The sequence below is a fragment of the Gossypium hirsutum genome, chromosome A01 (assembly GCF_007990345.1).
Source record: "Gossypium hirsutum isolate 1008001.06 chromosome A01, Gossypium_hirsutum_v2.1, whole genome shotgun sequence".
NCBI classification, from domain to species: Eukaryota; Viridiplantae; Streptophyta; class Magnoliopsida; order Malvales; family Malvaceae; genus Gossypium; species Gossypium hirsutum.
The window spans coordinates 81,042,232-81,330,589 of record NC_053424.1 but is presented as its reverse complement, the minus strand read 5'-3'; the positions used below and the strand labels follow the sequence as shown (position 1 = coordinate 81,330,589).

Below are 288,358 nucleotides of genomic sequence, written 5' to 3'. Positions count from 1 at the left end.
TTGTTGTAGAGCTAAGGAAAGCTAGGAGTAAGGGAGTAAGTGCTCAAGGTTGCTAATGAGGAAGAAGATCCCTTTCTCATCATCTTGGAAGATATTTATAGGAGATACCTCTTGTCTGGTAATGGTGAGGCAGGTTGTTATAGAGGAGTTGCCATCATCGAGTGTGTGAGGACGTGCAAGGTTGGGTCCATTCTATTATTCATTTTGAGGCAATATGAGGTTGTTATGCTTAAGTGGATCCTAGTGGTCTTCGAAAAGAGTGTTTGTATTGAAAAGCAAGTGACCAGGCCATGGTAAATGAGAAACCCGATGAAAAGGGATGTTCTCGTAATTAACGAGTGATCTCATAGCAAGTGGATAGTTTAGAGCTGACAATCGAGGACAACCTGGAGGACAGAAGGTGGAGAGCTGTCTTAAAGCATCCATCTGGTGTCTTGTAGGAGTTGCATGTGTCTAGCCCAAGAGAGGATATAACAATGAGATTTAATTTTTTAAAGTTTTTAAATCAATGGACTAAATTTCAAATTTCATTCAAATATAGGGACTGGCAGTATATTTTGACCAATTTGGATAAACTATGACATTAATTTGCATCAACTTGCATAAAAGAGAATTTAAGTGCTTTTTTTGAACAAAATTTATACGTCTTGAAAACCTGCATCATGTTGCAACGGTATCCTTAAGCTAATAAGAAAATAGTTCCAGCAATGACACCAATGGACTTCCGTTTTTTAATTATTATTTGATTGCATCAAATATTTTATTGAAAAACTGTTGTCGGCATGTTTGGTGGTGTTTTATGCTTGAAGCAAAATCATTTCTGAAAGCAATCTTTGCTTCTCATTCTGATTATAATATTAAATATTTCACAGTTATTTTACACTTTCTTTTGTTCTTTACATCTACCTGTCAACCTCTGCCATGTCAATTGGAGGTTTAAAACATGTACTAAAAAACACAAGAAAACAGAACAGCTCCAAAACAATATAAACAAACACTCACTTTATATGTACTTACAAATCGATGCATGTAGTTTACAAGTAACTCAAATCTGCACCCTATAAAGACCCACCAGAAGAAAATGATGCAAAATATGAGAAGGAAAATGGGGTTACTTACCCCTTTCTTTCCCTTCCCTAACAAGATTATAAATAAATATAAAAAAACATGACAAAAAAGAGCTTCCCAGTTCTATCTGTCTGAATAAACTATTGCTATGAATCTTGCACAGGAGTTTTGTTCGATGGATCATACATTCCAGCTCTGCAGGCCAGCAAGTTTCTCACAACATACAAAAATGACAGATTGACTTTTAGACTTCATTTTTAACAGATACATTCACCTCCCCCCCCCCCCTTCAAAAAGGTGATGACTAGTTTGAAAACCCACAAAAAATTTGGGATTACTTGGACCCTAGAACCTCCAAAATGACCATACCAATTGTTGAATATATGGAACTGTGCCGCCTGTATTGTTGGTCATCGCCCAAGTTGGTGTTTTTCTTTTCTTTTTTCTTTTCTAATACTAGATTTGTAGTGGTTAAGCAACTCCAATTGAGCATTCTGCAATTAACTTAAAGAACAACAAAGAATAAACAACCATTACTTGTAACTTCACTATGATATGGATCCAAAGAACTGTAGATTGTGATATACCGATTAGATTTCCGAGTGTGTTCTGAAAAATGCAACTATATAGCAGCATTCCCATTACTCCTTACTCGAAGTTCGACACTCCTCAAATCGCGAAGATTTTGTAAAATCTCTTGAAGTAGATAGATCCCTTTATCTCCTTTCCTCAAGGAGCTGATACAATGTTTTAGAAACTCCCTATCTGCCTCGAGTGCTTGTAATCTTTCATAAACATGGTCCACTTCTTCCTCTATTGTGATCATTTTGTTCTCGAGTTCAGGTATCGTATGTTGCAAGGCAACAGAATCAAAACCGTTTTCATGTCCATTCAGTATCTTTTCTTCAGTTTCTGCATCGGTGGCATCAAAAAGTGGGAGAAGTCTCTTTGCCTTGGTAGCCATGGGAATTATTTTGTCTTGGTGATGCTTCCCATTCACTCCCTTGAAATGACCATTGGCAACCCCATTTGTTTCATGGCTGAAATTATGAATCTCATGGAAGCCATTACCATTGTCTTCGTACAAATACTCAACTGATTTTATATCCTCAAAATGTTGTTGTTCCTCTTCATCATTCAATGAAATCAATTGCTCTTCCAAGACCTTCAGTTGCTCTAGAATGGATAGCCTCTCCTCCTCGAAGTTAGCCAATGATTCCTCTACATACAAAACTGCATCAGCAGGGGTATTCTGGTTAACATCCTCTCGAATTTGATGGTTCTCGAAGCTATCTTCTTCCTTTGATTCATGATTCAAATCAACTGATACTCCATCACTGTCCTCAGCATTACTGCAAGACGCAGAACTTGCGCTTCGAATGCTGTCATCTTTCCTTCTTCTCAGCATCATCATTCTCTCTTTGGCCTCATGATCCTGCACCTTCTTGCGATATATCTCAAGTTCCTTTTCGAGCTCTGCCTTCTCTTTCTCCCTCTTGACCATAAGCTCATTCAGAATCTGCAAGGCTTCCTGGTCATACTCGGACTGTTCTTCCATCATCCTCTGGTACTGCACCGCTTCCATCTGCATTGCTGCTTTCTCTTCTTGAAGCCTATTTATCATTGCCATTGTTTGATTTGCAGCCACCGCAGAAGCACTCCTCTCTTCCTCAAGCTCTCTATACAATGCATTTAAAGCTTTCCTTTCAGTTTTTAATTCTGATTTCAACTTGTCAACAGTCAGTACCCCATCACCACCCTCAATGTCACTGAAAACACTTCCATCCAAGGAATCTTCGGTTCCGGATTCTTTTCTGTCAAGCAATAACAATTTCTTGTGCAACAGATGGAGACTGTCAATGGAAGTTGGTGTATCCGGAACTTTATCTTCCTCAATATCATTAAGCTCTGAAGATAATGATAGATGGTTTTTCATTGGTTGGTCACTAGTCTCACTCTCAAATGTTGCAGTTTTCAGCTGCTGCATTGTTTCTTCCTCAACATCCTTGGAGCCTAATGTAAAGGAATCCAAGATTAACAACACCTCAATAAACAAAATTCTTAAATTAAAAGACATTTTAAATTTGGAATTAAGGTTTACCACGATCAGCATCTGCATGTAATTCAGAACTGGTTGAGGGATCTCCTTGTGTGCATTCATATAAATGTTGCATTTGAATATCTTCAATTGTTTCCTTAAATTGCACAACATCTGTCCCTATTGATATTGCTGAAGAAATTGCAAAAAACTTTAGTCTTTAATAGTTCAATAATAGGCATTTGGTAAAAAAATATATCAAATTGGATTAAGCAAGTACCTTGATTAACATCTAAATTGATTTCCTCTTCTCTTGTTGTGGCGTTTGGTTGCACATCATCAGCCTCATTCAAGGGGGGCATATTTGCTTGAGTGGTAGCAACATGTTGATCATCTTCCTTCTCCATCAAATCTTGCTCCACTGCAGGAGTTGAAAAGCCCTCCTTGCCATTAGGCTCCATTGGTTCATCCACTACATCAATGGTTTCCTCTTTACTCACATGGGGTGAAAGGGGTGTCACTTTCTCCGCTGAACTGCAACCATTCTCCACAACCAACTCCACTGGTGTCCCAGGTTGCTGCAAATCAAAGTCCAAAATAACATCTCCTGTACCAGCAACATCTTCATCTTCCTCTGTGAACTTGTATATTTTTTGGCTTCTCATAGCAGTAGAATCCATCAATTCAACTGGAATCAAATGGCAGTCATCCCCCCCGATGTAAAACTCCAGATGCTTGTTCAGAATTTCAGGAGACTCCTCTTTGGCACAAGCGACTTGAGTTAACCCCTGGTCAGCCATTGACACAGTTAAGTCTCCTTCATCCACTGATGATTGATCTTTCTCTATAACCACATCGGCTTCATCTCCATTAGCAGCCACTTGGTTGCAATCAAAACTAGAAACAAAATATGAAAACTCCTCTTTTTCCACTTCCTTTTGTTCAATACCTTCATCATCAGAAATGATGCCAACTCTCTTGTTTTCTTCAATCATCTGTTCATCTTTATGATCATCAGCCACAAAATCTGATCTGATTCCATCTGAAGCATTACCCTCATCTGCAATAATGCCCTCAACTTTTTCTCCACCTTCAGTGATTAAATTTCCTTCCTGGGGATAATCCAAAACCTCCCAGGAAGGTTTAATCATGAAACAAGGAAGATTCCACTTTTTCTCCACCATGACACCACAACAAGAACACTTGAAATCCTCATCGCCGTTTTCCATCACTTCATCACCACCATTTTCCGACGGCGACGAGGACAAGCAATCCTCACACATATCTCGAGATTCAGAGAGTTTTCGATGATTTGAACAAAAACCCAATTTAGAAATCTCATTGGCATGGCCATCACACACAAGATCTCTATATGATTTGTTGTACTTTGATGGCTCAAAGATATGATCAAGCCTAGAACACCAAAGGCAGGGCCTTTTAAGACCAAAGTAATCAGCAAACTTGATGATCAGGTAAGAAAACAGTGAATTCAAAAGGAGGAGAACGATCAGAATCCATTCTAGTAAGACGTAGACAAGAATAAGAGTGATCCTATTAGTGTTTTTATGCAACATGGTAGCAAATTTGTTGGCTGCCATTAATGATGCTCTGTGTTTTCTGCTGTGTACAGAGAGGAGAAAAGGGACAAAACAGAAACAAAAAAGAGAGAAGAAGTTGTTAGATAAGAAGAAGACGAAAGAGCTTAAGATAAAAAGAGTTATGGAGAATGAAAAAGAAGTGAAATTGAAATGGTTTTTCAATAAGGGAGAGAAGAATCTGAAAGTCTAAAGAAATGGGTATTATATTTTTTCAGACTTGGAAATCATAAAAGGCGGTTTTGAATAGGAAAGTGACAGCCAAAGAAGACTGAAACCCTGAGGAAAATCAATTCATAGAAAACATTTTCCACAAAAACAAAAATAAAAACTAAAAAACATTGAAAAAGGTTTGAGTCAGATTAAATAAAGGAATTTATTTTCCTTGGTTCTTTTTTTGACAGAATTAAGCAACTATTGGAATCTTAAACAACTAAACTGACATTTGTTTTAAGTGATAAATTTTCATTTAGCTTAAACTTAAGGTGGATGCCAATGGATTAATTGAAGGGGTAGAGGTAGCCAGCTATGGCAGCCCCCACCCTTACAGTCCCTCCAGTCTGGTGTTGTTTTGTTTGGGACAAAGAAAATGGGAGGCCCCACCAACCTTACCAATGGGTTGGTGGAGACCACTGTCAAAGTTAAAAGTGGGCTCCATTTAGGACAGGTTGCTGCTGCTTCATGTTCTTCCTGCTCCTTTTAACTCTGTTTTTCATGGACACTATTTATCCTTTTTATCTCTGCCATCCTATTCCTTTGTGTGAGAAAAGAAATACACTCTTGAATTTCTGTTTCTAGCTTTGGATTCCTTATACTTGCTCTTTTTTTCTTTTTGTTTCTTTTTTTTTCAAAATTTACAAGTATATTTACCAATACTGCTATATACTAGATATTTTATCAACTACAGATGAATAATAAAAGTAAAATGCATAAAAATATTAAAATAAAAACACTAAATGACCTTACAACCTATAATAAAATTAAGTTATTTTGATTCTCAACCTTCTGATTATCTTATTATTTTTCACATTCTCAAATATTATAAAAATATCATAATATAGCATATAATCTTATTACCATGTATTCTTGAGGTATTAAATTATAGGCGTAAACTTAAATTTTGAATTAATTTAATATTTATTTTTATTATTTTAATCAATTTAATTTTTTAATCTCAAATAAAATTTAGTTATAACTAAAAAAACTTCTAACCATAAAAAAAATTCTCTCTTTTTGTTAACAGTAAATTTCATACTTTTTCATGGATTATTATAATTATAATTATAATTTATAATTTTTCAACATTATATATTTAATTATTAGTAATTAATTTGTAATAAAAATAAGAATTAGAATAATTTAACATAATCTTATGAAAATTGAGATTAAAATATAATAAAAAAACTAAACTTATTTTTATAACAAGAAAATTTTAATAAAATATGCTTTTAAATAACCTTATATGTCTATAAAGAAATATTTGAATATTATTTTCCATCTAAATACATTAAATAAAGTAGTGTAATATATTCAACATTTCATCCTATGCATAATTTCTTTTTTACGAATGCGAACTAAATTTTACAATATGATTTTGTTTTCCAAAGGTTGTTATCCAAACTCTTAACTGATCATTTAATTTAACAATTGAGGAATGTATTTTTATGTTAAGAAATCAGGCATGAATATCGAAAAGAGAAATAGTAATAAAAATCATGTGATTTATTTGTAGATTATTTTATTCTCAATTTCAGTTACCGTAATACGAATTTTAGAAACTTCCAATATAGATAAGAAAATGATCTGGATTTCAATAAAATAATGAATTAAAAAATAATAAATGTTTATTTACTAAATTATTATTATAAATTAGGATACTTATTTAAATAAAATTATCAATATTTATTTACAAATTTTTCATATTTTTTATTTAATTTGATTATGTTGATTATGCATGATAATACATTAAATATTACTTTTCAGGACAGTAACTTCACTTTTATTTTATTTTTTTAACTTTCCCATAGATTTGCTTTAATCAAGCTTTAATATCTAAATTATGCCCCCACTGGCTTTTTAGGTCCTAAAATCCCAACCCCAAGTTAAAAATTTAATTAACCATTAAATATGATTTTTGTTCCCTCTTCCTCTACTTTAATTTGTATCATCAACCCTACATAATTTCCAGGCTATATAGGATTCCAGCTCAAAGGAAATTAATCTTATAATAAAGTACACTCAAACAAAATCTTTTTTTTTAATAATCTTATAAAATGTAAGGGTTTTTTTTTTAATGTGGAACTGTGTATCAACTTTGAAGAACATTGTTTCAAAAAGTTGAGTACAATAATAAAAGATTTTTTTTTGAAAAAAAAAACGTGAGAGAGCTTTCTAGTGTTTTTTTGACCAAAAGGGCGGTAAGAGGTGATCCCACAAAGTGAGCTGAAAAATTCTAGCAGACCCTCTCCTTTTGCAATCAAATACATAAGCTTTAAAGCATCATCTGGAATTTTTAAGAAAAATTAAAAAAAAAATCAGTCTTGTTTTTCGCATTAAATCCAGCTTATATAAAATATTTCCATTCGGTCTAAGCTTAAACTCTCTTTTGATTTTTCTAGAATTAAGTGCCATTCCTTTCTTTAATCCAAAATATATAATATTTGGCAATAAAGTAATCAGGGTTATAATAAATTTTCTGATTAAATTTTGCTATTATAATGTATAATTTGGTAAAATTAAGTTATTTTAATTTTTACATTTTGAAATTTCAAATTTGACTTAAATAGTAGAATTTAATTCCGTTAAATTAAATTTTATTATTTATTATTGTGAAGATGGAAGGTTTGTGTCCGACATATTCCGAGATATCAAAATGGGACTGCGGACCACTTGGTTAAATATGCTTATACAAGGGACTTTTTACTCCGTTTATTTGCAATTGCACCAGTTTCTGTTAGAAATTTGTTGGATGAAAATCTTAATGGATCTAGATCCTTTCATTTATGAATTAGTTGTTGTAATCGCCTAGTGTTGCCTCTTTTTTACCCAAAAAAATATAAGTTGTAGATTTAATTTATCTTTTATATTTTCATTATTTTTAACACAATTTCTTAATATTAAAATTTTAATCCTAACTCAAAAAGTGAACATTAAATCTATTAATTAAAATAATATGAATTTTTTAAGAGTTTTATATGAAAATAATACATTAATATCACATTACATATGTTATAATATATTTGTCGTGTAAAATTTTAAAAATAAAAGAATTTAACGTAATAAATTTAATTTCGAAAAATATAAAAACTAATAAAGATTCTAACTAAGTACTGATAACTAAAATTATTAAAAAATTAGAATTTAACATAAATTATAGATGGAGTATGAAACGAGATTTTCAGTATACGGAATTATGAATTTATGATTATAAAAATTGGAAAGGGTAAAAAATTATTTTCATGGCGTATTGAATGGAAGTGAGGGATGGTTTGGGACATCATTCCACACGGTTGGCGAGGTTACTTTCACATTATTATCATCAAAGAAATCGTCAAACTGTATTTGGCTTAATCATTCAATTCAACAATGACAACCAATGAAATATAGTAATTATTGTATTTCTTAAGCATTGTCTTAATTAGATCAGGGGGCCATATATTTTATTAAAACCCAGAACTACAAGCCATCAAGGCTTAACGAGAGCAGTAAAAATGGGTCACAATATGATCAATAAATTTCAATTATATCACTGTCAAATCAGTTTAAAGTAAAATAGAGAATAATTAACTTCAATTTTAGTAAACAAATTAATGCATTTGTTCAATTTGGTTTCCCATATTAGAATGTTGCAAAAATGGAGCGAATTAAAGGGAAGGTGGTAGAGGCTGAAATGCATATACAATTAAATTAGATTGTATGATTCAGTTGAGATAAGCATCAGCCCTAGTTGAAATGTCCCAATCTATAACTTAATTCCCTTGGATTTTTCTGGATTTCCCCCCTTTCTTTTGGTTTTATATTCCAAGTATCAAACAACGTGAATTTTGAAGCAATTTCGAAATCATATAAATGATGCATGGCTAAAATTGACTGGAAAACAATTTCCGATTTTAATAAAACAACAGTGCTCTAGCTCATGGATCATACTTAATTTAATATAAGTATATTGCTAAAAAATAGTTCACAATTTAAAAGATAGCAATTTTAAATGCATTTAAGTGTGTAGTACTATTCTTTATTTTCAAAATTAGATATTGTATAAAAAAATTAATCCATCAAGGAGTTCTTTTGTTTACTTTTAATTAGGAGTTTTGTTTTTTAAAAATAGTTTTTTTTTGTCATATAAAAATTTAGGTGAGGGGGAGTTATTTCAATTAAACGTTAGGGTATGTTATGTCTCACAAAAAGTTGATATTACAAATCAGTCATCAAATAAGATTAATGTTAAACTTGAATCTTAGTACTGATTAAAGTACTAATGAATACTTAATCAACTGAATTAACTTACATTAAAAAACTGGAAGAATTCTAGATAATCATAAAAATGTAATAATGTGAGATGAGTTTATAAAACTGCAAGTTGAAGATATGAAAAGAGGAAAAGAAAATCAAAGTCACAGGCGGGCTTGAATATATATATGTTCAGAAGACAAGAAAGTAGTAAAAAAAAGATATATTATTGGGAGCTGTTTATACAAGGAATTTGTTCCAAGGAAATTGTTAGAAAATAATGTAGAAACTGAGTGGCTCAAAATCGAAGAGGCAAACTTGCCTTCTCTTTTATGAACCATTGAGTCCTCTTATCCTAGACTAACTTTGGATGCCAATTTACTTTTAGTTGAATGTGTTTTACTTTGGACAAATACTGTTTAATTTTTTAGAGTTTGCTCACATGATAATTAAATTTTTTAAAATGATTAAATAATTGATTAATTTTTACAAAAGTACTCAAATAAGAGTTTTTCACATACTTTAGTCAAAGTTGTAAAAAATATTAAATAAATATTGGCGTATATAAAATAAAACACATAACACGTTAATCAGATATTGCTTGAAAAGAAAAGAAAGTAATGAAAACATAATTTAAAACTTGATATGCGACATTTAAAAAACTCTTATTTAAACACTTTTGAAAAAGTTTAGTCATTATTAAAACATTTTAAAAAAAATTAACTTTTATTTGAATATTTTAAAATATTTGACATTTGAGCACTTTTACAAAAATTAGATATTATATGATAAATTTTTTAAAAGAATTAAGTAAGAATCCATACATTTAGCCTTTTTTATTTGATTGCATGTTTGGATAACATCAGTGAGATGAGTCTTATTGAGTGGAGTTTTTCTACTGAAACCGCCAATGAGTTGATTGGCTTTCTTTTTGACAATTTTTTATGTATGCTTCTTGTGTTTTGGTAATATGTTTTTTATTTTGGTTCAGAGTTTAGTGTGTAACTGTGATTTTATGTTTGTGGTATTCCATTTTAATGATCATACTCTCTGATAAAGTTATAATGTTTAATAAAAATTTAAAAACATAAATATACAGTACATAATAATGATCAAGATTCTTGATTTATTGAAGTAATACTTCACCTCATTACAAAAAAAAAATTAAATTATTTATAAAAATATTTTATCATTTAATACAATAATTAATTAAAATAGTTATAAATATAAAATAACATTATTAAAACTTTATATGTTAAATATCATTAAAAATACTTAAAAAATAATTATCAGCACACTTAAACTTATATAAATAATTATTTAAATAAAAATAAATAATTACATAAACAAGAAAAATAAAGACAATAATATTATCATAAATATTATTATTCTAATAAAATTACGTTTAATTAAACATAATTTTAATAATATCCTAAATATCAAATAATTTAGAACTTATATTATAAGTATTTTTTAGTCGAATATTTTTTATGATATTTTTTTATCAGTGGTACAGTTGCACTTGGATTTAAACATATAATTTATTGTTGATTTTATTTTATTGTTATAATATTTAAACTCAATACTATAGTAATTAACCTCACCAAAGATAATGATAATATTGGTTTTAAGTACATACCATGCGTGGACAAATGATAGAATAGGTTGGTATTTGGTATTGTAAACTTTGGGTTATATGATGAAATGGACAGTATAAGAAAAGCAATGTACACAAGGAAAACCAGGTGTTATAAGTTAAAGGATACTGATGAGAACTGTAGAAGAAGTGCAATGCAAAAGATAGACAAAAATTAAAGAAGAAAATAAAAGAAACAAAGAAGAGTGATAGCAATGATGGTGAATGGAGAGCGCTTGGAAGAGGTGGGACTAAAACAAACACCTGTTTCCCGACAAACTTGAGAGCGCTTCGACAAGCTTGTTCCCTCTCTTCTCGATCATCTCGTCTTGCCTCTTGTTTTTTTTTCTTTAACATCATGTCGTTGCTGACGCTTTCAATGGCCTCAAAGCTTTTGCACATGCCCATGGTCTCTTTGAAGGCGTTTATCGGTAGTAATAATGCATGCATGCATCTTCATTTCCACTTTTCAGTTTTCTCCGAATTATCTATTAATCATCAGCTCCATATAAAAAATGAAAATTGCAATGCTTCCATGTTGCCTGTGGAAAGGTTTCCAAATTCTGCAAATCCCTTCTCCTGATACCAATTCCATTAAAGCTGGCAATTGAGGTTTCAGTGTTCCCCAGCTGCTTGCCTTGGTTGCATGAAGAATATATGTAACCACAAACAGCAAATCAAATCCAAGATTGAAGGTGTTTTTCATCATTCACTGGCCTTCCTCGGAACCAAACTCCAGTCCTGTGCTTTAGCGATGAATGATGCATAAAGATCCCAACCAACTTTGTGGTTTCTTCTTATATTGGGCTGTTTTATTTTACTCTAGTTTTCCTCTTCTTCCGTGAGATTAAAATCAAGCTCGCTGGAAAGATTAGTTACTATACTACCATCATTAAAATCAATGATGGAATAAATATTTGGAAACAATATTAGCTAGTTATAACAGTAAAACGAAATAAAAAATAATTATTAAAAACATTAAATTGATTATATAAGCAAAATAAATAATTATATTTCATATTAAATAAAAAATATATTAAATTTATACTTATATTAAATAATATTTTATTATTACTTATTTTAATTTTGATTTATTATTATTATTTTATTATTCACATATCTACTCATGTAAGATTAATTCATATAAATTTTATAATAATGAAATTTTTGTATTTACTAAATTATCATAAAACACAAACTTATATATTTTATATAATAAAAATAAAAAATTAATATAATCTTTTTTTATATATTCATTTTAAAGTGCATATATATTAAATATTAAAATATATATGTTAAAACGATTTTATATTAGTTAATAATTAAAAATATGTTTATGATTATTAAATAACCATAAAAGTTATGTAATTTCATTAAATATATGAAAATATATTAATTTTATATAAATAATAATTAAAGTTTATGATCATATATTAAATTTTATTATTATATTTAAATTTATAGTTATTATATAATATATGTATTTTAGTTTTTAAAAAGTAATATTTTATGAAATAAAAAAAAGGAAGAAAAAAGGCAGAGAATATAAACTTCACCCACCATCAACCGCAATATATCGTAACTGTCAACATAAACCCCATAAAAAGGTTAAAGTGGGAAAAGCTCATCTCATCGTAGAGGCCTTTTTTTAACTGGTGGATGAGCTTCCGTCTAAATTTCAAGTATTAGTGTGGTTGAAATGTTTTTCACTGGCAAACTCAATATCATCCAAAGGGGTGACTGTTTAGGTCGCACAAAAGCCAAGAAAAAAACTCACCTCCTTGGAGCCAAACGGGCATCCAAAGGGAGCAAATCAATAAGCAGGGAGATAGAAAAAAAAAGGGGTTAGAGGGGGTCGGAGTTTTACCTCCAGAGCACCCTCTGATGCTTATGTCAGAAATAGAACAGCGAATGGAATTTTAGATATGGAAATTATGCAAAAAGGATCACTTACGTGCTCTTGTGAATATTGCGTCTTATTTAAATGCCTCTGATTTCTGACTAAAGCTAAGTGGGCAGGTGCTCGGATATAATGCTTGGCTTCTTGAGCCATTCTACTTTTTCATTGTTGTTGGATCCTACATGCTTTTGGTGCTCTTTTGATTGAGCTGATTAAGGAAACCATAGAAGTTTCTTGAATTAAGTTAAAAAGGGTGCTTTGAGAGCGTTTAGTGCTCTAGTGCAGGAAGGAGCGTTGGTGCTCTAGTGCAGGAAGGAGCATTGGTGCTCTTGTGCCTCGCAAGCCGACCTATTATGGGTTTGCAAGCCTTTAGTGGGGTTGTTTAGACACGCTAGATTAAGACCCAAATAAGCTGGATATTGACAAGCACATTTAATGATATATAACATTAAAAATTTTAATAAATGACTATATATTTATATAAATATTTTATTTAATTATTTTCAATTTCTACTATATATATATTTTGCAATATAAATGATAACTTCACTTTAATGTGAGCAATTAAAAGATAGGCCAATATCCTTTTGTATTGGAAAACATTATTAAAGGTAAAGACAATTTTGACTATGAAAACAACACACAACTCACTGCACATAATTGCACCTAAAAGCTCTAGTGAAATTTTGTTGGTATGTTCCAGTAGGGTTGTATTCTGTTCAGGTTTTGTTAAAAAATTAAACTGAACCAATTCATTCGATTTTTAATTTTAGAATCGTAATCGAAACCACAATGATTAAAAATTAAGATATTCAAAATCTATAATTTTGATCCGGTTTAATTTGACAAAACAATCTTTGAACGTTTTGGATTTTACTTGTCAAAACAATTATTTTATTGTTTTGGGCTAAAAAAAATTCTAAAATTTTACATTTTTTTTATATTTATTTTCACAAAAACCATCATACATTTTTAAATTTGTTTATACATTTGTTAGATTAAGTGAACTAAATAATGAAAGCAATCTTTTAATTATTCACAAGTCACAAGACCATTCAATTGAGTTAATAACTAATTGTTAAATGGAAAGTTAATATATATATGCAAAAATAAATAATTCATATGTATATATGTATAATTATAACTGTGCAAGTATTCAACTAACATATTAACATAGCTAATCATTTACATACCTAACTGATTAGCCAAAAAGAAATTCCATCCATCAATTTTCTAATCTAAAATATACAAAAATAAAAATAAAAAATCCCTTCAACTTTCATGAAGAGAAGGCATCAAGTTTCACAATCCTAATAATATATAAACAAAAATCTACCACCATAATCCTAGACAAAAAAGTTTCATGTCAGGTAACAAACATCAATCATCTAGACACTACAAGAAAACAAAAAACAAGTAACAATTTTAGTTAAAAGGAAAAAGAAAAACAAATAGCAACTTAAATTAAAATCAAGTAGTACCACCAAAACCAAATTACCTAAAAAATAGTTATATCCTAATCTTGTATAAACAAAAATGAACCATTTTTTTCAAGTGTCATTCACCATCATATTCCTAAATAAACAAAAATAAATAGTAGCTTCAGTTACAAACAAACAATAGCTTCAGTTAAAAGGTTTAAATTAGTTGCACAAAAACCACTAGTCTTCAAGTCAGAATACATTTAACCTTGTAGGAGTTCAGCTTCAATTAAAAATTTTAAATTAGTTACAACTTTAATTACCTTATAGGAATTCATCTTCAAGTCAATCATCAATAGTAATCTTGGTTTCACTTAATTTTAAATCCTTCAAACCTATTACAAGTCAGAATACATTTACAAGTTAAAATATGTCTAAAAGTCAGAATATATTCACTAGCTTACCACTCTCAATATTTTCCATTTCTTCAATTTCTTCCTATTCCTAAACTGGTATAGGCGGCGATCTTATCCAATTTTGAGCACAAACGAGGCACTCAACAATTTTTGGAGTTAAGGAATGGCAAAATGGATCAAGACACACGACCTCCAGTGCTGAATGTAGATTCTGAAGCTACTGTAGACACGAGAATGGATAAAATATCTTTTAGCCATTAAAGAGATTATAGAATTTGTCATTGTAGCAACAACGATCATCGTTTGTTTTTCAAAACTATAACTTTGTATATCCTTTAAAATAACTCTTTTTTTTAAAACACCAAAAGTTCGTTCAATCACACTACGTAATGATAAATGTGAATAATTGAATATCTCTTCTTTACTAGATATCGATCTACCTCTACGAAAGCCAGGTAAATAATATGGCTGACCTCTATATGGTCCAATATAACCTTTCATTTGAAGATATCCAAAATCAACAAAATAATGTTTTTCTACATGTCATACTATAACAAACAATTAATTCAAGAATTGTTTATTTTTTAAAATTATCAATTAAAGAACTTATACTTTATTATTTAAAAAAAAGAAACAAATGAAATATCTTACCATTTGGTGGGTGCGGAAATTTATATTTTGGATCTCGAATTGCATCAAGAAATATTCTAGTGTCATGTGCCGGTCCTTCCCATCCAACCATAACAAAGGTGAAACACATATTAAAATAATATACTGTCATAACATTCTGAGTCGGGACACCTTTTCATCTAATGTAGGGAATTTGTTCATTTGGTGGAAGAATAGTGGCAATATGAGTACCATCAATTGCACCTATACAATCCTAAACAAATAATCATATTAGTCCCATGCATATTTTTAATCAACCAAAAATATTAAAATATAATAATAAAATATTAAGTTTTAACCTTAAAATGCGGCATATATCTAGAATCATTACATATTTGTTCGAGTATTGAGCTAAAAAAATGATCTTCGGGTGCAACTAGATCAATAACCATCATTGAAACTTTCTCAAGCACAATTGCAAAGTATCAACTTAGTGTTTGTAACATCCCGAATTAGGACCTAGTCGGAACAGTGGTTTTGGGACCACAAAAATTTATTTTTATTATATTTTTGTGGTCTACAATTTCATAGGATGATTTTTGAAAATTTAGTTCGAAAATTTTGACGTTTGAGCATTCAATTTGGTCAAAAGAACTAAATTGTAAAAAGTGCAAAATTTGAGTTCTACATGTTAGAGGTGTCTAATTGTTATGAAATTTTAAATTGGAGGCCCTTAAATTTAGACCATTGGATAATTTTTTGGACAAAAATGGATGTGAAATGGGTGAGATAGAATATTTTTAAGTTAGGGGCATTTTGGTAATCTAGTAATTAAAATGAATTAAAAACAAAGTTAAAAGCCAATTTTTGTCCATCTTCTACCCCATGGCCGAAACTTGTATGGAGAATACATAGTTAGGGTTTTTCAAGCTTCCAAGCTCGATTGTAAGTCTGTTCTAGCCCCATTTTTAATGATTTTTACATTTTTGAAATCCTCGTAACAAGATCTACTCATTTCTACCCATATTTTGAGCTAGGGTTTGTGTTTAAAAATTTACCCATGGATGAAATGCATGTGTTTTGATGTATAATGGTAGAAAATGAATGCTCGATGTGTAATAAACGACTTTTACTAAGTAATTTTTCGTGAAAAATGACCATTTTGCAAAAGTTACAAAATTTGTCATAAAAGTGTGATTTAGTGGAAAATAGGGGCTGCTATAGTCATGAAAATGATTCGGCTAGGCTTAAAATGCAAGTAAACTGGATAAAAATCATTTTTCAAGCCTTGGGGAAAAGTAAAAATATGTGAAAGTTTAGGGGTCAGAATATAAATTTGTAAAAATATGATTTTTGGACCCATATGAATAATGTGATTAATTAATAAGCTAAATGTGATATTATAGATCAAGGAAAATGAGATTCGGGCATAGATTGGAAATGAATGAGATTATGGACTAAATCGGAATATATCGCTGTGCTCATATTCGAGGTAAGTTCGTATGTCAGTAATAATGCAATAATATCATTGTTTATGCTTGAACTTAATTGATTTGTTAACATTATGTGGCGAATATTTATATAGTTGATATGATGATTGTATATTGTGACAAATGCCTAAATGTCATTATGTGCAATACCATGTTTACTTCATGAATATGAGAATGGTGAATCTATAAGCATGAATGATATTATGGTCGTTGTTCTCGACATGACAAGCAAGTATGATAAGGATGCTATGTGCAAGTGTGAAAAATCTCGTTTGAACCTTAGGAATAGTTTAGGATAGAAGTGACATGTCACTAGGAATTTAGAAATCCGAGCTCGTTGAGCAGTCCGAGTTCGTGATATATGTGAGAATCTAAACTTTTTGAGTGGTCCAAGTTCGTGATCTATGTGGTATCCGAGCTCGTTGAGAGGTCCAAGTTCATTATGGATGTATACATGTTTTGAGGTAGCTTTGGCTACGTATGTATATGTGGCACTTAGGTGCAAGTTTCCGCGTATCCAATAGTATTCCTAGTGTTCAATGGGTAATGTAATGAATGTGATGAAAGTCCCAAGGAGGGCATGTTAAAGAGGTATGGTTATATGATACACTACGATGAATACAGGTACGTATGCTAAACATATGAATATTGCCTTGGTAAAGATCGATTTATGATGAGCAAGTATATATGTGTATATGATAAGTAAGCCAAAAGGGTTTGAATGATGAATAATCTTTATGGTTATGTTATTATGTCTTGGTGAAATTGAACATGAAATCCATGAAATGGTAAGTTCATGATTAGTTGAAAATGAACTTATGATAGTTACCATTATATTGCACTAAGATAGTGTTGGACATTAGCAGTTGTGTGACTTTGAAAATCCACCAAAAATTGTGCAAATTGAGTTAGAGACTGAATAAGATATGAGATTAAATATTATTAAATCTAATTTTACATAGAAGAAGCGATGTAAGCAAAAAAGTTTCATATTATGAGCTATTTGAACTTTTGTGAGACAGAGTCAAAGTGATTTCAGGCTCCCTTGTCTCAAATTTGGAAAATCACTAAAAATTGTACAAAAATGATTATCGGCTAAGATTTATATTACTAAATCCTTAATAAGTCTATTTTTAATAGAAATAGACGGGAACAGTAATTGAAACTGTACTATGAGATAATTGATTTTTAGTAAAGAAAGGTCGAAGCAGTCAAGCAGCAGAACATGAGTGAATTTAAAGAATAAACTGTACTTATTGGCTAATCCAAAAATTCTGAAATTTTTATTATAAGAAGATATGTGAGTCTAGCTTCAAGGAAAATTAGCGAATCTTGATTTGGAATTCGTAGCTCAAGTTATGAGTAACTGAGTGACTATGACTCAAGTAAACAACTTAACTGGAACATAGTAAAAAATGCAATTATGATTATATTACCATGGAATCATATGGATAAATTGCTTATTATTTTCATATGGACTTACTAAGCTATAAGGTTACTCCCTTCTCTCCATTTCTTTAGTGTTGTCAAGTCGGCTCGGGGTTGGAGATCATCTAAGGCAACCTCACACTATCAAGCTACCTCCTTTGGAGCATTGATGAATCTTAATGTCTTCAAGTGAGTGGCATGTATAGGGACTTAGTTTTATGATAGATGCTGTTATGATTAGTCATATGTATTGGCTTATATTGATTCATTGTATATAGCAATGAGATGTGGCTTGTAATGATTGTGGCTTGTAAGCCTAATTATCCATGATAAGTTCTAATGCTTGTGATACGATGATGTGTTTATGCTTGTAGGATATGTATGGTTGGTATTATGATATATATGCATGATGGGTGCTTCTTAATTGATCGAAATGGTCATAGCCACATGGTATGGAAATAAGTTGATAATGTTTGAACATGAATACTTGATGTTGATTGAAGCTACTTGATAAATTGATGGTTATGAAAGTTTGGTAAAAGTGGTCATCAAATGATAATGTCAATGAACATAGAATTGTTATGTCTAGATTTGATATTATATAAGTACATGTAATAAGTGAATGATAGCATGTTAAAGTTAAGAATATACCTTAGTGAAATATGTTAAATCATTAAAATGATGCAATGATGTATATCTTTGATGTGTGTAAAGATGTGAGAGATTAATGGTAACAAAAGGCTGGGAAAATAGCCTAAGTACTAGTCACACGGGCAGAGACACGTCCATGTGTCTCAACCGTGTGGAGGACACGGCCTAGCGCACGGGTGTGTGGCCTGACTGTGTGGTTAAATTTGTTTTAAAGGCTTGGAAAATAGCCTAAGTACTAGTCACACGGGCAGAGACACGGCCATGTGTCTCAACCGTGTGGAGGACACGGCCTAGCACACGGGTGTGTGGCCTGGCCGTGTGGTTAAATTTGTTTTGATGACGTCATAAATAGAGAGTTACACGGCCTGAGGACACAGGGGTGTGACCTTGATTTAGGAAAATTTTTCTAAGTTTCCTCAAAAATTTTTAAAGTTCTCGATTTAGTCCCAAACCGCCTTTAATGCTTGTTTAGAGCCTTGGTAGCTCATGTAAGGGAAATTATGCATGTGATTGAATGTTTTTAATTTAAATGAAATTTTATGGCTTGGTTTTGCATGTTTGTGAATGTTTAAGTCCGGTAATGCCTCGAACCTTGTCCCGGCGTCGGATACGGGTAAGATGTGTTACATTTTGCTCCAGACCTTTGAAATCTTTCTTGACATTGGGAAACTTTTGCATCGGTTCCCAAGATGTACAAAAAGATTTTCAACATTTCATGACAAGATACGTGTCTTGATGTTTGCAATTTGTATATTGTCCCCAAAACTCTCAACAAACTTGTGAATACAATTTTAGACATCTTAAAATTAATCATATAATTCATGACTGTCATGGATCTCTCGGATCCATGCCTTACCTAACTGTTTTGAATCCATGCATGGTTGCTTCAATATATACTTCTCATAATATAATTGCACTGAAGAAAATGCAACAACAAATAACCGGTTAAAACATTCCATGCATTGTAAAATCTTTCTTTTCCCTTTCATCATCAATTTTATCACCACTTTAATTCTCAACCATACACATCACCTGTGAACAAATTTTATATCTGAAATCAAACATAAACAACTATTGATAAAACTAGATTACACATAAATAAGTAGAACACAAATTCAATATCCAAAAACTAAACATAAAAACTATTGATAAAACTAGTTTAGCATTATTGTTTAGTCACATAGTAGATATCTTTAGACCCTAGAAGACCAGAAAATTTTAAACTATCCTCCATTTTCATCTTAAGCCACAAAGCTATAATCTTGGGATTAATTGATAAAAACATAATCCGCTTGTCCTTATTGAGTAATAATTTCAATGAGAAAAAGTATAGCAGACTAGCTTTATGAACTTCCTTCGACATGCTATCAAGAACTTTGACTACTTTTGGAACACCATATGGATCCATAACAGGAGTCAAACTAGATGTGGCTTAACTCATATTGTCAGTTGCACTGCATAATTTTTCTATTTGACTGGACAATCTTACAGCCCCTCTAATTTGCTTTGAGGATTTCTTCTTTCCAATTTTAAAATGTGAAGTTGACATCTCAGGTGTTTTCCTTTTTTGATCGTTTCCATCAATGTAAACATCATTTGAAATGTGAACATCATTTCTTGCATTTTCTTCCTCATTATTTTCAGGTATGTCATTGTCAACATCCTAAAAAAATTCACTATGAAATGTACTAGAAGAAGGTGTCCATGCTTTATCATCGGTTGCAACTACCTCCATGAACATTTGGTCCAACTTCCCTTAGAATTTAGGATTAATATTCGATGTTCTAAATTTTTGAGCTTTAGGCACAACCTATATATAAAATAGTAGTTTAATAAAAGAAATTATCAATAACCTCATAAATAATAAGAAACAAAAATATCCAGAATTATTAATGTACCTTTAGCCTACTCTCCCACCAATCATCCGATGCATCAATGGTTCTTTTTATAAGATTCCACCTTAGACCTATATCTCTGCCTTTAAGTTTCTTCCAAGCCTTCCATTCTTTTTTCAAGGTATCCCACCTAATTTTAAGTTGGTTTTTTTTGAATAAGTCTTGCCTATTTCTTTCTTGAAGTTAGTTATTATTTTCAACTATCCATCTTTTGTGAAATGAGTATCAGATCTATTGCCTTTATATATCTCTTTAATACAAATATCATAGAATATTTCTGTTAATCTCTTATCCCACATTTCTTTAACTTTTTCACCACTGACTTCAATCGTGGAAGTACTCATCTATTGTAATATCCTGATTTTGGGCCTAGTCAGAATAGTGGTTTCGTGACCACAAAATCCGAGACAGAAATAGTTATTTTATGATTATTTTGAGGTCTATGATATGATTGCATGATTTTGTGAAAATTTCGTGAAGAAATTTTATGCATAAAGTGCTTAAATTGAAATTAGGGACTAAATCGAATAATTTATAAAACTTGCATTCTAGAAGTTTCTAGTATGAAATTGTTTTGAAATATTAATTAGGAGGTCTTAAATAGAAATTTTACCAATTTCTAAGTCTATGGACAAAAATTGGACATGGATGGAATTTTTGGAAAGTTTAGTAGTAAGGGCATTTTATTCATTTAGGGGTAAAATGAATTAAAATACAAAATTAAAAGCCAATTTTGCTCATCTTCAACCCCATGGCCGAATATAGCAAGGAGAAACCATGGATAAGGTTTTTCAAGCTTCCAAGCTCGATTGTAAGTCCGTTCTAGCCTCGTTTTAAATATTTTTACATTTTTGGAGTCCTGGTAGCTCGATTAAGCTTATGCTAGCAATAATTCAACCTAGGGTTCATATTTGGAAAAATACCCATAGGTGAAATTTGTATATTTTGGTGTTTTATGATAGAATATGAGGTTTTAAATTATGTTAGACAACTTGTGCTACTCGGTTTTAAGCGAAAACTAGCAAAATGGCTTAATCGGTAAAAATACCTAATAGTCATAAGTACATATTAGAGTGAGAATTTGATGTTTCCATAGAAGGGAAAAATGATTAGCATGTCATAAAACATAAGAAAATAGGCTGAAGTTTAATTTACGAGCTTTGGGGTAAAAGTGTAAATATGCAAAAGTTTAGGGGCAAAACTGTAATTTTTCCAAAATATGATTTTGGGTCAATTTGAATAATATGAGTCCTAATTAGACTATATTTTAAATGATAGAGCAAGGAAAACTGAAATTCGGGCTAAAATGGAAAAATACCAAGTTGTGGACAAAATGGTAAAAGTAGACATTTTTGCATACGAGGTAAGTTCATGTGTAAATAATGTAGCATAATTGTTATTTTTAAGTTATTGATGTTAATTATATGATATGCTGATTTTTTTATCGTGAAATATTATGCTTTGTGGTTAATGTTGAGTAATATGCAAATTATGTTTACTACTTGATAAATATGAATTGCTTCCGAGTATCGGTTCCGATATTCCATGGAAGACGGCAATGTGAGATCGAGGAAAAAAAGCCCGTTTGGACCTTAGGAATAGATTAGGATACAAGTGACATGTCACTAGGATGGTTGAGCATCCGAACTCGTTGAGTTGAGTCTGAGTTCACTTATGGATGCGAATGTCCGAACTCGTTGAGTTGAGTCCGAGTTCGTGAAATGTAACTAGGCATCCGAACTCGTTGAGTTGAGTCCGAGTTCACTTATGGATGCGAACGCCCGAGCTCGTTGAGTTGAGTCCGAGTTCACTTAGGGGCGGGTTACATGATTTCTTGATTACATATGAGGCACTTATGTGCAAATTATCCGTGTATCCTTGTATTCCGATGTGTTCAACGGGTGAAATTTCTAGTGAAATGAAAGAACACTTAAGATGCAAGCGACGTTTTGGTAAGTGTTGTGAAATGGACACTTTGGACAGGTATGTTCTTAACCCTCGGGTTGATAATAGATACAACAACGATAAGGTAGTAAGATGATGAATGATGTTTAGAAATATGATATATGTTTTGGTGATACCATGCTAAAGTTGTTTGGTATATTTGTATTGTTATGTTACTTGTTATTTACATATGAACTTACTAAGCATTTATGCTTACTCCCTCCTTTTTATTTACTGTAGTTTTGACAAGCCAGCTCGGGAATCAGGACGGGTCGAAGGTTCGATCACACTATCCAAAGGACTTTCATCTGGGTAAATGGCTTGTAAAACTTAAGTATGGCATGTATAGCAATATATTTATTTTGTGTAAATAATTTTATGATATGGCCATGATTGGTTGAGAAAATGTTTGATATTGATAAGTCATGGTGATGGTTAAATTTAGATCATGTTTGATATCATGGAAGTTTAATAGGTTATCTAGTTCATAACAACTCATGAAAAGATGAAATTTGCCTTAAAACAGAATATTGCTGCAGCAATGACATGAATTTGAAAAATCACTAAAAATAGTATAAATGGAATTAAATGATGAGAAAGTTATGAAATTGAAGCTTAATGAGTCTATTTTCATATGGATAAAAAAATAGGCATATAAATTATACTTTATGAGATATTTGAAACCTTGTGAAACAGGGCCAGAGTGATTTCTAGATACTCTGTTCTGACTTTAAAAATTCATAATAAATTGTAAAAAAATAATTAGAAGTCATTATTTATATGTAAAGATTCATTATTGAGTCTAGTTTTAGGAGAAATAAACCTCATAGTAATTTAAATTCTGTATAGAGAGATATCTGATTCGTAATACATAGATGTTAGAGCAGTCGAACCCTGAAACAGGGGAGACTTCAACTAATAAACTGTACTAATTGGACCAACCAAAAATTCTAGAAAAAAATTATTAAATATATATATGAGTCTAGATTTATGGAAAATTTACGGATATTGATTTTTAGTTTTGTAACTCGAGATATGATTTTTCTTGTAACTGTGACGCGAGTAGCTAGAAAGTTGTGAATGTAGAAACAAAAGATTTGAAGTTCTTAATTTGATAAATTATGTTCGGTAACTCCTCAAGCTCGACTCCGGCGACGGTTTCGGGCGTGGAGGCGTTACATCTATTGTGTATATGAATATATTGTAACACCCCTAACCCCTATACATCGTTGGATTAGGGTTAAGAGGTATTACCAGACATATCGAAACATTTCACAAACAAATTCATAATAAACAATCAAACATCGACATATCATAATCAAATATCACTATGAAGTCCCTTTCTTAGGTCATCGAGACCTTAAGCATGTATTAGAAAGGGATCGGGACTAAACCGAGCTCATACAAAATTTTTCAAAACTTAAACATTTTTTCAAAGTTGTACAGGTCACACGCCCGAGTGAACAGGCTGTGTGCCTCACACGGCTTTAGACACGCCCGGGTGTCTAGGCCGTGTCAAAATAGGGCATACATATTGACTTGTCTACACGACCACAAGACACACCCGTGTGCTAGGCCATGTGAAAATTAAGGAGGCTACTGACTTGGCCACACTGCTGACCATACACCGGTGTGTTTAGCCCGTGGTCAAAACTGACTTGGCCACACGGCTTAACACACGCCCGTGTGTGTGACCGTGTGGTCTACCCAGGCTCATTTCGAAATGGCCCTCGAGCAACACGGCTGAGACACACGCCCGTGTGGCCAAAAATAGGCCATTTGCAAGGCCAGATTGCCACCCATTAAGGGTCCTTCCTACAAGCATCAAATAGACATCATATTTTCAACCAATTTCAAACCCAAATCATACATCATTCATATCATATGTTCATCAACCTATTTTATTCATAATTCACAAATCAAAACATAACATTCATAAGCCAAAAACATACCAAAACATAAGATTTGTAGCTTCAATTTACCTCTTTCATTCTCATGCCTTACTAAATCCACAATTAAACATATACCAATAACTTACCAAATTGACCATTTCTCTTGGCGAACCAAAAACATCTCATAATAGCAACATTGCATCACTATCATATACCAAATTCAAACCATAAGTTCAACCATATTCTAGCCATATCACATGGCATGAAATACACATTACAAAACATAATCAAAGTACTTCTAGCCTGTACATGCCATACTTTAATTTTCACATTTTCAAAAGGTACCAAAAATAAGTTCGATAGTGTGGTGATGATCCTCGATGATCCCCGATCTTTCGATAGCTTCGATATCTAAAAAAACAGATGATAAACATACAAAGGAAGCTTTCCAAACCTTAGTAAGCCATATACAAATAAACCTAACTTTATAAACATCATCAAAATTATGTATATTCCATAGCCAAATATTATCATCAATCACATGGTTCATATACACTATACATTTCCTAATTCAATTTATACATATAGCATATTTTCTCATACTTATATCATATGTTCACAAAGGTACATGTACTTACCTTTCATTCTCAAACATAGTATACAATTCAAACATACCTGAATCGGATACACATTCACATATCGATGCCTCTGTCCTATACAGGTCTTACACGAAATCAAATACTATGCCAATGTCTCAGACATGGTCTTACACGTAAATCATAAGTTAATGCCAACGTCCCAGACATGGTCTTACACGATAACACATATCGGATCCTATGTCTTTACATATGTATCCTAACTATTCCTAAGGTTTGTACGGGGCTTTTTGGATATCGAAACTTTGTCGATACTTTCTCAGATGTCTCATATTTTTCAACTCATATAATCATTCCTCAAATTTCAATAACATATAATTGATAGCAATTCAATTCAAATCACATTTATTTGTATATTGACTTACCTCGAACGGATTCGAACAAACGGAATTGACTATTCGACGACTTTCGACTTTCCCCGATCTAATTTCGTTTTCTTTGGTTCTTGATCTATATAAATTCAAATTTAACTATTTTATTCACCAAATCATTCAAATTAATCCAAGAGCACATATTTAGGGCATTTTACAAATTAGCCCTCACATTTTCATATTTTGACACTTTAGTCCTTAATTCACAAAATCACAAAATACACATAATTTCTTTGCACACATGCCTAGCTGAATTTTCATAATGTTCATATAAGCCCACATATTTAATTTATTTCTTATTTTAGTCCCTCAATTTACAAATTTCACAAATTAGCCCAAATTACTCAAATTTATCAAAAATTCAAAGGCAAAACTTAGTAATCTAACACATATCTTTAATTTACTATAATAAAACTTCATAAAGCTCACATTATCAACAATGACATAACTGAAAATCATCAACAAAATCAGAAATTAGGACATGGGCTTGATAGATTACTAAGTAACGATTACAAAAACGTAAAAATTATCAAAAACTGATCAAAATTTAATTAAGCCTTGTGTGTGCTGAAACCCTCAACTCCTTTTTCTTCTTTTTCTTTCAATTTTGGTGGTATGGTGACAATATGAAGTTATTTTCATGTTTGTTTTATTTAACACATAATAATTCTTCATTTACTAATTTGCCCTTTGTAAATTAACATATAATTCATGTTAATTAAGGCCATAAATGTGCACTCAAACTTAAATGGTTTATTTACAACATAAAGACCTCACAATTAAAGAGGCATAGCAATTAAGAACTTTAACAAATAGAATGCCACTTTTACATTTTACGCGATTAGGTCCTTTTCACAAATTAAGCACACAAATGATCTAATTTTCATACGAAACTTTCATACATGCTAATTCACATATTAGAAACACAGAAAATAATATTAAAAAAATTTTGACTCGAATTTGTGGTCTCGAAACCACTATTCTGACTAGGGTCTAAACTAGATTGTTACACATATTCGTTTAAGCTAGTAAAGCAATCAAGAAAATCAAATGTCATAATAAGTATATTTTTTACATGTTTGAAACTATTGAAAGGAACAATTGAAGATAACATGATTGTTCCAAATTGTAACATCCCAAAATATGGCCTAGTCGGAACAGTGGTTTCGGGACCACAAATCTAACATTGAAATATTTATTTTATGATTATTATGAGGTCTAGAATATGAAAATATGCATGTGTTAAAGTTTTATAAGGAAATTCTATGAGTAAGGTGTCCAATTGGTAAATAAGGACCAAATTGAATAAATTGAAAAACTTGGATTCTAGAAGAAATTTGTATGAAATTGCTTTAGATTATTAATTAGAAGGTCGTCAAGAGAAATTTTCCTAATTTCTATGTTTTTGGACAAAAAGGGGCATATATGGATAAAATTTTTAAAAAAGGGCTTAAGGGCATTTTGGTCATTTAGCTAATTAATGAAATAAAATGGGAAAATGAAGGCAAAAATGAGACATTCTTCTCCCTCATCCAGAAAAAATTCTCAAGCCCTCCATAGCTAGGGTTTTCAACATTTTCAAGCTCAAAAGTAAGTGCTTCCAAGCCTCGTTTTTAATGTTCTTTGTATTTTTGAAATCCCGGTAACTTACTCTCTACATTTCTACCCATATTTTGAGCTAGGGTTTATGTATGTAAAGTGACCCATGTTTGACATGTTATTATTTGATGATTTATGGAGATATATGAAAGTTGGATGTGTGTTAAACATCTTTTCCGAGGTGATTTTCATAAAAAACCCTAAAAGGACCTTTTTGCAAAAGGTGTAAAATATGTGGTAGAAATGTGAAATAATGGAAAATTTTGGGCTTCCATAAGAGGAAAGAACATTCGGCTAGGCTTGGGTAACGTAGAAAATTCATGCATTTCATCATACGAGCCTAGGGACTAAATCGTAAATAATGTGAAAGGTTAGGGGCAAAATGGTCATTTTGTCCAGGATGAAATTTAGAATTGAAAAGAATAATGTGAGGTATTAATTATTCATTTTTATTATTATAGACCCCTAGGATCAAATTCCAGATGTCGTTCGAGGAAAACAAAAGGTTTCGGAATAACCGAGACGCAAAACCAAAATGGATACCAGGTAAGTTCAAATAACTTTAAGTAAACTATTAATATGCCTAGTTACATGTGTTATGAATGTATGATAATTGGTTGTAATGATGGCATGAAAATCCATGAAGTATGTTAATAATAATGAAATGATAATGAATGTCCCGGTTGAAGTCAAAAAGGGAAAGTCGATGGATAAACCATGGCTTACATGACTTGAGATCCTGTATGTGTTGCAGAAAAGGATTTACCTCGAACGAGTAATTTGTTGAACTCGAACATAGGAAGGATCTAGCCTGGACGAGTGTTCCTTGAGTGATCGAGTCTCCCGAAGAATATGTGTGCATTGTGGATTTAGCCCGGACGGGTAATCCAACTAGGGTCTAAATTTAGCCTGGACTGGTAATTCATATCCGAGCTCATTATGGGTGTTTGTCACTGCAAGGGATTTAGCCTAGACTGGTAATCCCAACATCACCCTATGAGTTTACATTGCAGGGGATTTAGCCTGGACTGGTAATCTCGCCGTATGATGTGAGGTTCGCGAGAGTGCATACTTGAGATGATCGCTCTTATAACTTGACGGTAAATGGATAATCCATCGAGACTTTTGAGAAACTCAACGGGATTAAATCGAGACTTTCGAGAAACTCAACGGGATTAATATGATATATAAAAATGAAAATGTTGAATGATGAGCTCATCTAAGAAAAATTACATGGTGCATTGTTATGAAACTAACTTGTTGTTTGAGTGCATGTGATAGGGAAACTATTTCATGTTTGTTGGTTTTATTGCCTAATATGGATGCATGCTAATTAATCGGTAAGTTTACTTTCTAGTTATTCGGGCTTACTAAGCATGTAAATGCTTATCCCTCTCTTTTCCCTGTCTTATAGAGCTCGTGGATTCATGAAGATTGGGAGATAGTTGGAGAGTCAATACACTATCATCTTGTCTAGCTTTGATATATAGATAATCTTATTTTGTTCAATGGCATGTATGGGCCTTTTGTTATTTTTTTATACGTGTCATTTGATTAGCTAATATGAAGGCTTATAAAAGTATACATATTCACTTGTATATGGCCATGGAAATTGGCTCAGGTTGGTGTAGGTTATGACCTAACAAATTGTGCATGTTATGTTCCAATGTTCTTGTGATGATTAAATATGGTGTATTACAATTAGTCATATGTAGCATGACCAAATCACATGGGGTGGTCAGGCCACAATTTTGGCAATGAGTTAAGATAATGAGCCAATCTTAATTGAGTCACAAGTCATGGAATTCCTTAAGATAAAAGGGGACAACCTAGCTTGTATAAAAACTGATGAGATGAGGTTTACATGCAATGAGGTATATTAAGGTCATTTAAGAGTATAATTAGACAATGTTAAGTGTTATTGAAACTATAAGTGGATACGGTTATTAGAGGGTGACCTAAGGCTTGGAAAATAGCCTAACAAGGTCCACACGGGTGGACACATGGGCGTGTGTCTAAGTGACACATGAACCGCCCCATGGGCGTGTGAAATGGCCGTGTGTCCCCTACACCTAAAAATATTCAGTTAGAATGCATGGTAGTAAACACATGGGTAGAGACACGACCGTGTGTCTCAATCGTGTGGAGGGCACGGCCTAGCACACGGGCGTGTGTCTTGGCCATATGCCCTTAAATGCATGTTGATTTCATAAATAGAATGCCCGCGTTTTTGGACATGGGCTGTGACACCCCTAAAGTGACCCTAGTCGGAAAGTGGTTTTGGGACCACGAAACCGAGTCTTATAAATAATTAAAGGTTATATTCTGTGTTTATGATGTGAGTAAATGCTTGTGTGATAGTTCCATACTTCAATTTGGTCAGTGTATGTGAAAATTATTAGTAGGGACTTATGTGAGACAATTTAGAAATATGCTAGGCAAGTGCTAAAGTGGCCTATTAGTATATGTGGGAAAGTGCTTGTCCTTGCATGTCAAATTAGCCAAACTATAGGTAGTGGCCGGCCATGCTACAAATTGTATAATCAAGTGTGAATTTTATATTAACTTTAATTAACTAGGTGCCATATTAGTATGGAGGATGTAATAAAATAAAGAATTGATAACTAAAGGAAGGGATGGGTGAAAAAAAAAAAAAAGAGATCATCATACATGTTTCTTCCTAGCCGAATCTAAAAAAAAAAAGGGAACAAGAGCATTTGGTGATGAAAACAAGTTGTGTTCTTTGGTTCTTCTTGGCCGAATTGAAAGGAGGAAGAAGGGAGTGAAGCCATCGGTCATCTTAGGTCAATATTAAGGTAAGGTGTTCATATTAGTTCTTGAAATTTTAGTTGATCTTGAGTGAGATATCAAGTTATTTTTTTGTAACCCATGATGAAATTTTGATTTTTGGATTGAGTAAGGTTTTCGACTATGGTAGCTAATAATGGTGAGTTTTGTTGTTTCATGTTAAAGTTAGGTGAATGATGATAGATGAGTGTTTGAGCCATAAAAAGAATTCGGCTACCTTGTTATGAACTAGGGCCGATTGTGAGTTGGTTGTGGTTGAATATTACATGCTTGGTAGAATGGTGGATGAAAGTGCCGAATGTGGTCTTTGGTTTGGCATGAGGTGATAAATAAAGGTTTAAAGGTAGCCTAAGTTAATTGATACTCACTAATGATTTCGAATGGAAGCTTTGTTAAGTGTGAAATGAGTGGCCGAGAGAGAGAACTATAGACTATTGCCGAATGTATGTTGGGTTGATAGAGTCTCCAAATTGATTTTATGTGAGTATGCATGACCGAATATAATCGGCCACATGAGTAAAGAAATGGGTTATTTGATATGTGGTAAAAGTTAAGTGTTAAACGAAATGGAAATGATATCATATTGGAATATGTATACTCGACCACATGAATGAACACATAGATTGGTGTTGCATGTATTCGGTTATAAGTAAGCATATTGGTGGCTTAATCTTGGCTTAGACAATCGGCTAAAAGAGAGTGTGGGTTAATATGTTGAGTTGATTCATGATTTCATATGTATGTGACTTTAATGTCTAATGTATATATATATGGGTTAAGTACCTTGATTTTCTCTTTTCGATGTTCAAATGATTAAATCAATTTATTTGTTAAATTAAGCTCAAGAGCAAAGGGGAACTAAATCCGATAAAGGGAAGGAAAAAGTGATCGAATAGCCGCCGAAATCGTTCGACCACATCCGAGGTAAGTTTTAAGTGATTAAACGTTGAGTAAATTCAGTCATAATAGGACATAATGAGATGATTTAATAAGATGTAAATTCAGTCATAATAGGACATAATGAGATGATTTAATAAGATATGATGTGACCATGATATGTCTTGAACTCAAATGGTAAGTTCATAAGTGTTTGGACTTGGAAATTTAAGAGCAAATTGTAATAATTTGCTTTGGACAGCAGCAGTAACGTGATTTTAGAAGATCACTATAAATTGTTGGTGTGGAATTATAGGCTGAATAAAATATGTAATCAAAGCTTATTTAGTCTAGTTTCTTATAAAAGAGACCGTGGAAGCAAAGAAATTTCCTATAAAGAGATATTTAAAGTTGTGTGGGACAGTGTCAGAATGACTCCGAAATCCCCTGTTCTGTTTTTATAAAAATCATTATAATTTGTACAAAAATGGTTATAAGATAAAATTTATATGCCTAGACTCCTTAATGAGTCTAGTTTCAAATGAAATCAAATAGAACACATTTTTAATTCCGTACAATGAGAAATTTGATTCGTAGTGAAGAGTGGTCAGATTAGTCAAACAGTGAAACAGGGGAAACTTTAAGAAAAATCTGGTATTGATTGGCCAAACCAAAAATTCTGAAAATTTTCTGGATAAGATATATATGAGTCTATTTCCAGGTAAAATTAACGGCACTCCATTTGGAGTTTCGTAGCTCCATTTACGAATAATTTAATGACTATTGCTCAGAAAAAAACAGCTTGTGCTGAATTTGGGATTTTGTTGTAAACCTTAATAAAACCATTTGAGTTGCTTATAAGCTATCGATTAAACATTGGTAATCAAAGTACCAAATCCGTATTAAATTGAAGCTATAAGCCACAAATGACTAGTATACCTAGTCAATTTTGTTATGATGAAATTGATGTACAAGTATATATATGTGATAGGGCCGAGTGGCCAATGTGATGAATGTGAAAGTATATATATGCGTGATAAGGCCGAATGGCCAATGTGATGAATGTGAACATGTGTATGTGTGATAAGGCCGAATGGCCAATGTGATGAATGTGAACATGTGTATGTGTGATAAGGCCGAATGGCGAATGTGATGAATGTGAACATGTGTATGTGTGATAAGGCCGAATGGCCAATGTGATGAATGTGAACATGCATATATGAGATAAGGCCGAATGGCCAATGTGATGAATGTGAAAGTGTATATATGTGATAAGGCCGAATGGCCAATGTGATGGATGTGGAAGTGTATAAATGTAATAAGTCCCGAAGGGCAATTGTGTCAGTACTATATCCGGGTTAAAACCCCGCAGGCTTTATGCGAGAATATTATCCTGATTAATGTCCGTAGGCTTCGTGCTCGTACTATATCCGAGCTTTAAAGACCCGACGGCTAAATGCTAGGATTCAAGTAAGACTTTGATATTGAGTATCTGCATTAAGTTACCATCAAATAAGTATTATGTATTCAAGATGTTCAGGTACGTATTACTTACTCATCGGTGGAGTGATTTCGAGGTGAATTATCAGTATCAAAGAGGTAGGTAAATGTGATTAATATTATAACTCCAAATGTGAGAATGATCAAATTGGTAATGGTATGTTTGTATAATAAAGTATGCGATGAAATATTCTTATGTATTAGTGCATATTCTGCCCAAAAGCCTTATGATCTGAGTATGGGTTGGGTTGAGCTAGATGTGCCAGTACAAGGTAAGGATTATAATTTGTAAGCTTACATATATGTGATAAGGAATATGTTGGTTCTTTATGTGCCTATGGTAATTTAGTACTTGTCATGTTGAAATACTTAAAAGTATGGATGTGATTATGAACAAGTGGAAAGGATTATTGAAAGTTGAAAATCGATGAAGAATGTGCTTTGGAAATATTTGACCATCTAGGTCATTATTATTCGAAAGTATATATGTGGCAGCCAAGTGTTGCGTTTAATGATATTATAGATCGAGATGAAGCTCTAGATTAACTTCATCGAACAGTTGAAATGAATGACCAATAATAGTGATTGAGAACACTTTGTCTTGCTTAAAACTTACTAAGCATTAAATGCTTACTCCGTTCTTTGAATCTCTGTTTTATAGATTTTGGTTCGTCAGCTATCGAACTCGGGATTATTGAAGTCGAAGTCGCCCACACTATCAAAGCCCTTTTGGTACACTTTTGGTTGAACTCTGAAAATGGCATGTATAGGACTACCCTTTTTGTAGTGGGTCATGGACCCTTTGGATTTGTATAATTTTGGATAGCCATGCGAAAATGGCTTATATATGTTTGAGCATAATGTTATAATCATTTGGTATGGATATGGTTATTGAGAGGTGTGAATATGCTTAACAAGGATTGGCCATGGGAATGGTTAATCACTATCATAATTTGTGCTATCTATGCTAAAAGGGCTAGTTGAATCATGGAAACTATGAAATAGGTAAAGTCTACCTTAAAGGCAGATGCTGACAGCAGCAGTGATGTAGATTTGGAAAATCACTAAAAATAGTAGGAATGGAATTAAATAGTGAATAAATTATTTAAATGAACCTTGATGAATCCACTTTCATATGGAAGAAACGAAACGGTCATATGAGTGGTATGTTAAGAGATAATTAGGTTTTCGTGAAACAGGGCCAGAACAGTTTCTGGATTCCCTGTTCCGACTTTGAAAATTCATTATCAATTAACCAAAGATAATTAGGAGTCACGCCATATATGTATAGATTCCTCTCTGAGTCTAGTTTCTATAGAAACAAACATCATCAGTATTGAAGCCCTGTACAGGGAGATATCCAAATTGTAATGCATGAAGGTCAGTGTAGTCGCACCCTGTAACAGGGGAGACTTTAACTAATAAACTGTACTAATTGGCCCGACCAAAAATTCTAGAAAAAAATACGTAGATGGACATATGAGTCTAGTTTCAGGAAAAATCACGAAACTGATTTTCGAGTTGTGAAACTCAAGATATGATTTTTTAAGGTGACAGCGACACAGTTAGCGAGCTGTCTGGAAATTTTTAAAATGGACTGCGATAGTAAGCGAATTTAGTCTGTGAACCCCTCGTGTCCGACTCCGGCAACGGTCTCGGGTACGGGGTGTTACAATTTTATTGGTATCAGAGCTACGGTTTAATCGATTCTAGGACTACTGTAATACATTTGGGTTTAGCTATACATGCCATTATGTGATTATTTGATAGTGTGGTGATTTCTGACAATTGAAAATGTGTTTATTTATTGTAATGAATTCCGATCCCGATCGAGCTGTAGCAGATGGTATTGAGAGGACTGAGACATGCTTATGATGTGTCAATATTGAGAAGGGTATAACATAAGTAAGTTTTGAGTAATTGAATTTGGTATTTAACTTAAAATGCCATGATATACATGTATGATAGATGAATGATGTCCCATTGTCCTTATCATAATAAGGTTATTAGAGAAATGAACAAAGGAAGAGATTGGGGATATATGCTTTTGTGTGATTGCTTATTGAGCTGAAAGTTTAGTAAAAGAAGCATACATGTATTAGATTTGAATGATATTTACGACTTAAAGTCAAGAATCATGTTATATGTTTACATGTGAATGAATTGATTAAATTATAAATGTGATTTGTGCCATGTGAAACATGATAACATGTGAATAAATATGTATGAGACTCAGTGATGTGAATCCGAGTTTAAAGACCCGCTGACTATATGAAGAGATTATGTCCGGGTAAAGACCAGATGGCTATGTACAGAGATTATGTCCGGATTAAAATTCGCTGGCTTTGTGTGGAGATTTCATCCGAGCTAAAGGTCTCGACAATGATCCGGGCTAAGTCCCGAAGAGCATTCATGCTAGTGATATATCCGGGCTAAGTCCCAAAGAGCATTCATGCTAGTGATATATCCGGGCTAAGTCCCGAAGAGCATTCATGCTAGTGATATATCCGGGCTAAGTCCCGAAGAGCATTCATGCTAGTGATGTATCCGGGCTAAGTCCCGAAGAGCATTCATGCTAGTGATATATCCGGGCTAAGTCTAGAAGAGCATTCATGCTAGTGATATATCCGGGCTAAGTCCCGAAGAGCATTCATGCTAGTGATGTATCCCGGCTAAGTTCCGAAGAGCATTCGTGCTAGTGATATATCCGTGCTAAACCCCGAAGAGCATTCGTGCTGGTGTTATATCCGGGCTAGGTCCCGAAGAGCAATCATGCTGGTGACGTGTATTCGGGCCTTCGTGCCTAGTAGGCTTCGTGCCGGTAATTTGAGCAAAGTTTAAGTATTCATTACTATACGAATTCAAATTTAAATGAGATGATATGTTTAAAAGTGTACATACATGATGTTTATAGACTTGGTTAAGTCATTTCAATGTGTAATAACGAATGAATAAGAGCACTATGTGTGTGAATGATTAGAGGCACTGTGTGTGTGCGAATTCCTTTAATCGAGCACTATGAGTGCGAGATCGGTCAGTGGGCACTAAGTGTGTGAAGTGGAATTCATGTAAGACCTCGTCTGGGACGAAGGCATTGATTTGAGATAGTGTGTAAGACCATGTCTGGGACATGGCATCGGCTCGATATGTGAGCATATGTAAGACCATATCTAGGACATGGCATTGTAAGAGCTATATGTGCTTAATGAGTATCAGTAATGATTTCGAATGATTCAACAGGTATATTTAAGATGATAAATAAAGTAAGATCAGAATAAGTGATATAGGTATGTACGGAAGGTATGTGAAAATCAAATGAAAGTAAAAAAATTTGTGAGTTCATATTATATTATGTTATGTATACTAAATAAGTTGAATAGTGAGATATGATGGAGTTATTAAGGATATTTATTGGGATGTTTGAGTATATGTGTACTTTTGGTCAGATTACAGCTTATACAAGAATGAAAATGTGGGTTACAAATATGTGGGTTGATGATGTGAATTATACATGTTAATATGTGCTTAATATGTGTTTGAAATGCATTTGTGAATTAAATTAAGTGATTATTGCTTATGAAATCAAGAAAATGAGATATATGTGCATACTTGTAGAAATGTTTATGTATTTGTTTTAAGATAAGAAAATGATTTTATGGATCGATGCGAAATCAGTAATGAATTACAATTGCTATCGATGAGCTAATGTTTATATAGATATAATTCAATAAGAGGACGTTATCCTAAACTATGCATCGGTAGAAATTTTCGAGGACGAAAATCCCTTTGTCTTGCTTAAAACTTACTAAGCAGTAAATGCTTACTCCGTTCTTTGAATCTCTAGATTAAATAGTAGTGATGTAGATTTGGAAAATCACTAAAAATAGTAGGAATGGAATTAAATAGTTAATAAATTATTTAAATGAACCTTGATGAATCCACTTTCATATGGAAGAAACGAAACGGTCATATGAGTGGTATGTTAAGAGATAATTAGGTTTTTGTGAAACAGGGCCAGAACAGTTTCTGGATTCCCTGTTCCGACTTTGGAAATTCATTATAAATTAACCAGAGATAATTAGGAGTCACGCCATATATGTATAGATTCCCCTCTGAGTCTAGTTTCTATAGAAACAAACGGCATCAGTATTGAAGCTCTGTACAGGGAGATATCCAAATTGTAATGCATGAAGGTTAGTGTAGTCACACCCTGTAACAGGGGAGACTTTAACTAATAAACTGTACTAATTGGCCTGACCAAAAATTATAGAAAAAAATATGTAGATGGAAATATGAGTCTAGTTTTAGGGAAAAATCACGAAACTAATTTTCGAGTTGTGAAACTCAAGATATGATTTTTTAAGGTGACAGCGACACAGTTAGCCAGCTGTCTGGAAATTTTTAAAATGGACTGCGATAGTAAGCGAATTTAGTCTGTGAACCCCTCGTGTCCGACTCCGGCAACGGTCTCGGGTACGGGGTGTTACATGGGCGACCACAGGGGCGTGTCTAGGCCGTGTGAAGGACACGAACTTGTGCTTGCCCGTTTGAAAACCCCTGTAGGTTTGAAATAAAAAATAAATTCAATTAATTCCAACGGGTAAGGGGCACGGGCGTGTCCCAAAGCACACAGGCGTGTGCATTGCCTCTACACGGGCGTGTGAGGCTTAACTTAGAAAATTTTTCAAGAACTTTGTCCACTCCTCGGTTTAGTCTCAGACCTTTCTCAATGTATGTTTTGGGCCCCGTGGGCCCATAATAGGGACACTAAGATGTTGTTTGATTGGGTTCAAACTGAAACAAAATTTTATAACTCGTATTTCCCAAAAATGTTCGAGTACATGTCTGGTAACGCCTCGTACTTGATCCTGGTCTTAGGTACGGGTAAGGGGTTTTACATTTAGTGGTACCAGAGCTACAGTTTAGTCAGTTCGAGGACTATCGTAGAGTGTATCGAGTTTAGCTATACAAGCCATTATACGTGTAACAGCCCGATTTAGGGCCAAAACGGAATAGTGGTTTCGAAACCACGAATCTGAGGTTGAAAATTTTATGATTGGGTGTTTAATTTGATATTTAGGACTAAATTGAAATAGGTGAAAAATGTGTGTTCTAGTTCATAAAGTACTTGATTGAAATGGGGGGTTTTAAGTAGAGGTCCTTAAATGGCAATTAGACCATTATACTTTATATGGACAAAAATGGGCATGAATAGGACAAAATTTTAAAGAAAGGCCTTAAGGGTATTTTTGTCATTTGGTAATTAAAAGAAATAAAATGGGAAAAATAAGCCAAAATTTTGTCCATCCATCTTCTTCCTTGGCCGAAACTTGTATGTCCACCATAGCTAGGGTTTTTTTCCAAGCTTCCAAGCTCAATAGTAAGTGCATTCAAGCCCCGTTTTTATTGTTCTTTACATTTTTGAAATCCTCGTAGCTCAGTCTACCTATTTCTACCATTATTTCGAGTTAGGGTTTATGTTTAAAAAATTACCCATGAATGATATGCATGTATTTTGGTGTTTTATGGTAGAATATGAGTGTTTGAAGTTAGGAGAACGATCTTTTCAAAGCGATTTTTAGCTAAAACGAGCAAAACGACATAATCGGTAAAAATACCTAATGTTCATAAGTACATGTTAGAGTGACAATTCGATGTTGCCATAGAAGAGAAAAATGTTTAGCATGCCATAAAACATAAGAATAATGGCTGAAATTAAATTTTCGAGCCTAGGGAAAAAATTGAAATTTTGTAAAAGTTAGGGGAAAAAACGTAATTTTCCCATAATATAATTTTTGGATTGAAATAGATAGTATAAGTGTTAAATGAGCTAAATGTGATATTATAGATCAAGAAAGGCATGGAATCGACCTCGAACGGGGGAAGGAAAAGATTTTGGACTAAATTGCAAAATTTCTATATTTTGCACCGAGGTAAGTTTGTATGTAAATAATACATTATCTTTATTTACGTTTTTATATTTCAGCATATTTTATATATTGTAGCTGATTTTGAATCATAATCGACTATTGGAAGAATGGAAATAAGTATTAGAAAGTGAAATACTTCCTGGTTGAACCTTCGGAATCGAAAGATACAGATGGTATGCAGCTAGGTCATATGTATGGTGCTAAGTGCACATCATGTGTATAAGAGAGCTATGAGATACTATGTGGTAGCTAGGTCACATGTGTGATACGGGATGTATACCATGTAGACAAGAGAGCTAAGGGATAAATGTAGCTAGGTCGCAGGTGTGGTTCCAGGTGAAGGACACCATGTAGAAAAGAGAGCTACGAGATAAAATGGCTAGGTCACATGGGTCGTACTAAGTGTTCATGTTCACCATGTGTACAAGAGAGTCGAACTATGTAATGGGTGGAACTACGTGCTGAAACCAACAAGCATTGGGGACTCGATCCGAAGTGTTCAACGGGAAAATCGAGTAAATGAAATTATGTATGACCTTGTAATGATAAGTGTAAGTATATACATGTGTAACGTATGAGTAATAAGCTTGATATGTGATTGAAAGTTGGAAAAATTGTTGAGGATAAGCAATGAATGCAACTAAAGTGTGAAAGATCAAAATTGATAATAAAACTGTTTGGACAGTCGCAGTGACATGAATTTGAAAAATCACCAAAAATAGTATGAATTTAATTAGAGGCTGAATAAGATATTAAATTAAAACTTAATGAGTCTATGTTCATGTAAAAGAAACAGAGCAAGGGTTTAGGGTTTTAGGATTTTAGGATTTAAGGTTTAGGGTTTTAGGGTTTAAGGTTTAGGGTTTATGGTTTTATGGTTTAGGGTCCTATATTTTGAGATATTTATATTTTTATGAGACTTGTTCAGAATGACTACGTGATCCCCTATTCTGACTTTGAAAAATCATTAAAAATTATACAAAAATAATTAAGAAATATAGTTTATATAACTAGATTTATTATTGAGTATAGTTTTAAATGAAACAAATTTCATGGCTATTTGACTTTTTTACAAGGAGAAAATCAATTCGTAGTGAACAGATGTCAGATCAGTCAATCTGTATAACAGGGGAAACTTTAACTAATAAAATGTACTAATTGGCTGGACCAAAAATTCTAGAAAAAAATTTAGTAAGAAGCTATACGAGTCTAGTTTCAGGGAAATTTTACGAATTTGAATTTTGAGTTTCTTAACTCGAGTTATGATTTATTCAGTGAACATGACGCAGGAGGGACAACTTGATCAAATTGGAGTAAATAGTGAAATTAAAAATAGATATAATTGAGTTGTTTTGTAAATATATTAGATTCCTTATTTATTATTTATATACTTACTTACTAAGCTATAAGGTTACTTTTTTTTCTCTCTTTTGTCTTATAGTGTCATCCAGCTAGCACAGGAGTTAGAGATCGTTGAAGATCTGCCCACACTATCAATACTTTTGGTATTTTAACTAAACATTTTTTGAATTATGGCATGTATAGTAGGCTTAGTTATTTTGTTACGTGTCATAATTGCCTAGGTTTAAAATATTGGTTATAGTATTTGACCGATTATTTTGTACAAAGCCATTGAAGTTGGCTAATATTGTTAAAGGAATATGTTATAATGATTCATGACCTAATTGGATGCCATATTTCTGTCTCGGTTTTATTTAATGGTATGTGTTATGTTCTGATAATACCTCGTACCCTGTTTCGGTGTTGAACGCGGGTAAGGGGCGCTTACAATACGAACGGGATAGTGTGATATCTCCTAACTGTTTAATTATCTTTGAATATAGTAAATTTCTTCCAATCAAGCACAAGATGAGTCCGAGGGATCCGAGAGCCATTCTCCAACTTCCGTACAACGAGCTGTTTCTAGTAGTAGTAGAATACCTATGTTTGAAGGCTGGGAAGAGGCCAGAGCCGTCTTCTTTGACATGATGGATGAATGGTTTGAGGATTATTTGAGGAATCGCCCCAACATACCATGACCTCCCCCACCCCTAACCGACCTGATGAGGATTTACCACGAGGTATGACACCTGTAAGAATTGGTAAAGCCCCTGTAGATAAGCTTAGAAAGTAGCTGAAGAATTCAGAGCTAAGATCGATGGTGATGCTGAAAGAGCAGAGTTTTGGCTCGAGAATACTACACGAGTATTGGATGAATTATCGTGCACACCTGAGGAGTGCTTAAAGTGTGCCGTGTCTCTCCTAAAGGATACTGCATACCACTGGTGGAAGACTGTATCTTTAGTGGTGCCAAAGGAAAACATTACTTGGGAATTTTTCCAAGCGGAGTTTAAGAAGAAATACATCAGTCAAAGGTTCATAGACTCGAAGCGAAAGGAGTTCCTGGAACTCAAAGCAGAGTTAAACTCCATACACCCTACTATGGTCCTAGAACTGACTAAATCATAACTTTGATACCACTAAATGTAACAACCCTTTACCCGTACCTGAGATCGGGACCATGTACGAGGCGTTACCAAACACATACTTAGACATTTTAGGAAAATACGGGTTATAAAATTTCGTTCCAAATTAAAACCAATCAGACAACATCTTAGTGTCCCTATTATATGCCTACGAGACCCAAAAGATACATTGAGAATGGTTCGGGACTAAACCGAGAGCCTAAGAAAATTTTAGGAAAATTTTCTAGGTTAAGCCTCACACGCCCTTGTGGAGACAATACACACGCCCGTGTGCTTTGGGACACGCCTGTGTCCCTAACTCGTGTGGAATTAATTAAATTTATTTTCTATTTCGAACCTACAGAGGTTTTCACACGGCTAAGCACATGCCCATATCCTTGGCCCATGTCTTTCACACAGCCTAGACATGCCCGTGTGGTCACCTGTGTCCAAAAACCCAGACATTCTATTCATGGCTTCAGCATGTATTTAGGGGCACACGGCCAAGACACACGCCTGTGTGCTAGGCCGTGCCCTGCACACGGTTGAGACATACGGCAGTGTCTCTTCATATGTTTTTACTACCATGCATTTTGACTAAAAAAATTTTAGGTACAGGGGACACACAGCCTACCACACGCCCATGGGGCTGACCGTGTGTCACACACGGTCTAGACACACGCCCGTGTGTCACACACGGCTTAGACACATGCCTGTGTGTCTACCCGTGTGGACCATTTTTTTAGGCTATAATTTCAAGCCAATGGTCACCCACATCATTTCTTTACATATAACAACCCCAATCGCATTTAACATGACCCAAATATACTCAAGGACTATCATCAATGAATCTATTGCATGTCAACCTCATATCATAGATTAAATACATACTCAATTATCCCTTTTTTATAATAAGGATTTCTGTCCCATTGAAACATATTTAGGCTTGGCTCATTATTACAATTCATTGCCAATTATGGCCTAATCATTTCCAGATGTTTTGACCACATTAAGAATGGCTATTTATGATATACCACATTTAATCATCACAAAAACATCTCTAACATAAACATGCATGGTTGGTAGGTCATAACCTACAACGATATGAGCCATGTCTTATGGCCATATACCAAAAAGAATAAGTTTAATGTTTAAGCCTTTACATTGGCCAACCAATGACATATGACACCAAGTAACCACAAACTTATACATGCCATTATAAAAAAGTAGATGTATCTATATACCAAAACAGGACAAATAGATAGTGTTGACAATACTCCAACCGTCTCCCAATCTCTACGAGTCCTCGAGCTCTGTAAGATAGGGAAAAGAGAAGGGTAAGCATTTACATGCTTAGTAAGACCGAATAACTGGAAATTAAACTTACCGATTAATTAGCATACAACCATGTTAGACAACCAATCAAATAAATATAGGATAGCCTCCTATTACATGCACTCAAACATCAAGTTAGTCCCACAGTAATTCATTATGTAATTTGTCTTACAGAGCTCATCATCCAACATTTTCATTTCTATACCTCATGTTAATCCCGTTGAGTACCTCAGAAATCTCGAAGGATTATCCATTTACCGTCAAGTCATAAGAGTGATCTTCTCAAGTACGCACTCCCTCGAATCTCACATCTTATGGTGGGATTGCCAGTCCAGGCTAAATCCTCCGTAATATAAACTCAGGGAGTATTGTCGGGATTACCAGTCCAGGTTAACTCCCTTTATACTCACAAACACCCTTAATGAGCTCAGATCTGAATTACCAGTCCAGGCTAAATTCAGACCCTAATCAGATTACCCGTCTGGGCTAAATCCTTAATGCACACCTATTCTTTGAGAGGCTCGATCACTCAAGGAACACCCGTCTGGGCTAGATCCTTCCTATGTTTGAGATCAACAGATTACCCGTCTGGGCTAAACCCTTTTCTGCAACACATGCAGGATCTCAAGTCACGTAAGCCATGGTTTATCCATTGAATTTCCCTTTTAACTTCAATTGGGACATTTATCATCTTGTCATTATTATTAACGCATTTCATGGACTTTTATGCCATCATTATATACAACTATCACACATTCGTAAAACATGCATTTAGGCATATTATGGGTTTACCTTAAGTTATTCGAACTTACCTGGTATTTGTGTCGGTTTTCGCGTTTTGGTTATTCTAAAACCTTTCGTTTTCTTTGATTGACCTTCGAAATTTGTTCCTCGGGGTTTATAACAATAAAAATGAATTATCAATATCTCACATTATTCTTTTCAAGCCTAAATTTCACCTCTAGACAAAATGACCATTTTGCCCCTAACCTTTCACATTATTTACGATTTAATCCTTAAGCTCGTAAAATGATATACATTGAATTCTTTGGTTACGCAAGCCTAGCCAAATGCATTATAAACTCATACTAGCCCACATTTTCCTCTACTTCACATTTCTACCACATATTTTGTTTCTATTGCAAAAAGGTCCTTTTAGGGGCTTTTCATGAAAATCACTTAGGAAAAGATGTTTAACACACATCTAACTTTCATATTCTCCTATAAAACATCAAAGAACAAACATTTCACACATGGTTCACTTTGCATACATGAACCCTAGCTTAAAATATAGGTAGAAATGGAGAGAACATGTTACAAGGATCTAAAAAATACAAAGAACATTAAAAACGGGGTTAGGAGTCACTTACTATTAAGCTTGAACATGTTGAAAACCCTAGCTATGGAGGGCTTGAGAATTTCGGCTGGTACAAGGGAGAAGATGGCTGATTTTTGCCTTCATTTTCCCTTTTTATTGATTTTATTACCAAATGTCCAAAATGCCCCTCTTTACTAAACTTCTAAAATTTTCGATGCATGCCCATTTTTTGTCCAAAAACTTAGAAATTGGGAAAATTGTTCTTTAAGACCTTCTAATTAATAATCTAAAGCAATTTCATGCAGATTGCTTCTAGAATCCAAGTTTTGCAATTTATTCATTTTGATCCTTATTTTCCAATTGAACGCTTCACTCATAGAATTTCTTCATGAAACTTTAACACATGCATATTCTCATATTTTAGGCCTCATAATAATCATAAAAAAATATTTCAACGTCAGATTTGTGGTCCCAAAACCACTGTTCCGACTAGGCCCTATTTTGAGATGTTACATTTCTTCCCCCTTAAAGCCTTTCATCCTCGAAAGTCTTACCAGTAAACAGGTTCGGATATTGCCTTCTTATGGTTTCTTCTAGCTTGCATATAGCCTCTTCCACACCATTTTGATGCCATAACTAAATCCACATCTTTATTTCTCAGCTGTTTAACCTCACGAGCCAAAATCTTGATTGGTTATTCACCATAAGTCTTGTCCGGTCTAATTTCAATCTCCGTCGGTGAAATCACATTAGAGGGGTCTGATCGATATTGCCTTAACATATATACATGGAACACGTCGTGAATCTTTTCCAGTCCTGGTGGCAATGCCAAACGATAGGCTAATAGTTCAACTCTTTCAGCGATCTCGTATGGTCTGATAAATCGTGGACTCAGTTTGCCTTTCCGGTCAAATCTCAATACTTTTTTCCATGGAGATACTTTCAAAAATACCCTATCTCGAACTTGAAATTTGATCTCTTTTCTTTTCAGATCAGCATATGACTTTTGCCTATCCGATGCCACTTTTAAGCAGTCACGTATCACTTTAATTATTTCTTCAGTTTTCTTGATCAGATCAACTCCGTGAATCTGAATCTCTTTGAGTTCTGTCCAATACAATGGAGTTTGACACTTTCTGCCATACAAGGCCTCATAAGGCGCCATCTTCAAAATCGTTTGAAAACTGTTGTTGTAGGCGAACTCTACCAATGGCAGGTATTTTTTCCAGCTACCTGAAATTCAAGGATGCAACATCGCAACATATCCTCAAGATTCTGAATCATCCGCTCAGACTGACCATCAGCCTATGGGTGAAAAGTTATACTAAAGCTCAACCTAGTACCCAAGGATTCTTGTAGCTTCTTCCAGAATCTCAAAGTGAATCTCGAGTCTATGTCTGAAATAATCGATAGCAGCACCCCATGTAATCTAACAATCTCAGATATATACAAGTCGGTCAACTTATCAAGTGAATAATCTGTCATTACTGGGATAAAATAAGCCGACTTTGTCAACTTAGCCACCACAACCCATATAGCATCTTTCTTTTTTGGGGTCAATGGTAATCCTGTCACGAAGTCCATACTAATTTTGTCCCACTTCCATTCTGGGACCATTATAGGCTGTAACAAACCTGAAGGTACTTGATGTTCAGCTTTGACTTGCTGACATATCAAGCATTTCAATACAAATTCGGAGATGCTTCTTTTCATGCCGTTCCACCAGTACATTTTCTTCAAATCATTGTACATTTTGGTACTTCCAGGATGAATAGAAAAACGGCTACCATGTGCCTCTTGCAAAATTCTCTGAATAATTTCATCATTCTTCGGTACACATACTCTGTCTCTGAACATCACACATCCATCAGAATCGATCTAAAAATCTGATTCGATGCCCGACTCACATTGAGTTCTTTTAGCTTGCAGGTCACTATCATTAGTCTGAGCATCATAAATTGTTTAAAGAAATGTTGGCCTAGCCTTTAGCTCTGCCAAAACCGATCCATCATCAAACAATGCCAATCGAGCGTTCATGGCCCTCAATGCAAACAAAGATTTTCTGTTTAGTCTGTCGACGACCATTTTCGCCTTTCCCGGGTGGTAATCGATGATCAGCTCATAATCTTTAATTAATTCTAACCATCTCCATTGTCTCAGATTCAATTCTTTTTGAGTCATCAAATACTTCAAACTCTTGTGGTCTGTGAATATACGATAAGCCTCACCATATAAATAATGCCTCCAAATTTTCAAGGCAAAAACAATGGCGGTAAGCTCTAAGTCGTGCGTCGGATAATTCTTCTCATGTGGCTTCAACTGCCGTGAAGCGTAAGCTATCACCTTGCCATTTTGCATAAGCACACAACCTAGTCCATTTAAGGACACATCACTGTAGACCACAAACTTTTTTCCCAACTCAGGTAATACTAGGATTGGAGCTTCAGTCAGCAATGTCTTTAACTTCTCGAAACTCTGCTGACAATTTTTTGACCATTCAAACTTAACGTTTTTTTTGTAGCAACCTCGTCATTAGAGTTGCTATCATGGAGAATCCTTTCACAAATCTTCGGTAGTAACTGGCTAAGCCCAAAAAGCTTCTAACCTCGATTACATTTTTATGTGTTTTCCATTCAACGATAGCAGATATCTTACTTGGATCAACTCAAATGCCATCATCTGAAACAACATGACCCAAAACCCTTACCTCTTGAAGCCAAAACTCACTCTTGCTAAACTTAGCATACAATTGTTTTCTCGTAAGGTCTGCAACACAGTCCTCAGATGCTTCGCATGCTCTGTCTCATTCTTGGAATAAATCAAAATGTCATTAATTAACATAACAACAAACTTGTCCAAGTATGGTTGAAATATCCTATTCATTAGGTCCAAAGATACGACCGGTCCATTCATCAACCCAAACGGCATGACAAGAAATTCATAGTGGCCATACCTCATTCTGAAAGCTGTCTTAGGCACGTCCAATTCCTTAACTCGTAACTGATAATAGCAGGATCTCAGGTCTATCTTAGAGAATACAGCGGCTCCCCTCAATTGGTAGAACAAATCATCGATCCTTGGCAGAGGATACTTATTCTTGATAGTTACCTTGTTCAGTTGTCGATAATCTATACATAGCCTCATTGACCCATCTTTCTTCTTTACAAATAGTACGAAAGCACCCAAGGTGAAAAGCTCGGCCTTGCAAAACCTTTATCCGTCAGTTCTTAGAACTGTGCTTTTAACTCTTTCAGCTCGGTTGGTGCCATCCTGTATGGAGCAATAGAAATAGGAGCTGTTCCTTGCACCAGTTCAATACCAAACTCTATCTCTCTATTGGGAGGTAATCCGGGTAATTTCTTAGGGAACATGTCTGGATATTCACATACGATTGGTACAGACTCAATCTTCAACTCTGTTTCCTTAGTGTTCAATACAAAAGTAAGGTAGGCTTCGTACCCTTTTCTCATATACCTTTAAGCCATCATTGATGTAATTACAACCAGCGGTGTACCCAATTCTCTTGAATCAACCCGTAGAACCTCACCATCTAGGCACTTCAATTTAATATACTTGTTACCACAGTTTATAATTCATCATGCAGGGTTAACCAATCCATGCCAAGTATTACATCAAACTCATCAAATGGCAACAACATAAGGTTAGTCGGAAAACAATAACCCTGAATCATCAAAGGACAATTCTTACAAACCTTATCAACCAGGACTAACTTTTCTAATGGGTTCGACACTCTAATTATAAATTCTGTAGGTTCAATGGATATATTCATACTAGACACCAATCTCATGCAAATGTATGAATGTGTCGATCCCAGATCAATTCAAGCAACAACACAAGTGTTAAAAAGAAAAAATTTACCCATGATGACGTTAGGAGCAGAGACTTCCTTTTGAGTGCGTATTGCATACATTCTTGCTGGGGTTCGAGCCTCTGATTTTGACGTGTCTTTGGCTACAATTCGACTACCACTAGTATTCCTAGGATATATCAGACATCTACCTCGTGAAATAGGAGCATTCGGCTTCAAGGCTAATTCCACCTCTTTATCGATTCACTCTGGGCAGTCTCTGAGGAAGTGGTCAAGAGAACCACATCTATAGCACACGCTGCTCTTGATTCGACACTCTTTGATGTGGAATTTATTGCAGCTTTTACAATTCGCCTTTTGGTCATCTACACTCCCCACGCTAGTTACCATCGGGGAGAAAGACTTCTGGTTACATCGTTTAGAGCTTCTCGCTCTACTCGAATATCCTACCAATGAAATGGAGCGTTCATGTTGGCTCCTTGATTTCTTAGTGGGAAATGAGAGTGTCTTACCACAGGACTTCTTGCTCGAAACTCGAGCTTCTCTTTTAGCTTGCTTCCTTTCATTATTGAGCTCCTCGGCCTTCTTGGCCCGATCAGCTAATACAGTAAACTCTCAAATTTCAAGGATCCCAATTAATAGTTTGATTTCCTCATTTAGACCTTCCTCAAAGCATTAACAAATTTCTAACTCCGTTTGAACTCATTCAGTCGTATACTGACTTAGTGTTACAAATTCCCTTTCGTATTCCGATACAGTCTTATTTCCTTGTTTGAGTTCCAGGAACTCCTTTCGCTTCGAGTCTAAGAACCTTTGACTAGTGTATTTCTTCTTAAACTCCACTTGGAAAAATTCCCAAGTGATGTTTTCCTTTGGCACCACTGAAGATACAGTCTTCCACCAGTGGTATACAGTATCCTTTAGAAGAGATACAACACATTTTAAACACTCCTCAGGCGTACATGATAACTCGTCCAATATTCGTGTAGTGTTCTCGAGCAAAAACTCGACTCGTTCATCATCATCATCAATCTTAGCTCTAAATTCTTCAGCCCTATACTTCCTAAGCTTATCCACTAGGGCTTTACCAATTCTTACAGGTACCATACCTCGTGGCACTTCCTCATCAAGTCGGTTAGGGGGCGGGGGAGGTCGTGGTATGTTGGGGCAATTTCTCAAATAATCCCTAAACTTCTCATTCATCATGTCGAAGAAGGCAGCTCTCGCCTCTTCCTGGCCTTCAGACATAGGCCTTTTACTACTACTAGAAACAGCTTGTTGTATGGAAGCTGGAGCATGGCTCTCAGCTCCCTCGAACTCATCTTGTGCTTGATTTTAAATCATTCACTATATTCAAAGACAATTAAACAGCTAGGAGATGTCACACTATCAATGTTCGTATAATGGCATGTTTAATTAAACTCGATACAGCCTACTATTGTCCTAGAATTGACTAAACAATAGTTCTGATACCATTAAATGTAACAACCCTTTATCGGTACCCGAGACCAGGACCAGGTACGAGGCGTTACCAGACACATACTCGGACATTTTTGAAAAATACGGGTTATAAAATTTTGTTCCAAATTAAAACCAATCAGACAACATCTTAGTGTCCCTATTATGGGCTTATGAGACCCAAAACATACATTGAGAATGGTTTGGAACTAAACCGAGAACATAAGAAAATTTTCCTAAAATTTTCTAGATTAAGCCTCACACACCCGTGTGGAGACAATGCACACGCCCGTGTGCTTTGGGACACGCCTGTGTCCCTAACCCGTGTGGAATTAACTGAAATTATTTTCTATTTAGAACCTATAGGGGTTTTCATATAGCTAAGCACATGCCCTTGTCCTTGGCCCATGTGTTTCACACGGCCTAGACACGCCCGTGTCAAAAAACCCAGACATTCTATTTATGAAGTCAGCATGTATTTAGGGGCACATGGCCAAGACACACGCCTGTGTGCTAGGCCGTGCCCTACACACGGTTGAGACACACGGTCGTGTCTCTTCCCGTGTTTTTACTACCATGCATTCTGACTAAAAAAAAATTTTAGGTGTAGGGGACACACTGTAGTACCACACGCCCATGGGGCTGACCGTGTGTCACACTTGTCTACCTGTGTGGACCCTTTTTAGGCTATAACTTCAAGCCAATGGCCACCCTCATCATTTCCTCACATATGAGAACCTCAATTGCATTTAACATGACCAAAATATACTCAAGGACTATCATCAATGAATCTATTGCATATCAACCTCATCTCATCGGTTAAATACACACTCAATTATCCCTTTTTTATAATAAGGATTTACGTCCCTTAGAAACATATTTAGGCTTGGCTCATTATTATAATTCATTTCCAATTATGGCCTAACCATTTCCAAATGTTTTGACCACATTACGAATGCCTATTTATGATATACAACATTTAACCATCACAAAAACATTTCTAACATAAACATGCATGGTTGGTAGGTCATAACCTACAATGAAATAAGCCATGTCTTATGGCCATATACCAAAAAGAATAAGTTTAATATTTAAGCCTTCACATTGGCCAACCAATGACATATAACACCAAGTAACCACAAACCTATACATGCCATTGTAACAAAATAGAAGTATCTATATGCCAAAACAGGACAAATAGATAGTGTTGACAATACTCCAACAGTCTCTCAATCTCTACGAGTCCTCGAGCATTGTAAGACAGGGAAAACAAAGGGGTAAGCATTTACATACTTAGAAAGCATGAATAACTGGAAAGTAAACTTATCGATTAATTAGCATACAACCATGTTAGACAACCAATCTAATAAATATAGGATAGCCTCCTATTACATGCACTCAAACATCAAGTTAGTCCCACAATAATTCATCATGTAATTTGTCTTAAATGAGTTCATCATCTAACATTTTCATTTCTATACCTCATGTTAATCCTGTTGAGTACCTCGGAAATCTCGAAGGATTATCAATTTATCGTCAAGTCATAAGAGTGATCTTCTCAAGTCGCACTCCCTCGAAACTCACATCTTACGGTGGGATTACCAGTCCAGGCTAAATACCCCATAATATAGACTCATGGAGTGTTGTCGGGATTACCAGTCCAAGTAAAATCCTTTATACCGATAAACACCCTTAATGAGCTCGGATCTAAATTACCAGTCCAGGCTAAATTCAAACCCTAATCGGATTACCTGTTCAGGCTAAATCCTTAATGCACACCTATTCTTCGGGAGGTTCGGTCACTCAAGGAACACCCGTCTAGGGGCTAGATCCTTCCTATTTTTGAGATCAATCGATTACCCATCTGGGCTAAACCCTTTTCTGCAACACATGTAGGATCTCAAGTCACGTAAGCCATGGTTTATCCATCGAATTTCCCTTTTAACTTCAACTATGACATTTATCATCTTGTCATTATTATTTTTAACACATTTCATTGATTTTTATGCCATCATTATATATAACTATCACACATTCATAAAACATGCATTTAGGCATATTATGGGTTTACCTTAAGTTATTCGAACTTACCTGGTATTTATGTCGATTTTTGCGTTTCGGTTATTCTAAAACCTTTCATTTTCCTCGATCGACCTTCAGAATTTGTTCCTCGGGGTCTATAACAATAAAAATGAATTATCAATATCTCACATTATTCATTTCGAGCCTAAATTTCACCTCTAGACAAAATGACCGTTTTGCCCCTAACCTTTCACATTATTTACGATTTAATCTCTAGGCTCGTAAAATGATATACATGCAATTCCTTGGTTACCCAAGCCTAGTCGAATGTATTATAAACTCATACTAGCCCACATTTTCCTCTACTTCACATTTCTACCACATATTTTGTAGCTTTTGCAAAAAAGTCCTTTTAGGGGCTTTTCATGAAAATCACTTAGGAAAAGATGTTTAACACACATCTAAATTTCATATTATCCTATAAAACATCAAAGAAAAAACATGTCACACATGGGTCAATTTGCATACATGAACCCTAGCTTAAAATATAGGTAGAGATGGAGAGAACATGTTATAAAGATCTAAAAAATACAAAGAACATTAAAAACGAGGTTAGGAGTCACTTACTATTAAGCTTGAACATGTTGAAAACCCTAGCTATGGAGGGCTTGAGAATTTCGGCTGGTACAAGGGAGAAGATGGCTGATTTTTGCCTTCATTTTCCCTTTTTATTGATTTTATTACCAAATGACCAAAATGCCCCTCCTTACTAAACTTCTAAATTTTTCCATGCATGCCCATTTTTTGTCCAAAAACTTAGAAATTGGGAAAATTGTTCCTTAAGACCTTCTAATTAATAATCTAAAGCAATTTCATGCAGATTGCTTCTAGAATCCAAGTTTTGCAATTTATTCATTTTGATCCTTATTTTCCAATTGGACGCTTCACTCATAGAATTTCTTCATGAAACTTTAACACATGCGTATTCTCATATTCTAGGCCTCATAATAATCATAATAAAAATATTTCAACATTGGATTTGTTGTCCCGAAACCACTGTTCTGACTAGGCCCTATTTCAGGATGTTACACTAGATGTATTTGAATATGATTTGTGAAGTGTATATCATGCCATGTGATATGGCTTGACTAAAGTTTCTATTTGGTTTTGTTTTTGGTTTACAAGTTATGTAAAGAAATTGTATGTTTTGATGTGTGTAAATGGCCTAGACAGAAATGGCCAATTTGGTAAGTTAATTATGTGAATTAGTTATGGAAATGGTATGAATTTGATATGAGAATGAATCCAATAAAATTGGTATAATGATTATATGACATGAATGATGTATGTTTTGTGATTGAAATTGGTTGGTAATTATGGTGCAATTGATGTTTTGATTTTGGACTTGTAGAGATGACCATTAAGGGTGGCGAATTGGGTTTGCAAATAGCCTATTTTGTCCACATGGCCAGAGACACGGGCGTGTGTCTTAGCCGTGTGAGACACACGGATATGTTATATGGCCGCGTGTCCCCTAGGGTAGTCTTAAAATTTAAAGTCAGTCTCGAGCACGGCTTAGACACACGGACGTGTCTGGTGGCCGTGTGAGGCACACAGCTTCGGTACATGGGCGTGTCTGGCCATTTTGAAGGGTACATGGGCTAGACACACGAGCATGTGGTTAGCCGTGTGACCCAAGTCAGTTTCGACCACGGCCAAGGCACACGGGCATATATCTACCCGTGTGGTATAAGTTAGTATGTATACCCTGTTTTGCCACGGCTTAGACACACGAGCGTGTCTAATGCCATGTGAGACACACGGCCTGTTCACACGGGCGTGTGACCTTTATAATTTAGTAAAATTTTTAAGTTTTAAGAAATTTTGTATGTGCTCGATTTAGTCTCGACCCTTTCCTAAAGTATGTTTAAGGTCTCGTAGACCTATCTAAGGGTCAATTGTGAATGATTTTTTATATACTTTGATTATGTTTGCTTAAGTGTATGTGAATGTTCTGATACATCTGGTAATGCTTCGTAGCCCTATTCCGGCGACGGATATGGGTTAGAGGTGTTACAATAAAAAAATAATAAATTAAAGAAAAATAAAAGATATGACAAAATTAGATGTAACATCCCAAATTAGGGTCTAATTGGAATAGTAGTTTCGAGACCATAAATTCGAAGTAGAAATAATTAATTTATGACTATTATGAGGTCTATGATATAATTGCATGCTTATGTGAAAAATTTCATGAAGAAATTTTATGGAAAAAGTGTCCAATTTGACATTTAGGGCTAAATTGCAAAAGTTGCAAAATGTGAGTTCTAGAAGCTTTAAGCATGAAATCGCCAAGGATTGTTAGTTAGAGGTCCTTAAATAGAAATTTGCCCAATTCCTATTTTTATGGATAAAAATGGCATGAATAGGAAAAAATTTGAAAGAAAGGCCTTAAGGGCATTTTTTTCATTTGGTTAAGAAAAGAATAAAAAGGAAAAAATAAGTCAAACTTTGTGTCCATCTTCCTCCTCCTTAGTTGAAAGTCTCAAGGAGACATAGCTAGGGTTTTGTTCATTCTTTCAAGCTCGATTGTAAGTACATCCGAGCCCCGTTTTTAATGTTTTTTATGTTTTTGAGATCCTTGAAGCATGATCTAGTTATTTCTACCATTATTTTGAGCTAGGGTTCATGTTCAAAAACTTATCCATGTGTGACACGCATATATTTTGGTGTTTAATGGAGGAATATGAAAGTTTGATGCATGATAAACATCTTTTACTAAGTGGTTTTTCATGAAAACACCTAAAAAGGACATTTTAGTAAAAGTTATAAAATAGGTGGTTAAAAATCTATTTTGAAAGAAAATGTGGGCTGATATAAGAAAGATATAAGTTACCAGGCTTGGGTATCAAAGAAAATGAACACATTTCATTTTACGAGCCTAGGGGCTAATTTGTAATTATGTGAAAGTTTAGAGGCAAAATTGTAAGTTTTCCAAAGTATTATTTATGGACTATTTTGAATAATGTGATAATTAAACAAGTGAAAATTTCTATTATAGATAAAAAAATGAAGTAAGGACCTAAACCAAGGAAAGAACAAGGTTGTGGACTAAATCGAATAGTAGCCATATTTTGGGTACCGAGGTAAGTTTGTGTATAAATAATGCAACGTTACAATATTATGTATTTAATGCTTTAATATTGCATGAATTGTATAATTTTCTTTGTGGATTTAATTAATGATGAATCGATGAGTTTGATTCCTCAAAATCTCGGTTGAACCTTAGGAATAGTTAGGATACAAATGTCATGACATTAGGGTTATGTACGATCCCATGTAAGACCATGTATGAGGCATGGCATTGGCATCGATATGTAATTTCGTGTAAGACCATAGCTAGGCTATCGGCATCGATATGTGATCCCATGTAAGACCATGTCTAGGACATGACATTAGCATCGATCTACGATCCCACATAAGACCATGTCTGGGACGTGGCATTGGCATCAATATATGATTCCATGTAAGACCATATTCGGGATATGGTATTGACATCTTACCATGTGTATGAGAGTTCCCGAGTATCCTTTAGTAATTCTGAGTGGTTCAACGGGTGATCTAAAGATTATGTCAAAGAGATGACAATGTATGATCGTGTTGAAAGGGTACAGGTATGTACACAAAGCTCATAATTATTGAGATTATGAATCGATGAGACCTTGGTAGGATGTGAATCGATGAGACCTCAGTAAGATGTGGATGAATGAATTATGATCATTAGTCTTATTGTACATTAAGCAAATGACATGACTTAAAATGTAACTATGACACTTGATGGCATTATGATAAATATTATTATGTTATGTGTATAATAATTTATGGTTAATGTTGTTAATCATTTACATGCAAACTTACTAAGCTTTATGCTTACTCCCCTTCTTTTTCCATTTGCTTATAGTGTCTCCAAGCTAGCTCGGGGATCGGAGGATGTCGGAGTTTGATTCACACTATCAAACTAATCTTTTGGGTATAATGAATTTAAGTATTTTGAGTATGGCATGTATAGGGACTTGGTCTTTTTGCTATATGTCATATTGGTTTAGCTAAATGTGTTGGCTTATGATGATATTGATTCATTTTGTATAAGGCCATGAGATGTGGCTCATATTGATTATTGGGTGATAAACCTATTCATATAAGCATGCATGTGCCTATGTAATTGTGATGTAGTTGGTTGTTGTGAGTATAGGATTAGATGTGTTGTGGCTATGATCGTTTGTTGATGGAATTGTGAGTGAATGAGATGATGACAACTGAGGCATGGGTATGTTAAATGAAAGTAATCTACAACTCTTAGTGCATGAAAATTTATAAAATTTGGCTTGACCAAGTAGGAAGTCTTATGCATGTTTTAGTAAAGATGAAATGATCATGATCATGTCTTGTTTATGTATGTTTAAGTGCTCAAGTATGCCATGTATAATTGCCCTTGAAGTCATTTATGTGTTTGTATAAATAAGGGTGGCAATTGGCTTGGATAATAGCCTTAAAGTTGTCCACACAGATAGACACACGGACGTGTGTCTAGGTTGTTTGTGACACACATTCAGCCCCATGGGCGTGTGATCTGGCCATGTATCCCCTGCACCCTAATTAGGTAAAACAGAATGCCCTGTAGTAAACACATGGGTAGAGACACGACCGTGTGTCTCAGCCATGTGAAGGACATGGCCACAGGACATGGGTTGTGCCCAAGCCGTGTGAAGTCTACACTTAATTGTTGGAATTTAATTTGCCACACAGCCTAAGCACACGGGCGAGTGACTTGGCCGTATGACCCTAATTGTATTGATGATGTCATAAATAGAGAGTTACACGGGTTGAGGACACGGGCGTGTCCCAAGCCACACGGGCATGTGTGACCGCATGGCCTACCCATAAAGGCAAGTGATTCTGTTTCATGAAAATTTTCTAAGTTTTCCCAAAGTTTTCTAATGTTCTTGGTTTAGTCTTGAACCACACCCAATGTATGTTTTGGGCCTTGAAGGCCATACAAGGGACGATATACATGTGAATGAAAAATTTTAAATTGGACAGAAATTCATGTCTCAGTTTTGTATAATTGTGTGAGTTTATGTCTAGTAACGCCTCATACCTTGTTCTAGCATCGAATATGGGTAAGGGTTGTTACATTTAGTGATATTAGAGCTATGGTTTAGTCGATTCTCAGACTAATGTAGCATGTGTACGAGTCTTGCTATATATGCAATAAATGAATTATGATAGTGTGACGACTCCTGACCTTTTAAATTGTGTTTTCAGATCGTATTGGATCCCAATTAAGCTGAAGCTAATGACGTAGAAAGTAATACACAGGCTCCCACTCAAGGGACAACACCAGTTGAGAGTAGACTCGTGACCGTATGTCAGGGAGGTGGAGAAGAGGCTAGGGAGGCCTTTCTCCACATGATGAATGCCTAGTATACGTGGTTTATTCGAATGAACCTGAACGCTTAACCCCCTCCACCCCGCCTATCCCTCAGCCTATTCCTGTAGCACCCCAAGGTATGAATTTTATGAGATTGAATAGACCTCCAGTGGATAAAATTTGTAAGTAAAGAGCTGAAGAGTTTTGAGCTAGTATAGATGATGATCCCGAAAGGGTAGAGTTCTGGCTCGAAAATACCATTAGGGTATTTGATGAGTTATCATGCACACCCGAGGAGTGCATGAAGTGTGTTGTGTCACTCCTGAGAGACTCAGCTTATCAGTGGTAGAACACACTTGTACCGGTTGCACCAATGGAAAGAGTCAATTGGGAGTTTTTCCAAGAGGAGTTTCATAAGAAGTACATTAGCTAGAGGTTTATTGATTAGAAGCGAAAGGAATTTCTTGAGTTAAAGCAAGGCCGAATGACTGTAACAGAGTATGAGTGTAAGTTTGTAAGACTTAGTAAGTATGCCCTGGAGTGTGTATTGACTGATGCCATCATGTGTAAGAGGTTTGAGGATGGGTTAAATGAGGATATTCGATTGCTGGTTGGCATCCTAGAATTAAAACATTTTGTTGTACTGGTTGAGAGAGCTTGCAAGGCTGATGAATTGGCTAAAGAGAAAAGAAAAGATGAATTTGAGTCTCGAGATTCGAATAAGAGAAAGATGAGTAAGTTACTGCAGTCCTCATCTAAGAAACTAAGGGAGTTCAATACTCGATCGAGTGCTTCAGTTGGGTACTCAAATAGAAATAAGGGTAAGCAGTACTCGGTTTTAAAAGCTCAGACTACTTTAATTGCTAGTGTTTGTAATGCTCGACTGAGTAGATCGAAGTGTTCACATTATGGTAGACATTACGTCGCGAGTGCCGAGTTAGTAATGGAGCTTGTTTTAAGTGTGGTTCACAAGATCACTTCATTAGGGATTGCCCCGAGAGGGTTGAAAAAGAGAAACTTCTGAGTGCAAGATCGGGTAATACTGCTCCTCAAGAGAGGCCACAAAGAAATCTAGGAAATGAATCAAATAGCAAGGGTGCACTTGGAGATCCAACTATGAGTCCCAGAGGAAGAGCACCTGCGAGGATTTATGCCATTCGTACTAGTGAAGAGGCTTCATCTCCGGATGTGATTACGGGTACTTTTTCTCTCTATGATACTCATATTGTTGTTTTGATTGATCTGGTATCCACCCATTCTTATGTTTGTGCGAAATTGGTGTCTAGCATGAATATGCCTATTGAGTCTACAAAATTTGTGATAAAAGTGTCAAACCCTCTAGGCAAGTATGTGTTAGTTGACAAAGTATGTAAGGATTGCCCTTTAATGATTAGATTGTTTTCTGGCTAATTTTATACTTTTTCCGTTTGATGAATTTGATATAATACTTGGTATGGATTTGTTGACCATGCATGATGTAGTAGTAAACTATGGAAGGAAAATCATTGAACTGAAAAGTGAAAGTGGTGATATTCTTTGGGTTGAACCTGATGAATCAGATAGCTTGCATGTAGTGATTTCTTCTATGACTACTCAGAAATGTATGAGAAAGGGTTGTGAAGCTTATCTTGCCTCGTACTGAATACGAAAGATTCTGAGTTGAAAATTGAATCAATGCTGGTAGTATGTGAGTATCCAGATGTGTTTCCGAAAGAGTTGCCAGGATTGCCTCCAATTAGGGATGTTGAGTTTAGTATTTTGTTAATTCCTAGTACTGTACCTATTTCAACTGCTTTGTATAGGATGGCTCCGATAGAGTTAAAGGAATTGAAATTTTAGTTAAAGAGTTAACGGATAAAGGTTTTGCGAGACCTAGTTATACTCTGTGGGGAGCATCGGTGCTATTTGTGAAGAAGAAGAATGGCTCAATGAGGCTGTGTATAGACTATCGACAGCTCAATAAGGTGACAATAAAGAACAAGTACTCCTTGCCAATAATCGATGATTTGTTTGACCAATTGAAGGGTATAACACCCTATACCCGTACCCTATGCCGAGACAGAATACGAGGCATTACTAAACCGAAACACATGCATTCCACGTTTTGATGTCATTAAAACTCGGTCATATTAAAATTTTTTTTCCAGACTTTGTCTAAAACTTCATATCAAGGGCCTTTAAGGTCCAAAACACCTCTTGGAAACCACTCGGGACCAATTCGGATCCTTTAACCAACACTAGGAAAATAACCTTTAAAACAGGACACACGCCCGTGTGGTCATTAGAACATGGCCGTGCTGATGGCCCTTATGACACACACGGCCTAAGCCATTAGGGACACACTAGTGTCCCACGCTCGTGTAAAATAAATTCTAATTTTGAACCTACAGGGGTTTTCACACGGCCTGACACATGCCCGTGTCTGTAGCCTGTGTCTCTCACACGACCTTGACACGTCCGTGTACTAGCTCGTGTCTAAAAACCTTGACATTCTATTTCTGACATCAGAAATCTTTAAGGGTCACACGACTAAGGCACACGCCCATGTGCAAGGCCGTGCCCTACACACTGTTGAGACACATGGCCGTGTCTATGCCCGTGTGTTTACTACCATGCATACTGACTTGAAATTTTTACGTGCAGGGGACACATGGCCAGACAACACATCCATGGGGCTGGTCGTGTGGCTACCCGTGTGGACAATATAAGGCTATCTACCAAGCCTTTTGCCACCCTGAAACATGATTTAATGATAACCAACATATCAAAGTCTAAATATGATTTCTCAACCAAACAACCATAGCTAAGGCTTTGACACATTTCATTTATACTTAAGCAACCAATAAATTACTCATTCATGAAAAACTTCTTGTATTCATAGAACAACTTTCAATATTTGCCAATTTCCATGGCCTTACACAAAATGAATCAAATGTTAGAGTAAGCCAACACATTTGTCCAATTAATAATGACACAAAACTCAAAAGTTAGTCCTATACATGCCATAATAAAAATAAAAGATCTAGCTATACATACCAAATGCTTCAGATGATAGTGTGGCTGGCTTCTTTGACATAGGCAATGACCCTTGAGCTACTCTGGCGGCACTATAAGAAAATAGAAAGGAAATAGGGTAAGCATAAAGCTAAGTAAGTTGCATGCAAATAAATATAACAATAACTTTACCATCCATCATCATGCTCATAATACAAAAGTAGGCATAAGCACCACTTACTCGTCACTACCCAATACAACTCACATAGCATATTTTAAGCTCTCATCTCATACATTTCAAACAGGTACCTGTACCACTCACAACACGGTTATACTTTTCTCGCTAAACTTAAACTAAATTTCTCACCGTCGAACCATTTGGGATGCTATCAGATATTCATTAAACCTTAAACATAGGGTATAATGCCAATGCCTTGTCCCAGGCATGGTCTTACACTGGCTCGTCTATCAAGTCGATGCCATGTCCCAGACATGGTCTTACACTGACTCTCACATATCCGTGTGGATGCCATTTCCCAGACATGGTCTTAGACTGACATATTTTGTAGCCGATGCATGTCCCAGACATGTGTTCTTACACTAGCTCTCGTCTCAATGCTAATGCCATGTCCCAGACATGTCTTACACTGGCACACAAATAACCCAAATGTCACGGCATGAATATCCGATTTATTTTCTAAGGTTCAAACGAGAGTTCTACTATCTCAATATTCATCATACATAATCATTTCCACAAACAAGCAATTTATGCTATATCAATTCGAACATATATAATAACATTGTAGTCTATTATGTACATACAACTTACCTCGGATTACAAAATGTAGACGACTAGCTCGGCTTAGTCAACTTGCTGCACTTTTCTCCTGTCTAGGCCCGGATTTTGTAATTCTTGATCTAAAATGATAGAAATTAATTCATCTCATTAGCAAATTACTCTAGACACTATAAAATTCATAATTAGGCAAAATGACCGTTTTGCCCCTAGACTTTTACAAAATGACCATTTTACCCTAGGTTCGAAAATCGATTTTTATCACATTTTGTCACTAACCAAGCATAGCCGGTCACTTTTTACACTAAAAGTAGCCCACAATTCTCCTTATTTCCGACATGTATCACCTATTTTACAACTTAAGGAAAATGATCCTTTTTACAATTTTCATGAGAAATCTCTTCACAAAAGTTGTTTATTTCACAACCATGATTCATTTTCTTCCATAAAATTTCAGAAAACAACATGAACACTCTTATGAAAAAACCCTAGACTTTCAACTATTTTGCAAAATAGTCCCATCATTTGAAAGCTCATGTTACAATGGTTCTAAAAATGCAAAAATCATCAAGAAAAATCATCAAAATCACTTACTTGTAGAGAGACTAAATGACTGAAATTTCAAGCTTCAAAAATCCCTCTAATGGCTGAATTTTCGACGGAGAAGAAATAGTGAAAAGGGATGATATCATCTTTCTTTTATTTTATTTCTTTTTGGTCAAATAAGCTACCAAATATTTACCTAACATTTGACTACTTTAATTCTTTGTCTCATGGCCGGACAAGCTATAATATAAGGGTCTATTTTCCCTTTAAAGACCCCAAATTTATGATACATGGAAATTTAACCCCCTTAGCTATCAAATTAAGACTTTTGCAATTTATGCGATTTAGTTCTTTTTTACAATTAAGCCCACAAACGCTAAAATTACTTCACCAAATTTTTCATGCACTAATATAAACATGCTATAAATCTAAAATAATAATAAAATAATTTCTTCGATGTCAAATTGATGGTCTCGAAACCATTATTTTGACTGAGCCCAAAATTGGGCTGTTACAATTCTCCCCCTTAGGGATTTTCGTCCCTGAACATTTTATCGTTGAACAAATTCGGGTATTGGTCTCTTATGGTCTCCTCGGGTTCCCATGTGGCTTCCTCGACTCCATGTCTATGCCATAAAACTTTCACGAGTGTTATACTTTTATTCCTCAATTGGTTGACCTCCTGAGCCAAAATCTTAACCGGCTCTTCGCCATAAGTCATGTCTGAGCTAATCTCAACCTCTATTGGCGCGATCACATGCGAATGATCCGACCTATATCAATGTAACATGGACACATGAAACACATTGTAAATATTTTCTTATTCTGAGGGCAAGGCCAATTGGTAGGCAACAGGCCTTACTCTCTCTGTAATCTCATAAGGTCCTATAAATCGAAGACTTAGCTTGCGTTTTCTACCGAGTTTGAGGACTTTACTTCATGGAGTTACCTTCAAAAACACCTTATCACCAACTTGAAACTCGATCTCTTTTCATTTCAAATCAACGTAAGATTTCTATCTATCCGATACGGCTCTCAGGCAATCATGAATCACCTTAACCTTTTCTTCAGTTTCTCTGACTAAGTTGACCCCGTTAATCTGATTCTCTTTATGTTCTGTCCAATATAAGGGCATTCGAAACTTACGTCCATACAAAGCCTCATAGGGTGCCATTTTCAAACTCGACTGATAACTATTGTTATAAGCGAATTCAACTAGCGATAGATACTTTTCCCAGCTGCCTTGGAACTCGAGAACACAACATCGCAACATATCTTCTAAGGTCCAAATGACTCTCTCCGACTGACCGTCGATTTTCGGGTGAAATGCCGTACTAAAATTTAGTTTCGTTCCCAATGCCTCTTGAAACTTCTTCTAAAATAGTGAGGTAAACCTTGAATCTCTATCCGAAATGATCGGCAAAGGTACTCCATGAAGTCTCACGATCTTGGAAACTTATAGATCAACCAATTTGTCAAGGGAAAATTTAGTACGCATCGGTATAAAATGTGCCGACTTAGTAAGTCTATTAACAACGATGCAAACTGAATCCTTTTCCTTGGTGTCAAAGGCAACCCCGACACAAAATCCATGGTTACTCGGTCCCATTTCCACTCGAGAACCATCACAAACTGAGGTAAACCTAAGGGTACTTGGTGTTTGGCCATCACTTGTTGACAGACTAGACATTTAGAAGCGAACTCAGAAATGTCTCTTTTCATCCCTAACCACCAGTACATTTTCTTCAAATTGTTATACAATTTCACACTACCCGAGTGGATAGACAAACAACCACTATGTGCCTCTCGTAAAATCTTCTAAATAAGTTCGTCATCCTTGGGTACACAAATTCGGCCTTTGTACATCATACAACCATCAGTACCACTATTAAACTCTGATTCGACACTGACTCACAATGGGTTCTCTTGGCTTGTAATTAACTGTTGTTATTCTGAGCTTCGCAAATCTCTTGTAGAAACATCGGTCTAGCTCTCAACTCTGCCAGAACTGAACCATCATCAATCACGGTCAGCTGAGTATTCATAGCCCTTAGGGCGAACAATGATTTTCTATTCAAAGCATCGACGACTACATTCGCCTTTCCGGGGTGGTAGTCAATAATCAACTCATAGTCCTTTATCAACTCTAACCGCCGTCGTTGCCATAAATTCAGTTCCTTTTGAGTCATAAAATACTTTAGACTCTTATGGTCAGTGAATACCTGACATCTCTCACCATACAAATGATATCTCCAAATTTTCAGTGTGAACACAATGGCGACCAACTCGAAATCGTGCGTCGAGTAGTTCTTCTCGTGTCGCTTTAGATGTCTCGAGGCATATGCTATCACTTTGCCTTCTTGCATGAGCACGCACCCCAATCTATTTAAGGAGGCATCCCTATATACCACAAATTCTTTCCCCGATTTTGGTTGCACCAAAACTGGGGCCTCGGTCAACAAGGCCTTTAGTTTCTCGAAACTTTTTTGGTACTTCTCTGTCTATTCAAACTTGACATCCTTTTGTAACAACCTTGTCATCAGAGTAGCTATTATCGAGAACCCATTCAAAAATATCCTTTAATATCCAGCCAAACCCAAAAAGCTTCGAATCTCTAACACATTCTTCGACGATTTCCACACAACAATAGCCGAGATGTTACTCGGGTCAACTTTGATCCCATCTCCTGACATGATGTGTCCTAGGAATCCAACCTCTTTAAGCTAAAATTCATTCTGACTGAACTTGGCATATAATTGCTAATCTCTCAAGGTTTGTAAAACTGTTCTCAGATGCTCCACATGCCCACTCTAATCACGTGAGTAAATTAGTATGTCGTCAATAAAGACCACTACTAACTTATCCAAATACGACAAAAAATGCAGTTCATTAGATCCACAAAAACCGCAATGGCATTTGTTAAACCGAAGGGCATAACAAGAAACTCATAGTGCCCATATCTCATCCCAAAGGTAGTTTTCATCACATCTTGCTCCTTAACCCTTAGCAAGTAGTAGCTAGACCTTAAGTCGATCTTAGAAAACACGATAGCTCCCTCCAATTGATCGAACAAATAACCGATCCTTGGCAAGGGATACTTGTTCTTCATAGTCACTTTGTTGAGTTTTGGTAGTCTATGCATAATCTCATCGATCCATCCTTTTTCTTCACAAACAGCATCGGAGCACCCTACGGAGAAAAAATCAGTCTCGCAAAACCCCTTGTAGTTAACTCTTGTAGTTGAACTTTCAACTCCTTTAACTCTGTACGAGCCATTCTATATAAAGCAATCCGTACCGGAGACTAACTCGATTCCAAATTCAACTTCCCTCTCGGGAGGTAATCCGAGTAATTCTTTTAGAAACACATCTGTAAACTCGGCAACTACTGGTACCGATTCAGATGCTTGAGTATTAGTACAAAAGCGAGTAAGCCTCATATCCTTTTCTCAAATGTCTCATTGCCGACAAAGATGATATCACCACAAGAAAGTTATCCGTTCTACCCGATTCAACCCGAAGAACATCCCCACTTTCATACTTCAACTCAATAACTTTCCTCCTACAGTTTACTACAACACTATGAAAAGTCAACCAATCCATCCCAAGGATTACATCAAATTCATTAAACGTCAATAACATCAAGTTAGCCAGAAAACAATGACCTCTAATTGTCAAAGGACAATTTCTACACACTTGGTCAACTAGCACATGTCTACCTAAAGGGTTGGACACTTTTACCACAAATTAGTGGACTCTACTAGCATGTTCATACGGGGTATCAATTCCATACAAATATAAGAGTGGGTAGACCCTGGGTCGATTAAAGCAACAACAAGTATATCATGGATGGAAAAAGCACCCGTGATCATATTGGGAGACTCTGCCTCTTCACGGGCATGTATAACATAAGTCTTTGCAGGCGCTTTGCCCTTGGACCTCACAGCAGCATCTCTAGGTGCACTTCTACTGCTAGCTCCACTTCCCGAGTTCTTATGTGGTCTACCCCTTGAAGGAGCATTACCCGATCTCACGCTTTGATCCTTATCTTTCTCGACTATCTCGAGACAGCTACGAATAAAATGATCCAACGACCCACATTTAAAACAACCTCTTTCATTTCCTCGGTATTCACCGAAATGACGCCTGCCACATTGTGAACATTCTGGTCTATTTGGGCGAGAACTACCAACACTCGCAATAGAATTAGTTTGGGTTTTTGTTACCGCGTAATGTTTATTCTTGCTTTTGTTCGAGAACCCCACTGACGCGTTTGATCGAGTAGGAAACTCACTCGATATCTTAGATGAGGTCTGCTGTAATTTCCCCATTTGTCTTTTTCTTGAGTCTTGAGACTCTATATCTGCTTTTCTCTTCTCTTTGGCCGACTCCTCGACCATGCAAGCTCTTTCAACCAGTACCACAAACTCCCCCAACTCTAGGATACCAGCTAATAAACGAATGTTTTCATTCAGACCATCTTCAAACCTCTTACACATGATGGCTTCTGTAGATACATATTCTCATGCATATTTGCTAAGCCTCACGAACTCGTGTTTATATTCTGTCACTGTCATACTACCTTGCTTTAGCTCTAAGAATTATTTCCTTTTCTGGACATAAACCTCTAGCTAATGTACTTCTTTTGGAACTCTTCCTGGAAGAATTCCCAAGTTATCCTCTCTCTTGGTACAACGAACACGAGAGTATTCCAACATTTGTAGGCCGAGTCTCGTAGGAGTGACACTGCGCACTTCATGCTCTCCTCAGGTGTGCACGATAGCTCGTCAAATACCCTAATGACATTTTTCAACCAGAACTCTTTTTTTTCTCGATCATCATCAATATTAGCCCAAAATTCTTTGACCTATTACTTTCGTATTTTGTCTACCGGGGGTTTCTCTCTCCTAACCAAATCCACTCCTTGCGGAGCTACAAGGGCATACTGAGGAATCGGATGAGGTGCGGGAGGTGGAGTGTTCAGATTCGCACAAACAAACTCTCAGTACAGGCATCCATCATGTGGAGGTAAGCTTTTCTAGCTCCTCCACCCTGACTCATCGTATGGCCCACTATCAGCTGGCACTGTCCCTTCAGTGGGAGCCAGCGCATTGCTTTCCACATCATCTGTCGTAACTATGTTAGGATCCATTTACTATATGAAAACATAATTTATAATCGTCAGAAGTCACCTCACTATCAATATACAACTATGACATGTATAGATAGACTCGTATTCATGCAAGGTTAGTCCTAAAACCAACTAAACCATGCTTTGATACCACTAAATGTAACACCCCATACTCGTGCCCTATGCCGGGACAGAATACGAGGCGTTACTAAACTCAAACACATGCATTCCACGTTTTGATATCATTAAAATTCGGTCATATTATAAACTATTTTTTCCAAACTTTGTCTAAAACTTCTTATCAAGGGCCTATAAGGTCCAAAACACCTCTTGGAAACCACTCGGGACCAATTTGGATCCTTTAACCAACACTAGGAAAATGACTTTTAGAATAGAACACACGCCCGTGTGGATGGACAAGATGCCTATGTGGTCATTAGAACATGTGTAACACCCCAAACCCGGCCCAGACGTTATGGCCGAATCTGACGTGTTACATTGAAGTGTTTTAGCGAAAACCGTGTTTTCATTGAAAAATCTTCTTAAACAAAAGAAACCTTAAAAAACACACCTGTCAGTTGCGAAAGCCTTATTTTAAGCATTTGATTTAAGAAAATTTAACTTTTAGAAATTAAGTTGCGGAAACATAGAAAACATACTATAATTTAGGAAACCCATGTTCAACTTCTCGTAGTTACAATGGAAATAATAATACTTCAAGTAATAATAGCATAATGAAAACCTTATTATAGTCTGGTCTGAAACATACTTAATAAAATAAAACTTATAAGCTAAAAAAAGGTCCAAATTTGTCTTGCTAGCTGGCCACCCAGAGTCCCTCCAAACATCGAACCATCTACTGAGCATCACCTGAAATTAAAATAAAAGAGGGGGTGAGTTTTTGCAAACTCAGTGTGTACAACCCTCGACAGAAAACAAGCATTCAAAAATCATCATACATCAAACATGCAATGCAATCCCATTCAAATTATCCATCCGCTACACACTAGCTCCATCCCCCATCACACCATGTGGGGATATAAATCTCGACCCACCCAGCCGATACACCAATGGTAGCCCGGTTGCGAAACTATTTTCATTTAGTGGATCCACGATTGTCAGGCAACCATGCGATCCTCATATACTTCCTCCGTACCATAATTCCCAACCCATATGCATCTTAAACAGAATATCATATGAATGCAGCAGATATACATGTAGCAATCATAAATCTTACACTCATCGCATAGGGGTGTTTTAGTCATTTTCACCTTTAGGGGTACCTCGATACTTTTCCTTTATTATGAGTTTTTACTTACCTTGGCCCTTTAACAAATACCATTAGCTAGGATGAACGAATACTATGCACAGGTAGGATTCTAGAGAAGAGGAGGTGGGTCATTAAGACCACTTAAATACCAAGCTCTCCCTAGATCCAATCCTAGACATGCATATACCCGTTGCCACACCTTAACCTATGACTTGCCCACGGTCTCAACAATTTATTTAAGTTTTATGTGGTCATTATATACTAAGCCCAAAACCCCTACATACATGTATATGGCCCCCTAGGCCCAATCTTATTTAAATGGGCCATTTGGCCCAGTTCATGTTCTTATGGCCCATTAGGCCTAATTCTCATTCATATGGCCCATTAGGCCCAAATCATATTATAGTCTTGCTCACATACAAATTTTCTAACACATAGCATCTATTTCAATCTTTGCCCATCAGGCCCATTTAGCCCATTTCGGCCCATTTGGCCAATTCTCAGCACAAGTCCACAGAATCGCCTGTGGGCCTCAAGCAACCTATCAGTTTCCTCTCCACGAGTGTTTGCCCACTTGTGTGACTACCGTAGCCCAACTTTTGGCTTTTCGGCATTTCAACTTTTCGGCTTTTCGACATTTTGGCTTTCGGCTTTTTGGCATTTCAGCTTTTGTCGATTCATTGTGTTTGTGCAGTGTATATACACACCTGGTAAGCAAGTGTGCTGCGATTCCCTTAGTCACCAACCTACAAACGATATCACCCTTCAATTAATCGTACACTTAATACATATTTTACCTAAAAACCAAAACCTCACCTTTAACCTTACCTTGAACACCAATCCCTAATAGCTTTTCGTTGACCACGTACTCCCTAGATCTACATTAATCTTACTCATTAAAACCAAATACTAGGGGACTAGCATCCAACATAATTCACTCCCTTATCTCACTTAAGACCATTCGGCCAACCTTAGCCAATAAGAGAGGAATACTTACCAAAACCGCAAAACACCTAAGGAACAATTCGACAGAGAGCTAAAATCTGAGATCCGATACTAATTTCCTACCAAAGTTGATTAAAAAGAGTGAGGGAAAATATTCGATACTTAGCAAAGAGACTGATTGTTAGAACAATACTTACACTAGATTTGACCGAAGTAAAAGGAGTAGTGATTGCACCAAGGGTATTCGGCCAAAGAGGTTCGACCCTTTACAATTTTGTATGGCAAAAGAGGGTTATTCGGCTTCAAGGAAAAAGAAAGAAAAGTTAGCCATGAGGTAGAGGAAGAATAGAATTCGGCACAAGGAAGAAGAAAAAGAAAAGAAAGGTAGAGGGTTTTCGGCTTTTAGAGAAAAGAGTTTCTGGTACTAGGGTGAAGGAAATTCGGCATTAGCTTCATACCCTAACATTCGACACCTATTTATAAGCCTTATAGCTGAATTTTCCCATGCCCAATTCCCCATTTGGCTCCATCACTTCTCCCTTCTCATCTCTTCATTTTTCTCCTTGATAACCCCTTGATCTTTTCCTAAATTTTCTCTCCTAAACACTTCCCTTGGAGTCCACTTTCCCACCACTTCCATCCTTCTAGAAACCAAAATTAAACTTCTAAAAATACTAAGCTAGGATTCGAACCTTGGACCTCCTTGCTAGCTATTAACGTCACCTCCCTACACTCTAAGTGGCGTCACTTTGCCACTCTTCCACAAGGCGTTTTGATGCTATTTTCCTCTAACTTTATTTAAAAGCCCAACTACTTGCCAGCCCTGATTCTTTTAATAACTAAATTATAATTTCTTCTACTCGTTAATTCGAACCCAAACCTTAACTAAGACCTACTAAAATTATCGCTTGGATAAGAATATTAAACACAATTTTTATCAAAACCGAAAACAAAGAAAGTTTGGGATTTTGGGATTTTTGGGTTTCAGGATTTTTGGGGCATTACAACTTTACCCCCTAATAGAAATTTCGTCCACGAAATTTTCAACTATTAGTATAGCTGTAACATAGATTACCACACCACGCTCCCGCTACATACTCTAATTCCAAACTAAGTAAATAGCACATTATGGATAAAGTACGTACCAATATCCGCCTCTGGAGCATCCCTGTCCTCTCAACGATGTGCTGCATAGACCAACACTAGCTGTCTTGCCTCTATATGACCAGCACCTCTGTCCGGTGCTCCACAGCCTACATCGTTTCCTCCCCTGGCCTGACCATGGCCTCTGGACGGCTACTGATCACCCCTCAGTGGCTGAGCATCACCTCGACCCACTGCTGGCTCTCGACCTAGCGTTCAAGGGCAATCCTTGATCCTATACTCTATAGACCCACAAGCGAAACAAGCTCCCATCCTCTTCCAACATTCGCCTCTGTGGCTTCTCCCATATTCAGCATAAGGTGGCACCCCTGGATTAGCAATAAAGGGGCTTCTCTAACTGGCCCATTATCTCTGGCCCTAGCCCTAAGCCTCTCTCCAACACCAGGAGTCTCAGCCTCCCTTTTATTCTTACCCCTTTCTTTTTCTCGATTCAGGCGCTCCGTGTGCTTTACATCCTCCGCTATCTTTTCTTTCTCCACCAACTCCGAGAAAACTCACTCCATTGTGGAGCTATCAAAGCCCTGAGGCTATCTCTTAGTCCATCCTCAAACCTAACGCAATGCTCATAGTCTGTTTCCACCATTAGTCTTGCGTACCTACTAAGGCGTAGAAACTCTGCCTCATACTCCGCCACCAATTTGTTTCCTTGGGTCAGGTTTAGGAACTCCTTTCTTCTAGCATCTACATAGCTTGCCTCTACATACTTCCCTTGGAAAGCAGCTTTGAAGAACTCCTAAGTGACCCGCTCCAGTTGGGTGCCCTCTTTCACTGTCAATCACCACTGGTAGGCTTCTTCCCTTAGTAGTGACACGGCTCCTTTCAACTTTTGTTCCGGTGAGTAGTCCAAATCCTCCATTATTCTTTCAATAGCCTCCAACCAACATTCAGCCACGTTAGGAGCCACGCCAGCCACACCCTTAAAGATCTCAGCCCCGTTCGATCGAAGTCGCTCCGAAATGGACCCTTGATTTTTGCTGCCTTTATTGGGCCCAGTGACCCTTTCCAAAATTCTCAGCATTGCTCGCAACAATGCATCTTCTCTCGCGGCCCAATCATACTGTCCATTCTCAGCCACAGGTGAGGCCGGAGCCCCTTCTACTCCAACATCAGGCATATGGCCTGATGCCGATGATTCAGCCCTAACACCTTCGCGGCGTCGGCCACGGCCTCTTGCACCTCTTCTAGCGCTCATTGTCAATTTGCGAGTTTTCTGAATTAAAAAATTTATGAAGTCTTAGGTAGTTTCAATATTTAACCCGATGTTTTATGAAAGTATTTAGGGAGAACATTGTTTTCGAAAATCCTCTACAGTTTCAGGATCCTACGGGCTTCAGTTCCACTTTAACAAAATCATCTAAAGTAGCCCTCTAACTATCTACTGTATAACAATTTAAACAAATTTAAGAATAAAAGTACTTACTTGGTTCGACATCGGAGACTCGGTGTGCCGCTCAGCAAGACTTCCCCTTTTTCCAAATCATTGTAAAATTTTATTTTATATTTATTTTTTTAAAACACAAAAAGAAATCAAGTAATAAGGTCCACTTCACAGTCTGATACCACTAAATGTAACACCCCAAACCCGACCTAGATGTTATGGCTGAAGTTGACGTGTTACATTGAAGTGTTTTAGTGAAAATAGTTTTTTCATTGAAAACCCTTCTTAAACAAAAGAAACCTTCATAAACACACCTTTCAGTTGCGAAAGCCTTGTTTTAAGCATTTGATTTAAGAAAACTTATCATTTAGAAATTAAGTTGTAGAGACGTAGAAAACATACTATAATTTAGGAAACCCATGTTCAACTTTTCGTAGTTACAATGGAAATAATAATACTTCAAGTAATAATAGCATAATGAAAACCTTATTACAATCTGGTCTGAAACATACTTAATAAAATAAAACTTATAAGCCTAAAAAAAGTCCAAATTTGTCTTGCTAGCTGGCCACCCAGAGTCCCTCCAAACATCGAACCATCTACTGAGCATCACCTGAAAATAAAATAAAAGAGGGGGTGAGTTTTTGCAAACTCAGTGTGTACAACCCTCAAAGGAAAACAAGCATTCAAAAATCATCATACATCAAACATGCAATGCAATCCCATTCAAATTATCCATCCGCTACATACCAGCTCCGTCCCCTATCACACCATGTGGGGATATAAATATGGACCCACCCAGCCCACACACCAATGGTAACCCAGTTGCGGAACTACTTTCATTTACATATTGGGCTTTAAAAGCCGACGGTGGATCCACGATTGTCAGGCAACCATGCGATCCTCATATACTTCCTCCGTACCATAATTCCCAACCCATATGCATCCTAAACAGAATATCATATGAATGCAGTAGATATACATGTAGCAATCATAAATCTTACATTCATCACATAGGGGTATTTTAGTCATTTTCGCCCTTAGGGGCACTTCGATAATTTTCCTTTATTACGAGTTTTTACTTACCTTAGCCCATTAACAAATCCCATGAGTTAGGATGAACGAATACTATGAACCAAGTAGAATTCTAGAGAAGAGGAAGTGGGTCATTAAGACCGCTTAAGTACCAAGCTCTCCCTAGATCCAATCCTAGACATGCATATACCCGTTGCCACACCTTAACCCTATGACTTGTCCATGGTCTCAACAATTTAATTAAGTTTTATGTGGTCATTATATACTAAGCCCAAAACCCCTACATACATGCATATGGCCCACTAGGCCCAATATTATTCAAATGGCCCATCTGGCCCAATTCTCACTCATATGGCCCATTAGGCCCAAATCATATTATATTCATCCTCACATACAAATTTTCTAACACATAGCATCATTTATCAATCTTTTCCTATTATGGGCCCAACAGCCCATTAGGCCCATTTAGCCCATTTTGGCCCATTTGGCCAATTCTTAACCCAAGTCCACAGAATCGCCCGTGGGCCTCAAGCAACCTATTGATTTCCTCTCCACGAGTGTTCGTGCACTCGTGTGACTACCGTAGCCCAACTTTCGGCTTTTTGGTATTTCAGCTTTTTGACTTTTCGACATTTCGGCTTTTGCCGATTCATTGTGTGTGTGCAGTGTATGTACACACTTGGTAAGCAAGCGTGCTACGATTCCCTTAGTCACCAACCTTGTGACAGCCCAAAGTTGACCCTATTCGGGAAGTGGTTTCGGGACCGCTAAACCGAGTCACCGAAATGTTTGAATGTGATACTTATTGTCTAGAATATGTAATTATGAATGTGTGAAAATTTCAAGCTTCAATTTGGTTGATTTCATGTGAATTTAGTCAATAGGACTTATGTGAGAAAATTCTAAAATGTGATAGGTCAATGTGTGAGGACTTATTAGTGCATGTGGACAAAGGGGGGACTTGCATGTCAAATTCCCCCCCTACTAGTAGTGGCCGGCCATGACAAGCATGGTAGACCAAGTTTGATGGCCAAGACATGTCATAGACATGTTTTGTTGGTGCATCATGGGTGGAAAAAAATAAAATAATAGGCATGGAAATTAAATAATGAAAAGGAGTATGATGAATACACACAAAAAAAAATGTGTGTAGTTGATTCTTTCCCCCCCCATTGCCGTGAGCTAAAGAAAAGAGAGGAGAAGATCTTTGTTCATCCTTTTCTCACCTTCATTTAGCCTAAATTAGAAAGAAAAACAAAGAAAAAATTTTCTCATCCTTTGGTTCATCCTTGGCCAAAAATTTTAAGGAGGAAAGAAGAAGAAAGGTGAAGAGATTCGGCCATGCATGTAGCTAGGCTAAGGTATGTTTGATGATGTTCCATGAGATGCATGCATGTTTTAGTTGTTAGCTTGAGTTCTACCTAGCCCATGGTCTAAATCTTGCTATGTGATGGAATTGGCACTTGACCATGGATGCGTCATTCTTGGTTGGTGTTTGATGTTGTGGTGATGAGGCATGAGGATGAGTTAAGATTCGGCCTAGGTGGAGGTTGTGTTAATGCCATTGCATGCAAATATGAAGCTTGTTAATGATGCATGTGATGATGGCTTGATGATTCTTGAACCTCCTTTTTAGCATTTTTGTGTGAGCACATATGTGCATTGGTTGCTAAATGGAGAAGAATCGGCTAGCAAGATGTGTGCTAAGGCCGAATGTAACTTTGCATGTTAATGAGCAATGCATGTGTTAAATTGATGAAAAGGGGGAGGATGCTGTACTAGTGTGTATATGTGTGTATTAAGTGTTGAAATCGACCCCAAAAATAGACATGCATATTCGGCCAAGGGGAAAGAAATTAGCTAATATGTTGTGTTGATGCATGATTTTTGCATGTATGAGACTTTAATGTCTAATGTATAAATATGGGCTAAGTGCCTTGTGTTCATCTTTTTGATGCCTAAATGATGAAATCAATTTATTTGTTTAATTAAGCTCAAGAGCAAAGGGGAAATAAATCCGATAAAGGGAAGGAAAAAGTGGTTGAATAGCTAGCGGAATCGTTCGACAACACCCGAGGTAAGTTCTTGAGTAAGAGAGCTTAAATTACGATGTGATTAAATCATGCTCTATGTGTGGCTATTGAGCCGAATGTGCAAGGACGATATGTGCCTTGTGTTTGAGTTTCGCAAATGAAAATGAAATATGAATGTGCCATGAATTATTGTTAGATGTGCATGATTAATTGAATGCTGTCCGGGCTAAGTCCCGAAGGCTTTGTGCTAAGTGAATATACCCGGACTAAGATCCGAAGGCATTTGTGCGAGATACAAATTCCGGGTTAAGCCCCGAAGGCCTTTGTGCGAGATACTAAATCCGGGTTAAGTCCCGAAGGCATTCGTGCGAGTTATTAAATCCGGGTTATGTCCCGAAGGCATTGTGTGAGTTACTAAAACCGGGCTATGTCCCGAAGGCATTTGAACGAGGAGCTATATCCGGTTAAATCCCGAAGGTACGTGATTTGGTAATGAATGAGCTTGCTGTAAAATTCCAGCGAATACTCGAAAAACATCCCAATATGGGGATATGTTACGTATGTGTTGAATTTAATCGAGCCCTTACAAATAAATGTTCGCTCAGTTGATAAACGAGCTACCGGCCTTCGGCTAAGTTAGTCTATTGTGTATGTACATAAGGGTTGTTAATGTTGTGAAGCAAGTTTGATATCGGTAAATTGCGTATTATGAAATATTCCGTTTAGCTAAATGTGTGTTATTATTTGTTTATGCTGGAATTCCTTGCTCAAAACTTACTAAGCATAAATTGCTTACTCGTTACACTGCTCCTCTGTTTTATAGATTTTTGGTTCTCCAGCTATCGGACTCGGGATCTTGAAGTCGAAGTCGCCCACACTATCAAAGGCTCTTTTGGGTACTATTTTGGTTGAATTTTGATATGGCATGTATAGGACTACCCATTGTTGTTTTTCGAGTACTTTATGAAATGTATAAGTGTACAGCCATGCGAAAATGGCTTGTAGAAGTGGAGTATGGCATTAGACCATTCGTGTTTATGAATGTATAGATGGTTTCATGATGTAACTATAGTTGGAATGGAAGTGTTGAGCAAATGATCAGCCATTGGAATGGCTAAGTATGATCATATGTGGGCATATGTATGACAAGGCCCTAGTTGGTCCATGAAACCCCGAAAATAGGTAAGGTTTACTTTGAAAACAGAGGCTGACAGCAGCAGTGGTGTGGATTGGAAAAATCACAAGCATTCGTAGGAGTGGAATTAAATAGTGAATAAATTATGTAATCGAACCTTGATGAATCTACTTTCATATGAAAGTAACGAAACAATCATATGAACAGTACAGTAAGAGATATTCGGGTTCTTGTGGAACAGGGCCAGAACAGTTTCTGGATTCCCTGTTCCGACTTTGGAAATTCACTATAAAGTACCCAGAGATAATTATGGGTCATAACATATATGTATGGATTCCTCTCTGAGTCTAGTTTCCACAGAAACAAACGGCATCAGTATTGAAGCTCTGTGCAGAGAGATATCCAAGTCGTAATGGGAAAAGGTCAGTGTAGTCGACCCCTGTAACATGGGAGACTTTGAATAATAAACTGTACTAATTGGCCTGACCAAAAATTCTAGAAAAAAATACATAGGTGGGGACATGAGTCTAGTTTCAGGGAAAAATCACAAAACTGATTTTCGAGTTGTGAAACTCAAGATATGATTTTTGAAGCGACTAGTACTCAGACTGGGCAGTGTCTGGAAAAATTTTTCAAAGTTTGTTAACATCTCGTGTCCGACTCCGGTGTCGGTCTCGGGTTCGGGGTGTTACAAACCTACAACCTCACCTTAACCTTACCTTGAACACCAATCCCTAATAGCTTTTCCTTGACCAAGTACTCCCTAGATCTGGCTTAATCTTACTCATTAAAACCAAATACTGAGGGACTAGCATCCAACATAATTCACCCCCTTATCTCACTTAAGACCATTTGGCCAACCTTAGCCAACCAGAGAGGAATACTTACCAAAACCGCAAAACACCTAAGGAGCAATTCGACAGAGAGCTAAAATCCGAGATCCAATACTAATTCCTTACAAAATTTGACTAAAAAGAGTGACGGAAAATATTCGATACTTAGCAAAGAAACCGATTGGAAGAATAATACTTACACTAGATTTGACCGAAGTAGAAGGAGTAGTGAGTGCTCCAAGGGTATTCGGCCAAAAAGGTTTGGCCCTTTACGATTTTGTATGGCAAAAGAGGGTTATTCGACTCTAAGGAAAAAGAAAGAAAAGTCAGCCATGAGGTAGAGAAAGAATAGAATTCGGCACAAGGAAGAAGAAAAAGAAAAGAAAGGTAGAGGGTTTTCGACTTTTAGAGAAATGAGTTTTTGGTAACAGGGTGAAGGAAATTTAGGATTAGCTTCATACCCTAGCATTCGACACCTATTTATAAGCCTTATAGCCGAATATTCCCATGCCCAATTCCCCATTAAGCTCCACCACTTCTCCCTTCTCATCTCCTCGTTATTCTCCCTGATAACCCCTTGATCTTTTCCTTAAATTTCTCTCCTGAACACTTCCCTTGGAGTCCTCTTTCACGCTAGATCCATCCTTCTAGAAGGCCAAAATTAAACTTCTAGATGGCCCATGTGACACACACAGCCTAAGGCATTAGGGACACACCCGTGTCCCACGCCCCTGAAAAATAAATTCTAATTTTGAACCTACAGGGGTTTTCACACGCCTGACACACGCTCGTGTCTGTGGCCCATGTCTCTCACACGACCTTGACTCGCCCGTGTTCTAGCCCGTGACTAAAAACATTGACATTCTATTTCTGACGTTAGAAATCCTTACCCACACAGCCAAGGCATACACTTGTGTGCTAGGTCGTGCCCTTCACACGGCTGAGACAGACGACCGTGTCTATGCCCATGTGTTTACTAACATGCATACTGACTTGAAATTTTCACGTGTAGGAGACACATGGCCAGACAACACATCCATGGGTTTAGCCATGTGTCACACACGGCCTAGACACACGCCCGTGTGTCTACCCTTGTGGACAATATAAGGCTATCTACCAAGCCTTTTGCCACCCTAAAACATGATTTAATGACAACCAACATATTGAAGTCTAACTTAATATGATTCCTCAACCAAACAACCATAGTTAAGGCTTTCACACATTTCATTTATACTTATGCAACCAATAAATTACTCATTGATGAAAGAATTTCTTGTATTCATAGAACAACTTTCAACATTTGCCGATTTCCATGGCCTTACTCAAAATGAATCAAATGTTAGAGCAAGCCAACACATTTGGCCAATTAACAATGACACAAAACTCAAAAGTTAGGGTCCTATACATGCCATAATCAAAATAAAAGATTTAACTATACCAAATGCTTCGGATGATAGTGTGACTGGCTTCTCCAACGTAGGCAATGATCCTCGAGCTACTCTGGCGGTACTATAAGAAAATGGAAAGGAAATAGGGTAAGCATAAAGTTTAGTAAGTTGCACGCAAATAAATATAACAATAACTTTACCATCCATTATCATGTTCATAATACAAAAGTAGGCATAAGCACCACTTACTTGTCACTACACAATATAACTCACATAGCATATTTTAAGCTCTCATCTCATACATTTCAAATAGGTAACTATACCACTCACAACATGGTTATACTTTTCTTGCTAAAGTTAAACTAAATTTCTCACCGTCGAACCATTAGGGATGCTATCAGATATTCATTAAACCTCAAATAGAGGGTATAATGCCGATGTAATGTCCCGACATGGTCCTACACTAGCTCATCTATCAAGTTGATACCATGTCCCAGACATGGTCTTACACTGACTCTCATAGATCTATGCCGATGCCATGTCCTAGACATGGTCTTACATTGACACATTTTATAGCCGATGCATGTCCCAGACATGTCTTACACTAGCTTACATCTCGAGGCCGATGCATGTCCCAGACATGTCATACACTAGCTATCGTCTCAATGCTGATGCCATGTCCCAGACATGGTCTTACACTGGCTCTCATAATGTGGCCGATGCATGTCCCAGACATGTCTTACACTAGCACACAAATAACCCGAATGTCATGGCATGAATATTCAACTTATTTCCTAAGGTTCAAATGGGAGTTCTACTATCTCAATATTCATCATACATAATCATTTCCAGAAACAAGCAATTTATGCTATATCAATTCAAACATATATAATAACAATGTAGTTGTATTATGTACATACAGCTTACCTCGGATTACAAAATGTAGACGACTAGCTCGGCTTAGTCCACCTATTTTGCTTTTCCCCGTTCTAGGCCCAAATTTTGTAATTCTTGATCTAAAATGATAGAAATTCATTCATCTCATTAGCAAATTACTCTAGACACTTGAAAATTCATATTTGGGCAAAATGACTATTTTGCCCCTAGACTTTTATAAAATGACCATTTTACTTTTAGGTCCAAAAATCAATTTTTATAACATTTTCTCACTAACCAAGCCTATCCGATCACTTTTTATACTAAAAGCAGCCCACAATTCGCATTATTTCCCACATGTATCACCTATTTTACAACTTATGCAAAATGATCATTTTTAGGGTTTTCATGAGAAATCTCTTCACAAAAGTTGTTTATTTCACAACCATGATTCATTTTATTCCATAAATTTCAGAAAACAACATGAACACTCTCATGGTAAAACCCTAGACTTTCAACTATTTTGCAAAATAGTCTCGCCATTTGTAAGCTCATGCTACAAGGGTTCTAAAAATGCAAAAATCATCAAGAAAATCATCAAAATCACTTACTTGTAGAGAGAATAAATGGCTGAAATTTCAAGCTTCAAAAACCCCTCTAATGGTTGAATTTTTGGTGAAGAAATGGTGAAAAGGGATGATACCATCTTTCTTTTATTTTATTTCTTTTTGGTCAAATAAGCCATTAAATATTTACCTAACATTTGTCTGCCTTAATTCTTTGTCTCATGGCCGGCCAAGCTATAATCTAAGGGTCTATTTTCCCTTTAAAGACCCCCAATTTATGATACATGGCAATTTAACCCTTTAGCTATCAAATTAAACTTTTACACTTTATGCGATTTAGTCCTTTTTTACAATTAAGCCCACAATCGCTAAAATTACTTCACCAAATTTTCATGCACTAATATAAACATGCTATAACTCTAAAATAATAATAAAATAATTTCTCTAACGTTGGGTCGATGGTCTCGAAACCATCGTTCTGACTGAGCCCAAAATTGGGCTGTTACAAAGGGAGCCACAGTAGTTTCCATGATTGACTTGAGGTCCGGTTACTACCAGTTAAGAGTTAAAGACTCAGACGTACCAAAAATTGCATTTCAGATGAGGTATGTTCAGTATGTATTTTTGGTTATGCCATTTGGTTTAACGAATGCTTTCGCAGTATTTATGGATTTAGTGAATCGAATTTTCCTACTATACTTGGATAAATTTGTTGTTGTTTTTATTGATGATATACTGATTTATTCTCGTGATGAATCCGAGCATACAGAACACTTGAGAATTATTTTGTAAACCTTGAGAGACAAGCAGTTGTATGATAGGTTTAGTAAAAGCAAATTTTGGCTTCAAGAAGTCAGGTTTTTGGGACACCTTGTTTCTAGTGATGGTATTAGAGTTGACCCGAGTAAGATTTCGGCTATTGTTAAATGGAAACCACCGAGGAATGCAACTGAGGTTAGAAGTTTTCTAGGCTTGGCCAGTTATTACAGACGGTTTTTTAAAGGATTCTCCATGATTGCTACTCCAATGACAAGGTTGTTACAGAAAGATGTCAAGTTCGAATGGATAGAAAAATGCCAACAGAGTTTTGAGAAACTTAAGACATTGTTGGTCGAGGCACCGGTTTTAGTACAACATGAACCAAGAAAAGAATTTTTAGCTTATAGTGACCCATTCTTGAATGGATTGGGTTGTGTACTTATGCAAGAAGGAAAGATGATAGCTTATGCCTTGAGGTAGCTAAAACCAAATGAGAAAAATTGCCCAACCAATGATTTGGAGTTAGCAACCATTGTGTTCGCGTTGAAGATTTGGAGATACCATTTTTATTGTGAAAAATGTCGAGTATTCACTGATCATAAAAGTCTAAAGTACTTGATGACTCAAAAGGATTTGAACATACGACAACGAAGGTGGCTAAAGTTGATAAAAGATTATAAGTTAGTGATTGATTATCACCCCGGAAAGGCGAATGTGGTCGTCGATGCTTTGAGTAGAAAGTCATTATTTGCTTTGAGGGAAATGAACACTTAGTTGTCTTTATCAGATGATGGTTCGATTCTAGCTACGTTGAGAGCTAGACCGATGTTTCTCCAAGATATTTATAAAGCTCAGAAAAGTGACAATGAGATGCAAGATAAGAGAGCCCAATGTGAGTCAAGTATTAAATCAGATTTTTAGATTAGTTCTGATGGTTGCTTGATGTTCCTAGATAGGATTTGTATTCCTAAAAATACCGAGTTGATTCAAAAGATTTTGCATGAGGCACATAGTGGTTGTTTTTCTATACATCCGGGTAGTACGAAAATGTACAATGACTTGAAGAAATTGTATTGGTGGTCGAATATGAAAAAAGATATTTCAGAGTTTGTTTTGAGATACCTGATTGTCAACAACAAAAAGCCGAACACCAAGTATCTTCAGGCTTACTTTAGCTTGTGATGGTTCCCGAGCGGAAATGGGACCGTATTACTATGGATTTTGTGATGGGTTTGCCTCTGACATCGAAAAAGAAAGACGTTGTATGGGTTGTTGTAGATCAATTAATGAAATTAGCTCATTTATACAGGTACGCGTCGACCACTCACTTGACAAGCTAGCTGAATTGTATATTTTTGAAATTGTGAGATTGCATGGAGTGCCTTTCTCGATTATTTTGGATAGAGATCTGAGATTCACTTCACAATTTTGGAAAATGTTGCAAGGCTTGGGTACAAAGTTTAACTTTAGTACCGCTTTCCATCCGCAAATTAACGGTCAGTCTAAGTGAGTAACTCAAATTCTTAAAGATTAAGGTAGTTGGGAAAAGTATTTACCGTTGGTAGAATTTGCCTACAATAAAAGTTTTCAATCGTGTTTGAAAATGGTGCCTTATGGGGCATTGTATGGGCGTAAGTGCCAAACACCTTTTTATTGGACCGAACTCAGAGAAAATCAGATTCACGGAGTTGATTTAGTCAAAAGAAACCGAAGAGAAAGTGAAGATAATTCGTGATTGTCTGAAAGCTATTTCAGATAGACAAAAATCCCACGCAGATTTGGAATGGAAAGAGATTGAGTTTCAGGTTGGTGATAAGGTATTCCTGAAATTATCTCCATGAAAAAAAGTCCTCAAATTTGGCTGGAAGGGCAAGCTGAGTCCGCATTTTATTAGACCATATGAGATTATCGAAAAGATAGTGTCGATAATATATCGGTTGGCTTTTCCGCTTGACTTGGAAAGAATCCATGATTTGTTCCATGTGTCTATGTTACGCCGATACCGATCAGACGCTTTGCATGTGATTTCACCAAAAGACGTTCAGATTCGATCGGATATGACATATGGGGAAGAATCGGTTAAGATTTTAGCTCAGGAAGTCAAACAATTGAGAAACAAAGTATTTCCCTTGTGAAAGTATTATGGAAAAGAAATGGGGTCGAAAAGGCTACATTGGAGGCCGAGGAAAACATGAGAAACCAATACCCAAACCTTTTCACCGGTAAGATTTTCTAGGATAGAAATCCTTAAGGGGGAGAAATCCCTAAATTAGGGTCTAATCAGAATGATGGTTTTGAGACCATAAATCTAAAGTAGAAATAATTAATTTATGATTATTATGAGGTCTATGATATAATTGCATGCATATGTGAAAATTTCATGAAGAAAATTTATGGAAAAAGTGTCCAATTTGACATTTAGGACTAAATTGAAAAATTTGAAAAATGTGAGTTCTAGAAGCTTTAAGCATGAAATCGCCATGGATTGTTAATTAGAGGTTCTTATATAGGAATTTTCCCAATTTCTATTTTTATGGAAAAAAAGGGCATGGACAGGAAAAATTTGAAAGAAAGGCCTTTAAGGCATTTTTGTCATTTGGTTAATAAAAGAATAAAAAGGGAAAAATAAGTCAAAAATTGTGTCCATCTTCTTCCTCTTTAGCTGAAATTCTCAAGGAGACATAGCTAGGGCTTTGTTCATCCTTCAAGCTCGATTGTAAGTACACCCTAGCCCCATTTTTAATGTTCTTTATGTTTTTGAGATCCTTAAAGCATGATCTAGCTATTTCTACCATTATTTTGAGCTAGGGTTCATGTTCAAAAACTTACCCATGTGTGACATGCATGTATTTTGGTGTTTAATGGATGAATCTGAAAGTTTGATGCATGATAAACATCTTTTACTAAGTGGTTTTTCATGGAAAAACCTAAAAAGGACCTTTTTATAAAAGTTGTAACGTAACACCCTAAACCCGGCCCAGACATTATGGCCAAATCTGGCGTGTCACATTGAAGTGTTTTAGCGAAAACCTTGTTTTCATTGAAAACCGTTCCTTAAAAAGTTAGATTTCAATTACTTAGTAAAATCTCCTTTTTGTTACGGAGCTTTGCTTAAAACATTTGACTTAAGAAAACTTATCCTTTAAAACTTTAGTTGCGGAAACGTAGTATTAAAGGAAAACCATAGCTTAGAAAATCTAGGTTCCACTTCTTATAATTACAACGCACAAATTTAATAATCCAAACAATAATAAAGGGGGAGGCCTTATTACAATCCATACTAAATGAAAATTACATAATAAACGAGTAGCTTATATACTTTTAAAACGAATCCAAATTGTCTTGCTAGCTGTCCCCCAAAGTTCCTTTAGACATCGAACCTCCTACTGAGCATCACCTGAGAAAAATAAAATAGGGGGTGAGTTTTTGAAAACTTAGTGTGTACAACCCTTGATGAGTAATAAGCATTCATTATTCATCATAAAATCATACATGCAATGTAGAGCAACCCACCCCAAAAATCCATCTGCTACACACCAACTCCGTCCCCCAGTACACACCATGTGGGGATATAAATATCAACCCACCCATTTGATACACTCCAATGGTAGCCCGGTTGCGGAACTACCTTCATTGCAGCAAGCTGCCAATCACATATTAGGCTTAAAAGCTGTCGGTGGATCCACGGTTGTCAAGCAACCATGCGACCCTCATATACTTCCTCCATTCCATAATTCCCAACCCCTATGCAACCCAAATAGAATATCGTATGTATGCAGCAGTTATACATGTAACATCCATAAATCTTACATTCAACACTTAGGGGTATTTTGGTCATTTTTTCCCTTAGAGGCATTTCGGTAATTTTTCTTTATTATGGGTCTTACTTAGCTTGGCCCATTAACAAATCCTGTGAGCTAAGATGAATGAATACTATGCACCAAGTAGGATTCCAGAGAAGAGGAGGTGGGTTATTAAGACCGCTTAAGTACCAAGCTCTCCCTAGATCCAATCCTAGACATGCACATACCCGTGGCCACACCTTAACCCTATGACTTGTCCATGGTCCTTAATAAATTAATTAAGTTTTATGCAGTCATCATATACTACACCTACAACCTCTTACAAAGGCCGGACAAATCCACATACCTATATATGGCCCACTAGGCCCAATCTCTTTCATATGGCCCATTAAGCCCATTCATATTTATATGGCCTATTAGGCCCAAATCACATTCATATGGCACTAGGCCAAAATTGAATTTATAGTTATGCTCACATACAATTTTCCATCACATAGCATCAATTATCAATTTTTGCCTATTATAGCCCAACAGCCTATCGGGCCCATTTAGCCCATTCTGGCCTGTTTGGCCAATTCACAACCCAAGTCCATGGAATCACCTATGGCCTCATGCAACCTATCGATTTCCCTCGTACGAGTGTTCGTGCACTCACAAGACTACCGTAGCCAAACTTTCAGCTTTTCAGCTTTTCGACTTTTAGACTTTTTGGCTTTTTGGCATTTCGGCTTTTCGGGATTTGCCGATCTACTTGTGTGTGCAGTGTATGTACACACCTAGTAATAAAGCATGCTGCAATTTCCTTTCCCTCGAACCTACAATCGATATCACCCTTCAGTTAAGCACATGCTTAATACATATCTTTACCAAAACCGAAACCTCACCTTTCACATTACCTTGCGCGACAAGTTATAACAGCCTCTTCTTTAAGCACTAACCATGATCAACTCCTACATCTGCACCAATATTAACTATTAAAACCAAAATAACAGGTGACTTGTATCCAACACAGGTCCCCCTTACCTTAACTATGACTATTCGGCCAACTAAGATCCAGATTACTTACCAAAGTCTCTCCCCTGGGGAGCAAATTGGTAGAGATCCAAAGACTAAGATTCGATACCTATTCCTTCCCAAGACCGATTAGAAGAAGTGAGGGACAAAAATTGATACTTAGCAAAACAAACCAATTGGAAGAGCGAACACTTACACTAGAATCGACTGAGTGGAAACGGTAGAGGCGGCACCAAAGGTATTCGGCCAAAAAGGTGTTCGGCCCTTGAGATTTGAATGGAAAACAAATGATTATTCAGCACCAAGGGAAAAAGGAAGAAGAAGTCGGTTAAACCAACAGCGAAACAAAGAATATTGTGTAGAGGAAGAAGAGGGAAATCAACACAGAGAAAAGAGAATAAAACAAAGGGTTTTCGGCTTTTAGGGAAAAGGGTTTCTGGCAACAAGGTGAAAGGAATTCAGCATTAGCCTGACCACCTCCCATTCGACACCTATTTATAGCCCCTATAGCCAAATTTCTCAAGCCCAAGTTCCCAATTCGGCTCCACCTCTTCCTCACTTCTCATCTCCTTGTTTTTCTCCCTGATAACCCCTTGATCATTTCCTCAAATTTCTCCTCTTATCACTCCCTACAGAGTTCAAATCCAACGCCACCTCAGTGCACCCTTTAATCGAAAATAAATCCCTTTTTTGAGCAAAGTGGGATTTGAGCCCCAGACCTCTGACACTAGCCACACGCCACTTATCCCTTGGGCCAGCAGGCTCATTTCTATCCAATTTTCCCTTCATTTACTCAAAAGCCCACCTACTAGCCATCAGGTTTCTTTAATAATTTTAATAATTAAACCATAATTTCTTTTACCCCTGGGTTCAAACTCAAACCTTCAGTAAGACCTACCATCACATTATTAGCACTTAACCAGAAATGCTAAGGAAAAAAAAATAAAAATTTGAGATTTCAGGATTTTTGGGTTTCAAGATTTTTGGGACGTTACAACTCTACACCCTAAAAGAAATTTCGTCCTCGAAATTTTACCTGATTCAAACAGTTGACGATATTGACGTCGCATCGCGTCCTCAGTTTTCCAAAGCACTTTGACTAATGGAATGGACTTCCTTCTTAGTACTTTAACATCACAACCAATTATTTGCATGGGCTCTTCCTCGAAAGTTAGGTCTGGCCTAACCTCGATTTCCTCAACCACTACGACATGTGAAGGATCTGAGTGATACCGCCTCAGCATGGAAACATGAAACATGTTGTGGATCTGGCTCATTTCAGGAGGTAACTCTAGTTGATAAGCGACTGGCCCAATCTGCCTTACAACCCAATACGACCCACTGAACCTTTCGCTTAGCTTCCCCTTCTGTCCAAACCTTAACACCTTCTTCCATGGAGAGACCTTAAGGAAAACTAAGTCCCCCACTGCATACTCTATCTCACAACGCTTAAGGTCAGCATATGATTTCTGTCTATCCGAGGTCTCCTTCAATTGATCCTGAATCAACTTCACCTTATCCTCAGTATCTGCTACTAACTCAGGGCCCAAAACTCTTCGTTCACCCAACTTCATCCAACATGTTGGAGTTTGACACCTTCGCCCATACAGTGCCTCATATAGAGCCATCCCAATACTTGCTTGATAGCTATTATTGTACGTGAATTCGGCTGACAGCAAATAGTCTTCCCAGCTTTCTCATAACTCAATTACACATCCCTTCAACATATCTTCCAATACTTGGATCACCCTTTTTGACTAACCATCAGTTTGAGGGTGGAATGCCATACTGAAGTTCAACATAGTACCCAACGCCTCATGCAGCTTCTTCCAAAATCGTGAAGTGAAACGTAGCTCCCTATCGGATATTATGGACACTGGCATTCCATGCAATCTTACAATCTCTGCCACGTACAACCTAGCCAGCTTTTGTAACGAGTAATCGGTAAGAACTGGTACGAAATGGGCAGACTTGGTTAACCGATCCACTATAACTCATATCGAGTCTTTCTTAGTAGGTGTTAAGGGTAGCCCTCTAACAAAGTCCATAGTGATCCTTTCCCACTTCCAAAGTGGAATCTTTACTGGCTGAAGCAATCCTGAAGGCAACTGATGCTCCGCCTTCACCTTTTGACAAACCAAGCATTTACTTACGAATTCCATAACCTCGCGCTTAAGTCCAGGCCTCCACTAAAGCTCCTGCAAATACTGCTACATCTTGTTCCCGCTAAGATGCATAGCACAGAGGCTGCTATGTGCTTCCCGCAGAATAGACTATCTTAGATAATTCTCCTTAGGTATACACATTGTCCCACGGAAACTCAACACTCCTTCACTGTTTATACCAAAGTCTGATGTCTCTCCATTCTCTATTTGCCTAAGACGAGCACTCAAGGTCTCATCCATTAATTGTTTACTCCTTATCTGCTCGATCCACATCGATTTTACTTGAAGCTCAGCTAACAAGCTACCATCATCCAACAAACTTAAACGGGTGAGCATAGCCCTCAAGTCTGACTTAACCCTATGACTTAATGCGTCGGCTACATGAGAAGAACTATCCTACACATGATTTGGAATTGGCCGCTATTGTCTTTGCCTTGAAGATCTGGCGACATTATTTGTATCACGAAAAATGTCGAATTTTTACTGATCACAAAAGTTTGAAGTATTTGATGAATCAAAAGGATTTGAATCTGCGACAACGGAGATGGCTTGAATTATTGAAGGATTATGAGCTAGTGATTGATTATCATCCGGGAAAAGTAAATGTAGTTACTAACGCCTTGAACAGGAAATCTCTTTTTACTTTGAGAGCCATGAATATGGGGTTAGCATTGTCTGATGATGGGTCAATCTTAGCAGAGATGAGGGCTGAACTGTTATTTCTCCAGCTGATTTGTGATGCTCAAAAGAACGATAGTGAGTTGCGAACCAAGAAAACTCAGTGCGAATCAGGTTACGACTCAGATTTTCGAGTTGGACCAGATGATTGTTTGATGTTTCGAGACAGGATATGTGTACCAAAAAATGATGAATTGATTCAGAAAATATTACATGAGGCGCATAGTGGCTGTTTGTTAGTTCACCCTGGTAGCACAAAAATGTATAATGATTTAAAGAAGTTATATTGGTGGCCAGGCATGAAAAGGGACATTTCTGAATTTATAACTAAGTGTTTAATCTGTCAACAAGTAAAAGCTGAGCATCAAGTGCCTTCAGGATTACTCCAACCGGTAATGGTGCCTGAGTGGAAATAGGATAGGATTACCATAGATTTTGTAACCGGTTTGCCACTGACTCCTAGAAAGAAGGATGCTGTCTGGGTAGTAGTTGATAGGTTAACAAAGTCGGCTCACTTTATACCGATACATACCGATCACTTGATAAATTAGCTGAATTATATATTGCTGAAATTGTGAGGTTGCACGGGGTACCTATGTCTATAATATCAGATAGAGATCCGAGGTTTACCTCGAGATTCTGGAAAAAAGTTACAAGAAGCTTTGGGCACAAAATTGAACTTTAGTACCGCATTTCATCCACAAACAGATGGTCAGTCGGAAAGAGTAATCCAAGTACTCGAAGATATGCTTAGATGCTGTGTTTCAGAATTTGAAGGCAGTTGGGAGAAATATCTACCTTCGGTTGAATTTGCCTACAATAACAGTTTTCAGTCGAGTATACAGATGGCACCATACGAAGCCTTGTATTGTCGCAAGTGTCGGACTCCTTTATATTGGACCGACCTTAGTGAGAAATAGATTCACGGAGTTGATCTAGTTAAAGAAACCGAAGAGAAATTAAAAGTAATTCGGGATTCCTTGAAAGCTACTTCAGATCGACAAAAGTCATATGCAGATTTAAAAAGAAAAGAGATTGAATTTCAGGTGGGTGATAAAGTGTTCTTGAAGGTGTCACCATGGAAAAAGATTCTGAGATTTGGCCGAAAAGGCAAGTTGAGTTCGCGTTTTATTGGGCCGTACGAGATTATTGAGAGGATTTGACCAGTGGCATATTGGTTGGCATTACCGAAAGAATTAGAAAGAATTCATAACGTGTTTCATGTATCAATGTTGCGACGTTATCATTCTGATCCTTCACATGTGATTTCTCCAACAGAAATTGAGATTCATTCGGACTTGACCTATGATGAGGAACAAATTAAGATTTTCGCTCAAGAAGTAAAACAGTTGAGAAAGAAAAGTGTAGCTTTAGTGAAAGTGTTATGGCAAAGACATGGAGTAGAAGAAGCTACGTGGGAACCAGAGGAAGCCATGAGAAAACAGTACCCAAACCTTTTTACCGGTAAGATTTTTAGGGACGAAAATCCCTAAAGGGGGGAGTTGTAACAGCCCGATTTAGGGCCAAAACGAAATAGTTGTTTTGAAACCACGAATCTGAGAATTTATTATTTTGATTAAGTTTTAGTGTTTATATTATGATTGCATAATCGTGTGAAAATTTCGTTGCGAAATTTTATCGATTGGGTGTTTAATTTGACGTTTAGGACTAAATTGAAATAGGTGAAAAATGTGTGTATTCTAGTTCATAAAGTACTTGATTGAAATGGGGGTTTTAATTAGAGGTCCTTAAATGGCAATTAGAGCATTATACTTTATATGGACAAAAATTTGGACATGGATGGAATTTTTAGAAAGTTTAGTAGTAAGGGCATTTTGGTCATTTGCATAATAAATGAAATAAAATGGGAAAAATAAAACAAAAATGTGTTCATCCTCATTTAACTTGGCTGAAACTTGCATGTTCTCCATAGCTAGGGTTTGTTTCAAGCTTTCAAGCTCAATAGTAAGTGCATTCAAGCCCCGTTTTTAATGTTCTTTACATTTTTGAAATCGTCGTAGCTCGGTTTACCTATTTCTACCATTATTTCGAGTTAGGGTTTATGTTTAAAAATTTACCCATGATTGATATGCATGTATTTTGATGTTTGTTGGTAGAATATGAATGTTTGAGGTTAGGAGAACGATCTTTTCTAAGCGATTTTTAGCGAAAACGAGCAAAACAATATAATCGGTAAAAATACCTAATGCTCATAAGTACATGTTAGAGTGAGAATTTGATGTTGTTATAGAAGAGAAAAATGTTCAGCATGTCATAAAACATAAGAATAACGGCTAAAATTAAATTTCTGAGCCTAGGGGAAAAATCGTAATTTTGAAAAATTAGGGGGCAAAAATGTAATTTTTACATAATGTGATTTTTGGATTGAAATAAATAGTATGAGTGTTAAATAAGCTAAATGTGTTGTTATAGATCAAGAAAGGCGTGGAATCGACCTCGAACGGGGGAAGGAAAAAGGTTTTGGACTAAATTGCAAAATCTCCATATTTTGCACCGAGGTAAGTTTGTATGTAAATAATACATTAACTTCATTTACATTTTTATATTTCAGCCTATTATATGTATTTTAGCTAATTTTGAAGCATAAATCGACTATTGGAGGAATGGAAATAAGTAATAGAGAGAGAAATCCCGGTTGAACATTCGGAAAGATTGAATAATATAGATGGAGCGTAGCTAGGTCACATGTATGGTGCTGAGTGCACATCATGTGTACAAGAAAGCTACGAGATACTATGTAGTAGCTAGGTGACATGTGTGATACGGGATGTATCCCATGTAGACAAGAGAGATACGGGAGAGGATAAATGTAGCTAGGTCGCATGTGTGATTCCAAGTGAAGGACACCATGTAGACAAGAGAGCTACGAGATAAATTGGCTAGGTCACATGGGTGGTACTAAGTGTTCACCATGTGTACAAGAGAGCCGAATTATATGAAATATGATGGTGGAGCTGTGTGCTGAAACCACTAAGTATCGAGGATCGATCCGAATTGTTCAACGGGATGATTTTATGGTGACATTGTAATCATGAACCTACAGTTGTGATGTATGAAATGTGGTGAAAGTGAATTGTGATATGTAGGCTAAATGAGGTAAATATAAAGAAAGTGTGAAAGAGTGAATTAGCAATAATACTGTTTTGGACAGTTGCAGTGACGTGAATTTGAAAAATCACCAAAAATAGTAGGAATTTAATTAGAGGCTAAATTAGATATGAATTTAAATCTTAATGAGTCTATTTTCATGTAAAAGAAACAGAGCAAGTAAAGGAGCTCTATAATTTGAGATATTTATAATTGTGTGTGACTTGCTAAGAATGACTATGTGATCCCCTGTTCTAAATTTTAAAAATCATTAAAAATTGCAAAAAAAACTAATTAATAAATATAGTTTATATGTATAGATTCCTTATTGAGTATAGTTTTAAATGAAACAGATTTCATGGTTATTTGAATTGTGTATTGGGAGAAATTCAATTCGTAGTGAATAGAGGTCAGATCAGTCGAGCTGTATAATAGGGGAAACTTTAACTAATAAACTATACTAATTGGTTGGACCAAAATTCTAGAAAAAATTTAGTAAAAATTAATATGAGTCTAGTTTCAAGAAAATTTTACGGTTTTTAATTTTGAGTTTTGTAACTCGAGTTATGATTTATTTAGTGAGTATGACGCAGTAGAGACAGCTTGACCAAAGTGGGGTAAATGGTGAAATTAAAAGTAGATACACTTGAGTTATTGTGTAAACATATTAGATTCTTTATTCATTATTTACATACTTGCTTACTAAGCTATAAGCTTACCCTCTTTTCTCTCTTTTGTCTTATAGTGTCGTCCAGCTTGCACAGGAGTTAAGGATCGTTGAAGATCTGCCTGCACTATCAATATTTTTGGGTATTTGAACTAAACATTTTGAATTATGGCATGTATAGTAGACTTAGTTATTTTGTTACGGGTCATAATTTTCCAGGTTTTAAAATATTAAGTATAGTATTTGACCGATTATTTTGTATGAAGCCTTTGAAATTGGCTAATATTATTAAAGGCATATGTTATAATGATTCATGATCTAGTTGTATGCCATATTTTTGTTTTAGTTTTATTTAATGGTATATACTATGATTCGGTAATACCTCGTACCCTGTTTCGGCGATGGATACGGGTAAGGGGTGTTACAACTCACCCCTTTGTGGAGCTATCAATACTCTAAGGCTATCTCTTAGTCAATCCTCAAACCTAACGCAACGCTCGTAATCCATTGCCACCATAACTCTTGCGTACCTACTAAGACGTAGAAATTTCGCCTCATACTCTGCCACAGATTTGTTTCCCTGAGTCAAGTTCAGAAACTCCTTCCTTCTAGCATCCACATAGCTCGCACCTACATACTTTCCTTGGAACGCATCTTTGAAGAACTCCCAAGTGACCTGCTCGGGTTGAGTGCCGTCTTTCACTGTCAGCCGCCACTGGTAAGCTTCTTCCCTAAGCAGTGACACTGCCCCTTTCAGCCTTTGTTCCGATGAACAATCTAAGTCCTCCATTATCCTTTTAGTGGCCTCTAACTAGTATTCAGCCACGTTAGGAGCCACACTAGCCACACCTTTAAAGATCTCAGCCCTATTTGATCGAAGTCGCTCCGGAATGGACCCACGATTTCTCGTGCCATTATTGGGCCCAGCGACCCTCTCCAAAATCCTTAGCATTGCCTGGGACAATGCATCTTCTCCCGCGGCCCGATCATACGTCCTAGTCCCAGCTACGGGTGAAGCCGGAGGCTCTTTTACTCCAACATTGGGCATATGGCCTGACGCTGATGATTCAGCCCTAACACTTCCGTAGCCTCGGCCACGGCCTCTCGTACCTCTTTTAGCGCTTATCGTTGATACACGTATTTTTTGGATTAAAAAATTTATGAAGTTTTAGTTAGTTTTAATAATTACCCCGATGTTTTATGAAAGCATTTAAAGAGAGAGTTGTTTTCGTAAATCCTCTACAGTTCAAGATCCTACAGGCTTCAGTTCATTCTAACATAATCGTCTAAAGTGGCCCTTTAACTATCTACTATATAACAATTTAAATAGGCTGAAGAACAAAAGAACTTACTTGGTTCGACGTTGGAGACTCGGTGTGTCGCTCAACAAGACTTCCCCTTTTCCAAAAACATTGTAATTCAATCAATTTTTTTTAAAAACATAAAAAAGAACCAAGTAATAAGGCCCACTTCATAGCTCAAGTTTTGCAATTCGGGCTCTGATACCACTAAATGTAACACTCCAAACTTGGCCCATACGTTATGGCCGAATCTGGCGTGTCACATTGAAGTGTTTTAGCGAAAACTTTGTTTTCATTGAAAACCCTTCCTTAAAAAGTTACATCTCAATTACTTAGTAAAATCTCCTTTTTTGTTGCAAGGCTTTGCTTAAAACATTTGACTTAAGAAAACTTATCCTTTAAAACTTTAGTTGCGAAAATGTAGTATTAAAGGAAAACCATAGCTTAGAAAATCCAGGTTCCACTTCTTATAATTACAATGCACGAATTTAATAATCCAAACAATAATAAAAGGGGGAGGCCTTATTACAATCCATACTAAATGAAAATTACTTAATAAACGAGTAACTTATATACTTTTAAAACGAATCCAAATCGTCTTACTAGCTGGCCCCTAGAGTCCCTCCAAACATCGAACCTCCTACTGAGCATCACCTGAGAAAAATAAAAGAGGGGGTGAGTTTTCGAAAACTCAATGTGTACAACCCTTGACGAGTAATAAGCATTCATCATTCATCATAAAACCATACATGCAATGTAGAGCAACCCACCCCAAAAATCCATCCGCTACACACCAACTCCGTCCCCTGATACACACTATGTGGGGATATAAATATCGATCCACCCATTTGATACACTCCAATGGCAGCCCGATTGCAGAACTACCTTTATTGCAGCAAGCTGCCAATCACATATTAGGCTTAAAAGCCATCAGTGGATCCACGATTGTCAAGCAACCATGCGACCCTCATATACTTCCTCCGTTCCATAATTCCCAACCCTTATGCAACCTAAACAGAATATCGTATGTATGCAGTAGTTATACATGTAACATCCATAAATTTTACATTCAACACTTAGGGGTATTTTGGTCATTTTTGCCCTTAGGGGCATTTCAATAATTTTTCTTTATTACGAGTCTTACTTACCTTTGCCCGTTAACAGATTTTGTGAGCTTAAATGAACGAATACTATGCACCAGGTAGGATTCCAGAGAAGAGGAGGTGGGTCATTAAGACCGCTTAAGTACCAAGCTCTACCTAGATCTAATCCTAGACATACACATACCCGTTGCCACACCTTAACCCTATGACTTGTCCACGGTCCTTAATGAATTTATTAAGTTTTATGCAATCATCATATATAAGGCCTACAACCTCTTACAAAGCTCAGAAAAATCCACATACCTATATATGACCCACTAGGCCCAATCTCTTTCATATGGCCCATTCACATTTATGTAGCCCATTAGGCCCAAATCACATTCATATGGCCCTAGGCCCAAATCGGATTTACATTCATGCTCGCATACAATTTTCCATCACATAACATTAATTATCAATTTTTTCCTATTATGGGCCCACCAGCCCATCGGGCCCATTTAGCCTATTCCGGCCCGTTTGGCCAATTCACAACCCAAGTCAATGGAATCACCTATGGCCTCAGGCAACCTATCAATTTCCCCTTTGCGAGTGTTCGCGCACTCACAAGACTACCGAAGCCAAACTTTCAGCTTTTTGGCATTTCGACTTTCCATGATTTACCGTTCTACTTGTGTGTGCAGTGTATGTATATACATGGTAATAAAGCGTGCTGTGATTTTGTTAGCCCCGAACCTAAAATCGATATCACCCTTCAATTAATCACATGCTTAATATATATATTTACCAAAATCGAAACCTCACCTTTCACCTTACCTTGCACGACAAGTTATAACAGCCTCTTCTGTAAGCACTAACCACGATCAACTCCTAGATCTGCACCAATCTGATCTATTAAAACCAAAATAACAGGTGACTTGTATCCAACACAAGTCCCCCTTACCTTAACTATGACCATTCGACCAACTAAGATTTAGAGTACTTACCAAAGTCTCTCCCTTGAAGAGCAAATCAGCAGAGATCCAAAGACTGAGATTCGATACCTATTCCTACCAAAGACTGATTAGAAGAAGTGGGGGACAATAATTGATACTTAGCAAAACAAGCCGATTGGAAGAGCGAACACTTAAACTAGAATCGACTGAGTGGAAAGGAGATTCGATACCTATTCCTACCAAAGACCGATTAGAAGAAGTGGGGGACAATAATTGATACTTAGCAAAACAAACCGATTGGAAGAGCGAACAGTTAAACTAGAATCGACTGAGTGGAAAGGGTAGTGGCGGCACCAAAGGTATTCGGCCAAAGAGGTGTTCGACCCTTGAGATTTGAATGGAAAAAAAATGATTATTTGGCACCAAGGGAAAAAAGAAGAAGAAGTCGGCTAAACCAAAAGTGAAACAAAGAATATTTTGTAGAGGAAGGAGGAGGAAATCGGAACAGAGAAAAGAGAGTAAAACAAAAGGTTTTCGGCTATTAGGGAAAAGGGTTTCTGGAAACAAGGTGAAGGGAATTCAGCATTAGCCTAGCCACCTCCTATTCGGCACCTATTTATAGACCCTATAGCTGAATTTCTCAAGCCCAAGTTCCCAATTCGGCTCCACCTCTTCCTTACTTCTTATCTCCTCTTTTTTCTCCCTGATAACCCCTTGATCCTTTCCGCAAATTTCTCTTCTTATCACTCCCTACAAAGTTCAATTCCAACGCCACCTATGTCCACCCTTTAAGAAAAATAAATCCCTTATTTGAGCAAAGTGGGATTTGAACCCCAGACCTCTGACACTAGCCACACTCCAGTTATCCCCTGGGCCAGCAGGCTCCTTTCTGTCCAATTTTCCCTTCATTTATTCAAAAGCCCACCTACTTGCCATCAGGGTTCTTTAATAATTTTAATAATTAAACTATAATTTCTTTTACCTCTAGGTTCAAACTCAAACCTTGACCAAGACCTACCATCACATAATTAGCACTTAACCGAAAATGCTAGGCACAAAAAAAAATTCGAGATTTTGAGATTTTTGGGTTTCGAGATTTTTTGGGGTGTTACATGTAAAATAGGTGGTTAAAAATTTGATTTGAAAGAAAATGTGGGCTGATATAATGATGATATAAGTTTGGCTAGGCTTGTGTATCAAAGAAAATGAACACATTTCATTTTACGAACCTGGGGGCTAATTTGTAATTATGTGAAAATTTAGGGGGAAAATTGTAATTTTATGATTTATTTACTATTTTTAACAATGTGATAATTAAACAAGTGAAATTTTCTATTATAGATCAAGAAAAATGGAGTCTGGACCTAAACCAAGGAAAGAACAAAGTTGTGGACTAAATCGAATAGTAGTAATATTTTGGGTACCGAGGTAAGTTTGTGTGTAAATAATGCAATGTTACAATACTATGTATTCAATGGTTTAATATTGCATGAATTGGATAATTATCTTTGTGGATTCAATTAATGATGACTCGATGACGATTCGATGAGTTCGATACCTCAAAATCCTGATTGAACCTTAGGAATAGTTAGGATACAAATGTCATGACATTAGGGTTATGTACGATGCCATGGAAGACTATGTCTGGGACATGGAATTGGCATCGATATGTAATTTCGTGTAAGACCATAACTGGGCTATCGCACTGATATGTGATCTCATGTAAGATCATGTCTAGAACATGGCATTGGCATCGATCTACAATCCCACGTAAGACCATGTTTAAGACATGGCATTGGCATCGGTATATGGTCCCATGTAAAACCATATCCTGAATATGACATTGGCATCCTACCATGTGTATGAGAGTTCCCGAGTATCATTTAGTAATTCTGAGTAGTACAACGGGTGATCCGAAGATTATATCAAAGAGATAACTGTAACAGCCCGATTTTAGGGCTAGTTAGAACAGTGATTTTGAAAGCACTAATCCGAGGCTAGAGAAATTATTTTTAATATTATTTTATGTGTTAAAGCATGATTATATGAGAGCATGAAAATTTTGGTGAACTAATTTTAGCGATTGCTTACTTAATTCCGAAAAAGGACTAAATCGCATGAAGTGCGAAAGATTTGTTTTACTATCTGAAAGTGTTAATTGGCTATGAAACATTAAATTAGAGGTCCTTAGTGAATAAATAGACCACAAATTTATTAGTGGTTGGATATGGAGCCTTAATTCATAGAGACTTAATTGATAATAAAATATTAACCTAAAAGGCTTGCTATTATCCTTTTCATTTTCCTTTCTCCTCCACCAAAAATTTCAGTAAAGAAGGGGGTTTTGAAAGCTTAAAATTTGAACAACTTCTATCTCTTACAAGTAAGTGATTTTGATGGTCATTTTTGTTGATTTTTGTATTTTTGGAACCCTTATAGCTTAATCTAACTAATGAGTGGTCTATTTTGCAAAATGGTTGATAGTATAGAGATTTACCATGAGAGAATTTGTGATGTTTGCTGAGTATTTATGGAATAAAATGAATCATGGTTGTTAAATAAACAACTTTAGTGAAGGGGGTTTTCATGAAAACACCTAAAAGGACCATTTTGTAAAGTTTATAAAATAGGTTGTAAATGTGTGAAATAATTGAAAATTTTGAGTTGCTATAAGAGTAATAAAGGTTCAGCTAGGCTTGTTAAATGACGAAATTTTGATTAAAATCATTTTACGAGCCTAAAGGCAAAATCATAACTTTGTGAAAGTCTAAGGGCAAAATGGTCATTTTGCCGAAGTAGGAATTTTGGAATGTCTTGATTAATGTGATGATTGAATAAATAAATTTTTTCATTATAGATCAAGAAATACAGAATCCGGACTTAAACCGGGGGAAAGTAAGCTAGTGGACTAAATCAAACTAGTCGCCCATATTTTGCATACTGAGGTAAGTTCGTGTGTAAATAACATACTTTATATTATGAAATTAATAATTGATGTTGTATTAGTTGTTTAATTAATGTTACAAATATGTCCAAAGAGACTTGATGTAGTAAAAACTCCCGGTTGAACCTTAGGAATAGATTGGATATCCATGCCATGACAATTGGGCGATATGTGTGCTAGTGTAAGACCATGTCTAGGACATGACATCAACCACATTATGAGAGCCAGTGTAAGACCATGTCTGGGACATGGCATCGACAATTTTTTCTCTTGTGTGAGGCTTATCGGGTATCCTTTAGTATTTCAAATGGTTCCACGGGTTATTTTAAGCTTATGATAAAGATATGAAAGTATATAATCCTGTTGTGAGTGGTATAGGTTCTTACTCGAAACTCATGAGATATGAGCTTAGTTATGATGCCTTAATGGTAAGGATGAAATTGAGTAAGTTCTATCTATATGATCTTGAGATCTTTGGCTTATACTTGTGATGTGTAAATATGTCGTAAATCTACCATTGTTAAATCAAGAATGTTGTCCTAGTTTATAATATGTGATGTGTTTAAAGATGCATGATTGATGTTTTTACTTATTTACATGTAACTTACTAAGCTTTATGCTTACTCCCTTTGCTTTCCATTTTCTTATAGCATCGCCGAGCTAACTCAGGGACCAAAGGACGTCAGAGGCTCGATCACAGTATCAATCAGAATATTTGGTATAGTTAGATTTATCATTTTGATTATGGCATGTATAAGGACTTGGTCTTTTTGCTATGTGTCATATTGTTTTAGCCAAATATGTTGGCTTGTCATGAAAGTTGATTCATTTTGATAAGGCCATGGATGATGGCTAATATTTACAATTGCTAAATGCATTTGACGAGGATTTCCATGGATGTGGTTATTGCATGGCTTATATTGATAAGTAGGAGATGTTGTATGTGATAGAAAATAGCTTAGAATCGATGTGTGGATGTTTGGTTGTGCCTGTTTTGGTTATGTGTTTAAGCTTGGATTGAAGATGTTTGATGTTGTGTAGGTTGGTGCAAGTAAGGGTGGCAAAAAGGCTTGGAAGATAGCCTTGTTTTTTTTGACACAAATAGACACACGGGCGTGTGCCTAGGCTGTGTGTGACACACGGTCTGCCCCATGGGCGTGTCGTCAGGCTGTGTGTCCCCTGGACCTAAATTTTGCAAAACAAAATGCCTAGTAGTAAGCACACAGGTAGAGACATAGTCGTGTGTCTCAACTATGTGGAGGACACGACCATAGTACATGGGGGTGTGCCCTGGCCCTGTGAAGTCTGCATCTTAAATACGAAATTAAATTTGCCACACCGCCTAGAAAACGGCCGTGTGCCCCTAAATGGTTGCTGATGTCAAAAATAGAATGTCAAGCTTTTAATACACGGGTTGAGATAGGGGCATGTCATGGCCGTGTGGGGGACACAGGCAATGGACATGGGCGTGTGCCAGGCTATGTGAAAACCCTTATAGGTTCGAATTGAGAAATAAATCCACACAGGATAGGGACACGGGCGTGTCCCGATAGGTTCAGGCCATGTAAGCTACACGGGCCTTCAACATGGCCATGTTAAGAGGACACACAGCCGTCTACACGGGCGTGTGCCCCTGTTTGCATTGAAATTTTTCAAAGTTTTCTTAACTGTTCAGTTTGTTCCCGAACTATTTCCAAAGTGTGTTTTAGGCCTCGTAGGTTCATATTAGGGACGTTAAGAGGAAGTTTGAAAGTTTTAAATTTGAGCAAAATTTTATGACCCGAAGATGTTTGTATGCATGTGTTTAAGCCCAGTACTGCCTTATACCCTGTCCCAGCGTAGGATACAGGTAAGGGTGTTACAATGACAAGGTATGATCATGTTGAAAGGGTACAAGTAAGTACACAACGCTCATAAATATTGAGATGATGAATCAATGAGACCTCAGTAGGATGTGAATGAATGAATTATGATCATAAGTCTTATTGTACATTATGCAAATGACATGACTTAAAATGTAACTATGATACTTGATGACATTATGATAAATATTATTATGTTATGTGTATAATAATGTATGGTTAATGTTGTTAATTATTTACATGCAAACTTACGAAGCTTTATACTTACTCCCCTTTCTTTTCCATTTCCTTATAGTGTCGCCAAGCTAGCTTGGGGATTGAAGGACATCGGATTTCGATTCACACAATCAAACTAATCTTTTGGGTATAGTGAATTTAAGTATTTTGAGTATGGCATGTATAGGGACTTGGTTTTTTTGTTATATGACATATTGGTTTAGCCAAATGCGTTGGTTTATGATGATATTGATTCATTTTGTATAAGGCCATGAGATATGGCTCATATTGATTATTGGGTTGTAAACCTATTCATATAAGCATGCATGTGCCTATGCAATTGTGATGTGGTTTGTTGTTGTGAGTATGGGATGAAATGTGTTGTGACTATGATCGTTTGTTGATGGAATTGTGATTGAATGACTTGATGACAACTAAGGCATGAATATGGTATATGAAAGTAATCCACAACTCTTAGCGCATGCAAATTTATAAAATTTGGCTTGACCAAGTAGGAAGTCTTATGCATGTTTTAGTAAAGATGAAATGATCATGATCATGTCTTGTTTATGTATGTTTAAATGCTCAAGTATGCCATGTTTACTTGCCCTTGAAGTCATGTATGTGTTTGTATAAATAAGGGTGGCAATTGGCTTGGATAATAGCGTCAAAGTTGTCAACACGGATAGACACACGGTCGTGTGTCTATGCCGTGTGTGACACACGTTCAGCCCCACGGGCGTGTGACTCGGTCGTGTGTCCCTTGCACCCTAATCAGGTAAAATAGAATGCCCTGTAGTAAACACACAGGCAGAGACACGACCGTGTGTCTCAGCCGTGTGAAGGACACGGCCGCAGGACATGGGCGTGTGCCCAGGTCGTGTGAAGTCTGCACTTAATTATTGGAATTTAATTTGCCAACGGCCTAAGTACACGGGCGTGTGACTTGGTCGTGTGACCCTAATTGTGTTGATGAAATCATAAACAGAGAGCTACAAGGGTTGGGAACACGGGCGTGTCCCAAACCACACAGGCTGTGTGACCACACGGCCTACCCAGAGGGCGTGTGACCTGTTTCATGAAAATTTTCTAAGTTTTCCCAAATTTTTCTAAAGTTCTTGTTTTAGTCCTGAACCACACCTAATGTATGTTTTGGGCCTCGATGGCCCATACAAGGAACGATATACATGTGAATGAAAAGTTTTAAATTGGATGGAAATTCATGTCCAGGTTTTGTATGATTGTGTGAGTTTATGTCCAGTAACACCTCGTACCCTGTTCCAACGTCGAATGCGGGTAAGGGGTGTTACATTAGAAATGTTGACCTCTTCTAATTCTAGAATCTAGACCTGAATTTATTATCCACATTGTAGAACAAAATAATTAATGTAGCTAAATTGTTTTCTAATTGATTTTTTCAACCAAAAGCAATTAAAATAAGTGATAGTATGATCATGGAGATTGTGAATTTGTCATTTTTATTATTTTAAAGGATTTATAGCGAATTGCAGAATTAAGATTGACACTAGTTGTCAACTTCTAGAATTGAGAATGCATTATTTTATATGCCCACTGCCAACTCTACAAATACATACACTTTTTTACTCCACAAAATGACTGCCCATTTTTTTCCCTTCACACATGATAGACAATGATCAAAAGGGTTTTAATATTTCAATCTCTGGTTGGACATAAAATTTTCCATATTATAGACTGATATGCAGTATCATGATTAGTCTAAATTTCTTTCACATCTTGAGTCAATGTCAATCTTTGTAATCTTTCATCACTTTTATCCCCTAATGATCATTTCAAGATTATTCCATTCATGGATAAAATTTCAACCTTATATCTATGAAGCACATCTCCAGTGCCTCCTTTATTGAATCATACAAAGCCTATTCCTTGATGTTTTTACTTGCAGTGTTGCACCATGTTTATAACAGCCCGCTTTTAGTGAAATCGAAAAAATGATTTTGGGACCACAAATCTTACAAGTAAAAAATTATTTTATTATTATTTTAATGTCTATGGTATATTAGTAAGGTCGTATAAAAATTTCATTAAGAAATTTTGATGTTTGCATGCTTAATTAAGTAAAAAGGACTAAATCAAAAAAAAATGCAAAAGTATAGTTCTATTAGCTAAAAGTGTTAAATTGCTATGAAATTTTAATGTGAGTGACTTAAATGGTAATTAAACCATTTAATTAGTAGGTGGACAATTATGGACATAGTATTAAGTAATTTTAAAGTTTATAATTGAGGTTAATTTTATAAATTAATAATTTATCATAAAACAAATTAAAGAATTAAGGCATTATTTTGGTGTTCATCTTCTCCACCGAAATTAGGAAGAAGAAAACTCTCCATTTTTTCACCTTGAGCATTTGGTTATATCTCCCTTGCATGTAAGTGTGTTTTCATCCCGTTTTTAATTTTTCTTTTTTATGTTTTTAAAGTTGTTGTAGCTTAATCTAGCCAGCCTAGGGACTAATTTGCAAAACTATTAAAGGTTTAGGGATTTTCCATGAATGTTCTTGCATTATTTATGAAGCTTGATGAAAGATTATGAGTCCTTATTGTTAAATAAACTACTTTTGCAAAGTGATTTTTGATGAAATTATCATTTAGAGACTTATTTTTAAAAGTAATAAAATTCCATGATAAATTTGTGAAATGATGGTTTGTGTGGGTTGGTATGAGTCCCTAGGAAAATCGGCTAGCATGGTCTATGGTTGAAATTGCATGAATTTCAATTTACGAGCTTAAGAACTAAGTTGTAAAGAAGTTCATTTAATAAGGGCAAAACTATAATTTTGTAAAAGTATGAATTTTGGATTAAATTGAGTAGTATGTATATTAAATCTATTGAATTTGCTTATTTAGATCAAGTTAAGACTCATATGGATCTAGATTGAGGAAAAAATAAAGTCTCGGATTAGTGGTCCTATTTGGACATCTTTATATTCGAGGTAAGTTAGTATGTTTAGATGATGTTTTAAAGTTATTTGATTTATATGCTATTATATTATTTATGATATCATGTTACGATGAAAATCCGACGACCTTACAACGACTATCAAGCCCCGTTTGACCCTTAGGAATATATAGGATACAAATGACATGTCATTAGGGTTACCTTGTTTCGGGTGTTGGTCATGAATGCTCTACCGATGGCTAAGTTCCAATATTTGTTGCGGATACTCGTTAGCTTGTGTAAGCAGCATCGTGTAGCTACATTTCGATTGTCAGCTTGTGTGAGCATACCCATTTATGGCTTGAGTGAGCATTGATGTAAAGGAAAAGGAAAAGGAAAAGGAAAAGGAATGGTTTCGACCATATGTTAGCACACTTTGTTGAGCTTCAAGCGTATCCAATATTATTCTAAGTGGTTCAATAGGCATGTAAAGGGAAGGAATAGTAAGTGTTTCGATCAACTATATTTTGAACTTATGGAAAGGTAAGAATTGATGTTGATTAAAGTATGTATAACCATGTTTATAGAAAGTATGAATTCAAATGTTCTATAGTCATGAAATCTATCTTAGCATATGATGATTTTGGTTACGTTATGTGTTTAAGCACTAACTTGTGTTATTGATGAAGGTTAGGCTTGTGCCGAGCTATGTTGGATTGATTCATGTCTATGTTTATAAGATTTTGCATTGAAACGGTAAGCTATGTTCATGATTTATGAACTTACTAAGCATTATATGCTTATGTTGTTTTATTTCCTATGTTTTATAGATTGTCGGAAGCTCGATTGGTTTGGAAGCTCATCGGAGATTTATCACACTATCCAGAGATTATATCAGTAGATTTTGATGTTTTAGTCAAGGTTATAATGGCATGTATATGTGGACTTGTGCTTAACGATCTAGTTGTATGTTTGCCATGTATATATGGTATTATGGTTGGTGTGCTTTTGACACTTTGATGCCTTGATGGTTGATGTTGATGTGGCTAAGTAGATGTATGTTTTGAATGACTAATTTGGTATATTAGGATGTGATTTGGTATATGATCAATTGTGTTATGTTTTGGTATGGGAATAAGTAGTTGTGTATATTGAATTATAGACAAATATGCATATGCTTAGACATTTTTGATAGTTGTGTTTGAGGTGTCTATATGGCATATTGGTTGCATGGATGAATAGCCTTTTTAAATTGCACTTATTATGCATGTTTTGGGTATGATTTAAGGTCTTGCTTATACGTGCAAATGGCTTGTAGGTACATGCTTGAATTGGGTGAAAGAAAAAACTTGATTTTGGCCTATTTCTTGTCCACACGGTTAAAGACACGGGCGTGTGTCTCAATCGTGTGTGACACATGGTCATGCAACACGGTCGCGTGTCTCTTGTAGGTTTTAAAGGTTGCAAGTCTGGTAGATTACATGGCCTAGCACACGGCCTTGCACACGGGCGTGTGGCTTGGCCGTGTGACCCAAGTCAGAGAGTTACACGGGCATAGACACAGGTTGGGACACTACCGTGTGTCCCTATTTTGAATGTTACACGGCCTGAGACACGAGCGTGTGTCTCAGCCGTGTGACCCCTACAACTTGAATTTTTCTAATTTTTTCCTCAATGTTTCATATGTTCTCGATTTAGTCCCAAACTATTTTTAAAGTGTTTCTAAGGCCTCAAGGGCTCGATTAAGGGACAATGTGCATTTCTATAAATGGATTATGATATGGTTATTATAATGTTTGGAATTGAAATTTTTTTAACTTATGTTTATATGGTAATACTTTGTAACCCTATTATGGTGATGAAAATGGGTTAGGTGTAACACCCCTAACCTGTACCCGTCGCTAGAACAGAGTTTTGGAGCATTATCAGAACATTCAGAACCTTTTTCTATTAATCTACATAAATTACTATTTATTTACTAAGATTATCCATAACTTCTCTTGATCGGGCCTTCGAGGTCCAATATGAGCATTAGAATCGAATTAGGGCTTAATCGAGACCTCTAAGAATTTTTCGCAAAATTACAAAACTTTTCCAAGGTGCAGGGCTCACACGCCCGTGTGACCCTAACACACGCCCTTGTTAAAGACCGTGTTCAATCCCATGTAACTCTCTGACTTGCACACACGGCCATGCCACACACCCGTGTGCTAGGCCGTATGGTTAATTAATTCAATTTGAAAATAGGTGCAAGTTTCACATGCCAAGACACACACCTGTGTTCTAGGCCATGTGGCACATACGACTAAGACACACGCCATGTATCTTTTCATTCCCGACCACTAGTACATCATGTTCAGATCATTATACATTTTATTACTACCAGGATGTACATGTTACCCTTGTGAACTTCACTCAAAATCTTCTGTATTAGCTCTGAACTTTTTGGTACACATACTCTGCCTCTGAATAACAAATAGCCATAAGTCTTGATCTAAAATTCTGAGTCAGGAGTCGATTCACTCTGTACCCATTTTGCGTGCAACTTACTATCATTTTTTTGAGTGTCAGAAATCTGTTGCAACTTGGATATTATTGAACCATCATCAGATAATGAGAATTGAGTATTCGTAGCCCGCAAGGAAATAGGGATTTTCTGCTCAAACCATCAGCAACCATATTGGCTTTTCCCAGATGATAGTCAATAACAAGATCATAGTATTTCAATAACTCAAGCCACCTGTGCTGTCTCAAATTCAAATCTTTCTATGAGATCAAATATTTCAGACTTTTATGATCAGTGAATTTGTGACATTTTTCACCAAATAAGTAAAGCCGCCAGATTTTCAATGCAAACACTATGGCCGCCAATTTAAGATCGTGTGTCGGGTAGTTCTTTTTATGTGGCTTTAGCTGTCATGAAGCATAGGCTGCTGCTTCACCATCTTTCATCAAAACACAGCCTAAACCATCCAGTGATGCATCATTGTAAACTATAATTTCCTTACCCGATTTTGGTTGAACTAATATTGGTGCTTCTGTCAATAAATCTTTTAATCTGTCAAAACTCTGCCGACATTTATCAGTCCACTCAAATTTTACATCTTTTTGCAGTAAACGAGTCATCAGAGAAGCTATCATTGAAAAACTTTTTACATATCTTCGATAATAACCAGCTTGTCCTAGAAAACTTTAGTCTTCAGACACATTCTTTGTGGCTGCCAATTTACAATGTCTGAAATTTTATTCGGGTCTACTCCGACACCTTCAGCAGATACTATATGCCCAAGAAAACTAACTTTCCTTAGCCAAAATTCACATTTACAGAATTTGGCATACAATTGTTTCTCTCGTAGAGTTTGCAACACTTAAATGCTCAGCATGCTCATTTTCATTCCGAGAGTAAACCAAAATATCATCTATAAATACCACCACAAACCTATCCAAATACGGGCTAAAAATTATGTTCATCAAATCCATAAACAGTGTAGGCGCATTACTCAAGCCGAATAGCATCACAAGAAACTCATAGTGTCCGTATCTAGTTCTAAAAGCTGTCTTTGGTACATTCGACTCTTTTACCTGTAGTTGATAATAACTAGAACGGAGATCAATCTTCGAAAATACAGTGCCACATTTTAACTGGTCAAACAAATCATCAATACGAGGCAATGGGTATTTGTTCTTTATTGTAACTTTGTTGAGCTGTCTGTAATCAATACACAGCCTCAATGATCCATCCTTCTTCTTTACAAATAGAATCGGCGCACCCCAAGGTGAGAATCTAGGTCGAGTAAAACCTCTGTCAATCAATTCTTACAACTGTACTTTCAGCTCTTTCAATTCAGTAGGCGCCATTCTGTAAGGGGATATAGATATCGGCGTCGTTCCCGGAACAAGATCTATAGAGAATTCCACTTCTCTATTCGGTGGTAAACCAGGTAATTCTTTTGGGAATACATCGGAAAATTCACATACTATCGGCACTAACTAAATCTTTGAGTCAGATACTTTAGTATCCAGCACATATGCAAGGTAAGCATCATAACCCTTTCAGACATATTTTTGTACTACTATTGCTGAAATCACATTAGGTAGTCCATCTGGTTTATCAGATTCAACACGAAGCAATTCACCATTCTCACATTTCAATACAATATATTTCTATTTACAGTTTACCACTACATCATATTGGCTTAACTAATCCATTCCCAAAATCACATCGAATTCATCAAATGGCAATAGCATCAAGTCAGCCAAAAAACAAAAACATTTTACCATCAACATATAGTTCTTATAGACTTTATCCACCATAACACATTGGCTGTAACACCCCTAACCCGTATCCGTCGCCAAATTAGGGTTACGAGGTATCATCGTTCAAAGCACAAATCCAAACATTCACATGAGTACACTTACATAATCTTTTAAGAATAATTATTTAACATCAATAGTTGTTGCAATTACTAATAAAACATAATAGAATATACTTTTAATTCAACTTATAAAAATATGCAGACATTCAAACTTTATTACTCTTTAATCGCACATAGTATTCTATACACAAATGAAATATATGAAATCTATTGCATATAATTATTTAAATAAATTCGTAACATATTCGACATTCATTTAATATCAAGTTGGACACCTATAATTCACATCAAAACACATACTATTTCATGATTTACCATTGTACAAGTTACTATTCATTTGGTTATTAATCAGTTCATTAGCCGAATGCAAGTTTAGTTTAACAATTACACACTTACAACTTGACTTAGTCATTTTACAAACCTAAGCACTTCAAACAATCAAATCAATATTCATATTATAAAATATAATAATGAAATCATTTAACGAACCATGACCGAATACAAACTTGTTAAAATTTTCCTATTTTAATCACATTTTGCCGAGTCATAATGTACTATAACTTAATAAAATCTAATAACATATATAAATTATCATTATTTGAACTATACATTAAATACCATCAAAACCAAATTTAAACAAATAAAACTCATCCAAGTACATGCATGCCTATGATGTTTGTTTCGGTACTAAGCTGAAACTAGTTTATCATTTCCAAGTACCAAAAATAGCAAATAACACACATCCTACTATTAATCCCTACCATCCTAAAACATAGTCGGCAATTCTTTTAATGCTATACAAAACATATCTCACTCAGGCTGTGTAATAATCATACCAAATAAACTTATCTCATGTTCGATTATAACCAAATAAATATTAGTGCTATACCGCATATTAATACTTTAATAGCTTGTCAGCCCAATTTTCATACATGCTTTATTTAATATGAGTCACATTTAAAACAACCAAACACATTTAAGAATGAATGCATATAAATTTATTTACCAACAATCAAACTCGATGAATACTAAATCAAAGCATATCAAAACTGAATAGGGACATAGCAAGAAACCATCTTACAGTACACGTAGTATCTAACACAAATATTATACATACACGGCTAGTAACTATAAAACCAAAGTGAACAGAAATCGAAGTTTTAAAGAAAAAAGCTTAGCCATTTTCGCATGGCTTATATACACAACCAAAATCCATCATTTTCAAATAGGTTCCAGCCTATACATGCCATTGTTCCAAAACGGAAATTATAAAATACCGAAAACGGTAGATAGTGTGATAGACTGTGCTGACGATCCCCGGGCTTGTAACTTGAATCCAAAATCTATAAATAGAAACACATATAAAACATAGAGTAAGGTTTTGAAGCTTAGTAAGTTATAAGCAAATAAATAACTCATTAATATAGTCAACTCATACTAACTAACATTTTACATTACCATTACCATACTTGACCTTGAATTACAATTTCCATAATTAAAACACTTTTATGAACAATTTTCCATCTAAGCCGAATACTCACAAGGCTATTTAATATGTTTTTCATCAACTTCCAACTAATTAATCATAATAAACCATACATTCATTCATTCATATTCACAAACTCAAAGATCATAGAATAACCTCTCATATATAAAATCATCAACATGGCCGAATAAACTAAACCATATGTGCACATATTTAAGAACGTTTCAATGATACACAAATTATTCATTCACAAACCGAATACATATACCACATGCACACATTTTCTTCATTTGCATTGTAGAAGATTTACAACAAATATTCATAGTACTTACCTCATTTCAAGTAGACATCAAGTTAATTCTTACCTGATCATTTAGCTTGTTTAATACATTCGTACAAAACTTTTCTTTTCCCGATGAACCATTCGAAATTGGGTAGGACACTCGAATAATCACACATATATTGTACAATGCCATCGTCCTAGACGTGGTCTTACATGTAGTCACAGATCGATGCCACTATCCCAGACAGGGTCTTACTTATAAACACATACCGGAATCACATATTGATGCCATGGTCTTACTCGCACACATATATCGAAATCTTATGTCATGACATATTTATCCTAACTATTCCAAAGGTTCATACGGGGCTTTCGGACATCGTAACTCAGTCGAAACGAATGCTTGAACATAGTTACCAAGCTTATTCACATTCAGCAATAGCATTTATGAATTCATATTTCTCATACCAGCATAGATATTTAACATTTATCTACAATTAAACACGTCTATTTACTTATAAACTTACCTCGAACGTTATAAAACAGGACAAGGCTACTAGTCGACAACTTTCGTTTTTCCCTAATCCAAATTTGATTTCCTTGGTTCTTGATCTAAACATACTAAAATTAAGCTCACTCAAACATATTTTCATTCAATTTAGTCCAAAAACACATAAGTACACAAATTACCATTTTACCCCTGACATTTACAATTTTTTACAATTTAGTCCCTATTGCACAAAACGCAAAATATGCAAAATCTCAAAATACCCATGTTAGGCCGAATGTTCCTAGTGTTCATACAAGGCCATATATTTTATTTATTTTACATTTTAGTCCCTCTAATTATTATTTTTGCAATTAAGTCCTAATTACTCAAAATCATCAAAAACTCCAATACAAAACATGTTAATCTAAAACATATCTTTCATATTTCATCATCAAACAACAAAAATCACAAGCTCTCAACAATGGCACATCTCAAAATATTCGTCAAAATAAAAAATTCAAGCATGGGTTTTGTAGTACTCGAAGAAACAATCTCAAAAACGTAAAAATTATCAAAAATCAAACAAAAATAAAACTTGATTGAGCTTGAATATATGCCGAACCCTAGCTTGGTTTCTTTATTTTTCTTTGTTTTAACTTTCAGCCAAGAGAAAAGATAATGAACATGGTTTTATTAATATATGTTTTATGATATATTATGACTTAACTTTTAATTTACATTTTTTACCTCAAATAAAACATTATACTATCATTTATATTATGTCCATTGCCGTCCACTTCACTTAGTATTAGGCTAATTGCAACATAAAGGCTTCCATTTAAAAGCCAAGTGCAATTCAGCTCCTTTTAGAAATAACCACCTAATTTTCATTTTACGCAATTAAGTCCTTTTATTTAATCAGACACTCAAACGATAAAATTAAATCACGAAAATTTCACAGATATAAATTCACACACAATAAACACAGGAAATAATTTTTAAATATTTTTCTAACTCGGATTCGTGGTCCCAAAACCACCATTCCGATTAGGGTCTAAATTGGGCTGTTACAACTCTCCCCCCTTAGGGATTTTCGTCCCCGAAAATCTTACCGGTGAATAGGTTCAGATGGCGTTCTCTCATTGAATCTTCTAGTTCCCACGTTGCTTCCTCAACACCGTGTTTATGGCTCCATACATTAACTAACGGAATCTTTTTTATCGTAACTCTTTAATCTCGTGTGCTAGAATACGGATCAGTTCTTCCTCGTACTGTATGTGGGGTTTAATCTCAATCTCAGACGGACTAATCACATATGAAGGGTCAGATCGATATCTATGAAGCATCGAAACATGGAATACATTGTGGATCTTTTCTAGCTCAGGTGGCAACAATAGTCTGTAAGCAACCGGCCCGATACACTTTATAACCTCATACGGCCCAATAAATCTCGGACTCAATTTTCCTTTATGATCGAATCTGAGTATTTTCTTCCACGGTGAAACTTTCAAGAAGACTTTATCTTCGATCTGAAACTCTATATCTTTACATTTCAGGTCCGCATAAGATTTTTGATGATCTAACGCTGCTTTCAAACTTTCATGGATCACTTTCACTTTCTGTTCAGTTTCTTTGATCAAGTTGACCCCGTGTATCTTATTTTCACTGAGCTCAGTCCAGTACAATGGCATACCAAATTTACGACCATACAAAGCCTCATAAGGTGCCATTTTGACACTCGATTGAAAGCTGTTACTATACACAAATTCAATCAGAGGTAAGTATCGTTCCCACGTACCATCAAACTCAAGAATGCAACATCTCAACATATCCTCAAGTATCTGAATGATTCATTCAGTCTGGCCATCTGTTTGTGGATGGAAAGCAGTACTGAAATGTAATTTCGTACCTAGTGCATCTTGCATTTTCTTCCAAAACTGTGATGTAAACCTCGGATCTCTATCTAAAACAATAAATATAGGCAAACCATGTAATCTCACAATCTGAGAAACATACAATTCAACCAGTTTATCCAGCGAGTAGTCTATACTATTGAAACAAAATGAGCTGATTTAGTCAATCTATCCACAATAACCCAGATTGCATCTTTCTTGCTTGGTGTCAATGGTAAACTAGATACAAAATCCATAGTAACTCTGTCCCACTTCCACTCTGGTATCATAATCAGCTGAAGCAATCTAGAAGGTACCTGATGCTCAGCTTTTACTTGTTGATAGACTAAACATCTTGCAACAAAGTCAAAAATGTCTCGTTTCATACCATGCCACCAGAAAAGCTATTTCAGATCATTATACATCTTTGTACTACCTGGATGAACAGATAACCAACTGCTATGAGCTTCATTCAAAATCATCTGAATCAACTCTGAATTACTCGAAACGCATATTCGGTCTTTGAATCTGAAAAAGTCATCAGCATCAACTCTAAATTCTGAATCCGCATCCGTCTCACATTGAGCTCGTTTTGCGACCAACTCATTATCAACCTTTTGGGCATCACAAATTTGTTGAATTAATAACAGTCTTGCTTTCAATTCAGCTACTATCGAACCATCATTAGACATGGCCATATGTGCATTCATTGCACGTAAAGTAAACAGTGATTTTTGGCTTAAAGCATCAGCAACAACATTAGCCTTTCCTCGGTGATAATTAATTACAAGTTCATAATCTTTTAGCAATTCTAACCATCGATGTTGTCTCAAATTCAGATCTTTCTGAGTCGTCAAGTATTTCAGGCTTTTATGATCAGAATAAACATGACATTTCTCACCGAACAGATAATGATGCCAAAATTTCAATGCTAACTCAATAGCTGCCAATTTCAGGTCATGTGTTGGATAGTTCTTTTCATGTGGCTTCAACTGTCTCGAGGCATAAGTTATAACTTTGCCTTCCTGCATCAAAACATAGCCCAAACCATTTAAAGATGCATCACTATAAATAACAAATTCTTTACCCGATTCCGGCTGAACTAGCACTAGAGCTTCAGTCAAAAGGGCTTTCAACTAATCAAAACTTTTCTGGCACTTCTCTGACCACATGAACTTAACATATTTCTGCAATAGCTTCGTCATTGGAGCTGCAATTATAGAAAAACCTTTCACAAACTTTCTATAATAACCAGCAAGTCCTAGGAAACTTCAGACTTCATAAACATTCCTCGGAGGTTTCGAATCGAGTATAGCTAAAATTTTGCTCGGATCAACCCGAATACCTGATGCTGATACCACATGACCAAGAAAACTGACTTCACTTAACCAAAACTCACATTTACTAAATTTTGCATACAACTATTTACCTCGCAAAGTCTGTAACACAAGCCTCATATGCTCGGCATGTTCAGCTTCATCACGAGAGTAGATCAAAATGTCATTTATAAACACAACCATAAACCGGTCCAAATATGTTCTGAATATCAAATTCATCAAATCCATAAAAATAGAAGGTGCATTAGTGAGTCCGAATGGCATAACTAAAAACTCGTAGTGTCTGTACCTCATTCGAAAAGCAGTCTTTGGTACATCAGAGTCTTTAACTCGCAACTAATAGTAGCCTGACCTCAAATCTATCTTTGGAAATATTGTATCCCCTTTCAGTTGGTCAAACAGATTGTCAATCCATGGCAACGGATACTTATTCTTTATAGTCACCTTATTAAGCTTTCTATAATCGATGCACATTCTCATAGTTCCGTCTTTCTTTTTCAGAAACAACACAGGTGCACCCCATGGAGAGAAACTTGACCGCGCGGGACCTCATCTGTCAACTCTTGCAACTTAGCTTTCAATTCTTTTAATTCTGTAGGTGCCATACTATACGGGGCTATGGATATCACAGTCGTCCCAGGCATTATCTTAATACCAAACTCTACTTCCCGAATAGGTGGCAAACCCGATAATTCCTCAGGAAACACATCTGGATACTTACATACAATAGGTATTGATTCAATGTTTCCTTCGACCACTTTACTATCAAGCACGTAGGCAAAATAAGCTTCACACCCTTTTCTCACATATTTCTAAGCTAGCATTAAAGAAATTACTACTGGTAAACCATACAATTCACTAGATTCAATCCAAATAACCTCATCATTCTGAATCCATAGATCAATGGTCTTTCTCTTGCAGTTCACAATAGCATCATGTAATGTCAACAAGTCCATACCCAGAATTATGTCGAACTCATCAAATGGCAGCAACATCAAATCAGCCGGAAAGCACATTTCTCGAACCATCAAGGGACAATACATACACACTTTGTCAACCATAACACACCGACCCAAGGGGTTTGACACTCTAATCACAAACTCAGTAGACTCAACAGGCAGAGTCTTGCTGAATACTAATGTCTTACACACGTAAGAATGAGTAGAACCAGGATCAATCAATGCAATTACATTAGTATCATAAAGAGTGAATGTACCAAAAATGACATCTGGGGACGAAGCCTCTTCTCGTGCGCGTATAGCATAGGCTCTGTCAAGTGCACGAGCCTCAAATCTATTTGCTGTATCTTTAATTCCTCTCTGACTTCCACTCGCATTACCCGCGTTTCTGTGTGGTCTCCCTCGAGCTGTAGTATTACCCGATCTCATGTTCTGCACTGGATTCTTTTCAGCTAACCCTAGGCAATCTCGAATATAGTGATCTATTGATCCACATTTAAAACAGGCCCGATCATGCAATCTGCAACTGTCGGGATGTCGTTTACCACAATGTTTACACTCCGGTTGATTTGATCTGACATTACCCACACTGGCTACTAAGGTAGCTCTCGAACTCACCGGTGGTCTGTTCTGGTCTCGTCGAGAATAACCCGAAGTGGCCTTTGAACGGCTGAAATCATCTCGGAACTTCTTTGGTGCCGACTGGATTGAGTTACTGAATGATTTCTTACGCGAGTCTCTAGCTTCAAAATCAGCTTTTCTCTTCTCTTTCCCAAGCTCTTTAGCTTTGCAGGCTCGCTCAACTAGTACTACGAACTCTTTTATCTCAAGTATGCTAACTAACAGTTTAATATCTTCATTCAGCTCATCTTTGAATATTTTACACATTATGGCTTCGGTGCAAACACACTCTCGGGTATACCGACTGAGTCTCTCAAATTTTCGCTCATACTCTGTCACGGTCATCCGACCCTGTTTCAACTCCAGAAATTCTTTTCACTCCTGATCAATAAATTTCTGACTGATATACTTCTTACGGAACTCAGTCAAGAAGAATTCCCAGGTCACTCGCTCTCTCGAAACCAATGATACTAGGGTATTCCACCACTGATATGCTGTGTCTCGAAGTAAAGATATGGCACACTTCAAACATTCATCTGGGGTACAGGACAACTCATCAAACACACGGATAGTATTATCAAGCCAGAACTCGGCCCGCTCAGCATCATCATCATCAGTAGCTTTAAACTCTTCAACCCTATGTTTTCCAATTTTATCAACAGGTGGCTTATACAATTTCAACGGATCACTTACGTGAGGTACAACAGGCAACGAAGATGGATTAGCCGGGGGTGGAGGTTGTTGTGCAGCCAGGTTAGTCCAGATATACTGAGTAAACCAGTCATTCATCATTTGGTAAAAGGCTTGTCTAGGCTCTCCGTCTTGGTTACTCGAAATCGGTCGAGAATCAACCAGAGCTATCCCTTGCGTGGGAGCAGGCGCCACACTCTCGACATCATCAGCTACAGCTCTGTCAGGATCCATTTACTATATGAAAACACATTTCAAATGTCAGAAGTCATCACACTATCATAGTATATACTTATGGCAGGTATAGCTAGACTCACACACGCTATGTTAGTCCTAGAACCGACTAAACTATAGCTCTGATACCAATAAAATGTAAATCCCTTAACCTGTATCCGTCTTCGAATTAGGGTTACGAGGTATCACTATTCAAAGTGTAAATCCAAATATTCACATGAGTACACTTACATAAAACTTTTAAGAACAATTATTTAAAATCAATAGTTGTTGCAATTACTAATAAAACATAATAGAATATACTTTTAATTCAACTTACAAAAATATTGAAACATTCAAACTTTATTACACTTTAATCGCACATAGTATTCTATACACAAATGAAATATTGAAATCTATTGCATATAATTATTTAAATAAAGTCATAACATATTCGACATTCATTTAATATCAAGTTGGACACCTATACTTCACATCAAAACACATACTATTTCATGATTTACCATTGTACAAGTTACTATTCATTTGGTTATTAATCAGTTCATTAGCCGAATGCAAGTTTAGTTTAACAATTACACACTTACAACTTGACTTAGTCATTTTACAAACCTAAGCACTTCAAACAATCAAATCAATATTCATATTATAAAATATAATAATGACATCATTTAACGAGCCATGACCGAATACAAACTTGTTAAAATTTGCCTATTTTAATCACATTTGCCGAGTCATAATGTAATATAACTTAATAAAATCTAATAACATATATAAATTATCATTATTTGAACTATACATTAAATACCATCACAACCAAATTTAAACAAATCAAACTCATCCAAGTACATGCATGCCTATGATGTTTGTTTCGGTACTAAGCTGAAACTAGTTTATCATTTACAAGTACCAAACATAGCAAATAACACACATCCTACTATTAATCCTACCATCCTGAAACATAGTCGGCAATTCTTTTAATGCTACACAAAACATATCTCACTCATGCTGTGTAATAACCATACCAAATAAACTTATCTCATGTTCGATTATAACCAAATAAATATTAGTGCTATACCGCATATTAATACTTTAATAGCTTGTCAGCCCAATTTTTATACATGCTTTATTTAATATGAATCACATTTAAAACAACCAAACACACTTAAGAATGAATGCATATATATTTATTTACCAACAATCAAACTCGATGAACACTAAATCAAAGCATATCAAAACTGAATAGGGACATAGCAAGTAACCATCTTACAGTACACGTAGTATCTAACACAAATATTATACATACATGGCTCGTAACTATAAAACCAAAGTGAACATAAATCAAAGTTTTAAAGAAAAAAGCTTAGCCATTTTCGTGTGGCTTATATACACAACCAAAATCCAACATTTTCAAATAGGTTCCAGCCTATACATTCCATTGTTCCAAAACGCAAATTATAAAATACCGAAAGTGATAGATAGTGTGATAGACTTTGCTGACCATCCCCGGGCTTGTAACTTGAATCCAAAATCTATAAATAGAAACACATATAAAACATAGAGTAAGCTTTTGAAGCTTAGTAAGTTATAAGCAAATAAATAACTCATTAATATAGTCAACTCATACTAACTAACATTTTACATTACCATTACCATACTTGACCTTGAATTACAATTTCCATAATTAAAACACTTTTATGAACAATTTTCCATCTAAGCCGAATACTCACTAGGCTATTTAATATGTTTTTCATCAACTTCCAACTAATTAATCATAATAAACCATACATTCATTCATTCATATTCACAAACTCAAGGATCATAGAATAACCTCTCATATATAAAATCATCAACATGGCCGAATATACTAAACCATATGTGCACATATTTAAGAACGTTCCAATGATACACAAATTATTCATTCACAAACTGAATACATATACCACATGCACACATTTTCTTCATTTGCATTGTACAAGATTTACAACAAATATTCATAGTACTTACTCACCTCATTTCAAGTAGATATCAAGTTAATTCTTACCTGATCATTTAGCTTGTTTAATACATTCGTACACAACTTGTCTTTTCCTGATGAACCATTCAAAATTGGGTAGGACACTTGGATAATCACACATATATCGTACAATGCCAACGTTCCAGACGTGGTTTTACATGTAGTCACAGATCGATGCCACTGTCCTAGACAGAGTCTTACTCGTAAACACATATTGGAATCACATATCGATGCCATGGTCTTACTCCCACACATATATCAGAATCCTATATCATGACATATGTATCCTAACAATTCCTAAGGTTCATACTGGGCTTTTGGACATCGTAACTCGGTCGAAACGAATGCTTGAACATAGTTACCAAGCTTATTCACATTTGCAAATAGCATATATGAATTCTTATTTTTCATACCAACATATATACTTAACATTTATCTACAATTCAACATGTCTATTTGCTTATAAACTTACCTTGGATGTTATAAAACGAGACAGGGCTGCTAGTCGACAACATTCATTTTTCCTCAATCCAAATCCGATTTCTTTGGTTCTTAATCTAAAAATATTCAAATTAAGCTCATTCAAACATATTTTCAGTCAATTTAGTCCAAAAACTCATAAATAGGAAAATTACCATTCTACCCCTGACATTTACAATTTTTTACAATTTAGTCCCTATTACACAAAACACAAAATATGCTAAATCTCAAAATACCCATGTTAGGCCGAATGTTCCTAGTGCTCATACAAGTTCATATATTTCATTTGTTTCACATTTTAGTCCCTCTAATTATTATTTTTTCAATTTAGTCCTAATTACTCAAAATCATCAAAAACTCCAATACAAAACATGTTAATCTAAAACATATCTTTCATATTTCATCATCAAACAACAAAAATCACAAGCTCTCAACAATGGCACAACTCAAGATATTCATCAAAAACAAAAATTCAAGCATGGGTTTTGTAGTACTCGAAGCTACAATATCAAAAACGTAAAAATTATCAAAACCGAACAAAAACGAACCTTGATTGAGCTTGAATATATGCCGAACCCTAGCTTGGTTTCTTTCTTTTTCTTTGTTTTGACTTTCGGCCGAGAGAAAAGATAATGAACATGGTTTTATTAATTTATGTTTAATGATATATTATAACTTAACTTTTAATTTACATTTTTAACCTTAAATAAAACATTATACTATCATTTATATTATGTCCATTGCCGTTGCAACACAAAGGCTTCCATTTAAAAAGCCAAGTGCAATTCAACCCCTTTTAGAAATAATTCCTAATTTTCATTTTACGCGATTAAGTCCTTTTATTTAATCGGACACTTAAACGACAAAATTAAATCACGAAAATTTCGTAGATATAAATTCACACAAAATAAAAATAGAAAATAATTTTTAAATATTTTTTTGACTCAGATTAGTGGTCCCGAAACCACCGTTTAGATTAGGGTCTAAATTGGGCTGTTACATTGGCCCAGGTGGTTTGAAACTTTAACCACAAATCCAGTGAATTCAACGAGTAAATTTTTAACAGACACTAGATTCGTGCATATGTATGAATGTGTGGAACCAGGATCAATCAATGTAGTGGTATCAGTATCAAGTAGAGAAAATGTACCAATAATGATGTCTGGTGCAGAGGCATCTTCTCTAGTACGAATAGCATATGTTCTTGCAGGAGCTCGTGTCTCAGATCTAACTTTAGTATCCTTGGTAGTACCTTGACTACCTCCAGAATTGCTAGGATGATGGGGTGGTCTGCCCCTTGAGACAGGATTACTCGGCTTTGGAGCTGGCTCTATCTCCTTTTCAACTCTTTCTAGACAATCTCTGAGAAAATGGTCAAGTGAACCACATCTGAAACAAGATCCCCTTCTAGACCAACATTCCCCATGATGAAATTTGTTACAATGTTTACATTTCGATTTTGGGTTACCAACACTACCTACACTGGTCACAAATGGAGATGAAGACCTCGAGTTAGAATATTGAGAGCCCCGTTTTCTTTTAGAATATCCAGTAGAGGTGGTAACACGATCATAATACTTCTTTAACTTCTTAGAAGCAAATGATTGTGACTTACTCATAGTTCTTTTTCTAGAAACTCGAGCCTCTCTTTCGGCTTGTTTCTTTTCTTTTCTCAGTTCTTAGCTTTGTGTGCTTGATCAACTAACACTGCAAATTCTTTTATCTCGAGAATTCCAATTAACCATTTGATGTCTTCATTTAAACCTTCTTCAAATCATTTACACATCTCAGCCTCGGTTAGAACCCATTCTCTAGCATACTTACTCATTCAAACAAATCCCCATTCATATTCGGATACAATCATGTTTCCTAGTTTGAGCTCTAGAAATTCTTTCTTTTTCTCATCCATGAACCTCTGACTAACATACTTCTTCCTGAATTCAGCTTGGAAGAATTCCCATGTAACATTTTCTCTTTCTACTACTAAAGTTATGGTATTCCACCAGTGCTAAGCTGTATCCTTTAGTAGAGATACTGCACATTTTAAACCTTTAGCAGGTGCTCAAGACAATTCATCAAAAACCCGAATATTATTCTCTAGCCAAAACTCAGCCCTTTCCGGATCATCATCTGCAGTAGTTCTAAATTCTTTCACCCCATGTTTGTGGATTTTAACTATCAGAGGCTTACCAATTCTAACAGATTCGGCACCCTGTGGTACCTCAGGAATCGGTTGGGGAGCAGGTGGGGAAGGTCATTGTACAGCAGGATTTGTTCTCAAGTACTGTGTAAACCATTCATTGATCATTTGAAAGAGGACTTGTTTTACCTCCTCACTTCGACCCTCTGACACGGGCCTTTCACTACCAGGCGCAGACATAACTCTTTGAACTGAAGCTGAAGCATTGCTCTCAGCTTCCTCAAATTCAGCTCTAGCTCGGTTGAATGACATTTCTATATGACAAACACATTTAAAAAGATCAGGAGTCGTCACACTATTACAATTTATATAATGGTATGTATAGCTAAACTAGTGTTTGCTACGTCAAATTCAAGAATCGACTAAATCGTCGCTCTGATACCATTAAATGTAACTATCCTAACCTATACCCGTCACTAGAATAGGGTTTCAGAGCATTACTAGAACATTCAAAATATTTTTCCATTAATTTACATAAATTACTATTCATTTTTTGATATTATCCATAACTTCCCTTAATCGGGCCCTCGATGCCCAATATGAGCATTAGAATCGAATTAGGACTTAATTGGGACATCAAAGAATTTTTTACGAAATTAAAAAATTTTTCCAATGTCCAAGGCTCACACGCCCATGTGGTCCAAGGGACACGCCCGTGTTAAAGGCTGTGTTCGACCCTGTGTAACTCTCTGACTTGCACACACGACCATGCCACACACCCGTGTGCTAGGCCGTGTGGTTAATTAATTCAATTCGAAAATAGGTACAGGTTTCACACGGCCAAGACACACGCCTGTGTTCTAGGCCGTGTGACACACACTGCTAAGACACACGCCTGTCTCTCTACCCATATGCCCAATTTGAGCATTCTGTTTCTCAAAATTAAGGTGCAGGGGACACATGGCGTAACCACAAGCCCATGTTACCAGGTCGTGTGTCACACACGGTTTAGACACACGCTCGTGTGGACAAAATGAAGCCATTTCTAGCTTCATTTCTCACCCAAAATTTCACCCAACACCTACACCTGAAACAAAAATCCAATATCAACCAATCCAAACATTCAACTTAAGCAAATTTCATCATTTACAAGGCATATCACTACAAGCATACATGGTCACAATCTAACCTTAGTTTAACTTAGGCATTCACAACATTGATCACATATTTTTAACACACCACATGTGTCCATATGTATCATAATAATCTACTTAGTCATACCAAAATAAACCATTACTAGCCATTCCAATGGCTAGGTTACAAAATAACATTTCAAGCCATTATTGGCCAAATTGTCCTATACATGCCATTATGCCAAAATGATTTCACTATATATATACATAAAATAGCTAGTTGATAGTGTGACGATGCTCTAGTGATCTCCAACCCTCGCGAGCTTTTGAGCACTATAAAATAAGGGAAAATAAAATGGAGTAAGCATTACATGCCTAGTAAGTTCGTATAATGGAAACTAAACTTACCAATCTTGCTTATTAAATCTAGGCATACAATGTTATGTTTCCATTCATTTGGATAAATTACCTAATCACATACATTCAATTAAACATGTTAGTCACCAAAATCTTCATATCAATCAAGTGACATAGATGAGCTCATCAAACAATATTCTTTCAAGTCATTATCATATCATCTCAAGATTTTCATGCCATGTCAAGAGTTATATATCCATTGGATCATTGAATTCCGATGGATGCTCAAGTAGTACACTCGAAGTGTACGATTCAATAATCCGTCAATTTCTTATTCAAGGGTACCCCTTAAGGCACTTAATCTCGAGCCACATATCGTATAACAGGATTACCAGTCCAGGCTAAATCCATTATATAACGTATGCTCAGAGGGGCTCGATTAGGATTACCAGTCCAGGCTAAACCCTAATCATAATGTATGCTCAGAGGGGCTCGATTAGGATTACCAGTCCAGGCTAAACCCTAATCACAACGTATGCTTGAGAGGTATTATATCGGGATTACCTGTCCGGGATAAATCCTTTCTATAACAAGGTCAATGGGATTACTTGTCTGAGCTAAATCCCATCTGCAACAGATGCATGACCTTATTAGTTTTGGAAAGCGTATATAATCATCGAAATTCACATTTAATTAGGACTTAACCCTTTATCAACATTTCAAGCATGTATCAAATTTCCATCATAGCATACAAGTAAACCAAATCAACGTAAATTACATTACATACAAACACAGCATTCAATTAACATAATTACATACCCGATCAAGTTACACGAACTTAAATCATATAAAGAACTTAAATCATCAATTCCATACATTTTATATTTAAACAGACTCAATTTATGTCCTAGGCAAAATTACCATTTTGCCCCCAACTTTTTCATAAATTTTAATTTTTTCCCTAGGCCCGGAAAATGAAACTTGTGCAAATTACTCCCTATTCCAAGCCTAACCAAAGCCCTATTACAAATTTTTTAGCACATGTTTTCATAAAATTTTAGAATTTTTCATCAAATTTTACAACTTTTCATTTTAGTCCCTAAATCATGTTTTCATCAAAAATCACTTTGTAAAAGTTTATCTATCAATTATCTTTCATTTTATACATAAATTTGTACTTTCCAACATTTAAATCCATGACCCATTTTCATACCTTGATAAATTTTCAAATTAATCCCTCAAATAGAGAGATTTGACTATCCCGGTTTCAAAAATACCAAAATTACTAAAAACGGGACAAGAGAACATACCTAATTAGGCCTTCAAAGTTTCTTTTCTCTCATCTAGGGTTTCCATGTGTTTTAGGTTGAAGATGACATAAAATAAGATGATATCTTTATCATCTTTTTAATTAATTAAGTATTTTACTATTTCTAATCTAGTCCATGCCCTTTTTCTATAATTCCATGGATGAGTCACCAAGAAAAATCTACATAATTTTATTAATGGTCTAAATACCATATAAGGACCTTAAATTTTGAATTCCATAGCTACTTGATCCTTATAGCTAGTAGAATTCAACTTTCGCATTTTATGTGATTTAGTCCTCGTAATTAAACACTTAATCAATAAAATTTTCATATAAAAAATTTCACATGACATATCTACCATATTACGAACCATATAATAAACTAAAAGTAAATTATATTTTGGGTCGAATTTGTGGTCACGAAACCACTGTTCTAATTTCACTAAAAAATGGGCTGTTACATTAAGGGTGTTACAATGTTCCATTTGTTTTATAGTAAAACTTTAGCAATCAGTTAACAATTTAACATGACTAGTGATATTACTTCAAGCCCATGATAAACAACCTATAGATATATAACAGTCTTAGGAATGGAACATAATCAATGGAAACAGGGACTAGGGTTTTTTTTTAAATAAAACAGATAGAGATTGCATGTTTGAATTTGAAATATCAACAAAACATGATATCAAAAACATGAAATACATATATAACTCAATGGTTGTTATTTAAGCTTCCATTCCCTTAATAGAAAAGCTAATTAAATATCATAGAAGCTGACCTTGGCTAAGCATGATATAACAAAAATGTCAAAAAAACATGGTTTAAAAAAAAGAAAGAAACCTTTATTACTAATAATTGGTCAAATTGAAACTACACAAATCATCTCACTTTTTCATTTCTCCTATATTAAGGACTCCATAGGTGTTGCTCAGTGGGTTGTTGTTAAGATAAGTAAAAACTTCCAATTTCTGTAAGAATTTCAAAAACCCTTATTATACACTAGAAAGAACATAGGTTTTCCTCCATACTTATTGGTTAAATTGTTCCCATTTAGTTATCCTTAGCATATATTTTAGCATTTTCAATTAGTAAATTGCATTTTATAACTCAGTGAATCCTAGCCTATTTTATCTTTAATTTTGTTATCTTTTTGCATTAATGTCACTGCATGAGTTAATTCCAGATTGCATCCAGCATTGTCGTTGCACTTGACAGCTATCCGGATAAGTACTAAAAATGTGTGAGCTATCCAGTCTGGTATAACCAACTTGTACGTACAAGGACAGAATAATTCTGAGGAAAGGACACCTATATTGTTGGAGGAGGACATAAAAGGTTGACATGAGCTGTCCAGTTTGGTATAACCAACCAGTATGTTTCTATCTAGTTATTGCTCCGACATTAATAGACAAAAGACAACCATCCTTGTGGGATCGATATCCAACAGACTCACATCTATTAACTATACTTGCATTGATAGTGTACGCTTGCATATTATTAACGACGTTCAACAATTGATCAAGTTTTTTAGCGCCGTTGCCGAGGATGGCGCTTGTTTGATGTTTATTTTTGTTTTTGTGTGTTTTTGCACTTTATTTTCCTTATACAATATTTAGTATTCACTAATTGGTTTTTCTTTGTTGCTATTTCTTCAATTTTATTTTAGGTGTTTTATGAACTGAAGCGAGTCAGATTTTCTTGCCGATTTTGATCCAGAAATTAAAAGGACTGTTCAGAGTAGAATTGGAGAAAAAAGAAATGTGGCTCTACTAGGGGACAATGCAGCCATACCCTCGATGCAACAACAAAATGTTAATAACCCATTGTTGCCACAAGATGCTCACATACAAAATAAGACTATACGAGATTTTGTAGTACTTGTCTTGGATGATTTACAACCAGGAGTTGTTAGGCTAGCAATCCAAGCTGGGAATTTTGAATTCAAGCCAGTAATGTTTCAAATGCTGAATTCTAATGGACAATATGCTAGACTGCCATATGAAGATGCGAGAGAACATCTTAAATCATTTTTATTGATCTATGCTTCCTTTAGTCAACAAGGCATTCCTGATGATGCCTTGAAGATGTAACTATTTCCTTATTCGTTAGAGGGGAGAGCCTATACTTGGTTTTTTAAGCTACCTGCCAGATTAATTACTTCTTGGGATGCACTAGCATCACAATTTGTTTTGCAATTTAACCCGCCAATAATGAATGCTCGTCTTCAAAATGATATTACTGCTTATCATCAGTTGGATGATGCAAATTTTCATACCACATGGGAACGTTATAAATCTTTACTTTGACGTTGTCCCATGTACGACATTCAACTAGAAACACAAATTGAGATTTTTTATAATGGGCTGAATTCACATACAAGGAATCTTGTTGACGCATCAGCCAATGGACCTCTACTGGATTGTACTTATAATGATGCTGTGAGAATTCTTGAGAGAATTGCTCAGAATAATTATCAATACCCTATTTCCAGAGCTACACAAGTAAAAACTACTCTAGAAGTTATTGAATTAAATGTAATAATCGCACTAAGTGCTCAAGTTTCTTCTCTCACAAGCATTATTAAAAATATGCAAGGGACTAGTGGTGTTGCACCTATACAAGTTGCTCAACAAGTTGATGTTCCTACTTTTTTGTTGTGAGATTTATAATGGCAGCCATAGCTATGAAGATTGTTCACAGCATGTAGAGAGTACCTGTTATATTAGTAACATCTGCAACAATTCTTATGGTAACTCTTACAACAACTCTGAATGTAACCAACCGTTTTGGGGAACTCAGAATGCTGGACAAAATGCCGCGACATTTAGATATGAAAATACATCTACTAAGGGAAATTATAATCCAATACAAGGGAATTACAATCAACAGCAGTAGAACTACAATCAGCACACTCAGATGCATCTATAATAAGGCCAAACACATCTACACCAAAATTAGATACAGCCACAACACTCTTCAATACCGAATCAACATGTTCAAGGACATCGACATCAACCGTACATTCAAGATTCTACTTCTAACCCTTTAGAAACTCTTGAAGCGTTAGTTCAGGAGCATATTACTCACACGGAAGCATTGAAGGCACAATTAGGAAAACTTACTTCAAATTTGAATACTCGACCACCAGGCTTATTACCTAGTGTCACGAAAAATCCCAGTCTGAAAGGGGAAAGAACTTTGTAAGGCTATCACTCTACTATAGCACCTCAAGATATGGATGAAGTGATCACTGGTGAGAAGGTTGAATCTGAAGAGTTTTTTGATGCATCAGACAAAGAAGTTCCACAAATGTTCACTCATATGCCTAATGTCCGACCGTCGAAACTGTTGACACAATCGAAGGTGTCAGCGCAAGTAGATATATCTCTACCTTTACCTTTCCGACAAAGATTTAGGAAAAGTAAGCATGACAAGAAGTATCAACAATTCCTGAACACATTGAAGCAACTGCAGATCAAGATTCCTTTAGTAGACCTTTTAGTACAATTCTGAGTTATTGGAAGTTTATGAAAGACCCCTTGTCCAATAAGAAGAAGCACACTGATATTGAAACTATTGCACTTACAGAAGGCTGTAGTACTATTTTGACAAACAAGTGGCCACTTAAACTAAAAGATCTTGGGAGCTTTACCATCCTATGTTCAATTGGTAATCATTATTTGGGTAAGGCTTTATGCTACTCAGGAGTTAGCATTAACCTAATGTCACTATCTACTTTAAAAAAGTTGGGAATTGGTCACATAAAATCTACTGCAATGACATTACAACTAGTCATTCGATCATTGGCTCAACCTGAAGAGCAAATAAAATATGTGTTATTTCATGTGGATAAATTTGTTTTTCCAACTGATTTTTTCATACTTGACTACGAGGCAAACAATGAGGGTCCCATATCTTAGGACGACCATTTTTAGCCAACGGCTGAACTCTTATTGATGTTTACAAAGGTGAACTAACCATGCAACTTAATGTCGAGCAAGTCATCTTCATTATTTTTAAATCTATTCAATGCAAGGACAAAGAAGAATGCCATACTATTGATGTGCTAGATGATCTAATTGAGGAAGAATTCAATGACCAAAGCATAGTACTTTCTCACGAGTTTATAGTGACATCTGATGCCGAGTCCTTAGAAAGTTGTGACAGCATGGTTGAAGCTAATAATCTTGAACTCAAGAATGGATGGCAGATTGAATCCTTAGACCCAGCCAACATAACAACCCTAATTTTCAAACCAGCTATTGAAGAAGCTCCAACTCTAGAATTGAAACCACTACCTCTTCACCTTAAATATGTCTTTATGGGTGATTACAATACTCTCCCAGTTATTGTCTCCGCAACACTGGATGTAAATAAAGAAGAGAAATTGGTCTATATTCTCAAGCAACATAAACGAGCTATTTCTTGGAGTATTGCTGATATTCAAGGTATTAGTACTTCTTTTTGCATACATAAGATCAAGCTGGAAAATGAAGGCAAGAAATCGATTGAACAACAAAGAATATTAAATAAAAAGATGAAGGAAGTTGTCAAGAAGGAAATCATAAAATGGCTTGATGCTAGAATTATTTACCCAATTTCTGATAGCAATTGGGTAAGTCTAGTGCAATACATACCTAAAAGGAGTGGCATCACTGTGGTTTGCAATGATAAAGAGAAATTAATTCCTATACGTATTCCCAGGAGATGGAAAATTTGTATGGATTATCGTAAATTGAATGCGGCCACAAAAAAAAGGATCACTTCTCACTTCCTTTTATTGACCAAATACTGGATTGACTTACTGGAAAGGCCTATTATTTCTTTTTAGATGGCTATTCTAGGTACATCAAATTGCTATTGCACCAGAGGATTAGGAGAAAACAACCTTCACTTGCCCCTTTGTTACTTTCAGTAACATCTTGATTTTAGGTCTAGTTAGAACTGTGGTTTTGGGACCACAGATCTGATGCAGTAAAATTTGTTTTTGTAATATTTTTATGATCTACTATTTTTTGGAACTATTCTGTGAAAATCTTGTTCAAAAATTTTGACATTTGGGCACTCAATTTAGTTTTAAGGACTAAATTGTAAAAAGTGCAAAACTTGAATTCTAGATGTTAAAGGTGTCAAATTGCTATGAGATTTTAAATTAGAGGTCCTTATATGATAACTAGACCATTACTTAAGTTTATGGACAAAAATGGACATGATTAGGTGAAATTTCAAAGTAAGGCATTAAGGGCATTTTGGTCATTTGGTTATTAAATGAATTAAAAAGGGAAAATAAAGAAAAAAATTGTTCATCTTCTTCATGCTTGTGCTAAAAATTTAGGGGAGACATAGCTAGGGTTTTGCCACATTTCAAGTTCAATTACCCGGAACAACCAATTACGGAACTAGATCAAGGAAAATGAAAAGCCTCGAATTAGTTGAGTTTCAAATACGATCCATTCTCAAGGTAAGTTCGTGTAATTTAATTTGGTATGTTATTATGTTTTAATTGAATTGTATGATTGAGATAATGTATACATAATGATACATCCTATGAAATAATTATAAGATGGAAAACATGAACAAAATGCCATAGTCCCGGTTGAACATTGTGTTTTGATGGATTATAATAATTTTCTTGAAATGAATAAAATAATATAGAAAGGATTTAGCCCAGACGGGCAATCTTGAGCTACACTCTCTTAAGAAAATGTTATGAAATGGGTTTATCCTAGACGAGTAATCCATAGTAGGCTCATCAGAGCTAATATTATTGAAAGGATCTAGCCTAGACTGGTAATCCTGAATAAGCTCTTGGGAGCGAATGTTAAAGACGAGATTTAGCTTGGACTGGTAGTTTTGTTATATGAATGTAGCTCCAGAGTGTGCTCTATGAATATGTGCTTAAAGAGCACTCTGGATGTGAATTGACAGACGATTGACATGTATATTTCAAGTATACTACCCGAGTATCCATCAAAATTACAATAGTTCAACGAAAAGAAATCCTGTAAAATGGAAAAGTGAAATAATATGAAAGTTTATATTATGGTGAGCTCATCTATGTTGGTTTGAATACTTCATGATATGTATGACTAACTTGTTTAATGAGTGAATGTATTTAGGTAACTTGTCAAAATTATTGATGGAATGAATGCGTAAATATGCTAATTTGAATAATTATGATCGGTAAGTTTTTTTCTATTACGCGAACTTACTAAGCCTAAAAAATGCTTACCCCATTTTACTTTTCCTTGTTTTATAGTGCTTGTATGGCTCGTGAAGGTTGGAGGATTCAGTCAGAGCAAGATCACACTATCCACAAATCTCCTTTTGGTATAGCTAAATGATTTATTTTGGTATAATGGCATGTATAGGCTACTTGGCATGGATGAAGGCTTGTAGGAAATATTTTGTGACTTAGCTATTGGAATGGCTAAGGGTGTTCAATTGGTGCATGTATGATGTTAATGTATGTCCAAATTCATAAGTTTCTAGTATGGTTGATGATACATTTTGTAAATGGCCATTGAAATTGGCTAACATTGGTTTAAGTTTTTATGCACATGATGATGTCTTTCATAGATGTGGACATTGCATGGTTGAGATGCTAAGTATGTGATGTTTGTATGAGATAAATGGTGGCATGGGAATGATGTATTGTTGACATGCTTATGGCATATTTGGTTGATTATATATGCTTGGATTTGTTTTTTTGTGTAGGTTGGTTCATGGAAGGGTGGCAAAAAGGCTACTAAATAGCCTTATTTTTTTCCATACGGGCATGTGTCTAGACCGTGTGTGACACATGACTTGCCCCTAGCGTGTGTCTTCTAGCCGCGTGTCCTTTGTACTCTAATTGTTGCAAAAAAGAATGCTCAATATTGAGCACACGGGCAGAGACACGGGCGTGTGTCTCAGTCGTGTAGACGGCATGGCCTCGAACACGAGCGTGTGCCCTGGCCGTGTGAAGTCTGCATCTAGTTTATGAAAAATTATAAAAAAAATTAAATCACCCACATGACCCAAGCACACGGGCGTGTGTCTTGGCCTTGTGTCTTCATTTTCTTTATGACATCACACACAGAGAGTTACAAGGGGTAGAGACACGAGCATGTGTAACCACACGACCTTCCCACACGGGTGTGTCCTAAGCCACACGGACGTGTGACCCCTGTTTTAGTGAAAATGTTTGTAAGTGTAGGAAAATTTTCTAAAGTTCTTGGTTTAGTCTCGAATCACTTCCAATGCATGTTTTGGACTTCGTAGGCTCATTTTAAGGATCGCATGAATGTTTATGAAAGATTTTAAATTTAAGTGGAAATTCATGTCTCGATTTTGAATGTTTGTCTGAGTTTAAGTCCAGTAATGCCTTGTTCCCAATTTTGGTGTCAAATACGGGTAAGGGGTGTTACATTTAGTAGTATCAGCGCTACGGTTTAGAAGATTCTTGAACTAACGTAGCAGGTACAGGTTTAGCTATACATGCCATTATATATGTTGTGATAGTGTGATAACTCCTGACCACTTTTATATGTATTTTCATATAGTAAATATCCTCCAAAAAAGCTCGAGATGAGTCTGAAGAAGCTGAGGGCACCGCTCAAGCTTCTGTACAACGAGCCGCAACTACTAGTAGTAGTAGAAGACCTGTGTCAGAAGGTTACGAAGAGGCAAAAGCAGTCTTCTTCAAAATGATGGATAAATGGTTTAGTGAATACATGAGAACAAACCCCGCTATTCCACAACCTCCCCCACCTGTCCCTCAACCTGATTATAAGATGCTACAGGGTGTTGAGCCCAAAAGGATAAAAAAGGCTCCGGTTGATAAAATAAGAAAATATAGAGCAAAAGAGTTCCAAGCTACTACCGACGATGATTCAGAAAAAACTGAGTTTTGGCTAGAGAATACCATTTAAGTTTTCGAAGAATTGTCATGTACCCCCACAGAATTTTTGAAATGTGCGATATTTTTAGTGAAAGACACAACATACTATTGGTGGAAAACTATGTCTTTAGTTGTACCGAGGGAAAATGTCACATGGGAATTCTTTCAAGAGGAGTTCCGAAAGAAGTATATCAGTCAAAGATTCTTAGATCAGAAAAGAAAAGAATTTTTAGAGCTTAAACTGGGAGACAAGACTGTGTCAGAATATGAATGAGAGTTTGTTCGGTTGAGTCAGTATGCTGAGAAATGGGTTCAACTCGAAGTTGAGATGTGCAAACATTTTGAGGAAGGACTGAACGAAGACATTAAACTATTGATTGGGAGGAGAGTTTTTCGTGCTAGTTGATCGGGCCAAGAAGGCTGAAGGGTTAAGTATAGAAAAGAAGCAAGTCGAAAGGGAAACTCGGGTTCTAAGTAAAAGATTCATGAGTATGTTACAACCCTTTGCTTCAAAGAAATCAAGAAGCTATCTTGAGTATTTTACCTTATCAGTGGGACATACAGGAAAGGAAAGAAGTTCTAAACGCTCTAAATTGAGGACTTCGTCACCCTCAGCAACTAGTGAAGGGAGTGTTGGAAACGCCAAGCTGCAATGTAATGTATGTAATAAATTGCATTATGGTGAATTCCGGATGAAAAGTGGGGCATGTTTCAGATGTAGTTCTCTTGATCACATTTTTAAGGAATGCCCGAAAAGAGCTAAGAAGGATACTGAACGGTCTCCTATATCGAGCGACCCCACCTTGAAGGGTAGACCTCTACGACACCCTAAAAATGTCAGTGGTATTCGTGGTACTGGAAAAGATTTAACAGCCTTCGGGGCTCTAGCAAGGACATATGCCATACGTGCATCACCAATACTTTTTCTCCCTATGATACTAATGTAGTTGCATTGGTTGATCCTAGATAAACACATTCTTATATTTGCATGAACTTAGTATCTAGTAGGGATTTACCTGTTGAGTCTACTGAATATGCGATTAAAGTGTCGAACCCTTTAGGCAACTATGTTCTGGTTGATAGAGTTAATTGTCCTTTGATAATTTGAGGTCACTATTTTCTGGCTAATTTAATGCTATTGCCATTTGATGGGTTAGATGTTACGTTGGGTATGGATTGGTTGACACTACATGATGCTATAGTAAATTGTAGACAGAAAATTATTGGATTGAAATGTGAAAATGGTGAAATTCTTTGGGTTGAATTAGATGAGTCAGATACACTACCTATTGTGATTTTTTCTATCTTCGGTCAGAAATGCATGAGAAAAGGGTGTGAAGGCTATCTTGCTTATGTGTTGAATAGTAAGGAGTCTAAATTGAAAATTGAATTAGTGCTGGTAGCATGTGAATATTCAAATGTGTTTCCAAAGGAATTTCTAGGGTAACCTTCGATTAGGGAAATTGAGTTTGGTATTGATTTAGTCCATGGTACCTCACCGAAATCAATTACACCGTATAGGACGGCCCCGACTGAATTAAAAGAATTGAAAGTTCAGTTGCAAGAATTGATAGATAAAGGTTTTACTAGACCGAGTTATTCTCCTTGGGGTGCACCGGTATTATTTGTAAAGAAGAAAGACAGTTACGTGAGACTGTGCATCGATTACCGATAGCTTAAAAAAGTGACTATAAATATCAAGTATCTGTTACAGAGAATTGATGACTTGTTTGATCAGTTGAAAGGGGCAATAGTGTTTTCAAAGATATATTTGAGATCTGGCCATTATCAGTTGAGAGTTAAGGAGCCGGATGTGTCAAAGATCGTTTTCAGAACAAGGTATGGGCACTATGAATTCCTTGTTATGCCTTTTGGACTGACGGATGCTCCTAAAGTTTTTATGGACTTGATGAACCAGATTTTTTAGACCATATCTAGATAAGTTTGTGGTAGTGTTCATTGATGATATGCTGATTTATTCTAGAGATGAATCCGAGCACGCTGAGCATTTGAGAACTATTTTACAGATTTTGAGAGAAAAACAATTATATGCTAAGTTCAGTAAAAGTGAGTCTTGGCTATAAGAAGTTGGATTTCTAGGGCATATTGTTTCTGGTGATGGCATTCGAGTTGATCTAAGTAAGATTTCTACTATAGTTGAATAGAAGCTGTGACACCCCTAATTTGACCCTAGTCGAAAAGTGGTTTCGGGACCACAAAATTGAGTCATAAAAATAATTAACCGTCATAGTTGATGCTTATTATATGTATATATGCATGTGTGAAAATTTCATGTTTGAATTTTGTTAATTGTAAGTGAATTTTATTAAATAGGACTTATGTGAGAAAATTTAGAAATGTGCTAGGCAAATGTAAAGTGGCCTATTAATGCATGTTATGAAAATGATGGGTTTGCATGTCAAATTACCCAAAATTAGAGCTAGTGGCCGGCCATGCTATGGGGTGAAACATGTTGGAAACATGTTGTGTTAGTGTGTTATGTTAGAAAGAATAAAATAAGAGGTTAGTAATAAAGTAATGAAAAGAGAGGGGTGATGAAAACAAAGTTGTCTCATCCATGCCCCCCTCCATTGCCGTGAATTGAAGGAAGAAAACAAAAGAAAAGAAAAAAAATGTTCATCTTCTTCTCCTACCTCTCTCAAGCCGAAACTAACCAAGAAATGGAAGAAAGCACACCTAAGGCATTCGGCCATCTTGTGTGGGGGGAATTAAGGTATGATATCATGTGATTCTTTTGGAATTTTTGTGAAGTTGAGTTTGTTTTGGTGCTCATAACATGACCCATGTGTTAATTTTTGAGTTTGTGTCGCAAGAAACATTTGGTTATGTCCTTATATGTCAAATTGATGATAAATTTTTGATATTTGGTGAATGAATATGGGTTTCGGTCATGGTAGATAACAAAGAATGTGGTTGTTGTTCATTGAGTAAATGATTGAGGAATGTTTAGAAGAATTTGAATGCTAAACTAGTTGATTTGTTTATAATGTCCGATTATGATCATTTATAGAGATGTGAATGAATTGTTGTTATGTGAATAAATATTTGTTTGATGATATATATATATGTATTCGGCAATGGGATAAAATGTGTATTAAGGTAAGTTTCATGGTGATTATGCTTGTGATGTTGGGTTAATATTCGGCATTGAGTAATGTGGGGTAAGGTGATTAATCGACTATGAAATTAGCTAAATTGAATAGGTATGTTTAATGATATGCTTAGTATAATGTATGATCTTATAACTCGGTTTGGTATTGAGATAAAGGTTAGATGTATGATTGGATTTTGGTATGTGTTAAATTGGTCAATCAAAGATTAAATGATATGTGATTGCCAAATGTGATTGTTAAGTGAATAATCTTAGTTAAGTACTTAAGCAAATCTATTGTTTTACTTAAGCTTAAGAGCAAAGAGGATCAAAGTCGGATAGGGGAAAAGAGAAAGTAAACGAATAGCCGTGGACATCTAATCGTCGACCACTTCTGAGGTAAGTTTTAAGTGATTAAACGTTGAGTAAATTCAATCATAATAGGACATAATGAGTTGATTTAATAAGATATGATGTGGCCATGATATGTCTTAAACTCAAATGGTAAGTTCATAAGTGTTTGGACTTGGAAATTTGAAAATCACTATAAATTGTTGGTGTGGAATTATAGGCTGAATAAAATATGTAATCAAAGCTTAGTTAGTCTAGTTTCTTATAAAAGAGACCGTGGAAGCAAAGAAATTTCCTATAAAGAGATATTTAAAGTTGTGTGGGACAGTGTCAGAATGACTCCGAAATCCCCTGTTCTGTTTTTGGAAAATCATTATAATTTGTACAAAAATGGTTATAAGATAAGATTTATATGCTTAGACTCCTTAATGAGTCTAGTTTCAAATGAAATCAAATAGAACACATTATGAATTCTATATAATGAAAAATTTGATTTGTAGTGAAGAATGGTCAGATTAGTCAAACAGTGAAACAGGGGAAACTTTAAGAAAAATCTGGTATTGATTGGCCAAACCTAAAATTCTGGAAATTTTATGGATGGAAGATATACGAGTCTATATTCAGGGAAAATTAACGGTAAGTGATTTGGAGTTTTTTAGCTCCAGTTATAAATAATTTAGTGACTATTGCTCAGGAAAACAGCTCGTAGTGAATATGTGATTTTGTTGTGAACATGGATAAAACTTGTTTTAGTTGCTCATAAGCTATTGATTAAACCCATACGTGAATTCTAAATCGTGACATTGTAAAACGATATATGAGTGTTAGACGGATCTCTGATATTAAAATTTGTGAAATTGTAAGTTTATGAGTATTCGAATATGAAATGATAGTATGGCGTGAAATTGAATTATTCATTGGAAAATGATTGATGTAGATTCGGCCAAGACAAAGTGTATACATGATAGTATATGTGGTATGTGAAGTATATTTGGATAATTGTGATGTGAATACATGAAAATTTATATTTTGATTTAGGATTTTATGTGATGAATGTGAATGTGTATATATGAGATAAGGCCGAATGGCCAATGTGATGAATGTGAACATGCATATATGTGATAAGGCCGAATGGCCAATATGATGAATGTGAGCATGCATATGTGTGATAAGGCCGAATGGCCAATGTGGTGAATATGAACATGCATATATGTGGTAAAGCAGAATGGCTAATGTGAAATATGTATGAGATATGTATATGTGGTAATGCCGAATGGCTAATGTGAAATATGTATGAGATATGCATATGTGGTAAAGCCGAATGGTCAATGTGAAATATATATATGAGATATGCATATGTGGTAAAGCCGAATGGTCAATGTGAAATATATATATGAGATATGTATATGTGGTAAAGCCGAATGGCTAGTGTGAAATATGTAGGCGATGTGCGTATATTGTGGCTGAACGACCAAATGTGAAAGGTGTGTATTGTTAGATATTTGATGAGGCAAATGAATTACAAATATGACAGTCGATGTGAATGTTGTAACATGTGATTAAATGTACATGAAACTTGGAAATATATTCCGGGTAAGACCCGATGACTACGTGTGGAGATTTTGTCCGGGTAAGACCCTATAACTTCGTGTGGAGATTTCATCTGAGCTAAAGGTCTCGTCGATAATCCAAGTAGAGGTTAAAGCTATAAGACTTCGTAATAAGAATTGCTTATAAATATATTCAATGCGAAAGGTTAAACAGGTATGTACTCCAAGTTTATATGTGAGCTTGATTTGAACTAAATCATAAGGTAGTTATGTGATGCATACGAGAGAAATCTATGAGACTATTCCTATGATTATGTGACATCGGATCAGTGTGAGAGGTTATGTGAAATCATACAATATATCTATGTCACATGAGCTCACTTTTATGTGAAAGTTTATCTGCCTATTGTATATGATGAGATGTGCATATTCGGTAAAGGGATGGCATGCCCGAAGGAAGAGTGAAATAAAATATACGAACAACTATGTTATAATTTGATTGTTATCTGTTGACACTGCTTAAAACTTACTAAGCATTGTAATGCTTACTCCGTTTACTCTGTTTCCTCTGTTTTATAGATCTCATTTCGAAGCTACAGGCTCGGGGATCGTCAGCAACTAGTCACACTATCACTATCCACCGCTTGTTACTGTTATGTTTAAAATTATTTTATGGTATGTATAGAATAGACTAGTGGCGGAAGAATATTTTTGGTTAATGTATATAAGCCATGCGAAAATGGCATCTATTGAATGTTTACTTAGTGAAGTTTAAATTTTACCTCTGGCTGTTCTTAGTACTTATTTAAATGAACGACCTTTATTTCAAGAAAAAGTTCAAAATTTTATTGTTCTGACATGAGTTACAAGTCCGGTAATGCCCCTTACCTATTCTGGCGATGGTTACGGGATAGGGGTGTTACAGAAACCACCGAAGAATTATCCGAGGTTAGAAGCTTTTTGGACTTAGCCGGTTACTACCCCCTTTGTCAAAAGGTTTTTGGTAATTGCTACTCCTATGACGAGGTTGTTACAAAAAGATTTGAAGTTTGAGTGGTCCAAAAAATGTCAAAAATGTTTTGAGAAATTGAAAGCTTTATTGACTGAGGCACCGATTTTAGTACAACCCAAGCCGGGAAAAGAATTCATGATTTATAGCGATGTGTCATTGATTGGTCTTGGATGTGTGTTAATGCAAGAGGGAAAAGTGATAGCTTATACCTCAAGGTAGTTGAAGCCACATGAGAAGAATTACCCGACACATGATTTGGAACTGACTGCCATAGTTTTTGCCTTGAAAATTTTGAAACATAATTTGTACGGTGAGAAATGGCGTGTTTTTACCAATCACAAGAGTTTGAAATATTTGATGACTCAAAAAGACTTAAATTTACGACAACGAAGATGGCTTGAGTTACTGAAAGACTATGAGTTGGTGATTGATTATCACCCGGGTAAGGCGAATGTAGTCGCAGATGCCTTGAGTAGGAAATCCTTGTTTTCCTTGAGAGCAATGAACACGAGGCTGACTTTATCAGATGATGGTTCAGTTCTAGTCGAAATGAGAGCTAGACTGATGTTTCTTCAATAGATTTGCGAAGCTCAGAAGTGTGACAATGAGTTGCAAGCTAAGAGAGCTCTGTGTGAATTGGGCAATGACTCTGATTTTTGTGTCAATCTTGATGACTGTTTGATGTTCCGAGATAGGATTTGTGTACCGAAAGGCGACGAACTTATTCAAAAAATTCTTCAAGAGGCGCACAGTGGTTGTTTATCCATTCATTCGAGTAGTATGAAAATGTATAATGACTTGAAGAAAATGTATTGGTGGTCGGGTATGAAAAGAGATCTCCGAGTTTGTTTCGAAATGTTTTATTTGCCAACAAGTGAAGGTCGAACAACAAGTACCTTTAGGTTTGCTTCAATTGGTGATAGTTCTCGAGTGGAAATGGGATAGAATCACAATGGATTTTATAACGGGTTTGCCTTTGAACTCAAAAAAGAAAGATGCTGTATGGGTCATTGTTGATAGATTGACGAAGTCCACTCATTTTATATCGGTATGTAATGACTACTCGCTTGATAAGTTAGCTGAATTGTACATTGCTGAGATTGTAAGATTACACGGGTGCCTATATCGATTATTTCAGATAGAGATCCGAGATTCACTTCGCGGTTTTGAAAGAAGTTGCAAGAAACTTTGGGTATGAAGTTAAACTTTAGTACCGCTTTCCATCCGCAAACCGACTGTTAATTCAAAAGGGTAATTCAGATTCTTGAGGACATGCTCTGATGTTGTGTTTTTGAGTTCCAAGGTAGCTGGGGCAAATATCTACTGTTGGTTGAATTTGACTACAAAAAATAGTTTTTAGTCAAGCATAAAGATGGCACCGTATGAAGTGTTGTATGGCCGTAAGTGCCGAACTCCTCTGTATTAGATAGAGCTCAGCGAGAAACAAATTCACAGGGTTGACTTAGTTAGAGAAACCGAAGAAAGGTGAAAGTAATTCGTGATTATTTGAAAGCAGCTTCTGATAGACAAAAGTCATATGCGGATTTGAAAAGAAAAGAAATTGAGTTTCAAATTGGGGATAAAGTGTTCTTGAAAGTATCTCCATGGAAGAAAGTTCTCAGATTTGGCCGAAAAGGCAAGTTGAGTCCACGTTTTATTAGGCCGTATGAGGTGATTGAATGGATCGGGCTAGTAGCATATCGGTTACCTTTACCGATAGAGTTGGAAAAGATTCATGACGTGTTTCATGTGTCTATGTTGTGGCGGTATCGATTTGAACCTTCACATGTGATTTTGCCCTTAGAGGTTGAAATTAGATAGGATATGACCTATGGCGAATAGCCAAGTAAGATATTAGCTTAGGAAGTGAAAAATTGAGAAATAAAAGTATATCCCTAGTGAAAGTCTAGTGGCAAAGACACAGAGTTGAGAAAGCAACATGGGAACTTGAAGAGGCTGTGAGAAAATAGTACCTAACCCTCTTTTCTGGTAAGATTTTAGGTTTAGTTGGAAAGTAGTTTTAGGACCACAAATCTGACGCAGTAAAATTTGTTTTTATTATATTTTTATTTTCTAAAATTTTATGGAACTATTATGTGAAAATCTTGTTCGAAAATTTCGACGTTTGGGCATTCAATTTAGTTTTAAGGACTATATTGTAAAAAGTGAAAAACTTGAATTCTAGATGTTAAAGGTATTAAATTGCTATGAGATTTTAAATTAGAGCTCCTTATATGATAATAGACCATTACTTAAGTTTATGGACAAAAATGGACATGATTAGGTGAAATTTCAAAGTAAGGCATTAAGGACATTTTGGTCATTTGGTTATTAAATGAATTAAAAAGAGAAAATAAAGCAAAAATTTGTTCATCTTCTTCATGCTTGTGCCAAAAATTTGGGGGATACATAGCTAGGGTTTTACCACTTTTCAAGCTCAATTACCCGGAATAATCGATTACGGAACTAGATCGAGGAAAACAAAAAGTCTCGGATTAGTTGAGTTTCAAATACGAACCATTCTCAAGGTAAGTTCATGTAATTTAATTTGGTATGTCTTTATGTTTTAATTGAATTGTGTGATTGAGATAATGTATACATAATGATACATACTATGAAATAATAATAAGATGGAAAACATGAATAAAATGTCATAGTCCCAGTTGAACATTGAGTTTCGATGGATTATAATAATTTTCTTGAAATGAATAAAATAATATAGAAAGGATTTAGCCCAAACGGGTAATCCTGAGCTACACTATCTTGAGCAAATGTTATGAAATGGATTTAGCCCGGACAGGTAATCCATAGTATGCTCATCAGAGCTAACATTTTTGAAAGGATTTAGCCTGGACTGGTAATCCTGAGTAAGCTCTTAGGAGCAAATGTTAAAGATGGGACTTAGCCTAGACTGGTAATCCTGTTATATGAATATGGCTCGAGAGTGTGCTCTATAAATATGTACTTAAGGAGCACTCCGGATGCGAATTGATGGACTATTGACATGTAAATTTTGAGTATACTACCGAATATCCATCGAACTTACAATAGTTCAACGAAAAGAAATCCTGAAAAATGGAAAAGTGAAATAATATGAAAGTTTATATTATGGTGAGCTCATCTATGTTGGTTCTTGTTTAATTAGTGAATGTATTTAGGTAACTTCCCAAAATTATTGATGGAATGAATGCGTAAATATGCTTATTTGAATAATTATGATCGGTACGCGAACTTACTAAGCATGAAAATGCTTATCCCGTTTTACTTTTCCTTGTTTTATAGTGCTCGTAAGGCTCGCAAAGGTTGGAGGATTCGGTCGGAGTAAGATCACACTATCCACAAATCTCTTTTTGGTATAGCTAAATGATTTATTTTGGTATAATGGCATGTATAAGCTACTTGGCATAGATTAAGGCTTGTAGGTAATATTTTGTGACTTAGCCATTGGAATGGCTAAGAGTGTTCATTTGGAGCTTGTATGATGTTAATGTATGTCCAAATTCTTAAGTGTCTAGGTTGATGATACATTTTGTAAATGGGCATTAAAATTGGCTAACATTGGTCTAAGTTTTTATGCACATGATGATGTCTTTCATAGATGTGGACTTTGCATGGGTTGAGCTGCTAAGTATATGACATTTGTATAAGATAAATGGTGGCATGGGAATGATGTATTGTTGACATGCTTGTGGCTGATTTGGTTACTTATATATGCTTAGGTTGGTGTTGTGTTTTGTTGTGTAGGTTGGTGCATGGAAGGGTGGTAAAAAGGCTTGGTAAATAGCCTTATTTTTGTCCACAAGGTAGACACACGAGCGTGTGTGACACACTTGCATGTACCCTAATTGTTGCAAAACAAAATACTCAGTATTAAGCACATGGGCAGAGACACATGCATGTGTCTCAGCCGTGTAGACGGGACGGCCTCGAACACGGGTGTATGCCCTGGCCGTGTGAAGTCTGCACCTATTTTATTAAAAATTATAAAAAAATTTGAATCACCCACATGACCTAAGCACACGGGCATGTGTCTTGGCCGTGTGACTTCAATTTGCTGATGATGTCACAAACAAAGAGTTACGTGTAACCTCTATTTTAGTGAAATTTTATCTAAGTGTTAGGAAATTTTCTAAAGTTCTCGGTTGAGTCCCGAACCACTTCCAATACATGTTTTGGGCCTCGCAGGCTCGTTTTAGGGACGATATGAATGTTTATGAAAGATTTTAAATTTAAGTGGAAATTCATGTCGTGGTTTTGAATTTTTGTTTGAGTTTAAGTCCAATAATACCTCGTACCCTGCTTTGGCCTCGAATACGGGTAAGGGGTGTTACACTTTCACTTTTCACCGTATGCCTTTCGATCTTTGCAATGCACCAGCCACATTTCAAAAGTGCATGATGGTAATATTCTTAGATATGATCGAAGACTCCTTAGAGGTTTTTATGGATAATTTCTCAGTGTATAGGAATGATTTTGATTATTGTGCTGACAATTTGGATAAAGTTGTGAAGATCCTAAATTGGGAAAAATGTCAGTTCATGCCAACTGAAGGCATTGTGTTGGGCCATTGCATCTCTATTTAAGGTATTCAAGTAGACAAAGCTAAGGTGGAAATCATTGAGAAAGTGCCTCCACCAACAAACGTGAAAGGTATTCGAAGTTTTCTTGGACATGCGGGGTTTTACCGAAGGTTTATTAGAGATTTTTCAAAAATTTCAAAGCCCTTATGCTCATTGCTGGAATAGAATCGAAAATTCTTCTTTGGCGATACATGTTTGGAAGCCTTTATTTAGTTTAAAAAGTAGCTAGTGAATCTACCCATTGTCGTTGCACCAAATTGGTCTAAACCTTTTGAAGTTATGTGAGATGCAAGCGACTTTGCTATGCGTACGGTTCTAGGACAATAAAACGGAAAAACATTTCACGACATCTATTATGCTAGCAAAACTCTTACAGAGGCTCAATTCAATTATACCACCATAGAGAAAAAATTATTGGTTGTAGTTTTTGCTTTCGACAAGTTTCATTCCTATCTTGTCAGCACAAAGGTAACTATATTCACTGATCACTATATTCACTGATCACTCGATGTTGAGATATTTCTTTGTGAAAAAGGATGCCAAACTAAGACTGATATGCTGGATATTTCTGTTACAAGAATTTGACATCAAGATAAATGACTGTAAGGGTTTAAAGAATCAAGTTGCAGACCATCTGTCTCGATTGGAAGTTGACAGCAAAGACGAAAACATACTTCAAATTGTTGGCGCATTCCCAAATGAAAAGTTATTTGCTATAGAGTTATTTGCTATAGATGCAACTCCTTGGTATGCGGATTTTGTTAATTATCTAGTGTGTGGAAAACTCCTATTGGGTGTCACAAGCCATAAAAAAGATTTCTTCATGATGTAGTGAAGTATCATTGGAACGAGCCATATTTATTCAAGGTCTACAATGACAACATCATTTGACATTGTGTTCCGAAAGAAGATATGCTTTCAATCTTGAAATAATGTCATGATGCTCCTTATGGAGGTCATTTTGGTGGTATGCGAACTTTTTCTAATGTTCTCCAATCAGGATTCTTAATGGCTGTCATTATTCAAAGATGCCCACAATTTTGTGAACCAATGTGATAGGTGTCAGCGCACCGGTTCTATATCCTGATACAATGAAATGCTACAGCAGCCAATTATAGGGGTTGAATTATTTGATGTTTGGGGTATGGCTTTTATGGGACCGTTTTCAAGTTAATTTGGAAATCTTTATATATTAGTAGCTGTTAACTACATCTCAAAGTGGGTTGAAGTTGTTACGGTCCAAAAGGATGGTGCAAAGATAGTGCTAAATTTTTTTCACAAGCATATACTCACCCGCTTCGGCACACCAAAGGCATTGATTAGTGATTAGAGTACACACTTTCGTTGCAACCAAGTGGCAACCGCACTGAAGAGATATGGAATTAATCATAGAATGGCTACTACTTATCATTCACTAACCAATGGACGACCTGAAGTATCGAATCGACAAATTAAAAACATTCTTGTGCAGGTTGTAAACCCTTCGAGGAAAGATTGGTCTTTTCGATTGGATGGCACTTTATAGACATTGTGGATAGCATAAAAAACTCTATTAGGGATGTCGCCATATCAATTGGTATTTGGGAAAGCATGTCACTTTCTAGTTGAAATGGAATACAAAGTAATGTGGGCAATTAAGCAAGTGAACATAGACTATGAAGCAGCTGGAAAGAAAAGGTTGTTGGATACCACTGAACTAGAGGAGATTAGGAGAAATGCCTATGAAAACGTTGTGATTTATAAGGAAAATACTAAATGACGGCATGACAAGATTATTTTACAGCGACAATTTATCGCGGGTTAACAGGTTTCATTATTCAATTCTTGACTTAAATTGCACCCAGGTTTCATTATTCACGTTGGTCTAGACCTTTTGAAGTTGTCGACGTATTTCCTCATGGTGCAGTCACAATTCGAGATTTACATAATGGACACAACTTCAAAGTAAACGGATAAAGGCTGAAACACTATTTTGGCAACAGTGATCAAAAGCAGGCAGCGACAATTAAATTGATCGAAAAGTTTTAATTTTTTAATTATTACTCTGTGATTTTAGTTTATTTTGTTTAAGTTTTGTTAAAGTTTGTTTTTCTTCCTTTTTGCAGAATAATTAGTTACCATTACTGACGCATTGAAATTTTACTGTCAACGCATTCCGTAATTCTGTGCTACCATTTATAACTCATCAGAATTCAAGGAAATTTAGATTCCACCATTGGCTCAAAAATCATTCAGCCGTTTGATCCTTCCAAGTGGGCACAATTTCTATTTAACACAACTGTTCCTGCAAGCTTTATATCTCTCTACAAGACAACACGTCTCTCCATCTTCCTCTTTCGCTCACTATAAATCCTCCTCCACTGTACCGACTATAACGTATTCAAGCAACCATTTTTATTTCCTTTTTCTTCTCAAGATCATATCTTTTCAACTTTAAACCATTTACCCTCAACAAAAGATGGCAAAAACGAGAGGATCGGTCAAGAAAGCCACCAAATCTACTGAAGAACATGCATCCTCTGCTACCGTAGTTTCTTGAATCAGAATCCCCTAGGCTAGTGCAGAAGAAGGAGCCAATAATTTTTTTGAATTAAGCGGAAAATGAACGATTTCAAGACAACATGTTGAAGCGAGGACCCTGGGAAGCCCAAAGAAAAGAAGAGAAAGTGCTCCAAGGATAAAAGAAAGAAAGAGGAGAAGAAAGAAACATCGTGCAGCCACATCGATGGCTGAGGATAACCAAGTTAGTTTATTTTAAGTTTTCCCTGTAGTATTCATGCATTGCATGTAGCTGTAAGTTTTATTTTGATAACTACACATTGTCATTGCATTTTTATTGTAATTAGTGCATTGTAGACAATGCATACTTTAAGTTTGGGGGAATGCATGTGGGGCGTGGAAATGCACCCAGATTTCAATCTTTTTTATGGGTAATGAAGCTTGCAAGGTTTAATTATAGTTAATGAAAATTGTTCAAAATTTTTTGTTACATTCAATGCTTACTTTTTGAATCATGGAATTATCAATAAATGAGTTGGATAAATTTGACAGAAGGTTTTAACTTCAATTCTTTGATGAATGGATTAGGTTGCATTAGTAATGGAGGACTGTTATCATTCCTTAAATCTTGAATAATTCTACTTTTTTATAGCTATTTATATATATTTATAGTTAGAAATTAGATACACTCCAAAGTGGGTGTAGTATGGAATGTTAAAGAGGGAACACTCCAATACAAGTGTTAGAAAAATCAATTTTGCCAAAGGCTGTCCTGCATGGGTGTGTGTTGGCGCAATTATGTACTCCTTGGGGGTTTATTGCACTTCATCGTTACTTGTCAAGAGAAAGGGTATAGTAATGCAACGATATCCCTAATTCTGAAAAAATATATATAATATAAATACTTAGTATTGTACAATAAATGTTGTATTGGTAGATAAAACTTAGGGTTTGAAGCATAATGCTATAATTGATAAAGTTGCAACCTTATTCATTCATGCTTATATATTGTCGATACAATATTCTTTCATCTGAATGTGATTCATTCATTAGGAATTTAGAGGGTTCAAGTTGCTAGAATGATCATTTGCCTTAGTAAAATTTTTGTAGCCTTGCTAGTTTTTGTTTTACTTGAGGGTAAGTAAAACTCAAGTTTGAGGGGTGTGATAGCACTAGAGAGAACATAGGTTTTCCTCCTTACTTATTGATTAAATTGTTCCCATTTAGTTATCCTTAGCATATATTTTAGCATTTTCAGTTTATTAAATTGCATTTTATAACTTAGTGAATCCTAGCCTATTATATCCTTAATTTTTCTATCTTTTTGATTTAATGTCACTGTAAGAGTTAATTCGAGATTGCATCCAAAATTGTCGCCGCACCTGATAGCTATCCAGATAAGAACTAAAAATACGTGAGCTGTCTAGTCTGGTATAACCAACCTGTATGCACAAGGATAGAATAATTATGAGGAAAGGACAGTTGTACTGTTGGAGGAGGACATAAAAGATTGATGTGAGAAAAAAAAGGAGAGAGCTTTTTCCTGACAATCATCTTCTTCATCCTACCTGGAAGCTTACGGCTATGGCAGCTTAAGCCTCTCAGGGGTGAGCCAACATGAAAATTGATGCAGATTAGCTTCTGATGAGGAGACCTAAGTGCTAGACAAGAGGGAATAGAGAGATCCAGTCGAGTTCTGTAACAACTCATTTTTAGTGAAATCAAAATAGTAGTTTCGAGACCACAAATTTGATTCAGAAAGAAAATTTATTTTAATAGTTTTGCATGGTTCGTATTATGATAGGAATGTTATATGAAAATTCTGATAAGAGAATTTTACTGAATATGTGTTTAATTATGGAACGGATCAAATTGCATAAAACGCAAAAGTTGAGTTCTAGTAGCTAAAAGGATCAATTAGCTATGGAATTCAAAATAAGAGGTCCTTATATGGTAATTACACCATTAAAGAAAAGTTAGTTGATACTTTTGGTGATTTATCCATGGAAAATTAGAAAAAGGCAAGTACTAAATTGGAAACTAAAATAATTAAAAGATGATAAATGAATTAAAAAGAAATAATATCATTTTATATTATCTTCTTTCCCCAAAATATACATGGAAACCCTAGGACAGAGAAAGCAAGCTTTCTTGGCTTAGTTGGGTAAGTATTCTTGTAACGTTTTTAGTAATTTTCATATTTTTGAGATTTAAATAACTTAATTTATCTATTTTGGGGATTAAATTGTAAAGATATCAAAGTATAGAAAATTTTCCATGGATGAATATGTTGAAAATTTGAAATTTATGATAGAAAATGAAAGGTTGTTGATAGATAAACAACTTTTACAAAGAAAATTTTGATAAAATCATGATTTAGGGACTAAATTGAAAAGTGGTAAAACGCATGGAAAAATTCTGAAATACAAGTGCTATAAACGTTATATGAAAATTTTGGTTAGGCTTGGCATAAGGACTAAATTGCATGAATTTCATTTTCTGAGCCTAGGGACGAAATTGAAATTTATGAAAAGTATAGGGGCAAATTGGTAATTTTGCCTAGAGTGTAAATTGAATCCAATTGAATATGAATTGTATTAAATTGATGATTAAATTCAGTTATATAGATTCAGAAAGACCAAATACGAAATTGGATAGAGGAAAACAATAAGTGTCGGATTAGTAGATTTTCTTATACAAACAAATATCAAGTAAGTTCATGTAACTAAATTGTGTTTATTTTATGTTTGAATTGAATGTGATATGTGATTATATGAATTGTATAAATGATTAATGTATGAAATTAATCACATACCCGAAATTATTCGAAAAATATTAAGTTTTGTTTGAAGGATGAATTTTAATGGAGTTAAGTTCCGTTTGAATGATGAATTTCGATGGATATATGTGATTTCTCGTATTTAATATGGTCCTACACATGTTGCAGACATAATATAGCTCAGACAAGAAATCCTGTTATAGCCCTTTCGAGCATCCTGTTGTGATTTTGCGAGCATCTTGATCTATAGTGATTTTGCATGTGTTGCACACTACCGCAACTCTTTGTGAGGGTCTTGTTACATGATTCGATCGATTGTGATCCAGCATATAATATAGACACCAACGCAGCTCTATGTAAGCGTCCTGATATAGGCTCTTATGAGTTTCCTAACATGGCTTGCTTGAACTGCCTGTTACCTTATTCGGTGCTTCCTGGTAATAACTCTTCGGAGTAACCTGATAAGCTCTATGAGCTCCGTGATGAAAACTCTTATGAGTTTCTTGTTTAGCCTGGATAAGTGTCTTGTTACATGGTTCATCTGAGCATCCTGATATGTGGCTTGAGAGTGTGCTCCCTGATTAAATGCCCTAATGGGTACCCCTAATTATGAGTTGACGATTTACAGTTTTGTACACCTCGTGTGTACTACCTAAGAATCCATCGATATTTCAATAATTCAAAGAATAAAACTCCTGACATGAGAAATTATGAGATTAAAAGAATTATGTCTCGAATGCTTCTGAAAGCTATAGCATGATGAGCTCATCCATGCTTAATTGATGTACATGTGAATTATGTGACTAATTTGCTTATTTGAGTGTATGTAATTAGGCAAATTTGCTAAATTGTTGTGAAGCATGTTATTGTATGCTTATTTTAAATGAATATGTTTGTAAGTTTAATTCTTGTTATACGAACTTACTAAGCATTAAATGCTTACTAGGTTTTCTTTTCTCTGTTTTATAGTGCTCGGAAGCTTGCAAAAGTTGGAGATCTGTCGGAGCATCATCACACTGTCTATTAGCTCCTCTGGTATAAATAGTAAACTCATTTTGGTATAATGGCATGTATATGCTAACTTTTTCAATTTTGGTATAATGGTATGTATATGCTAACATGAATTATTTGCAATTGTTCTGTAAATTTTGGTATTGCTCCGAAATCCTGTTTCGGCAATAGATACGGGTTAGTGGTGTTACAAGTTGCCTAGGAATAGTATTCTCCACTCAATTCTTTCTTATTTCTTTCTAAATGCTAGTGATTATTCTCTGTTTTCTATTTGTATGGAAGTACACATCAATTCTTGGTTAAATGTTATCTTATTCAATCTTGCTTTTATTGTTTAATCTTAGGGTTTGAATGTTTCTTAACACGAAAGTGTTATTGCAGTCACTGACACTGGAAAGTGCAATAACAGTTCGAGCCAACAAGCATTACAACGAAAGTTGAGTGAGGATTAGAAGAATTTAGTCCACTTGTTCTTAATAGTGTCATATTGCCATTATCGGAAGGTGGGGTTAATGTGCATGTTTAAGTCTCATATTAAATAGAGGAGTGACACTTGGTAAGATATACATTGAAATTTATTGCCTCGACAATCACGTATCCTTTTATACCTTGTGAGCACTTAAGATTCGTGATAAACCGTAATTTATACATATTTTTACCCCATGTTTAACATATTTTATGGATGATTTCCTATTAGAATTGGTGAATTCGATGCTCCCAATGCTTTAATTTCATGTTTTATACTTAGGAGAGCATAGGAGAGCGAAAGGAACGAGAAACGGGCCAAAATAAAAGCAAATGGGCCAAAGTACGAAATCAACACGGCCTGGACCTCCTCACACGGGCAAACCACAATGCCGTGTCAATTTGGCAGGCTCGAGCACGACCTGAAGTAATCACACACGGGCGTGTCCCTGTCGAGCCCAAGTTGAGTCCAATTCGGAAAAGGCTAATTTTGAGGGCTCTTAGTCATTCCAAAGCCTATAAATATACCCTAGAGGAGGAAGAAAAGGGAGGCACAGAATAGCGAGTAAGGAATTACCCCAAGGAAGTCGATTGATCCATCTCAGAAGCTGGATTCACCATCAAGACTAAAAATCTCTCCTCAATTTCCCTTTCAGGACTTTTGGGTTTTCTTTATGTTTTGTATTCTTTAATATTCTGAGATGTTTTCTTATTTAGTTATGAACTAAAACCCCTAAATACCTAAGGGGAATGAAACCTAAGGTGAATCTTGTTATTATTTTCTGAATTGTATGATAAATATTTAACTTGTTCTTAATTATGTATTCTTAATTCTTGTTTTGATATCCCAGGACACTGATTCAAGATAAGCTCTTATTCAGAGGAGGAATAGCCCTGTCTAAGAGTACATTTGTCATAATTAAGCGGAGTTGATTGCGCGCCTAGACATAGGGTGACAAGATTTTGCCCGATTAGGGTGAAACCTAATAAGGGGATCCATAGATCGAGTTAATGCAACCCTAGGGTGTTAATTAGAGAAAGGTCTCAATTATCCAATCTAGGGATTAGACGTTATTAGTCTTGAATAGGGATAATAACTTAACTTAGGGATCTCTACGGAACAAGTTAAATGAATAAATCGCCCGATTCAGAGCCAGAACAACAAGTACAGTCTAGGTGGATTTTTCCTTAGGTATTGTCTTAATGCAATCGATTTTCCCAAAAAAAATTCCCCAATTCCATTCTCTATGAATTCTTAGTTTAGATAATTAGTTAGTTAAAACAAAAACCTCTTTATTCTTAGGCTAGATAATAAAAAGACAGTCATTACTAGTACTTTTAGTTCCCTTGGGTTCGACAATTCGGTCTTACTAAAACTATACTACTGTTCGATAGGTACACTTGCCTACATCGTGATAATAGTTAGTTTCAAGAACGATTAATTATAAATATTTAAAACCTATCATGAAATCACGCGATCATGTTTTCGGCGCCGTTGCCGGGGAATCTAAAATATTAGGAACAGTCAATTTTTATTACTTTAGCCATTTATTTTCTTGCAATCTAATTTTATTTTTAATTTTATTCTAATTTACTAATTTTCTTTTTCTTTTTTTGGCAGGTTTTTATAGTTTATGACTAGAAGAAACCCATCAGGACCACTACTTTTTGACGAAGAAATCGATCGCACAGTTCGTAGAAACGAAAGAGAAATAAGGCGAAGCCTAAGGTACATAGAGAATGAGCAAGAAGACGATACTCAACCCCCAACCTAAGAGATGGCTGAAAACCAAGATAATCAGCTACCTCCTACAATTGCGGCTAAACAAAATCCTACTCCACACACTATGTATGATTATGCTAAACTTTCTTTAACAGGAATTGAATCGAGCATAGTTAGACCTGCTGTAGTTGCAAATACTTTTGAACTAAAACATAACACTATTCAAATGATATAGCAATTTGTTCAGTTTGATGGTCTGCAGGATGAGGATCCCAACGCTCATTTAGCCAACTTCTTAGAAATATGCGATACATTTAAAATTAATGGTGTTTCTAATGGTGTCATTCGTCTTCGGTTATTCCCTTTTTCATTGAGGAACAAAGCTAAACAGTGGTTGAACTCATTACCACGAGGGCCAATCACTACTTGGGAACAAATGATTGAGAAATTTCTATTAAAATATTTTTCATCGGCTAAAATGGTTAAATTACGTAATGATATCTCTTCTTGTGTGCAGATGGATTTAGAAACACTCTACGATCATGGGAAAGATAGAAGGACCTTTTGAGAAGGTGCCCCCACCATGGGTCACCGCTTTGGCTTCAGGTTCAAACATTCCATAATGGCCTGAATCCTTCGACTCGGCAAATGGTTGACGCAGCTGCTAGTGGAACCATGAATAATAAAACACCTGAAGATGCTTATGAGTTCATATAGGAGATGTCACTGAATAACTATTAGTGGCAAGTCATGAGGACAAAACCAACTAAAACAGTAGGTGTTTATAATGTTGATTCGATTACTATGCTATCAAACCAGGTAGAACTTCTAAATAAAAAGATTGATGGCTTTCTTAGTTCTTCACAAGTTCACCCAGTAATGCAGTGCGAAGCAAGTGGAGGTGGAACAAGCCATTCGGAATACCAGCCTTATGGCCACAACATCGATAACGAGCAATTAAATTACATGTGTAATAATCCTCGACCTCAAAACAATCTATATAGTAACACTTACAATGCAGGTTGGAGGAACCACCCCAATTTCTCGTGGTGCAGTCAAGGAAATCAAAGAAGAGGATAAATTTATATTTCCCATTGACTTCATTGTTCTAGACATAGAAGAGGATAGCAACACTCATTTAATTCTAGAAAGTCCCTTTTTAGCAACTATTAAAACAATTATTGATGTTGGCACAGGTGAACTCACACTCCTTGTGGGGGATGAAACAATCACCCTTCAAGCTCGTAATTCTGGCAACACAATGGAAATTGAAGGTGATCGTCTAAACCATTCTACTAAAACTAACAATATGGTGCAACCTTTTTTGCAAGAAATGAGTCTGAAGGAAGTACATGAACCATTCTCAAGCAATAGTAGAGGACCCATTCATGAAGATCGAAGGCTACAAATCGAGGAGCTAGATGAATAGTGGACGCATAAACCGAGAACACCTGACAAACCGAATCTACGACAGAACAAGCTCAATCCCTTTCCAAATCCACTTAAGGTTGGAGATAGAGTCTTATTAGATGCCACAGATCCCCACATTGTCGCTACCACATCAAATGAAGAAATCCGTTTTACGGTACTCAGCATTTTCTCATTCGGTACGGTCGAAGTGAGTCACCCTAAGTTCGGAACTTTTAAGGTAAACAACACCCGTTTAAAACCTTATAAACTCCTCAAACCACCATGATCATTCAACAGAGAGGTAAGTCGAGCTTAGACTATAAATAAGTGCTTCTCGGGAGGGAACCCGATCACTAACTGCATTAACTTCTTTAAAATTTAGTCTTCAACATCTAACTTACTAACAGAGCGCTTGAATATAGGTTTTCCACAGGGACACGACCAAGAGCATAGGCATGCTTAGGGCCATGTGAAAACAGGACAACAATTTTTCCCAAACACGGGCTACGATAAAATGCCATGGCCATTCGACATGGTCATGGTCAAACCTGCCAAAGCAACACGGGGGTGAGACACGCCTGTGTGGAAGAACCGTGGGTGAACCTGTTAAAACAGCACGGGTGTGTGACACGCCTGTGTCTGGCACCCGTGGTTGAACCTGTTAGATTGACACAGGCATGGGTCTAAATACACGGGCGTGGGAGAAACAAACAACGTCAGACACGGCCGTGCGACACGCCCGTGTGCACCTACACGCCCAAGGAATACGAGTGTGTACAAAATGTCAGACGCGCCTAAATTCAAAATTCGTGAATCAAGCAGGCTGAAATTGTGGAACACGGGCGTGTTACCTGGCCGTGTGCTCAAAAATCTATAAATACCCTGCACTATTCATTGCCTTCCCCAGTCAAAAACCCTAACCCTAGCCGCTGCAATTCCACATGGCCTCCTTGCCACGCATGTGCGCCTCCTCCAACTCTATTTTTGATGCCCATTCTCCTCTTTCTAGTGTTTGTTCACTCTTTTCCCATTTACTCTTACTAATTTCTAGGGCTATTTATCATAATAATATGAAATTTTTCACGTTTCTTTCTTATTTTTATCATACAAATGTTATATCTAGAATAGTTATTATCTTTCTTATGTTAAAATTCTTACTCTTTATATGATTTCTCTACTTTATTTGATTAGTTAGAAGTAAATATTCATGATTAGAACAATATATATACTCATGCCTTTAGTGTTAACATTTTTCATCCGTCACACATGTTGCATTCTATGAAATTCGTTGCCCTTTTATGCCATATAATTGATTGCTTTGATTAACTTGTTAGTCTTAGTAGTTGGTGAAATTATGATTATTATTTACAAATTAACTTCATTTTACTTTGATCATTCCTCAAAATGAATTAATGTTTTTTGATCGCAGGTACCATGTCGTCTTCACGAGGAAAGAAAACCGCCGTACCTGGTTCGAAGAACAGGAAGGGAGCGTAATCTTTCACAGGTCCAACCACGAAAATTCGTCACCCTCTCCTGTAGTTCCCTTGAGGGCCCCAAAAAGAGCTTTTCCAAATACTTCGGGCCCGACCTTTAATTATGGGCCGCTGCATCGACTGGGTTACCGTAGAACAAGTTTAGTTAGCTGATGCGATTCAGGCCCTCCTAACCACCGACCCTTGGGAGCTGTTCTTTAGGATCATCGAACCAACATACCTCGAGCTCATGATGGAACTAAGCTCAACGTTCCATCTTCAAACCATAATGATGAATTACGATGATCCCGGCACGGTCCAGTTTCACCTGGGCGGGTTAGTCCCCCAGCTAAGTGTCCCAGAGTTCAGTGCTGTACTAGGCTTATATACGGAGGATTTCAAGGAGGAGAATGAACTACATGCTCTCACTCGCCATATACATTTTTCTTCCTCGAAGTACTGGCACATTTTGGCCCCAGGTGCAGCCTCCTACAATCCTAGCCACTCCAAGGCATCAGTTCTCCCACCATCCCTGAGGTACCTATCACACGATTATAGAGAGGCGAGAGAGCACTAGCATCGTCAACACTCACGACGCCTACTTCTTATGGTGTATGTCGCATGGGCAGCTCATCGACCTTGCCTATTTCATCACCATTGCAATTCAGCACTAGACGGAGCGGCATAGGAAGGGGGTCATCTCCATTGGCCCTATGTTACTCAGTTGGCTCGACACTTCGGGCTCCTCAGCACCGCGGCCCAAGAATCATCCCTTACCCTCATCGGCCAGATGTCTCCACAAGGCATTTCGAGCATGCTTAGCATGAGGATGATCGAGAGGCACCGAGGAACCTACCCTCCCCAATATCGTCTCACCCAATCTATCGAGGAGGAGGCCTATGAGGAAATTCCTGATGATGTCCCTCCACAGCACGAGGACCCACTGACTCAGCCACCACCACCCTCTCGTCCAGATCATACGGCGGCTTCATATGGTGACATCTCTGAGCGCCTCACTAGATTCGAGCAGTAGTGTTTTCAATTATTTGACAACATTGATGCTACTCTATAGCAGATTTGTCAGCACCTCCACATCTCATCGCCAGACCCACCTCGCGAACCATCTAGCGATGAAGATGTTTAAAAACATTTATTTATTATTTTATGTTTTTAATTTTTATTAAAACTATTTTTACTTTTTATTTTTATTGGATTTTAGAATTTTACTTTTAATTATCAATTTCAGTTATTTCATTATGAGTAATTATTATTCCTAATATCCCCTAAAAAGTTCTTGATTTTATCACAGTTATATAGAGCTCTTAAGCTTATCATCGCATAGGAACTAACAACTCCACCGGGATAGGTTCTTCACGACTGCCATGTCCTGATCAACCACGACCATAGCTACCACTAGATATAATATTCTTTTGGCACATGACTTATGGACTAATGAACCTCTACGACTACCGAAGTATCCTCCTCCACTCTCGAACTAATTACTCTCCAAAACTACAGTTCGAGGAATTCATCATACAGGAAGTTTCACTTCTCTCCCTATCTTATTTTTATACTCTAATATCTATCTTCATACATTGAGGGAAATGTACATCTTAAGTGTGGGGGGTATTTATTTCATTATCAAAAAAATCCCTGAATGACTACCTTATTCTCTTGAAAAGCTCTCATATCATATTTAGGATAAATTTTGATTGATTTATGATTTTTGTTTATATATCTTGAATTAAAACATAGGCATTTATGCATTGATTGTTTAAACCTCAACACATTAGAGAATCAAGTATGATAAGTTGATTTTTAAGAATTTAAAATCTTAGGTTGTTTCCCCAAAGTTTAAGTATTACTTTGAGTTGGAATTCACAAGTTTTAACATCAAAAAGCCATAATTTTTGTGATATTTTTTGAGCCTTTTGAGCATCTATTAATTCTTTCATGCTAACTTTTATTATTGCTTTAAGTGCATCAGTATTGAACTGTTATTCTAGAACTTGCTTGATTATGCATGTTGAGACCACACCATTTGATTTTATATGTCAAAATGAATAAGGCACTTAGGATTAACCCACTCATGCCATGAAAAGCCTACCTCCACAATTAACCCCTAATAAACCCCCTTGAGCCTAACAAGCCATTTCTTGTATTACCCTTAATATTAACCCTTAACCCATTATTGTTGAAGTCCCCTAAATTAATCCCTATTTTTGTCGAGATTTGAGTTGAATAAATTGCTTAGCTATGTATTGTTCTTAATAGTTAGTCTATGTTAATTAACTATTTTTTTTTTGAAAAAGAAAACCTATGTATACACATTAGTAATCCCATATTCTGAGAAGAAGCTCTGTTGTACGCAAATGATGATTAACTCTTTTTCTAGTTAGGCAATTTTTCAATTCAATCTCGATTCTAACCCTTTCTTTCAGCTTGTGACCACACCCCCTAACCAAGCCTCATTACAACCTTCTAAAGACCTTTTGATTGATGTTTCATCTCAATTTATTAGTGGTGGAGATTTGATTTTCATGCAAGCCTATGGTAATGACTTTTCATTATTGATTATTGATTGCTTCATTTATTGTCCTTAAAACACCTCGAGTGATTTGAGTGAGTCTTTAGTGAGGATGTGAAACTCTATGATATTCCGAATCAAAGGTAATTACTTAAATGAGAAGAGACACCTATGTTTTCAGGAGAAAATGCTCAACTTGGAATGTTTGAGAATTTTATGTTCTTTAAGTTGAATTCTCAATGTATGATTACCTATGAATTATTTTGAGATATTATCGATAGAAATTATAAGTTGAGAAGAATTTATTTTGATTATGAGTTGAGAATTTTGCTTGAGGACAAGCAAATGCTTAAGTGTGGGGGTATTTTATAAACCATAATTTATACATATATTTACCCCATGTTTAACGCATTTTATGGATGATTTCCTATTAGAATTGGTGAATTCGATGCTCCAAATGCTTTAATTTCATGTTTTATACTTAGGAGAGCATAGGAGGGCGGAAGCAATAAGAAAAACTGGAGAAAATGGGCCAAAGTACGAAATCAACACGGCCTGGACCTCCTCACACGGGCAAACCATAGGGCCGTGCCAATTTGGTAGGCTCGAGCACAGCTTGAAGTAATCGCACACGGGCATGTTACACGGGCGTGTCCCTGCTGAGCCCAAGTTGAGTCCAATTCGAAAAAGGCTAATTTTGAGGGCTCTTAGGCATTCCAAAGCCTATAAATACACCCTAGAGGAGGAAGAAAACGAAGGCACAGAATAGAGAGTAAGGAATTACTCCAAGAAAGTCGATTGATCCATCTCAGAAGCCGGATTCACCATCAAGACTGAAGATCTCTCCTCAATTTCCCTTCAAGAGTTTTGGGTTTTCTTTATGTTTTGTATTCTTTAATATTCTGAGATGTTTTCTTATTTAGTTATGAACTAAAGCCCCTAAATACCTAAAGGGAATGAAACCTAAGACGAATCTTGTTATTATTTTCTGAATTGTATGATAAATATTTAACTTGTTCTTAATTATGTGTTCTTAATTCTTGTTTTGATATCCCAGGATACTGATTCAAGATAAGCTCTTATTCAGAGGAGGATTAGACTCTGCCTAAGAGTACATTTTTCATAATTAAGCGGAGTTGATTGCTCGCCTAGACATAGGGTGACAAGATTTTACCAGATTAGGATGAAACCTAATTAGGGGATCTATAGATCGGGTTAATGCAACCCTAAGGTATTAATTAGAGAAAGGTCTCAGTTATTCAATCTAGGGATTAGACGTTATTAGTCTTGAATAGGGATAATAACATAACTTAGGGATCTCTAAGGAACAAGTTAAAAGAATAAATCGTTCGATTCAGAGCCAAAATAACAAGTACAGTGTAGGTGGACTTTTCCTTAGGTATTGTCTCAATTCAATCGATTTTTCCAAAAGAAATTCCCCAATTCCATTCTCTATGAATTTTTAGTTTAGATAATTAGTTAGTTAAAACAAAAACCTCTGTATTCTTAGGTTAGATAATAAAAAGACTGTCATTACTAGTACTTTTAGTTCCCTTGGGTTCGACAATCCGGTCTTGCTAAAACTATACTACTGTTTGATAGGTACACTTGCCTACATTGCGATAATAATTAGTTTCAAGAACGATTAATTATAAATATTTAAAACCTATCACAAAATCACGCGATCAATTCATGTTAAGGATCCCAGTTTATTATTATCATATTTCATTTTATTATTTTCAAGTTGTTGCTTCAACAACTATCATCACAATTTATCTCATTTCTATCTAGTTATCGCATTGACATTAATAGACAAAAGACAACCATCCCTGTGGGATCGTTATCCGACAGACTCACATCAGTCTGCTATACTTGCATTGATAGTGTACGCTTGCACATTATTTGTAACATCCCAACTTTGGGCCTAGTGAGAATAGTGGTTTTGAGACCACAAATTCGAAGTAGAAATAATTATTTTATGATTCTTATGAGGTCTATGATATGATTACATGCTTGTGTGAAAATTTCATGAAGGAATTCTATTGATAAAGTATCCAATTTGACATTTAGGACTAAATTGCAAAAGTTGCAAAATGTGAGTTCTAGAGGCTTTAAGCATGAAATTTCCATGGATTATTAATTAGTGGTCCTTCAATAGAAAATTTCCCAATTTCTATTTTTATGGAAAAAATGGACATAGGAAAATTTAAAAGAAAGGCATTAAAAGGCATTTTGGTCATTTGGTTAATAAAAGAATGAAAAGGGAAAAATGATGCAAAATTTCTTCATCTTCTTCAAGCTAGGGCCAAAACTTTGAAGCTCTCCATAACTAGGGTTTCTTCACTTTCCAAGCGTAATTGTAAGTCAATCCTAGCCCTATTTTTAATGTTCTTTACAAATTTGAAGTTGTCATCAACTGATCTAGCTATTTCTACCATTATTTTGTGCTAGGGTTCATGTTCAAAAACTTACCCATGTGCGCCATACATGCATTTTGATGTTTATGGAGGAATATGAAAGTTGATGTGTATTTAATGTAACACCCCTAACCTGTATACGTCGCTGGAATAGGGTTATGAGGCATTACCGTTCAATATACATCGTTCACATACATAACATATACATTTATACACTCATATATAAAACCCATTGAAATCATTCACATTGTCCCTTATAAGGCTCTACGAGACCTTAAAACATGCTTAGAAGTGGTTCAAAACTAAACCGATAACATTTTTAAACTTTGAGAAACTTAGAAAATTTTTCAACATTTAAGGGTCACACGCCCGTGTGAACATGCCGTGCGCCTCACACGGCTACCAGACACGCCCGTGTCACTGGCCGTGTGAAAATAGAGCATACATACTGACTTGTACCACACGGCCTATGACACACTTGTGTGCCATAACCATGGGAAATTTGGAGGGGTTACTGACTTGGGTCACATGGCTGGCCACACACCCATGTGCCATCCCGTGTGTCACACACGGCCAATAGACACGCCTGTGTGTTTAGACCATGTCAAACTGGTAAGGTATACTGACTTAATTTGAAAGGGTACCCCAAGGGGCACACGGCCGTGTAGCATGACAGTGTGTCGTATACGGCTGAGACACATGCCCGTGTGGACAAAATAGGCCATTTGTAAAGCCAATTTGCCACCCTTCTCTCATGCACCATAGCAACCAAAATGGTACCAATTCAATACATATTTAAGCAACCGAAAATATACTATTCTATACATATATCATGCCATCTATCCACAACCAATTCAACTACTCAATTCCATACGTAAAACATGCCAATTCATTATCTATAAGTCATACCACAATATACCATTCCTTAAGCATTAATACACCAACTTACCACTATCCCTAATAGCCAACACCTAACCACACAAAACAAGCCAACACGTAAGGCATTATATACATCACATATATAACACTTACCAAACACAATTCAAGCCAACTTAAATGGCCATACATACCAACATTTACAAGCCAAATCTCATGGCTAATATCATAACTCAAAACATACCAAGATGACACTAGCCTATACATGCCATATACCATATATACAAAGCTTCAAAAGTACCAACAAAATGATCGATAGTGTGATGACGTTTCCTGATGATCCCCGAGTGCAAGCTAGCTTTAAATTCACTATAAAACATAAAAGAAACAAATGAGGTAAGCTATAAAGCTTAGTAAGTTCGTACTAAATATACTCAACAGTTCATAATATACAAATCATCAATTTAAACTAATTAATGTCTAAATCATGGTAACCAACAAATTTTACTCATTTTTATTCAAGTGTTTACGAACAAGTTCATAACTTCTTCTATTTGGATTTCATGCTACATACATGTACAAATTCATATCAAACTCATACCTTTACGTGGTACTGTCAAATACTTGATATCTCGAACACTAAGTGCCAAAAAATAATCGATGTTATTATAATCTCGTACACTAAGTGGCTTTCACAGCTGAAGCTATCTCGATCTCGCACACTAAGTGCCATATATAACCAAAATTATTCTAATACGCACACTAAGTGCTATATATAGCCAAAGCTATCTCGAAACGCACACTAAGTGCTAAACATAGTCGATTTATCATCGTACACAACTGTAGTCTCATATATACAATTTATACTATTAATAAAGCATTAAAACATAATTGTAGCAATGTTTAACACGTACGAACTTACCTCAGATACTAAAATGACGAATCGAATCGTTTAGTTGATAACTTTAGTTTTTCCCTGATTTAGATCCAAATTCTTCCTTTCTTGGTCTAAATGTATTCAAAATTAACTTATTCAATAACTATTTATTCAATTTAGTCTAAAACACTATTTAAGGCATATTTACACTATTGCCCCTAACATTTCACATTTATACAATTTAGTCCTTATTGCATAATATCTCAAAATTCACAAAATTTCATTAACCCAAGCCTAGCTGAATTTTATGTAGGTCCTTAGCAGCCCAAAAACTTTCCTTTATTTCTCAATTTAACCCCTTAATTTACACTTTTCACAATTTAATCCTATTTAAGCATTTTCAGTCAAAATCATTTAACAAACTTGATAATCTATCATTTATCTTCCATTTTTCATCATCATCTATCACAAAGCTCAAGCATTCACCAATGGCACTTTACAAAATCACCAAAAAATTCAAAAATTATTGCATGGGCTAGCTAGTACTCAAAACAACGATCACAAAAACATAGAAATCATAAAAAAACCGAGTAAAACACATACCTTAATCAAGCCACACAAGTTTCGGATATCAAAACCCTATTTTAACTTCTTCTTCTTTGTTATATTCGGCTATGAATGATAAAAGATGAAAGAAATTTTGTTTTGTTTTAATAATATTAACTTAATAACCAAATAACTATTTTAACCATTAATTATAGCATTATAATTCACATAATTCAAGGCCATATATGTTCATCTCCACTATCAATGGACTAATTACAACATAAGGACTTCAAATTTAACAAACCATATCAATTTGTCACTTTTAACTTATAGCATGCTACTTTTGCATTTTACACGATTAAGTCCTTTTGTCAAATTAAGCAGTCAAACACTAAAATTATTTCATGAAACTTTCGCACATACATATTCACATGCTATAAAAACAAAAAATAATGTTAAAATAATTGTACAACCTTGAATTTGTTGTTCCAAAACCACTCTTCTGATTTAGATAAAACTGGGCTGTTACATTTAACTTCTTTTACTAAGTGATTTTTTATGGAAATGCATGAAAAGGACCTATTTGTAAAAGATGCAAAATGAGTAGTAAGATGTATGTTTTAATGAGAAATGTGGGCTACTATGAGCATGTTATAGGTTTAGCTAGGCTTGGGTAACAAAGAAAATGAACACATTTCATTTTACAAGCACAGTGGCTAATTTGTAAATATGTGAAAGTTTGCGGGCAAAATTGTAATTTTTCCAAAGTATGATTTATGGACTGATTTGAACAATGTGATAATTAAATAAGTGAAATTTTCCATAATAGATCAAGAAAAACGGAGTCCGGACCTAAATCGAGAACAGAACAAGGTTGTGGACTAAATCGAATTGTTAGTCATATTTTGGTACTGAGGTAAGTTCGTGTGTAAATAATGCAACATTATATTATTATGTATTTAATGCTTTAATATTGCATGAATTGTATAGTTTTTTTTGTGGAGTTAATTAATGATGACTCGATGACGATTCAACGAAGTTTGATAACTCAAAACCCAGTTGAACCTTAGGAATAGTTAGGATACAGATGTCATAACATTAGGGTTATGTGCGATCCCATGTAAGACCATGTCTAGGACATGGCTTTTGCATTGATATGTAATTTCGTATAAGACCATAGCTGGGTTATTGGCATCGATCTATGATCCCATGTAAGTCCATGTCTAGGATATGGCATTAGCATCTATCTACGATCCTATGTAAGACCATGTCTGAGACGTGGCATTGGCATCGATATGTGATCCCATGTAAGACCATATCTGAGATATGGCATTGGCATCCTACTATGTGTATGAGAGTTCCCTACTACCCTTTAGTATTCCAAGTGGTTCAACGGGTAATCCAATGATTATGTCAAAGAGATGACAAGGTATGATCATGTTGAAAGGGCATAGGTACATATACAAAGCTCCTAAACATTGAGATTATGAATCGATGAGACTTCAAAAGAAATGAAGGAATGAATTATGATCATGATTTTTATTGTACATTATGTAAATGGCATAACTTAAAATGTACCTATGATATTTGATGACATTGTGGTAAATATTATTGTGTTATGCGTATAATAGTGCATGGGTAATGTTGTTAATTATTCACATGCAAACTTACTAAGCTTTATGCTTACTCCCCTTTCTTTTCAATTTTCGTATAGTATTGCCAAACTAGCCCTGGGATCGAACGACATTGGAGCTCTATTCACACTATCAAACTAATCTTTTGGGTATAGTGAATTCAAGTATTATGAGTATGGCATGTATAGGGACTTGGTCTTTTTGTTTTATGTCATATTGGATTAGCCAAATGTGTTGGCTTATAATGATTAGATGATTCATTTTGTATATGGCCATGAGATATTGCCTATATTAATTATGGGGATGTAATCCTATTCATATTTGCATCTATGTGCTAAGGTCACTCATGATGTGGTTAAATTCATTTAGCATGGATGAATTGTGGATATGATCATGGATTTTTGATGATGGAAATATGATTAAATGGCATAATAACACTAAGGCATGAATGTATGAAATGGAAGTAAATTGATGTTTCATATTGCATGTGATTTGGTAAGCTTGGTCTAAATAAATATGAAGTCTTAAGCAAGTATAAATTGATAAGAAGTTGATATGTAATAGCCAAGTCTATGAATGTATAAGTGCTTATTTATGCCATGTAGGATGTCATTGAGATGTGTAAGTGAGCATGTGTTATTAATGGTGACAAAAGACTTGGAAAAGAGCTTCAAAGTTCTCCACACAGGTAGGCACACGGGCGTGTGTCTAGACCGTGTGACAAACAGTCTGCCCCATGGGTGCGTGATCTGGCCGTGTGTCCCCTGCACCCTAATTAAGTAAAATAGAATGTTTATTAGTAAACACACGAGTAGAGACACAGCCATGTGTCTCAGTCGTGTAAGGGCCCATCCTCAGGACATGGCATGTGCCCAGGTCGTGTGAAGTCTGCATTTGATTTTTGGAATTTAATTCGCCACACGGCCTAAGGACACGGGCGTGTGACTTGGCTGTGTGACTCTAATTGTGTTGATGACGTCATAAATAGAGAACTACATGGCCTAGGGACTTGGGTGTGTCTCAAAGCATACGGGCAAGTGCGATCACATGGCCTACCCACACGAGCGTGTGACCCTTCAAAACAAGAAAAATTTCTAAGTGTCGTAAAAGTTCTGAAAGTTCTCAGTTTGGTCCCGAACCACACACAATGTATGTTTTGGGCCTCGTGGGCCCTTATAAGGGACAATCTGCTTGTATAAGAATGGTTTTAACTTGGGCAAAATTTTGTGCCCCAGTTTTGTATGAATGTTTATATTTGAGTCCGATAACGCCTTGGACCTTGTCCCTGTGTCAGATACGGGTAAGGGGTGTTACATTATTTTTGTGATGTTAAACAGCCAATCACCTTGTAACAAAGAATTCTAATCCCCTGTAAGATTTTTTTCTTATTTCATCATAAACTAGAGATTGAAATATTAAAACCCTTTTGATCATTATCTGTCATGTGTGAAGGGAAAAAAAAGTGCAGTCATTTTATACCAGTTAGTGCACATCAATTCCAGTCATTTTAATCATTGTCTGTCAGTGTGTGAAGGGGAAAATGGAGGAAACAACTAAACTAAGCATAAGGAAACATCTAAAAACTAAGCATAATTAAAGATGGGTTTATAGCCAAATCGATAATCAAACATGAAAATAAGAAAAAATGGGTGTAGAAGAGAAGAAGCTCACTAGTGGAAGGAAATGGAGATCCAAAAATAGGTTAACCTGAAATGGGGATAAAAAAGATTAAATGGGGAGTTAAAATGAGAAGATGGGATTAGGGGAGTAGAAAGAAAGAGAGTAAGAGAGAGAGCACCCTAAAATTTGAAGAAATTGGAAGAATGGAAGGAAATAAAAGAGGAGAACAAGAGAGATTTTCTAGAAGAAAAAAATGAAGAAATTGTCCTTATACCGTGAAAAATGAAGGATAAAAAAGTAATTAGCCAGCCAAAAGCTTAGAAAAAAAAGCTAAAATTTTTAGCTTTTTCATTTGAGGAAAAAGTATTTTTAAAAGTTAAAAAACTCATTCAAATGGTGTTTTTTTAGTAGTGGTTTAAAGCCAAAAGTGCTTTTTGAGTGAAAAGTTCTTTTCAAAGCAAAACACATCCTAACACATAAAGTTTATTATCATCAGCTTTTGTTTTTTCCTCTAAATATCTTTCCAATTCATATATCCCTTCACTAAACATACTTTTTGACCTCTTACATTTATATTTCAACTTGGAATAAGAAATAAAATCAACACATTCGTCATTCTCTACTTTAGAGACATTAGATTGTGAACTAGTAGTAGGTTCAATTTGAGGTACACCACGCAACAAACTATAATGATCAAAAAATCCATTTAAAGTTTGATTTACAATTCCACACAAATTTTAAACTTTATCAACTTCATAAACCTATCACAAAGATTGCATAATCCAAATTATATCTAGGATCTAAAATCACATAAATGAATAAAAGTGGATTAAGGTTATTAATTTTCCCTAATATTATAGTATTTTATTAAACTAAACTTTATTTGATAAATTATTTTGATATAACAGATAAAATCTTTTTGAATTAAGATTGTTTTTGAACAAAGCATTGATAAATTTCAAAGTAAAAATACATTTCAAAGTCTTTCTAAAACTCCAAATACGTTGCAAAATAATTTGAACACTTAGAAATATTTTAGACAAATTCAAAACGTTTCAAACATTTTAAACAAAGTGAAAAACTGCTCCCTAAACCAAAGAGTATCAATACTTATTCGAAGTATCGATACCTTTTCTAGTATTGATACGGCTTTTGTATTCTGATTTCGAAGAAATTTTTAAGCAAACACATTAAGTATCGATAATTATAGTCTAGACAATTTTATTAATACCTTGGTTAGTATCTATATAGATTTTTCATTCTGACTTTGAAGGATTTTTGAACAAACACATAAAGTATTGGTACCATTTATCAAGTATCAATCAATTTCAGCTGGTATCGATATAAATAGGGCTATCAGTCACTAAGCTATTACATTAATGCTAGTAGCACCGATACCTATTAAAAATATAGATACCTATTGTTGCAAGTGATATAAATGCACTGGTATTTTCATCCCCAATGGCTCTATTCAGTATCCCAACAACCATAACCATTGGAAATCAATTTAGAATTATAAATACCTGCTTCCAAAGGTTCAACAAGAATAAGGGAGATAAAAAAGCTTGAGGTGCCATTCTATCAACCTTAGAGCTCAATTTTCATATCTTTTATATATGCACTTATGAGCATTAATTATTTTTCATTCAACTCAAGTGTTTTTTCTTTGTCTTTATGCTTAATTGGCAAACACTCCAATCTTGTAAGGATTATTCTTTATTTTCTTGTTTGTTTCTCTTTAAGAGAGTTTGTTTTATAAAATTTTAGTAGAAATCTTAGGCGAGCTATAAGGTTAAACCTTGTCTTCAAAGGTTGATCAAATCAGAAAATTTGGGAAAATCCTTAGTTGTGGAAAGATAAGGTAGTGGAGTAGGCAATTGAATCCGAACCAATCTAAATCATTATGTTCATTGTTTCATATTCTTTCTTTGCTTCCATTAAATTTTTAAAGGGCCAATTCACCCCTTTTAACTATTTTGATTGAGTTATGAAGCTAACAATTGGTATTAAAGCTAGTATCTAAAGATGGTCTAACAACCAAGAGAAGATCCTTGAGGAAGCTTATCAATCATGAACTCAATCCACAAAAAATGACATCCACTTCTAGATTTGTTTTCTATGGAGAATTTTAATCTATTCCCAAGTCTCCTCACTTAAATGGTGCAAATTATTCTTATTAGAAGATAAGGATGATGTTATTCATTCAAGCCAACAACCTTGCGACTTGGGATATTATCATGGATGGTTCCTCCATCCCTTTTAAACAAAAAAGAGAGTTCTAGTTCCAAAGAGCAAGGAGAAATGGAATGAGGAATATAGGAGTACTCAACTTAATGGCAAGGCTATTCACACTCTATTTTGTACACTTGGTCCTTATGAATAGTAAAGTGTCATAATGTTCCAATGCCAAAGAGATTTCAAACAAATTGGAAGTCATTCATGAGGGAACAAGCCAAGTCAAGGCGTTAAAGGTTGGAATTCTCACACTTAATTATAAAACTTTCAAGATGAAGCCCAAGGAGGATATCAAGGTGATATACAATCGATTGAAAATCGTCACCAATTGGCTCAAGTCATATAGGAAAACTTATCCCAATGAAGAAGTGATGAGAAAAATACTTCGAAGCTTGCCAAAATCATGGGAAGCTAAAGTGGTTGTCATAAGAAGAAAAGAACATGGAAACACTTTAGCTAGATGTAACACCCCAAACCCGGCCTGGACGTTATGGCCGAATCTGGCGATGCCACATTGAAGTGTTTTTTGCAAAGTATAATCTCATTGAAAAACCATTTTTTATTTAACCTTTTATGTGATCTTAAGATACGTTTATTCATTTTTAAAATGAAATGTGTTTTTTGAAAAGTTAATCATATTAAGACGTCATTATGATTAATTTATTTTAAAATGTTATTACTTTTGAAAGCTTTTAAAACAAGTTTCATATTAGTGGTTTCTTTGAAAATCATTTATTTATTTAAAAACTCGCGCCATTTTCCTACTACTAGCAGTTATAAATCAGGCAAATAACAACCCCACATTAAAAATAAAAACCAAAGAGGCCTTGTTACAATAAAATACCCAAAATAAAATTACTTATAATTTAAATTCAATTAAGGAAGTAAGTGTGGTTGTATGGCCACCTTTGAGTTCCTCGTAGCACCGATCCACCTAAGTTTAGGGAATACCTGTACAGATAAATAAATGGGTGAGTAATGAAATTCAGTGTGAAATCCCATATCAAATAACCAAACAGTGAGCATATACAGTCTGGGCCTAAGCCCATTTCAGTAAAGGTTCAGTCTCAGTTAGGGCCTCAGCCCATTATAGTATCAGTATCAATTTGGGTCAGAGCCCATCTCAGTGACAGTACAGTCTAGATATGCAAACAAGAGATCCTATCCAACCAGCCTCTACACTCCATTTCCATCCAACATTGCACTCCATGTGGGGATATAATCAACCCACCCATCCTTACACTCCAAGTAGTACCGGTTGCAGCACTAAACAGTATTTGTAGCAGAGCTGTCGGTATAGTACCCGTGCAACATATCATGCATCATGTCATGTCGTGTCATAATATCATACGTGTATTCAATATGTTTAAAGTGGCATGCTCAAGTATAATCATACATCTTATAGGGGCAAAACAGTGATTTCATCACAGAGGGGCATAAAAGTCATTTTATCAATTAGGGGTGCAGGTACACTAACCGACCCAACAGTACGTCCACAGTCGTCTCAGGTGACCCATGCAACCTTAAAAGTCAAACAATGAAAATGTGCCCAAGGCCCATAATACGGGCCCATGTGGGCCCATAATACAGGCCCATGTGGGCCCACACATCCCCAAAAAATGGCCTTGCCCGTGAGAGTTTTACAGCCTAGCCCACAATTCACCACACTTTCGTGTGGTTTACCCAAGTTTAGTCACACGGACTACCACACGAGAAAGCGTACGCTCGTGTAGCCTCATCATTCACTTATTCAGGCTTTTGCCGATTTTTATAGTTGGAATGGAAATTACAAACCTCGCTTGCGAAAGTGTGCACACCCCTCGTGAGCACTTCAATCCTAGATTCAATCATAGTACACAATTAGTCTCTACACGATAGGGTTAAAATGACCTCTCTTATAATATTTATGTAAAAGATAGATTACCACTTGCTTTAGTCGACCGATTTAGGGTTGCACTCTATACTCATCACAAGAGATTGATTACTAGCCCTTTAAAGATTACCTGCATTCCAACCAAACTTATTAACCATTACTGTACCCGCACATAGTCTGAACCAAGTGCATAACCACTTACCGAAGGTGTAAAACTGAGAATAGGAGACAAAAGCAATTGGCCTACACTCAACCTGAGAGCTACAAACACACAGTATGATAGAGGAAAAGGCTCGCACCACCACACTTCTAGAAAATTGACAGTAAAAGAAGATGTTAGTTACAAGACTAGCACGGTAGAGAGAGAAAAAGAAAGAGAATGCAACCGTGCACTCAAAATGATTAATCAAATGACAATACCGAAACAGAAAGAATAGGAGGAGGAGAGGTGGAGTATTCGGCCGAAGAACAAAATGAAGAGAGAAAAAGAATTGGGAGAAAGAGAAGAGGGAAAAAGGAGTATTCGGCGAAAGCTTGAGAGACAGAGGAGAGCAGAGAATCAGCTAAAACAAAACTAATTGAGGGAGGGGGGAGAATGAAGATTCGGCAAAAGCAAAGAAAATCGAGAGAATAGATGCTAGAGGAGTAGAGGAAGAGAAGAAAATCGATCAGTAAAACCAAAATAGACCAACACGAAAAGTATCTTAATGATCAATAGCAATATTCGGCCACCAAAACAAAGAAGTGAAAAGAATCAAAAAGAAAAAAGTCAGAAACCAACTATGAGGAGACAAAACATATCAATCCTTAGCCGAATTCTCGAGTGGCTAGCATACCAATTCAGTAGTAACTCTCCCACACTTCAAAATCCCAAATTTTCCTCCCCAAATCACTCAAACCATCCACCAATCCCTTGATCCACTCCTCAAAACTCTCCTCTAATCTCTCCACCATCTAATCTAAACCCCCTTCAAACTCCTTATAGTTTCGGCTAAGCTAGAACACTCCCACGGCACTAGCAGCAAAAAAAAACACCTTTGTGCATAGCATGACTCAAACTCAAGACCTTCAGTAACAATGACACGCCACTTATCCATTAGACTAGTAAGCCGTTTCTGACATAAAATACTCACATTTATTTAAGAACCTACTAATTAGAGACAGGGCTTACTAAAATAAAAACAAAACTTCTGCACAAGCAAAGGCTTGAACCCAAGACTTCTCAAACTCTTCCCAGAACACTTAACCACTAAAGCAGACATGCATTTGTGTTACAACCATACAAAAATAAATACGTAGGATTTTTGGGCATTACAACTCTACCCCCTAAGAGAAAATTTTTGCCTTGAAATTTACCTGATCAGAACAGATGAGGGTATTTATGTCGCATCGCTTCCTCGAGTTCCCATGTGGCCTCCTCAGAGCTATGATTACGCTAAAGAACCTTAAGTAGTAGGATAGACTTCCTCCTTAAAACCTTTACATCACTCTCCAATATCTAAACTGATTCCTTCTCAAAAGTCAGATCTGGCCTAACCTCAATCTCCTCAACTGAAATAACATGCGTGGGATCAAAGTGGTAGTGCCTCAACATAATGACGTGGAACTCATCGTGAATCCGGTCTAGCTCTGAAGGTAACTCTAGCTAATAGGCAACTCGTCCCACATGTTTCAGTGTGCGGTAAGGCCCAATGAGCCTAAGGCTTAACTTGCCCTTCTATCCAAACCTCAGTACCTTCTTCCACGGCGAGACCTTGAGAAACACGAAGTCCCCCACAGAATACTCATTCTCCTTACGCTTCAGATCTGAATACAACTTTTGTCTGTCTGATGCTGCCTTTAGTCGATCCTGAATTAGTCTAACTTTATTCTCGATATCAGAGGGCCTAGAACATGCCGCTTGCCCAACTCAGTCCAGCATGAGGGTATACGACACCTACGACCATATAATGCCTCGTAAGGTGCCATATGTATGCTAGACTGATAACTATTCTTATAAGCAAACTCTGCTAGCAGTAAGTAATGCTTTCAACTGCCTCGAAAATCAATCACACAACTCCTCAACATGTCCTCCAGTATCTGAATCACCCTCTTTGATTGACCATTTGTCTGAAGATGGAACGCAGTACTAAAGTCTAACCTTCTACCTAGAACTTCATACAATTTCTTCCAAAATTGAGATGTGAAGTGAGGATCCCTATCAGATATTATGGAAACCGATACCCCATCCAGTCTCACTATCTTGAACACATACAGTTTAGCCAGCTTTTGCAAAGAGTAATCAGTACGAACTGGTATGAAATGGGCAGATTTGGTCAATCAATCCACGATGACCCATACTGAATCCTTCTTAGTAGACGTTAAGGGCAGCCAACTAACAAAGTCCATAGTCACTCTTTCCCACTTCCAAAGCGGAATTTTAACCGGCTGAAGCAACCCTGAAGGTAACTGATGTTCAGCCTTAACCTGTTGGCAAGTTAGACATTTACCCACAAAGTCGCTAACTTCACACTTAAAACCCGGCCACCATTATAACTCATGAAGGTCATGGTATATCTTACTTACACGAAGATGCATAGCATAAGGGCTATTATGAGTCTCTCGCAGTATAGACTGCCTCAAGTCTGTATCCTTCAGTACATAGATTCTCCCACGGAAATAGAGCACCCCTTCACTATTCAGCCCAAAATCCACAATATCCCCACTCTCAACCTGATGGAAACGATGACCCATTGACTCGTCTTCCAACTATTTACCCTTAATCTGCTCAATCCACGTCGGTTTAACTTGAAGCTTAGCCAACAAGCTACCATCATCAAATAAACTAAGGCGAGCAAACATCATCCTCAGATCAGTCATGGCTCTACGACTCAGTGCGTCTGCCACCACATTAGCCTTCCCAGGGTGGTATTTGATTGTACAGTCATAGTCTTTTAGTAGCTCAATCCATCTACACTGCCTAAGATTTGGCTCCTTCTGAGTGAGGAGATACTTGAGGCTCTTGTGATCAGTGTAAATGATACACTTCTCACCATACAGGTAATGCCTCAAAATTTTTAGTACAAAAACCACCACAACCAATTCCAAATCATGCGTTGGATAATTTGCCTCACGATTCTTAAGTTGACGCGACGTATATGCAACCACATTACCCTCTTGCATCAACACACTCCCCAACCCAACATGTGATGCATCGCTGTAGACGGTGAACTCCTTCCAGACTCTGGTTGAATCAAGACTAGGGCCTCAGTCAAAACTTTCTTGAGCTTCTCAAAGATCTCTTGCTGCACATCAGTCCAGTTAAACGGCACCCCTTTATGCAACAACTTAGTCAAAGGTGCTGCAATCAGTGAAAACCCCTCTACAAAATGCGGATAATACCCTGCCAGTCCTAGAAAACTACGGATCTCAGATAAAGTCTTAGGCAGCTTCCAATAAAAAATGGCCTCGATCTGTCAAGGATCAACCCTAATTCCCTCAGCAGATACCACATGGCCCAGAAATGTTACCTCTCGTAACCATAACTCATACTTATTGAACTTGGCGTACAGTCGTTTCTCCCTCAGAATTTGTAGAACCACTTGGAGATGTTCATCATGTTCATCCTCAGTCCTCAAATACACCAGAATTTCATCAATAAAAACCACTACAAAATGATCCAAGTAGGGCTAGAACACTCGGCTCATCAAATCCATAAAAGCCGCTGATGCATTCGTCAGTCCAAACGGCATCACTAGGAACTCTTAATGACCATAATGAGTCCTAAATGTTGTGTTGTATACATCAGTCTCATTAACCATCAGTTGATGGTACCCCGATCGGAGATCAATATTAGAGAAAACTGAAGCTCCTCGAAACTGGTCGAATAGATCATCTATCCTCGGTAGGGGGTATTTATTCTTCACGGTCAATTTATTCAATTGTCAGTAATTAATGCACATACGCATGGATCCATCCTTCTTTTTCACAAACAAAACCGGTGCTCCCCATGAAGACACACTAGGTCGAATGAACCCTCGATTCAATAACTCTTGAATCTGAGCTTTAAGCTCCAGAAGCTCTCCCGATGCCATTCTATAAGGGGCAATGGACACCAGAGCTGTACTAGGCAAGAGTTCCATCCCAAACTCGACTTCACGGTTTGGAGGTAACCTAGATATCTCATCGGGAAAAATATCAAGAAAGTCTTTAACTATTTTGATATTTTTAACAGAAGGAACCCAAGAATCAGAAACACTAATGTAGGCCAGGTATGCCTCGAAACCCACACGAACCAACTTCTCGGCCCTTAGTGCAGAAATCACAATTGACAATTAATTTCGACGTTCCCCAACTACAACTACCTCATCATCCTCCACAGTTCTCAGTACCATCCATTTAGTAGCATAATCCAAGCTCACTCGATGCTTAACCAGCTAGTCCATTCCCAGAATTAAGTCAAATTCTCCAAAAGGAAGTTCCATCAAATCCGTTGAAAAGATAACCCCTTGAACCTCCAAAGTTACATTTCTAAATAGTTTATTTACACACACTGTCTGCCCCAATGGACTCAACACAGTAACCTCACTTGTAGTACTCTCAACAAGATACCCAAAGTCTCAGACACATTACAAGCTATATAGGAATGAGTAGATCCTATATCTATCAGTGCAGTATAAGGTACATTATAGATAAGGAACATACCCGTGATAACATCTGGGGCATCTACCTCCTCTCGGTGATATGCGTAAACTAAAGCTGGCTGCCTCGCCTCAGTGTGACAAGCACCTCTGCCTGGTGAGCCCTGACCATGGCCTCTCGGCAGCTGCTGAACACCCCTCAATGGTTGTATAGTACCCATACTAGTAGCTTGCATCTGATCGGGCTCCCATGGATAATCTTTAATACGATGCTCCAATCATCTGCATCTCAAACATGCCCTAATCCTTTTTCTAGCACTCGCCCTGATGGTGTCTCCCACAATCAACACAGGGCTGCGGTCCAGTAGCAGCAAGGGGCCCCAACTCTGACTGGCCCATTAACTCTGGCCTTTTTCTTAGCCTCAGAAAGTAATTTGAGGGCTCTGAATCCCTCTTGTTCCTACCTGTCTCCTTTTCACAGTTCTGATGCTCAACGCACTTCACCTCCTCAGCGATCTTCGCCTTATCAACCAAAGCAGCAAATTCTTGCTCCCTCTGTAGAACTATCAGAACTCTTAGACTATCCTTGAGGCCATCATCAAAATGAACACACCGCTCATACTCGGTTGCTACAATCCCTTACACTTAGCAGCTTAATGGCAAAAATTCAGCCTCCTATTCAGCCACTAATTTACTCCCCTAAGTTAGATTCAGAAATTCTCTCTTCCGGGCATCCATATAACTAGCACCCACATACTTTCCCTCGAAAGCAGTCTTAAAAAATTCCCAGGTTTGTCGATCGGGATGAGTGCCCTCCTTAATTATAAGCCACCACTGGTAAGCCTCATCTCTTAGCAGTGACACTGCTCCCTTTAGTTTCTGCTCGGGGGTGCATTCAAGATCATCCATGATCCTCTCTATGGCCTCAGTCCAATTTTCAGCCACATTAGGGGCAACTCCAACAATACCCCTAAAAATCTCAACTCCATTTGACCAGAGTCATTCTATAACTGCCCCATGGCCTACAGCACTAGTATTGGGCCCAGCGACCCTCTCGAAAATCCGTAATATAGCTTAGGACAGTGAATTGCCCCTAGGTGCACGATCATGAGACCCAGTCTCAGTCATAGGTGAAGTCGATGCCTCTCTAGCCTTAACATTAGGCATGTGGCCAGATGACGAAGACCCAGCTTAAGCACCTCCACGACCTCTTGTACCTCTTCCACAAGTACCTCTAGTGCTCATTATCGAATTCATTTTATCTGTATTAATAATTTTATGCATCAGTTTACAGTTTCAGTGTTTATTAACGGATATTTTTTGGGAAATAGTATTAGTATTTAAGAGTTCGTTTTAGCATATCGTAGTGTTACTACAGTTTTTAGTTTACCCTAAATAGAGTGTTTCATAAAGTCTACTACCTACAATAGTCTCAGTATTTCAATTTAAACACACATCAATCTTAGAAGACTTACAGAATATGTGACACCCCTAAAGTGACCCTAGTCGGAAAGCGATTTCAGGACCGCTAAACCGAGTCACCAAATTATTTAAATGTGATATTTATTGTCTAAAATATGTGATTATGAAGGTGTGAAAGTTTTAGGCTTCGATTTAGTAAATTTGCGTGTGAATTTAGTCAAAAGGACTTATGGGTGACATTTTTGAAATGTGATAGGCTAATCTACAAGGACCTAATAGTGCATGTAATCAAAAGGGAGGACTTGCATGTCAATTTTCCCCCATCTAGTAGTGGCCGGCATGACACTAGGATGGACAAAGGGTGATGGGCAAAACATGTCATAGACATGTTGTGTTGGTGCATCATGGGAGGAAACAATAAAATAAAATAAGGAGTATGGGTAATAAAATAATAATGGAAAGGTAAATGATGATGAAAAAAAAATTGTCTCATCCATGTTCCCCCCCCATTGCCGTGAATTGAAGAAAGAAAACAAAAAAAAGTGTTAATTCTTGAACATCTTTGGCCGAATAGAGGAAAGAAAGGAAGGGGAAGAGCTTGAGAAAATCGGCTATGGTGGTTTGCTAGACTAAGGTATGTTTGATGTTGTCCTTGAGATTCATGCATGTTTTTAGTTGTTAGTTTGAGTTCTATCTAGCCCATGGTTTAAATCTTTGCTATGAGATGGAGATGATATTCGGCCATGGGTGTTGTCTTCTTGGTTGATGTTTGATGTTGTGGTGATGAGACATGAAGATGAGTTAAGTTTCGGCTAAGGTGGATTTGTGTTGATGTCATTTGCATGCTAAGTGTAAAGCTTTGTAATGATACATGTGATGGTGATTGATGACTCTTGGATTTTCTTTTTGGCATTTTTGAGTTAGACATTAAGTTCTTTGTGTAACCCATGAACAAAATTGAATAGTATGGTGTCTTGATGCATTCGGCCATGGTAGAAAATAGATGTGAAATGGTAGTAAGGTGAAGTGCAAAATGTTAGTATTTGATTACTAGTGTATATATGCGTATTAGCCGAGTTTTGAACTTGAAACAAGATGATATATAATCAATACAAGTAACCATACTTGTAGGAAGTATTAAGCATATAATCGGCCTCAACATAGACATGCATATTCGGCCATAGGAAGAAGATTGGTGTTGCATGTATTCGGTTAGAGGCAAGCATATTGATGCTTTTATCTTGGCTTAGACAATCGGCTAAAAGGAAGTGTGGGTTAATATGTTGAGTTGATTCATGATTTCATATGTATGTGACTTTATATGGGCTAAGTATCTTGAGTTCCTCTTTTCGATGCTCAAATGATTAAATCAATTTATTTGTTAAATTAAGCTCAAGAGCAAAGGGGAACTAAATCCGATAAAGGGAAGGAAAAAGTGGTCGAATAGCCATCGGAATCGTTCAACAACATCCGAGGTAAGTTTTAAGTGATTAAACGTTGAGTAAATTCAATCATAATAGGACATAATGAGTTGATTTAATAAGATATGATGTGGCCATGATATGTTCTAAGCTCAAATGGTAAGTTCTTAAGTGTTTGAGCTTGGGAATTTAAGGGTAATTTGAAATAGTCTGCTTAGGACAGCAGCAGTAATGTGAATTTAGAAAATCACCATAAATTTATGAATTTTAATTAGAGGCTGAATGAGACATGAAATTAAAGCTTAATGAGTCTAGTTTCTTATAAAATAAACCGTGTAAGAAAGGAATTTCCGATAATGAGATACTTAAAGTTGTGTGAGACAGCGCAGAATGACACTGTAATCCTCTGTTCTGTTTTTAGAAAATCATTATAAATTGTACAAAAATGGTTATAAGATAAAATTTATATGCTTAGACTCCTTAATTAGTCTAGTTTCAAATTAAATCAAATACAACACATTTTGAAGTCTGTAAAATGAGAAATTTGATTCGTAGTGAAGAGTGGTCAGATTAGTCAAACAGTGAAACAGGGGAAACTTTAAGAAAAATCTGGTATTGATTGGCCAAACCTAAAATTCTGGAAATTTTATGGATGGAAGATATACGAGTCTATATTCAGGAAAAATTAACGGAAAGTGATTTGGAGTTTTGTAGCTCCATTTATAAATAATTTAGTGACTATTGCTCAGGAAAAACAGCTTGTGCTGAATTTGAGATTGTGTTGTAAACCTTGATAAACTTGTTTTAGTTGCTCATAAGCTATTGGTTAAACCCATACGTGAATTCTAAATTGTGATATTGGAAAATGATAGATGTAGATTCAGCCAAGACAGTGTGTATACGTGAAAGTATATGTGGTATGTGAAGTATATTTGGATAATTGTGATGTGAATACATAAAAATCTATATTTTGATTTAGGATTCTATGTGATGGATGTGAAAATGCATATATGAGATAAGGCCTAATGGCCGATGTGATGAATGTGAAAGTGTATATATGTGATAAGGCCTAATGGCCGATGTGATGAATGTGAAAGTGTATATATGTGATCAGGCCTAATGGCCGATGTGATGAATGTGAAAGTGTATATATGTGATAAGGCCTAATAGCCGATGTGATGAATGTGAAAGTGTATATATGTGACAGGGCCGAGTGGCCAACGTGATGGATGTGAAAGTGTATGAATGTGATAAGTCCCGAAGGGCATTTGTGTCAGTACTATATCCGAGTTAAAACCCCGCAGGCTTTATGCGAGAATATTATCACTGATTAATGTCCGTAAGCTTCGTGCTCGTACTATATCCGAGCTCTAAAGACCCGATGACTACGTGTGGGGATTTTGTCCGGGTAAGACCCGATAACTTCGTGTGGAGATTATGTCCGGGTAAGACTTCGTAATAAGAATTGCTTATAAATATATTCAATGCGAAAGGTTAAACAGGTATGTACTCCAAGTTTATATGTGAGCTTGATTTGCACTAAATCATAAGGTAGTTATGTGATGCATACGAGAACAATCTATGAGACTATTCCTATGATTATGTGACATCGGATCAGTGTGAGAGGTTATGTGAAATCATACGATATATCTATGTCACATGAGCTCACTTTTATGTGAAAGTTTATCTGCCTATTGTATATGATGAGATGTGCATATTCGGTAAAGGGATGGTATGCCCGAAGGAAGAGTGAAATAAAAATACGAACAACTATGTTATAATTTGATTGTTATCTGTTGACACTGCTTAAAACTTACTAAGCATTGTAATGCTTACTCCGTTTACTCTGTTTCCTCTGTTTTATAGATCTCATTTGGAAGCTACAGGCTTGGGGATCATCAGCAACTAGTCACACTATCACTATCCACTGTTTGGTACTGCTACGTTTTGGATTATCTTATGGCATGTATATAATAGACTAGTGGCGGAAGAATATTTTTGGTTAATGTATATAAGCCATGCGAAAATGGCATCTTTTGAATGTTTACTTAGAGAAGTTTAAAATTTATCCCTGGCTGTGCTTAGTACTTATTTAAATGAATGATCTTTATTTCAAGAAAAAAAAATTCAAAATTTTACTATTCTGACATGAGTTACAAGTCCGGTAATGCCCCTTACCTATTCTGATGACGGTTACGGGATAGGGGTGTTACATTTTATTGGTATCAAGCTACGGTTTAGTCGATTCTAGGACTAACGTAGCACGCGTGAGTCTATTTATACATGCCATAAAGAGATAAAATGATAGTGTGGTGATTTTTGGCCATTAAAATGTGTTTGCTATATTGTAATGAATCTTGATCCCAATCGAGCTGTAGCAAGCTTCTGACTATGAGAATTTGCGATATAACTTCACTTAGATATGCCTAAATTATTAAGTTGATCAGGTACGTATCATGTACTCGTATTTGAATTTCGATTTGGATTGAATTATAAGGGTATAAGTGATGCAATTTTGAAAGAGTGTTATGACTATAAATGTGATTTTTGTATGTGGCTATGGAACTGGAAGTTGAATGGTCGATAAGCATGTTGTGTTTGTATTCAAGTAATGTAAATGATATACTAATGTGTATTGCTATATGTGTATATGTACATGAGAATTGAGAGTGATATATCCGGGCTAAGTCCTGAAGAGCATTCGTGCTAGTGATATATCCGGGCTAAGTCCCGAAGAGCATTCGTGCTAGTGATATATCCGGGCTAAGTCCCGAAGAGCATTCGTGCTAGTGATATATCCGAGCTAAGTCCCGAGGAGCATTCGTGCTAGTGATGTATCCGGGCTAAGTTCCGAAGAGCATTCGTGCTAGTGATATATCCGGGCTAAGTCCCGAGGAGCATTCGTGCTAGTGATATATCCGGGCTAAGTCCCGAGGAGCATTCGTGCTAGTGATATATCCGTGCTAAACCCCGAAGAGCATTCGTGCTGGTGTTATATCCGGGCTAGGTCTCGAAGAGCAATCATGCTGGTGACATGTATTCGGGCCTTCGTGCCTAGTAGGCTTCGTGCCGGTAATTTGAGCAAAGTTTAAGTACTCATTACTATACGAATTCAAATTTAAATGAGATGATATGTTTAAAAGTGTACATACATGATGTTTATAGACTTGGTTAAGTCATTTCAATGTGTATTAACGAATGAATAAGAGCACTATGTGTGTGAATGATTAGAGGCACTGTGTGTGTGCGAATTCCTTTAACCGAGCACTATGAGTGCGAGATCGGTCAGTGGGCACTAAGTGTGTGAAGTGGAATTCATGTAAGACCTCGTTTGGGACGAAGGCATTGATTTGAGATAGTGTGTAAGACCATGTCTGGGACATGGCATCGGCTCGATATGTGAGAATATGTAAGACCATATCTAGGATATGGCATTGTAAGAGCTATATGTGCTTAATGAGTATCCGTAATGATTTCGAATGATTCAACGGGTATATTTAAGATGATAAATAAAGTAAGATCAGAATAAGTGAATACGTAAAAAAAAATGGTGGATATGTTGTTAAGGAATGGATTTATGTTATATGTGCACTTAAGTGCTTAGTTGAAAATGTGTTATGGATTTAGTCTATGAGATTCTCGGTATATGAAGTTATATGTGCTATTGCTGAATGGACACTATTTTGTTAATCTTGTTCAAGAAATTATTTTGATTAAGTTTCGACATTCGAAAGTTTGAAAGAATTTTTGATGAATGTTGATAATTTTGGATATACGAGTTATGCGCTAGAATAAATCTCATGCCAGTGTATTACATTAGGCTTTATGCCTATTCGACTGTATACGGGTAACGTTAACTATGATTGAATGTGCTAAATGAACTAAATGTTCAGGTACGTGGAAGTTGACTTTTCTTTTGGAAATGAGTTAAGTCGAATATTGAGATGTGATAAAGTTATAAAGGATATTTATTGGGATGTTTGAGTATATGTGTACTTTCGGTTAGGTTACAGCTTATACATGAATGAAAATGTGGGTTACAAATATGTGGGTTGATGATATGAATTATACATGTTAATATGTGTTTGAAATGCATTTGTGAATTAAATTAAGTGATTATTGCTTATGAAATCAAGAAAATGAGATATATGTGCATACTTGTAGAAATGTTTATGTATTTGTTTTAAGATAAGAAAATGATTTTATAGATCGATGAGAAATCAATAATGAATTACAATTGCTATCGATGAGCTAATGTTTATATGAATATAATTCAATAAGAGGACGTTATCCTAAACTATGCATCGGTAGAAATTTTCGGGGACGAAAATCCCTAAAGGGGGGGAGAGTTGTGACACCCCTAAAGTGACCCTAGTCAGAAAGCGGTTTCAGGACCGCTAAACCGAGTCACCAAATTATTTGAATGTGATATTTATTGTCTAAAATATGTGATTATGAAGGTGTGAAAGTTTTAGGCTTCGATTTAGTAAATTTGCATGTGAATTTAGTCAAAAGGACTTATGGGTGACATTTTTGAAATGTGATAGGCTAATCTACAAGGACCTAATAGTGCATGTAATCAAAAGGGAGGACTTGCATGTCAATTTTCCCCCCATCTAGTAGTGGCCGGCCATGACATTAGGATGGACAAAGGGTGATGGGCAAAACATGTCATAGACATGTTGTGTTGGTGCATCATGGGAGGAAACAATAAAATAAAATAAGGAGTATGGGTAATAAAATAATAATGGAAAGGTAAATGATGATGAAAAAAAAAAATTGTCTCATCCATGTTTCCCCCCCCATTGCCGTGAATTGAAGAAAGAAAACAAAAAAAAAAGTGTTCATTCTTGAACATCTTTGGCCGAATAGAGGAAAGAAAGGAAGGGGAAGAGCTTAAGAAAATCGGCTATGGTGGTTTGCTAGACTAAGGTATGTTTGATGTTGTCCTTGAGATTCATGCATGTTTTTAGTTGTTAGTTTGAGTTCTACCTAGCCCATGGTTTAAATCTTTGCTATGAGATGGAGATGATATTCGGCCATGGGTGTTGTCTTCTTGGTTGATGTGTGATGTTGTGGTGATGAGGCATGAAGATGAGTTAAGTTTCGGCTAAGGTGGATTTGTGTTGATGTCATTTGCATGCTAAGTGTAAAGCTTTGTAATGATACATGTGATGGTGATTGATGACTCTTGGATTTTCTTTTTGGCATTTTTTAGTTAGACATTAAGTTCTTTGTGTAACCCATGACCAAAATTGAATGGTATGGTGTCTTGATGCATTCGGCCATGGTAGAAAATAGATGTGAAATGGTAGTAAGGTGAAGTGCAAAATGTTAGTATTTGATTACTAGTGTATATATGCGTATTAGCCGAGTTTTGAACTTGAAACAAGATGATATATAATCAATACAAGTAACCATACTTGTAGGAAGTATTAAGCATATAATCGGCCTTAACATAGACATGCATATTCGGCCATAGGAAGAAGATTGGTGTTGCATGTATTCGGTTAGAGGCAAGCATATTGATGCTTTTATCTTGGCTTAGACAATCGGCTAAAAGGAAGTGTGGGTTAATATGTTGAGTTGATTCATGATTTCATATGTATGTGACTTTATATGGGCTAAGTATCTTGAGTTCCTCTTTTCGATGCTCAAATGATTAAATCAATTTATTTGTTAAATTAAGCTCAAGAGCAAAGGGGAACTAAATCCGATAAAGGGAAGGAAAAAGTGGTCGAATAGCCATCGGAATCGTTCAACAACATCCGAGGTAAGTTTTAAGTGATTAAACGTTGAGTAAATTCAATCATAATAGGACATAATGAGTTGATTTAATAAGATATGATGTGGCCATGATATGTTCTAAGCTCAAATGGTAAGTTCTTAAGTGTTTGAGCTTGGGAATTTAAGGGTAATTTGAAATAGTCTGCTTAGGACAGCAGCAGTAACGTGACTTTAGAAAATCACCATAAATTTATGAATTTTAATTAGAGGCTGAATGAGACATGAAATTAAAGCTTAATGAGTCTAGTTTCTTATAAAAGAAACCGTGTAAGCAAAGGAATTTCCGATAATGAGATACTTAAAGTTGTGTGAGACAGCGCAGAATGACACTGTAATCCTCTGTTCTGTTTCTAGAAAATCATTATAAATTGTAAAAAAATGGTTATAAGATAAAATTTATATTCTTAGACTCCTTAATGAGTCTAGTTTCAAATAAAATCAAATACAACACATTTTGAAGTCTGTAAAATGAGAAATTTGATTCGTAGTGAAGAGTGGTCAGATTAGTCAAACAGTGAAACAGGGGAAACTTTAAGAAAAATCTGGTATTGATTGGCCAAACCTAAAATTCTGGAAATTTTATGGATGGAAGATATACGAGTCTATATTCAGGAAAAATTAACGGAAAGTGATTTGGAGTTTTGTAGCTCCAGTTATAAATAATTTAGTGACTACTGCTCAGGAAAAACAGCTTGTGCTGAATTTGAGATTGTGTTGTAAACCTTGATAAACTTGTTTTAGTTGCTCATAAGCTATTGATTAAACCCATACGTGAATTCTAAATTGTGATATTGGAAAATGATAGATGTAGATTCAGCCAAGACAGTGTGTATACGTGAAAGTATATGTGGTATGTGAAGTATATTTGGATAATTGTGTTGTGAATACATAAAAATCTATATTTTGATTTAGGATTCTATGTGATGGATGTGAACATGCATATATGAGATAAGGCCTAATAGCCGATGTGATGAATGTGAAAGTGTATATATGTGATAAGGCCTAATGGCCGATGTGATGAATGTGAAAGTGTATATATGTGATAAGGCCTAATGGCCGATGTGATGAATGTGAAAGTGTATATATGTGACAGGGCCGAGTGGCCAACGTGATGGATGTGAAAGTGTATAAATGTGATAAGTCCCGAAGGGCATTTGTGTCAGTACTATATCCGGGTTAAAACCCCGCAGGCTTTATGCGAGAATATTATCACTGATTAATGTCCGTAAGCTTCGTGCTCGTACTATATCCGAGCTCTAAATACCCGATGACTACGTGTGGGGATTTTGTCCGGGTAAGACCCGATAACTTCGTGTGGAGATTATGTCCGGGTAAGACTTCATAATAAGAATTGCTTATAAATATATTCAATGCGAAAGGTTAAACAGGTATGTACTCCAAGTTTATATGTGAGCTTGATTTGCACTAAATCATAAGGTAGTTATGTAATGCATACGAGAGCAATCTATGAGACTATTCCTATGATTATGTGACATCGGATCAGTGTGAGAGGTTATGTGAAATCAGACGATATATCTATGCCACATGAGCTGACTTTTATGTGAAAGTTTATCTGCCTATTGTATATGATGAGATGTGCATATTCGGTAAAGGGATGGTATGCCCGAAGGAAGAGTGAAATAAAAATACGAACAACTATGTTATAATTTGATTGTTATCTGTTGACACTGCTTAAAACTTACTAAGCATTGTAATGCTTACTCCGTTTACTCTGTTTCCTCTGTTTTATAGATCTCATTTGGAAGCTACAGGCTCGGGGATCATCAGCAACTAGTCACACTGTCACTATCCACTGTTTGGTACTGCTACGTTTTGGATTATCTTATGGCATGTATATAATAGACTAGTGGCGGAAGAATATTTTTGGTTAATGTATATAAGCCATGCGAAAATGGCATCTTTTGAATGTTTACTTAGAGAAGTTTAAATTTTATCCCTGGCTGTGCTTAGTACTTATTTAAATGAATGATATTTATTTCAAGAAAAAAATTCAAAATTTTACTGTTCTGACATGAGTTACAAGTCCGGTAATGCCCCTTACCTATTCCGGCGACGGTTACGGGATAGGGGTGTTACAGAATAGGTGTTGGAGACTCGGTGAACCACACATTCAGTAAAACCTTTCAAAAATACCTCAAATGATTTGAAATAGTTCCTTTTAGAAATTCCAAGTTTTGAAAGAAGCATAAATCCATAGCCAAGTTTTGCAACCTGACTCTGATACCACTAAATGTAACACTCCAAACCAAGCCTGGATCTTATGGCCGAATCTGGCAATGTCACATTGAAGTGTTTTTCGCAACGTATAATCTCGTTGAAAACTCGTTCTTTATTTAACCTCTTTATGTGATCTTAAGAAAAGTTTATTCATTTTCAAAATGAAAGGTGTTTGCCGAAAAGTTAATCATATTAAGACGTCATTATGATTAATTCATTTTAAAACTTTATTACTTTCAAAAGCTTTTAAAACAGGTTTCATATTCGTGGTGTCTTTGAAAAACATTTATTTATTTGAAAAGTCGCGTCATTTTCATATTGCTAGCAGTTATAAATCAAGTAAATAACAAATAAGTACCAAAGAGGCCTTATTACAATAAAATACCCAAAATAAAATTACTTATAATTTAAGTTCAATTAAGGAAGTAAGTGTATTGTGTGGCTACCTTTGAGTCCCTCGCAGCATCAATCCACCTAAGTCAGGGGATTAATTGTACAGATAAACAGATGGTGAGTTATGAAACTCAGTGTGTAATCCCATACAAAATAACCAAACAGTGAGCATATATAGTCTGAGCCTAAGCCCATTTCAGTAAAGGTTTAGTTTTAGTTAGGGCCTTAGCTCATTACAGTATCAATATCAATTTCGGTCAGAGCCCATCTCAGTGACAGTATAGTCCATATATGCAAACAAAAGATCCTACCCGACCAGCCTCTACACTCCATCTCCATCCAACCCTGCACTCTATGTGGGGATATAATCAACCCACGCATCCCTACACTCCAAGTAGTACCGGTTGCGGCACTAAACAATATTTGTAGCAGAGTTGTCGGTATAGTACACTTCCTTCAACCATAATAAAACCCATCCCCATGCAACATATCATGCATCATGTCATGTCGTGTCATAATATCATACGTGTATTCAATATGTTTAAAGTGGCATGCTCAAGTATAATCATACATCTCACAGGGGCATAACAATCATTTTATCACACAGGGGCATAATAGTCATTTTATCGATTAGGAGTCTAGGTACAGTTATCGACCCAACAGTAGGTCCACAGTCGTCTCAGGTGATCCGTGCAACCTTAACAGTCAAACAGTAAAAATGGGCCCAAGGCCCATAATGCGGGCCCATGTGGGCCTACACGGCCCAGTGGCCCATCTAGCCTAGAAATGGCCTTGGCCGTGAGAGTTACACAGCTTGGCCCAAAGTTCACCACACGTCTGTGTGCTTTACTCGAGTGGGGCCCACAAGGCCCAGTTCGACCCAATGAGGCCAAAAACGGCCTAAGCCCATGAAATCGCTCATGATGGCCTCTATGGTCAGACGCCCATGTTTAGTGACATGGACTACCACACGAGTGAGCGTACGCTCGTGTAGCGTCATCATTCACTTATTCTGACTTTTGCTGATTTCCATAGTTGGAATGGAGATTACACACCTTGCCTGCGATAATGTGCATTCCCCTCTTGAGCACTTCAATTGTAGATTCAATCATAGCACACCATTAGTCTCTACACGATAAGGCTAAAATGACCCCTCTTATAATATTTATCAATATGATAGATTACCACTTGCCTTAGTCGATCAATTTTGGCTTGCACCCTATACCTATCATAAGAGATTGATTACCAGCCCTTTAAAGATTACCTACATTCCAACCATACTTATTAACCATTACTATACACGCACATAGTCTGAACCAAGCGCATAACCACTTACCGATGGTGTAAAATCGAGAATAGGAAATAGAAGCAATTGGCCTACACTCAACTCGAGAGCTACAAACACACAGTACGATAGAGGCAAAGGCTCTCACCACCACACTCATAGGAAATCGACAGTAGAAGAATATGTTAGATACAAGACTAGCACGACAGAGAGAGAAAAAGAAAGAGAATGCAACCGTACACTCAAACCGATTGATCAAATGACAATGCCGAAACAAAAAGAACATGAGGAGGAGGAGAGGTGGAGTATTCGACCAAACAACAAAATGAAGAGAGAAAAAGAATTGTGAGAAAGAGAAGAGGGAAAAGGGAATATTCAGCCAAAGCTTGAGAGAGAAAGGAGAGCAGAGAATCAGCCAAAACAAAACCGATTGAAGGAGGGGAGAGAATGAAGATTCGGCAAAAGCAAAGAAAATTGAGTGAATGTCTGCTAGAGGAGTAGAGGAAGAGAAGAAAATCGATCAGTCAAGGCACTGTAGTGAAGAGCAAAACCAAAATAGACCAACACGAAAAGTACCCAAATGGTCAATAGTAATATTTGGCCACCAAAACAAAGAAGTGAAAAGAAGCAAAAAGAAAAAAGTCAGAAACCGATAATGAAGAGACAAAACATACCAATCCCTAGCCGAATTCTCAAGTGGCTAGCATACCAATTCGGCATTAACTCTCCCACACTTCAAAATCCTGAATTTTTCTCCCCAAATCATTCAAACCGTCCACCAATCCCTTGATCCACTCCTCAAAACTCTCATTCAATCTCTCCACCATCTAATTTGAACCCCCTTCAAACCACTCAGAGTTTCGGCTAAGTTAGAACACTCCCACAGCACTAGCATCAAAATAAAACACCTTTATGCATAGCAGGACTCGAACTCAAGACCTTCAGTAACAATGCCACGCCACTTATTCCTTAGACCAGTAAGCCTTTTCTGACATAAAATACTCATATTTATTTAAGAACCTACTGACTAGAGACAGGGCTTATTCAAAATTAAAACAAAACTTTTACACAAGCCAAGGCTTGAGCCCAAGACTTCTCAGACTCTTCCCAGAACTCTTAACCACTAAAGTAGACATGCATTTGTGTCACAACCATACAAAAATAAATACGTAGGATTTTAGGGCATTACACAAGATGAGCTGATCGGATCTTTACTCACTCATGATATGAGAACTAAAAATGAATAGTTTGAGAAGAATAAGGTCGATGTAGCCTTAAAATCCACAACAATTAAAGGAAACAAATCAAGTGATGATGTGGATGAGGATAAGGAAACAATCATGTTTACTAAAAGATTCAAGAGGTTCATAAAGTCCACCAAAGGAAGAAGATTTCAAAACAAGGAAAGATTGAAACTTGAATCTAAAAAAGAAAATGATCACATCATGTCCTATTAGTGCAAAAAGCTAGGTCACATCAAATTCGATTGTCCTCAATGGAAGAAGAAGGGGTCAAGCAAACAAAAGCGTAAGGCTAATGTTGCTACTTAGAGCGATGAACACTCTATCGATGATGAAGAACATGAAGTAGCAAACCTTTGTCTTATGGTCATAGATGAATCAAATGTAACTTCTAACTCATCTAATTCAATTTCTTATTCTTTTGATGAGTTCCAAGATGCCTATGATGAATTAGGCTAGTAGTTTGAAGTCATGGTTTCAAAATATAGGAAAAATATTTCAAAATAAAAAGATTAAAATTATTTACTTTCTAATGCCAAGCATGAGAAAAAGAATTGTAACTTGCGTAATTTACTTTATAAAGTTCTTGATGTTCATTAGAAAAAATTTGTGTTACTCAAGAGTGAAAAAGCTCAATCTAACAAATTTTTATAAAAAGATTAGAGAATGGAGAGAATTCAAAACCAAACTTTGTTATAACTAACTTTAATTATTATAAACATAGAACTCCCTTAAGATTTTACAAGGGAAAGCTTGTTAAGAGTCTATGAGTCTCTAGAGGACTTAGTGCTACTCAAGACAAGGATGCTCTTTCAAAATGCATACCCAAAGGGACAAGAATTTTAAGAACTAATGTTTATGGACCCTAAAGAATTTGGGTACCAAAAACCAAAAATTAATTCTGTGTGTAGGGAAAGGAGTATTGCTTCAATGTGGACAATTCAAGTAAAAATTAATGGTACATTTATAGTGGATGATCAAGACAAATGACCGATGACAAGAACCACATTATCAATCTAAAGCCAAAAAGTGAAAGAGAAGTTACATTTGGTGATAACTCCAAAGGACTTATTGAAGGAATTGACTATATTGGTAAAAACTCTTCAATTTTTATTAAAATGTCTTTTCTGTCAACAGTCTTAAGCATAATCTTTTAAGTATTAGTCAATTGTGCAATAAATGTCTCAATGTCATTTTTGAGTCAAATGTTTACAAATTTATGGACATTATGTATAATAAGATTATGCTTGTAGGTCATAGGATAGGAAACATTTATATGTTGCATCTAGATAACTTATATGATTCTAATGTTTGCTTTATATCAAATAATGAAAAAAAATTTTGGTTATGACATAGGAAATTAGGACATGCTAGCATGAGCATAATATTGCATAAATTAGTTAAAAATGACTTAGCAAGAGGATTACCAAAAATTGATTTTGATTTAGATAAATTTTGTGATGCAAGTACTATAGGAAAACATAAATGAGTCTCTTTTAAACCTATTAACAATGTATCTACTAGTAGTGTTTTAGAACTTACTCACATTGATATTTTTTGACCTATTAGATTTAGCCTGGGTGGAAAATAGTATGCATTTGTACTTGTAGATGACTACTCTAGATTCATTTGAGTTATTTTCTTATGTACTAAAGGTGAAGCTTTGGAAAAATTCATCACATTTTCAAAAGTTAATCAAAATAAATAAGGTTACTCTATCACTAGTATTAGGAGTGACCATAGAACTAAATTTCAAAATCTTGGTTTTGATAGTTTTCGCAACTCAAATGGTATTAGCCATAATTTACAACACCTGGAACCCTTCAATAAAATGGAGTTATTAAGAGGAAAAATAGAATCTTAGAAGAAATGGCTAGAACCATGCTTTGTGAAAACATTTTGCCAAAATATTTTTGGGCAAAAGCCACAAACACCGCATGTTGTCTTGTAAATTGAGTAATGATTAGGCCTATTTTGAAGAAAACTCCATATGAACTTTTCAAAAACAAAAACTAACATTAGCTATTTTGATTCTTTTGGATGTAAGTGTTTTGTTTTAATAGTGGAAAATACAATCTTCACAAATTTTATGCAAAAAGAGACGAAGGAATTTTTCATGGTTATTCCTTAAATTCTAAAGCGTATCGAGTCTTTAAAAAAAGAGCTTTAGTGGTTGAAAAGTCTATTCATGTTATTTTCGATGATTCTAACCTTTCTCCTAGAAAGGATTCTTGTATTGATGACGATGTAGGAATTTTTAACAATGATAAAAAATTTGATCAATCATCAAATGAAAAGATATAAGAGCAAACTCAAGGTACTCTAAAGGAGCTTACTATAAAGGAAATGTGTAACATCGACGTTATGCCTTGGAGTTGGGTACCGAGAGGTATTAAGCTAGGATTTAATTGGAAATTATTGAAATAGAAATAAATAGAAGTTTTAAATATTAAATTAGAAAGTATTTATACCCAATAGGAAATTAGAAAATACTTTTTAAATAGGAAAATTTTAAATAGAAGTATTGACTGAATTGAAAGAGAATAGAAATTGTTGTGGCCAAAGTGGGAAAAATAGAAAAGTTAGGAGAAACATAGTGGTGGTAGAAAAGAAGGGAGGATTAAGAAGAAATTTTACCAAAAGTTGAGTATGAGTCATCCTATGAATTATAAAAGATAAAGAAAGGTAAAATGGCCATTAGCCAAGTAGATATTTTTAGACATAATGATGCCTGGTCAATGTATAAAGATGGAGGGCTGAGGGAGCCATTAGAAATTTGACTAGTTTAATTAAAAATGGTAAGATATTTTATAGGAAATGTGTAGAAAGATGGAGAAAAAGCATTCATCTTTCTTTCCAAACCGTCAGTCTCATCCCTTCTTCTCCAAATATTTTCTTTTATCCCAAACATGTCCTTCCACCATTGTTAAGCAAAATCAAACTCAAAACCTTCCATTTCTTTGATGTTTCCTAAGTAAAGACATTAGATTAAGCTAGTAGATACCCTAGTTTTAGGAGGAAAGCTTTCATAGAGGAGTTGAAGAGGAGAGAAAGTTAGGATTTAGTCGTAATCTGAAGTATTCAAGGTAAGAAAAAGATAAAATATTTCATAACATACATGTTAATTTCATTAAATAGCATAGGAAAAGTTATTTAATTGTGGTTTTAACTAGATAATATTACGTGCTCCAGGGTCCACACAACCAAGGACACGCCCGTGTGTCCAGGCTGTGTGGATCCTGACACTTAGTTTTAAAATTTTAAAAAATCAACAGTGAGTTACACGGCTTGGCGACACTACCGTGTGACCCACACGGCCTAGACACACGGGCGTGTCCTTGGTTGTGTGGCCCTAGGGCTTAATTTTTCCAAAAATCGATAGAGACATGGCCTAAAATAGTCTGTACAGGCATGTCCTAGGCCGTGTGAAACCTGGAGCTAATTTTTTCATTTTAAAATAAAGTCAGAGAGTTACACGAGTAAGGCACACAACCGTGTGCGAGATACAGCCGAGCCACATGGGTGTGTGGGAGTTCACACGGGTGTGGGAGAAGTGAAGGAGGTTGCACACGGTCATGCGATACGACTGTGTGTGCCATATGGCCTAGACACATGAGCGTGTCTGAGACCGAGTAAAGACTGGGTTAAAAATTTTATCCCACACCTTACACGACCGTGTCACCCTTTTAAAACCCTAATCCCCTTATTTTTGTTTTGTCTTCTTCTTTATCTTTCCACCAACCCTAGCCTTCGCTAGTATTTTTTCCCCCATTTCGACCGCCATCGACAGCCCCTTACCTTGCCTGATCTTCCCTTGGCTCCCCTCTTCCTTGCAAGCACTGACCATCTTTGCTGCCGACCACCCACCCTAGCACCCACACTCGAGCACCCAAGCCGCAACCCCTACCTTGTCATCCCCCATCAACTGCCCTTCCCCTTTCCTTGTCCCCTTCTTACCGTCTGGCCAACACCCCGCACCACAAGCCCTATCGATTCACCCCCGTCGTACAGCCCACCCCTACCCGAACCTTCCCCCTCGACCTCTTTCTACCTACATGCATAACACGACTCGACCCACCACCGTCATTTCCTTATCGTTGCCACCACCGTTTACTCCAATCATCACCTACTGTTTACCCTATTTTATTTATTTCTTTATTTTGTTTCTTGTTTATTATTATTAGTTATTTTATTATCTTTATTTATTGTTTATTATCTATTATTTTCTATTATTAGTTATATTCTTTATGTTTTTAGTTATATTTGTTTACTGACCTTGTTATTAATTTTAATTCACTTTGTTTATCATTCATTTTTTATTCTTAATGCTATTGTTTTAGTTTATTTTTATAACCATTATTATGATTCATTCTTAGTTTATTATTTTGACTTCCTTGCTCGCTATTTCTATTTCTATTGTTCTTTGTTCTTAGTATTAGAATTGTTTGTTTATTTATTTATTTCTGCTTTTTATTATTCTTGCTTTTAGAATATCATGATTTGTCTTTTAGTTATTAATTCGTTATTTGATTTATTATTCCTTATTGTTTTCCCCACTGTGATTCATGATGCCATCATTTTCTGGTTTTTCCATGCTTGGGTATTCGTACATACTGTTTTAGGAGTAATTTGCTATTTAGGACTACTTGGATTTTACCTTTTTGGCTTTTGGTGATGCTTTATTCATTGTTGAATTCTTTTAATTTTTTAGGCACACCATGACGAACACATGAGGCAAGTTTAAGGTCACCATCTTCGCTTCAAAAAAGTTAAAGACACTTGGTACGACCTCCTCTTCGAGCGCTTCTGCCACACACGCCACCCTTATCTCTGATTTTTAGCAGGTCCCCAGGAGGAATTATTTTAGCTCATTCAATTGCAACCACTCGGGCTAGGCCAATGTATTGATTGGGCCACTTTAGAGTACGTCTACCTAGCTGATCACGTGCATGCCTTTATTACCATAGCCCCGTGGGATAGATTCTTCTCCATCATCGAGCCCAGATACATAGAGCTTACTTTGGAGTTTTGTTCTACATTTATTCTACAGTAGGTCATGATGACTCATGACGAGTCAGGCACCATCACATTCAGACTCGGTAGCTTGGTGCGCCATATAAGAGTCCTCGAGTTTTGTGCTGCTTTGGGCCTATACACTGAGGAGTTTATGAGTGCCAAAAACTTCCTCCGCCTACATCGGCATATTCACTACTCGCCAGCTAGTTTTTGGACAGATCTTACGACGAGTATGACCCCTATGACGCGAGTCGCTCGAAGGTGACTTCTCTCCCTCCGGCTTTACAGTACATTCATGCCCTTTTAGCCCATACTTTTACTAGTAGGAGAGAGAGCACCGGAGTCGTCAGCACTACTAATGCATATTTTTTATAGAGCATGGCCACTGGGCATATTTTTGATTTAGCATGCTTCATTGCCCTAGCCTTCTGCAATCAGACTGATCGCAACAAGAAGGGTCCTATCTGTTTAGGCTTTTATGTGACTCGACTTGCTTGACATTTCGATCTCCTCGACACACTGGAGCAGTCCTTTATGCTTATACTCACCGGCCAGATGTCCCCACAGAGAATCTCGAGCATGAAACATATGAGGATGATTGAGAAACATCGTGGAGTAGATCCTCCCCAGTACTGATTATTTCATTCTAACTCTCAGAATGAACTCGAGGACTTCACTGATGATCTCCCTTCCGTCACGAGGATCCACCTCATCCTCCATCTCCAAGTCACCATCCTATTTCTTATACTACTACTTTAGCAGACCTCTCTAAGTGATTCACTCGCTTTGAGCAACACTATTTTTAGAGGTTCGACAGTATTGATGTGACATTGCAGCAGATCTGTTAGCATCTCCATATCTCTTCAGTGTAACAGCCCGATTTAGACCCTATTCAGAATAGTGGTTTTGGGATTACGAATCCGAGTCAAAAAAATATTTTAAAAATATTTTGTCTGTTTATTATGTGTGAATTTATATATGTGAAATTTTCGTGTTTTAATTTTATCGTTTGAGTGCCGATTTAATAAAAAGGGCTTAATCACGTAAAATAAAAATTTGATGGTTTAATATGTAAAGGTCGAATTGTGAATGTCTTTGTAAATTGATGTGTTTAAGATGAAATTTGCCCATGATAACATTTAATGGATGATAGTGACCTTATAATATAATGGTTTTATATTTTATTGTAAAGGTTAAACTTGTAAAATGCTAAATTATATATGTTATAATAAAACATAAATTAAAAGGCCATGTTAATATGTTCATACTTTTGATTGAAATAACAAAAGAAATAAAGAAAATAAACTTAGGCCATTCGGCATTGTTGAAGCTTGATTAAGGTATGTAACTAGCTCGGTTTTTGATAATTTTTACGTTTTTGAGATTGTTTCAGTGTAATGTACAAAGCCCATGCTTGAATTTTTTATTTTGATGAATATTTTGAGTTATGCCATTGATGAATAATTGAGCTTTGTGATGCTAGTTGATGAAATATGAAAGATATGTTTTGGATTAACATGTTTTGTATTGGAATTTTTGATGATTTTGAGTAATTAGGACTAAATTGAAAAAATACTAAATTGAGGGACTAAAATGTGAAATAAATGAAATGTATAGACTTGTATGAATATAAGGAACATTCGGCCTAAGCAGAGTGTATTCAAATTTTGGATGTTTTCTGTTTTGTGAAATTTGGACTAAATTGTAAAAAGTGTAAAATGTCAGGGGTAAAATAGTAATTTTCCCATTCATGTGTTTTTGGACTAAATTGGGTGAAAATATGCTTAAATGAGTTTAATTTGAATATGTTTAGATCAAGAACTAAAGAAATTGAATTTGGATCGAGGGAAAACCAAAGTTGTCGATTAGTCGTCCTGTTCCGAATATCGTTGTCCGAGGTAAGTTTATAAGCAAATAGATGTTATTTATTTGATTAAATACAAACTATATATGCTGAAATGAATAATGTGATGTTATATATGTGGAAGTCGAATATGTATAAGGTTAAAAGCTATGTGTACTAGTTCGACTTGATCGAGTTATGACGTCTGAAAGCCCATACGAACCTTAAGAATAGCTAGGATACATATGTCATGACATAGGATTTTCGATATATGTTCTCGTGTAAGACCACATCTGGGACGTTGGCATCGATATGTGATTACGTGTAAGAACATGTCTGGGACATTGGCATCGTATTTGATTCGTGTAAGACCCAGACTGGGACAGTGGCATCGATATGTGATGGCATGTAAGACCATGTCTGGGACATTGGCATTGTATGATATGTGTGATAATCTGAGTATCCTATTCAATTACGAACGGTTCAACATGCTATTATAAGTTGTGATCGAATGAGTAAATCGAGCTAAGTGATCAGGTATGTGATAGTTGATTACCTATTTAAAAATAAGGTAAGTTGGTTATTTGGTATGTGATGAAAAATATACATGATGCAAATTTGAATATATGTGTACATGTGAAGTATATTCGGCCACATGTTATGTATAAGTATGTGATATTAAAATTTGATTCATAATTATATACAAGTGTTTTAATATTCGGTTATATATATTAATAATATGACTTTGAAAGAATATGATATTTTGATAATAGATATATGTATATTCGGCCAAGGTAAAGTTCATCTATGAAATTATATGTTGCTTATGAAACTTTAAGCTTGAGATTAAATGTAATTGTGTTATTGTAAATTGGTTTAATTAAATTGAGTTGCTTATTTGCTTATGACTTACTAAGCTATAATAGCATATTGTGCGTATATGTTTGCCTCTGATTTATAGATTTTGGGATCAAGTTACGAGCTCGGGGATTATCGGCAAAGTCTATCACATTATCAACTGTTTTCGGTATTCTATAAGTTTGAAACTTTGAACATATGGCATGTATAGGCTTGATATATTGGTATTTTTGGTTTTGAATTTGTATATATCTTAGCCATGCGAAAATGGCTTAATCTTGATGTTAATGCTTATATGTGTATTCGGTTATGGCATAGGCTTGTTATTAAAGTATATTTTTCATGGCATATATATGTGTGGTATTTGGCTATATGGTTCGGCTTGATTATTAGGTTAGTTGATTTATTAATTTGACAAGGGATAAATATATTATGGTAAGTATATTCCATGAATGGTGTTTTGGTTATATGATTTACTCGAGTATTGATATGTATGACTTATAAATTAGTCATGTTGATAAATTTAATATATGGCATGTATGTGGTAATGTTTGATCATATGATTCGGTAATGAGAAATGCTCAATATGATGTGTATATATATATTGGCTTATTAAGTGACGTTCTGGCTTATTACAAAGTATATAAAATTTGTATGATTTTTGTGGTTAACTTTGCTACCGGAATTGATAAGAAGTAAGTTGGTTTTATGTTAAATGTTGGTATAATGCATAGTATGTGTAATTAACATGATTGGATTTGGCATTTGTACATATAAATTAGGGTGAATTGATTTGATTTCATGATTATATTATAAACATGTTGTATTGGTTATGTGATTAGTTATTAAGTGAACTAAATGCATGATTATATTCGGGTGGTAATAAGTTTAGTTAATAAATTATGCCTATGAAGTCATTGGCTGTGAAACGATCAACTTTGTTTGATTAGAAATTTTTTATTTAAGCTTGTGGTTGAATGGCATATTTTGTATTATATATATATGATTAATCATGGTAGCCGAATAGGTGAGCAAATGAATTGATCATGTATTTGTAATCTTGTCATGATGTTGGCATATACATTTTGGTATGTTTGATTTGATAATTTTGCTTTGAAATGATTCGTAGTTTGTTTGAATATATATTGATTGAGATAATGGTTTGATTACAAGAATTGTTAAACTGAAGTTACAAATGTACACCATCGAATCTGATTTGAGTGACTGTGTGAATGTATGAATGTTGTATCTTTTTCGGTAATGCCCTTTAACCCTATTCTGGCGATAGATACGGGTTAGTGGTGTTACACTCAGTGCCGATGACTCACGACATCGACGCTTCAGATGATGAGGACGATTGAGTCTATTTGTTTTTATTTTTATTTTTATTTTTATGTTTATTGTTATTTTCTTAGACTTATTTAGTTTTTATCTTTTGAACTACATTTTTATTTTTGGTTGTTTCTAATCGAGTTATAATCCCTTAATATTCTTCACTATTTGTGTTTATTTTCTTATTCGTTTGCTCGGAATCATGCATTACATCTAAGTTTGTCTACAATTCTGTTTTTCACTATTCTGGTGATTTCATCCAATATTCAGGGCAGTTTCAATTTTCTCCTTCTCTTATGATTTTTTTTTATATTGTGATTATATATGTTTATACATTGAGGACAAGGTACATCTTAAGTGTGGGGAGGTTATTTATATAATTATTAGAAAATCCCTAAATTATTTCTTGTGTTTAAATAATTTTCTCATACTTTTTTTAGAATGAATTTTTATCAATTTGTGATTTTTATTGATGTGTTTTAGATTAATTTGCTGATAATTGTGCATTGATTGATTTAAACTTTAAGACATGAGAGAATTAAGCATGATCAGTTTATTTTTAGAATTAAAAATTTTAGGTTGTTTCCCTAAATTGAGGTATTACCTTGAACTTTGAGATTTGCAAGATTGACATCAAAAACCATAATTTTTGTGAGATTTTTAGCCTTTAGAGCATACATTTCTCTTGCTCATTTTATTATTGGTTATGAGTGTGTCAATTTGATTTGTTATTCTAGAACTTGCTTCGATTATGCATGTCGAGACCACACCTTTGATTTGATATACTGAGATGATAAAGACACTTAGGTTTTAACCCACTTATCCCATAAAAAGCTTTCCTACATAATTAACCATTAGTGAACCCTGTTGAGCCTAACACATCGTTTCTTGATTTACCCATTAATGTTAACCTATAACTCAATTTTTTCGTTGAAATTTTTTCCTGTTTTATTAACTCCCTTTTTATCGAGATTTAATTTTGTTAATTGCCTGATTAAGCTCTTTTGTTTAATTTGCTGAACTATTTCTTATTGTTCTAATAATAATAATAATTGAAAAAAAAAGAAAGAAAGAAAAAAAGAGAAGAAAATCGAGAAAAATATGTATACATATTGATTATTATTTAGTTCTATGTTAATTGAGGTTGAACAGTTAAATTCATATTTTGAGAAGAAACTCGTTCTCTTCTTGAATAGTTTTCTATTGATGTAATTGTTTTTAATTCAGCATTTGTTTATTTTTTCTAGTTTGGTAATTTATCAATTCGATCTAGATTTTAATCAACTTTTTTAGCCTTTCTCCACACCTTTAACCTAATCCCCATTACAACCTCTTAAAGACCTTTTGATTTGTGTATCATCTCATTTTATAGTGGTGGAGATTTGATTCTCATACAAGCCTATGGTAATGACTTTTCATGTTTGACTATTGAGTGATTATTCTTGAACCTTGAACACTTTGAGTGATTTAAGTGAATCTTTAGTGAGGATGTCGATTCTTGTCAATTTTGAATTAAAGGTAATTACTTAGATAAAGGGAAATACCTATATTTTCATGCTTTAAAAACGTTCGACTTAGATTGTTTGAATCTTTAGTGCTCTTTTTGATGAGAATTATAAGTTGAGAAAGATTAATTTTAATTGTGAGTTGAGGATTTTGCTTGAGGACAAGAAAATGATTAAGTGTGAGGATCTTTGATAAGCTATAAAAATAATATATTTTAATCCCATTCTTAATTCATTTTTGGATGATTAATGATGTAAATTAGTTTCTATACTTAGGAGATCATTTGGGAGAAAAAAGAGCAAAAAAACCCAAAATCAGATGAATAGAGCTATTTTCAGGATCCACATGAGCTGGCCACACGCCCATGTGCCAGCCCTTGTCGATATCGCTCCCTGTTTCTCAAACACGTAGAAAAGCCCAATTTTTTTGTGGCTTTCTAAGCATTCTAAAGTTAATAAATATCAATTATAAGAAGATCTAAGGGGGCACTCAGAGAAGATTGAAGAAATCACTCAAAGAACACTATCAAGGCCAACTCAGAAGTGGATCTCCTTCAAGATTGAAGATCTTTCTTTAACTTCTTTCGAAGTTTTATTGAATTTCTTTACATCTTGTGGTTTTCCTGACTTTGAGATGTTTTTATTCCATATTATGAACTAAATTCCCTAGATACCTAAGGAAGATGAAACCTATGATGAATCTTATTAATTGATTTCTGATTTATATGATAATTACTTGATTCTTGTTCTCAATTATGTATGCTTATTTTGTGTTTTAATATTTTTGGGATATTAATTCATGTTTAACGTGCTTATTTCAATAGACCAAAAGTCCCTGCTTAAGAGTAGATCAAGCGTAATTGAGTGCAGTTGCATGCAATCCTAGAAATAGGACGACATAAATCTATCGAATTAGTGTCAAATCTAATAGGGGAATCAATAGATTGAGTTAATATGACGATAGGGGTTTTAATTAGAAAGAGATTTCAATTAATCAACCTAGAAAGAGATATTAACATAATTTAGGGATTTCTAAGGATCAAGACACAAGTGAATAAATCGTTTAATTCAGTTTCAAAATAAAAAGTGAAGTCTAGGTGGATTCTTTCCTGGGTACTGTCTTTGTCATTGGTTTTATTTGGTTGTTTTTACCATTTCATTCTCTATTGTGTTCGTAGTTAAATTAGATTAGTTAAATTAGATTAAAAACAATCACTTCAATTTATCGGCTAAATAATAGAAAAATGGTAATTACTAGTACTTTTAGTCCTCGTGGATACAATATTCCCTACTCACCATAGCTATACTATTCTTCGATAGGTGCGCTTGCCTTTGTCGTAATTATAGTTAGTTTAGTGACCATCAAATATATAAGTGTTTGTGTGTCTTTTATACTGAAATTAGAGTTTTGGATTGGAATGAAATTGAGTGTTCATCTAGGGACTAAGTTGCAAAAGGTTTCAAAAGTTTCAAACTACAAGGGACACGGGGTCAAAAAGTTACACGGTCTAGCCACATGACTGTGTGACCCGCACGGGCTAACCACACGATTGTGTAAGTGCTGCAATTGGTCAATTTTGGAACCACATGGTCTTAGAGACTTACATGGCCTAGCCATATAGCCATTTGGTAGACACAGCCTGACCACACGACCATATGCCTAATTTTTTTATGAAAATTCATATTTCACTTTAGAACATTGTATTAAATGCTAAAGTATTTAAGGAACTTATTGGGCTCCTCCCTATCATTGATAATGGTTAATTAATGACTCGATAAGATACAAATGGGTTCCAAATAACTCTTTGCTTGTTAAAGTTTGGTTAGTTAATACTCTGATATTTAATGTAGCATTCCTATATTTAATCTGATAGTCAGTTTAGGTATAGGGTGTTACAAAAGAAAAGTCAATCATCTAAGGGAGTATAACTATGTGAAAGGTGGTAAAATTTTCGAAGATCCATTCAAAGGGGTAACTACTAGGTCTTCTATTAGAAACACATGTAAGGGAGTATAACTATGTTGCATTTATCTCATGCATAGAGCCTAAAAATATTAAAGAAGCATTAAATGATGAATATTGGATATTGACTATGTAAGGAGATAAATTAAATTGGGAGAAGTAAAATATGAACCTTAGTTGAATGACCTTATGATAAAACTACTATAAATACTCAATAGGTTTTTAGGAACAAACTAGATGAGAGTGGTAACATAGTGAGAAACAAGAGGAATAATTTGAAACTTATGATGAGACTTATACTCTAGTAAGTAGAATGGAAGCCATTAAAATGCTTTTAGCCTTTGCATGCTTTAATAATTTGAAATTATATCAAATGAATGTTAAAAGTACTTTTCTAAATGATTTTATAAATTAAGAAGTGTATGTTGAACAATCACACAGTCTTAAAGATTCAAAATTTCCAAACTATGTTTCAAAATTTCTAAAGCTTTATATGGTTTAAAACAGACTCTTAGAACATGTTATGAAAGATCATCAAATTTTCATATTGAAAAAATTTTTCTTAAAGGGAAGGTTGACATTAAAAGAAAAGAAAAAGATTTGTTAGTAGTACAAATTTATGTAGATGTTATTATTTTTGGTGCTACTAATGATTCTCTTTGTTAGAATTTTCAAAGTTAATGCAAGGTAAGTTTGAGATGAGCATGATGGAAGAATTAATTTTTTTTTGGGACTCCAAATCAAGCAAAGGAAGGATGACATCTTCATTAATCAAGTCAAGTATACAAGGGAAATGCTCAAGATGTTTGGATGGATATCTTCAAATCACAAACTACACCGATGAGGCCTTCTACAATGCTTAACAAAGATGAAGAAGATAAATGTATAGATATAAAATCATACAGGTCAATATATATTGTAAGTGAAACAGATATTATTTTTAGTGTCTGCTTGTGTAATAGATATCAATCATGTCTTAGGAATCACATTTACAAGCCATTAAGAGGATCTTTAGATACCTTAGAGACACTCCTAATTAGACCTTTGGTATCCTAAAGACTCATCCTTTAGTTGTCATGCTTTCTCGAATGCAAATTTTGGAGTTTTCAAGTTAGATAGGAAAAGCATCTCCAGTACTTGTCAATTCATAGACAACATGCTTGTATCATGGTTTTGAAAGAAACAAAATAGTGTTGTATTGTCCACAACCAAAGCGGAGTACATTTCTGCTGGTAGTTATTGTGCTCAAGTTTTATGGATAAAACAATAACTTATAGACTATGGAATTGATGTAGATACCATTCCTATCAAGTGTGACAGTACTAGTGCTATTTGTTTCATTAAAATCCCTATCAATGTAACACCCCTCACCCTTATTCAACACTGGAATAGGGTTACAGGGTATTACCGGACTCACAATACATTTATACATACTTTTCACATACATTTAATTATTTCATATAATCATCATTCAATCTCAATCAATTGTCCCTAATACGAGTCTACGAGGCCCTAAACATGCTTTGGGAGTGGTTCGGGACTAAACTAATAACTTATAAAACTTTTATGAAACATAGAAAATTTTACTCAAATCAGGGGACACACGCCCATGTGGCCAGGCTGTGTGTCTCACATGGCCACCAGACACGCCCGTGTCACAGGCTGTGTAGACATTTGAAATGGGAGCACATGGTCATGTCCCAGCCCATGTCCAACCCCATGTAACTCTCGGACTTGGGTCACACGACCAACACACACACCTGTGTGGCTAGCCCATGTGCCCTAAAAATGGCCACACATGCTCGTGTGCTAGGTCTTGTGCTAGGCCATGCCAAACTTGTAGGGTATACTGACTTATGCCACACGACCAAGTCACACGCTCATGTGTAAGGCCGTGTGGAACATACTGACTTGATTTCAATTTCAACACCAGGGGACACACGATCGTGTACTTGATCGTGTGTCACGCACGGCTGAGACACACACCCGTGTCTTTGCCCATGTGGACAAAAATAGGCTATTTACCAAGCGAATTTGCCACCCAAAAATGCATATACCTACACAACCAAAATGGCACACAATATAGCATCAATATCCATATATTTCATTTCCAATCATGCATGACTTATACCAATTCCAACACCAACCATTACAAAACATAAATACCACATATTGCTGTCTAAATTCATGCCAATCTTTGTCTTTTTCAAAACATCAAATGACTATCTACAAGTATGCATTATTATGCTCAATTCTCCAAACATACCAATACACAAATCATCACGTATTAACATTCAAAATTACCTAATCACAACAAGCATCATGAATCCAACTTCAATCACACAATATAGGTCATTTACCAACTCAAAACAAAAGTCATTTGTACACTTATATACATCATCAAATTCACCATCATAAGCCAAATCATGTGATTATATATACAAGCCAAAACATGTACATTTAGAAGCTAATTCATTTGGCAAAAGTCATTACAAATAACCAAAATCGCTATCAACCCATAATCAAAATAACTCAAAATCCCTATACATGTCATATACTCAAAATATGAAAGTTTAGAGATACCAAGTGATAGATGGATAGTGTGAAGCGATCTCCGACGATCCCCGAATAGCTTGATAACATTATAAAACAAAGGAAAAATAAACCAAGTAAGCTATAAAGCTTAGTAAGCTCGTATGAAATAAAATTAATACAATCTCACAAATATAATTCAATAAATTGAATAAAACAACATAAAGCTTACTAACGAACAAACAAACCTTTCATATGTTCATTCACAAACTATATAATTTTATCCTCATATCTTTGATTCAATGATAAAATAGTTTATACACATACCTGTACCATATACAAATCTCATATATACTCTCCTCTTACATATACCCATTGAACCATTTGGAATAGAATTGGGGTACTCAAGGATCTTACACGATAAGTACATATACCATGTCCCATAGCCAAATCAAAGTAACTTATCTTCGAAGTTCTGATGTCATGGCCTGAAGCCAAAATCAATTGAATTGATATGCATGAACCAAATCCAATCGGTATATCTCGCACCCGAAGTGCTATATCATGGCCCGAAGCCAACTCAATGTATCCCCTACTGACATGTCACTAGCATCCTAAACTATTCCTAAGGTTTAATCCAGATTCCAACTGTCGAATCATTGTCAAATCATTCCCAAACATGTTCGAAGTCACATAATCACAATTTATGCTATATCAAAGCATACAGAATACATTTGAAATAAAATTATAACATATGAACTTACCTCGATTCAAAAACGATGTAATTGTCAACTAATCAAGTACTTTATCTTTTCCTCGATCCAAGTCTGTATTTCTCCTTTCTTGATCTAAATATATTTAAAATTAACTTATTTAATCATCTATTCATTCAAATTAGTCCCAAAACACACTTTAAAACACATTTACACTTTTGCCCCACATATTTCACATTTTTCACAATTTGGTCCTTATTTCATAAAATCACAATTTAATAAAATTTCAATTAAATCCATGCTAGATAAATTACTATTATGCCCATAGCAGCCCATATTTTTCATTTATTTCACATTTTAACCACTAACTTTACACATTTCATAATTTAATCCCTATTTTGCATTTTCACTAAAAATCACTTAACAAAACTTGTTTAACTATCAACAACTAATCAAATTCTATCATCAAACATCAAAACTCATACATATTCATCAATGGTAACTTTCAAAACCTTTAACAATTTTGCAAATTAGTTCCTGAGATAGTTAGTACTAGATGCAACGATCACAAAAGTATAGAAATCATTAAAAACCGAGTCAAAATCACTTACCAATTAAGCTATGCAATGACTGAATGTTTTAAAGCCCTAGTTTCTTTTCTTTTCTCAATATTTTTGTGGAAGAACTCAAGTTTGAAGATGATACGACCTTTGTTTTATTTTATTTTACTTATAATTACTAATTTACTAAACTAACCTTATTAATATAACTTAAAAACCATTTAATACTTGTCCATATTTGTCCACTCAAAATAATAATGGTATAGTTACAACATAAGGACCTTTTCTTTAAGGTTCCATAGCATATTGACGCCTTTAGCTAATAGAACAACACTTTTGCATTTTACACGATTTAGTCCTTTTGTCAAATTGAGAAATCAAATGCTAAAATTTCTTAACGAAATTTTCACACCATCCTATATTCACGCTGTAAAAATTAAAATAATAATAAAATAACTATTTTGACCTCAGATTTATGGTCCCAAAACCACTATTCTATTTGACTAAAAACGGGTTGTTACAATCCAACACTCTTTAACTAAGAAGATTGAAATTAGACCTTATTTCATTAGAGATCATGTACAAAGAGGACATGTAATCATATAATATATTGACACTTTGCACCAATTGGCAGATATTTTTACCAAACCATTAGAAAAAAAAAGATTTTGAATACTTAGGAGAGAACGAGACTTAACCACCTTACCTTAATTTTATTTTCAATTGACCCTAAGCATTTTAAATGTTTTTAAAATGATTTATAACTTCAAATTGGTTGAAAAAGCATGATTTCTGTGGTTTTTATATGCAATTAATTAGGGGGAGTCAAAAGTTGCATGTTTAGTCTATCTTGATCAATCTAGTCTAGTGTACAAATTTTTATGCCTTTGAATGTGTTTATATAGACTGTACTCGGTAAAATTTAATCACTTTTTATGTACTTGTGACATTCTATGATTCATATGTATCATACTTATATTTGCACATTTCATCATGTGAAATCATATGATTTGCTAAAAAGTCAATTTAGGAAAGTTTAGAGTGTCTTAGGACATAGAAACATAGTTGGGAAAATTTTTCTGTAGTTTGGAATCATTTTAGGCATTTTCGTATATATATTAAGAAAAACCATCGATACTAAAGAAAAAGGATCAATACTATCAGGTATTTTGAAAATTCTGCAGACGTGAAAAAATAGTTTCCAAAACAAAAATCCCATTTCATTTTTCTTCTCATATGCCTTCATCTTCGAAACCTCATTCCACAAAAAAAATTCATTTTTTTTTGTTTTTCTTTCAAAAATATCTTAATAACAACCATTCCATTTCCATTTCAACAAGGATTCAACAAAGTTTGCTTTATATTTCCATCCTTTCAAAGCCGTTTTAAGGTAAAAATCTACTCATTTTGTATTCAAAAAATATGAGTTATTTTGGGTTGATTTGAATTGAATAATGTTAGGGAGGACTATGTAATGCCCCGAATTTGGGCCTAGAAGTATTAGGTCTTGAGCATGGGAAAAGTTAGGGGGTGGCACATAAATAATTAATTGTACAAGAAGTGACGCAAATGCATGTCAGTCTCAGTGGTTAACTGTAATGAACCAAAAGTTACGGTATCAAAAATTGAGTCTTGAGTACTGTTTCCGTGAAATTAATTCATGAATTTTTATTAGAAATATTTATGAATTATAGTTGAGTGGTTGATTAATGTTTGATTAAGTTAAGTAGCTTGAATTTAAAATAAGGACTAAATTGCATAAGGTAAAAAAATTTAATTATAGATTAAAGATTAGTAAAGGGACTAATCTAGCAATTAGACCCTAAGTGACATGTGTGTGTTAATATTGTATAACATGTGTAATAGTTGGTAAAAATATTAAATGTGTTAAAGTATTTTTTCTTATAGATTAAGTTATTTTATTAGAATAATATTATATTATTAATATTATTATATTGAATATGGATTTATGAATAAAGGAAATGAAATAAAAAAAAAAAGAAAGATAGAAAGAGTTACAGGGAGTAAACGTGAGAAAGAAAGAAAGAAAAAGAAGAGGGAAAATTTAAGGATTAAAGCCCTAAAGCTTGATTGGTAAGTTGTTTTAGCTCATTTTCCTGTGATTTTTAGGTTTATGGATGCCTAATTCAAAGTTCTACATGTATGAGGTTAAAATGAAGAAAAAAATAGAGAATTTTTAGATATTGATTTAGTTGAATAAATTGAGGTTTTATGGGTTAAATTGATAGAAATTGAAGTTAGAAGTGATTTGTTAAAGGAATTTTTAAGTTAGGTTTAACTAAGGACTAAGTTGTATAGTGCTCAAAATTTATGTTTTATGATGATTTTTTTTATGAGCTTGAAATTGTTAATGAGTTGATTAAATGAAAATATGATGATTTAGCTAAAGAAAAAAAAAGATTAGTAATGGGAAAAGTACGAAATTAGAATTTTTGTAAAAGTTTGATAGAAAGTGAAAATGTGTTTTATGAATTAGTATATTGATGATTTTTAATTGTATGATTGTCCGTAGCTAGCGTAGCACCGGATACATCATCAAAGAAGGGAAAAGAGAAAGTGAACGAAGATATCGATTACATTCAATAAATAGTGGTTTGTATTTCTATAAACCGAGCTTAATCGTTATTGCTATATTTGATATTTATATTGTATGAAAATGTGAATGGGGTAAGTATTCTTACCATATTGAAATGAATGTGATTTTGAATACCCTATTAACAGTGTCGGGCTAGTCGGATATAGTTGGCATGTCATAGGAATTGGAAGTATTGGGATATTCCGACATTGAGTCGATGAGACACTATGTGTCGACTACTGTTAAAGTTTCGGATTTGTTCCGATGAACTACTTTGTGTACTATAATGTTAAAGTTCTGGATTTGTTCCGATGAAGCACTATGTGCTTATCCTGGAGTGTGGGTTGGATCCATGTATCCGTCAGTGTCCGAGTTATGTTAATAAGAGTAAATAAAGTAAGGATTATTAAAGTACTGATTGATTGACTATTATTGAAATGATGATTGATATTGAATAACAGCAATAATGTGTTTGAATTACCATGTTTTAAAGTTGATTAAGCTATTGTTTATAGAAATACCACCGAGAATATTCTCAGCGTACGGTTTCTTTCTGTATGTAGGCTAGGTACGAAAGCATAAGGATTCAGCATACAAGCCGATCCCCGAACTCAAATTGGTGAAGTTTCTATCTTTTTGGAAAATGGCATTGTACCTAAGGTGTCTTTTGGTCATTTTGAAAGTACCTAAGTTGTTAAGTGATATTTTGGTATGTTATGAAAATGTTACCAAAACCTTAAGTGTGGTATGTTTTTGATATGTTAGCGAAGTGTAATAAGAGGAAGTGATGGTAAATATTGTAAAGAGAAGAATGAAGATGTTATAAACTTAGTTATCAACATTTTATACTAAAACAAATTTGGACAGTAGCAGTAGTTCAAGTTTTAAAATACACTAAAAATAGTGGAAAGTGAATTAGATGATGAATAAAATATTTAACTGAATCTTAATGAATCTATTTTGACATGGAAGAAACAAAATAGGTAAAAGAGTTGTATTTTATGAGATATTTACGTTTTTGTGAAATAGGGTTAGACCAATTTATGGATTCCCTGTTCTCACTTTAGCAATTCACCATAAATTGTGTATAAATAATTAGGACTCACACTTTATATTTATGGATTCCTTATTGAGTCTATTTTTAATTGAAAGAAATAGCATAGTCATTGGATTTCTGCACAGGAAGAAATTTGATTCGTAGTGAACAGGGGTCAGAGTAGTTGAACCCTGAAACAGGGGAGATTTTTACTAATAAACTGTACTAGTTGGCCTGACCAAAAAATCTAGAAAACAATTATTAAGTAGATATATGAGTCTAGTTTCAGGGAAAATTTACGGAATTGGGTTTTGAGTTTTGTAACTCGAGATATGATTTTTTTAGCGACTGTGACGCAGATGGATAGTTTACTATGAGAATTGTTTGAACTTGTTTAAATGCTAAAATAAGTTTAGTAATGTCTCATGCTCAACTCCGCCGACGGTCTCGGGTAAGCGGGCGTTACATTAAGTGTTGTGATATCCTGAAATAGGGCCTAAATGGAATAGTGGTTTCAAAGCCACAATTCTGAAGTAGAAAAATTTATTCCGATTAATTTTTATAATTTATTGAGTGATTAGATGCATGTGTTAGAATATCGATAGAAAATTTCATGAATTGCATGTCTAATTTGCCTATTAGGACTTAATTGCAAAAGTTGATCAATATGAGTTTTAGATGTTAAAGGATTTAATTGAAGAGCATAATTGAAGTAGAGATCCTTAAATGGTAATTGTACCATTAGGTTTTCATGGACAAAAATGGACATACATAGGTAGAAATAACCAAAGTTTTTAATGAAGGGTATTTTAGTCATTTAGTAATTAAAAGATTAAAAAAAGGAAAAAGATGGCAAAATATGTCCATCTTCTTCATTAGGACGAAATTTCAAGGGTTCTCCATAGCTAGGGGTTGTTTCAAGCTTCCAAGCTCCATAGTAAGTGATTCCAAGCCTCGTTTTTAATGTTCTTTACGTTTTTGGAGTCCCGGTAACTTGATTTAGCTTATTCTAGTAAGAATTTAACTTAGGGTTTATATTTGGAAAAATACCCATAGGTGAAATGTGTTTATTTTGATGTTTTATGGTAGAATATGAAGCTTTAAATTGTGTTAAACAACTTTTTCTAAACAATTTTACGTGAAAACGAGTAAAATGACATAATCGGTAAAAATACCTAATGTTTATAACTACATGTTAGAGTGAGAATTTGATGTTTCCATAGAAGGGAAAAATGATCAGCATGTCATAAAAATAATAATTTTGGAAAAAAATTAATTTTTGAGCTTTGGGGCAAAAGTGTAAATATGCAAAAGTTTGGGGAAAATCATAATTTTACCAAAGTTAGAGTTAAGGAATATTTTGATAGATGTGAGTATTAAATTAGCTAAATGTGTTATTTTAGACCAACAAAGACGTGGAATCGACCTTGTTAGGGGAAAGGAAAAGATTGTGGACTAAATTGCAAATTTTTTTTATTTTGTACCGAGGTAAGTTCAAGTGTAAATGTAGTAACATAATTGTCATTTTAAGTAATTTAATGTTTTTTATTTGATATGATTATTAATATCATGAAATATTATGTTTTGTGGTTATTATTGAGTAATATGAAAATTTTGTGTGCTACTTGTTAAATATGAATTGCTACCGAGTATCGGTTTCGATATTCCGTGGAAGACGGCAAAGATGTGTGATTGAGGAAAAAGCCCGTTTGAACCTTGGGAATAGATTAGAATACAAGTGATATGTCACTAAGATATTTGAGTTCCGAGCTCGTTGAGTTGAGTCCGAGTTCGTGAGATGTAACTAGGCATCCGAACTCGTTGAGTTGAGTCCGAGTTCACTTATGGATGCGAACGCCCGAGCTCGTTGAGTTGAGTCCTAGTTCACTTATGGGCGGGTTACATGGTAGCTTGGCTACATAATTTTCGCAGGCTATTGAGTTTGTCTAGCTGCAGGTATGGCACTTATGTGCATGAAATCCGTGTATTCGAATCATATTCCAATGCATTCAACGGGTAAATCTTAAGTGGATAAGGTGAGTACCTAAAACGAAGGTGACATGTTGGTAAGTGTGGTGAATGAGAAAATTTGTATAGGTATGTACTTAACCCTCGGGTTGAGACTTCAATATAACAATAATATGGTAGGATCATGAATGAGAAATATGATATGAATGCTTTGGTGATATTATGCAAATGTGGATTTCGTATTATTGCATGGTTATGTTACTTGCTATTTACATGTGAACTTACTAAGCAATTATGCTTACTCCCTCCTCTCTATTCTTTGTAGTTTTTTTAAGCCGGCTAGGATATCGGGAACAGTCGGAGGCGCGCTCACACTATCAACAAACTATTTCGGTATAATGACTTGTATATTTTGGGAATATGTCATGTATAGCATTATAATCATTTTGTGTATATAATCTTATGATATGGCTCATGGATGGAATGGAAATGTTTGAGAATGATTAGCTATTGGAGTGGCTAATCAAGATTATATTTGATAACACCTATGCTTTATGTGCTAACTAATCTATGGAAATCCATAAAATGGTGAAATTGGCTATAAAACAGAATCACACAACAGCAGTGATGTGAGTTTGAAAAATCGCTAAAAATAGTAGAGATAGAATTAGATGATTAATAAAATATGGAATTGAATATTAATGAATCTATTTTCATTTGGAAGAAGCAAAATAGGTAAAAGAGTCTTATTTTATGAGATATTTACGTTTTGGTGAAATAGGGTCAGGGCAATTTCTGGATTCCTTGTTCTGACTTTAGAAATTCATCATAAATTTTGTACAAATAATTAGGACTCAAAATGTATATGTATGGATTCCTTATTGAGTCTGGTTTTAATAAAAACAAACGAAATGGTCATTGGATCTCTGTACAGGATGAAATTTGATTTGTAGTGCAGAGGGGTCAGAGTAGTTGAACCCTGAAATAAGGGAGAATTTAACTAATAAAATGTACTAATTGGCCTTACCAAAAATTTTAGAAAAAAATTAGTAAGTAGATATATGAGTCCAGTTTCAGGAAAAATTTACAGAATTTTATTTCAAGTTTTGTAACTCGAGATATGATTTTTTTAGCGACTATGACGCAGATGGATAGTTTACTACAAGAATTGTTTGAACTTGTTTAAATGCTAAAATAAGTTTAGTAACGTCTCATGCTCGACTCCGGCGATGGTTTCGGGTAAAGGGCGTTACAAGTGTTCTAGGAAGTGCTTTAGAAGTCTTCGGTTCAAGCCTAAGCAGGTGCAAAAAAGTTTTGTTTTTGAAGGAATAAGCACTGTCTCTGGGCAATAGGCTTTAAAATAATTGTGGGGATAACATGTCATAAAAAGCCTAGTAGCTTAGTGGTAAGTGGCGTGTGGAGTGTGATAGTGGTCTGAGGTTCGAATCCCTGCTTGTGCAAATGGAGATTATTTTTACTGTTGGCTATAGGAGGTAGTAGAGTTTGACTGAAACACTGCAGAATGGAGTGGAGTTTGAATTGGTCATGTAGGGATTGTAGGAGGGAGTTGATGAGAGATATGATGAGAGATTTTAGGAGGAAATTAAGGGGTTTTGAAGTAGAGAGAGTGTTGGAGCCAAATTGGGAGTGTAGGAACTTGTGAGTTCGGTTTTGGAAGAATTCGGTTGTGCAAAAATCACTCTCGTTTTCCTTTTATTCTTTTGGTTCTTTTTCTCTGCGTAGCGAAATATAGCATTTTGGGTACCTTCTCGTCTTATGGCCTGTTCCGAAATTGTACTTTTCTTCTGAACTGAATACTCCCCTTCTTTCTCTAAACCTTTTTGAGTCTAACAATTCTCTTCTTTTGGTGCTAGCTACCTTGGCCGATTTTCCTTCTTCTTCTTCACTCCTAATCAGTTTTGTTGTGCCAAGCATCTCTCCTTGTAGCCAAACCTTTCCTTCTCCATAAACATCTTACACTTCTATTCTCTTCATTTCTCTACTCACTCTCAAATCTTTCCCCTCTTCTTTTTGAGGCTTGGCCGAATATTACTACTCTTATTGCTCCACTATGCGACTTTTCCCTTCATTAATATCTGCCATTTCTATAGTCACTGCTATTCTTCGGATTTGCATGTAAGTCTGACTCTCAGTATGGATGCGATTCTTTTTCTTTCTCCCTCTTTGCTATGTTAGTCTAAAACCTAACATCTTCATGTGCTGCCATTTTTTGATAGGGGTGATATTGTTTCACCTTACCTCTATCATTCTGTGTACTTTTGTCTGGTGTGGGTGTAGGCTGATTGCCCCCTGCCTCTAGTCTTGGCTTGGAGTTTCGGTAAGTGGTTAATCATCTAGTTCCACTATTCTTTTGACTAAAGGTTGATTAGACTCAATTTAAATGCAGATAATCGCTTAAAGCATAAGGATTGGGCTTATGCAATGAAGTAAGTAGGCAAGCCTAAACCAACTAATTCAGACGTGTGATAGGTAAGTTTGGATAAATGCTTTGTTGGGGTTTTTGATTACTCAATTAGTATGTGATTAACCGAAGCGTGTAATTGAAATAGGTGGAGTACTCGGAGGCATTCGCACATCTTCGTGAACAAGGTGTGTAACCATACTGCTATACATGTAAATCGGCAAAAGCCAGAAAAGTACGACTATTGACACTACACGAGCGTGCGCTCGTTCGTGTGGTAACCTGAACGCGTAAAACATGGGCATTTGAGCGTTGAGGCCACCATGAGCAATTTCATGGGCCGACATTGTTTTGGGCCACGTTAGGCCAAAATGGGTCGTGTGGGCCCTACGGGCCTATGGGCCCCACACGAGTAAACTACACTAAAGTATAGAGAATACTGGGCCAGGCAGTGTAGTTTACACGGCCAAGTCCATTTTTGGGATTCATGGGCCACACGGGCGTGTGGGCCCACATGGGCCGCACAATAGGCCTTGGGCCCATTTTTCACTGTTGGACTGTTAAGGTTGCACATGTCGCGTGAGACGACTATGACCTTCTGTTGGGTCGGTAAGTATACCTAGACCCCAATGTATTGAAATGGTTGTTTTGACCTTATAGGGTAAAATGATCGAAATACCCTCATAGGGTAAAATGACCGAAATACCCCCATCGGGTAAAATGACCAAAATACCCTCATAGGGTAAAATGACCGAAATACCCCAGTAAGGTAAAATGATAGAATTTCTTCTACGATGTGTATGACTGTATTTGAGCATGCCACATTATATGTATGTTGCATCCATGTATGATATTATGTTGCATTGCATGGGGTGGGATAGATGATTTTAGAGGAAGTGTACTGTACTGATATGGTTGCACGAGTTGCGCAAGACGACTGTGGACCTACTGATGGCTTTAAGTCTACTATATTGGCAGCTTTACTGTAATACTGTTTTAGTGCCGCAACCAATGCTACTTAGTGTGTAGGGTTGGATGGGTCGATTTTATCCCCACATGGTGTGTAGGGTTGGTGCGAAGATGGTGTGTAGAGGCTGAATTGGGTAGGATTTTCTGCTTGCATATTACACTGATTACTGTTACTGCATTGATCATGGTTACTGCACTAATTAATGTTACTGAAATGGGCTAAAGCCCAGACCGCTACTGTTACTAAAATGGGCTAAGGCCCAGACAGCTACTGTTACTGATATGGGCTTAGGCCCAGAATGTATTCGCTCTCTATATGTCTAATTGTTTGTTATTATGGGATTACACACTGAGTTTTCCTAAACTCACCAAACAATTTTAACTGTACAAGTAATCCTTAGGCGGATCGGTGCTGCAAGGGACTCGGAGGTGGACACACAACAGCTTACTCTTTTGAATTTATCTTTTAATTTATAAGTAGTTTTAATTGGGTTTTTTTAATTAAAAGGCCTCTTTAAGTTTTATTCTTTAATTTGGGCTTTTATTATTACATTATGATTTATACCTGCTAGTGGTAGGATGCGGGTTTTCAAAAGGTATGCATGATTTACCAAAATACCACAAATACGCAAAAACCATTTCAGAAGCTTCTGCGATAAATGAGATTTTGAAATTAATAACATTTTAAACTAAATACTTTTGATAGTGATGCAGGTTTTAAAATTATTTTCTAGATCAGATTATGGATACATAAACATTGCGTTTTTCAAATGTTATCACGATTTACAAAAAACACTTCAATGTGACATCGCTAGATTCGACCATAATGTCCAGGCCAGGTTTGGGGTGTTACAGACTAGATCAAATATATGCGAAAATGTGTATGTTTATATAAATCTGTAATTGAATATCTATTGAGAGGATTTATACTGCCATATGTATAGATATGTGATTTCATGATGAAAATACATGTAAATTGAGATATTGGATGATGATGAAATGAGTAATGAATACCTTATTAACTGTTCAGACAGAGTCAGATATAGTTGGCATGCATAGGATAGGAAGAGATCAGGGTTACTTTGACTACGAGTCGATATGGCACTAGGTGCCAAATTTACTTTAGCATTGTCCGATGAGGCACTAGGTGCCAAATTTAGTTCGGTTATATCGATGATCACTGTGCAACTTATTACTTTGGATTTATCTGATGAGGCACTAAGAGCCAAACTAGTGTGTTGGTTGGATTTGTGTATCTGTCGGAGTCTGAGTTAGGTTAATCGGGAGATAAATTGTAAAAACGAAATATTCATAATTGAAATGATGATGATGAATAAGCCCTCAAATTCATGAGATTGAAAAATCTAATATGAAATGTGGTATTTGATATTGAGATTACAAATGAATATTGTATAGAAGTAAAATTTAAGGTGGAATATCTATTTGTGTAATGAATTGAAACAATGATAGTTATGTCAATTGAATACATGAATTGGGAAATTGAGATGGAATGTCTTACCTATCACAACTCGTTGTGGAAAATTAAGGTCTTTTCAGCACTTAACGAGCTTGTTTTATAGGGTTTTTTATGTTTTTATTTCATTTTCAATTTTTATTACTTTCTGTTTAATTTTTGCAAAATAAGCATTTTTACGCAATTTTGAATTGTGCTGTGACTTAATTGGCCGCTATGGGCCTAAGGATGATCTAACGACTCTACCTAGCATGTAGGACACTTCTTTGGAGCTTAAAAAGTGAAGGAGGACTTGAGTCAGAACACCAATGAATGGTGTCACAACAGTGAACTTCGAAGCCAAAATACCTAGAATTTGAAGGCAGTGTCGTGACACCTGTCCTATGGTGTCGCGACACTGAGTGATGAACTAGAATTTTAATTAAGGGTATTTTAATCCGTACAATGTACCTTAATAATAATTTTGGGCTATTTAGGAACCCTAATTAAGTTTGATCATAAACTCTATAAATAGGCATGTTAAGTTTTATTTGAGGAGTTTTGGCCAAGTGAGTCGTTTTAGTATTTTAGGTTTTATTTTAGTTTGTATCTCTTTTCGATTTAGTCCCTTTTATACTTTTGTTATTTTTTTAACTTAGATTCGATTTTGAACCATGGCTTTAATAAAATATTTTTTTTCATTATTTCGTGGTTGATTTAATTGCAATCGAAGTGGTCTTCACAACTGTTAAAGGAGATTTTGGCTTCGTGCTCAAATCGATATAAAAATAAATTTATTTCTCTACTCCTTACTTTTATTTAATTTTTTGTTTTTCAAGTTAAATATGAGTTTAGGAATTATTGCATCTAGGTCCATGAGTGTCTAATTTCCTTAGAGAGAGTAACGAATCAATGTGTGAATAATTAACGAATGAACGAGGGTTGAAATCTAGGTTAGTTGGTTTAAATTATGTATAATTAATCCATAGGAAGTGACACCCCTAGGAAGTAATTTAGGATAAACAAGATCGAGAGATAAGTTTACCAAGTAAATCATAATTTATCCTTGTCAAGAAAGTGAGGCCGAGAGGTAAGCATGTATTGGTCTATTAGTTAATTACTTAAAGGCCAAGAGGTAATAATTGGTTAATTAATAGCTAACTCAATAAAACTCGTGTTCTGAAGTTAATTATGATCAGTGAAGTGAATTGATCTTCTACATATTTTATTGGATTATTTTCTATTGTTAAATTGGTTGATTTTTAGTTTAAATAATTTTTAGGATAATTTGATTAATTAATTTATGTTAATTTGATTTTTTGTAATATATTTTTAAATTGACACGATTTAGACTTATTAGTGCAAAGAATAAATTTTGGTTTTATTAACTAGATGTTAGATTGGTGGGAAAAAGAGTATTACTGGTTCTTAGATTGGTATTCATGCTATTACTAGATTCTAATACACCCTAAAAATCAAGAAAAGGTGACTTTCACCTGCCCTTTCGGAACATATGCCTTCAGAAGAATGTCATTCAGACTTTGTAATGCTCCAACTACCTATATGAGATGTATGACGGTAATTTTTGCTGATATGTTAGAAGATGGACTTGATATTTTTATAGATGACTTCTCAGTATATTGTAATTCATTCATAGAGTGCTTGGGAAATTTAGAAAGGGTCCTTAAGAGATGCGAAGAGACGTATTTGGTACTTAATTGGTAAAATTTCCACTTTATGGTAATCAATGAATCGTTTTAGGACACATCTCAAAAAAGGGACTACAAGTTGACAAAGCAAAGATTGAAGTCATAGAAAATTTGTCACACACCACTACGGTTTGAGATATCTGAAACTTTCTCGATCATGCTAATTTTTATAAAAGTTTTATCATGAATTTGCTTAGATATCAAAACCATTGAGTCATTTGTTGCAAAAAGACATACCTTTAATGAAGAATACACCAAATATTTCAAGTTAATTAAATAGAGGTTAGTTTTCGCTGTGATTATAGTCAGTCTCGACTGGTCAAAACCTTTTGTTATCATATGTGACATAAGTGATTAAGCTGTAGGAGCAATCTTAAGATAGAATAAAGAGAAATTTTCATGAAATTTATTATTTTAGTAAGACTTTAAATCTGGTTTAGTGTAAATATAAGACTACAAAAAAAGAAATGCTAGTTGTGGTGTTTGCATGTGACAAATTCCGTCCATATCTAATGGCGAAAATAGGTGTACATTTATATTGATCATTCTACACTGAAGTAAGTTATGAAGAAAAAAAAACCAAATCCCGACTAATACGATATGTGTTATTACTTCAAGAATTTGATCTTTGGATTCTGGATAGGAAAGGCACTAAAAATCAAGTAGTAGGTCATCTCCCATGATTAGAGATTGAGGCTAGTCAACAAGATGATATAGAAATTAATGAAAGATTTACTAATGAGTAGTTATTCCAAGTAGTCCACCATGAAGTAATGCAATTGACCAATAAAATGCCTTCGTATACAGACATTGTGCACTATCTAGCTAGAGGAGTATTTCCTGCAAATGCATCGTGGCAGAAGAAGAAAAAAAATAATGTATGATGCCTATTAGATGATGTGTGACAAAGAAGGAAATGGAAGACATCTTGCTAGGACGACACACATCAACTTGTAGAGGCCATTTTTAAGGAAGGAGAACATAGAAAATACTTCAGTTGGGATTTTACTGGCTCACAATGATCAAAGATGCCTACAAATTTGCTCAACAATGTGATGGATGTCAGAGACAAGGAAACATATCAAAAAGAGATGAAATGCTGCAAAATGGAATTTTGGAGGTAGAAGTTTTTTATGTGTGGGGCATTGATTTTAGGGGTCAATTTCCCAGTTCTTTTGCGAATCAAGACATTCTCTTTAAAGTTGAATATGCATCTAAATGAGTAGAATCTGTAGCGTTGCTAGTCAATGACACTAAGGCTATTGTCCAATTCTAATGCAAGAATATCTTTTCTCTATTTGGGATCCCCAAGGCACTCGCAAGCGATGAAGGATCACACATTTGCAGTAAGCAGTTAGAGGCAACTTTAGAAAAGTACAATGTCAAACATCGAATCACTACATCATACCAACCCCAAGCTAATAGGTAAGCAGAAGTATCAAACCGAGAAGTGAAAAAAATCTTGGAAAAGATAGTGAACCCAAGTCGAAGGATTAGAGTACACGATTATACAATGCATTATGGGAATAGCGTACAAAATTGTCATCTGCCAATCAAATTAGAGAAGAAAGTTTATTGGGCCCTTAAAGAATTGAATTTAGATCCCAACTTATCCAAAGAAGCATGCTTATTTCAGTTACATGAGCTAGATGAATTTTGATTTGTGGCTTATGAAAATGCAAAGATGTATAAGGACAAGAGGAAGCTAAGACATGATGCCATGATCAAGAAACGATCCTTCAAACCAGGACAACAGGTTCTATTATTCAACTTAAGATTGAATTATTTTAGGGGAAATTGTGATTGAGATAGATAGGACTATACATTATTAAACATACATCCCTTTACATAGTAGTGGAGCTAACAAATAAAGAGGGAGAAACATTTGTTGTTAATGGACAAAGATTGAAACACTATTTCAGGGGTGACATTAAGAAGATCAGTGAAAGATAGAATTTGGAATGCCGAGTGGTGGCAGAAATACAAGATGACATTGATAATTAGAGTCAAAACTGGAGTTCGGATCTAGATGAATCAGGAAGTCACACATAAGATAGACCTTGAACTTAATGTGTAACATATTGTACAGTGAAAATATGTATCTATGTATTTTGTGTACAATAAAAAAAATTTTGAATAAGGAGCTACATGAAATAAAAGTTGTGATTTTAATAGATCCATAGTAGTGTCACAACACAACATTTGTGATGTATTGACACCGAAGTTTGATACTTAAACTTCGTTGAAAGTAGGGTAATGTCACAACACTAACCTTCAGTGTTGCAACATGATACTTCAAAGCATGAAAAATTCAAATTAGAGATCCCGTATCGCGAAATCCACAATAAATATCGCGAAGTGACCTTAAAAATAAAATCCTGGAAGGTTCAAAATGTGATGTCACGACATTGAGGGTCGGTTTCGTGACACTGAGGGTTGGTGTCACGACACTACATCAAATCTGCATAATTTTCTATAGACTTTCACACAAATAGTCGACTTTCCTTTTTTGAAACATGTTGGTATAGCTCCTAAGACACTGATTAAACCCTTTAAATACAACCTTAAGATACCCTTATACACTTACCAACCTCGAAGCACATCACAATATCAATCTTCATTATTTTTCCGCCCTCACACATTGGAACACCCAATACTCGACCCGATTCACCAGATTAGAATGTGGGATGTCACAATAAAAAAATTTTCAACTGGCAAAAACCCATACTAGATTTACTTATTTATTTAAAAATCCTTTCTAAGTCAAAAGTTTTGAATTAAACATTTATTATTTATAACAGACTCTGAAAAATAGTATAAAGCATTATAACTTAATTTTTTGATAAAATAGACATATTCATGGCATGTAATACTAATCGCCATTTGAAATTTTTTTTCCAAACAATGAACTTATTCTAATAAGTCCAATGTTTTAGATCATTAAATAAAATCCCAGATGACTTGTAACACCCCTAACCCGTATCTATCGCTGGAATAGGGTTTTGGAGCATTACTGGATTTATCACTTAAACAAACATACATTTCTCATATATTTTTCATAATCAAATAATAGTCATTCACAATCTACTATGTTGTCCCTAAAGCTAGCCTTTAGGGACCAAATCAAACATTAGAAATGATTCGGGACTAAACCAAGAACTTAGGAAAATTTTTGGAAAACATAGAAAATTTCCAAGTTATAGGGGACACATGCCCGTGTGGCCCTATCGTCTCTCTCACACGGCCAAAGACATGCCCGTGTTATAAGCCTTGTGGACAATCAAAATGGGATAATATGACTGTGTCCTAGCCCGTGTCCTACCCCGTGTAATTCCCTGACTTGGATCACATGGCCAACCACACGCCCGTGTGACTAGCCCGTGTACCCTTCAAATTGACCTCACACACGCATGTGCCAGATCGTGTGCTAGGCCGTGTAGAAACTGAAGGGTATACTGACTTATGCCACATGGCCAAGTCACATGCCCTTGCGTTGGCCATGTGGAGCTACTGACTTGATGTCTAAGTAAGTACTAGCGGACACACAACCGTGTCATCTAACTGTGTGTCACACACGACTGAGACATACACCCGTGTCTTTGCCCGTGTGGACAAAAATAGGCTACTTTCCAAGCCATTTTTTTTCACCCAAAGAGGTTCCAACCTGCACACCTCAATATGCATAAATAAACCCTCAAAACCAACCAATATCAAGATTATATCATGTACTAATCACACATACAACATAATAACCACAAGCACATTCATTTGACCACTTTTAAACATACTAAAAATGCTTCCAAAGTATACCTAAATGGTCATTTACCTATTTTAGACTATGTGCCTAATTTAGCATACATACTCGTCTTAATTCTAACCATTTGCTTCACAAAATACCAGTCCGCAACAAGCCATTCACAGAGCAATTATACACAACATATCAAAAGGTCATTTATACATATTTTCCTGACTAAGTATACCAGAACAAGCCAAATCACATGGCTATACACATAACCAAAACATTCATAATTTATAAGCCAAATCAATTGGCTATATACATTACCAACTTGTAACAGCCCGATTTAGACCCTATTAAGAACGGTGGTTTCGGGACCAGGAATCCGAGTCAGAAAAATATTTAAAAAATTATTTTCTGTGTTTATTATGTGTGAATTTATATGTGTGAATTTTTTGTGATTTAATTTTGTCATTTGAGTGCCGAATAAAAATGACTTAATCGCGTAAAATGAAAATTTGATGACTAAATGTGAAAGGGTTGAATTTGTGACAGCCCTAAATTGACCCTAGTCGGAAAGTGGTTTTGGGACCACGAAACCGAGTCTTATAAATAATTAAAGGTTATATTCTGTGTTTATGATGTGCGTAAATGCTTGTGTGATAGTTCCATACTTTAATTTGGTCAGTGTATGTGAAATTTATTAGTAGGGACTTATGTGAGACAATTTAGAAATATGCTAGGCAAGTGTTAAAGTGGCCTATTAATATATGTGGGAAAGTGCTTGTCCTTGCATGTCAAATTAGCCAAATTAAAGCATAGTGGCCGGCCATGCTATGGGTGGAAACATGTCACAAACATGTTATGTTAGTGATGTATGTTAGGAAAAATAAAATAAGGAGCATGGTAATAAAATAATGAAAGGGAATATGATGAAAACAAAGAAAAAAAAGTGTCCATCCTTTTTCATTTCTTTTGGCCGAAAGTTCTAAGGAAGAAGGAAGGAGCTCTTGCTTCATGTTTGGCTTGGAAGAGGATTAGGAGGAGGTTCGGCCATACTTGTATCTAGGATAAGGTATGTTTGATGTTGTGCCATGAGACTCATGCATTTTTTTAGTTGTTAGCTTGAGTTCTAACTAACCCATGGTTCAAATCTTTGCTATGTCATGGAGATGATATTCGGCTAAGGTGGATTGGTGTTGATGTCATTTTCATGCTAAAAGTGAAGCTTTGTAATGATGCATGTGATGGTGGATTGATGACTCTTGAATCTTCTTTTTTAGCATTTTTGAGTGAGACATTAAGTTCTTTGTTTAACCATGACCAAAATTGAAATGGTATGGTGTTGTGATGCATTCGGCCATGGTAGGAAGTAGAAGAGAAATGTGGTTGTTGTTCACGTTATTTAGATGAGAAATGGTAGTAAGGTGAAGTGCAAATGTTAGTGTTTGATTTACTAGTGTGTATATGTGTATTAGCCGAGTTTTGAATTTGAAACAAAATGGTATGTAGTCAATACAAGTAACCATATTTGTAGGAAGTATTAACCATATACTCGGCCTCAACCTAGACATGGATATTCGGCCACATGAGATAGGTTGGTGTTGCATGTGTTCGGTTAGAGGCAAGCATATTGATGCTTTTATCTTGGCTTAGATAATCGGCTAAAAGAGAGTGTGGGCTAAAATGTTGAGTTTGATTCATGATTTCCATATATATATGTGACTTTAATGCCTAATGTATATATGGGCTAAGTACCTTGAGGTTCTCTTTTGATGTGCAAATGAATTGTGTTAAATTGCTTAATGTGATTAAAAATGCGCATGACCATTGTGTATTTGAGCTAAAAGGTGGCCATATGACCTATCAAGATCCTTGTCATATTCGGCCATAAGCTAGCATAATGAGACTTTAATAAGTTAAATTTGTTTGAATTAGCTCAAGAGCTTAGAGGACCACAGTTGGATAAGGGAAAGGAAAAAGTTATCGAATAGCTGCCGAAAACGTTCGACCACATCCGAGGTAAGTTTTCGAGTAATGGAACTTAGATTATGATTTGATTAGATCATGTTTTAAGCAAATCGAAATCATGCTCTTTGTATGTGGCTATTGAGCCGAAAATGATTATGCTCGATAAGCGACTTGTGATTGAATCCTAGTTAGGAAAATGAAATATAGATGTGTCATGATTTATTGATATGTGTATGGATATTCGGATGATAACCGGGCTAAGTCCCGAAGGCATTTGTGCGAGTTACTAATTCCGGGCTATGTCCCGAAGGCATTTGTGCGAGTTACCAAATCCGGGCTAAGTCTCGAAGCCATTGGTGCGAGTTACTATAACCGGGCTATGTCCCAAAGGCATCTGACGAGTAGCTATATCCGGTTAAATTCCGAAGGTACGTGATTTGGGAATGAGCGATCCTGCTGTAATAATTTCAATTAATACGCTCGTAAAATCCCAACAATGAGGTATGTTTCGTATGTGCATTGGAATAGTTGATTTCTTTCGAATATTATTCGCTCAGTCGAGTAATGAGCTTCCGGTCTTTGACTAAGATGATCCCTTATGTATGAATATAGGGGTTGGAATGTGAAGTAGGAATGATTTGAGAATATGTATATTTGGAATTATCCGTTTAGTTATATGAATGCCATACTTCAATTGTGCTTAATTTCATTTCTCAAAACTTACTAAGCATTAAATGCTTACTCCGTTTTATGAATTTCTGTTTTATAGATTTTAGTTCGTCAGCTATCGGACTTGGGATTATTGAAGTCGAAGTCTCCCACACTATCAAAGCCCCTTTTGGTACACTTTTGGTTGAACTTTGAAATGGCATGTATAGGACTACCCTTTTTGTTGTTGGTCATGGACCCTTTAGTTTTGTATAAATTTGGATAGCCATGCGAAAATGGCTTAGATACACTTTGAGCTTAATATTATAATCGTCTTGTATGATGTTCATTAAGAGGTATGGAAATGTTTGGGAACGATTAGCCATTGGAATTGTTAATCATGATCATATTTTGTGCTATATATGCTAAAGGGCTAGTTGAATCATGGAAACTATGTAATAGGTAAAGTTTACCCTAAAGGCTGATGCTGGCAGCAGCAGTGATATGGATGTGAAAAATCACTAAAAATAGTAGGAATGGAATTAAATAGTGAATAAATTATGTAATCGAACCTTAATGAATCTATTTTCATATAAAAGTAACAGAACGGTCATATGAACAGTATATTATTAGATGTTAAAGTTTTCGTGAAACAGGGCCAAAACGGTTTCTGGATTCCCTGTTCCAACTTTGGAAATTCATTATAAATTAACCAGAGATAATTAGAAGTCATGCCTTATATTTATAGATTCCTTGTTGAGTCTAGTTTCATTAGAAACAAACGGCATTAGTATTGAATCCCTGTACAGGGAGATATCCAAGTCGTAATGTGCAAAGGTCAGTGTAGTCAAACCCTGAAACAGGGGGACTTTAACTAATAAACTGTACTAATTGGATCGACCAAAAACTCTAGAAAAAAAATTTTTAGATGAACATATGAGTCTAGTTTCAGGAAAAATTTACGAAACTGGTTTTCGAGTTTTGAAACTCAAGATATGATTTTTAAGGCGACAGTGATGCAGTAACCAGCTTGTCTGGAAAAATTTTCAAATGGACTGTGAAAATAAATGTATTATGTCTGTTAGCACCTCGTGTTCGACTCCGGCAACGGTCTCTGGTACGGGGTGTTACAGAATTATTGTTGTCTTTTTAATTTGAGGAATTTATTATGCAATATAGCCATTTTTAAAGTGATGGATGGTTATAACCATGACTTATAATGGTTTAAAACTTTAGTCTAAAGGTTAAATATGTAAAATAATAAACATGTTATTATAATAAAACATACAATAAAATTATCATGCATTTATCTTTTATTCTTCATGACCGAAAGTTAAAAGAAAAGAGAAAGAATAAGGTTTTCAAAGTTTTGGCCATTGTTGAGATTGATTAAGGTATGTAACTAGCTCGGTTTTTGGTAATTTTTACGTTTTTTAGATCGTTGCAGTGTAATGTACAAAGCCCATGCTTGAATTTCTGATTCTGATGAATATTTTGAGGTATGCCATTGATGAATAATTAAGCTTTGTGATTTTAGTTGATGAATTATGAAAGATATGTTTTCGATTAATATGTTTTCTATTGGAATTTTTTATGATTTTGAATAATTAGGGCTAAATTGCAAAAATAATAAACTGAGGGACTAAAATGTGAAATAAATGAAATGTATGGACTTGTACGAGCATGGATAAAATTCATCCTAAGCATGGTGTGTGCAAATTTTGCATGTTTTGTGTTTTGTGCAATTTGGACTAAATTGTAAAAAGTGTGAAATGTTAGGGGTAAAAGGGTAATTTTCCCATTTATGTGTTTTTGGACTAAATTGAATGAAATTATAGTTGAATGAATTTAATTTGAATATGTTTAGATCAAGAACCAAAGAAATCAGATTTAGATCGGGGGAAAACTGAAGTTGTCGATTAGTCGTCTCGTTCCGATTATCGTTGTCCAAGGTAAGTTTATAGGCAAATAGATGTTGTAAGTTTCAATATATGTATATTATAAATGCTGAATTGAATTGTTATAATTGTTTTGAGAATGTGCTGAAATGATATATGTTTGAGAGAAATGGTTACGAGTTCGATTCGATCGTGTTACGACATCTGAAAGCCCTGTATGAGCCTTAGGAATAGATAGGATATATATGTCATGACATAGGATTCTGTTATGTGATGTGTGTAATGCCCCTTACCCGCGTTCAACACCGAAACAGGGTATGAGGTATTACCAGAACATAACACATACCATTAAATAAAACCGGGACAAAAATATGGCATCCAATTAGATCATGAATCATTATAACATATGCCTTTAATAATATTAGCCAACTTCAATGGCTTTGTACAAAATAATCGGTCAAATAATGTAACCAATATTTTAAACCTAGGCAATTATGACACGTAACAAAATAACTAAGCCTACTATACATGCCATAATTCAAAATGTTTAGTTCAAATACCAAAAGTATTAATAGTGTGGGCAGATCTTCAACGATCTCTAACTCCTGTGCTAGCTGGATGACACTATAAGACAAAAGAGAGAAAAGAAAGTAAGCTTATAGCTTAGTAAGCAAGTATATAAATAATAAATAAGGAATCTGATATGTTTACAAAACAACTCAATTATATCTATTTTTAATTTCACTATTTACTCCAATTTGATCAAGCTGTCCCTCCTGCGTCATGTTCACTAAATAAATCATAACTTGAGTTACGAAACTCAAAATTTAAATCCGTAAAATTTCCCTGAAACTAGACTCATATAAATTCTTATAAAGTTTTTTCTAGAATTTTTTGTCCAGTCAATTAGTACATTTTTTTAGTTAAAGTTTCCCCTATTATACAGCTCGACTGATCTGACCTCTGTTCACTACGAATTGATTTTCTCCCTGTACAAAAGTAAAATAGCCATGAAATTTATTTCATTTAAAACTAGACTCAATGAGGAATCTATGAATATAAAATATATTTCTTAATTATTTTTGTAAAATTTTTAATTATTTTTCAAAGTTAGAATAGTGGATCACGTAGTCATTCTGAACAAGTCTCACAAAAATATAAATATATCAAAATATACGATTCCTTTACTTGCTCTGTTTCTTTTACGTGAAAATAGGCTAATTAATATTTAATTTAATATCTCATTCAGCCTTTAAATAAATTCCTACTATTTTTGGTGATTTTTCAAATTCACATCACTGCGACTGTCCAAACAGTTTTATTATCAATTTTGATCTTTCACACTTTAGTTGCATTCATTACTTATCCTCAACAATTTTTCCAACTTCCAATTATATATCGAGCTTATTACTCATACGTTACACATGTATATACTTACACATACCATTACAAGGTCATACATAATTTCATTTAGTCGATTTTCCCGTTGAACACTTTGGATCGAGTCCCCGATGCTTGGTGGTTTCAGCACGTAGTTCCACCCATCACATAGCTTGGCTCTCTTGTACACATGGTGAACATGAATACTTAGTACCATCCATGTGACCTAGCCACTTTATCTCGTAGCTCTCTTGTCTACATGGTGTCCTTCACCTGAAACCACACATACGACCTAGCTACATTTATCCCATAGCTCTCTTGTCTACATGGTATACATCCCGTATCACCCATGTGACCTAACTACCACATAGTATCTCGTAGCTCTCTTGTACACATGATGTGCACTTAGCACCATACAAGTGACCTAGCTACATACCATCTGTATCTTTCTATTCCGAAGGTTCAACCAGGAAGTATTTCACTTTCTAATACTTATTTCCATTCTTCCAATAGTCGATTATGATTCAAAATCAGCTACAATATATAAAATATGCTGAAATATAAAAACGTAAATAAAGATAATGTATTATTTACATACAAACTTACCTCGGTGCAAAATATAAAAATTTTGCGATTTAGTCCAAAATCTTTTCCTTCCCCCGTTCGAGTTCGATTCCACGCCTTTCTTGATCTATAACAACACATTTAGCTCATTTAACACTCATACTATCTATTTCAATCCAAAAATCACATTATGGAAAATTTATGTTTTTGCCCCCTGACTTTTAAAAAATTATGATTTTGTCCCTAGGCTCGGAAATTTAATTTCAGCCATTATTCTTATGTTTTATGACATGCTGAACATTTTTCTCTTCTATGGCAACAATAAATTCTCACTCTAACATGTACTTATGAACATTAGGTATTTTTACCGATTATGTCGTTTTGCTCGTTTTCGCTAAAAATCGCTTAGAAAAGATCGTTCTCCTAACTTCAAACATTCATATTCTACCATCAAACATCAAAATACATGCATATCATTCATGGGTAAATTTTAAAACATAAAACCTAACTCGAAATAATGGTAGAAATAGGTAGACCGAGCTACGAGGATTTCAAAAATGTAAAGAACATTAAAAACGGGGCTTGAATGCACTTACTATTGAGCTTGAAAGCTTGGAAAAAACCCTAGCTATGGTGAACATACAAGTTTCAGCCAAGGAAGAAGATGGATGGACAAAATTTTGGCTTATTTTTCCCATTTTATTTCTTTTAATTACCAAATGACAAAAATACCCTTAAGGCATTTCTTTAAAATTTTGTCCTATTCATGCCCATTTTTGTCCATATAAAGTATAATGGTCTAATTCCATTTAAGGACCTCTACTTAAAACCCCCATTTCAATCAAGTACTTTATGAACAAGAACACACATTTTCCACCTATTTCAATTTAGTCCTAAACATCAAATTAAACACCCAATCATAAAATTTTCAACCTCGGATTCGTGGTTTCGAAACCACTGTTCCGTTTTGGCCCTAAATTGGGCTGTTACAACTCTCCCCCTTTAGGGATTTTTGTCCCTAAAATCTTACCGGTAAAGAGGTTTGGGTACTGTTTTCTCATGGCTTCCTCCGGTTCCCACGTAGCTTCTTCTACTCCATGTCTTTGCCATAAGACTTTCACTAAAGCTATGCTTTTCTTTCTCAACTGTTTCACTTCTCGAGCCAAAATCTTAATCGGTTCCTCATCATAGGTCAAGTCTAATCGAATCTCAATTTCTGTTGGAGAAATCAAATGTGAAGAATCAGAACGATAACGTCGCAACATTGATACATGAAATACATTATGAATTCTTTCTAACTCTGCCAGTAAAGCCAATTGATATGCCACTGGTCCAATCCTTTTAATAATCTCGTACGGCCCAATAAAACTGCAATATCCTGATTTTGGGCCTAATCGGAATAGTAGTTTCGTGACCACAAAATTCGAGATAGAAATGATTGTGTGAAAATTTAGTGAAGAAATTTTATACATAAAGTGTTTAAATTGAAATTAGGGACTAAATCGAATAATTTGCAAAACTTGCATTCTAGAAGTTTCTAATATGAAATTGTTTTGAAATATTAATTAGGAGGTCTTAAATAGCAATTTTACCAATTTCTAAGTCTATGGACAAAAATTGGACATGGATGGAATTTTTGGAAAGTTTAGTAGTAAGGGCATTTTGGTCATTTAGGGGTAAAATGAATTAAAATACAAAATTAAAAGCCAATTTTGCTCATCTTCAACCCCATGGCCGAATGTAGCAAGGAGAAATCATGGGTAGGGTTTTTAAAGCTTCCAAGCTCGATTGTAAGTCCGTTCTAGCCTCGTTTTTAATGTTTTAACATTTTGAGTCCCGGTAGCTCGATTTAGCTTATGCTAGCAATAATTCAACCTAGAGTTCATATTTGGAAAAATACCCATAGGTGAAATTTGTGTATTTTGGTGTTTTATGATAGAATATGAGGTTTAAATTATGTTAGACAACTTGTACTACACGGTTTTAAGCGAAAACGAGCAAAAGGGCTTAATCGGTAAAAATACCTAATAGTCATAAGTACATGTTAGAGTGAGAATTTGATGTTGCCATAGAAAGGGAAAAATGATCAGCATGTCATAAAACATAAGAAAATAGGCTGAAGTTTAATTTACGAGCTTTGGGGAAAAAGTGTAAATATGCAAAAGTTTAGGGGCAAAATTGTAATTTTTCCAAAATATGATTTTTGGTCAATTTGAATAATGTGAGTCCTAATTAGACTATATTTTAAATGATAAAGCAAGGAAAACTGAAATTCGAGCTAAAATGGGGAAAATACCTAGTTGTGGACGAAATGGTAAAAGTTGTCATTTTTGCATACGAGGTAAGTTCATATGTAAATGTTGGTGACATGGTTATTATTTTAAATGTTTTAATGTTATTTAAATGATATGATAATTATTATGAAATATTATACTGTGATAATTGTTTGTTAATATGTCAAATTATGTGATATACTTGGAATATGTGAAATACTACCGAGTATCGGTAACGGCATTCCGTAGAAGATGGTTGAGACACATGATTCGGAAAAAGGTCCCGTTGAACCTTAGGAATGGATTAGGATACAAGTGACATATCACCGGGATATTTGGGCATCCAAACTCATTGAGTTGAGTCCGAGTTCACTTATGGATGCGAATGTTCGAACTCGTTGAGTTGAGTCCGAGTTCGAGAGATGTAACTAGGCATCCGAGCTCGTTGAGTTGAGTCCGAGTTCACTTATGGATGTGAACGCTCGAGTTCATTGAGTTGAGTCCGAGTTCGCTTATGGGCGGGTTACATGGTAGCTTGGCTACATATGTGGCACTTATGTGCAAACTTTCCATGTATCCGAATTATATTCCGATGTGTTCAACGGGTAAAGTTCTACTGAAATGGAGGAATACTCAAGATGAAAGGGATGTATTGGTAAGTGTTGTGAAATGGGTACTTTGAACAGGTATGTACTTAACCCTCGGGTTTAAAAATCGATATAACAACAATATGGTAAGATGATAAATGAAAATGTGATATGAATGTCTTGGTGATGATTATGCAAATGATGTTTTATGTTTGCTTATATGGTTATGTTACTTGCTATTTGCATGTGAACTTATTAAGCATTTATGCTTACTCCCTCCTTTTCATTCCTTGTAGTTTTGACCAGCCAGCTCAGAAATCGGGAACGGTCGGAGGCTCGCTTACACTATCCGTATACCATTTTGGCATAATGGCTTGTATATTTTGAGTATGGCATGTATAGCATTATAATCATTTTGTATATATGGTCTTATGATATGGTTATTGAGTGGTATGGAAATTCTTGGTAATGATTAGCCATTGGAATGGCTAATCATGATCATATTTGGTGTTATGTATGTCAAATTACTAGCTAATCCATGGAAAACCATGAAATAGGTAAAATTTACCATAAAATAGATTCAGACAGCAGTAGTAACGTGAATTTTAAAAATCACTAAAAATAGTAGAAATGGAATTAAATAATGAATAAGTTATGGAATCGAAGCTTGATGAGTCTATTTTCATATGGAAGAAGTGAAATAGGTATATGAGCTATATTTTATGAGATGTTTAAATTTTTGTGAAACAGGGCCAGAGCGATTTCTGGATCCCCTATTCAAATTTTTTAAATTCACCATAAATTTTACAAAGATAATTAGAAGTCATACTTTATATGTACAGATTCATTATTGAGTCTAGTTTTATTAGAGACAAACTGCATAGTTATTGAAGCTTTGTATAGGGAGATATCTGATTCGTAATACACAGAGGTCAGAGTAGTCGAACCTTGAAACAGGGGAGACTTTAACTAATAAACTGTACTAATTGGCCCAACCAAAATTCTAGAAAACAATTACTAGATAGATATATGAGTCTAGTTTCAGGAAACATTTACGGAATTGGATTTCGAGTTTCAGAACTCGAGATATGATTTTTAAATCGACTATGATGCAGTTAGTCAGCTTGTCTGGAAATTTTAAAATGAATTGTATGAGCTGTTTAAGTAATGAATTAAGTCCGTTAACACCTCGTGTTCGACTCCGGCAATGGTCTCAGGTACGGGGAATTACATTTAGTGGTATCAGAGCAGGTTTAGTTAGTTCTCGGACTAACCTAGCATGTGTAAAAGTTTAGCTATACATGCCACTGATCTGTGATAGTGTGATGTCTTCCGACGCGTATGAGTACCGTCTTATTTAGATAGGGTACTCTCCAACCGAGCTGTGCCGACCATGTTCAATGTTATGTGAAGGTATTTGAGTAAAATTATGATTATGATAAGTCTCGGTTCAGAAAAGTATGAATAAAAGTTTATGATACATATGTGATAAATATTCATATTTGCTTAATGCTCATATGATGTAGTGTATGTGGCTTACTTGATAAGATGAACGGAATAAATAGAAAGTAGTAGAGGTATGAATAAAGGTCATAATATTATGATACGAGTGGAAATGTCCTTGTCTTGATTTGGACGTCGAATGTTGATAAATGTTAATGATATATAATTTTTATGAGATAAAGGATTATAATGAAATGAACTTATCTATGTTAATTAAATTGTTGGATTGAATTATATGATTGTAATGATATGTACATGATGATGCACAAAATGAAAGTTGTGATTGTGATGCAAATATCTATGTTTGTTTGGCCTTATATAATGTCATGAGCATGAATTAATTTAATTAAATGAATGGATAAGTAAAGCTGTCTAGAAAACATAGAATGTATGCATAAGTATATTGTCTAAATGGGACAATAGGAAAATTGGTGTAAGCCAACATGAATGAATGACATGATTTTGATGATGTTACTATGATTATGGAAGTTGTGTCATATGTGTATGTATAAGAAAGTCGAGTCAGAGGTCCTACAACCCCTCCCCCTTACCGAAGTGGTACTTATAATGGAATTTCATGAGATTTGTATTGAATAAGTTTCTGGTTGAGAACCCAAAGAGTACAGTGATAGAATAATTATAAGTATGATTAGAGATTGAAAATGAGCTGATAAGTAAAGTCAGAGCCAGTAAAGTATCGGATTGACGTAAAAATTATTGGAGTTATGCACTGTCCCAGTTAGAAAAGGAATTCTCCTTGGTAAACCGAATTACTCAGGTGCAAGGTCGAGAAAAGTGTAAATCGAAATTTATTCAGAACTGGCCTTCTTTAGTGAATGGTTTAATATGAAATTTGTGACGGCAGAACTAGTTGGGGAAATGATAATTGAAATGTGAACTATCTGAGTGTGACAGTTATGGCTGGACAGATTTAGCAGTCTCTTTTGAGATGTTCTATGTGTTTACCCGTTCTCAGAAATATTTCTATGGCTATTGATCTTCTGAAGAAATTCTTATTATATGGGAATGTCTTCTATTTCTGGTGTTGGATGAAAGCATTGGTAGTCTGACTGGTTTATAATTTATATTGCTCTATTTCATCGGGTATTCTATTTCATTTCGTCTGATAAGAATTGATGAGAGAATACGTATGATATTATGATTCTGTTTCTTCTACTTGATGCTTCATCTGATATATATGTATGGGAAGATATATTGATACGTATGATATTATGATTCTGTTTCTTCTACTTGATGCTTCATCTGATATATATGTATGGGAAGATATATTGATCTTGTTATATTTGATTTCAGTGGGATTAAATGATGTTTTCTTCTGGACTTTCTTTCTTTGAAGAATTATCGGGGTATTCCGTATTTTCTCTGAGTTTGGTTTTCGATTCTCCGGCATAGTATCGTATCTTGGGTTTCTTTATCCTGGATATCTTTATTCTGGATTTCTTTATTCTGGGTTTCTCTATCTTGGATTTCTTTATTCGGTTTTCCTGTTATCTTTGTTCCATAATTTGTCAATTACGACTCATGTTCGAAGTGGGTTCTTCAGCTCGTGATAATCATGTCAAATATGACTATACTTCTAATTTGATCTTGGTAATGTGGTGATTTTAGTATTGGGATTTTTTCTAATTTCTATGTAAGGATTTGACATCAGTAAAGGCATAGGTGATAAAAGCGCGAGTTTCAGTCGATATGGTAAATTATTTATTTGAAAGATTTCATGTGACAATTATGTCAGGATTATTTTTCCCAAGTCTGATAATAGAATTTCATTTTGTACGTATAAAAGAGTAAATAGTTTGAACGAGAAATGTATATTTATTAGAAAGAGTTGAGTTGAATATTAGTTTAAGTCACTACGAATGATAAGGTTTCCATCTTGTGAAAGCTGAAAAGTTTATTACATGTTGACAGAGTTCGGATAGATGAGAATATTGGTAACCGAAGCGTCTGAACTAGACTAGTCTACATTGAGCAAAGACTTCCTGACTTTCAGTAATGTACTGTTGTATGAATTGTGATGTGTTTCAAGACAGTGAGGTAATGTGATAGTTTAGAGCATTCGATGTTACATAAAATCGGAGTTGTTAAAGGGGTTAAAGCCGAGCATTGGGATCTATCAAAATTATCCTTGTTAGTGTTGATATTGGGATGGAAATGAGAAGGATTATTCTTGAGGCCATATCAGAATTATTTCCATAGCGGAAAGAAGAAAATGTGATGTATCCTATTGTTAAATGTTTGGCGAGATCTATAAATCATATCTATATTGAATGAATTCCTACTTATCAGATTCATGGAATTTCATGTCTCTTTGATTGTTGGATTTCTTGGAATTCCGGTCTCCATTAAATCAAGTTGAGATCCGGGTTTTATGTCATGATATCATGGGAAACTGAGAAGGGTAAAAATTTAAGAACAGTTGAGAGTTGAGACTGTAAGCTTTTAGATCATATGAGAAATTGAAGAGATGTATTGGAGGTACAGTCTAAGTGCAAGTTCTTCGGCACTGAATATGAGATTAAAAGTGAAGACCACTTTTCTGGTAAGATATTCGGGGACAAAAATCCCTGAAGGGGGGGAGAGTTGTAATATCCTGATTTTGGGCCTAGTCGGAATAGTAGTTTCGTGACCACAAAATTTGAGATAGAAATGATTGTGTGAAAATTTAGTGAAGAAATTTTATGCATAAAGTGCTTAAATTGAAATTAGGGACTAAATCGAATAATTTGCAAAACTTGCATTCTAGAAGTTTCTAATATGAAATTGTTTTGAAATATTAATTAGGAGGTCTTAAATAGCAATTTTACCAATTTCTAAGTCTATGGACAAAAATTGGACATGGATGGAATTTTTGGAAAGTTTAGTAGTAAGGGCATTTTGGTCATTTAGGGGTAAAATGAATTAAAATACAAAATTAAAAGCCAATTTTGCTCATCTTCAACCCCATGGCCGAATGTAGCAAGGAGAAATCATGGCTAGGGTTTTCAAGCTTCCAAGCTCGATTGTAAGTCTATTCTAGCCTCGTTTTTAATGATTTTTACGTTTTTGGAGTCCCGATAGCTCGATTTAGCTTATGCTAGCAATAATTCAACCTAGGGTTCATATTTGGAAAAATACCCATAGGTGAAATTTGTGTATTTTGGTGTTTTATGATAGAATATGAGGTTTTAAATTATGTTAGACAACTTGTACTACTCGGTTTTAAGCGAAAACGAGCAAAAGGGCTTCATCGGTAAAAATACCTAATAGTCATAAGTACATGTTAGAGTGAGAATTTGATGTTGCCATAGAAGGGGAAAATGATCAACATGTCATAAAACATAAGAAAATAGGCTGAAGTTTAATTTACGAGCTTTGGGGCAAAAGTGTAAATATGCAAAAGTTTAGGGGCAAAATTGTAATTTTTCTAAAATATGATTTTGGGTCAATTTGAATAATGTGAGTCCTAATTAGACTATATTTTCAATGATAGAGCAAGTAAAACTAAAATTCGAGCTAAAATGGGGAAAATACCAAGTTGTGGACGAAATGGTAAAAGTAGCCATTTTTGCATACGAGGTAAGTTCATATGTAAATGTTGGTGACATGGTTATTATTTTCAATGTTTTAATGCTATTTAAATGATATGATAATTATTATGAAATATTATACTGTGATAATTGTTTGTTAATATGTCAAATTATGTGATATACTTGGAATATGTGAAATACTACCGAGTATCGGTAACGGCATTCCGTAGAAGATGGTTGAGACACATGATTCGGAAAAAGGTCCCGTTGAACCTTAGGAATGGATTAGGATACAAGTGACATATCACTGGGATATTTGGGCATCCGAACTCGTTGAGTTGAGTCCGAGTTCACTTATGGATGCGAATGTTCGAACTCGTTGAGTTGAGTCCGAGTTCGAGAGATGTAACTAGGCATCCGAGCTCGTTGAGTTGAGTCCGAGTTCACTTATGGATGCGAACGCCTGAGTTTGTTGAGTTGAGTCCGAGTTCGCTTATGGGCGAGTTACATGGTAGCTTGGCTACATATGTGGCACTTATGTGCAAACTTTCCATGTATCCGAATTATATTCCGATGTGTTCAACGGGTAAAGTTCTACTGAAATGGAGGAATACTCAAGATGAAAGGGACGTATTGGTAAGTGTTGTGAAATGGGTACTTTGAACAGGTATGTACTTAACCCTCGGGTTGAAAAATTGATATAACAACAATATGGTAAGATGATAAATGAAAATGTGATATGAATGTCTTGGTGATGATTATGCAAATGATGTTTTATGTTTGCTTATATGGTTATGTTACTTGCTATTTGCATGTGAACTTATTAAGCATTTATGCTTACTCCCTCCTTTTCATTCCTTGTAGTTTTGACAAGCCAGCTGGGAAATCGGGAACGGTCGGAGGCTCTCTTACACTATCTGTATACCATTTTGGCATAATGGCTTGTATATTTTGAGTATGGCATGTATAACATTATAATCATTTTGTATATATGGTCTTATGATATGGTTATTGAGTGGTATGGAAATGCTTGGCAATGATCAGCCATTGGAATGGCTAATCATGATCATATTTGGTGTTATGTATGCAAATTACTAGCTAATCCATGGAAAACCATGAAATAGGTAAAATTTACCATAAAATAGATTCAGACAGCAGTAGTAACGTGAATTTGAAAAATCATTAAAAATAGTAAAAATGGAATTAAATAATTAATAAGTTATGGAATCGAAGCTTGATGAGGCTGTTTTCATATGGAAGAAGCGAAACAGGTATATGAGCTATATTTTATGAGATGTTTAAATTTTTGTGAAACAGGGCTAGAGTGATTTCTGGATCCCCTGTTCAAATTTTTTAAATTCACCATAAATTTTACAAAGATAATTAGAAGTCATGCTTTATATGTACAGATTCATTATTGAGTCTAGTTTTATTAGAGACAAACTACATAGTTATTGAAGCTCTGTACAGGGAGATATCTGATTCGTAATACACAGAGGTCAGAGTAGTTGAACCCTAAAATAGGGGAGACTTTAACTAATAAACTGTACTAATTGGCCCAACCAAAAATTCTAGAAAATAATTACTAGATAGATTATGAGTCTAGTTTCAGGAAAAATTTACGGAATTGGATTTTGAGTTTCGAAACTCAAGATATGATTTTTAAATCGACTATGATGCAGTTAGTCAGCTTGTCTGGAAATTTTAAAATGAATTGTATGAGCTGTTTAAGTAATGAATTAAGTCCGTTAACACCTCGTGTTCGACTCCGGCAACAGTCCCGGGTACGGGGCGTTACAAAAGCGAGGACTCAACTTGCCTTTTCAGCTAAATCTCAGAATCTTCTTCCATGGTGACACCTTCAAGAACACTTTATCACCCACCTGAAATTCAATCTCTTTTCTTTTTAAATCTGCATATGACTTTTGTCGATCTGAAGCAACTTTCAAGCAATCACGAATTACTTTTACTTTCTCTTCGGTTTCTTTAACTAAATCAACTCCTTGAATCTGTTTCTCACTAAGTTCGGTCCAATATAAAGGAGTCCAAAACTTGCGACCGTACAATGCTTCGTATGGTGCCATCTGTATACTCGACTGAAAACTGTTATTTTAGGCAAATTCAACCAAAGGTAGATATTTCTCCCAACTGCCTTCAAATTCTAAAACACAGCATCTAAGCATATCTTCAAGTACCTGGATTACTCTTTCTGACTGACCATCTATTTGTGGATAAAATGCGGTACTAAAGTTAAATTTTGTACCCAAAGCTTCTTGTAACTTTTTCCAGAATCTCGAGGTAAACCTCAGATCTCTATCTAATATTATAGACATAGGTACCCCATGCAACCTCACTATATAATTTAGCTAATTTATCAAGTGAGTAATAGGTACGTACTGGTATAAAGTGAGCTGACTTTGTTAACCTATCAACCACTACCCAGACAACATCCTTCTTTTTGGGAGTCAAAGGCAAATCGGTTACAAAATCCATGGTAATCCTATCCCATTTCCACTCAGGTACCATCACCGGTTGGAGTAATCCTGAAGGCACTTGATGCTCAGTTTTTACTTGTTGACAGATCAAACACTTGGTTACAAACTCAGAAATGTCCCTTTTCATGCCTGGCCACCAATATAAATTCTTTAAATCATTATACATTTTTGTGCTACCAGGGTGAACTGACAAACAACCACTGTGCACCTCATGTAATATTTTATGAATCAATTCATCATTTTTCGGTACATATATCCTGTCTCGAAACATCAAACAGTCATCTGGTCCAACTCGAAAATCTGAGTCGTAACCCGATTCGTACTAAGTTCTCTTGGTTCGCATCTCACTATCATTCTTTTGAGCATCACATTAGCTGGAGAAATAACGGTTTAGCCCTCATCTCTGCCAAGATGGACCCATCATCAGACAATGCTAACCTCTTATTCATAGCTCTCAAAGTAAAAAGAGATTTCTTGCTCAAGGCATCAGTAACTACATTCGCTTTCCCCGGATGATAATCAATCACTAGCTCATAATCTTTTAATAAGTCAAGCCATTTCCGTTGTCGCAGATTCAAATCCTTTTGATTCATCAAATACTTCAAACTTTTGTGATCAGTAAAAATTCGGCATTTTTCACCATACAAATAATGACGCCAGATCTTCAAGGCAAAGACAATAGTGGCCAATTCCAAATCATGTGTAGGATAATTCTTCTCATGCGGTTTTAACTATCTCAAGGCATAAGCTACCACTTTACCCTCTTGCATCAGCACACATCCAAGGCCTGTCAATGATGCATCACTATAAATTACGAACTCTTTCCCTGGCTCGGGCTGTACTAAAATCGGTGTTTCAGTCAATCGTGCTTTCAGCTTTTCAAAATTCTACTGACATTTATCAGTCCATTCAAACTTAACATTCTTTTGCAGCAACTTAGTCATAGGAGAGGCAATCATCAAAAATCCCTCGACAAAACGTCTATAATACCCGGCCAAGCCTAAAAAGCTTCTAACCCCGGATACATTCTTTGGCGGTTTCCATTCAACGATTGTGGAAATTTTGCTCGGATCCACCCGAATACCATCACCTGAGACTATATGTCCCAAAAATCTGACTTCACGAAGCCAAAACTCACTTTTGCTAAACTTAGCAAACAGTTTCTTTTCTCTCAAGATCTGCAATATGGCTCTCAAGTGTTTAGCGTGCTCAGACTCATCCCGAGAATAGATTAGGATGTCATCTATGAACACTACCACAAACTTATCCAAATATGGTCGAAAGATGTGGTTCATCAAGTCCATGAATATAGTTGGAGCATTAGTTAAGCCGAAAGGCATCACAAGGAACTCATAATGTCCATACCTTGTCCTAAAGGTGGTTTTCGGCACATCTGACTCCTTAACTCTGAACTGGTAGTAACCAGACCTCAAATCAATCTTTCAAAACACTGTTGCCCCCTTCAACTGATCGAGTAAATTGTCAATCCTCGGTAACGGGTACTTGTTCTTTATAGTCACCTTATTGAGCTGATGGTAATCAATGCAAAGCCTCATTGAGCCATCTTTCTTCTTTACGAACAATACAGGAGCACCCTAGGGAGAGAAACTCGGTCTCACAAATCCCTTGTCTATTAACTGTTGCAACTGAGCGTTCAATTCTTTTAATTCAGTCGGAGCCATTCTATATGGAGGAATCGAGATTGGTGCAGTCCCCGGCAACAAATCAATGGCAAACTCTATCTCTCTGTTCGGAGGCAACCCAGGCAATTCCTCTAGAAATACATCTATAAATTCACAGACTATCGGCATTGATTCAAGCTTCAATTCAGACATCTCAGTATTCGTTACATAGGCAAGGTAAGCTTTACACCCTTTCCTCATGTATTTCTGTGTAGACATGTGCGAAATCACCATAGGCAATTCATTTGATTTATCTGTTTCAACCCACAAAATTTCACCATTTTCACATTTCAACTCTAGTGTTTTCTGTTTACAACTTGGCATCATATAATGTCAACCAGTCCATTCCCAAGATAACATCAAACAGCCGGAAAACAGAGACCTTGAATCATTAATGGGCAATTCTTGCAAACCTTATCAACTAGCACATATTGGCCTAAGGGGTTCGACACTTTAATCGCAAACTTAGTAAACTCAACAGACAACTTCTTATTAGATACTAAATTCACACAAATATAGGAATGAGTAGACCCGGGATCCATCAATGCAATAACAATAGTATCATAGAGAGAAAATGTACCAGTAATCACATCGGGAGATGATGCATCCTCTCGGGCACGTATGGTATAAGCTCTAGTAGCCGCTCTAGCTTCTAATCTCGCCACTGAATCTTTCATCACAATTTTACTGCTAGCTCCACTTCCAGTATTTCTCGGTGGTCTACCTCTCCTGGCGGTAGTACTCTGTCTAGCACTCTAAAATTTTTCTTCTTTAACTTTCTCCGGACAGTCTCTGATAAAATGCTCGCGAGAACCACACCTAAAACAAGCTCGCTCATTTCCCCAACACTCACCAAAATGTTGCCTGCCACATTGCTGACATTCAGGTTTTCTAGACCGTACATTACCCACACTTGCCATTGAAGTAGCTTGAGCTTTAGACCCCGAATATGCCTTACCACGATCTCTGTGTAACACCCTGAATTTGGGCCTAGAAGTTTTGGGCCTTGAGCATGGAAGCGGTTGAAGGTAGCTTATAATATTCTATTGTGCGTGAAAATTCCGTAGTTGAAGGCTTGTTTTAGTGGTTAAGTGTGCTGAGAAGTGTTGGAGAAGTCCTGGGTTCAAACCTGGACTCTAGCAAAAATTTTGGTATAAGGTGAATCAACCCTGGGTGTAGTAGGTAGACCTTAAGAATATTGTTGGAGAAATTGTGACACAAAAAGCCTTGTGGCTTAATGGCAAGTAGCGTGTGGAGCATCTAAGGGGAGGCATGGGTTCGAATCCCATGGCAAGCAAAGAGCATTTATTTTGCTAACAGGGGGCGGCAAGAGATGGTGTTGAATTTAAACTCTGATGATGGAGGGATCCCACATCGGGAAGCTAACATAAGAGTGGATGCGAAGTGGGCTTTAAATAGAGAGAACCATGAGGAGAGTAAAGGTACCTTTCTTGGCTGATCCCTTTCGCTTCATGGTCTGCTCGTTTGGATTGGGCGTCGGCTAAGAGTGCTCGTAGCACGGATTAACTCCAGTCTCCTATCAAGTGTGTATTTCTCACTACTCTAGTTGTAGGATGGCTACTTCGGGCCGCGATGGGCCGAAAGGGGTCATGTGGGCCCAATGGGCCTACGGGCCCAATTGGATAAGTTGTTTGATTGTGTAGTAAATATTGGACTAGGCTAGGTGAATCTCATATTTGTGGCTAGATTTGGGCTAAAAGGGTCACACGAGCGTGTAGGCCCATTTAGGCCGAGAATAAGCTTTAGGTCCATTCGTATTGTTATCCCTGTTTAGGATACTTTAGTTTACCAAATTACTGAAATGCCCTCAATTTGTAAAATTACCAAAGTACCCTCGATTTACAGAATTACTAATTCACCCTCGATTTACAAAATTACTATTTTACCCTCGATTTATAGAATTACCATTTTACCCTCAATTTACAGAATTACTATTTTACCCTCGATTTACAAAATTACCATTTTACACTTTGTTTACAAAATTACCGTTTTACCCTCGATTGTGAAATTACTGAAATACCCCTATAGGATAGAATTATCAAAATACCCCTAGTTTGTAAAATTACCAAAATACCCCTAGTTTGTAAAATTACCGAAATACCACTATTTTGTGAAATTACCAAAATACCCTCAATTTGTAAAATTACCAAAATACCCCTGATTTACAAAATTACAAAAATACCCTTGACTTTCTAAAAATTATAGAAATACCATTGGTTTACAAAATTACTGAAATACCCTTGGTTTGTAGATTTACCAAAACACCCTTGTAGGATGAAATGACTAAAATACCCCTAATAGGTAAAAAGACTGTAAAGCCCCTGTAGGGTAGAATTATCGCAATACCCTTGTAAGGTAGAATTACCGAATACCCCTGTAGTGTAGAATTACTGAAATACCCCTTATAAGGTAGAATTACCGAAATACCGCTGTAGGGTAAAATTACTAAAATACCCCTGTAAGATAGAATTACCGAAATACCCCTGTAGGGTAAAATTACTAAAATACTCCTATAAGGTAGAATTACTGAAATACCCCTATATGGTAGAATTACTGAAATACCCCTATATGGTAGAATTACTAAAATACCCCTATATGGTATTACTGAAATACCCTTATAGGGTAGAATTATCGAAATATCCCTGTAAGGTAGAATTACCGAAATACCCCTGTAGGGTAGAATTACTGAAATACCCCTGTAGGGTAGAATTATCGCAATACCCTTGTAAGGTAGAATTACTGAAATACCCCTGTAGGGTAGAATTACTAAAATACCCCTGTAAGGTAGAATTACCGAGATACCTTGTGGGGTAAAATTACCATTTTGCCCCTAAGGTGTTAAATGACTATTTTGCCCTTGTGGCCAAGTAACTAACTTGGACTGTGTAACACCCCGAACCCGAGACCGACACCGGAGTCGAACACGAGGTGTTAACAGACTTTAAACCCCTTATAAAAAATATTTCCCAGACACTGCCAATCTGCGTACTAGTCGCTTTAAAAATCATATCTTGAGTTTCACAACTCAAAAATCAGTTTCGCGATTTTTCCCTGAAACTAAACTCATATGCCCATCTACATATTTTTTTCTAGAATTTTTGGTCGGGCCAATTAGTAGAGTTTATTAGTCAAAGTCTCCCATGTTACAGGGACCGACTACCCTGACCTTTTCACATTACGACTTGGATATCTCCTTGTACAGGGCTCCAATACTGATGCCGTTTGTTTCTATAGAAACTAGACTCAGAGAGGAATCTATACATATATGGTATGACTCCTAATTATCTCTGGTTAATTTATAATCAATTTCCAAAGTCGGAACAGGGAATCCAGAAACCGTTCTGGCCCTGTCTCACGAGAACCTGAATATCTCTTAACATACTGTCCGTATGATTGTTTCGTTACTTTCCTATGAAAGTAGATTCATCAAGGTTTGTTTACATAATTTATTCACTATTTAATTCCATTCCTACTATTTTTAGTGATTTTCCAAATCTACATCACTGCTGCTGTCAGCATCTGCCTTTAAGGTAGACTTTACCTATTTCATGGTTTCCATGATTCAACTAGCCTTTTTGCATAAATAGCACAATTTATGAAAGTGATTAACCATCCCCGTGGCCAATCCTTGTCAAGCATATCCACACCAAATGATTATAACATTATACTCAAACACATATAAGCCATTTTCGCATGGCTATCCAAAATTTATACAAGTCCAAAGGGTCCACGACCCACAACAAACGGGTAGTCCTATACATGCCATTTCGAAGTTCAACCAAAATTGTACCAAAAGGGGGGGCTTTGATAGTGTGGGCGACTTTGACTTCAAGATCCCGAGTCCGATAGCTGGAGAACAAAATCTATAAAACAGAGGAGCAATGAAACGGAGTAAGCAATTTATGCTTAGTAAGTTTTGAGCAAGGAATTCCAGCACAACAAAAGTATAGCATTCATATAGCTAAACGGATAATTTCATATGCACAAATTTACGATATCGTACTTGCTTCACATTATCAACCCTTATGTACATACACAAAAGATCAACTCAGCCAAAGGCCGGTAGCTCGTTTATCAACTGAGCAAATACTTATTTGTAAGGGCTCAACTAAATTCAAGCACATACGAAACATACCTCAATGTTGGGATGTTTCGAGAGTATTAACTGGAATTTTACAGCAAGTTCATTCATTCCCAAATCACGTACCTTCGGAATTTAACCGGATATAGCTCCTCGTTCAAATGCCTTCGGGACATAGCCCGGTTATAGTAATTCGCACAAATGCCTTCGAGACTTAACCCGGATTTAGTAACTCGTACAAATGCCTTCGGGCTTAGCCCGGAATTAGTATCTCGCACAAATGCCTTCGGGCTTAGCCCGGAATTAGTATCTCGCACAAATGCCTTCGGGCTTAGCCCGGAATTAGTATCTCGCACAAATGCCTTCGGATCTTAGTCCGGATATTGTCCCTTAGCACAAGCCTTCGGGACTTAGCCCGGACATCATTCAAATAACCATGCACATTTAACAATAAATCATGGCCCATTCGTATTTCATTTTCGTTTGCAAAACTCAAACACAAGACATTTATCATTCTTGCAAATTCGGCTCAATAGCCACACAAAGAGCATGATTTTAATTTGCTTAAAACATGATCTAATCACATCATAATTTAAGCTCTCTTACTCAAGAACTTACCTCGGGTGTTGTCGAACGATTCCGATAGCTATTCGACCACTTTTTCCTTCCCTTTATCGGATTTAGTTCCCCTTTGCTCTTGAGCTTAATTAAACAAATAAATTGATTTAATCATTTGAGCATCGAAAAGAGGAACACAAGGCACTTAGCCCATATTTATACATTAGACATTAAAGTCACATATGTACGGAATCATGAATCAAACTCAACATTTTAGCTAATTTTTCCCCCTTGGCCGAATATGCATGTCTATTTTGGGGCCGATTTCAACACTTAATACATTCTACAAGTATGGTCACTTGTATTGACTAAACACCCTTTTGTTTCAAGTTCAAAACTTGGCTAATACACACATATACACACTAGTAAAGCATCCTCTCCCTTTCCATCAATTTAACACATGCATTGCTCATTAACATGCAAAAGTTATATTCGGCCTTAGCACACAACTTGCTAGCCGATTCTTCTCCATTTAGCAACCAATGCACATATGTGCTCACTCAAAAATGCTAAAAAGGAGGTTCAAGAATCATCAAGCCACCATCACATGCATCATTAACAAGCTTCATATTTAGCATGCAATGGCATTAACACAAACTCCACCTAGGCCGAATCTTAACTCATCCTCATGCCTCATCACCACAACATCAAACATCAACCAAGAATGATGCATCCATGGCCGAGTGTCATTTCCATCACATAGCAAGATTTAGACCATGGGCTAGGTAGAACTCAAGCTAACAACTAAAACATGCATGCATCTCATGGAACATCATCAAACATACCTTAGCCTAGCTACATGCATGGCCGAACCTCTTCAACCTTTCTTCTTCCTTCCTCCTTAAAATTCTTGGCCAAGGATGAACCAAAGGATGAGCATTTTTTTTCTTTGTTTTTTTCTTTCTAGTTTCGGCTAAATGAAGATGAGAAAGGATGAACAAAATTTTTCTCCTTTCTTTTCTTTAGCTCACGGCAATGGGGGGGGAAAACAACTACACACATTTTTTTTTTGTATTCATCATACTCCTTTTCATTATTTTATGCCCATGCCCCTTATTTTATTTTTTTCCTACATACCTCACTAGGCCAACATGTTCCCAACATGTTTCCACCCATAGCATGGCCAACCACTAGCTCAAATTTTGGGTAATTTGACATGCAAACCCATCATTTTCACAACATGCATTAATAGACCATTTTAAATTAGCCTATCATATTTTCACCATGTCTCATATCAATCCCTATTTAATAATTTCTCATGCAATTGGCAAAATTGGAGAATGAAACTTCCACATACTCATGTACACACATAATAAGCATAGAATATGGAAATCAATTATTTTTATGACTCGGTTTTGTGGTCCCGAAACCACTTCCCGACTAGGGTCAATTTTGGGCTGTCACAACTCTCCCCCACTTAAGAAATTTTCATCCCCGAAAATCTTACCGGTAAATAGGTTTGGGTATCGTTCTTTCATCGAGCTCTCGGTTTCCCAAGTAGCTTCCTCGATCCCGTGTTTGAGCCATAACACCTTCACTAACGGAACCCTTTTGTTTCGCAACTCCTTCACTTCACGAGCTAGGATATGCATCGGCTCTTCTTCATAACTCATATCGGCTTGAATTTCAACCTCTGATGGGCTAATTATGTGCGATGGATCAGATCGATAGCGTCGAAGCATCGAAACATGAAAGACGTCGTAATCTTTTCAAGCTCAGGGGGCAAAATCAATCTATACGCAACCGGACCAACTCGTTCGGAGATTTCGTACGGCCCAATGAATCTCGGGCTCAACTTGCCCTTACAGCCAAACCTGAGTACCTTTTTCCAAGGCGAAACTTTAAGGAACACTTTATCTCCCACCTAATATTCAATGTCCTTTCCTTTCAAATCCGCATACGATTTTTGACGATCTGTGGCTGCTTTCAAACTTTCACGGATTACCTTTACTTTCTGTTCAGCATCCTTAATCAAATCAACTCCGAAAATTTTACTTTCACCGAGCTCGGTCCAAAACAACGGTGTACGGCATTTACGACCGTACAAAGCCTCGTAAGGTGCCATCTTAATACTTGATTGAAAACTATTATTGTAAGCGAATTCAATCAAAGGTAAATACCGTTCCCATGAACCACTGAACTCGAGGATGCAACATCTCAACATATCCTCAAGTATCTGAATTATCCGCTCAGATTGACCATCGGTTTGGGGATGAAAAGCAGTGCTAAAATGCAGCTTGGTACCCAAAGCTTCTTGCAATTTCCTCCAAAATCGCGAGGTGAATCTCGGATCTCTATCCGACACGATAGAAATAGGTACCCCGTGTAATCTCACAATCTGAGAAACGTACAATTCAACTAGTCTATCCAATGAAAAATCCATACACACGGGGATAAAGTGAGCCGACTTAGTCAGTCTATCAACAACAACCCAAATCGCATCCTTCTTACTTGTTGACAATGGCAGTCCGGACACAAAGTCCATTGTGACTCGATCCCATTTCCACTCGGGTATCATGATCGGCTGAAGTAATCCTGAAGGCACTTGATGTTCCGCTTTCACTTGTTGACATATTAAACATCTCGAAACAAAGTCGGAGATGTTTCGTTTCATACCATGCCACCAAAACCAACGTTTCAAATCGTTGTACATTTTCGTACTCCCCGGGTGACTTGACATTCGGCTACAATGGGCTTCGTTCAGAATCATCGAAATGAGTTCCGAACTCCTTGGAATACACAAACGACTTCTGAACCTCAAACAATCATCATCATCAATTTGAAACTCCGATTCCTTGTTCGGAGCACACTCAGCCCGTTTTGCAACCAATTCATCATCAACTTTCTAGGCTTCACGAATTTGATGAATCAATAATGGTTTGGCTTTTAATTCAGCTATTAACACATTGTCGAGTAGAACAGACAAGTGCACATTCATCGCTCGGAAAGCAAACAATGATTTCCGGCTTAAGGCGTCCGCAACCATATTAGCCTTTCCCGGGTGGTAATCAATGACAAGCTCGTAATCTTTCAACAACTCAAGCCAACGTCTTTGTCGCAGATTTAAGTCTCTTTGAGTCATCAAATTTTTGAGACTTTTGTGATCCGAAAATACATGGCACTTCTCACCAAATAAGTAATGTCGCCATATTTTTAAAGCAAATACGATGGCAGCTAGTTCAAGATCATGGGTCGGATAATTTTTCTCATGTGGCTTTAATTGTCTCGACGCATAGGCCACCACTCGAACTTCTTGCATCAATACGCAACCCAACCCAAGTAGGGATGCATCACTATAAATGACAAACTCTTTGCGTGATTCGGGTTGCACTAAAATTGGAGCTTCAGTCAAATAAGTTTTTAGTTGATCAAAACTTTTCTGACATTTCTCCGTCCATTCGAACTTAACATCCTTTTGAAGTAGCTTCGTCATTGGTGTGGCTATCATCGAGAAACCTTTGACAAATCGTCGGTAATAACCGGCAAGTCCCAAGAAGCTCCGAACTTCGGTAATATTTCTTGGAGGCTTCCAGTTAAGTATGGCTGAAATTTTGCTTGGGTCAGCTCGAATACCCGATGCGGATACCACATGACCCAAGAAGCTAACCTCTCTTAACCAGAACTCACACTTACTGAACTTAGCATATAACTGCTTATCCCGCAAAATTTACAACACTAGCCTCAGATGCTCAGCATGTTCGGTCTCATCTCTTGAATAGACCAAGATGTCATCAATGAACACAACTACGAACCGATCCAAATATGGTCTGAAGATCCGATTCATCAAATCCATAAATACCGCAGGGGCATTTGTGAGCCCAAACGGCATCACTAAGAACTCGTAGTGACCATATCCCGTTCTGAAAGCAGTTTTGGGTATGTCCGAATCTCGAATTCGCAACTGATAATAGCCCGATCTCAAATCTATTTTTGAGAACATTGAGGCTCCCTTCAGTTGGTCGAACAAATCATCGATACGCGGTAACGGATATTTGTTCTTTATCATCACTTTATTCAGTTGACGATAGTCAATGCACAACCTCATGGTTCCGTCCTTCTTTTTCACGAACAATACTGGTGCACCCCAAGGTGAGAAACTTGGTCGAGCAAAACCTCTATCCGTCAATTCTTGCAACTGAGCTTTCAACTCTTTTAACTCGGTTGGTGCCATACGATACGGAGCTATCGAAATCGGCGTAGTCCCAGGTACAAGCTCAATACCAAACTCTACCTCCCGAACAGGTGGTAAACCCGGTAATCCTTCAGGAAAAACATCCGGGTATTCACAAACCACCGGCACAGATTCGGGTTTCTTGTCTAATTCTTTGTCATCCAGTACATACGCGAGGTATGCTTCGCACCCTTTTCTTACATATTTCTGGGCCAACATTGCTGATATTACAGCTGGCATCCCCTCCAAGTCCGTAGACTCAACTCGGATTACTTCGTTATTTGTGCACCTCAAATCAATAGTCTTGCTTTTGCAATTCACAACCGCATCATGCGCGGTCAACCAATCCAAACCAAGAATAACATCAAATTCATCAAACGGCAAAAGCATCAAGTCCGCCGGAAAACAGGAACCTCGAATTTCTAGGGACATTTCTTACACACTTTGTCGACAAGCACGTAACGACCCAAGGGATTTGACACCCGAATTACGAACTCAGTAGACTCAATAGGTAAAGTCTTACTGGATGCTAAGGTTTCACATACGTAAGAATGAGTAGAACCGGGGTCAATCAAAGCAATTACATTAGTATCAAAGAGAGTAAAAGTACCGGTAATAACATCAGGCGAAGAAGCATCCTCGCGGGCACGTATAGCATAAGCTCTAGCAGGCTCACGAGCCTCGGATCTGGTCGTAGCATCTCTAGATCCTCTCTGACCACCACTAGCATTGCCCGTATTTCCAGATGGTCTACCTCGAGCAGTGGTAGCACCCGGTTTCCCACTCTGATTTTCATTCTGTTCAAACAACCTCGGGCAATCTTTAATGAAGTGGTCAACTGATCCGCACTTGTAACAGGAGCGGTCAGGGAATCTACAACTCCCCAAATGCCATTTACCGCAATATCGACATTTCGTTCTATCTCGACGTTCATTCCCAACACTGGCGACCGAAGTGCCTCGTGTACCCACAGGGGGTCGATCACGATCTCGTCTAAAAAGGCCCGAAGTGCCTCTAAACTGGCCCGCATCATCTCGAAATTTCTTCGATGCTTGTTGAAGAGACTTTCCCGAAGATCTTTTACGAAACTCTCCAGTTCCCACATCAACTTTTTGTTTTTCTTTTCTAAGCTCTTCGGCTTTACAAGCTCGCTCGACCAGTACTACGAACTCTCGTATTTCAAGAACGCCAACGAACATTTTTATATCTTCATTCAGCCCATTCTCGAAGCGTTTACACATGATAGCCTCGGACGAAACACATTCCCGAGCGTATCTACTAAGTCTAACAAATTTTCGCTCGTAATCAGTAACTGACATGGAACCTTGCTTAAGCTCAAGAAATTCCTTCCGTTTTTTATCAACAAATCTCTGACTGATATACTTTTTCCGAAACTCAGTTTGGAAAAACTCCCAAGTTACTTGCTCTCGGGGCACAACAGAAGTCAGAGTACTCCACCAATAATAGGCAGAATCACGTAGCAAGGAGATAGTACACTTTAGGCATTCATCGGGTGTACAAGATAGCTCATCGAGTACCCGGATAGTGTTGTCCAACCAAAATTCAGCTTGCTCGGCATCGTCGCTATCCGTAGCTTTAAATTCAGTAGCCCCATGTTTTCGGATTCTGTCAACTGGGGGCTTATTTGACCTTATTTGGTCAGTTACCGGAGGTATTGTAGGTGCGGGGGTGGTATTAGTTGGGAATGGAGGTTGTGGGACAGCCGTATTAGTTCGAATGTATTGGTTGAACCAATCATTCATCACGCTATAGAAAGCTTGTCTAGCTTCATCATTCGGTTACTAGCATTAGGTTGAGAGTCCGCCGGCGCTGTCCCTTGTGCGGGAGCAGGCGCTACACTCTCAAGATCATCAGCTACCTCTCGGTTGGGATCGGGATCCATTACTATAAATAAACACATTTACAATTGTCAGAAATCACCACACTATCAAGTAATCACATAAAATGGCATGTATAGCTAGACCCAACGCATTACGGTAGTCCTAGAATCGACTAAACCGTAGCTCTGATACCAATCAAATGTAACACCCCGAACCCGAGACCGACACCGGAGTCGAACACGAGGTGTTAACAGACTTTAAACCCCTTATAAAAAATATTTCCCAGACACTGCCAATCTGCGTACTAGTCGCTTTAAAAATCATATCTTGAGTTTCACAACTCGAAAATCAGTTTCGTGATTTTTCCCTGAAATTAGACTCATATGCCCATCTACATATTTTTGCTAGAATTTTTGGTCGGGCCGATTAGTACATTTTATTAGTCAAAATCTCCCATGTTACAGGGATCGACTACCCTGACCTTTGCGCATTACGACTTGGATATCTCCTTGTACAGGGCTCCAATACTGATGCCGTTTGTTTCTATAAAAACTAGACTCAGAGAGGAATCTATACATATATGGTATGACTCCTAATTATCTCTGGTTAATTTATAATGAATTTCCATAGTCGGAACAGGGAATCCAGAAACCGTTCTGGCCCTGTCTCACGAGAACCTGAATATCTCTTAACATACTGTCCGTATGATTGTTTCGTTACTTTCCTATGAAAGTAGATTCATCAAGGTTTGTTTAAATAATTTATTAACTATTTAATTTCATTCCTACTATTTTTAGTGATTTTCCAAATCTACATCACTACTGCTGTCAGCATCTGCCTTTAAGGTAGACTTTACCTATTTCATGGTTTCCATGATTCAACTAGCCCTTTTTGCATAAATAGCACAATTTATGAAAGTGATTAACCATCCCCGTGGCCAATCCTTGTCAAGCATATCCCACCAAATGATTATAACATTATACTCAAACACATATAAGCCATTTTCGCATGGCTATCCAAAATTTATACAAGTCCAAAGGGTCCACGACCCACAACAAACGGGTAGTCCTATACATGCCATTTCGAAGTTCAACCAAAATTGTACCAAAAGGGGGGCTTTGATAGTGTGGGCGACTTTGACTTCAAGATCCCAAGTCCGATAGCTGGAGAACCAAATCTATAAAACAGAGGAGCAATGAAACGGAGTAAGCAATTTATGCTTAGTAAGTTTTGAGCAAGGAATTCCAGCACAACAAAAGTATAGCATTCATATAGCTAAACGGATAATTTCATATGCACAAATTTACGATATCGTACTTGCTTCACATTATCAACCCTTATGTACATACACAAAAGATCAACTCAGCCAAAGGCCGGTAGCTCATTTATCAACTGAGCGAATACTTATTTGTAAGGGCTCAACTAAATTCAAGCACATACGAAACATACCTCAATGTTGGGATGTTTCGAGAGTATTAACTGGAATTTTACAGCAAGTTCATTCATTCCCAAATCACGTACCTTCGGAATTTAACCGGATATAGCTCCTCGTTCAAATGCCTTCGGGACATAGCCCGGTTATAGTAATTCGCACAAATGCCTTCGGGACTTAACCCGGATTTAGTAACTCGCACAAATGCCTTCGGGCTTAGCCCGGAATTAGTATCTCGCACAAATGCCTTCGGGCTTAGCCCGGAATTAGTATCTCGCACAAATGCCTTCGGATCTTAGTCCGGATATTGTCACTTAGCACAAGCCTTCGGGACTTAGCCCGGACATCATTCAAATAACCATGCACATTTAACAATAAATCATGGCCCATTCGTATTTCATTTTCGTTAGCAAAACTCAAACACAAGACATTTATCATTCTTGCAAATTCGGCTCAATAGCCACACAAAGAGCATGATTTTAATTTGCTTAAAACATGATCTAATCACATCATAATTTAAGCTCTCTTACTCAAGAACTTACCTCGGGTGTTGTCGAATGATTCCGATAGCTATTCGACCACTTTTTCCTTCCCTTTATCGGATTTAGTTCCCCTTTGCTCTTGAGCTTAATTAAACAAATAAATTGATTTAATCATTTGAGCATCGAAAAGAGGAACACAAGGCACTTAGCCCATATTTATACATTAGACATTAAAGTTACATATGTACGGAATCATGAATCAAACTCAACATTTTAGCTAATTTTTCCCCCTTGGCCGAATATGCATGTCTATTTTGGGGCCGATTTCAACACTTAATACATTCTACAAGTATGGTCACTTGTATTGACTAAACACCCTTTTGTTTCAAGTTCAAAACTTGGCTAATACACACATATACACACTAGTAAAGCATCCTCTCCCTTTCCATCAATTTAACACATGCATTGCTCATTAACATGCAAAAGTTATATTCGGCCTTAGCACACAACTTGCTAGCCGATTCTTCTCCATTTAGCAACCAATGCACATATGTGCTCACTCAAAAATGCTAAAAAGGAGGTTCAAGAATCATCAAGCCACCATCACATGCATCATTAACAAGCTTCATATTTAGCATGCAATGGCATTAACACAAACTCCACCTAGGCCGAATCTTAACTCATCCTCATGCCTCATCACCACAACATCAAACATCAACCAAGAATGATGCATCCATGGCCGAGTGTCATTTCCATCACATAGCAAGATTTAGACCATGGGCTAGGTAGAACTCAAGCTAACAACTAAAACATGCATGCATCTCATGGAACATCATCAAACATACCTTAGCCTAGCTACATGCATGGCCGAACCTCTTCAACCTTTCTTCTTCCTTCCTCCTTAAAATTCTTGGCCAAGGATGAACCAAAGGATGAGCATTTTTTTTCTTTGTTTTTTTCTTTCTAGTTTTGGCTAAATGAAGATGAGAAAGGATGAACAAAATTTTCTCCTTTCTTTTCTTTAGCTCACGGCAATGGGGGGGGGGGAAACAACTACACACATTTTTTTTTGTATTCATCATACTCCTTTTCATTATTTTATGCCCATGCCCCTTATTTTATTTTTTTCCTACATACCTCACTAGGCCAACATGTTCCCAACATGTTTCCACCCATAGCATGGCCAACCACTAGCTCAAATTTTGGGTAATTTGACATGCAAACCCATCATTTTCACAACATGCATTAATAGACCATTTTAAATTAGCCTATCATATTTTCACCATGTCTCATATCAATCCCTATTTAATAATTTCTCATGCAATTGGCAAAATTGGAGAATGAAACTTCCACATACTCATGTACACACATAATAAGCATAGAATATGGAAATCAATTATTTTTATGACTCGGTTTTGTGGTCCCGAAACCACTTCCCGACTAGGGTCAATTTTGGGCTGTCACAACTCTCCCCCACTTAAGAAATTTTCGTCCCCGAAAATCTTACCGGTAAATAGGTTTGGGTATCGTTCTTTCATCGAGCTCTCGGTTTCCCAAGTAGCTTCCTCGATCCCGTGTTTGAGCCATAACACCTTCACTAACGGAACCCTTTTGTTTCGCAACTCCTTCACTTCACGAGCTAGGATATGCATCGGCTCTTCTTCATAACTCATATCGGCTTGAATTTCAACCTCTGATGGGCTAATTATGTGCGATGGATCAGATCGATAGCGTCGAAGCATCGAAATATGAAAGACGTCGTGAATCTTTTCAAGCTCAGGGGGCAAAATCAATCTATACGCAACCGGACCAACTCGTTCGGAGATTTCGTACGGCCCAATGAATCTCGGGCTCAACTTGCCCTTACGGCCAAACCTGAGTACCTTTTTCCAAGGCGAAACTTTAAGGAACACTTTATCTCCCACCTAATATTCAATGTCCTTTCGTTTCAAATCCGCATACAATTTTTGACGATCTGTGGCTGCTTTCAAACTTTCACGGATTACCTTTACTTTCTGTTCAGCATCCTTAATCAAATCAACTCCGAAAATTTTACTTTCACCGAGCTCGGTCCAAAACAACGGTGTACGGCATTTACGACCGTACAAAGCCTCGTAAGGTGCCATCTTAATACTTGATTGAAAACTATTATTGTAAGCGAATTCAATCAAAGGTAAATACCGTTCCCATGAACCACTGAACTCGAGGATGCAACATCTCAACATATCCTCAAGTATCTGAATTATCCGCTCAGATTGACCATCGATTTGGGGATGAAAAGCAGTGCTAAAATGCAGCTTGGTACCCAAAGCTTCTTGCAATTTCCTCCAAAATCGCGAGGTGAATCTCGGATCTCTATCCGACACGATAGAAATAGGTACCCCGTGTAATCTCACAATCTGAGAAACGTACAATTCAACTAGTCTATCCAATGAAAAATCCATACACACGGGGATAAAGTGAGCCGACTTAGTCAGTCTATCAACAACAACCCAAATCGCATCCTTCTTACTTATTGACAATGGCAGTCCGGACACAAAGTCCATTGTGACTCGATCCCATTTCCACTCGGGTATCATGATCGTCTGAAGTAATCCTGAAGGCACTTGATGTTCCCCTTTCACTTGTTGACATATTAAACATCTCGAAACAAAGTCGGAGATGTTTCGTTTCATACCATGCCACCAAAACCAACGTTTCAAATCATTGTACATTTTCGTACTCCCCGGGTGACTTGACATTCGGCTACAATGGGCTTCATTCAGAATCATCGAAATGAGTTCCGAACTCCTTGGAATACACAAACGACTTCTGAACCTCAAACAATCATCATCATCAATTTGAAACTCCGATTCCTTGTTCGGAGCACACTCAGCCCGTTTTGCAACCAATTCATCATCAACTTTCTGGGCTTCACGAATTTGATGAATCAATAATGGTTTGGCTTTTAATTCAGCTATTAACACATTGTCGAGTAGAACAGACAAGTGCACATTCATCGCTCGGAAAGCAAACAATGATTTCGGCTTAAGGCGTCCGCAACCATATTAGTCTTTCCCGGGTGGTAATCAATGACAAGCTCGTAATCTTTCAACAACTCAAGCCAACGTCTTTGTCGCAGATTTAAGTCTCTTTGAGTCATCAAATTTTTGAGACTTTTGTGATCCGAAAATACATGGCACTTCTCACCAAATAAGTAATGTCGCCATATTTTTAAAGCAAATACGATGGCAGCTAGTTCAAGATCATGGGTCGGATAATTTTTCTCATGTGGCTTTAATTGTCTCGACGCATAGGCCACCACTCGAACTTCTTGCATCAATACGCAACCCAACCCAAGTAGGGATGCATCACTATAAATGACAAACTCTTTGCGTGATTCGGGTTGCACTAAAATTGGAGCTTCAGTCAAATAAGTTTTTAGTTGATCAAAACTTTTCTGACATTTCTCCGTCCATTCGATCTTAACATCCTTTTGAAGTAGCTTCGTCATTGGTGTGGCTATCATCGAGAAACCTTTGACAAATCGTCGGTAATAACCGGCGAGTCCCAAGAAGCTCCGAACTTCGGTAATATTTCTTGGAGGCTTCCAGTTAAGTATGGCTGAAATTTTGCTTGGGTCAGCTCGAATACCCGATGCGGATACCACATGACCCAAGAAGCTAACCTCTCTTAACCAGAACTCACACTTACTGAACTTAGCATATAACTGCTTATCCCGCAAAATTTGCAACACTAGCCTCAGATGCTCAGCATGTTCGGTCTCATCTCTTGAATAGACCAAGATGTCATCAATGAACACAACTACGAACCGATCCAAATATGGTCTGAAGATCCGATTCATCAAATCCATAAATACCGCAGGGGCATTTGTGAGCCCAAACGGCATCACTAAGAACTCGTAGTGACCATATCCTGTTCTGAAAGCAGTTTTGGGTATGTCCGAATCTCGAATTCGCAACTGATAATAGCCCGATCTCAAATCTATTTTTGAGAACATTGAGGCTCCCTTCAGTTGGTCGAACAAATCATCGATACGCGGTAACGGATATTTGTTCTTTATCATCACTTTATTCAGTTGATGATAGTCAATGCACAACCTCATGGTTCCGTCCTTCTTTTTCACGAACAATACTGGTGCACCCCAAGGTGAGAAACTTGGTCGAGCAAAACCTCTATCCGTCAATTCTTGCAACTGAGCTTTCAACTCTTTTAACTCGGTTGGTGCCATACGATACGGAGCTATCGAAATCAGCGTAGTCCCAGGTACAAGCTCAATACCAAACTCTACCTCCCGAACAGGTGGTAAACCCGGTAATCCTTCAGGAAAAACATCCGGGTATTCACAAACCACCGGCACAGATTCGGGTTTCTTGTCTAATTCTTTGTCATCCAGTACATACGCAAGGTATGCTTCGCACCCTTTTCTTACATATTTCTGGGCCAACATTGCTGATATTACAGCTGGCATCCCCTCCAAGTCTGTAGACTCAACTCGGATTACTTCGTTATTTGCGCACCTCAAATCAATAGTCTTGCTTTTGCAATTCACAACCGCATCATGCGCGGTCAACCGATCCAAACCAAGAATAACATCAAATTCATCAAACGGCAAAAGCATCAAGTCCGCCGGAAAACAGGAACCTCGAATTTCTAGGGGACATTTCTTACACACTTTGTCGACAAGCACGTAACGACCCAAGGGATTTGACACCCGAATTACGAACTCAGTAGACTCAATAGGTAAAGTCTTACTGGATGCTAAGGTTTCACATACGTAAGAATGAGTAGAACCGGGGTCAATCAAAGCAATTACATTAGTATCAAAGAGAGTAAAAGTACCGGTAATAACATCAGGCGAAGAAGCATCCTCGCGGGCACGTATAGCATAAGCTCTAGCAGGCGCACGAGCCTCGGATCTGGTCGTAGCATCTCTAGATCCTCTCTGACCACCACTAGCATTGCCCGTATTTCCAGATGGTCTACCTCGAGCAGTGGTAGCACCCGGTTTCCCACTCTGATTTTCATTCTGTTCAAACAACCTCGGGCAATCTTTAATGAAGTGGTCAACTGATCCGCACTTGTAATAGGAGCGGTCAGGGAATCTACAACTCCCCGAATGCCATTTACCGCAATATCGACATTTCGTTCTATCTCGACGTTCATTCCCAACACTGGCGACCGAAGTGCCTCGTGTACCCACAGGGGGTCGATCACGATCTCGTCTAAAAAGGCCCGAAGTGCCTCAAAACTGGCCCGCATCATCTCGAAATTTCTTCGATGCTTGTTGAAGAGACTTTCCCGAAGATCTTTTACGAAACTCTCCAGTTCCCACATCAACTTTTTGTTTTTCTTTTCTAAGCTCTTCGGCTTTACAAGCTCGCTCGACCAGTACTACGAACTCTCGTATTTCAAGAACGCCAACGAACATTTTTATATCTTCATTCAGCCCATTCTCGAAGCGTTTACACATGATAGCCTCGGACGAAACACATTCCCGAGCGTATCTACTAAGTCTAACAAATTTTCGCTCGTAATCAGTAACTGACATGGAACCTTGCTTAAGCTCAAGAAATTCCTTCCGTTTTTTATCAACAAATCTCTGACTGATATACTTTTTCCGAAACTCAGTTTGGAAAAACTCCCAAGTTACTTGCTCTCGGGGCACAACAGAAGTCAGAGTACTCCACCAATAATAGGCAGAATCACGTAGCAAGGAGATAGTACACTTTAGGCATTCATCGGGTGTACAAGATAGCTCATCGAGTACCCGGATAGTGTTGTCCAACCAAAATTCAGCTTGCTCGGCATCGTCGCTATCCGTAGCTTTAAATTCAGTAGCCCCATGTTTTCGGATTCTGTCAATTGGGGGCTTATTTGACCTTATTTGGTCAGTTACCGGAGGTATTGTAGGTGCGGGGGTGGTATTAGTTGGGAATGGAGGTTGTGGGACAGCCGTATTAGTTCGAATGTATTGGTTGAACCAATCATTCATCACGCTATAGAAAGCTTGTCTAGCTTCATCATTCGGGTTACTAGCATTAGGTTGAGAGTCCGCCGGCGCTGTCCCTTGTGCGGGAGCAGGCGCTACACTCTCAAGATCATCAGCTACCTCTCGGTTAGGATCGGGATCCATTACTATAAATAAACACATTTACAATTGTCAGAAATCACCACACTATCAAGTAATCACATAAAATGGCATGTATAGCTAGACCCAACGCATTACGGTAGTCCTAGAATCGACTAAACCGTAGCTCTGATACCAATCAAATGTAACACCCCGAACCCGAGACCGACACCGGAGTCGAACACGAGGTGTTAACAGACTTTAAACCCCTTATAAAAAATATTTCCCAGACACTGCCAATCTGCGTACTAGTCGCTTTAAAAATCATATCTTGAGTTTCAAAACTCGAAAATCAGTTTCAAGATTTTTCCCTGAAACTAGACTCATATGCCCATCTACATATTTTTTTCTAGAATTTTTGGTCGGGCCAATTAGTACATTTTATTAGTCAAAATCTCCCATGTTACAGGGATCGACTACCCTGACCTTTGCGCATTACGACTTGGATATCTCCTTGTACAGGGCTCCAATACTGATGCCGTTTGTTTCTATAGAAACTAGACTCAGAGAGGAATCTATAAATATATGGTATGACTCCTAATTATCTCTGGTTAATTTATAATGAATTTCCAAAGTCGGAACAGGGAATCCAGAAACCGTTCTGGCCCTGTCTCACGAGAACCTGAATATCTCTTAACATACTGTCCGTATGATTGTTTCGTTACTTTCCTATGAAAGTAGATTCATCAAGGTTTGTTTAAATAATTTATTCACTATTTAATTCCATTCCTACTATTTTTAGTGATTTTCCAAATCTACATCACTACTGCTGTCAGCATCTGCCTTTAAGGTAGACTTTACCTATTTCATGGTTTCCATGATTCAACTAGCCCTTTTTGCATAAATAGCACAATTTATGAAAGTGATTAACCATCCCCGTGGCCAATCCTTGTCAAGCATATCCCCACCAAATGATTATAACATTATACTCAAACACATATAAGCCATTTTCGCATGGCTATCCAAAATTTATACAAGTCCAAAGGGTCCACGACCCACAACAAACGGGTAGTCCTATACATGCCATTTCGAAGTTCAACCAAAATTGTACCAAAAGGGGGGGCTTTGATAGTGTGGGCGACTTTGACTTCAAGATCCCAAGTCTGATAGCTGGAGAACCAAATCTATAAAACAGAGGAGCAATGAAACGGAGTAAGCAATTTATGCTTAGTAAGTTTTGAGCAAGGAATTCCAGCACAACAAAAGTATAGCATTCATATAGCTAAACGGATAATTTCATATGCACAAATTTACGATATCGTACTTGCTTCACATTATCAACCCTTATGTACATACACAAAAGATCAACTCAGCCAAAGGCCGGTAGCTCATTTATCAACTGAGCGAATACTTATTTGTAAGGGCTCAACTAAATTCAAGCACATACGAAACATACCTCAATGTTGGGATGTTTCGAGAGTATTAACTGGAATTTTACAGCAAGTTCATTCATTCCCAAATCACGTACCTTCGGAATTTAACCGGATATAGCTCCTCGTTCAAATGCCTTCGGGACATAGCCCGGTTATAGTAATTCGCACAAATGCCTTCGGGACTTAACCCGGATTTAGTAACTCGCACAAATGCCTTCGGGCTTAGCCCGGAATTAGTATCTCGCACAAATGCCTTCGGGCTTAGCCCGGAATTAGTATCTCGCACAAATGCCTTCGGATCTTAGTCCGGATATTGTCACTTAGCACAAGCCTTCGGGACTTAGCCCGGACATCATTCAAATAACCATGCACATTTAACAATAAATCATGGCCCATTCGTATTTCATTTTCGTTAGCAAAACTCAAACACAAGACATTTATCATTCTTGCAAATTCGGCTCAATAGCCACACAAAGAGCATGATTTTAATTTGCTTAAAACATGATCTAATCACATCATAATTTAAGCTCTCTTACTCAAGAACTTACCTCGGCTGTTGTCGAATGATTCCGATAGCTATTCGACCACTTTTTCCTTCCCTTTATCGGATTTAGTTCCCCTTTGCTCTTGAGCTTAATTAAACAAATAAATTGATTTAATCATTTGAGCATCGAAAAGAGGAACACAAGGCACTTAGCCCATATTTATACATTAGACATTAAAGTCACATATGTACGGAATCATGAATCAAACTCAACATTTTAGCTAATTTTTCCCCCTTGGCCGAATATGCATGTCTATTTTGGGGCCGATTTCAACACTTAATACATTCTACAAGTATGGTCACTTGTATTGACTAAACACCCTTTTGTTTCAAGTTCAAAACTTGGCTAATACACACATATACACACTAGTAAAGCATCCTCTCCCTTTCCATCAATTTAACACATGCATTGCTCATTAACATGCAAAAGTTATATTCGGCCTTAGCACACAACTTGCTAGCCGATTCTTCTCCATTTAGCAACCAATGCACATATGTGCTCACTCAAAAATGCTAAAAAGGAGGTTCAAGAATCATCAAGCCACCATCACATGCATCATTAACAAGCTTCATATTTAGCATGCAATGGCATTAACACAAACTCCACCTAGGCCGAATCTTAACTCATCCTCATGCCTCATCACCACAACATCAAACATCAACCAAGAATGATGCATCCATGGCCGAGTGTCATTTCCATCACATAGCAAGATTTAGACCATGGGCTAGGTAGAACTGAAGCTAACAACTAAAACATGCATGCATCTCATGGAACATCATCAAACATACCTTAGCCTAGCTACATGCATGGCTGAACCTCTTCAACCTTTCTTCTTCCTTCCTCCTTAAAATTCTTGGCCAAGGATGAACCAAAGGATGAGCATTTTTTTTCTTTGTTTTTTTCTTTCTAGTTTCGGCTAAATGAAGATGAGAAAGGATGAACAAAAATTTTCTCCTCTCTTTTCTTTAGCTCACGGCAATGGGGGGGGGGAAACAACTACACACATTTTTTTTTTGTATTCATCATACTCCTTTTCATTATTTTATGCCCATGCCCCTTATTTTATTTTTTTCCTACATACCTCACTAGGCCAACATGTTCCCAACATGTTTCCACCCATAGCATGGCCAACCACTAGCTCAAATTTTGGGTAATTTGACATGCAAACCCATCATTTTCACAACATGCATTAATAGACCATTTTAAATTAGCCTATCATATTTTCACCATGTCTCATATCAATCCCTATTTAATAATTTCTCATGCAATTGGCAAAATTGGAGAATGAAACTTCCACATACTCATGTACACACATAATAAGCACAGAATATGGAAATCAATTATTTTTATGACTCGATTTTGTGGTCCCGAAACCACTTCCCGACTAGGGTCAATTTTGGGCTGTCATAGACTGTGTGGTTGATGAATTTGATTGTGAATATATGTTGGTATATGAATGACTTGATTGTGATTGTTTGACTCAATTATGAGCATGACATTCTGCATACATGACATGTTACGTGGGTTGGGATTTTGTACAGAGGAAGATCTAATCTGTTAGGATCGCATGGTTGCTTGACGACTGTGGATCCACCAAAGGCTTAAGAGCCGTATATTCGTACTGATTTGATAAGGTCACACGGGTCGCCCAAGACGACTATAGACCGATCAATGGCTGAGTACCGGTCATGTTTACCTGAGGCTGTGTGCCGACTATATTACCGTCGTTGATGGCTATGTGCCTAACATGATACAGCTACCGATGGCTTAAAGCCTTCTGATTATGACTTTGTGTCAACTTACATATGGCTCTGTGCCAACCTGATTATGGCTGTGTGCCAAACGTATTTGCCTAAGGCTATGTGCCAATATATGGTTATTGACGACTCTGTGTCGATCACATTTACCTAGGGCTGTGTGCCGGTTATGTTACTCAAGTTGACGGCTATGTGCCTAACATAATGCAGTTATTGATGGCTTTGTGCCACGTATTCTGTTAAGTGGCTTTGCCACATTATCTGTTTCTGGTGGCTACGCCACAAATATCTGTTCTGGTGGCTCTGCCACAATATCTGTATCTGGTGACTCTGTCACAATATCTAATAACTGAGCAGCAATGCTGCAACTGTGGAGTGTAGGGCTGGGTGGGTTGAGCTATTCCCCACATGGAGTGTAAAGCTGGTACAGGTGGAGTGTAGCGGTTGGTTATAGGCTAGATTGGGTTGGGATTGTATTCACATTTTGATTTTTGATTCTGTTACCTGATACTGATTCTGATTCTGATTCTGTCACCTGATTTTGATTTTGATTCTAGTTCTGATAATGTTTCTTATTCTGTAATGGGTTAAAGCCCATCTTGTGCTGTCTGTTAAAATGGGCTAAGGCCCAATTGATACTGAAATTGTAAGTAGGGCTGGGGCCAACTTTTAATTCTTTTATATGACTAACTGTTCCTTTTATATAGTAGGGGATTTCACATTGAGTTTTCGTAAACTCACCCCGTTTATTAACCTTTTAGGTAATTTCCAGCCTTAGACGGATTGGAGCTGCGAGGGGCTCGGAGGAAGTCACACACACTGTTTATTTTATAGTTTTGATTATTACTTTTAAATGTTTTATGTGGGTTGTAGTAAAGCCGTTGTAATTTTCTGGATTTCAAATTTGAAATTTTACTTATTGTTCTTATAATTGCTAGTATTAGAACTCGGTTTTCCAAAGCAACTACTATTGTTCAAAACATCACGTCTCCGCAATTGTTTTTAAATAAAGCTTCCGCAACTGCCAAGATTTTTACAAAGTTGTTACGAATGTTATTCAGCTAAGGTTTCTAACAAGGTTTAAAAAGGGTATAAGTTTTTAATTATTAAGAATAGTTTTTAATGGAAACATGGTTTTCAAAAAACACTTCAATGTGACATGCTAGATTCGAGCCAAACTTCCAGGCCGGGTTTGGGGTGTTACACTGTGTGAGTCCCCAGCTGAAACTGTCATTCGAGGGTTTGTCTCTTTGAACCTCTTTGATTGGGGTTGAAATGACTTGTTTATCGGCCTCTTTCTGGCATCTCGAGCCTAAATAACAGCTTTTCTTCTTTCTTTGTTTAATTCTTCGGCTTTAGGTCAACCAATACTACAAATTCTTTCAGCTCCAGAATTCCCACAAGCACTTTAATGTCCTCATTAAGCCCATCCTCAAATCTTTTGCACATAATAGCCTTAGTGGACACACATTCCTGGGCGTACTTGCTAAGTCTAACAAATTCGCGTTCATACTCTGCCGCAGACATCTTGCCCTGCTTCAATTCAAGGAACTCCTTCCGTTTTTGATCAATAAATCGCTGACTTATGTATTTCTTTCTGAATTCTTCCTAGAAGAAATCCCAAATAACCCTTTCTTTTGGCACCACTGCTACCAAAGTCTTCCACCAATGGTAGGCCGAATCTCTCAAAATTGATACAGCACACTTTAAGCACTCCTCGGGTGTACATGAGAGCTCATCAAATACGACGAAAAGGCAAGCGCACCTATCGAACAATAGTATAGTAATGGCAAGACTGGGATATCGTGCCCAAGGGAACCAAAAGTACTAGCAATAACTATCTTTTTATTATCTAGCCTAAGAATAAAAGGGTTTGTTTTAATTAACAAATTATTTAAACTAAGAATGTACAGAGAAAAGAATTGAGGAATTGCTTTTGGGAAAACCGATTGACTTGAGACAATACCTAAAGAAAAATCCACCTAGACTTTACTTGTTATTCTGGCTCTGAATCGGATGATTTATTCATTCAACTTGTTCCGTAGAGATCCCTAAGTTATGTTATTATCCCTATTCAAGACTAATAACGTCTAATCCCTAGATTGAATAACCGAGACTTTTCTCTAATTAACACTCTAGGGTTGCATTAACTCAATCTATGGATCCCCTTATTAGGTTTCACCCTAATCTGGGAAAATCTTGTCACCCTATTTCTAGACGCGCAATCAACTTCGCTTAATTATGAAAAATGTACTCTTAGACAAGGTCTATTCCTCCTCTGAATAAGAGTGTGTCTTGAATCAGTATCCTGAGATATCAAAACAAGAATTAAGAACACATAATTAAGAACAAGTTAAATATTTATCATACCATTCAGAAAATAATAACAAGATTTGTCTTACGTTTCATTCCCCTTAGGATTTAGTTCATAACTAAATAAGAAAACATCTCAGAAGAATAAAGAATACAAAACATAAAGAATACAAACCCTATTGGCATTCATTACTTTCAGTGCAAATAATGATTTTCTACTCAATGCATCGTCAACCACGTTCGCTTTTCCCGGGTGGTAGTCGATAATAAACTCGTAATCCATTATTAGCTCTGACCATCGTCCTTGCTGTAAATTCAATTCATTTTGAGTCATCAAGTACTTTAAGCTCTTATGGTCTGTGAATACCCGACATTTCTCGGCATACAGATGCTGTATCCAAATTTTCAACACGAATACGATGGCAACCAACTCTAAATCATGTGTCGGGTAATTCTTCTCATGTGGCTTCAGTTGCCTTGAAGCATAAGCCATGACCTTACCTTCTTGCATAAGCACACACCCCAAACCATTTAAGGAGGCGTCGCTATATACCAAAAACTCCTTGCCCGACTCCAGTTGCACTAACACTGGGGCTTTGGTCAACAAAGCCTTTAATTTCTCGAAACTCTACTGGCACTTTTTTGTCCATTCAAACTTGACATCCTTTTGTGGCAGCCTTGTCATCGGCGTAGCTATCATAGAGAATCTGCTTACAAACTGTCTATAATATCCAGCCCATAAAGCTTCGGACCTCAGTCACATTCCTCGGTGGTTTCTACTCTACAATAGCTGAAATCTTGCTTGGGTCAACTCAGATCCCGTCTCCCGACACAACGTGTCCTAAAAATCTAACCTCTTTAAGCTAGAATTCACTCTTGTTGAACTTGGCGTAAAGCTGCTTGTCTCTCAAAGTCTGTAACACAGTTCTCAAATGCTCCATGTGTTCACTCTCATCATGCGAATAAATCAATATATCATCGATAAAGACGACAACAAACTTATCTAGATACGGTCGAAAAATATGGTTCATCAAATCCATAAACACTGTCAGGGCATTTGTCAAACCAAAGGGCATGACAAGGAACTCATAATGCCCGTATCTCGTCTGAAAAGCAGTCTTCGACACATCTTGCTCTTTAACTCTCAATTGATAATAACCAGACCTCAAGTCTATCTTGGAGAACACTGTGGCTCCCTTCAACTGGTCGAATAAATCATCTATCCTTGGCAAAGGATACTTGTTCTTCACAGTTACCTTATTGAGTTGTCTATAGTCAATACATAACCTCATCGACTCGTCTTTCTTTTTCACAAACAACACTAGTGCTCCCCACGGTGAATAACTAGGTCTCGCAACTTTTTCAACTCTGTCGAGGCCATTCTATACGGAGCAATAGAAATAGGTGTCGTATTGGGGACTAACTCAATTCCGAATTCTATCTCCTTCACCGGAGGCAATCCAGGTAATTCTTCTGGAAACGCGTCTGTAAACTCACAAACCACTGGTACTGATTCCATCTTCAATTTAGACACTTGAGTATTCAACACATAAACTAGGTAAGCCTCGTATCCTTTCCTCAAATACTTCTCGGTAGTCAAAGACGATATTACTATAGGCAGATTATCTGATTCATCTGGTCCAACTCGAAGAACATTCCCGTTTTCACATTTCAACTCAATTATCTTTTTCCCGCAGTCCACTACAACACTATGAGAAGTCAACCAGTCCATCCCAAGGATTACATCAAACTCATTAAAAGGCAATAACATCAATTTAGCCGGAAAACAATGACCTCTAATTTTCAAAGGGTAATTCCTACATACTTGGTCCACTGGTACATGTCTGCCTAAAGGATTAGACACTTTTATTATAAAATCAGTGGACTTTACTAGCATACCCATACGAGGTATCAATTCCATACAAATATAAGAGTGGGTAGATCCCGGGTCAATTAAAGCAACAACAGATATTTCATGGATAGAAAAGGTACCCGTGATCACGTCGAGAGACTCTGCCTCTTCCTGAGCTCGTATAGTATAAGTCATTGCAGGTGCTCTACCCTCGGACCTCACCACAACTCTCTTGGCGTGCCTCTTGTAACACCCCTTACCCGAGATCATCGTTGGAGTCGAGCACAAGGCGTTACCGGACTTAGCTTACCAATTCGGGGCATAAAAATTTGCTTTTAAAATTAATTTAGTTTCATTCATTCAATATTACCTAAAAAGGGTCCTCGAGACCCTAAAACATGAAATTGAAATGGTTCGGGAACAAACCGGAGTCAATAAAAATTTTTCGATTACTTAAACAAATCAAAACAATTTATTTCATCTTTCATAAATAAACTGTCCATCTGCATCGTAGTCACTAAATAAATCATAACTCGAGTTAAGAAAGTTGAAATTGAAATCCATAAATTTTCTCTGAAACTAGACTCATATATCTTCTTACAAATTTGTTTCAGAATTTTTGGTCTAGCCAATTAGTACAGTTTGTTAGTTAAAGTTTCCTTTGTTTCAGTGTTTAGCTGCTCTGACCTCTGTTCACTACAAATTCATTTTATCCCTGTAAAAAATTCAAATAACCATTCTATTTATTTCTCTTAAAAGTAGATCAATAAGGAATCTATACATATAAATTATAACTCATAATTATGTTTTTACAATATTTAGTGAATTTCTAAATTCAGAACAGGGGATTCAGAAATCACTCTGACCCTGTCTCACTAAAATTTAAATATCTCATAAAATATAACTCCTTTATTTACTTTGTTTCTTTCATATGAAAATATACACAACAAGATTTAATTTTATATCTCATTCACTATCTAAATCCATTTATACTATTTTTAGTGATTTTTAAAATTCACATCATTACTGCTGTCTAATACTGTTTTAAAGCTAATTTCACCTTTTTCATGATTTCCATGGAATAACTAGCATTTAGGCATACATAACACCAAAAATGTCCTTGATTAGCCATTCTAATAGCTAATCATAATCAAGCATTTACATACCATTCATTAGCCATATCATAAGATCATACACACAAAATGGCTACGATGCTATACATGCCATACTTAAAATGAAACGTCTAGCTATACCAAAATAATCCTTGTGATAGTGTGCCCAGACCTCCGACGTACTTTAAGATCCCTGAGTTAGCTTGAAAAAATATAAAAGGAAGGAAAATAAAGGGTGTAAGCATTAAGCTTAGTAATTTTTCATGCAAATAAATAACAACATTCATAAGAATTATCTCACTACTTAGCATGATACTACTTAATGCAACTTCATTAATTGTCATAGACATATTTTCAACTTCTTCACTTACTCACTTACTTAAATACTTACTTACTTAATCAAATTTATTAATACATTTTACTTACCTTTTTCCTTATCAAGCATACATGAACATTATATACTTACCTTGGCTCTTCTAGCATGAACTTGTCATACCTTTTTAGTATAACTCGCCTTACCTTACCTTACCTTGATATTCTCTTTAAATTTTTCCATTGAACCACTAGGAATACTAAGGATACATGGGTACCTTACCATTTCCATGAATTTTCATGGTCTTACGTGGTATCCTTTTGAAACTTACCATTGCCATGTCTTGACATGGTCTTACATGGTATCCTTACCTTATGAACTCATCAATGCCATGCCTTGACATGGTCTTACATGGGACCTTTGCCTTATAGTAACTTATCAATGCCATGTCTTGACATGGTCTTACATGGTATCCTTGCCTTAGAAACCTTACCAATTATCATGCCTTGGCATGGTCTTAAATGGTATCCTTAAACCCTAATGTCATGACATTTGTATCCTACACATTCCTAAGGTTCAACCGGGACTTTCTGAAATTACTTCTTCGTTAATTCATGCTCGAGTCTTATTTGAATAATTTCATAAAATAAATATACACATGTTGGAAATTACTACCATTAACATAAAATAATAGAATATTGCATTTATTTACCGCAAACTTACCCCGAAACAAAATACGATCCACTATATTGATTTAGTCCACTATCTTTTTCTTTTCCTGGTCTAACTCTAGATTTCGTTCTTCTTGATCTATAATAACAAATTTAGCTTATTTAATACTCACATTTATTAAAATAGTCCTTGACTCAAACTTTGGCAAAATTACACTTTTGCCCTTAAACTTTTACATTTTTACACTTTTTCCCCAAGGCTCGAAAATTAAACTTCATCCTATTTTCTTATGTTTTATGACATGATGATAATTTTTTCCTTCTATGGCAACATCAAATTCTCACTCTAACATGTACTTATGAACATTAGGTATACCGATTATGTCATTTTACTCGTTTTCACTTAAAATCACTTAGCAAAAGTTGTTTAACACGATTTCAAGCTTCATATTCTACCATGAAACATCAAAATAAACATATTTCACCTGTGGGTATTTTTCCAAATATAAACCCTAGGCTAAATTATTGATAGAATAAGCTTAATCAAGTTACCGGGACTCCAAAAACGTAAAGAACATTAAAAACGGGGCTTGGAATCACTTACTATGGAGCTTGGAAGCTTGAAACAAGCCCTAGCTATGGAGAACCCTTGACATTCAGCCTAAGGAAGAAGATGAGCTCATTTTTTCCATCTTTTTCCCTTTTTAATTCTTTTATTTGACACATTACTAGAATGCCCTCAATTAAAATTTTTAGTTATTTCTACCTATGTATATCCATTTTTGTCCATGAAAATATAATTGTCTAATTACCATTTAAGGACCTCTACTTCAATTATGCACTTCAATTTAATCCTTTAGCATTTAAAACTCATATTTATCAACTTTTGCAATTAAGCCCTAATATGCAAATCGGACGTGCAATCACTAAAATTTCTTCTCGGTATTCTAACACATGCATCTAATCACTTTGTAAATCATAAAATTTATCGCAATAAAATTTTCTATCTTGAATTAGTGGTTTCGCAACCACTATTCTATTTAGCCCTATTTCGGGATGTTACATTCCTCCACACTTTAGGGAATTTCATTTTCGAAAATCTTACCTGTGAAGAGATTTGGGTACTGTTTTAGCATACCCTCTTCGGGATCCTATGTAGCCTCGTCTACCCCATGTCTATTCCATAATACTTTCAAAAGTGCAATACCTTTGTTCCTTAATTGCTTTACCTCTCGAGCTAGAATATTTACCGGTTCTTCACCGTAAGTTATGGCTGGCTGAATTTCAACATCTATCTGAGAAATCACGTGTGACGGATCTGAACGATAACGACGTAGCATAGACACATGAAATACATCATGAATCTTCTCTAACTCAATCGGCAAAGCTAACTGATATGCTGCTAATGGTCCGACTCACTCAATCACTTCATATGGTCCACTAAAATGTGGACTTAGTTTGCCTTTCTTGCCAAATTTGAGAGCTTTCTTCCACGGGGATACTTTCAAAAATACTTTGTCACCAACTTGATACTCAATCTCTTTTCTCTTCAAATCTGCATACGACTTTTTTCTGTCTGAAGTTGCTTTCAAGCAATCTCTGATGGCTTTTACTTTTTCTTATGTTTCTTTATCTAGATCAACCCCGTAAATCTGATTTTCCTTAAGCTCTGTCCAATACAAAGGTGTGCGACATTTACGTCTATGCAAAGCTTCATAAGGTGCCATCTTCAAACTCGACTGATAACTATTATTGTAGGCAAACTCTACTAATGGTAAGTACTTTTCCCAACTGCCTTGAAATTCTAGTACACAACATCTAAGCATATCTTCAAGTACCTAAATAACTCTCTCTGACTAACCGTCGGTCTGAGGATGGAAAGTTGTATTAAAACTCAACTTTGTGCCTAAAGCTTCCTGTAACTTCTTCCAAAACCGTGAAATAAATCTCGGATCTCTGTCTAAAATGATCGATAATGTACCCCGTGTAGTCTGACTATTCTGAAATATACAACTCGGTCAACTTGTCAAGTGAACAATCCATATGAACTGGGATAAAACGAGCTGACTTCATTAACTTATCAACCACAACCCATATTGCATCTTTCTTTATCAGTGTCAACGGCAATCCTGTCACAAAATCCATAGTAACTCGATCCCATTTCCACTCAAGGACTAGCACAAGCTGCAATAAACCTGAAGGTACCTGATGCTCAGCCTTTACCTGCTAACAAATCAAGCATTAAGAAACAAACTCTAAAATATCCCTTTTCATTCGTACCCACTAGTACATTTTCTTCAAATCATTATACATCATTGTACTACCTGGATTAATAGATAAAGAACTACTATGTGCTTCCGGTGAGATCTTTCGAATAAGCTCATCATTCTTTGGTATACATACCCTATCTCTGAACATCAAACAACTGTCAGAACTGATCTAAAAATCTGACTCTATATCCGACTCACACTGAGCTCTTTTAGCTAGCAACTCACTATTATTTTTCTGAGCTTCACAAATTTCTTTAAGAAACATTGGTTTAGCTCTCAACTCAGCTAAGATAAAACCATCATTTGATAAGGCTAGACTAGTGTTCAAAGCTCTTAATGCAAACAAAGATTTCCTACTCAAATCATCAGCAACAACGTTTACCTTACTTGGGTGATAATTGATCACTATCTCATAATATTTAATCAACTCTAGCCATATTCTTTGCCTCAAGTTCAAATATTTTTGAGTCATCAAATATTTCAAACTTTTGTGATTAGTGAATATTCGATACTTCTCACCGTACAAATGATGTCTCCAGATCTTTAGCACAAAAACAATGGTAGCTAGCTCTAAATCATGTGTAGGATAGTTTTTCTCATGTGGCTTTAGCTGTCTAGAGGCATAAGCAATTACCTTTCCTTCCTGTATAAGTACACAACCAAGTCCATTCAAGGATGCATCACTATAAATCACAAACTCCTTACCTAGTTCTGGTTGTACTAAAACAAGAGCTTCAGTCAACAATGCCTTTAACTTGTCAAAACTCTGTTAACATTTCTTAGTCCATTCAAACTTGACATACTTTCATAGAAATCTTGTCAGCGGGGTACCTATCATGGAAAATCACTCTACAAATCATCTATAATATCTGGCAAGACAGAAAACTTCTGACTTCAGATACATTTCTAGGAGGTTTCCAATCAACAATGGCTGAAATCTTTCTCAGATCAACCTTGATACCTTCACCCAAGACAATATGTCCAAGAAAACCAACTTCTCGTAACCAGAACTCATTTTTCTGAACTTGGCATACAACTGATTATCTCTCAGAATCAGTAAAATTGTTCTCAAATGCTCTGCATGTAACACCCCAAAAATCCTAAAATCCTAATTTTTTTTATTCTGATAAAAAGTGTGCTTAGTATTCCCGGTTATGTGTTAATTATGTGATATTAGGTCTTGGTTAAGGATTGAGTTCAAACCTAGGAGTAAAGAAAATTAGGGGTTAATAATTAAAAGAACCCTGAAGGCAAATAGGTAGGATTTTTGAATAAATGAAGGAAGAATTGGACACAAGAAAGCCTTGTGGTGGAGTGGCAAGTGGCGTCACATGTAGGCAAGGAGGTAAGGGGTTCGAATCCCTCCTTGCTCAAAAGAGGGATTTATTTTTACTTAAGATGTGGACAGAGGTGGCATTGGATATGAACTCTGCAGGGGGATGATAAGAGGAGAAATTTGAGGAAGGGATTAAGGAGTTATTAGGGAGAAAAATGAAGAGATGAGGAGTGAAGAAGAGGTGGAGCCAAATTGGGAATTTGGGCATGAGAAATTTGGCTATAGTGGCTATATATAGGTGCCGAATGTGAGGTTGTCAGGCTAATGCCGAATCCTCCTTCTCCTTGTTGTTGGAAACCCTTTTTCTCTCCCAAATCTAAAAGCCAAAAAACCCTTATTCTTCTTTCTGTTCTTGTGCCAATTTTCCATTCCTCCTCTACTCAATTCTCTGTGTTTAGCCGAATTATTCTTCTCTTTTCCCTTGGTGCCGAATAACCCTTCTCTTGCCATACAAATCTTAAGGGCTGAACATCTCTTTGGCTGAATACCCTTGGTGCAGCCACTACCCTTTCCGCTCAGTCAATTCTAGTGTAAGTGTTTGCCCTCCCAATCAGTTTTTGCTAAGTATCGAATATCTAAGTGTTTGCCCTCTCAATCAGTTTTTTCTAAGTATCGAATATCCAGTTTCTCTTTTCTTCTAACCAATTTTGGTGGGATTAGGCATTGAATCTTAGTCTTTTGGATCCCTGCCGATTTACCCCTCAAGTGAGAGACATTGGTATGTGTTCTTGATCTTAGTTGACCGAATGGTCATAGTTAAGGGAAGGGGGAACTTGTGTTGGATACAAGTCACCTGTTATTCTGGTTGTAACAGTTAAGATTAGTGTAGACCTAGGAGTTGATCGTGGTTAGTGATTAAAGAAGGAACTGTTATAACTTGTCGCGCAAGGTAAGGTGAAAGGTAAGGTTTCTGTAACAGCCCGATTTAGGGCCAAAACAGAACAGTGGTTTCGAAACCACGAATCTGAGGTTGAAAATTTTATGACTGGGTGTTTAATTTGATGTTTAGGACTAAATTGAAATAGGTGAAAAACGTGTGTTCTAGTTCATAAAGTACTTGATTGAAATGGGGGTTTCAAGTAGAGTTCATTAAATAGTAATTAGACCATTATAATAGTTTGGACAAAAATACCTAGATAAAACACCATAGTTTTTAATGAAGGGCAATTTAGTCTTTTGGTAAATAAAATAATAAAATGGGAAAACAAAGACAAAATTGGTATCATCTTCACCAAGCTTGGTCGAAACACTCATAAACACCATAACTAGGGTTTTTCCCAAGCTTTAAAGCTCTATAGTAAGTGCATTCAAGCCTCGCTTTTAATGTTCTTTACGTTTTTGAAATCCTCGTAGCTCGGTCTACCTATTTCTACCATTATTTCGAGTTAGGGTTTATGTTTAAGAATTTACCCATGAATGATATGCATGTATTTTGATGTTTTATGGTAGAATATGAATATTTGAAGTTAGGAGAACGATCTTTTCTAAGCGATTTTTAGCAAAAACGAGCAAAACGGCATAATCAGTAAAAATACCTCATGTTCATAAGTACATGCTAGAGTGAGAATTTGATGTTTTCATAGAAGAGAAAAATGTTCAGCATGTCATAAAACATAAGAATAAGGGTTGAAATTAAATTTTCGAGCCTAGGGGCAAAATCATAATTTTGTAAAAGTTAGGGGGCAAAAATGTAATTTTCCATAATGTGATTTTTGGATTGAAATAGATAGTATGAGTGTTAAATGAGATAAATTTGTTGTTATAGATCAAGAAAGGCGTGGAATCGACCTCAAACGGGGGAAGGAAAAGATTTTGGACTAAATTGCAAAATTTCCATATTTTACACCGAGGTAAGTTTGTATGTAAATAATACATTATCTTTATTTACGTTTTTATATTTCAGCATATTTTATATATATTGTAGCTGATTTTGAATCATAATGGACTATTGGAAGAATGGAAATAAGTATGAGAAAGTGAAATACTTCCTGGTTGAACCTTCGGAATCGAAAGATATAGATGGTGTGTAGCTAGGTCACATGTATGGTGCCAAGTGCACATCATGTGTACAAGAGAGCTACGAGATACTATGTGGTAGCTAGGTCACATGTGTGATACGGGATGTATACAATGTAGACAAGAGAGCTACGGGATAAATGTAGCTAGGTCGCATGTGTGGTTCCAGGTGAAGGACACGATGTAGACAAGAGAGCTACGAGATAAAATGGCTAGGTCACATGGGTGGTACTTAGTGTTCATGTTCACCATGTGTACAAGAGAGCCGAACTATGTGATGGGTGGAACTACACTCTGAAACCACCAAGTATCGGAGACTCGATCCGAAGTGTTCAACGGGAAAATCGACTAAATGAAATTATGTATGACCTTGTAATGATAAGTGTAAGAATACACATGTGTAACGTATGAGTAATAAGCTCGATATGTGACTAGAAGTTGGAAAATTTGTTAAGGGTAAGCAAAGAATGCAACCTGTAACACCCCAAACCCGAGACCGACACCGGAGTCGGACACGAGATGTTAACAAACTTTGAAAAATTTCCTTCCAGACACTGCCCAGTCTGAGTACTAGTCGCTTCAAAAATCATATCTTGAGTTTCACAACTCGAAAATCAGTTTGGTGATTTTTCCCTGAAACTATACTCATGTCCCCACCTATGTATTTTTTTCTAGAATTTTTGGTCGGGCCAATTAGTACAGTTTATTAGTCAAAGTCTCCCATGTTACAGGGGTCGACTACACTGACCTTTTCCCATTACGACTTGGATATCTCTCTGCACAGAGCTTCAATACTGATGCCGTTTGTTTCTATGGAAACTAGACTCAGAGAGGAATCCATACATATATGGTATGACCCCTAATTATCTCTGGTCAATTTATAGTGAATTTCCAAAGGCGGAACAGGGAATCCAGAAACTGTTCTGGCCCTGTTCCACAAGAACCCGAATATCTCTTACTGTACTGTCCATATGATTGTAACGTTACTTTCCTATGAAAGAAGATTCTTCAAGGTTTGTTTACATAATTTATTCACTATTTAATTCCACTCCTACGAATTCTTGTGATTTTTCCAATCCACACCACTGCTGCTGTCAGCCTCTGTTTTCAAAGTAAACCTTACCTATTTTCGGGGTTTCATGGACCAACTAGGGCCTTGTCATACATATGCCCACATATGATCATACTTAGCCATTCCAATGGCTGATCATTTGCTCAACACTTCCATTCCAACTATAGTTACATCATGAAACCATCTATACATTCATAAACACGAATGGTCTAATGCCATACTCCACTTCTACAAGCCATTTTCGCATGGCTGTACACTTATACATTTCATAAAGTACTCGAAAAACAACAATGGGTAGTCCTATACATGCCATATCAAAATTCAACCAAAATAGTACCCAAAAGAGCCTTTGATAGTGTGGGCGACTTCGACGTCAAGATCCCGAGTCCGATAGCTGGAGAACCAAAAAATCTATAAAACAGAGGAGCAATGGAACGAAGTAAGCAATTTATGCTTAGTAAGTTTTGAGCAAGAAATTCCAGCATAAACAAAGAATAACACACATTTAGCTAAATGGAATATTTCATAATACGCAATTTACCGATATCAAACTTGCTTCACAACATTCACAACCCTTATGTACATACACAATAGACTAACTTAGCCGAAGGCCGGTAGCTCGTTTATCAACTGAGCGAACATTTATTTGTAAGGGCTCGATTAAATTCAACACATACGTAACATATCCCCATATTGGGATGTTTTTCGAGTATTCGCTGGAATTTTACAGCAAGCTCATTCATTACCAAATCATGTACCTTCGGGATTTAACCGGATATAGCTCCTCGTTCAAATGCCTTCGGGACATAGCCCGGTTTTAGTAACTCACACAATGCCTTCGGGACATAACCCGGATTTAACAACTCGCACGAATGCCTTCGGGACTTAACCCGGATTTAATAACTCGCACGAATGCCTTCGGGACTTAACCCGGATTTAACAACTCGCACGAATGCCTTCGGGACTTAACCCGGATTTAATAACTCGCACGAATGCCTTCGGGACTTAACCCGGATTTAGTATCTCGCACAAAGGCCTTCGGGGCTTAACCCGGAATTTGTATCTCGCACAAATGCCTTCGGATCTTAGTCCGGATATATTCACTTAGCACAAAGCCTTCGGGACTTAGCCCGGACAGCATTCAATTAATCATGCACATCTAACAATAATTCATGGCACATTCATATTTCATTTTCATTTGCGAAACTCAAACACAAGGCACATATCGTCCTTGCACATTCGGCTCAATAGCCACACATAGAGCATGATTTAATCACATCGTAATTTAAGCTCTCTTACTCAAGAACTTACCTCGGGTGTTGTCGAACGATTCCGCTAACTATTCGACCACTTTTTCCTTCCCTTTATCGGATTTATTTCCCCTTTGCTCTTGAGCTTAATTAAACAAATAAATTGATTTCATCATTTAGGCATCAAAAAGATGAACACAAGGCACTTAGCCCATATTTATACATTAGACATTAAAGTCTCATACATGCAAAAATCATGCACCAACACAACATATTAGCTAATTTCTTTCCCCTTGGCCGAATATGCATGTCTATTTTTGGGGTCGATTTCAACACTTAATACACACATATACACACTAGTAAAGCATCCTCCCCCTTTTCATCAATTTAACACATGCATTGCTCATTAACATGCAAAGTTACATTCGGCCTTAGCACACATCTTGCTAGCCGATTCTTCTCCATTTAGCAACCAATGCACATATGTGCTCACACAAAAATGCTAAAAAGGAGGTTCAAGAATCATCAAGCCATCATCACATGCATCATTAACAAGCTTCATATTTTGCATGCAATGGCATTAACACGACCTCCACCTAGGCCGAATCTTAACTCATCCTCATGCCTCATCACCACAACATCAAACATCAACCAAGAATGATGCATCCATGGTCAAGTGCCATTTCCATCACATAGCAAGATTTAGACCATGGGCTAGGTAGAACTCAAGCTAACAACTAAAACATGCATGCATCTCATGGAACATCATCAAACATACCTTAGCCTAGCTACATGCATGGCCGAATCTCTTCACCTTTCTTCTTCTTTCCTCCATAAAATTTTTGGCCAAGGATGAACCAAAGGATGAGAAAATTTTTCTTTGTTTTTCTTTCTAATTTAGGCTAAATGAAGGTGAGAAAAGGATGAACAAAGATCTTCTCCTCTCTTTTCTTTAGCTCACGGCAATGGGGGGGAAAAGAATCAACTACACACTTTTTTTTTTTGTGTAATCATCATACTCCTTTTCATTATTTAATTTCCATGCCTATTATTTTATTTTTTTCCACCCATGATGCACCAACAAAACATGTCTATGACATGTCTTGGCCATCAAACTTGGTCTACCATGCTTGTCATGGCCGGCCACTACTAGTAGGGGGGGAAATTTGACATGCAAGTCCCCCCTTTGTCCACATGCACTAATAGGTCCTCACACATTGACCTATCACATTTTAGAATTTTCTCACATAAGTCCTATTAACTAAATTCACATTAAATCAACCAAATTGAAGCTTGAAATTTTCACACATTCATAATTACATATTCTAGACAATAAGTATCACATTCAAACATTTCGGTGACTCGGTTTAGTGGTCCCGAAACTACTTCCCGACTAGGGTCAACTTTGGGCTGTCACACAACCAAAGTGTGAAAGATCAAAATTGATAATAAAACTGTTTGGACAGTCGCAGAGACGTGAATTTGAAAAATCACCAAAAATAGTAGGAACTTAATTAGAGGCTAAATGAGATATGAAATTAAATCCTAATGAGTCTATTTTCATTTAAAAGAAACAGAGCAAGTAAAGGAATCCTATATTTTGAGATATTTATATTTTTGTGAGACTTGTTCAGAATGACTACGTGATCTCCTTTTCTAACTTTGAAATTAAAAATTGTACAAAAGTAATTAAGAAATATAGTTTATATTCCTAGATTCCTTATTGAGTATAGTTTTAAATGAAACAAATATCATGGCTATTTGACTTTTGTATAGGGAGAAAATTAATTTGTAGTGAACGGAGGTCAGATCAGTCGAGCTGTATAACAGGGGAAACTTTAACTAATAAACTGTACTAATTTGCTGGACAAAAAATTCTAGAAAAATATTAGTAAGAATTAATATGAGTCTAGTTTCAGGGAAATTTTACAGATTTAAATTTCGAGTTTTGTAACTCGAGTTATGATTTATTCAGTGAACATGACGCATGAGGGACAGTTTGATCAAATGGGAGTAAATAGTGAAATTAAAAATAGATATAATTGAGTTATTTTGTAAACATATTAGATTCCTTATTTATTATTTATATAATTACTTACTAAGCTATAAGCTTACTTTCTTTTTCTCTTTTGTCTTATAGTGTCATCCAGCTAGCACAGGAGTTAGAGATTGTTGAAGATCTACCCACACTATCAATACTTTTGGTATTTGAACTAAACATTTTGAATTATGGCAGGTATAATAGGCTTGGTTATTTTGTTACGTGTCATAATTTCCTAGGTTTAAAATATTGGTTATAGTATTTGACCGATTATTTTGTACAAAGCCATTGAAGATGGCTAATATTGTTAAAGGCATATGTTATAACAATTCATGATCTAATTAGATGCCATATTTTTGTCTCGGTTTTATTTAATGGTATGTGTTATGCTCTAGTAATACCTCGTACCCTATTTCGGTGTTGAATGCAAGTAAGGGGCGTTATAGTTTCGGTTTTGGTAAAGATATGTATTAAGCATGCGATTAATTGAAGGGTGATATCGATTTTAGGTTTGGGGCGAAGGAAATCGCAACACGTTTTATTACCAGGTGTGTACTTACACTGCATACACAAGTAGATCGACAAAAGCCGAAATGCCGAAAAGCCGAAAGTTTGGCTACGGTAGTCTTGCGAGTGCACGAACACTCGTAAAGGGGAGACCAATAGGTTGCCTGTGACCCACTGGCGATTCTGTGGACTTCGGTTGTGATTTGGCTATACGGGCCAGAATGGGCTAAGTGGGGGCGATGGGCTATTGTGTAACACCCCAAACCCGACCCAGACGTTACGGCCGAATCCGGCTTGTCACATTGAAGCATTACTATAAAATTCATGTTTTATCTAAAATCTTTCTTAGTGTTTTATCTATAAAAGTATTTTTCGTTATAGATTAAAGTGAATGGAAGCTGCGCACCAGGTAGGATTCAAGAAAAGAAAAGGTGAGTCAATTAGACTGCTTAAGTACCTAGCTCTTCCATGATCCAATCCTAGACATGCACACATCCATTGCCACACTTTAAGCTTATTACTTGTCCACGAACAACAAATTAAGTTTAAGTCTATATAAAATATTTATTTCCTTTGAAAACATTTACGTTGCAGAAGCTTTGCTCGGTTATCGTGATATTTTGAAAATAAGTAACTTTTATAAAACGCACTCTAGAGCTAACCAATTTTAAGGAATAAATTTAAGTGATGTGAATCTCAAGTTGAAAAAGATTTAAGTAATTTAAAAACCCAAAATAAAAATAATAGAGCGGCCTTATTACAACTTTAACCAAAATAGAAATAATAAAAAATAAATGCGAAATTTAAAAGGAAGCTAATTGAAACTTATTTAAAAACCAGAAATTTAATCTTCGTGACCACTCTGAATCCCGCCCAACTCCAAGTCCACCAACTAGGGCTCACCTACAAGGATGGAAGAGAAAGGGGGTGAGTTTGGAAAACTCAGTGTGTATGGAAAACCCATCCAAAGCCCAAGTCAGCTCAAGCCCATTGGGTCTAAGCCCTATTTAGTTAATAGCGGGTACTAGGTCGAAGCCCTTTTCAGAGTACAGCAAACTGGGCCTAACCCCTTTTCAGATAACAGTATGGCCCATAGGCCCATTCCAGAACAGAACAGACATATTAGTTCATGCAATCCCAACCAGCCTATAACCAACCACTACACTCCACCCGTACCAGCCCTCTACTCCATGTGGGGAATAGCTCAACCCACCCAGCCCTACAGTCCACAGTTGCAGCATAGCTGCTCAGATATCAATAAGTTGAGGCAAAGCCTCCAGTACGTGGTCAAACCACTTTCAGTACTTCCTCCATCAATAACCCATTCTCATGCATCAAATAATAATAACATGGCATGCAGTAAATAGTAACAGTCAAACATGCATTCAGATCAACCTTAACCCTAGGGGTATATCAGTAATTTTGCTCCTAGGGGTAAAATTGTAAACTTTCCACCTATAAAGGTATTTTAGTAATTTTATCAGTTTTAGGGGTTCTCATGAATGTTACGGTCCTTACTAGCCCATTTATCAGTGCAATAATTATTTGTCTCAATTTCACAATTTTAGCCATTGGGCCCTAAAACCCCTAATGGGCCCTACAGTGTCCACTAGCAATTTAAGCCCATTTAATTCAAGTTTTATGACCAGTTTACCGGTTTATGCAATTTCGATTCTACAGTCTAACAGAACATACTTATTGCCTATTTTTATTATTTTACCCGTATGGGCCCGTAAGCCCATTGGGCCCAATTTTAGCCTATCGAGGCCCAATTACCGAAGTTCATGAAATTTCATGCACGACTAACTTACCAGTTTACGATTTCAGATCTAATGATTTCTAAACGTCTTGTGAGCATTCGCACACTCACAAGCCCATGAAATGTCAGATTTTTGGCATTTCGGCTTTTGCCGATTTGAACTATGAGAGGGTGTTTGATACACACCTATTTCACGACGACTGCTACTGAGATCCCTTACGATGTCCTACAATTGATTACCACAATTCTTAAATTGCAAACCACAACAGCCAATCCCAATATTTACCTACCCATATTCGAACCATGCCCTTAAAGGCTTTAGAATCTTACCTTTTTGTCGAAAATCGATGACTAGGTCCAAGTCTTGTTGCTCCAAAGATCCAAGCCTTCGATCAAACCTCAAGAAGACACTAATCACCAAAAGAAATCATCGGTTAAAGACCCTTAAAGCCCTATGCCCAAATCGATAGCCTCCCTAGATTTTAGGGACTTCGGCTTTTCTAGATTGTAAAATAAGACTAGATCTGAGGTGATGAGCACTTACCACTTATTCCTCTTTGATTTCCATATAGATTTGATGCAAATCTATCCTCTAAATGATAGTAGAACTCGAATCTAGGAGATCTGAAGTTTCGGCTATAAGTCCCTAAATTTATGGTATTTCGGCTTTTTAAGTGATTAAGAAGATGACGATTTGAGGCTATAACTTTGAAGTAATGTTGCCGATAGATACTAATGGTTTAGAGAAGATGAAATTTGATCAAAAAGAACAAAAATAACTAAAGGATTTTGGCTTTGAGTAATCGGCACAAGAAGTGAGTTTTCGGGATTTCGGCTTTTATGGCAATCGGCTATGGAGGTTTTGTGGAAGATGGGATTGATAGAGGACGTGAGTAAGGTGATCAGAAGGTTTCAGCTAGAAGAAAAAGTAAAAAGGAAGAAAGAAAATGGAGGAAAAAGAGAGGAAGAAGAACTCATCACCAAGGAGAAGGAATTTGCATTTTCGGCTTTTGTGAGAACTCAGAAAGGATGAATGACAGTGAAAGCTTTCAGGTGGCTAACCCTAATTCTCCAAGACAGAAAAAGAAAAGAACCTAACCCTAATATCAACTAAAACAATCGACCCAACCTTCCTAAGGCCCTTGCCGAAATTCACTTAAGTGATTACATGCCCGGCACATGCCTAAAATTAAAAAGTAACAATATGCCTACCTTGCAACTTGAACCCTGGACCTTTAATTCCTTCTCAGACGCCAGTTTTTTAGGAACTTAGTAGCGCCACCTTGCCACTTTACCAAGGCCTTATTTGTGTCCTATTTTACCACCTCAACTTTGAAAGTCTATATCGCCAGAACCTTCTCTCCCAAAATTAAAATTCAGGAATTGTCTCGAATTAAATTTACTCTTAGGCCTTTTTTCCCATACCATAAACCCTTCTTAATTTATTTAATTACTAAACTAAACATACGAAATAATAATAATAACATCCAAATTATTCGGGCCATTTTCCACCCGAACCCAGACTCAAGGCCCAAACTTCTAGGCCCAAAAATCAGGGCGTTACAACTCTACTCCTCTTAAAAGAATTTCGTCCTCAAAATTTCGAACTATCAACTAACCGTATTACTCAAGTCAAACCACTATGCTTCTGCTACGCACTCTAATTAAAAAAATAATTCTTAGTACGACCCAGAACATCTAATTACCAAAGTAAAAATAAAAAAAATTATCAAGCATGCATACAACTCGTAACACACACTTAAATAAAATAAGCTTGGCAATCCTAAGCTTGATTCTCCTTGGACCCACATCTAAAGCATGCTCCTGTCTTCCTATGGCATTCACCCGGATGATGCCCATTGCAGTTCTTGCAGGTTGGAAAATTTGGTCGTGTCTTAACATGTTTCACAGAACGAGGCTCGGTCTTCTAAGAACTAGAATCCTTCCTCTTCTTACACTCCAAGCACCCTGCTTGAAGAGTTTCCCCGATTTCCTTAATTTTGGTATCCAATACTTCCTCTGCCACTTTCCTTACTAACTCGGCCAGTGCCTCAGTACCAAGCTCCGAGTTACCACTACCCGAAGTTGGCAGACTTTGCTTAGCCTCAGAATCCATATCAACACTCTACATTACCAGCATGCATAACAATAACTACCAAGATCTTTATTCAAAAATTTCAGTATTTATACAGATGTCCTATGCATAAAGAGTATTTCACAGTTCTTGTTTTCGCAGTATCGTATCCTAGCTACAGTCTTAGTCTTCTAAAGTTTTCAGTACTACCCTAACTACAGAATCATAGTAGGGTCTCAGTACTATCTATAGTAGTATAACAATATTTCAGTACTGTACAGAATAAAAATACTTACAGACTTGGTGCCGGGGATTCAGTGTGCCACTTCTTCGGTTATCAAATTTTAGAAACCCAAAAAAAACTTAAACCATTTTAAGATTGAACCTTAAAACATGTATACCTTGTAAAATATCTTTGAAAAGAATTTTCCAAAACCGTTTCCAAAATACCTTTCTTGGGCCTAAGCTTAGCAAAGTTTTTCGAAAAACTTTTCAGACCCTGATCCACAGTCGAGTTGTTGTAACCGGGCTCTGATACAACTAAATGTAACACCCCAAACCCGACCCAGACGTTACGGCTGAATCTAACGTGTCACCTTGAAGCGTTACTATAAAATTCATCTTTTATCTAAAATATTTCTTAGTGTTTTATCTATAAAAGTATTTTTCGTTATAGATTAAAGTGAATGAAAGCTGCGCACCAGGTAGGATTCAAGAAAAAAGGAGGTGAGTCAATTAGACTGCTTAAGTACCTAGCTCTTCCATGATCCAATCCTAGACATGCACACATCCATTGCCACACTTTAAGCTTATTACTTGTCCACAAACAACAAATTAAGTTTAAGTCTATTTAAAATATTTATTTCCTTTGAAAACATTTACGTTGCAGAAGCTTTGCTCGGTTATCGTGATATTTTGAAAATAAGTAACTTTTATAAAACGCGCCCTAGAGCTAACCAATTTTAAGGAATCAATTTAAGTGATGTGAATCTCAAGTTGAAAACGATTTAAGTAATTTAAAAACCCAAAATAAAAATAATAGAGCGGCCTTATTACAACTTTAACCAGAATAGAAATAATCAAAAATAAATGCGAAATTTAAAAGGAAGCTAATTGAAACTTATTTAAAAACCAGAAATTTAATCTTCGTGGCCACTCTAAATCCCGTCCAACTCCAAGTCCACCAACTAGGGCTCACCTGTAAGGATGGAAGAGAAAGGGGGTGAGTTTGGAAAACTCAGTGTGTATGGAAAACCCATCCAAAGCCCAAGTCAGCTTAAGCCCATTGGGCCTAAGCCCTATTTAGTTAACAACGGGTACTGGGCCGGAGCCCTCTTCAGAAAATAGTAAACTAGGCCTTAGCCCTTTTTCAGATAACAGTATGGCCCATAGGCCCATTCCAGAACAGAACAGACATATTCATGTATGCAAGCCGAACCTAGCCTATAACCAACCGCTACACTCCACCCGTATCAGCCCTCCACTCCATGTGGGGAATAGCTCAACCCATCTAGCCCTACAGTCCACAGTTGCAGCATAGCTGCTCAGATATCAGTAAGTTGAGGCAAAGCCTCCAGTACGTGGTCAATCCACTTTCAGTACTTCCTCCATCAATAACAGAGTCCCATGCATCAGATAATAATAACATGGCATGCAGTAAATAGTAACAGTCAAACATGCATTCAAGTCAACCTTAACCCTAGGGGTATATCAGTAATTTTGCTCCTAGGGGTAAAACTGTAAACTTTCCACCTATAAAGGTATTCGGTAATTTTATCAGTTTTAGGGGTTCTCATGAATGTTATGGTCCTTACTAGCCCATTTGTCATCGCAATAATTTATTTGTCTCAATTTCACAATTTTAGCCATTGGGCCCTAAAACCCCTAATGGGCCCTACAGTGTCCACTAGCAATTTAAGCCCATTTAATTCAAGTTTTATGACCAGTTTACCGATTTAAGCAGTTTCAATTCTACAGTCTAACAGAACATACTTATTGCCTATTTTTATTATTTTCCACGTATGGGCCCGTAAGCCCATTGGGCCTAGTTTTAGCCTATCGAGGCCCAATTACCGAAGTGCATGAAATTTCACACACGACTAACTTACCACTTTGTGATTTCAGATGTAATGACTTCTAAATGTCTTGTAAGCACTCGCACACTCACAACCTCACGAAATGCCGGATTTTTAGCATTTCGACTTTTGCCGATTTGAACTATGAGAGGGTGTTCGATACACACCTATTTCGCGACGACTGCTACTGAGATCCCTTACGATGTCCTACAATTGATTACCAAAATTCTTAGATTGCAAACCACAACAACCAATCCCAATATTTACCTACCCATATTCAAACCATGCCCTTAAAGGCTTTAGAATCTTACCTTTTTGCCGAAAACCGATGACTAGGTCCAAGTCTAGTTGCTCCAAAGATCCAAGCCTTCGATCAAACCTTAAGAAGACACTAATCACCAAAATAAATCGTTAGTTAAAGACCCTTAAAGCCCTATGCCCAAATCGACAGCCTCCCTAGATTTTATGGACTTCGGCTTTTCTAGATTGTAAAATAAGACTAGATCTGAGGTGATGAGCACTTATCACTTATTCCTCTTTGATTTCCACACACATATGATGCAGATCTATCCTCTAAACAATAGTAGAACTTGAATCCAGGAGATCTGAAGTTTCGGCTATAAGTTCCTAAATTTCTGGTATTTCGGCTTTTTAAGTGATTAAGAAGATGATGATTTGAGGCTATAACTTTGAAATAATGTTGCCGACAGATACTAAGGGTTTAGAGAAGATGAAATTTGATCAAAAAGAACAAAAATAACTAAAGGATTTTGGCTTGGAGTAATCGGCACTAGAAGTTAGTTTTTGGGATTTCGACTTTTATGGCAATCGGCTATGGAGGTTTTGTGGAAGATGGGATTGACAGAGGAGGTGAGTAAGGTGATTAGAAGGTTTCGTTTAGAAGAAAAAGAAAAAAGGAAGAAAGAAAATGGAGGAAAAAGAGAGGAAGAAGAACTCAGCACGAAGGAGAAGGAATTTGCGTTTTCGAGTTTTGTGAGAACTCAGAAAGGATGAATGACAGTGAAAGCTTTCAAGTGGCTAACCCTAATTCTCCAAGACAGAAAAAGAAAAGAACCTAACCCTAATATCAACTAAAACGATCAGCCCAACCTCCCTAAAGCCCTTGCTGAAATTCACTTAAGTGATCATATGCCCAGCACATGCCTAAAATTAAAAAGTAACAATATGCCTACCTTGCAACTTGAACCCAGGACATTTAATTCCTTCCTAGACGCCATTTTTTTAGGAACTTAGTGGCGCCACCTTGCCACTTTACCAAGGCCTTATTTGTGTCCTATTTTACCACCTCAACTTTAAAAGCCCATATCGCCAGAACCCTCTCTCCCAAAATTAATATTCAGGAATTGCCTCGAATTAAAATTACTCTTGGACCTTTTTTCCCACACCATAAACCCTTCGTAATTTTTAATTACTAAACTAAACATACAAAATAATAATAATAACATCCAATTTATTCGGGCCATTTTCCACCCGAACCTAGACTCAAGGCCCAATACTTCCAGTCCCAAAAATCGGGGCGTTACATGTTGGGCCCATATTGGGCAAAAATTGAATATTGATGCTATGTGATAGGAATTTGTATGTGAGCATGAATATGAAAGTGACTGGGCCTAAGGGGCCATATAAATGTGATTTAGGCCTAATGGGCCATATATAGGTGATTTGGGCCTAATGGGCCATACGAATATGATTGGGCCTATTGGGCCAGATACAGGTATGTGAATTTGTTTTGGCTTTGTAAGGGGTTTTGGGCCTAGTATATGATAACTACATAAAAATTAATTAATATATTGCGACCGTGGACAAGTCAAAGGGTTAAGGTGTGGTGCATGTCTAAGACTGGATCTGGGGAGAGCTTGGTACTTAAGTGGTCTTAATAACCCACGTCCTCTTCTCTGGAATCCTACCTGGTGCATAGTAGTCGTTCATCTTGGCTCGTGGGACTTGTTAACGGGTCAAGGTAAGTGAAAACCATAATTAAGGGAAAATTATCGAAATGCCCCTAAGGGAGAAAATGACCAAAATACCCCTAGTGTTGAATGTAAGTTTTATGGATGTGACATGCACACATATGTTGTTCTGCTTAGGTTGCATATGGGGTGGGAACTATGGAATGGAGGAAGTATATGAGGATCGCATGGTTACCTGACAATTGTGGATCCACCGATGACTTTTAAAGCCCAATATGTAAATGAGGGCAGTTCCACAACCAGGCTACCATTGGTGTGTGGGCTGGGTGGGCCGATATTTATATCCCCACATGGTGTGACGGGGGACGGAGCTGGTGTGTAGCAGATGGATAATTTGGATGGGATTGCATTGCATGTTTGATGATTTCTCTTTGAATGCTTGATTTTCATCAAGGGTTATACACACTGAGTTTGCGAAAACTCACCCCATCTTTTATTTTATTTTCAGGTGATGCTCAGTAGAAGGTTCGATGTTTGGAGGGACTCTCGATGGCTGGCTAGCAAGATAATTCGGACTTGGTTTTTTTTAGCATTTAAGTTTTTATTTCTTTTTAAGTGTGTTCAGATCAAATTGTAATAAGGTTTTCATTATGTTATTATTACTTGAATTATTATTATTTTCATTGTAATTACGAAAAGCTGAACATGGATTTCTTAAATTACAGTATGTTTTCTACGCTTCTGCAACTCAATTTTAAAATGAAATGTTTTCATAAAATCATATGCTTCAAACAAGTGATGTTAAGGAGTTTTTTTAAGTTAATTAAGGTTTCTTTTATTTTAAGAAGGGTTTTCAATGAAAACATGGTTTTCGCTAAAACACTTTAATGTAACACGCCGGATACTGCCATAACGTCTGGATCGAGTTTGGGGTGTTACATTTAGTGGTATCAGAGTCCAGGTTGCAAAACGCGGGCTGTGAAGTGGGCCTTATTACTTGATTTCTTTTTGTGTTTTAAAATTTTTTTTACAATGATTTGGAAAAGGGGAAGCTTTGCTGAGCGGCACACTGAGTCTCCGACGTCGAACCAAGTAAGTACTTTTATTCTTAAATTTGTTTAAATTGTTATACATTAGATAGTTAGAGGGCTACTTTAGATGTTTTTGTTAGAACGGAACCAAAGCTTGCAAGAACTTGAAACTATAGAGGATTTTCAAAACAACATTCTCTCTAAATACTGTCATAAAACATCGGGTTAAATATTGAAACTAACTAAAACTTCATAAATTTTTTAATCCAGAAAATAAGTGAATCGATGATGAGTGCTAGAAGAGGTGCGAGAGGCCGTGGCCGAGGCCACGGAAGTGTTAGGGCTGAATCGTCAAAGTCAGGTCGTATGCCTCATATTAGAGAGGAAGAGGCTCTGGCTTCACCCGTCGCTAGGATTGGGCCGTATGATCGGGCTGCGGGAGAAGATGCATTGTCGTAGGCAATGCTAAGGATTTTGGAGAGGGTCGTTGGGCCCAATAATGGCACAGGAAATCGGGGGTCTATTCCAGAGCAACTTCGATCGAATGGGGCTGAGATCTTTAAGGGCGTGGCTGGTGTGGCTCCTAACGTGGCTGAATATTGGTTGGAGGCCATAGAAAAGACAACGGAGGATTTGGACTGTTCACCAGAACAAAAGCTGAAAGAGGGAGTGTCATTGCTTAGGAAAGAAGCCTACCAGTGGTGGTCGACTGTGAAGGAGGGCACCCAACCGGAGCGGGTAACTTGGAAGTTTTTCAAAGCTGCATTCCAAGGGAAGTATGTGGGTGCAAGCTATGTGGATGCTAGAAGGAAGGAGTTCCTGAACTTGACCCAAGGAAACAGATCAGTGGCAGAGTATGAGGCGGAGTTTCTACGCCTTAGTAGGTATGCAAGAGTAATGGTGCCAACGGACTATGGGCGTTGCGTTAGGTTTGAGGATGGACTAAGAGATAGCCTCAGGGTGTTGATAGCTCCACAAAGGGAGCGAGTGTGACAGCCCAAAGTTGACCCTAGTCGGGAAGTGGTTTCGGGACCGCTAAACTGAGTCACTGAAATGTTTGAATGTGATACTTATTGTCTAGAATATGTAATTATGAATGTGTGAAAATTTCAAGCTTCAATTTGGTTGATTTCATGTGAATTTAGTCAATAGGACGTATGTGAGAAAATTCTAAAATGTGATAGGTCAATGTGTGAGGACCTATTAGTGCATGTGGACAAAGGGGGGACTTGCATGTCAAATTCCCCCCTACTAGTAGTGGCCGGCCATGACAAGCATGGTAGACCAAGTTTGATGGCCAAGACATGTCATAGACATGTTTTGTTGGTGCATCATGGGTGGAAAAAAATAAAATAATAGGCATGGAAATTAAATAATGAAAAGGAGTATGATGAACACAAAAAAAAGTGTGTAGTTGATTCTTTTCCCCCCATTGCCGTGAGCTAAAGAAAAGAGAGGAGAAGATCTTTGTTCATCCTTTTCTCACCTTCATTTAGCCTAAATTAGAAAGAAAAACAAAGAAAAAATTTTCTCATCCTTTGGTTCATCCTTGGCCAAAAATTTTAAGGAGGAAAGAAGAAGAAAGGTGAAGAGATTCGGCCATGCATGTAGCTAGGCTAAGGTATGTTTGATGATGTTCCATGAGATGCATGCATGTTTTAGTTGTTAGCTTGAGTTCTACCTAGCCCATGGTCTAAATCTTGCTATGTGATGGAATTGGCACTTGACCATGGATGCATCATTCTTGGTTGGTGTTTGATGTTGTGGTGATGAGGCATGAGGATGAGTTAAGATTCGGCCTAGGTGGAGGTTGAGTTAATGCCATTGCATGCAAAATATGAAGCTTGTTAATGATGCATGTGATGATGGCTTGATGATTCTTGAACCTCCTTTTTAGCATTTTTGTGTGAGCACATATGTGCATTGGTTGCTAAATGGAGAAGAATCGGCTAGCAAGATGTGTGCTAAGGCCGAATGTAACTTTGCATGTTAATGAGCAATGCATGTGTTAAATTGATGAAAAGGGGGAGGATGCTTTACTAGTGTGTATATGTGTGTATTAAGTGTTGAAATCGACCCCAAAAATAGACATGCATATTCGGCCAAGGGGAAAGAAATTAGCTAATATGTTGTGTTGATGCATGATTTTTGCATGTATGAGACTTTAATGTCTAATGTATAAATATGGGCTAAGTGCCTTGTGTTCATCTTTTTGATGCCTAAATGATGAAATCAATCTATTTGTTTAATTAAGCTCAAGAGCAAAGGGGAAATAAATCCGATAAAGGGAAGGAAAAAGTGGTTGAATAGCTAGCGGAATCGTTCGACAACACCCGAGGTAAGTTCTTGAGTAAGAGAGCTTAAATTACGATGTGATTAAATCATGCTCTATGTGTGGCTATTGAGCCGAATGTGCAAGGACGATATGTGCCTTGTGTTTGAGTTTCGCAAATGAAAATGAAATATGAATGTGCCATGAATTATTGTTAGATGTGCATGATTAATTGAATGCTGTCTGGGCTAAGTCCCGAAGGCTTTGTGCTAAGTGAATATATCCGGACTAAGATCCGAAGGCATTTGTGCGAGATACAAATTCTGGGTTAAGCCCCGAAGGCCTTTGTGCGAGATACTAAATCCGGGTTAAGTCCCGAAGGCATTCGTGCGAGTTATTAAATCCGGGTTAAGTCCCGAAGGCATTGTGTGAGTTACTAAAACCGGGCTATGTCCCGAAGGCATTTGAACGAGGAGCTATATCCGGTTAAATCCCGAAGCTACGTGATTTGGTAATGAATGAGCTTGCTGTAAAATTCCAGCGAATACTCGAAAAACATCCCAATATGGGGATATGTTACGTATGTGTTGAATTTAATCGAGCCCTTACAAATAAATGTTCGCTCAGTTGATAAACGAGCTACCGGCCTTCGGCTAAGTTAGTCTATTGTGTATGTACATAAGGGTTGTTAATGTTGTGAAGCAAGTTTGATATCGGTAAATTGCGTATTGTGAAATATTCCGTTTAGCTAAATGTGTGTTATTCTTTGTTTATGCTGGAATTCCTTGCTCAAAACTTACTAAGCATAAATTGCTTACTCGTTACACTGCTCCTCTGTTTTATAGATTTTTTGGTTCTCCAGCTATCGGACTCGGGATCTTGAAGTCGAAGTTGCCCACACTATCAAAGGCTCTTTTGGGTACTATTTTGGTTGAATTTTGATATGGCATGTATAGGACTACCCATTGTTGTTTTTCGAGTACTTTATGAAATGTATAAGTGTACAGCCATGCGAAAATGGCTTGTAGAAGTGGAGTATGGCATTAGACCATTCGTGTTTATGAATGTATAGATGGTTTCATGATGTAACTATAGTTGGAATGGAAGTGTTGAGCAAATGATCAGCCATTGGAATGGCTAAGTATGATCATATGTGGGCATATGTATGACAAGGCCCTAGTTGGTCCATGAAACCCCAAAAATAGGTAAGGTTTACTTTGAAAACAGAGGCTGACAGCAGCAGTGGTGTGGATTGGAAAAATCACAAGAATTCGTAGGAGTGGAATTAAATAGTGAATAAATTATGTAATCGAACCTTGATGAATCTACTTTCATATGAAATTAACGAAACAATCATATGAACAGTACAGTAAGAGATATTCGGGTTCTTGTGGAACAGGGCCAGAACAGTTTCTGGATTCCCTGTTCCGACTTTGTAAATTCACTATAAATTGACCAGAGATAATTAGGGGTCATACCATATATGTATGGATTCCTCTCTGAGTATAGTTTCCATAGAAACAAACGGCATCAGTATTGAAGCTCTGTGCAGAGAGATATCCAAGTCGTAATGGGAAAAGGTCAGTGTAGTCGACCCCTGTAACATGGGAGACTTTGACTAATAAACTGTACTAATTGGCCCGACCAAAAATTCTAGAAAAAAATAAATAGGTGCAGATATGAGTCTAGTTTCAGGGAAAAATCACAAAACTGATTTTCGAGTTGTGAAACTCAAGATATGATTTTTGAAGCGACTAGTACTCAGACTGGGCAGTGTCTGGAAAAATTTTTCAAAGTTTGTTAACATCTCGTGTCCGACTCCGGTGTCGTTCTCGGGTTCGGGGTGTTACATTAAATTGGTATCAGAGCTACGGTTTAGTCGATTCTAGGACTACCGTAATGTGTTGGGTCTAGCTATACATGCCATTTTATGTGATTACTTGATAGTGTGGTGATTTCTGACAAATGTAAATGTGTTTATAGTAATGGATCCCGATCGTGACCGAGAGGTAGCTGATGATCTTGAGAGTGTAGCGCCTGCTCCCACACAAGGGACAGTGCCGGCAGACTCTCAACCTAATGCTAGTAATCCGAATGATGAAGCTAAACAAGCATTCTATAGCGTGATGAATGATTGGTTCAACCAATACATTCGAACTAATATGGCTGTTCCACAACCTCCATTCCCGACAAATACTACCCCCGCACCTACAATACCACCGGTAACAGACCAAATAAGGTCAAATAAGCCCCCAGTTGACAGAATCGGAAAACATGGGGCTACTGAATTTAAGGCTATGGATAGCGATGATGCCGAGCAAGCTGAATTTTGGCTGGACAACACTATCTGGGTACTCGATGAGCTATCTTGTACACCCGATGAATGCCTAAAGTATGCTATCTCCTTGCTACGTGATTCTGCCTACTATTGGTGGAGTACTCTGACTTCTGTTGTGCCCCGAGAGCAAGTAACTTGGGAGTTTTTCCAAACTAAGTTTCGGAAAAAGTATATCAGTCAGAGATTTGTTGATCAAAAACGGAAGGAATTTCTTGAGCTTAAGCAAGGCTCCATGTCGGTTACTGATTACGAGCGAAAATTTGTTAGACTTAGCAAATACGCTCGGGAATGTGTTTCGTCCGAAGCTATTATGTGTAAACGCTTCGAGGATGGGCTGAATGAAGATATAAAAATGTTCATTGGCGTTCTTGAAATACGAGAGTTCGTGGTACTTGTTGAACGAGCTTGTAAAGCCGAAAAGCTTAGAAAAGAAAAGCAAAGAGTTGATGAGGGAACTGGAGAGTTTCGTAAAAGATCCTCGGGAAGGTCTCTTCAACAGACATCGAAGAGATTTCGAGATGATGCGGACCAGTTTAGAGGCACTTCGGGCCTTTTTAAACGAGATCGTGATCGACCCCTGTGGGTACACGAGGCACTTCGGTCGCCAGTGTTGGGAATGAACGTCGATATAGAACGAAATGTCGATATTGCGGTAAATGGCATTCGGGGAGTTGTAGA

At 36.2% G+C, this 288,358-nt stretch overlaps 1 protein-coding gene across 3 annotated transcripts; it reads right to left on the bottom strand.

The window, feature by feature from the left end:
- Positions 1–987: 987 nt before the first annotated feature.
- LOC107914853 (myosin-binding protein 2) lies at positions 988–5,249 on the bottom strand. Of its 3 annotated transcripts, none has more exons than XM_016843903.2 (4): positions 3,387–5,249; positions 3,170–3,298; positions 1,656–3,081; positions 988–1,572 (listed from the first exon to the last, which is right to left on the bottom strand). In XM_016843903.2, the coding sequence occupies exons 1-3, from the start codon at positions 4,702–4,704 to the stop codon at positions 1,691–1,693; spliced, it is 2,838 nt and encodes a 945-aa protein (XP_016699392.2). In that variant the 5' UTR covers positions 4,705–5,249; the 3' UTR covers positions 988–1,572; positions 1,656–1,690. The 3 variants fall into 3 exon arrangements, with proteins under 3 accessions (XP_016699392.2, XP_016699393.2, XP_016699391.2); XM_016843904.2 differs by having other exon boundaries at positions 988–1,562; positions 3,387–5,148; XM_016843902.2 differs by having other exon boundaries at positions 988–3,081; positions 3,387–5,242.
- Positions 5,250–288,358: the final 283,109 nt, after the last annotated feature.

Bases quoted from the DNA above. Each gene is read 5' to 3' on its own strand.
- LOC107914853 (XM_016843903.2), bottom strand. From the start codon at position 4,704: ATGGCAGCCAACAAATTTGCTACCATGTTGCATAAAAACACTAATAGG. The intron at 3,299-3,386 runs GTACTTGCTTAA...CAATTTCTTCAG, and splicing joins CAATTTAGATGTTAATCAAG to CAATATCAATAGGGACAGAT. The intron at 3,082-3,169 runs GTAAACCTTAAT...CCTTTACATTAG, and splicing joins ACATGCAGATGCTGATCGTG to GCTCCAAGGATGTTGAGGAA.